The 210,653-nt window shown below is 39.1% G+C and overlaps 18 protein-coding genes and 1 long non-coding RNA gene across 50 annotated transcripts; 11 read left to right on the plus strand and 8 right to left on the minus strand.

The window, feature by feature from the left end:
- The first annotated feature begins 3,569 nt into the window (after window positions 1–3,569).
- Window positions 3,570–8,550, plus strand: gpr61 (G protein-coupled receptor 61). The gene is made up of 2 exons (XM_011477012.4): window positions 3,570–3,709; window positions 6,208–8,550. Exon 2 carries the CDS (start codon window positions 6,392–6,394, stop codon window positions 7,799–7,801), a length of 1,410 nt encoding a protein of 469 aa, XP_011475314.1. The 5' UTR covers window positions 3,570–3,709; window positions 6,208–6,391; the 3' UTR covers window positions 7,802–8,550.
- Window positions 8,551–9,655: 1,105 nt separating this feature from the next.
- gnai3 (guanine nucleotide binding protein (G protein), alpha inhibiting activity polypeptide 3) lies at window positions 9,656–33,260 on the plus strand. Its single transcript, XM_004070402.5, has 9 exons — window positions 9,656–14,187; window positions 23,713–23,755; window positions 24,154–24,295; window positions 24,365–24,522; window positions 25,632–25,760; window positions 27,627–27,756; window positions 29,821–29,974; window positions 30,521–30,730; window positions 32,254–33,260. Exons 1-8 carry the CDS (start codon window positions 14,070–14,072, stop codon window positions 30,709–30,711), a joined length of 1,065 nt encoding a protein of 354 aa, XP_004070450.1. The 5' UTR covers window positions 9,656–14,069; the 3' UTR covers window positions 30,712–30,730; window positions 32,254–33,260.
- Window positions 33,261–36,603: 3,343 nt separating this feature from the next.
- gnat2 (guanine nucleotide binding protein (G protein), alpha transducing activity polypeptide 2) lies at window positions 36,604–41,341 on the minus strand. Its single transcript, XM_004070401.4, has 9 exons — window positions 41,021–41,341; window positions 39,683–39,725; window positions 39,240–39,381; window positions 38,985–39,142; window positions 38,746–38,874; window positions 38,542–38,671; window positions 38,301–38,454; window positions 37,746–37,957; window positions 36,604–37,313 (listed from the first exon to the last, which is right to left on the minus strand). Exons 1-8 carry the CDS (start codon window positions 41,124–41,126, stop codon window positions 37,767–37,769), a joined length of 1,053 nt encoding a protein of 350 aa, XP_004070449.1. The 5' UTR covers window positions 41,127–41,341; the 3' UTR covers window positions 36,604–37,313; window positions 37,746–37,766.
- Window positions 41,342–43,670: 2,329 nt separating this feature from the next.
- Window positions 43,671–48,055, minus strand: LOC144994113 (uncharacterized). The gene is made up of 4 exons (XR_013657525.1): window positions 47,923–48,055; window positions 47,663–47,759; window positions 45,088–45,159; window positions 43,671–44,141 (listed from the first exon to the last, which is right to left on the minus strand). It is a non-coding gene; the product is annotated as an uncharacterized LOC144994113 (long non-coding RNA).
- A 485-nt stretch (window positions 48,056–48,540) lies between these two features.
- ampd2b (adenosine monophosphate deaminase 2b) lies at window positions 48,541–76,946 on the plus strand. 10 transcript variants are annotated; one of them, XM_078950715.1, is made up of 19 exons: window positions 53,960–54,083; window positions 54,182–54,346; window positions 65,821–65,948; window positions 66,043–66,173; window positions 66,286–66,354; window positions 66,433–66,535; window positions 66,607–66,796; window positions 68,322–68,463; window positions 68,572–68,661; window positions 68,781–68,910; window positions 69,004–69,198; window positions 69,282–69,413; window positions 69,495–69,658; window positions 69,836–69,962; window positions 70,053–70,216; window positions 71,372–71,492; window positions 71,632–71,805; window positions 72,851–72,961; window positions 73,062–76,946. In XM_078950715.1, the coding sequence occupies exons 3-19, from the start codon at window positions 65,919–65,921 to the stop codon at window positions 73,275–73,277; spliced, it is 2,289 nt and encodes a 762-aa protein (XP_078806841.1). In that variant the 5' UTR covers window positions 53,960–54,083; window positions 54,182–54,346; window positions 65,821–65,918; the 3' UTR covers window positions 73,278–76,946. The 10 variants fall into 10 exon arrangements, with proteins under 10 accessions (XP_011475311.1, XP_011475310.1, XP_078806840.1 ...); XM_020704592.3 differs by having other exon boundaries at window positions 73,059–74,459; XM_011477009.4 differs by lacking the exons at window positions 53,960–54,083; window positions 54,182–54,346 and adding an exon at window positions 48,541–48,978.
- A 3,161-nt stretch (window positions 76,947–80,107) lies between these two features.
- LOC101157858 (glutathione S-transferase Mu 5) lies at window positions 80,108–82,977 on the plus strand. The gene is made up of 8 exons (XM_004070400.4): window positions 80,108–80,267; window positions 81,344–81,419; window positions 81,501–81,565; window positions 81,645–81,726; window positions 81,826–81,923; window positions 82,006–82,101; window positions 82,390–82,500; window positions 82,628–82,977. Exons 1-8 carry the CDS (start codon window positions 80,232–80,234, stop codon window positions 82,721–82,723), a joined length of 660 nt encoding a protein of 219 aa, XP_004070448.1. The 5' UTR covers window positions 80,108–80,231; the 3' UTR covers window positions 82,724–82,977.
- A 7,259-nt stretch (window positions 82,978–90,236) lies between these two features.
- On the plus strand, window positions 90,237–94,872 carry LOC101157367 (glutathione S-transferase Mu 3). The gene is made up of 8 exons (XM_004070398.5): window positions 90,237–90,463; window positions 91,772–91,847; window positions 91,935–91,999; window positions 92,081–92,162; window positions 92,580–92,677; window positions 92,765–92,860; window positions 93,343–93,453; window positions 94,514–94,872. Exons 1-8 carry the CDS (start codon window positions 90,428–90,430, stop codon window positions 94,607–94,609), a joined length of 660 nt encoding a protein of 219 aa, XP_004070446.3. The 5' UTR covers window positions 90,237–90,427; the 3' UTR covers window positions 94,610–94,872.
- Window positions 94,796–103,057, minus strand: eps8l3b (EPS8 signaling adaptor L3b). Of its 2 annotated transcripts, none has more exons than XM_011477007.3 (21): window positions 102,847–103,057; window positions 102,666–102,719; window positions 101,773–101,873; window positions 101,299–101,378; window positions 101,159–101,223; window positions 100,923–101,081; window positions 100,462–100,614; window positions 100,261–100,349; window positions 100,037–100,170; window positions 99,833–99,954; window positions 99,606–99,738; window positions 99,422–99,498; window positions 99,263–99,337; window positions 99,039–99,184; window positions 96,708–96,921; window positions 96,027–96,067; window positions 95,859–95,946; window positions 95,613–95,729; window positions 95,425–95,522; window positions 95,199–95,331; window positions 94,796–95,127 (listed from the first exon to the last, which is right to left on the minus strand). In XM_011477007.3, the coding sequence occupies exons 3-21, from the start codon at window positions 101,808–101,810 to the stop codon at window positions 95,086–95,088; spliced, it is 2,004 nt and encodes a 667-aa protein (XP_011475309.1). In that variant the 5' UTR covers window positions 101,811–101,873; window positions 102,666–102,719; window positions 102,847–103,057; the 3' UTR covers window positions 94,796–95,085. The 2 variants fall into 2 exon arrangements, with proteins under 2 accessions (XP_011475309.1, XP_004070720.2); XM_004070672.4 differs by having other exon boundaries at window positions 101,773–101,838; window positions 102,847–102,988.
- A 191-nt stretch (window positions 103,058–103,248) lies between these two features.
- atp5pb (ATP synthase peripheral stalk-membrane subunit b) lies at window positions 103,249–109,709 on the minus strand. The gene is made up of 7 exons (XM_020704590.3): window positions 109,555–109,709; window positions 108,844–108,880; window positions 108,349–108,494; window positions 108,025–108,188; window positions 107,709–107,834; window positions 106,963–107,142; window positions 103,249–103,480 (listed from the first exon to the last, which is right to left on the minus strand). The coding sequence occupies exons 1-7, from the start codon at window positions 109,580–109,582 to the stop codon at window positions 103,403–103,405; spliced, it is 759 nt and encodes a 252-aa protein (XP_020560249.1). The 5' UTR covers window positions 109,583–109,709; the 3' UTR covers window positions 103,249–103,402.
- Window positions 109,710–110,770: 1,061 nt separating this feature from the next.
- On the plus strand, window positions 110,771–115,379 carry traf3ip3 (TRAF3 interacting protein 3). Of its 5 annotated transcripts, none has more exons than XR_013657526.1 (15): window positions 110,771–111,095; window positions 111,399–111,828; window positions 111,928–112,069; window positions 112,176–112,272; window positions 112,367–112,394; window positions 112,590–112,619; window positions 112,709–112,804; window positions 112,888–112,905; window positions 113,336–113,407; window positions 113,559–113,699; window positions 113,801–113,938; window positions 114,010–114,145; window positions 114,223–114,368; window positions 114,511–114,640; window positions 114,762–115,379. XR_013657526.1 is itself a non-coding variant. In XM_020704586.3 (15 exons), exons 1-15 carry the CDS (start codon window positions 111,079–111,081, stop codon window positions 114,960–114,962), a joined length of 1,809 nt encoding a protein of 602 aa, XP_020560245.2. In that variant the 5' UTR covers window positions 110,771–111,078; the 3' UTR covers window positions 114,963–115,379. The 5 variants fall into 5 exon arrangements, 4 of the variants coding, with proteins under 4 accessions (XP_020560245.2, XP_020560246.2, XP_011475307.2 ...); XM_020704586.3 differs by having other exon boundaries at window positions 114,524–114,640; XM_020704587.3 differs by having other exon boundaries at window positions 113,562–113,699; window positions 114,524–114,640.
- Window positions 115,380–117,163: 1,784 nt separating this feature from the next.
- On the plus strand, window positions 117,164–120,002 carry dnase1l1l (deoxyribonuclease I-like 1-like). Its single transcript, XM_004070396.5, has 9 exons — window positions 117,164–117,251; window positions 117,318–117,480; window positions 117,560–117,648; window positions 117,735–117,821; window positions 117,893–118,014; window positions 118,915–119,027; window positions 119,138–119,295; window positions 119,674–119,770; window positions 119,853–120,002. Exons 2-9 carry the CDS (start codon window positions 117,337–117,339, stop codon window positions 119,931–119,933), a joined length of 891 nt encoding a protein of 296 aa, XP_004070444.1. The 5' UTR covers window positions 117,164–117,251; window positions 117,318–117,336; the 3' UTR covers window positions 119,934–120,002.
- Window positions 120,003–120,118: 116 nt separating this feature from the next.
- Window positions 120,119–123,200, plus strand: si:dkey-183p4.10 (uncharacterized). 5 transcript variants are annotated; one of them, XM_023956550.2, is made up of 8 exons: window positions 120,119–120,255; window positions 120,475–120,514; window positions 120,616–121,792; window positions 122,063–122,193; window positions 122,281–122,347; window positions 122,450–122,519; window positions 122,620–122,739; window positions 122,819–123,200. In XM_023956550.2, exons 2-8 carry the CDS (start codon window positions 120,475–120,477, stop codon window positions 122,933–122,935), a joined length of 1,722 nt encoding a protein of 573 aa, XP_023812318.1. In that variant the 5' UTR covers window positions 120,119–120,255; the 3' UTR covers window positions 122,936–123,200. The 5 variants fall into 5 exon arrangements, with proteins under 5 accessions (XP_023812318.1, XP_020560244.1, XP_023812315.1 ...); XM_020704585.3 differs by having other exon boundaries at window positions 120,616–121,356; window positions 121,609–122,193; XM_023956547.2 differs by having other exon boundaries at window positions 120,616–122,193.
- A 762-nt stretch (window positions 123,201–123,962) lies between these two features.
- Window positions 123,963–127,170, plus strand: LOC101156167 (emerin). 2 transcript variants are annotated; one of them, XM_011477000.4, is made up of 7 exons: window positions 123,963–124,288; window positions 124,777–124,875; window positions 125,629–125,660; window positions 125,931–125,956; window positions 126,061–126,102; window positions 126,175–126,234; window positions 126,373–127,170. In XM_011477000.4, the coding sequence occupies exons 1-7, from the start codon at window positions 124,207–124,209 to the stop codon at window positions 126,560–126,562; spliced, it is 531 nt and encodes a 176-aa protein (XP_011475302.1). In that variant the 5' UTR covers window positions 123,963–124,206; the 3' UTR covers window positions 126,563–127,170. The 2 variants fall into 2 exon arrangements, with proteins under 2 accessions (XP_011475302.1, XP_004070443.1); XM_004070395.5 differs by having other exon boundaries at window positions 123,970–124,288; window positions 126,058–126,102.
- si:ch211-150o23.3 (uncharacterized) lies at window positions 127,158–134,191 on the minus strand. Its single transcript, XM_004070670.5, has 8 exons — window positions 133,680–134,191; window positions 132,321–132,359; window positions 131,935–132,243; window positions 131,498–131,806; window positions 130,900–131,214; window positions 129,621–129,770; window positions 129,484–129,553; window positions 127,158–127,863 (listed from the first exon to the last, which is right to left on the minus strand). The coding sequence occupies exons 1-7, from the start codon at window positions 133,708–133,710 to the stop codon at window positions 129,510–129,512; spliced, it is 1,197 nt and encodes a 398-aa protein (XP_004070718.1). The 5' UTR covers window positions 133,711–134,191; the 3' UTR covers window positions 127,158–127,863; window positions 129,484–129,509.
- Window positions 134,192–137,318: 3,127 nt separating this feature from the next.
- slc25a33 (solute carrier family 25 member 33) lies at window positions 137,319–145,620 on the minus strand. 3 transcript variants are annotated; one of them, XM_020704582.3, is made up of 7 exons: window positions 145,341–145,620; window positions 142,459–142,632; window positions 141,222–141,299; window positions 139,812–139,912; window positions 139,538–139,604; window positions 138,238–138,518; window positions 137,319–138,135 (listed from the first exon to the last, which is right to left on the minus strand). In XM_020704582.3, the coding sequence occupies exons 1-7, from the start codon at window positions 145,355–145,357 to the stop codon at window positions 137,936–137,938; spliced, it is 918 nt and encodes a 305-aa protein (XP_020560241.1). In that variant the 5' UTR covers window positions 145,358–145,620; the 3' UTR covers window positions 137,319–137,935. The 3 variants fall into 3 exon arrangements, with proteins under 3 accessions (XP_020560241.1, XP_004070442.1, XP_020560242.1); XM_004070394.5 differs by having other exon boundaries at window positions 145,204–145,482; XM_020704583.3 differs by lacking the exon at window positions 145,341–145,620 and adding an exon at window positions 144,780–144,996.
- Window positions 145,621–149,459: 3,839 nt separating this feature from the next.
- On the minus strand, window positions 149,460–156,551 carry spsb1 (splA/ryanodine receptor domain and SOCS box containing 1). 2 transcript variants are annotated; one of them, XR_908996.4, is made up of 4 exons: window positions 156,294–156,503; window positions 152,239–153,117; window positions 150,496–150,752; window positions 149,460–150,401 (listed from the first exon to the last, which is right to left on the minus strand). XR_908996.4 is itself a non-coding variant. In XM_004070393.5 (3 exons), the coding sequence occupies exons 2-3, from the start codon at window positions 152,930–152,932 to the stop codon at window positions 150,625–150,627; spliced, it is 822 nt and encodes a 273-aa protein (XP_004070441.1). In that variant the 5' UTR covers window positions 152,933–153,117; window positions 156,294–156,551; the 3' UTR covers window positions 149,460–150,624. The 2 variants fall into 2 exon arrangements, 1 of the variants encoding a protein (XP_004070441.1); XM_004070393.5 differs by having other exon boundaries at window positions 149,460–150,752; window positions 156,294–156,551.
- A 19,302-nt stretch (window positions 156,552–175,853) lies between these two features.
- Window positions 175,854–187,715, plus strand: gpr157 (G protein-coupled receptor 157). 2 transcript variants are annotated; one of them, XM_004070392.5, is made up of 4 exons: window positions 175,864–176,506; window positions 182,776–182,989; window positions 185,537–185,731; window positions 186,116–187,715. In XM_004070392.5, the coding sequence occupies exons 1-4, from the start codon at window positions 176,085–176,087 to the stop codon at window positions 186,332–186,334; spliced, it is 1,050 nt and encodes a 349-aa protein (XP_004070440.1). In that variant the 5' UTR covers window positions 175,864–176,084; the 3' UTR covers window positions 186,335–187,715. The 2 variants fall into 2 exon arrangements, with proteins under 2 accessions (XP_011475298.1, XP_004070440.1); XM_011476996.4 differs by lacking the exon at window positions 185,537–185,731 and having other exon boundaries at window positions 175,854–176,506.
- A 1,838-nt stretch (window positions 187,716–189,553) lies between these two features.
- Window positions 189,554–200,279, plus strand: slc2a5 (solute carrier family 2 member 5). Of its 9 annotated transcripts, none has more exons than XM_004070390.5 (14): window positions 189,704–189,830; window positions 191,062–191,133; window positions 193,283–193,344; window positions 193,431–193,529; window positions 194,156–194,316; window positions 194,399–194,523; window positions 194,599–194,751; window positions 195,196–195,321; window positions 195,395–195,582; window positions 198,087–198,197; window positions 198,281–198,382; window positions 198,901–198,976; window positions 199,164–199,291; window positions 199,788–200,279. In XM_004070390.5, the coding sequence occupies exons 3-14, from the start codon at window positions 193,306–193,308 to the stop codon at window positions 200,010–200,012; spliced, it is 1,533 nt and encodes a 510-aa protein (XP_004070438.1). In that variant the 5' UTR covers window positions 189,704–189,830; window positions 191,062–191,133; window positions 193,283–193,305; the 3' UTR covers window positions 200,013–200,279. The 9 variants fall into 9 exon arrangements, with proteins under 9 accessions (XP_020560239.1, XP_004070438.1, XP_011475295.1 ...); XM_011476993.4 differs by having other exon boundaries at window positions 189,733–189,830; window positions 191,047–191,133; XM_078949898.1 differs by lacking the exons at window positions 189,704–189,830; window positions 191,062–191,133 and adding exons at window positions 190,271–190,302; window positions 190,466–190,489.
- Window positions 200,204–205,033, minus strand: ca6 (carbonic anhydrase VI). The gene is made up of 10 exons (XM_004070391.4): window positions 204,873–205,033; window positions 204,214–204,393; window positions 203,823–203,971; window positions 203,437–203,532; window positions 202,110–202,176; window positions 201,878–202,035; window positions 201,668–201,794; window positions 201,226–201,309; window positions 201,108–201,140; window positions 200,204–201,034 (listed from the first exon to the last, which is right to left on the minus strand). Exons 1-10 carry the CDS (start codon window positions 204,952–204,954, stop codon window positions 200,400–200,402), a joined length of 1,611 nt encoding a protein of 536 aa, XP_004070439.1. The 5' UTR covers window positions 204,955–205,033; the 3' UTR covers window positions 200,204–200,399.
- Window positions 205,034–210,653: the final 5,620 nt, after the last annotated feature.

Genomic DNA, 210,653 nt, shown 5'->3' on the forward strand with positions numbered 1-210,653 from the left:
ACATTAGTATTTATCAATGACTCAGATTATACAGAATGTCAGTGACAACCTGGGACCAACAGAGAGAGCTATTTGTGTCTGAGGACAGACTACATCACTCCGGGAAATGATGTGGCACAGTTACTGTCATGGGATAGTATAGTCTCTTACATTTTACTTTGGAAAGACAAACCTGGACTCCCCAAATAAAAAAACCATACAATTTTGTTAAATGTTGAATGTTTACAACTCAAAATCTTAAGATAAATATGAAGGTGTAAATCAGTGAGGGATCTTTTTCCACAACACAAAATTATCTGTAAAAATTGTGGTGTGGGAGAACCTAAATACATCTTTAAAAAATGGTCTCATTCTGATCAGTTTAGTAACCCCAGCCCCCTCCTTGGTAAAGTGTAATCAGCCAGATGTGGCTTTAAGTACACCCCCTGCTTTGTGTGAGAATATCAGAGCTGACCTAACCTGCAGATGTTCTTCAATTTGCTCATACATTTCTAACCAGATTATAATGCATTATTGCTCCCTGTTCAATTACAAATCTGAAATCTATACAAAAAAACAATTGAAAGACCACCATTTATGAGTCACCTATTAAAGCATGAAGTCCTTGTTTTAAACTTTTACTTACGGGACTGAAATTATGCAAAAGGATTTCTCTAAAACGAGTTATCTCTGAGGGTGTGACGCAAGTCCAATCATGATTTCTTTCTTTTAAAACTCTGTTATATGTGCATGATGCTTGACAGCACTGTCGGCTATGTCAAATCTCTTAACTTCAGTGCAAATAAACATACAAAAAAGGCTTAAGGCTCTGTACAGCGCACACTGCAGGAATTCAATTAGGTCGTAGATTTTTATGTCTGCTTTTAGCCTTTGTACTTGATTTAAGACATTTCTATACAAAGATGAACATTTTAAGATAATTTAGACTCAGGAAAGACAACAAAACTGTAACAATTACATTACTCTTGTTCAGCGGGATGAGATTTTTAAAAAACTCCTACCATTTCGACTGTTGAAATTATTTGGTAAATATGATAGCTCCCCCTGCTGATAGAATCTGATATTGCATTGTAAGTGTCTGAAAGATCAGCAGCATCAAAGCAATAACTAAACCATGTGTTCAGTGGGGGGGGGGGGGGGGGGGGGGGAATCACAGATACAACATGGTTGTGAAACGCAGTGAAGACCACCTTGAATGCCTTGTGATTCATGCAGGAAGACAGTGTGTCCTGAGGTTAACGCCGGGGGTGAAAGGGGGCAGACAGGGATGCTTAAGTCTGGGTTGTCATGGAAACCATTGTATTTCCCTCCCTTGTGATTGGTGCTGCTGGCATGAGCAAGTATCTGCTATTTCTGTCATGATTCAACACCTAAGACATGAGCGCGGTCACAGGACCTGCACACACATTAACCAGCACAAAGACTCTTCTGTATTCCCTTTCCATCTTCAACAAATGCCTGAGTAGTTTTTCTATCATCTCATCAAGGACTAAACCTGCATTGCATGCTTTTTTCCCCGATTTGTTGCCTCAATTCTTAAAAGAAATATAAAAACATACATTCATTACAATTTCAACAGAATTTGTAAAAGCAAGTTAATGTATATCTGCCAATATTAACAGCAGTACCAAGGTCCATGACAGCTTGTAGCTCACTTCAGCCAACATTTAGGGGATAAATATAACCAATGGTAATAAATCAATAACCAAATTGGGTTTGAATTGAAAATTGATTTATCGGTAAAAAAGAAACAAAAAAGAAGAAGCAGTTTAAGGAGCCTCTGTATGAGGACAGATTAGTCCTCCAGTTACACACTGAGTAGAAAACAGAGGCCAAAGAAAATGAGATCCATGTAAATTGAGATGTCACAGATAGAAAACGACATAAAAAGATACATGTAATAGATAGACAGTAACCTCTGGGTCTGTCACAATGAACTAATCGAAGAAAAAATAATAATAACAGAGGTAAACAGTGCAATAAACTTGTCATGATGGTAATAGTGGCGCCCTATAGTTTACAGTCCAGGGATAACAGTATACATTTAAAGAAAAACATGATACATTTTTAAACGATTTTCTTGATAGCTGTTGATAATAAAATGAAAACAAAAATGCCCCAAAGAACACCTTGTATCTTTTTTTGTCTATAAAAATTTTCTATCTAGCTGTTTGTGACATTTTGTGCCAGATACCAAATGTTTTTTTAAAACAATTAGCAAAATCTCCATAAAGGTGCCATAAAAAACACAATTACTTGATCATGGGTTCATATATTCTATTTGAGGTGGGATTTTTTAAGTAATTACATGGACATTATAATAAAGTCTTAAGAAGCAAATATCTCAGCTCATCAATGCAAGAGTTCGCTCTGATCTTGCATTTAAACAAACTTCAATAAATGTAGGGATTTGTGGATTAGGTTTCCGTAGACCTAGACTTCTTTTCTTTGTCTTGCAAGAAAAATTATCTTTTCAGGAAGCTTTTAAAACCAAAATAATCTAAGAAAACATGTCTTTGTGACTAGAACTTTTTCTCAAACAGAGATTTCTTGGTAAGTCCATTGGCAGAATTTTTTGCTTATTTAGAGAAACTCTCCCAATGGGGTAAGGATTTTTGACTTATTTCTATAAGGGATTTGTTTCTGCAGTGCAGCTCTTAGAAATGAAAATCTTCACTCTTCTTTTTTTATAGCCCAAATCAAAAAACCTGTGTGTGTATTCTATAGGACATAGTTTCTGCAGAGTGACAGAAGTTCATTAGAAATTCACCTCCGAGTTGTGGACGGGATCGTTGGATCTGAGTAAGACTGCCCCTTTCCATTATCCATTTGTTTACACTCTCTCCTGCTAGCTTACAGCCCCCGAAATCCCCACCCTCACGTTACAGGTGCAAAACAAATGGCGAGCAATGTTGGAGCTATCCAGAAAGACAGTTTTGAGCCAGATGTCAGCTCAGGCGAGGAAAACGAAGATGTACCTATTTTTCTGCAAATGGATCCATCATGGAGTGTGGTACGGAGCCTGTGGCTTGATGACCATAGCTTCCTGATTAACAACAATTTGAATAAAGAAATACTCAGTAACGCAATTTTAGGATTAATATTTTTTATATATGTCCTCCATTGTCAGAAAAATGCCACAAAAATGTAACAGCACCAAAAAAACAACAACACTATTTTGATTGAAGTGAGTCTTAAACAGCAGAGGAGGCTTCCCTGTTTATGGTGGAGAGCACTAAGACCCAGTGGAGAGCAAAGGAGGCTGGGTCCTGCTTGCCCACCCGCCGCCTGCTCCCCAAGGCTCTGCAGTTGCTCTGGGTGAGGTGCAGGAGTCTGTGTGAAAGTGTCTTAGGTAAAGGAGCGTGTCACTCATTGGTGCATCCCTGGCTAAAAGACAAGGCCCCTCTCTTCTTTTAATTTTTTTTCCCCACCCACCTCTCCCATGCCTGGATTGAGGACTTGGCAAGGAGAGGGGGACAGAGGTGTGTGTTTGAAGGGGGAGAGGATAGGCGGGTGGTCTGCGTGATAAAAAGATTAAAAGGGGCCAGGTGAGGAGGAGACACAGGACTATCCTCTTCCACCCTCCCTCTCTGTGACGTGGTGTGTATGAGTGTCTGCTATGCATGTGGGTGAGAAAGCGATACAGGTCGCCTGTGCCTCAGACTGTCGAGCTGCACTGGTAGGAGGAAGGAGCACTCCTCAGCCTGAGGTATGTTGCTAACTTATGCCTTTTCCAGCCACACCTTCCTTTCTAAGAGAGCATTTCAGCATAAAATCTAGTGATAAATATTAATATTTCAGTTTTTAAAAATAATACTTTTTTGTTTTTATATAAAAGTACCAGTCATTAAAATAATATATGCTTTTATTCTTTTTTTGCAAAAGCTTTTCTGTCATTGCAGTGTTGCTGGAGAGAGAATAAAACGCTTATTAATGAAAAGCATACTTGAACAACAGGCTAGTTTTCTCCCTGCAGTAAACAACGGTCATGTGGAGATGATAGTCATATGGTTGCAAGTCAGCAGTCAGATAGAGCCCATACAAACTTTTTATTTTGGGTTTGCAAAATTTTTGTTCTCTGCTTTGGAAAGAGTCTTAACTTGCACAATTTGTACTGATTTCATTTTTATTGAGTATGTTATTTAACTATTTTTTGAGGCAGAATAAAAATCCAGCTTTTCTTATCTTTTTCAATATTGTTTTTTTGTGTGGGGGAATCTAACAATTAATTTAATTTAAAAAAGATTTTTATTAAATTTCTATAGAACAAAAGTTTTGTGGAAGCGTTATAGTAATGTTTATTTAAAAAAAAAAATCGAGTTTTTGAATTAATTCAATTAACTCCCGCTTCTTCTACAAAAGCGCAGAGGAGCGAGAGAAGGTTTTTTTAAAAAGTAATTTTAAGATTATTGTCTGGCCGTAAATTCAAATACTTTTTTTTTCTTCTAAATGTGTCAAGTAAGTCCTTTGATTGACGAGCCTGTAAGTTGACAGAAATAGAAAAAGGACTTTTGCAGGGATGAAACCTGTCGCACCTTTGAAATGGAAAATTGCACATGCAGGTATGCACCATATGGAAATCTACCAAAGCTTTGGTGCTCAATCTTAAGCTTCATCAGTGTGTGTGGTTGTGCGCAGCTAAAGTTATGACTGTAAACATTACCTCGTCAACTAGCGGACACCTGAGGGTGATCTACCACCATGTCATTCATCGTCTACCATTTTATCCCTTTTGGCCACTTGTGGGCGAAGGCAGGGGGCACCCTGGACAGGTTGCCAGTCTGTTGCACTCACACTCACACCTAGGAACAATTTAGAGTTGCCAATTAACCCATGAAGCATGTTTTTGGATGGTGGGAGGAAGCCGGAGACCCCAGAGAGAACCCACACATTGGGGAGAACATGCAAACTCCACACAGAAAGATCCCCCATTGATGCTCTGGTTCAGGTCCCCCAGCCGGGACTTGAACCAGGGGCCTTCTTGCTGTGAGAAAAGAGCGCTAACCACTGCTCCACCAATAACCTAAATTTTCCAAAAAGCTGGTTATTCTAATAAGGAATACAAAAGGAAGCCATTTCAGGACTGTCCCAATGTGAAAGCCATTGATCTGTTCCTTCCCCCACTTAAAAGAGACGGAAGCTCTGCTATGCTGACTTACACTTTATTTGTGCACCCACGTGTTCTTCCTCACTCACTTAATGGGGACATATGGTCCACTCTTTGCTTTTAGCTTCTCCCTGGGGTGCTGGCTGCCCTGAAAACACACATCTGAAGATGCAGATGTCAAATATGTAGTAAATTATAATACTGGCGGTAAGCAAGTTGAAAGTACATGGGCAATAATGTGACAGCAAAGTCTTACAACATTTGACACAACTGAAATCAACCACTTTACGATTTTAACACTATTTTAAATTTGAATGTTTTTTCTACTATTGTTTCTAAACAAAGTGCATCCATTTGGTGGGACTGCATTTAAATTATCTGTGGGAAAATGTGTTTGTTTTTTTTAATCCAACCATATTAACCAATATGTCAAACTGCAGACTACATAAGAAATGACTTACTAAACAGTAAAAACGGTTTGTAGTTTAATTAAAGACCTGTTCCAATGAAAATTGTGTTTTTGGTGTTTTTTACACCCCTCCTTGTGGAATTTTCTCATGATGGAGGACATTTAAAAAGAAAATTAAGCTTAAAATTGCCTTTTCTTCCTTTTTTCAAATTATTGTGTATCAGGAGCACACAAAAAAATTCTGTTTGAAAAAGATTATATTTGTATTCTATATAATTGAATTATATACCTGACATCTGTCTTAAAAATGCACCGCTGGATAGCTTCAATATTGGTCGCTATTTCTGTTACACCCATATTGTTTGGTCGGGCTTGTGATCGGCTGTAAGGTAGGGAGAGAGAGTCTAAACAAAGAGATGATGGGAAGAGAGCAGTTATACTGCACGGCAACAGTCCCGCCCACAACTCAAAGGTAATTTTCTAATGAAATACTGCTGCTCTACAGAAACTATGTCCAAGAAAACAAAAAAGTTTTTTTTTGTGGCTAAAAACAACATAATTATACTTAAAAAGATCACTGGAAACGCTTTTACAATAAACCAAAAGATGATCGGAGTGGGTCTTTAGGCAAAAAAGTGATCTAATGCTCACCTGAAATAGTGCACTCAATACCTTTTTTTTCTCCTCACAGAATCTTTGCAGCTGATTGGTACATTGGATTGAGAATGGCCTCTGCAGTACAACCATCCTGAGTGACAGCAACCATGACAGAAAGCACAACCTGAGGTTCCCACAGACACCCCACAAGAGCAGAGGATGGGTGATGGGCCCGTGAAGTTTAGTGAACTCTCTCCTCTTAGTCCTCTTAGTCTCTCATGGAGCGTCCTGTCACACCAAGCCCCTCCTGGAACACGTCTATGTCCACATTTACAGCCTCTCTGCAGCCAAATAGTTCTAACCTGACCTTGCCCGTCACAGGCGAACAAAGTGGGGCTGTTCTGAACCAGTCTTTAGCACTATGCGTTATGCTCATTATGGATATTCTGGCAGTGGTGGGGAACTTGGCTGTAATGGCTGTCATCTCCAAAACCCCCCAGCTGCGCAAGTTTTCTTTGGTGTTCCATCTCTGTCTGGTGGACCTGCTGGCAGCACTGTTGGTGATGCCTTTGGGGATGTTGTCAGACTGGATCCTGGTAGACGAGGCATTGTGTCGCAGCTACCTCTGCTTGAGTGTGTGCCTGATAAGCGCTGCCATTCTCACAATATGTGCCATTAACGTGGAGCGCTACTACTACATTGTCCATCCCATGCGCCACGAGGTGAAGATGACAGTAGGGGTTGTGGTGATGGTCCTGGTGGGAATCTGGATTAAAGCTGTTGTCATGTCAGTATTGCCTTTGCTAGGATGGCTGCTCCAGGGGAGCTCAACTCAGGAGACTTCTGAAGGTCTAGTTTCCACTCAAAGACATTGTTCCCTTCACTGGACAGGAAGCACAACCACACGCCTGCTTTTCATGGTCTTCTTTACGTTAATCTATTTTTTGTTTCCCATGATGATCATATTGGTAGTATACTGCAATATGTTCAAGGTGGCTCGTGTAGCAGCCATGCATCAGGGCCCCCACCCCACCTGGATGGAAACGCCACGACAACGGTCAGAGTCTGTCAGCAGCCATTCCACCATGGCAGCAAGCCTGGGAGGAACAGGATCTCGCACAACCCCTCAAAGGACCTTCAGCGGTGGAAAAGCTGCAGTAGTTCTTGTGGCAGTGGGAGGTCAATTCTTCTGCTGCTGGCTGCCATACTTCTCCTTCCATCTCTACTCAGCTATAGCTTCTACCTCTCCTGCCTCATTGGCACCGCTGGAAGATGTGGTGACATGGATCGGCTACTTCTGTTTCACATCCAATCCTATCTTCTACGGCTGTCTGAACCGTCAGATTCGTGAGGAGCTGGGCCGTCATCTGGCTTGCCTTTTCAAAAGGGCCGGGCCCAGCGAAGGGGAGCAGCTGCCCAGCCGTGAGGCCTCTATTGAAGAGAACTTTTTGCAGTTTCTTCAGGGCACTGGATGCAATCTGGAGCCCTGCAACTACAACAGCAGAGACAGCCCTGAGGAGCCAGAGACTGAGGACTGTCAAGAATCAGCTGTTGAACAGAACATCCCAGCTGACTTCCATATCCCAGGGCAAATCCTTGAGGAAACCGCAGAGTTCATGCAGCAGCAACACATGAACAATGAGATTTGTGAATCAGAGAACTGCTGCAAAACTGTACCAGCGCTGTAGATGCCTCATGTACTGTCTCTTTTACCATATCTAATAAAAATGTTTAGTTTATTCCAATTTTTTAAAAGTATTTCTTTAGGATTTTCTTTCACGAAACTTGCTTTGAAGAAAACTTTCCAGCAAACGGCAAAACATGGTATTTTCTTTGAATATTTAAGTTAAGAAGCTTTTCATAAAAAAAAGAAATAAAAAGAAACATTTGTGCATGTCGTTTTATTATGTCTCTACAGCTGTACATTGTTTTGAGCTATGTGTCGGTTACTGTGATTTGCTTCATGTCAGCAGACAGACATAAACCCCCTGATCTCTTGGTCATAGTCCAAACTAACCATAAAACTTCAAGTGAATCTAACGAGGCTCTAAACCTTCATAGTGGAAACATGAAATATTGGAAAAGATTGCCATTTTTTGATAAAACACAATGTTTTTGTTGGTCATGCTCAATTTGTGTTCAATTTAATCTCAGTGATATATGCATTTTTGAAACTAAGTGATTCAAAAAGGAAAACAGCTTATTGCTGATTTGGCGGGATTTTGTGTGGAAAAAAGAACACAAAAACACTCAAATGAGTGCAGAAGACAATCATTTCATAGTTTAAGAGTTTTCATTTCTTTGTCTGTTTTTTTGCTAAAGGAATGCTTTTTCATGATGTATTTAATTATCCATTTTGACTCCTTAAACCACCAAAGAACCAATGCAAAAACTTTCCTCCATGTAAGGTAATAAATGTAGTCTTTTAAACTCCAAACCTTTCTCACTTGTTGAACGGGATCATTTCACATCCACTGTTGCTGACATTTATACTAAACAGCCTGATGGTGTATTTTTAACCATTTTCCAGAATGTTATTATCATGTTTATCTGTTCTTAGTCTTGTGATTATCACCTCCTTACCAAAATGGGAGACTCGTGATTTAGTCCCTTCAACTCAAAGACAAACATTGTGGCTTGTTTAGTTTGTTTGACGGTGGTGTTTTTTTAAAGCCTTTAGCCCAAAAACAGTAACTGAGGGGCATCAGAGAGATTACACTAGAGGTTGGTGTGAACAAATTCGACCAACCAGTCCTCACGGTGTGTGCACTATTTACAGGTAAACACAGGAACAGTGTAAATGCTCTTGTGTTTGTGCAATAAACAACCCGGCTTTGTTGTGGCTACACAAAACACACAGGTGTAACAGTACTTTCACATAGAAAGCCTTCCTTTTGGCCTCAATTAGCAACAGAAGGAAGACGCTTTTTCCCCGATCTCAGGTGGAATGCTCCCACAAGTCACACAAGCAGGGACAGAAGCTCCAAAGAGCATTTCAAGAAGCAGATATTTTAAGTAGAAGAGAAATAGTCAAATCTTAACGCACGCTCTATTTTGCTGCCTTTATCTATTTTGGACTGCCTCATACGCAACGGTTGGTCTGATCACAAGACTCTCAACACAAGGCATACAGGAGGGGTTCAGAGCTTGCTGCAAGTAAGAATAAAAAAAAGAGTCCCTTTGTCAGGGAAATACATAACGTTCCTAATTTTCTTGCTGTTTGACCTTATTTTGGTTTGTTTTTTTATTCAGTGCTGTCCCGTCAACACTTTAAAGGTTCATGTTTTGCACTAGTATGCGCCTGAAGTGTAAAGGAACAACAATGAAAATTCAGCAAGGGGAAATCACTGCCATAATTTCCAGTATTTCTATTTTAATAGCTAAAAAAATGTATAAAGTTTGCTATTTTTTATTACACCTCCACTTAGAAACAAGTTTTGCTTCTTGTTAGATATCCATCCTGCTCATGAAATGCTGTTAATTCTGTTGTCAACTGTTGATTAAGAAGATAAAAAATCAGCAAAGGCGCAAACAGATTTTTTTTTAATTTTTGGTAACCTTTTTATTTTCTTTCTAGCCTTTTAACGACTGTTATGATGTTTCTTTACTTCTTCATCAGCATACTTCTGTGTAATTCCATTAGCTTAAAAGATTAAAAAGTTAGCAAAACATTTTGAATAGAGTGTTGCTGTTTTTATTTTTTTACAGATACGCTTCAATCAATAATGCCAGCAATCACATGAGCAATCCCAACAATTGTGTCTTTTCTCTTTTGCCCTCCAGTTGCCTCCTCCTGCTTTCTGCCTCCGTGTCCTTGTGTACGTGTTTGTGTATGAGAGTACGTGCACATGCATGTGTGTTTGTGTGCATCCCTGTATTTGTGTGTGTTTGAGCAGGGGTTGCACTGAGTGTCAGATTAAAAAAAACAAAGGAGTAAGAGGATAAAAGAGGAAATACGTTAGATTTTATGGTGTGACTCAGCAACTTGCCATTGTACTATTATGACATGATATGCCCTTTTTGTTTTTTTAATTGATAATATTTACTAAAACTTGTGCTTTTATCCAGAATCTGTTAATGAATGAAGTGACAAATAAAAGCAAACAAAATTATTTTGATGATGTCTTTAACAAGCACCTTATATATCCAATTTTTGGGAGGAGTTTGATTTTCAAATTCCACTGATGCAGCATCTTTAGTTTTTCAATCATCCACATTTGCAGAGCATCTCCTATGCTGACACAGTGACTCAGAGCTTTCATGTTGAGCAGTGCAGGGTGCCTCCTGGAGTGTGCAGCCACACTTCAAACAGTCTGACCTTTGTGACAGGATACAAGAAGCGCACAGAAAGTCCTCAAAAAAGGATGCCACCATCATGACACTCTGGAGCATCGACGGGTACACACGCACTCAATCGGCCGCCCCAAATTTGAGCATAAACAACACTTAAAAAAGAAAATATGCATTTGTATATGTATAAGATGACACAAATATGATAAGTATGAAAAAAACTTAAAAAAGAAGGAGGCTGCATGGAATAATAGATCACAGATTATCTCAATGACATGAATTTCTAACTTACTTTCAAATCCTGACTCTATGAAATCAGTTGTTGCCTTGGCAACCGGCACTGATGACAGTAGTGAGAGGTTTGCTTTCTGACTACAGAGCCCAAAAGTTCACAAGACTAGAACTAAAGGAAGAACAGAGTTTTAAATTAGTAGATTAATTAAAAATACAGAAGCCCCAAACATTTTTGTAACACGTGACTTCTCTGTCATAATGTGTGTAAAAGTTTATCCCCTGCCTACTCAAATAAAGCTTTTTCTGAATGTGCAAGTGACACAAATAAATCTTATTTGACTGATGCACTATGTGTGCGATCAATCATTCTACACTGTACAAAGATAAACTTAATGAAGTCAATTCAATTTTTTCCTTCATTGTTGATCTTTATAAAGTGCAGAAATGACTTTAGTCTAACAGAAAAGAAAAATGTTTGAAAAGAAAACCACAAAATTCTAGGAAATATCAAATAAGTCCATCTTTTTTCTTTTAATTTACGAAGTGGTCCAATAGACAACTTTTTTCTTTGGTCTTGTGTGAACAAGGAAACCAACCTTCAGATACAGAGCTAACAAATATTGTCTTGAAGTTGAGTCATAGCATCTGGACTACATTTATTTCCAGATGCTATGACTCAACTTTAATACGTCAACTGGATGAATGAGAATCTTCATTAACAGAATCAAATATTGCTGTTGCGTTGTAGTTTTCATGTTCAACAGTTTAAGCAAGGATGCATGGGCGTAGGTGCCACAGAATTACACTACTGGTGTCAGGGGTGTCCAAACGTTTTGCAAAGAGGGCCAGATTTGGTGAGGTGAAAATGTGTGAGGGCTAACTATTCGGTCTGCATTCTTTGAGCCCGTAAAATAACATAAAATGCAAATGAACTATTTAATTGATTTTAAATCAAAATTAAATATGAAATTACTGCGAATTTCATGTTTAAAAATCAGTAAATGTCAACATAAAATCTTTTTTCACAGGACATGTTTCATAGGACTTATGAAAATTTCACTATAAAAGTGTAAATGTAAATCATGTGAACAGGAAACTAACACAAATAGTGCAAAACCCTCTGTTTTTAATGAGAAAAACAAATCTGTTCATTTAATTTAAAGTCCATGGTTTAGAAATAAGCTAGAAGGTGTCAAAGAAGTGTTAAGCTATAGTGTTGCCACATGGCTTTTTAATGGAATTTAGCCAATCACAATCAAGAAATTGTACACAATTTTTAGGGCTGGGGGCTGCATATATGTTCCATTAGATCTGTTGCTCATTATTATTATACTGTGGAACAAATCAAATTTCCCCATTGTGGAATCAACCAAAGTGTTATCTATCATTCATGACAGGAACCTGCCGGACTTTCAATTCAATTCCATTGTATTTCTATAGCCCAAATTCACAACAACAGTTGTCTCGATGGGCTTCGTATTGGTAATTGAAAAAGTAAAACATAAAATCAAAAGGATCATAAATACATGGAGTTCAATAGGAAAATACTAATTTGAACTAACAAACTGACAAAGCTAAACTGGACATCCCTGCCCTTAGACCTTCCTTCGCGGTAAGGAAAAACTTCTAAAAAAACGGATTCTGGAAAAAACAAAGAAACCTTAGGGGTGCCCACATGAAGGAGGGATCCTCCCCCAGGACGGACAGGCGATGTACCAGAACTCATAGAGAAGAATTAACTTATCAAACTCTACAAGTGGATATTTAAAGTTCAGTAGACGAGCTTCATCATGCCTGACTTAAGTCATCACTACCAAAATAAGGAGACACGCTTTGGGGGGAAATATTCAAATGACGCTAAAACAGAATTTTAAAAAAAAGTTAAAAAACAATGCCATCCATCTATCTTCCTCCGCTTATCCGGGACCGGGTCGTGGTGGCAGCAGTCTAATAAGAAATAACCAAACTTCCCTCGCCCCAGCCACTTCCTCCAGCTCCTATAGGGGGAACCCGAGGCGTTCCCAGGCAAGCCGACAGACATAGCCTCTCCAACGTGTCCTGGGTGTTCCCCGGAGCCTCTGCCCAGTGGGACATGCCCGGAACACCTCTCCAGGGAGGCGTTCAGGAGACATCCGGACTAGATGCCCGAGCCAGCTCAACTGGCTCCTTTCGATGTGAAGGAGAAGCTGATCTACTCCGAGCTCTGCACAGGTGACCGAGGTTCTCACCCTATCTCTAAGGGAGCGCCCAGCCACCCTACGGAGGAAGCTCATTTCAGCTGCTTGTATTCGGGACCTCGTTCTTTCGAGATTTAAGATTTAAAGCTGTTCTCCACAATAACAGCATTCTTTACCAGCAATAGTTCTAAAGTAAAGAGAAAACATCTTATATATAACTTAGTAAAACATCTAATATATAGCTGACATATTAACTCTGGAATAGTTTACACTAAATTTGGTAAAGTAGCCTAATGCCTTAAGGACGCAACGTGTTAAATATTTTCTCTTAAAATGCTATATGTTGTCACAACTCACATTGTTAACTCAGCTAGCATTTCAATACATTGCTTAAAAAAATAAGGGTGCAGCTCCGTTAGAGAGTGTGAATGCACGTTTGACACCTTAAAATGCCTAATTTCGATTCTACATGAACAGCTAAAAATTCACTGTAACATTCAAATCCAAGGTTGTAACTTAGATGTGAACCGTTGGGGGGCGCTCATGAGCCATAAAACAATGGAAAAGGCTTCTTCTCTTGCAAATGAGAACCGATCTAGAAAAAGACGAAGTTTTAAGTTGTAGTTTTAATCGTTTTTAAAAATCTTTAAACTTAGTTTATTGCTTAGAGAATAATATAAACCGACGACGGTGGTGCTTATTTAGGTAACAGGGAGAAACTTCCTCGGATTCAACTTCATTTCCCATCATGCCTTTAGATGAGGTCAATTGTCCTTCTACAGAACTGCTGTCTTGATTTGCAGCTGGGATCAGCTGGAAGGGGGCGCAGTGGTATAAGAGGGGGGGAAATGTGGATTTTTATTATAAACGTAGGAATTGTTGTCCACATATCGGTTTAATTGCTATTTGCGTTACATCTTTATTACCATTTCCTTAATTCTCGCTAAACTGCGGAGAATTCCTTTCTTTCCTTTTCTTTTCCTTTCCCTTTTTTGTTTTGCTCTCCATTCTTTAAAAATAAATTGAAATTGCATTACCTGGACAGAGGTGAACGGGCTGAGGCTGCGGGAGCTCAGCAGCCAGACTGGCTTTAGTTGGACAGACCCTTCACTGACAACGCCTTTCCGTCTAAGCGCGCCGCCGGCTGGGAAACTTCAGTTCTGACGGACCCCAAACCCAAAACCACTGGACTATTTCAACTGATGAGCTGCTGAAACTTCACCACGACATTGAAGAAAGTTGCTTGGAAAAAGAAATGGGATGCACAATCAGCGCAGAGGACAAAGCTGCGGTTGAACGGAGTAAAATGATTGATAAAAACCTGCGAGAAGACAGAGAGAAATCCTCCAGAGAGGTGAAACTGCTTCTACTGGGTATGAACGAAATATATTGGCTCTCTATAACGCACAGAATCTGCTATAGAATATGGGGTATTGTTGATTTTTATTTACTCTTTCACAGCTGGACACTTTTTTAGTTTGGGAGAACCTTCCTCCCTCTCTTTACTCTGTTGGTCCTGCTGGGACTCATCCTCTCTCTCTGACAGAATGATCACAAATAAACCAGAATTTGATTCAAAGCCAATACCAAGTTATTAGCAGTGTGGCTGATTTCCTGTCCTTAAGAGGAGGGCACATGCAGACAAGAATATTTGATAATTAATGAAGACGATAACCCCTTGATTTTCCCTTTCCAAAGGTCTTAAAGAACCACTCCAATGAAAATCGTGTTTAGTTTTAATTTAGAACATATGTAAAGAAAAATAAGATTAAAGTTGTGTTTGAGACTTTATTTACTCAAATGGTGATGGAGGTGCCTCTATCAGTGGACCACAAGCTCTCTGCTCTGCTCCATTCTGATGCATCTGCTTGCAGACAAATGCATCCATGAACGTCTTTGTTTTCCTCGTCCAAGCTGGCATCTGGTTCAAAACTGTTCGGCTGGGTAGCTTGAATATTGCTCACCATTTTTGTTTCACCTCTAATGTTAAGTTGGGATTAGTTAGGGACTGTAAGATGGCAGGAGACGGTGTAAATGCGATGATGGGAAGTGAGGGTAGACTTATTCCCACAACTCAGCTGCAAATTTTTTATGAATTTCTGCCGCTCTGCTGAAAATATGACCTAGAAAACATCAAAGTTTTTTTTAATTTTGCCCCCAAAAAATAGCAAAAATCACAATTAAAAGACCTTACAATCAAAAGATGACTGGAGTGGGACTTTAATCTGCCTTGTCTGGATAAATAAATGTCACATAAGAAAAAGTGCCATAACTACATACTTCTGTTTAACTTCTCAACTTGATGTTAATGCAGGTCACACTGTTCTGGGTCCCCGTGTGAAGGACCAAAGGACAAATACATTAAAACGAAGCCTCACAGCTGCATTTGAGCTCATTGTATGTGTGCTCTGTCATAGCTCTGGAAAATCAAAAACACATGTTTCTTGTTTTGACTTGAAACAATGCAGTAGTAGTAGTGGCAATAGTCAATTTTTAACTTAAATAATGCAGAACCTTCTGTTTTGTGCCATTTAGTTGAAGAAACTTGCTTTTTGTTCTTGCTTTGCTATGTGATTTTTAAAAATCCTCTTTACTATTTTTATCTGGTTGTCTGCCAACAGCTGTTTGATGGTTCTAATCCTTTGTTAGTTGACAGTGACTTTGAAGACAGGCATATAAAATAACTTGTAATTTACTGAAGAAAGAATTCTTCACTAAACAAATATACATAAGTCAAATCACAATAGGAGTGTGATAAACAGTTCCTATAATTGATACTTGAACAACTTACTGATTTTAAACAAAGAAAAAAAAAATCATTGAAAATAAAAAAGAGAACCCATTCCTCAACCCATCTGCTCCGTGTAAGCCTTAAAAATCAGATTGTACGTGTGGCGTTTGGGGAATTCCGGCTGCCGCTGCTGCTGCGGCGGGGGTATGGGTGTGGGGGTGGCTGGGCGCTCCTCCTCCTTCTTTTCACATTCCACCATCCATTTTAGAAGAACATAAACACTCACCTGAGCACAGGTGTTAGCTCACCTTTGCACTAATAGTTTGCATGATTGAATAAATGAAAGATTTCACACTAGTTGGTTTAAAGGCATAGGTATGCGTTCGTGAACACTATCTGTTTTGTGTGCATGTTGACATGTGGACATTTTTGCGGCTAGCAGGTGTGTTGATAATATTTGAGTGTGTGTGAACAGGCCCCGCCCTTTTTGTACTACATTTGAACCGTACCGTAACGATAAACAACCAGTAAACCTGTCTGCTCTATGCTGCTTCATGGTCTTACCCCCCTTCCCCTCCTATTATCACCCTCCTACCCCCCCCTCTCTCTAACATCCCTCTCTCTTCTTCCCTTCTTTCCTTTTCCGTCCGGTCCAACACCAAAGATTTTCAAACATGATTGAAATTAATAAATTTTGGCCTCAATTACAAAAGGGGTTTATTCAGACATACCTTTGGTTTGTCTGAAGATGAATAACCCCTCTTGTTAAAATAAAATATGTCCAACACAAGAGGCCCTCAGCTCTCATCTGTTTGCCTAGCTGTTGGACAGGACAAGTTAAAAAAAAAAAAAAAAAAAAAAAAAAAAAAAAAAATCAGATTGTATAACAATTGTACAAATATTGATTACAAACTAACATGGAGCAGCAATAAGTCACATTACAACATATTGAAGCCCATCTAGCTCATAAAATGAATGCTAATGTTTTAAGAAGATTTGAACTTTTTGTGATTAGATGGTGGGGGGGGGGGGTTCATGGACAGCATATTTATTGATTAAAAAATAAGCTGCATATTGATGGTAAATGTATACGTAATCCACCTGCTCAGGTCAGTGTCACAATCAATATTTGGTTTACCTTGTTTTTGTGCTAACTTGTGCTTTTTCCTGTCTCATCGTTTCTCTTTGCAGAGCAAATTCACTCTGGATCAATAAAGGTTTTCAATCAATATTTTTAAACATTGACAGCAAACAAGAATATGCATGTTTGTTTGGTGGCTAGTTCTGTTTCCTCGCAGAAGTTGGATTCATTTGAGTTTATTTGCGTTAGGTCTTTTACTGGTACGCCTCACACAATGCATGTTGTGCATTATTTTTAATTGTCTGTAGGGTTTATGATCATTTTTGCTACTTTAGCCCTTAGATAAACAAGCATTCTGTTATATAGTGCACGTGCTTATATGATATCGATATAAAAAGAAAAAAGAACGGACTGGTGAAGACAGTTATTTGGAGGAAATATCCACGAACTGATAATATTCTTCCTCCACGGCATCTGTCCCACCGGGTTCAGCATAATCTCTTTGAAGCCATCATTTTTATTGTTGAATGATCTAAAGGGCTCCATTTTAAGTGATTATTCTGTCGCCTGAAAAGCACTTTATTAAATAAGATCGCTGCCCTGTCTTAGATTTAAATCACCTCAGTAGCCACACCTTTTTTTGTATTTAAGGTGTATTTATTGTTAAACATATTTTTCATGCAATAATTATGGCTCTCCCTGTCAACTTGAAATTGATAAATATTTAGAAAACTGATACTACATGATCCTAATCCACATCTATGCTATTGGTTGCCTTGATGGTGTTTATGGTGGTATTTAGTGTGGAGGATCGTTCCTTTCCTCATTCCACATATAGTAGGTGTGTGTGTAGCAAATGGCCATGTGATAAACTGTGCAGAGTGCACCTCGGCTGTTCTTATACAACAGCACAAATAGGCCTCAATAATGTTGTAATTCTGAACAGCATGAGGTGGACACTGGGGGTGTAGGGAAAAGTTGATTCGGTGATATATCGCAACATTTTATTTGGCGATACTTGTATTGATTCAAAAACGATATTGTGATCAATAAATAAAAAGAATATCACCATTTTATTACAATGAAAAGCATATTCGTGTTCAGGCAGAGATTTTTTTCTAAGTCTTACTCTTTAAAACAAATAAAAAATGTGTTCCGGTACAATATTGCAATACATATGGTGAGACGTATATCAACTTGACTGAACTTAACGAGAACATTTTGGATCAAACTAATTTTTGCAAATGTATTAATAATAATGCTCAAATAATATTCAGGCTCTTCTGAACACTGTACACACTTGCAGTTTTCTGTTCTACTTTTTGTACAGATAATGCAACAAAGTGTCACGTGTCAACCAATACATGGTTTTTACGCTTTGGATCATAAATCGTTTTAACCGTTTTGTAGGTTTCCCACACAAACATTTTAAAGAGCAGAAAAACTACTTTTTGCTGAGAGGAGCATCTGAAATGTATAAAAACGGAAAGCAAGAAAATTATTGTAGTCTTTATCTGCATTCATAAACACTGAGTGGTCTTCTGTTTGAATACAAGCAGTGTTTGCAGCATTTCAGCCGTATTTTCCATGAAAGGATTCAGTTACTCTTTCATAGAAATCTAATTATAATCACCACCAACAGGATTTACATTACGCTATGGGGTGTTTACTAATGTGGATAAAGACCTAAAAGTTAAGCCACATTTGTAGTCTTTTTTAAAATTTTACATTTCTAAAAGAAAAATGCCAAAGACATTTTTGCAGTTCATTTTTTTATCTTGTGTACATAAAAAAACGACTTGTTTTTGAGGAGCAGTCCAAAAGGGAGATGGTTTTATTTTGTCTCATATTTTTTGTTTTGGCTAATTTACTGTGTGACAGACAGAATTTCAGGTCAGGTCATTTTCCTATGAAGTCACATTTGGGTTATGACTCCTACTTCACGCTAACTAATGTCATTTAGATCACAAAGTGCAACATTAAAAATAGTTTCTATTTTTTTTTTAAATTTAAATAATCCTCCAGGACTGACCACAGAGGCTTTTCCAGGCAGTTCCTCCTCAACTGTTCTGGAGAGTTATGAAGAAAAGCAAAAAGGAGTTTGGCTGTGCTTAAAACCACAAAGCTTTAGAGCCGGTTTACCCATCCAAAATGGTCTAATGTTTGATTACAAATAGTCATTCCAGTATTTTAGATTCTTGTTAAATGAATCTTGGTTTGGAGTCTGACTCCTTTGTGGGTTTGGGGCCTGTGAATGCAAAGTTGGTTGGTGAACTGGCAGCTTTACAGAGTTGATTATCAGCCAAAAAATGGCATGAATGGGAGAACTGCTGGCTGACAGAACTGAGGAGAGGGATCGACAAAATTTTTCCTGTCCTCCCTGTCTGTCTGACGCTTAAATCTCTTTTGCTGCTGTCAGCTAAACCAAAGAATTCACACATTTAATTCTTGCTTGTCTGCCATCCAAACAGGATACTCGACTCTAATCCCACTTGATGAAATTCCACTGCAAAAGGGCGTTTGTGGAAATTAGGGAAACCTCTACCTGAATATTTATACGCCTTTCAATGTAATAACCAGAAAACATTGATTTTCTTTAATGAGCACAACATTAAGCACTGCAACTGTATCTTATGTACAAGTTGCTTTTACCCAAGCAAATTCATAGTGCTTTTATTTTAGTAACATAAAATATATTTGTTCTTAAAGGGAACATTGTCTGTTTTCACAACAAAATATTTTTCAGTATAAGAAAAAAAAATAAAAATAAAAAAGCCTTAACCAACAATGTTCTAAAACTATAATTGAGGAAGTTTATTTCCAACTTTGCTAAATATAGCTTCTCCTGTACTTTTAAACGTTTTATAAGCCTGAACGGTGTTTGAACAGGTGCATAAGAAATTTATGGAAAGAAATATGCCAATTCTTTCCAGAATCAAAATGTGATGAGGCATAGGATAGGATGAGGATAGGGTGAAGGAGGGAGCTTTAATGTGGCTAAGATGTTTTATTTACATGACAGTACTACAGCTCCACCTTCTCACACGCGGAAGTAAACACTGATTTCACCGCTCATCGCCACGACATTGGCCTTTTTTTAGAGCGTTACATATCATTTTGATTTATCATGTCGGTGAACTAGTATCTGTTGCTGTGGGGTTCTGCAGAACTTTGACCGCTTTCCCGACCGCATTTTGACTGAGGCTCCGTGCAAGAGCGGCTGCAGAGCTGCAGTGCTTCACACATTCTTATCTGAGTCCACTACAAAGCATTGCAATTTGCAATTTATGGCATGGAGTTTCGGTTCAGTACTCATCCAAAGTAAAAACTAAGTAGTGCATGTCTCATGACAACAATTTAAGCTGCTTCTCGTTGAGATCTTGTAGTTGTTTTGTAGTTGTTCAAAGAGGCTCAGTAGACGGTGCTGCCAAATAGCAGTCAGGAGTTTTAGTGGAAAACAAGAGTCAGACGCTGAAGGAAGAAATAATTGAATAAATATCGCCCTGACAGCATTTTTACCCTTGTGCTATCTTAGGCACTTTAACATTGTGAGTTGGGTCATCTAGACCCCACAAGACAGTGCGCTGAACCTTTTTTCTTCAATGATTTGTGATCTTCACTGGAGTCCATGAATTAGATGAAATCCTCTTCACCTTTATCCACCTTTGTCATAGTAGGGATAACATGTCAATGTAAGGGTTGGGTCATAGGATAGCACAAGGGTTAAATTGATACAATAAAGTATCGCCAAATGAAATATCACGATACATCACTGAATCGATTTTCCCTACACCCCTAATAGAAATGTGTTTAGCCACCTTTAGCATAGCAAGGAATATTAATCCAATGTTTCCTAATTCTGTAATGTTTCTATTAAAGCTTTTCCTGACAGGTCTGAGAAGGAGTCCATGTATTTCTGATCATATATGTTCTGATGATCTGGTTAAATAACGCTCTGCAGCTTTACAGTCGCTGTAAGCTCAACCCAGGAATGTATGAAAATACTTTCCCAGTGCTTGTCTGAGTTTGTCATGTAAAGTTTATTGTATAATCACCCAGCACACATAGGACTGATACAACAAATGCATACTTCCTGTCAAATCTGGTGAAACGTGAGCACATTGTACAGGGAGAGAAGGTAAAAGGCAATTAATACCAACGAAAGGTCAAAATTCAAACTTTGTTTTTTCATTCAAATGTTTTCAAATGTGGGAATGAAGGGTTTAAGATGAGTGGCAACAGATCTTTTCCTGAAAGCTTTTATTTTGACAAAGCTGTCAGTGCTGGTTAAATATGCTGAAACTCTGAAAAAAGGGGTCACTATAGTGCAATGATGCAATCCAGCAAGTTTCCCACTTCTCAAAGTTTCACACACAGACCATCTTAACATCCTGTTTGACAAATAGTCTTAAGGAGGGTTTTGTGCTGCATTCATAACTTAGTTTTAAAAAAGTCTTTAAAAAAACCTGGGTTTCAAAGTTTGTGGTCTTTAGTTTCAATCAATCAACCCATCAATGTATTTGTGTGATGATTTTTTTTTAGGCAGCCTTAGATGAACAAAGTGCTGCACAAGAAAATAAACGTGAAATAATAAATAATAAATGCATGAGAAAGGAGTTAAAATCAAAACAATTGAAAATAGCAATTGAAGCTGACAAGTCCAGAAATCCATCTTAGCCATTCAGCGGTATAAAGAAATAAATGTCAAATTATTAATATTCACTCTATAATATTAATGTGAGTCAATGCTTAATTAAGCATTAAATAGATAAGAAATAAATGTTAACAGACAATTGTATGCATTACTTTACAGTACTAAGCGTATTATTAATGAATTAGTTAGCAGTTAACTAACTATTATTCAGACTAACTTAATGCATTATGAATCATTAGTAAAAGTTTGCCAATGCAATTGCTTTGCATTATGTATGCATCAACAACATGCTAGATATTTATATATTAATGTCTGAAGTAACAATTTACTATGGTTGTCTGTTCTAAGTTAAGAAACAAAAGGTAAGTAAGGTTTTATTTTTTCAGCCTGACAAATGCAGTAAAACCTTATAAACATGAACTAACCATTTCATAACCATAATCATAATATGAACATATATATTAACTAACATGTTGTTGATGCATACATAATGCAACGCAATTGCATAGGGAAACTTTTACTAATGTTTTTGTAATGCATTAAGTAAGGTTGAATAATAAACATTAGTTAACTAATATATAATAAACCTAGTAATGCAAAATACTGAATAAAAGTGTCTGTTTACACTTTATTTATTAGTTATTTAATGCTTAATTATACATTGACTAACAAAAATAAAGGGACCCTTATCATAAAGTGTTAACTTTATCCTTTACCTGTTGTGAAGTTGAGATAAAACCCTTCAATATAAACAACTTAAGCTTTAGTCTAAGCACCGAGGTCAATAAGTTAAAGAAAATCCTGCAATACTTTAAGTCTGTTAAATTTACAGCACATTATGACTGTAAACATGATATACATTCAAAAGGATTAGATGCAGGTGCCATCTGAAAATCAAAAACATTTAGTCCACATAACTTTTACTTTCTTAAGGACTTTTCAAAAACAGTTTTTTTTTCATGAATCCAATTTTCTTTGGAAAATACGAAAAACAAATTTTATTATATTTGCTGCAATGAAAGATTTTTTATAAATTTCTTTTGAGAAATCATAATCCTTAAGAAAATACAGCATATCATGCTGTAATATAGCTGAGCAAAACATAATAGATTAATTGTTAATTTTTGTTTGAATCCAATTAAGGTCATCTACCGTAATCAAGAAGGTTTAAAAAAATGCCAAGTATATAAATGCTTAATTCATAATTAACCCAAAACCTTTGTATGCGCTGAGGTTAGATTTACATAGCAAATCAAAAATTCGGTTTGCATATATGACATATTCAGGTAAATGTTTCAGCTGTTTTGGTTATGCAGACACAACAGAAGTCAGCTAAAACTCCTCCTCACACTGTTTTTCTACACATACATTGAAATAACAGTTTCTTTACATTTTTATGATGGAGGCCAAACCAGCTGCTTGCATATTAAGAAATTTGCTGATATTTATGTATTTAAAAAAATGTTCTTAAAAACTTTGCAAACAGAGCAATAAAAAAATTGGAACACAAATGATATCCCTGTGCACATCATGTATTTACACTTTGTGCATTTAAGCTCAAATAAGTTAATTTTGCCTCAATTTTATGAGGACAGGTATTTAAAAAAAAAAAAGTTAAAGGCAACAGTAAACAACACTGTTTTCATTCTCAACAACATTGTTTAAGAATCCCATGCCTTTGTGGTTGTATTAGTTTTTGTTGAGCACATTTTTTTAAACTGAGTGCTATCAACGTGAAAACAGAGAAGTGATGTCCATGAGAGGACTCCATACTTCCTTTTTAAAAAGAATATCATTCTTTTTTCCCCCCCTCGATTGTTTAGGGAACATATGTAAAGGAAAGTCTCCATTTCTCTTTATTCAGCATTGAAAACTCCCCACACCTTGCAGTTAAGATTTTGGGGAACTAGTTTGAAAAATCATGAAAGAACTGCTTCCCCTTGTGTTGCACAGTTGGGTTTGCCCCAGATCAGCTTGATATTTGTTGAAACTGCTGACAGAGGCTACTTGTCCTTGAGTCATATGTATTATTTTTATGACCCCTGTGCTCTCTGACGACTGGAGCAGCAAGAAATCTCAGGTTGTCCCTACAGTAAAACATAAAGCATGGCTGCTACTTCCTCTTTAGCTGTTTGCTGTAAAAAATACTGCAATGACTCTGGACACTTTAGCTTTTTTCTATTTTTCATCTTAAGTTATTGTGTTTATTGTAATGGAGGTTTAAATAGCTTTGAGGTCACTTGAGACAGTTTATCACCTATATCACTGATGCCCATTATTATGAAATTTAAAATGAATCAGGTGTTAGTTTCCCACGCTTTTATGTTGCCACATAAATGTCAACCCACCTATATGCTCACATTAAGTAGTAAGCCAGACTTCCCGGGATTTTGACATCTTATACTGAAATACCAATGTTCCTCTTTTTCCAGGTGCTGGGGAGTCTGGGAAAAGCACAATAGTGAAACAGATGAAGTAAGTCACAGATGTTTTTTTTTTTTTAAAGTCCAGATAGCTGTACTCGTGGAACGTTCTGTTAAAAACATTAAAGCTCTCTTTTAGCTGTCACTCTGTGGAGCTTCTTTTTTTATAAAAATGATGTGGTAGCAAAGCAGGAGCTTCCTTTTGCGGTGCTTAGGGAGGACGAAGCCTCCATTTGCATAGCTTTCTGAACAAAGCCCACAGAGGGCAGTTGTAGCCTGGCATGACCTGAATAGATTCCCCTGGTTCCCACAATTAGCCATGCTCACTGAAGCTCAAATTCCAGCACTAATGACAGTGATGCATGAATTTTTCCAAACATGGAACATTTCTAGCAGTAGTCGGTCATAATGTCTTATACCTGTGTCACTTTTAAAACCATACTATGTCAGAATCATCCATGAAGATGGCTATTCAGAGGAAGAGTGCAAGCAGTACAAAGTGGTGGTATACAGCAACACCATCCAGTCCATCATGGCCATCATCAGGGCAATGGGCCAGCTGAACATAGATTTTGGAAATGCTGCACGGGAGGTAAGCAAACATGCTTGTCCACGCTGTGAAACACAGCAACAGTTTTACAGCATAAACATCTGTTGGCAGGATGATGCCCGCCAGCTGTTTGCCCTGGCGAGCACAGCAGACGAAGGTGTGATGTCTGCTGAGCTGACAGGCGTGATTCGAAGGTTGTGGAACGACAGCGGAGTCCAGGCCTGCTTCGATCGATCACGGGAATATCAGCTCAACGACTCAGCTGCATAGTAAGGACTTGACGGAAAGCAGTGGACGCTGAGAAATATAAACAACAGGATTACGTTGCCGCAGTCATAGATTACTGATGTTTTTTTTAATGCTGCTGATTTGATGGTATCTCATGATGTGTCCTTTTGCGAATATCTGGTGAGCTTTAACTGAAAGGAGTTTCTCTCACTTGTTTCTGTAACAATTTTTCTGGAATGCAGAAAAAGACATGACCATTCTAGTCCTTTGCATTCCTGTGTCAGCTTGTTTGAGAGGGTTTGCTTACAGCCACATAGACAGCATAATCCAGTCATGAAATTGATGAAATGTAGATAAAAGTGCATCTAAGCGAGCTAAGCTAAATATAGATGTGTTTAAAAATATTTATCCAAAAGTGAAACTCAAGATTTTTTCATCTGTTTTTCTCCATAACCCATTTGTTCCGCAAAAAATAGTCACTTAGCCTGAAGGACATGCTCTTTGTTGTGAAAACAGTGGAGTTGTCATGACTGTGTGCACTTTGTCCACAGTGTGCGACGAAGGAACAAGCAGTGTTAGTCTGTTTTTACTCAACTCACAAGGAGACAATGTTTATCATCTATGAAAATATGAGCCCATATTTAGTGTTTTTCCGTGTTGCCCTGAGATGTGTGCAAGCGGAGCAATTCTTCGGCTTGACGTTTTCTTCCTGCCTGTAACACTGCAGCTCTGAAAGGCCTTGGTTTGACCTGTATGTTTGAAAAAAGGGAAGAAATGCAAGAATACATGGATGCTAAAAGTAATTCAAGTTGTAATTTGAGATTTGTGCATTTGTGCTGCCTGATTTAAGTGTCGCTTCTTGCCCCTTGTCCATATTTTTTAACTTTTCATGTAGAATTTAGTTAGTTAGAGGCACCATCTCCTAGTAAAGATTCATATTTCCTATTGGCAAACTCATCCACATGTTGAGCATCTGAAAACTGTCCAGCAGTAGAGTTTTAGACATTAGAATTTTGTTTTATTTTCCACGATTATTCCAAGTAAATGGTTTTCTAAATTACTTTTTGAATATCTCCAGAAGGAAACTGTCAGTTTGTTGCCTAAGTAAACATGGCTCCCCTTTAGTTCATGTCATTTTTCTACCCCTCAGCTACCTGAACGACCTGGACAGGATTTGTGAGCTAAATTACGTCCCGACTCAACAAGACGTGCTGCGTACACGTGTGAAAACCACCGGGATTGTGGAAACTCACTTCACCTTCAAAGATCTCTACTTTAAGTGAGTCCAACTGCTGCTCACGAGAAAAACCAACACAAAAAACTGTTGAACTTCACAGACAGAGGGAACATGAGCTGATGCTGAGCCGCACTGTAATTTCTTTGTAGAGATTATTTGATTTGATGTATTGCTTTATTTCAAGCATTAATGGTATACAATGCAAAAAATTGCAGATATATTTTAAAACCCTTTTCAGAAATAAAGTCATGTCCTAATTTAAAAACACAGAAAAATTATTATGATTATTATGATAATCCGCAGAAAACATAATGTCAGTTAACAATGACATGAACAGATACATAGTACTCATTGATTAACATTAGAACACATTATCACATGAATTCAGAAATCATGGCTACGCATTGCAGATCAAATAAAGAAAAATACTAGTTTATTGATTGTCATGATAAAAATACTTTCACATCAATTGATTAGGCAATATCACACATTCACACGTTGATTAGATTTGTTCACAATGTTCACAAATCCACCTATTTGGAATTTGTTCAAACGCCCGTTGATCTTAATTTTTTCTTATCTTCATATTGTGAAACTAAAGTTATAAATTTTGTTGAAAATGATGGATGTATTTTGTTGTAGAATTCATGCGGTAGGGGATCTGCACATGCACTTGTGTTGACTGTTGACATTTTATACTCTTAATGAAATGTATACTTGTATTTATCATAGTTTCTTTGAGAGTTTTCACATTTTAACCTACGTCTTGTACTTGTTCTCACTTTTTATGTTAAAGTTTTATGTTTTTATATGTTTATGTCTTTATAGCTTGTGTTCTTATTTTTATTTGAATGTTGTTGTTTTTTTTTGCTTTCTTGCATATTTATTTTAGAAAAATTAGCAAATAAAAAAATAATTCTTGCAATGAAACACTAACAGCGGTATAGAGCAATCAGAACACGAACAAACAGATTAAAAAACAGTTTCTATCCAGCAGTCATCACCACGCCCAACAAACATAATACACTCAAGAAGTGCTGCTGAAACGGACTGGCTGTGCAATAAGTGGACTATTTGTGCAATGAGTTTGGGCCAACTTGTGCAATAAGCTGACTACTTTGTGCAACATATGGGCAAATTTGTGGAATAAGTATTATTTATTTATTTTTATTTCCCTTATGTGGTGTGTTTTAAATTTGCCTTAAATGGCACTACAACATTGTGTTTCTCAAAACGCGACTGTAAGGACACTTTCTGAAATTTCGTTGTGCATGTAAAATGTCAGAATGACAGTAAAGTCTATTCCATTCTAATTTTTTTACATACCAGATTTAACATGCTTTACTGGGGAACTACTAAGGATAAAACAGGAACACATTTAAATTTGCTTCAAACTTGATGTGGTATTTTCTGCTTTTTAATTTGGTCACATATGCAGATTGGAGATCTGTGTTTGTAGAAACACAGTTCATGGCTTTGTGGTTTGTGTTTTTAAGAAAACGTTTCCTTCATCTTTAGCACGCTGCGGGTCCTATAACTAATGGTGAAACATTAACTGTAGTAGGCTCCCTTCCCTTTTTGGCGACCTCATAGAAATGCTCCGGAACAAGTAATCACTGAATTGGTGTTGCAGCACAGCAGTCTTTTATTTTATTTCTGTGTCAGCTCCCTGCAGATTCAGTTTGCCTCCGAGAGTCTCAGGTGGAGGTAGAGGCAGTGCAGGCCAACAGGAGATTACGAAGTTAGGTCACCAGCATGCCTATGTGTGTGCATGCGCGTGTGTGCGCCCACATGTTGTGCCCCTGCCCTGGATTTAAAATCCTTATAAACCACTGATATTAAAATGACATTAAAACTACAGCCATTTGCTAATACATTCGCTGAGTCTGGGTGTTTGTGTGTCCTCAGGATGTTTGATGTTGGAGGTCAGCGTTCTGAGAGAAAGAAGTGGATCCATTGCTTTGAGGGAGTCACAGCAATCATTTTCTGTGTAGCGCTCAGTGATTATGACCTTGTCTTGGCTGAGGATGAGGAGATGGTAAGTGATGGGTACATGCGTGACCACAAAATCAATAACTTGCAACCTTGGATAAATACATTTTGTGAATGTACAAACTGAATTCTAGACTATTTCTTTACATTTTTTGTTTTCTTCATCATTGAGCGCGACCTGGACTGCTCTTTTAAAAGCATGGATTTTTGCGATTGCTAACAATTTACTTAGGATGGTGATTACCTGTGGAATCCTGTAATCCCTTGTGGATGAGCACTGTGCCTTCATTAGTAAGAGATACCAAATTAAAGGGGGTATTATGGTGACAGGTGCAGCATTCAAGCTGACATTTCATACTGAAGGAACAGCAGCATTCTGCAGCTCCCAGACTACACAATCTGCATTTGGCTTGAATTTAGTAAAGACAAGCGTGTTTTTACAAAATTCTAAGTACTTATTGTAAAGCTTTTGTAAGTCCAATTTCATTTATGCAAAATGGGGAACAAGATAAGCTAAAGGATGTCTGCCTATTTTGATTTTAATGTGTTGTGTGATTTGAAAAAGAGGGATCAAATGAAACATTCCAGGCTTGAAAGTGGCACTTCACCAAACCAGGTCGAGTGATTTACACTCAAGCTTGTAAATCACAGGAGGTGATACCTCAAGCGACTCTTCAGGATTTTCAGCCAGTCGGTTTAAAATGAAAGATTTGTACAGAGAGGCCAAATATACTTGATTTGGATACATGTAAAAATGTTTTCCATTATTATTTTGTTGTTATCATTTTATCAATTTTCTTTATCTCTTGGGGAAAAAAAGTCACCAGTTGAGGCCACTAACTGAGCACTCTGTTTACATGATCTCCCACTATTTTACAGCCCCTAACATCCCCAACATAAAATTACCAGTGCAACAAAAATGGCGAGAAATATTGCAGCTATCCATCTGTACAATTTTGATTCAGATGCCAGCTCGTACAAGGAAAACAAAGACATAACGTGCAGATGCATCAAAAAGCAGCAGAACAGGGAGCTAGTGGCCTCCCCAGCATATTTTCCACGTCACAAATAAACTCTTTTTCCAACATAATTTTTCCCTCTGCTCCTGATTCACAACAATTTAATTATAGAAATACTTAGAAATGCAATTTAAAGCCTAATTATTTTGTATGTGTCCTCCATCTTAAGAAAAATGCCACAAAAGCATGTTAAAAACACCAAAAACACATTTTTTTTATTGAAGTGGGTGTTTAAATACAGTGAGATTTAGAGAGAGATTTCCATCGTTCTTTGTTTTTTTTAAATTTCTGTTTAAAGCAAGTGGCTTAATGTTTTAATTCACACGCCATTCAAATTAAGTGTGCCTTGAAAATCGTTTTTAAAAACATAGAAAACGGACATTCGGATTCAAAGTTTTTGATGCAGTAGTCTCGATCAGACTAAGACAAGGAGAGACTTTTGACACAGAAAAGGACTGTTTCTACATAATGTTGTAGCTTTACTGCATGTGTTTTTTAGGAACGTTTGCTCATAAGGTTAAATGATCAAACTAGTCCCCAGTGCTCACAGTAACTTGGCAATAATAACCATTACAATAACCATTACATTTCCAAACCGTATTCCTACTTGCGACCACGTGATTTAGTGATATTGAATCATTGTACCATTAACAATCTCACCACACTTAATATTAAAATGTATTTAAAATATATTTGATAATAGATTTGTTTGAAAGATCAATTTCTTGATATCATGGGTGGTGCCAATCAGATTAACACCTGCTGATCCATTATGTCACTAAGACAAAATGCTGAGACTGTTATCTGGGTTGTAGAGTTTTTGTATCAATAGAGTAGAGTTTTTGTACAAGCATCTGCTTGTAAATCGAAGATTTAATTGGTCTGTCTAACAGGTGTGTTGTTGCATTTGTTGGGCATCACTAAATCGTTGGGTCTACTCAGCAGAAAGAGTATCGTACATGCAAATGAAGAAGTCAACATGCACTGTGCCAGCTTGGTTTGTGACTCTACAAGGAAAGGGCCTAAAAAAAAAAGAATGTTGCTAAATAATAACCAGGTTTACTCCAGTTTTCTGCTTTTATTCCTCTCAGAATCGAATGCATGAAAGCATGAAGCTTTTTGACTCCATATGCAACAACAAGTGGTTCACCCTCACCTCCATCATCCTCTTCCTCAACAAGAAGGACTTGTTTGAAGAGAAGATCGGCAGGAGTCCTCTCACTATCTGCTACCCCGAGTACACTGGTGAGACTTTTTTATTTCATTGAGACTAAGCATTCTGTGCTATGCAAAACTGTGGCTTCTCAAGTGATTTCCCCAAATTTGCATTTTTGTTTTTGACAGTGAAATTGCTACATTTGAGTAGTGCATTTTAATAGAAACCTCTATTCTTGTCAAAGATCAACAAGGGTCACAGTTACTGTGAAACAGTGACAAATAGTAAATGTTTTACTGCATTTAGGTTATAAAATTTGACCTTGAAAATCAAAAGTTAAAAAACCCAATGATGCTTGTTTGTATTTCAAACGTTAAAGTAAGGAAAAAAAACAGCTAAATGCTTCGCAGTAATGGAAACAAAAACCTGCAACACTAAAGACAAGCAGGAGGCCTGCACATTGTAACAAAAAACTGAAAGTAACTACAAAAGCAGTAACACAAGTTTGAAGGGTTGAAGGTAGAAAAATCCATTAAAATGATCAAGTTTTCATTCATTTTTATCCTCATTTTATTGTCTATTTTGTGTCACTTTATCCACATTAATACTTTCTTTTTCCAACTCTTTTACTGTAGGTGGAAGTACATACGATGAAACTGCAGCGTACATCCAGTGCCGGTTTGAAGACTTAAACAAACGGAAGGACATCAAGGAGATCTACACCCACTTCACCTGTGCCACAGACACCAAGAATGTGCAGTTTGTGTTTGATGCTGTCACTGATGTCATTATCAAAATCAACTTGAGGGAGATCGGGCTTTATTGAAACTCAAACTATTTTCCAGGTCAGAGCACAACATTTTATTTTTAATTTTTTATGATTCTTCACATTATTTTTAACTTTACCATTTTGCTGCAAAGACCTTTTATCATACCAAAAACACTTTTATTATTTCTTTGCTTCCTGTGATATTTAGAAGCAGGATTAAAGACTAAAATATGCACCGATCATTCATTTTAACACTTTAAAAAAATTTTAAGTAAAAAAAACCCAACACAAATGTACTTTACTAAAAAGAAAACCCCTTTGATTTTACATATAACAAAAATCACACTGAAGAGACACCATCTTCACAAGCCCTTTTTTAAGACGATACAATTTCAGACAAGAATATTTCAGGCTCAAATTATAAATATTGTTACATTTTTTTAGAATTGTCTTTTTGGCTTGGTTTAGAATAACATCCTTATCAACAAGGGCAATTATGTTAAAGTCTCCCTCCGATCATCTTTTGATCTATTGTAAAAGCTCTCCCAGTGGTCTTTTAAGTGGGATTAGGCCATTTTTAGCCTAAATCTAAAATCTTATGTCGTTTTCTTGGACATAGTTTCTGCAGAATCGCAATTGTTCTTTAGAAATTCGCCCTGGAATTTTGAGCAGGACCACTGGTACAGAGTAAGCCCGCCGCCTCTTTCCATCATTTATCAGTTTACACTCTCTCCCACTAGCTTACAGCCCCTCACATACCAAACGTAACATTACCGGTACAACAAAAATAGCGAGCAATATCGGAGCTATCCAGACTTGAGCCGGATGCCAGCTCAGACGAGGAAAACTAAGACAAATGGATGTATTTGTCTGCAGGTGGATGCATCAGAATGAAATGGAACAGTGAGCTTGCGGCGCGCCCAGCGTATTTTCTACATCACAAATATTTTGTTTACAGCATTTTTTTGTCTGCTCACGATTTCACAAAAATATGTATAAAGAAATACTCAGAAATGCTATAAGCTTATTTTCCAAATATTTGTACTCCATCATAAAAAAAAGCCATAATAACCTGGTAAAAACACCAAAAACGCAATTTTCTTAAAAGTACTCCTTAATTCTCACTTGCACAGTTGAAGTGTATCTAAGATGAACTTCTTTTTTTATGTGACAACTTGCAAAATCTATCAATGACAAATACTTTCTTGCCCCACTGTAGTCAGCATATATTCATGCAAAATAAATCAGCACAACTTTTGTTCTACATTTGTTTCAGAATGTCTCAGATGATCATCACCTATAAATAATCTTAAAGAAATAATATTGGGCCATTTTGACTTTATTTCTCATACTTAAAGAATAATTCTTGTATAAAAAAGTAAAAGTTGTTTGTTTGCTTTCATATTTTTCCAAGTCATCTTCTTGTCAGGTTGAAACTGGGTGTAAGAAAAAATAATCAATCAGAACCTAACATTATTTTAACTTGTTACTTTAATGTGGAATGTTAATTGCAAAGAGTGATTAGGCAGAAATGAATTAACTCAGTTTATCAGGCACTATACCAACAGATGATAAAGTTAATTTCTCTTTTCCTTGCAGAGTTTGGAACACCAGGCGCCTTGGATGTCTTATCTACAGAATTGGAAAATAGGACACAACCCATTACCATGCTTCAGATTACATTTCATTAAAATTTGGGACCCATTTATATTTATTTTATTTAACCTTTATTTAGTCAGGTAAGCTATCAAGAACATGTTCTTATTTACAATAACAACCTGGGAAGTGGAGAAATACAATGGCCTTTATACGATGGGCTTTGGTTGAAAAAATGTTTAGCCTCCCTATAAAGGTAATGTGGGGCTCAGTACAATTCTTATTTTAATATATCTGATTAGCTACTGCAGATGAGGACACTCAAACGTTATAAATAAAGGTTCCTCCCTAATAAATGTATAAATCTATCCAAGGACTAAAACAGATTCTGTTCTCTCCTGTGGTATGTTGTCTCGTCTTTGTTGTAATTCTGTGTAAAAATGGTTTTACTGTCAGATTTGTTGCAATGATGTTGTATTGTCGACATTTAGATGTAAAACTTTCATAATTCATGCTTTTGCAGTGTGTTGTGTGACAGTTTTTATGTAAAGTTTGTCATGTTAAGTGTGGATCTGGGATTAGTTTGCAGAAGTGCGATAATATCAAGGGCACTCTTGATGACAAGTTTGATTTTAACAAAATCACATTATAATGAACAAAAATATTTATTGAGTTAGTACAACATTGAAACTCTGTCTGTTAAGGGGTATTTTATTTAATTTTGATTGGAATTTATAGAGCTACTATTAATTGAAGCAAGATCTTAAAAAAAAAGTAGAAAAAAAAAACATATTAATATTCAATACTGTGAATCTCCCCAAGGCTTGTAAATAAATGTACCAAAAAGAAAATTGTGCTTAATTCATCATATGTGTCAAAAGGGATTTTCAAAAATCACAAGAATTTCAAACTTTTGCAAATTTTTCGAAACTTGAACATGTGTCAGAATTTCTGTTCTCTTTAAGGCCATTAAAATAGTTTTTAAAAGGATTAAATATTATTTAAAAGTTGCCGTTTACCTGTTTACTGTCTTTATTTCTTTCATGGGGGGCAGCCAAGAAAGATTGTGTTAAATTAGTTTCGTGAGGCTCCAATTTTGTCCATGAAGTTAATTATTACATTACTCAACAGAGTAAAGACCCATGCCGAGGAAAATGGGGTGGGCCACAAGCTTCCTGCTTCACTTAACCCTTGTGCTATCCTAGGCACTTTAACATTGGGAGTTGGGTCATCTAGACCCACTAGACAGTGCGCTGAACCTTTTTTCTTCAATGATTTGTGATCTTCACTGGTCTCCATGGATTAATCTTTCCACCTTTAAATCTTTCCACCTTTATCCACCTTTGTTTTGGTAGGGAGAACACGTCAATGTAAGGGTGGGGTCATCTAAGATAGCGCAAGGGTTAAACTGAGAACTCTCAGCAACGCAGAGGGGAAAGGAGGGTGGGCTTACTCTCTGCCAACAGTCCCGCCCACAACTCAGAGGTAAATTTCTAAAGAACTCCTGCCGCAGAGCAGAAACTATGTCCTAGAAAACGACACAGGTTTTTTGATCTTGGCCAAAATCGGCATAACCATAATTACAAAACCAGTGTGAACGCTTTTTAAATACCGGTAGATCAAAAGATGACCAGAGTGGAACACTTATCTGTGGAGATTTACAGTCATTCGAGTCATTTTCTCATTATGCATCATGTTCGGTACAACCAAGGGTGTTTAAAGGAGAACTATTTTTGTGATGGGGAATTCAGCAAATGCAAATATCAATGATTCAGTGATTTTCAGAATGGTCGGCTAACATCCTGTCACTTAGTGGGGGTCTCGCTGTGGCCATAAAGGGTGGGGGAACTCATTAGTGGTTGATTCTAAGCTGTTTGGTGGGTTATAATGGGCAAAGACCTCAAAACAGAATTGCACATAGGAACCCCACCTCTCTGTCCAGAGCACTGACTGTATATAAGAACTGGAGTTAGTAACCCCTCCACCCTTGCAGTCCAAAAAGGAAGTACCCAAAAAGCCAAAATTCCATAGGCTTCTATAGAGATATTAACAGCTATTCATTACATTTGCTAGAATAACAATTCTTTTTTAAACATTGTTTTGCTTACAATATTTTTCTTTTTTTTCTGTAGTCCAAGTTATCCAAGTTATAAACTGACCAATCAGATGTCTCCATAAACGTTTATGGTGTAGTGTATAACGTTCTGAATGTTTGATTGACAGATCCTCTTAAGTCTGCTTTTGAGTGATAGGGGTGTGGCCTCAAGGGTGCTCAAGGGTTAAAAGTGATGTCCATGGTATGAAGAACAAGGGGTGGCTTTGAAATAGAGTCAGAAAATTAATTTGCTTAGAGCTGGTTATGTTTATAAAGCTAGTTTGAATATTTTTGCCTTACATTCGAAGCTCAAAATACAAAATAGTCAAAATAAACAAATGCAAAATACAGTTGGTATCTGGCTGTGGCCTATAGGCCACCTTTAAAAATATGTTTAAAACTACAACAAGGAATCAGAAAATAGTAGAGACAAAAATACACACTTCTTCCACTTTTGGCTTCTCCCATCAGGGGTCGCCACAGCGAACGAGTCGCATGGTAGATTTGGCAATGTTTTACGCCGGATGCCCTTCCTGACGCAACCTTCTCAAGCCGGGCTTGGAACCGGCAGAGGTAGAGAAGGGAACAGGGAGCAGCCCGGAGTCGAACCCTGGTTTCACGAACGGAAGGCGCCGCAAACCAGCACGAGCTAAACTGGCTCCACAAAAATACACACTTATTAAAAATAAAAAACATGTTTTTGTTGTTAATTTTTCAAATTGACTTCAAAGTCAATTTGAACATTTAGCTTTCAAACCTTTTAGTCTGATATATTTTTCAACTTATTACATTAAATATTTTGGAAGTTGGTGTCTGAGAAGCGTTTCTGAATGCACAGGAAAGGCGGTGTGTCTTTCATCATCAGACCTGCTCTTGATCACCCCCCAGCTTACAGTCCAGACCAAAAGTTTGGACACACCTTTCCATTCATTTGAATGAGAGGGTGTGTCCAAACCTTTGGTCTATATACAGTATGTCCAACAGCAGCCATGAACCAGCCATCCTAATCAACAGCCATCTTGTGGTCTTCTCTGTGGCTGTGCAAACAGATCGAAAAGCCCTCATTTTAGTCAGTCTGGTTCGGCCCAGTCTGTTCAGGACTCTGCAGGAATTAACACTGGAAAACTTCTACAGCTCCCATCAGCTTGGTTATGATGTCATGTAAAATAGGTGAGTTGGTCACATGCACTGGCTATATGAGAAGTGGACCGAGTGAGTGTGACATCACCCATACAAAATGGCTCACTTACAGCTCCAACCAAATTACGTCAATTCAGTCCCCATTTTTTCACGGATATCGCCATATTGGAGCCATATGAGGTCATTAAGGAGTGATTGGTCCAAGTCAGTCTGAGTCAATGTTTCTATGGCAACCACTCTCACCAATCAGGAAAGAGCTTGTTGGAAGTCCACACCCCATCCACTGAAAGCAAGCTCGGGAGGATCTGTCAATCATACATTTCGAATGTTGGACGTGAGGCACACACATTTTATTGAGGCATCTGATTGGTCAGGTTTAAACTTAAATCATTTTTGGAAAAAATATAACAACAAAGTAGAATTAGCAAGTACATAAAAAAAAAACTGCAGAGCAAGAATGTTTTTTTCTGACAAATATGGGTGACTGAGACTGTAAAGCACTTTGTGCCTTCAAGGAAGGTAGAAAAGTGCTATATAATGTATGTATATCATTTAACATTTGGTGTAGTTAAAAGAATTAGTAACTCTCTTCATGTTCTGCTATGCCACTCCGCCTTCTGCTCAAGATATTGCAAGGTTAGCTTGGCCTTGTCTCTCCTGCTCAGATGACCTCCTACATATTTTTTTTAAACTTGTTTTATTATCTTAATTTTTTTTGTTTTTGACGATAGCTGACTCTTTTTCAAACTGCTTTAGTGCTGTCCCAAAGATACGCCAATTCTTCTAAATAAGAGAGCTGTAAAATGCATCTGAGCTCCTCCACTAAAACGATTGATTCGATTTTGTCAGCTCCAAGCAACACTGAGGGTTTTTTTCAGTTTCAGTGAAAACCATGTACAGTCTCACAGATAATCTCATCCTGCTGATTAATTACCATTCTAATTTGTTTTGCTCTCCCTGTAATGAACTTTCATATTCTGCCATTTCCCCTCTGATGAAAACTTGGAGTTCATAAAACAGTGGCTTTGTCATCGTGGAGGAACGTCTCCAGGCTTCTTCCTTACTAATGGAATAGCCACACATCAGTGGTTTATGATGCAAAAGAACAAACTCACGAGTGAAGTTAATGCATTTTTTATTTCATGCCTCTACGTGTCATAAGAAAGAACAGCAGTTTTCATTCCCTTTTTATAATAAAGTGTCGAATCTCTAGGGTTTTCCTCTCACCGATATCCTTCAAAGTAAAAGGAGTCTCCTACTCTTATGTACAAAGTTTCTCTACAATGTTTGACGTGATTTCTTTATTCATCACATTAAAATGTTATGTGAATTGAATTACATTACCACTAGTTAGTTACATGCACAATTTGGTTTGTAATCTGGATACACTGCAAGAACTGGGGATATCTCAGATATTTGCTCAGCAACTGTTCCCAGCTTCGTTATCATGACCACATAGACTACTGTTCTCGAAAAAATAATAAAGTTTCAATTTCTCTATTCAAAATATTTATATTTTTTCCAAATTGCTTGATTTATTGTACAGAGCTTGGCATTCAGAGTTGAGTAGAAGCCTACTTCATCTTGATACAGTCAGACTTTTAGGTGTGAGACCAATGCTGTATCTTGAAGAAAGATGCCACAATGTTGCCATGATGTCTTTGTAGCCAAGGATGAACTATTGGAGACTGTGAAGTGCAGGAGCATTCAAGGACCAGAACTCGGCGGGTGGACGTCACAAACACAACAGTCTGAGTTTCCTCTGTGCTCCATCAGTACACATCTTAGTTAAAGCCAGTATTGGGAGGTTAAGGTTGGAAAGGATGTTCTGCAAAGCACAGAAGGTCAGGTGAGTGAAACATGTTCAAGCAATCTTCATGAGTAAAATCTTCTTTTTTTTTCAAAAGAAACATTCATCTACTTTGATGGCTGCTTTGAATCCAAGAGAAATGGATTATCAAATGATACATTACAGTGTTCTGCATGCTGAAGATGAACTGATTTGACCCTGATCTCAATAGGGATTACTTCCTTCTTCTTGTTATCTTTGCTATTCTCTGAAGTCCCAACGGCTTTAAGCTGTTTTACCTAAATTTGTACTAGCTCATGTTATTGCCAGATGTTGTTGCTTGGCAACACGGGACGGCCAGAAATGAGTTGCAGTGGGAGAGTTAAAATTGAATTGGCAGGGGTCTGCCTCATCTGGACCCTATTACTCTGCATCACCGGTGTCCCTGGAAGTGATGTGGTCACCGCGCACCTCGCTTCACTCTGGAGCTGCTTAGAAAAGACCGCAGTCTTTAAGGTTTTCTTTGATGATGATGTCTGTCACAGCGTTGAACACGATCTCGACGTTCTTTGTGTCTGTGGCACAGGTCAAGTGGGAGTAGATTTCTTTCTGGCCCTTCTTCATGTTCAGGTCCTCAAACTGCGCCTTGATGTAGTTGCTGGCATCTTCATACGTGTTGGGGCCTGAAAGAAGGTTTTCAAAAGGTTACATTTAAAAAAAGATGTTGTGTGATAGATAATTCAGTTAGGCATGCTGTGGTAATTCCAGTTGTACAGTCTGGTTACTTATGGGAATAAATGCACCGTATTCTGCTGTTGAGTTTAAAAAAAACAAACAAAAATAAAAGTTGGAGGCTATGTTTATGTTTTTTGTTTTAGTGACATTTCCTAGTTCGTTGTATATCATTTGCCTCCTTGCTTTACAAATGTCACCTCTTGCGCTTTCTGCTGCTAAAACAAGTGTGTTGTGTCCCAGGGGGCCACGCGTTTAGCCCTTGGACATTCACATAGTGCCAGTTGGCCTCACCATCATAGTCTGGGAAGCAGATACTCAGATGCACTTTCTTGATCTTTTCTTCAAAGAGATCCTTTTTGTTGAGGAAAAGCACGATTGACGTCAGTGCAAAGAATCTGTGGTTGCAGATGCTGTTGAATAGATGGAGGGACTCGTGCATGCGGTTCTGCAAAGCCGTGAACACAGAGAGTTACTTCCTGCCAAGTTGCCCTTTTAGCGGTTGATTGAGGCCCTTGGAGGGTGTCCGACTCACCACTTCGTCGTCTTCAACCAGCACCATGTCGTAGGCACTGAGAGCCCCGCAGAAGATGATGCAGGTCACACCCTCGAAACAATGGATCCACTTCTTTCTCTCTGACCTCTGGCCACCCACATCGAACATCCTGTTCACCACAACGTGTAAGAAAAGCTCAGCGAGTGTTGGAAAACTGAACGATGGAGCTTTCGTGCAGCTCACCTGAAGTGCAACTCTTTGCAGGAGAACTGTTCTTCAATGATACCGGTGGTTTTGACTCGAGACCGCAGCACATCCTGCTCAGTGGGCATGTAGTCTGGCTTGCAGATTCTATCCATTTCACTTAGATAGCTGGTGAACCAAGAGAAAAACGGTCACAGGTTGTGCGTTTGAATTAATCCTCAATAGATAATATAAGTTCCCTCTTTAGTCCTTAAAGTCGAACTGAAGGTTTGACTCACTATCCAGCAGAATCGTTGAGTTGGTACTCAGCAGCTCTCTCAAAGGCGGCCTGCACACCAGAGTCTTTCCAAAGCTTTATAATCACATCACCCAGCTCAGGAGGCATTGTGCCTTCTTCAATGGAGTCTGACAAGTTCTGCAGCTTCTGAGCATCCTCCTAAGGTCACAAAGGAAAAAACCTCATCAGCACAACATTGCATATGGAAAGTTTATAGTTTGTAAAAAAAAAAAAGGCTTCTCTGCATCCTATTCACCTGTCCAGAGCCAGAACCGAAGTCTATGCCGAGCATCTCCATGCCTCTGATGATAGCCAGAGCAGACTGCAGGATGTTGCCGTAGATGATTGCTCTAAACTCCATCTGCTCCTCTTTTGTGTAACCTCCTTGATGAAGAATCCTGTTTGTGAGCAAAGAAATGTAGTAAGAAGGGATAAAACAAGGCCTCGGCAGAGGATATTTCATGGTGTTGACAGATTAATTGCTTGGTGTTAGTGTATGCTGACCTTCATTAAAATGCAACAATTTTTCAGTGTAACTGAGCTACTAGGATTGTGCATCTGTTTGTTTTTTAGCGCTCACAGTGCCACCTTGTGGACTGTTTCTGACCACATTCTGTCTTTAGTGCAAGGGTTAAATCAAGAAATCAGCATCAGAACTAAATAGAACAATAATAAAAAAAATGCTATTTGAATACTTACTTCATTTGTTTTACAATGGTGCTTTTTCCCGACTCACCAGCACCTGGAAAACATCACATTCACTTTTAGAACCAAGATGACCAATGAAGGCTTTCCTCCAACAACATGCTGCTAAAAAGACTGAAAGAATGTGGTCTGATGATGTTGACAGATTAAGTCAAAACCACAACTGCTAAATCATCCCAAGAGTCTTCTAAATCTTGGTTTAATGTGAACCCATTTAGGAATTTGACTACGTTCCCACGAGCGAGAAGTTTTTAGCGATACAAACATTTACTGTTTTTGTCTCATGTCCTGCTGTTAAACTGTGTGGATCAACATTCTGCCATCATATTTCTGTTGTTTAAACGTCAATGTTAATCACCATTAGCCACTGCCAATTTCAAGCCAGGTTCCTCGTTTTTTACGGAACAAATTCTGCTGGTTAAATTCCAGCAGGCTGTTTTAATCAGTATCTTTGCTGTTTTCATGCAGCAAATACAAGGCTGCAGGAAAAGCAGCCATTCTGCATAGCATTATTGGAAATTAGTCCAAAACTATAGTTACAGCATTATAGAATACAAGTTAATTTTGCTAATAAAAACATGCTACAGTTCGTGTTAACAGCTGTTTAACTATAACATTAACATCTACAAAACAGCTTATTATACATTTGGTGCAAACCGAGGGGTCAACAAAACCTTACCAAGTAGATCTGCCTTAAACCTGTTAACTAATCGGATTGACAAACCACTGCCGGGCTGTGATTCGTTTAGACTAAAGGCAATGATCTTTTAAGAACCTATATCCTTCCATTAAAATGAAAAGTCAAAAGCTTCAGCATAATTTTAGCTTTTACCTACTTGTCTGCAGTTGTTGTTTTTTTTTTTCATTCTAACTCCATCTCAGATGTTTGATTTGAACTCATAACTTTTAAATTATCTCTACTTTCTCTTTCTGTTGCCTTCTCACTAGTGGATAATCCTCAGTTGGCCTGATGTCTTCCACTAAGCTAGTAAAGGGTTTTAGAAAGAAACTGTCCATCTGCACACATTGTACTTCCAGTGTACATTTTTAAATCGTAAAGTAATTTGTTGAAGAGAAGGTTTAAGATCGAAATGCAACAATACAATAAAAGGACAGTTTACAAAAATGAAAATTAGTTTTTATAGATGCCTTTTTTCCTCCAGAAACAGTTATCACACCAGACTGGAGCTGACTCACGTCAAAACATTTGGATTTTCTCAGTTTCTTTATTTTTATAAGGTAAAATAAGTGAGAAACACAGTCTTTCTTCATTATCTGAAGACAAAAAGACTTAGTCCAAAAACAAAAAGAACTTCTAAAGAGGACACTTACCAAGAAGTAATAATTTGACAGTTTTAGATTCCTTATCAGCATCCTCTTGGAGTTGTTTTTCCAACTCCTTGGACTTTTTGTCCTCAGCACTGGCTCCTGCTCCCATGATTTCTTCCTCAGCAGCTTCAAGGTCCTCAAGGAATGAAATTTTGACGGTTGCCTGGGAGTACCTGCAGAGAATCTTAGAGCAGCACTAATTGTGCTGAAAGACGATTTCTCAACGGAAGGGGATTGGCGAAGAGAGACTTGAGCCTTCCTGGCCTATGTTGATTAGATGCAATGCCCTAAAGGATCTAATGAATTCACCAGCTTTTACCAGTAGAGATTCACCTCTTAATTCCTTGCTCTTAAAGTCAGACTTAGGAGGGGCCTCTTCCTGATTGGCCAGTCAATCCATTTAGTCTAATGAGGGCAGGAGTGAATGATGTGAAGAAAGGAGAAAATTAACACTCTCACATAGTTGGGTGCAGTGAAAGTAATAGAGGTCCACAGGTTGTTTTTTTGTGTGTGTGTCTAATGGTAGAATAAGAAATTTAAAGGAATTACACTGGACATATGCTGACTATGCACTACGTCATTTGTATTTAGAGAGCTGTATATACTCGGATTGATATTGTTCAGACAGTTTGAAAATGTTTTTAGTGAGAAACAAAATGTACACTTTGAGTAAGTGAGTCTTTTTGGAGTTTAAAGTTTAGGTTCTATGCTTCTTGGACTCTTGACTTCAGCATGTGTCACATGGACAAAGCAGGAGAGAAGCATTAAGAACGTATAAACTTCTTACAGCTAAGACATTTAAATCCCAGGTGGTGTGGAGGCTGCTAAATAAAGCAACTGTCACTGCACTGTGCTGTTTAGAGGGGTCTCAGTGATAAAGTGACCTCAAAACATCTCTGGAGTTACATAACTGCATCTGTTAAAGTGGAATCTGACAAAGCTAAAGTTGATATTTTAAAGGGGAGAACTGGTTCAGGCACAGTCAGCAAGTCGCTGCAGAATTTTTGCGCTGACCCGTGTGCAACAAAGGGAATGACGGACAGAAGCATTTTGAGGCATGCAAGGTCAGTTCACCAAGACAGTACGAGGCCATAGATGAAGGGAGTTTGACCCAGAGAGGACGACTCTGCCCCATACAGAGCCGGAGAGGATTCAGGTTTCTCCATGAAAGACATGAGCACATTTTAACCTTTTGAAGACACTGTTTTTGGCTTGATGAGACTGTTTATTGTATATATTTTTTAAATTCCTACCTGTTTTATATAGCAAATAAGTAACAACTTAAAATAAGTTGTTTTTTTATTAAAAAAAACTATTTTTAAGTTATTTATTCAAAGCAGTTTGAAAACCAGCAACTATAGGGATTGCAAAAAAAACCTTACAAGTTCAGAAATACCCTCACAAAACACAGTAAGAGAGCAAAAAGAGTACTGTATAAAACAGGAAAGTATTGCATCCTATTTTTTTATCTGTGGTACTTTTTAAAAGGTATGTTTGTTAGTACAAAAAATACAATTTTGGAAACAACAAAAGCAAAAAAGAAGGCAGGTTGATGACAAAAATAACTGCATAGATTACTTAAATGGCAGTTTTAATTTCCCGCAAAAACTTTACAACTCATTCTTCAAACTGCAGCAGCTACTAGGCGTTTTCCCAAATAAAAGATTTGCCGCTAAAGGATTTTTATCTCCATCTTTTGCTTTCTTCAGTAAATAAACTTCACTTAAGTTGTTTTTTAAACATTTACATCAAAATGTTTATACAGCAATTTGCAAACGGATTCATTATTTTCTAATTAACAGTGTATCATGTCTCGGTATTCTCCAAAACGAGTTGGTGAAGCACAAATTTTGCTTTTGAAGCGTCAGCTTAAAGAAATTATTGATCTTTTGTATTTTTTTTATATTTTTCATAATTACTCATTGAAGTGGCATATTTTTGGATAAAACAACATTGATACTATTCAGAAAGAAAAACAGAAAAGAGACAAATCATGACTTTCTTTCAGAATTTGACTCAGTTTCTGAGGTTTTAACTTCTCATCGTGCTAGTGTCCTGATGGCTTTACAGTTTAGATTGGTTTTACTGAGACTGCTGACCTCTGAAGTGAGGCTTTGTTGCTCACTGGTATAGCTCTTGGAAAGCCTAAGCTGACTACTGTGCAGTCTTTCTTTTTTATTAATTTATGTGGGATTGGCTTTAAAGTTGAGGTTTTCTATTTAAGTTGAACAGTTAGATTTAAATAAAAATCAAACTCAATTCCTTTTTTCTAGCCTGAAAGACATAAACACAAAAGAACAGTCAACCTGCATGCACTGACATTTTCACCAAACACAAATGAAAACATTTTAGAGGATGTAGCTTTCACTTTTCCTGGAGCAGCAGCACTCTTTCAGCTGAAGGTCACCTGTCAACACAAAAAAACAAGAGAACATAGTGGAGACAAAGGAGTCAGGAGAGCATGTCTATAAAAATACAGCAGGGAAATGGTACAAAAGTGGCCTTTGGAGCTCTAACGCCTCTTTGTAGCGGCTGGTGTCAGAGGCCACAAGCTGCCAAGTGAAGGGATTGTGAGTTCCTTTTTGTTCTGCCTCAATTTTTGAAGTGTTGGAGCCTGCAGTTGTTGGACTACATCAGAAACGAAATGTAGATAACTCTAAAGAGTTTTTTTTATCTTTCAAACTTTGAATACAGAATGGACTGATCAGTCATTACAGGTGGAGCGGCTGAACAGAGGCTGGACCTGCCTTTCATCCTAGCAGACAGTCAGAGATCTAGTGTAGTGACGTCAACGTCCAATAGGCTCAAAAAGGCTTCCGTAAACTAAAGGACTGACAGGCTGGGGGATTGTGAGGAAAAAAGCTACACAGGTTAAACTAGTCCAGCAACAATCATCACTTTTTACGTCCAACTCCATTGGTTTCGGAATTACAGGGGAAAGAGCACTCGTGGTACTCTTTTCTGATCATGTGGTGCTCATTGCATGCAACCTGGTGCTTTCGGCCTAATTCCTTGAACGCTTCCAGGCAGGCTAATCATTGTAGCATATCGAGTGATGGTAGCCAATCCTATTAGGCGGTGCTTGGTGTAGTCCTGCTTTGTGCTCAGTCCCTGCATCTCTGATCTGTTGATGAGATTATTCACAGAGGCTCAGATCAACACCAGTGACTAGTACATGCATTACATCATGGTGCAGAAAGGAAGAGGAAAATTGAGCTTTGCCTAATTTTGATGCATCCTGGTAGGTCATAAAGGTGGATCACGAATGTTTTGTGAACAAAATGACCCTTTCAGAATACATGAAATTAAGGCACAAGCACATAAAAATATTTTTATTTTGTCCAACAGAACACCAAAAAAATTAAAAACTTGAATTTCCCTTTTGATGCAAATAAATCTGAGGTAAATTGTGATCATTTCTGGAAGCTTTCAGTCATAAACTCCATTATTTTCCTATCAGGAACACACAAAGATTCATCAGTGTTTGATGGAGCTGATAACTGTGAAATCCTCTGTGGGCTCCATTACAGAAGAGTCTCACTGATTGATGAACTAATGTGGGTTTAGTCCATGAGCTCTCCTGTAAAGTGCTAAATAAACAGGAGTCATCAAACGGCTAACACAAACAGATGGATCCCTGATACATTCAGGCTAATTTACACAGTTAGCATACAATTATTTTGCATGCTTTTTTGTATTTGTTTTATATCAATTAAACTTGTTTGCAGTAAAAGTTTATTTTTCTCTATTCAAATTATTTAAAATAAAATAATCTGAAACAATGTTCACAAGTGGATAAAATTGTAGATTTCTTCTTTTGCTTTTTTAACTCTGAGCTTTAATTTGAATCAAAGTAGGAAACTGTTAAGTTTCCTACTTTACCGTTGCCATTTACCATTACCATTGAAAAATGGTAAACAAAATAAAAATAAATTTGCACTTTTTGTTTTACACTAAGACTCTTGTTCAAATGTGTTGGTTTTCTCTTCAGTATGAAGCCACCAACCTCCTTTCATGTCACCAGGTAATCTGTCAAACGTGAGTCGAGATTGTAGTAACATGAAACTCACCTGCATTCTGCATGTGTCTTTGAAGATAGCAGGGAGGTGGTGTGTTTGAGGATCGGTGTTATTTTTCTACAGCTGGAGATCAAGAAACACACAGCTTAACCTTAAAGCACAATTCATTTGATGTGAAAATGACTTCCATAATCTCAGAAGAGAAATAAAACCGTTGCTTTGATCTGTGTTAGTCAATGGTTAGTGTAAAAAGATTTCATATTAGAACTGCTGCAGGTAGGATGATGGTAGTTTGCGTTTCTTAGGACAGGATAGATGACAAGTTTAAGAGAATTTTGGTCAGGGAAGTAATTGTGACGCTATTCTGCAGCATTTCATGGCGATGGCAGAATTATAACACGGGGTGTTTCTTTTTAGCTTATGTAAGAAGTCGGGAGTTGGTTTGGAAACAAAAACAAATCAGTGTCAGTATAAAATGACGCAAATAGATCAGATTTCAACAAGAAAATGACCCCAAACACAAAAAGGTCAACAACCCCAAATGACAAAGTCAAAGCTTTGACCTAAAAAAATTCTGGAAATTAAGGGATTAACCCTTGCGCTATCTTAGATGACCCCACCCTTACATTGACGTGTTCTCCCAACCATGACAAAGGTGGATAAAGGTGGAAAGATTTCATGTAATCCATGGAGACCAGTGAAGATCACAAATCATTGAAGAAAAATGGTTCAGCGCACTGTCTAGTGGGTCTAGATGACCCAACTCCCAATGTTAAAGTGCCTAGGATAACACAAGGGTTAAAGGAGATCAGTGACTCTACAAAGAAAAATCAAATATTAACCAATACAATGTAGGTCGTCAACCAAATAAGAAAGTGTGAAATTATCAAAGCTGTAAAAATAAACAGTTAAATCCTTTTTTAAATGCTGTAAAATAAAAACAGTCTTTTCAAGGGTCATAATGACAGCAACACATTTGGGATTTTTCCTGCTCCGTTGCACCACAAGAGGGTGCAGACACTCCTTAGCTGCAATGCTCCTGTATGTTAATCAACAGTTCACTACAATTGATTTTTTTAAGTGTGGTGTTGAACATTTAAAGCTCAAAATGTGACTCAAGGGCTGTAGACTGCCATGCATACCCTTTGGTTGTAATAATGTTTGATAATCAGATTTGTGTTTAATTTTTAAAGACAATTTTCACCAGCAAAAAAAACCCTATATATCATAAAAGATGACATTTGATTGAAAGTGTTTCCCAACCCTGCTCCTCGGGGAACACTGTCCTGCATTTTTTCCATGTTGCCCCTGCTAAAGCCCACCTGATTCAGATCATCTTGACGTCCTGCAGGAGCCGGATCATAGCAGTCAATAGAATCAGGTGTGTTTGAGGATTAAAAAAAATTCAGGATGGTGTTCCCCGAGGACCAGGGTAGGGAAACACTGAATTTAAAGATCGTTGAAAAATATAGATTTCTGGACCCATTCACACAGTTTGCTTCTGTCTTTTCTATTTTCGGTTACGTAACACAGCGAGAATAATTTCTATAAAGCGTTTTTGTCATTTGTGCATGTTAAAAACAGTCAAAAACGAGTACATTGGAATTTTTTTTGGCAGCTCCCAAGTCAGGACCATGACTTACAAAACTTAAAAGCAATTGGACGACTTAAAGGAACAGCTAGTCCGTTAGATAACTAAATAATAGTTAGTGAATTGAGCCAAAAGGACAGGCATGATGCCAATCAGTACCTCATATTACCTTACATATAGCGTCCCAACTGAGCGACTACAATTTTGGCGCCTAATAAATTGTAAGGCAGTGTTGTCTTCCCTCTTTTTCTGTCCTGCGCCACCAAAACAGCTTTTTTGTGGATTCATGTCATGTGTGAATGCTTTCAGGCCTGCAGAGTCTGCAGAGGCCATGGCGTGAGTCCACACACTGAATAATGTGTGGTGTCTGTCCCTAAGGATCTTCACCGCATTTCTCCTGCTTCGCTGTTTGTAAACGGTCTCAGTACATGGAAGATTGTGGCTGATGATTGTTTCTGCTGTATTATCAAATCAAACTTTATTTCTGTAGCACTCTTACAACTTGTGCTACTTAAAATGCTTTACATAAAAACACAATCAAATTTTAAAAAACAAAAGGATCAAGGCTTTAACCCTGGAACACTAAAAAGTTGTGCAACAAAATGATGAAGAAAACACAAGAATTTCCTAAAAACATGCTTTGAAGTTACTGAAAAATTAGGAATTTGAGAACAAAAAACTCCTAAAAAATAATGAAATGATACTAGAAACTTGTGAAATGTCCCTGGTGAAGGCACAGACTCCTTGACGCGCGACATATTGAAACTACAGTAATCTTGCTCAGGTGAAAATCACCTGGCGATAGTGCTCTGGGTTAAACAAATATTTTGTTTAAAACCCACACAATGCCAACAACCCTCCACTCCACACCCCCACACATACACACATGAACCATGATAAGAAGAATGATAAAATGCTGCAATGTAGAAATCTGGCTTTGTACTGAAGGTCGGGAAATTATATTTTGGGGACATGTCCACATCTGTGACCCCCCACTCAAGTTGACAGAATACACTACCACGGGACCCCCCATACCTGAGTTTAAGAGTCAGTCCTGGGAGTTCCCATTGCAGCGACCCCGTTCACTGAGAAGGGCCAGTCCCTGATGTGGAGGATCCCTCTGAGGAAAACACTGGAGTTACAAATAAAATGGAAAAGGAATCAAGTACAAATACATTAATGATCAAATAAGTACATAAATAAACCTAAATAGACAGATATAAAATGGTAAATGTGAATAAATAAAATAAAAAATAAAAATAAAAATATTACATTTATATCAAATTATTAATAACCTTTGGAACCTTCTTCTTTTCCCTCAATAGTGGTGTTCCCAAACAAAGCTGCTATTCCGCTAGTGAGGATGCTTTCAACAAACCCCAGGCCTGGGTGAGGATCTGATCCATAAACCTGGTCTTCTTCAGCAACCTGAGGAAGTACAGATGAATCATTAGAGGTTCTGAATCATTTTACGTTCTGGATAAGTGTTAATAGAAATGTTACCAGCTCTCGTTTAATAATTCTATATTAGAATAAGATATTGAATACATAGGGCAGTTTCCTATTCATTGAGTACCGTTAAATGATTACATTGCATAAAATAAATATTAGCAATAATTTTGTTTAATATAGAAAACATATATACTAATGTGAAATTTTATTATAGATACGCCCATTTTAATTCTTCTATTTCAATTATTTACAAGTTTCTTCATAAATGTGGCTCAAAGATTTTTTTTTCCATTTGGGTAACTAATGCCAGTAAAGTAGTCCCACAACTTTTCTCCCTTCTGGTTTGCCCACACAGATTTGGGGTTGTCATGGCAACAGCAGAGCTGCATGTGTAAATTTGCTTTTTGCGCATGGCAGCAGGAAGGCAGGCTCCTGTATCATGCCGCCCTGCCTCCATCCACAGTGCAGCTCGAGCGCACGGCTCTTCAGAGGGGGTGGGATCTGTTTCTAATGCAGAGGGATGCTCGCTCTGGACCACTCAGACTGGAAATCCCGTTTTCATAGACGCACCGCATGCACGCGTGCACACAGGCGCACGCCAGAGCTGACCGCAGTGAGACGCCCTCGAGCTCCCAGCATCTGTGCTACATCTCCCCCCTCTCCTGTTTGTCCTCTCTCCTCTCTGTTCTCCTTCTTTCATGCTGTGTAGCTCTTCAGCTCTCCATCTTCCACAACTCACTCTGCACTCCTCGTCGCATCTAAGCCCAGCTGAACCACAGGAACCGGGAATATGTCCTCCAACTTGCCCTCTGGGACAACAGCAGGGACTACTGGGGTAAAAAACAAGCCCCTATCCCCATACAAGAAAAGAGGCAGCCTGCAGTACACGGCAAGCACAGGTAAGTGGCGGGAGGAGAAAGAGGAACAGTATGTGAAGGCAGGGGTCCTCATAAGCCTAAGTATGATTAAATATTTAAATTTAAACAAGAAATCAAAAATATAAATATTTACATTGTTTCAAACAACTATTCAGGGAAACCTTGTGAAAGATGAGGAATGTGCAGCACTTCTTCTCCTGTAGTAGTTTAGGAAATCCAAACCTGTTGATCAGGGAACTGCAGCAAAGCCGGCTTTCTGGGGATGCTTAAAAAATGAAAAATCTTCTTTCGGTTTCAGTCCCTCTTATGAATCTCTTGTCTATTTTTATGAGCAGAAATTAGACAAGGAATCTCTCTGCCAATTTGCTCCATGATCAGTTGAGGCGACCGTTACTGCTGCATCTGTTTTACACTCATTACATATATAAACTCACTTATTCAAAAAGGCAAACTTTGTTTCTTGAGAGTAAAAAAAACATCTCGTAAAGATAATTGTAATCAGACGGTTTGCCACTCTGCCTAATGTGTCTACGAGAGAATGTGTATGTTGGTACCTCAGAAACCTGATCCCCCACTGAATGAGAGGATTAGCCTCCCCTCTGATGTATGTGCATGTTGGTCAGCCTTTCATCCAAACCACAAAGGGTCAGCATCATCCCTTAGTCCCAACTGCATTTGCTCTGAAATGCAAAACCAGTTTAATGCTATCAGGTTTGTAGTAACATGCAAAAGAGATGCTTTGAAAGAGGAAGACATAAACCAAATCTCTGCTATTTTCCTTTAGAATACCTTTTTTAAAAACAAAATCAATAACAAGTGGGATCATATTTGGAAAAAAACATCTATAGTTTTGTGAGAGTCTGTTATTTTTTTTATTAAAATATGCCATGTATTTATAAATCTCATGCTCAAAGGTCACATTATCAGTGGGGACTCAAGTGACATGCTGGGAGATCACCATGACGGCCAGGAAAGTCAGAGATGGGTTTGCTTCACGGACAATAAATGTAATAGCTGACAGTCAATACACAAGCTCTGCGCTCAGGATGAAATCACTCACATTTACAGCTCTTGGGGACAATCTCCTCACGAATTCTCCCTTTACCCAAGGAGGAAAAATTGCTGAGGTGCAGCATTTGCAGAGAGACTTGTTTTTCTTCTTCCTGTAGTAATTGTAGGCGGTGCAGAGACTCAGTATTGAGGCCTCCAGCATTTGAGTTAGACTTTCTCTGCAGAAGCACATTGAGATAACATTCACGTTCCATGTTGTTAAAGCTTTCAGGGAACCATCTGAGTAAGCAGAAATGGCATTTAGGTGACTCATCTTTTTGTTCTGTTCTGCTTTGTTGTTTTATTTTTTCTTGCAAGGATGGGAGCATCATGTCTAGTGCTGCCAAAGCAAAAATACATCAAACCAAACCACAATAGTGATTTGTTGCATCACTTGTGCTACAAATTACCTTATTAAATTGGCCTACAAATGAATTGCCTTAATAATGAGTGTTTAAGCTGCATTCCTTGTGGAGGAGACGCATGTGGATCCCTGCATCAAATCTTTTTTTTTCCTCTGTGAACACTAGGCTTTGTTCTCTAATGCAGTTTTTGGGGGGATGAAGATTTTACATTTCTGTCACATTATTTCAGGGTTTGTGGAGTGAAGCTCAACAAAAAGCAGCAGTGGATGAATCCTTTCTCTAGCTGTGAACGAAATTAGGAACACCTACTCACTACCCGTTCAATGCTCAGAGCTGTTTGCTCTTGATGGATCTGTGCAGCAAATATTTGCTAAAAGTCTTACAAGAGACATTGCTGTAGTTTGAAACCATACATTGCCTGAGATTCTACAGAATTTTACAGAAACAGAAATGTCAAAAACCATCAAACATCAAATATGACACGTGCAACCGCCTGCTGTCTTAACTAAGATGCTGCTGCTGCAAGCCAGTGAGGGTCCTTTGAGTGTGCTTTTGCTCACATTTTCTTCACACCTCCTCTGGTTATGTCATTGTTTGTCCACATTTGTCAAACATGTCACATACAGACATAACAGTCTGAATGCTGCACTTGTACAACAAACAATACAGAATGAATCCAAATCTGCAGGGAGAGAGTAACCTCTCCACCTTCAGCGGAAACTAAAACTCCAGTTTTTCTTTGTATTTCTGATGCTCTCATTAAACTGGATCTGAGCCTTACTGAGAGCAGTCCGGTCTCTGTATGACCGGAGCAGGAGCTTGGTTCGCATAGCTGGCAGTAAGTCAGACCTGTTCCCGGTGCATGTTGGACTCCAGCTAGGCTGCTTTTAATCACCGGTTATGTTCATAATAATTATGGACAGAATTTCAAGGCGCAGCTAGGGGCCGGACGGGGTCTGGTTTGGGGAGGATTTGGAGAGGATTTCCTCTCTGCTCTCTGCAGATGAAGTTGTCATGTTGGCTTCATCAAGCCAGAACCTCCAGGGTGCATTGGGCCAGTTTGTGGCCAACTGTATAGCGGCTGTGATGAGGGTCAGCACCGCTCCGGTCAGACCGGAGAAAGGTAAATCTAATAATTTACTTATTTTCCATTAATAAATGTATGAATTGAGTTTCTCCTGTTGAAGACACTAATATGTTTCAATGGAGTCATGAATAATCTGATGACTATTCTGCAAAGTCTTGTCATAAAAAATGCCAAGCTTTTTTTTAATATCTTCTTTGATTATAGCTACCTCCAACTAGCTCTAGTAAAACATCAATGAAAAGATGTTTTTGTAGTTTAAAAAGTGTTTTTTTTTTTAACAGAACATATGGAAAAGTACTTTATGTTTTTGTTCAACCCAAATGTCTTTTGTTTTGTTTTATTATTATGTTTAAGCATTTGTCCTTTTTCAAAGCTGTCAATCGTTGTTGGAGTTTAAATTTATCTTAAAATTGTGTCCGGTTTGAAATTTCTGTTCACTCTGCTTGTAAATCAGAAACTAGATATTAGTGGATGTAGTGACAACCAAGTTAGTGGGTGTATTTTTATTATGAATGTTCTTTTTTTCATCTGTTATATAATTTATGAAAATAACTTTGTAAAACGTTGTCATGTTGTATTTGACCAGCAGAGGGCGCAAAGTCTAAAGTATTGCTGACTTGTGCTGATTTCAAGCTGTGGAGAAATTAGAGCAATAGCTGCTTATTTCTATGTAAACTGCGTTACAACACACACCTGTACATAACCATACACACACACAAACTGTTGTTTTTGTCTGAATTTACGTTTTTGATGTTGTGATTCATTGGCTTGATAGATTTTTTTAATTTATGTTTTATATTTTGTGAAGCAGTAAAAAAGTAAATCAACTTATACTCATCCAAGCAAACACACCATTGTTTGTTGCTAAGATGCATAATAAAAGATTAGATTATTGCAATATTCGTGTATTGCTTATTTTTGTCCATCTTTATTACAAGCTGATGCACATTATGAGATTGTGCTGTGCAGTAAAACTGGAACATTTTTGCTTGAATACAAGAATGTGAACTACATTAAAGAGACATTCTGCATTTCAAGAGGCTGGACAATGGTTCTGCTAGCTTTGACGCTTTGCAGGAAGGAAGTCATGCTTCATTTTCATGCTGGAACTTTTCTTTGTGGAACTGATGCCTGAGTGGGTTTTCTCTGGGAAACCTGGTGCCTGCCCCCCACCCCCACCCCAGATATTTTCATGATGTACTTTTGGAAATGGAATAGCACTGTACCGTTAGTGAAGGTTTAGTTTGAAAAGTTTAAAGTTTTAGATGGTAATAAAGGTGATTTAATTAAAAAAAATGGAGATGGTAGTCTGTTCCTGAGGTCAAAGGTCAGCAACATTTCAGCTGTGGGTGTAGACTTAAGCTATGCGTGAAATTTTGTGAATATCCCTCAAACAAATGTTTTCTTTTTGCCTATTGTGGGAAATGAGAATCACTAAATGAAGCCACAAAAATGGCCTGCAAGCCGTAGGTTCTTTGGCCATCCTATAATTTAACTTCCTTTGAGTATTGCCAATGTGTGTTTTTGTTGGTGATCTTGAAATATTTTTTTGAGCCCCATAAGAGGTTTTGGCCCCATTCTTTTTTTTTTTGACGGTCTGGGGCTGTGATGTCATCTTATTTTTTGGAGAAGGGGTTGTTCACTACGTAAAAAAACTATTTCTACCAGGTACTATTTGCGTGCTAATTTTGGGGAGTTTTATTAAACGTGTCAGGGTCAAAATTTCTGCTCAGTTCAGTGAGACAAAATTGCGAAAAAAAAGTCTTTGTAATTCAGGACTGCAGCAGGACATAATTAAAGCAGGTGAAAGACCCCTTAAGACAATCGCAACCTGTTTTGTAAAATTGCATTTTTTTTTTATCTTTTGCTACCCCCCAGATAAAAAAACATCTCAAGATTAAAAACCTCTATTGCCTGGAAATCAACTTACTGCCTTTAATCCTGTGTTCACCGTCACTGATCGCAGACAAAACAGCAGACGAACTGCAGGAAAAAGATGGACAATTTGATGGGCTTTTGTTATTCTGTAACTGGGTCACACAGTTACAACTGTGTTCTCCTTGCAAGTGTGTGCACATTTGTGTGCTTAAGGCATTAAATTGCAAGTTTCAGACATTACTGCAACAGCCATAATGGGGACAATGTTCTGGCCCTTTAATTTCATTCATGTGAAAGGAGATGGAGGCAAGCCAGGTCTTTTGTTTGAAACAGTCATCTCTGTCTGACTGCTGCAACTACGCAGAGGGAAAAGAAACCCTCGACCCAACTCCTGAGATGACCCAACACAACAAAAACATCTTGAACACATGGCAAAACACAGAGCAGAAAACTAACCAGAAAAGATTGGGGGATGCTGATTGAGAAATTCAATGTGGAAGTGTCGGTGGCCTCTGGTCATGCACGCCGTCTCACCCCCTGCCTCCTCTGCTTGTGTGGTACAGTCCAGATACATGTCACGGGCATTTAAATGAGGAAGAGCAGCTCCAGAGGTAGCTAGTGCAGCGACAGCTGGCCTGGACCAGGAGGCAGACGGCGGAGGGAGGATGTGAGGGGGAGTTCATGGACCTCTTGAACCAGCTCTTTGTATGTATGACAGGGACAGATTAGAGGCATCGAGTGACCCTGTGAGTGCAGTGATGCGCAAGAGTGCGAGTGGATTTTCCCAGTTTTGAGTGTATGAAGTGTTTCTTTCTTGGTTTCAATCCTGTTATCCCTTCTGTAGTGTTTGATTGATAATGAGAGGACAGCAGTTGCCAAGCTGGGCTCTTTGCGGTTTGGCATCCTCCATCTCCCTGCCAGGACAGCCTCCCTTTCCTTCCCTCTGTCTTTCTGTCTGTCCTCCATTGGTCCTGCTAGTTGCTGGTTAATGCATGCTCTGGGGAAACAGGTATGTTCCTCTATCCTCATCTCCCGCAAAAAAGCACAACCTCCCAATTTTTTTTTTTTTTTGTGTGTGTCTGCCTCCTCTGCAGTCGCTGTCCATCTCCTCGCCTGTCCCCCTTCACATCTTGAGCAACAATCCCTGAGGAGTTGATTGATTGCTCCACATTCTCATGCATTTTGAGAGCACTATCAAGTGCTAATCTGCGCACAAAGAAAATTCCCTGATTGATCGTTTGGGTTGCAGCTGGCTCAGAAAAAATGAATGAAAAGCAAAAGTCGAGAAGGGGAAAGAGGATGTGCAGTTCATGCAGCTGCAGAGATTGAAAAGCATCTCTGAGCGTAGGAAGACTTTCATCATTCATGTTTTTAAGACGTTCAACTCAAAAACAGTGAAGGAAGTTGCAGAAGGAAGAAGAAGAAGAATTAGATTTTGCTTAAATCTTAGGAATTACAAACTGTAAGAAAAATATCTGGATTATGAGTATTATTATGGCCCGCAGCAGTCATAGACTGCAAGGACCATATTGTAACTGGTACGAGGGTCGAACACTCAAAAAGTCCAAAACGTCAAAAAAACGCGTCAAAACGCCAAAAAATGGGGTCAAAAGTCACCCAAAGCACACAACGACACGACAATTGTGTAACGCAACAAAAATACACACACACACGCACAACACCAATGCACAAACGTCAAAATTGTAGTCGCAAAAATGACGACAAAAAGCCAAAAAAGCCCCAAAAAGCCCTCAAAGAACGGGTTTAAAGCCAAAAAGACATGCCCAGCCTATAGAAAAAGACAGGCCGCATTGAAATACATAGGCCACCTGACTGCAAAAACTTCTATATTGTTTCTGCTTCGTTTCATTATTATTATTATTATTCTTCTTGTCCTCTAACGGCGTCTTTGAGCTTAAATTTGACCCCCGCCACATACCCGAAAACTCACCAAAATTGGCACACACCTGGGATAAATTGAAAATGAATTTTCGGCAAAGAGAACGTCACCCCCCCCACGATGATGACATCACAGCGAGCGTTCCCGTAAAAAAAATGAATGGGCCGAAAATCGCTTATGGGGCCAAAAAAAAATATTTTGAAATACAGTTACGAAACCAAAACACGCGTGTTGGAGATATCCCAAAGAAGTTTTGAAATCATTATGGGATGGCCACACGACCTACGGCTTGGCGGCCATTTTGTGGCGAACTCAGAGAAATGGCGATTTTCGTGTTTTTTCACAATATGGGAAAACGACACTTTTGTTCAAGCGATTTTCACGAAATTGCATACACATGCCAAAAACACGATTCTACAACTACCAAAGAAGTTTCGTTGACCTTTGACCTTGGCAAGGGGCGGCCATCTTGGATTTTCAAAAAAAAGCACCTTTAGTAACAGATACAAACGAAAACTCGTCCTAGGGATTTTTATCGATCTTTTTGAAACTTCTCGGGCATCAATGGCAAGCTACTGTGGACAAAATGTTGGAATTAGAAGTTGTAGAATTTGAAACGCGTGCGCGTGGCGAATTCGCAACCGTCGCCATTTTAGCTAGCTTGCACATATTTTATCGGAATAGCCTGAAACTGAAATATGCGATACCCTAGCCCACACTGAACAAAACGATGTCACATACGACAAAATCGATAAAGGAATGTGGCCGTGGTAAACAAAAAACGATCGCAAAAAAAAGTGCTGACTCGGCAAAAAAAGTTTTTTTCGGATTTTATTTTTAAGAATCGGCTAACGAAACCCAGATAACTTTGTCGGGTATATCCAAAGAAAGTTTTGAAATCATTATGTGATGGCGACACGACATACGGTTTGGCGGCCATTTTGTGCCAAAATCTGCCATTTTGCGTTTTTCGCGTTTTTACACAATATGGATAAAATGAACTTTTTTTCGAGCGATTTTCATGAAATTTGACGCGCATGTCCCTAGCATAAGTCTACAATCACCTCTGGAGTTTCGTCGACCTTTGACCTCGGGAAAAGGCGGCCATCTTGAATTTTCTATAAAAAACACCTTTACCACTGGATTCAAACGTAAACTTGTCGTTGGAATTTTCATCGATCGTCACGAAACCTTTTGGGCATCAATGGCAAGCTACTGTGGAAAAAATGTTGGAATTAGAAGTTGTAGATTTTGAACGGCGTGTGCGTGGCAAGCTAGCAAAGTGGCGCACTGTTATAACTCCCATGCATTTCAATACAATACAGTGAAAATTGAATGCATGCATTAATGCCTGAATCAGAATACATTGAAAAACACTGGATATGGACATATAAGGAATGTGGGCGTGGTTAGCATAAAACCACTGTTGCTAAGGACAACAAAAAGTTTACTTTTACCGATTTGTCCGAAACTGACGTCAATCTGTTCGTCCTCCCATGGGGACCAAAACATAAAATGGTTGCTATGGAGATAAAATCAACAGAAAAGCCGCCATTTTGGAAAAAGTGGGTTTTTTTTTTTTTTTTTTTTTTTTTTTTTTTTTTTTTTTTTATCAACTGTGAGCCGGTTTAGCTCGTGCTGGTTTGCGGCGCCTTCCGTCCGTGAAACCTGGGTTCGACTCCGGGCTGCTCCCTGTTCCCTTCTCTACCTCTGTGCCGGTTCCAAGCCCGGTTTGAGAAGGTTGCGTCAGGAAGGGCATCCGGCGTAAAACATTGCCAAATTTACCATGCGACTTGTTCGCTGTGGCGACCCCTGATGGGAGAAGCCGAAAGTGGAAGGGTTTTTTTATCAACTTATGACATATAGCTCTCACCAATGGAGGAATGTGTTTTTCTGAGTCAGTTGATGATGCCGATCGCTATGCTAGCACTTTTAGCCACATTAACATAGCTAGCATAGTTAGCGTAATTAGCATTTTTAGTAATGTGTTTTTCTGAGTCAGTTGATGATGCTGATCGCTATGCTAGCACTTTTAGCCACATTAGCATAGCTAGCATAGTTAGCGTAATTAGCATTTTTAGTAATGTGTTTTTCTGAGTCAGTTGATGATGCTGATCGCTATGCTAGCACTTTTAGCCACATTAGCATAGCTAGCATAGTTCGCATAATTAGCATTTTAGGTAATGTGTTTTTCTGAGTCAGTTGATGATGCTGATCGCTATGCTAGCACTTTTAGCCACATTAGCATAGCTAGCATAGTTAGCATAATTAGCATTTTTAGTAATGTGTTTTTCTGAGTCAGTTGATGATGCTGATCGCTATGCTAGCACTTTTAGCTATGTTAGCATAACTAGCATAGTTCGCATAATTAGCATTTTAGGTAATGTGTTTTTCTGAGTCAGTTGATGATGCTGATCGCTATGCTAGCACTTTTAGCCACATTAGCATAGCTAGCATAGTTAGCATAATTAGCATTTTTAGTAATGTGTTTTTCTGAGTCAGTTGATGATGCTGATCGCTATGCTAGCACTTTTAGCCACATTAGCATAGCTAGCATAGTTAGCATAATTAGCATTTTAGGTAATGTGTTTTTCTGAGTCAGTTGATGATGCTGATCGCTATGCTAGCACTTTTAGCCACATTAGCATAGCTAGCATAGTTAGCATAATTAGCATATGCAGTTTTGACTAGCCTTCATCAAAAGTGGGCAGTGAGGGCGGTGAGGGCGGTGAGGGCGGTGAGGGCGGTGGTGCGTAGAGTTGGGCGTGGAAGGCGTGGAAGGCGGGTAGCGCCTGCGGGCCATACAACGCCGCTTGCGGCTTTATTATGGCCCGCAGCAGTCATAGACTGCAAGGACCATATTGTAACTGGTACGAGGGTCGAACATTCAAAAAGTCCAAAACGTCAAAAAAACGCGTCAAAACGCCAAAAAATGGGGTCAAAAGTCGCCAAAAGCACACAACGACACGACAATTGTGTAACGCAACAAAAATACACACACACACGCACAACACCAACGCACAAACGTCAAAATTGTAGTCGCAAAAATGACGACAAAAACACAAAAAAGCCCCAAAAAGCCCTCAAAAGACGGGTTTAAAGCCAAAAAGACATGCCCAGCCTATAGTAAAAGACAGGCCGCATTGAAATACATAGGCCACCTGACTGCAAAAACTTCTATATTGTTTCTGCTTCGTTTCATTATTATTATTATTCTTCTTGCACACTAACGGCGTCTTTGAGCTTAATTTTGACCCCCGCCACATACCCGAAAACTCACCAAAATTGGCACACACCTGGGATAAATTGAAAATGAATTTTCGGCAAAGAGAACGCCACCCCCCCGAAGTCGATGACATCACGGCGAGCGATCCCGTAAAAAAAATGAATGGGCCGAAAATCGCTTATGGGGCCAAAAAAAAATATTTTGAAATACAGTTACGAAACCAAAACACGCGTGTTGGAGATATCCCAAAGAAGTTATGAAATCATTATGGGATGGCCACACGACCTACGGCTTGGCGGCCATTTTGTGGCGAACTCAGAGAAATGGCGATTTTCGTGTTTTTTGAAAATATGGGAAAACTACACTTTTGTTCAAGCGATTTTCACGAAATTTCATACACATACCACAAACACGATTCTACAACTACCAAAGAAGTTTTGTTGACCTTTGACCTTGGCAAGGGGCGGCCATCTTGAATTTTCATAAAAAAGCACCTTTATTGACGGATACAAACGAAAACTCGTCCTAGGGATTTTTATCGATCTTTTTGAAACTTCTCGGGCATCAATGGCAAGCTACTGTGGACAAAATGTTGGAATTAGAAGTTGTAGAATTTGAAACGCGTGCCCGTGAAGAATTCGCAACCGTCGCCATTTTAGCTAGCTCGCACATATTTTGTCGGAATAGCCTGAAACTGAAATATGCGATACCCTGTCCCACACTGAACAAAACGATGTCACATACGACAAAATCCATAAAGGAATGTGGCCGTGGTAAGCAAAAAACCGTCGCAAAAAAAAGTGCTGACTCGGCTAAAAAAAATTTTTTTGGATTTTATTTTTAAGAATCGGCTAACGAAACTCAGATAACTTTGTCGGGTATATCCAAAGAAAGTTTTGAAATCATTACGTGATGGCGACTTGACCTACGGTTTGGCGGCCATTTTTTGCCAAAATCTGCCATTTTGCGTTTTTCGCGTTTTTACACAATATGGAAAAATGAACTTTTTTTCGAGCGATTTTCACGAAATTTGACTCGCATGTCCCTAGCGTAAGTCTACAATCACCTTTGGAGTTTCGTCGACCTTTGACCTCGGGAAAAGGCGGCCATCTTGAATTTTCTATAAAAAACACCTTTACCACCAGATTCAAACGTAAACTTGTCGTTGGAATTTTCATCGATTGTCTCGAAACTTTTTGGGCATCAATGGCAAGCTACTGTGGAAAAAATGTTGGAAGTAGAAGTTGTAGATTTTGAGCGGCGTGTGCGTGGCAAGCTAGCAAAGTGGCGCACTGTTATAACTCCCATGCATTTCAATACAATACAGTGAAAATTGAATGCATGCATTCATGCCTGAAACAGAATACATTGAAAAAGACTGGACATGGACATATAAGGAATGTGGGCGTGGTTAGCATAAAACCACTGTTGCTAAGGACGACAAAAAGTTTACTTTTACCGATTTATCCGAAATTGACGTCAATCTGTTCGTCTTCTGAAGTGGACCAAAACATAAAATGGTTGCTATGGAGATAAAATAAACAGAAAAGCCGCCATTTTGGAAAAAGTCGTTTTTTTATCAACTTATGACATATAGCTTTCACCAATGGAGGAATATGTTTTTCTGAGTCAGTAAATGATGCTTATCGCTATGCTAGCAATTTTAGCCACATTAGCATAGCTAGCATAGTTAGCATAATTAGCATTTTAGGTAATGTGTTTTTCTGAGTCAGTTGATGATGCTGATCGCTATGCTAGCACTTTTAGCCACATTAGCATAGCTAGCATAGTTAGCATAATTAGCATTTTAGGTAATGTGTTTTTCTGAGTCAGTTGATGATGCTGATCGCTATGCTAGCACTTTTAGCCACATTAGCATAGCTAGCATAGTTAGCATAATTAGCATTTTAGGTAATGTGTTTTTCTGAGTCAGTTGATGATGCTGATCGCTATGCTAGCACTTTTAGCCACATTAGCGTAGCTAGCATAGTTAGCATAATTAGCATTTTAGATAATGTGTTTTTCTGAGTCAGTTGATGATGCTGATCGCAATGCTAGCACTTTTAGCCACATTAGCATAGTTAGCATTGTTAGCATAATTAGCAAATCCAGCCTTGACTAGCTTTTAATTTGCGGGCTGTGAGGGCGGTGAGGTCAGCGGTGGTGCGTAGAGTTGGGCGTGGAGGCGGGTTGCGTCTGCGGGCCATACAACGCCGCTTGCGGCTTTAATTTTTTCTCTATTTTCTCAGCTTTCTATAACAGTGTTTGAAAATCAGGGATCCCTTTTAATATTACTCAAGCTTTTTTTCATTTATTGAGTTTGAAAGCTTTGATGCCAGAAAAGAATTTAAGTGTTGATCACACAATCTGCCCTACTTTTAACAAATAATCCTGACAAATCAAATTGTTTCCAATGATCGGTGGAAACCCGTATCTGTATTTTTGGAGTCCACTGAAAGGTGTTTGTGGAGCTCAGACTGCTTTTTCCTGCAAAAACTGTTTTAAAGAGAAACGTTTTCAAAGAAATCATAAATTACAGGCAAACAGTGAGTGGTTGCAGTCATTGGTGGTCTAATGGATTGTAGAGACTGATAGAAAATACTTTGGATGCATTGGTAAATGGTTTATTTTATGTATAATCGATGATTATTGCTTCAGTCTGAACTGTAGCTGAACTTCCACAGGAAGTCCTTTGACCTCTGGATGCCCTCTGACCCATACAATGTTCCTCATGAAGTGTGAGCAGGGACTCTTCTTCCTCTGTCCTGCCACTGAATTATGCATGAAGTCCAAGTAGCTGAAATCTGACTCTGTGACTTTATTGTGGAGTACAGCATTAAAATGGAACAGCGAGTGTGAAAAGTGACGCTAAAGTGACAGTAGAGTCTCACTCATGTTGCTTCAAGTTGGACCTCCCCCAAAACCTTCCTGTCTGAACCGTTTTCTACCAAAAACACCCGTGGCTTTAATGTCTCAATGTTTTGCTCTGCAGCACCCATGAGGGGGTGAGATGTTACGTAACCATAGATGCTCCTGATCCAAATATAGCATCCATTAGGGGATTAGCCCTGGGTCTGGAGGCTTTGGCAAGGTCCAGCCTTTCTGTGGCCCGTTGTGAGTATCTTGTGCCAGCAGTCATCGTCTGCCCCTCATTCATTAAAGCTATTTAATGCAACCCAGACCAACAGCAGAGCGGCCATCTTTACAGGCTGAGATGACCCTTTCCATAGAGAGCTGGCAGACTTTGTAGTCAAATCAAGAGAGCTGTAGTTTAGCATCACAACACTGATATGCATCTATTTGAAGGCTTAACCTTAGATTTGCACAGGTTATTTTATACAAAAAAAATGTTTTTGGAAACTTTTATCCTGCATGCACATATGGATGTACAGGCTAACAACAGGAAAAAAAAGTTTGAGCTTCTAACGATGACACGATGGATAATCTGATTGTAAGAGCTCAGCAACTTGCAAAAAGTTTTTGTACACAGGAGTTTCCTAGTATGTTACATTTTTTTAATCATCAAATTGAAAAAAATTATGACTGTAAAACAAAAGTATATACTGCATTTAATGTATGTGTCATCTGCAAAAACTACAAATCAATTCGAACACTCAAAGAAAATCTTTACAATTCAACAAAGACATTTTTTATGCAACAATAAGAAAAAAACTTTTATAAGAAAAATAAGGTACTAAATTGGAAGAACTCTTTATCTACATGTTCATCAGTACTATTTTGCAAAGAATTAAAAAAAACTGAGCATTGAACTGTACAATTTGTAACAGCCGAGAAAGCATTTTAACAGAGAAGAGTAATATTGCATTGTTATCTGCAAAACTACTAATTAATTGGAACACTTTTACAGACTTTTACATGTTTTATGCTATAATAAGCACACAAAAAAACTTTGTTTCCAACAAGAACAATAGAGAATTTTACTGGTTGTTTTTTTTTATCTATAGGCTTAACCAGTTCTACTTTGAAAAAGTTCAAAGAAACACAAGATAAAAATGTATACAGTTAAGAAAGTACTTTAAAAATTTAGTTGGCAAATTATATTGATAAAAAAATTTATTTCATGAATCTTTTTTCAGAATTGAAAAAAAGAGTAGATACTGCAAACCCCAGTTTAGTTCCACAGCTGTGTCGGTATAGAAGTTGCATGTAGATTGACCACACCTGCAAATAGATCAGCGGACACTCCCAGCAGACAGGGGCCAACCGCAGGTTAATCAAACCTGACAATGTCTTCTATGCTTGGGCGTCTCTTTTTGGCAGCAGAGATAGAATCACTTCTCCTCAGCCCTGGCCAGTGGAGGGTCTTTTGAGTAGTTTTTGACCGTTTGCTTTTATTGCCCCTGCCCTCCATCTCAAACATCATCAACTGACAGACCCCCACCCTAACTGTAGAAAGACCCCCACTCGGCTACAAATCCCTGAAATCCCACTTTCATCAGCCACAGCACTTTATCTCCCAACCTGCGTCATCTGCTTTGGTTTTTAAAAGTATTTTTTGCTCATTTGCCTCAGCCGCTGCATCCTTCAAGACCTGTCAGTTCAGTGAGGTAGGTGTGTTAACAAATGTGGTGCCACAAGAAGATCTCTTGTTATAAGGTGGTAATTGTGAATTCAGAAGGAAAATAGGGCTTCTGGTCCTGGTGGTATATGCCACACCAGGGCTGGACACAGAGAAAGCCCATGTTTGGATGCATTCTCCCCCTTCAGCAGAAAAAAAGGAAATTGCTGAAGGACTATTTAGTATCTAAGAGCTTGGACTGAAACTCTAGTGTTGACATACATCGACTGAACTTTAGTGCTCCTGCAGTATCTTTATGTCTGCTTTGGGTAAAACTGAACTGACAGGAAATGATGACAAGCTCGAGGGTTTTGCTGGAGCTGGTCAAAGGAGCAAAAATGGGTCTTGTCCAAAGCAGATGCTTATTTTAGAGGAGGGCAGGTCATCATACAGTATGTGGCTTTAAAGATAAAACTCTGCCTGTTTAATCCTGAATTCATCCAGCAGTCTTAATCATCTATGTTCCTGGTTTAGAAAAAAAAGGTTTTCTTCTCTAAATGGAAAACTAATCTGCAATTGGGTTTACTTTGAAGGCACACTTTCAAATATTGAAGATATCTAATCTAATCCAGAGCTTGGATTTTAACAAATACTTTTGTAGGACCTGGGATTCCTGCCACACTTCCTTATCCACAACAGAATACAGTCGTTAAAGGAGTTTGCTTATACTTTTTTCTGTCTGCTGTTTTTCTAACTTTTATAGTTTATGCAGATATTACCAAAAAACAGAATTATTGTCTATCAGCATGCAGAATAATTTAACCTTTGAGCAGCTTGGTCTGGTAACTGTTGTAACACTACAATCCTCCTGTGTTAATGGTGCATCAAGTGTGATGTGTCATTTGAATTATGTAAGAACCATCGTTTTGTGTGTAGGGACATTTTTTTTTACCATCTCTTTTCTTCTTGGAAACATTTAGTCTGCAGTCCCGACTGCATTAGAATGAGGAGCTTTGTCAACCGCTTACTTTGCTGCGGTTCTGAGTCCACACACTCAGACAGGCTTAGCTAAACAGTTCAGACTTTGGGCATCATCGGAGCCTCTTCTCTGACCTTCTCTGGCTGTGGTCTATAAATCCTGAAGACACAGATATTCTAGTCTGCGCAAGATAAAATATTTAGCGGGGTGATGAATATTTTAGAGGAGGTGCAACGTTTCAAGGAAAAAGACATCTATATAAAAACATATCAGGGGGGAAACTGCAGTGAAAAGGACATTGTTTGTGGTATCTCTGTCTTGACACTAAATGCATTTCTATTTTTGCATTGATTAGTGTGTGATACTCATATCTAGTCACTTTTGACAGTTATTGTTTTTAATTTTCGTTTCTTTTCTTAGGAATTGAATGACTGCTTCTAATTCTATTAACAAAACCAGTCAATAAAAGATACGCTTTTCAATTAATAACAATATGACATTATTAAACTTAATATTTACCCTTTAGTTTATATAAACTTCAATGAGGAAAAAAAACATGTAATTTAAAAAGATTTTCTATGAAAACCTCCCAGCTTCTCATTTCCTGATGTATCTTATAATTTGGTTTATATTTTTAAATATTTGCAGCACATGTATGCAGCTAAACAAACATAAACACTATATGTGGAATATTTTCAAGCAAAAATACTCCATTATGACAAAATGTTTATTCACAAATATGTTATCACAAACTCAGCTTCATTCATATTGATGAACTTTACGACACATGGTGGTGTAATGTGCCTTTACTGATGTGTTTTTTCTTTGTAGGTCATTTCGGTTTTTCTAAATGTCTTTTTCCTCAAGTGGACAGTGCTTGGACTGATACTGTGCAAAAAACTGAGCTGGTATTTCAGTGGAACAGTTCTTGCACTAAAATAAAAAGCATAGAGTTGAAGTGGCAACAAAATGTGTTGACCTCCACTTCTCCAGGAAAATCCACAGTGAGAGAAAAATGCTTCAGCACAGTCACTCAACAAAGCTGAAAGCAGAACGATACTTGAACACAGGATGAATGTCTTTCTTTTGGCTGCTAGACTACATTTGATTCTTTTCAAAGCAGAATATTTTCCATATGTCTTAAAGTTGTTTTGGCTTCATTTAAGCTTTTACTTGTTGAAATTCTCTAAATAAGTGTATCGAACGTGTTGGCCTTTCTATGGAAACTGTCCTTGATCAGTCAATGCACAACAACCAATCATTAGAATTCCCTGAAAGTTATCGTTTATTATAAGAGAGCACCGTTTTTATTACCGATCAAATTTACGGTTCATCTGCATGTCTAACCCCAAAAAACTACAGAATGATACACATTTGGTTATTTGCCTTGTTCCTCCCTGGTTGCTGCTGAATGCATCCACTGACTCTGAGCCTTAAGTGTTGCTAACTCTGGACAGCAGTTTGTCACAGTTTGTTACACATAAATCCAACATGCATGTGTGGAAATGTTGGAAAAAAATCCAGGAAAACTGAATGAGCAAATTTATACAGACTTTAGAAAGTAACTTGCAAGAGGCTTTAAAAGTCCAGCTGCTGACTAAACCACTTATGCGGGTGAACAAAAACCTGCAATGCAATCAATAGGCTTCTGAGCTGCAAACTGCTGTAGAGCTGAACATTATTGCTGCCTTAAAAAGCTGAGTTCATTGTCTGACTCACTGAAAACAAATATTTTCTAAATATTGAGGAACATCAGGGTGAAAGATGAATTATGATCCGACTGGCTCATAGATTCTTGGTTGATCTCCATGCTCTTCATGGTATTTACATGTTTCGTTCCTTTTGTTGTTTCTCCTCAGCCGTTGATCTCCGTGGTCCTCGCCGTCTCCTCACTTCCCAGCATTCCTTGCCTGGGATCCCTGTCGCCTTGAAACAATCCATTGACCTGCGCACATCCATGGACGGGAAATACAAGGAGATTGCTGAGGTCAGAGCTCAGTCACTGTATTTTTTGTTCTTGAGAAATGTGTGTTTTATTCATCTGTGGCTCCATACTCTTAGTCATGGATGTCTGTTTTTAGGAGCTGTTCTCCCGCAGCCTGACAGACAGCGAAATGAGGAGCGCTCCTTATGAGTTTCCTGAGGACAGTCCCATCGAGCAGCTGGAGGAGAAACGTCACCGTCTGGAGCGGCAGATCAGTCAGGATATCAAGTAAGTGCCAGAAAGCAGAGGCAGATGACTGATGCAGCAACACAGGTGACTGAGATCACTACCAGACTCAGGAATGAGGGTATCAAGCGGATGTGATCCTCTCTGTCTCCAGGTTTGAACCTGACATTCTCCTGCGAGCTAAACAGGAGTTCATGAAAACTGACAGTGCCACAGATCTTGAGTGAGTCTCAATTAGTCTCGTTTCACATAAACTTGATTTAATTTCTATTTCAGAGTGTGCTTGTTGACTTTTCATTAGATATATGAAAGAGCAGAGTCAGGCCTCTGACCAGCTGGAACGAGATCTGACTCAGGAGGGAGAATATCAGAGGGTCACCATTTCTGGAGAGGAAAAATGTGGGGTAAGACAAAACAGCTTTTTTTTTCACGTGTTTTTGAATCACTTTATTTAATTCTTCTGTTGGTTTCTCAGGTTCCGTTCACAGATTTGTTGGATGCGGCCAAATGTGTGGTGAAAGCTTTGTTCATCAGACAGAAGTACATGGGTCTGTCGCTCCAGGCGTTCTGCAGAACCACCGTTCGTTGCCTGCAAGAGCTGAGCGAAAGACCTCTGGACTTCGATGCCTATGAGGAAGAGATTCCCGAGACAACAGTCACTGCAAGTATGTCTGCTAATGTCTACGTTTGTTCCCTCAATGCTTCCCTAAGAAGCCTTTAGTTTTAGCAAGTGTGGTAAAACCCTGCGACAGACTGGCGACCAGTCCAGGGTATCCCTTGCCTACGCCCAAGTGGCCGGGATAGGCTCCGGCAACCCCGTGACCCCGAAAGGGAAAAACGGTCAAGAAGATGAATGAATGAATGAAAGTGTGGTAAAAGGCACAACATCCACCAATACTGAGGATGGACCAAAGTCCTGTAGATCTCAGGTTGCGAGATATTAAAAACAGGAAATTCATAGAAGATTATATTTATTCAGGGTCGCAGTATAAATCAGTTCCATGCGGTTTCCCTATATGTGACTGCAAAATTGCGTCAAAATATCGAAAACTGAAGAACTGCAGGCGAAAAAGAAAGGTTTTAAACTGGGGGTTGTGGAAATTGTGTTTTTGTGGTATTTTTCTGATGATGCAGGACATGTATTAAGAAAATTAAGCTCAAGATTGCACTTCTGAGTATGTATTTATTCAAATCATTGTGAATCAGGAACAGACTTTTTATTAAAAAGATCTTATTTGTGACATAGAAAATACTCTGGATGGGCCACTGCACCTCTCCATCCTGATGCATCTACTTGTACGCAAATACATTTATGTACGCCTTTGTTTTTCTTGCCTGAGCTGCCATCTGGCTCAAAACTGTACGACTGGATAGCTACACTATTGTTGCACCAGTAATATTAGGTCGGGTATGTGAGGGGCTGTAAGCTAGCAGGAGAGTGGGTAACAGAGAGCTCTTAGCAAGAAAAAGAAGAAAGGGAAAGCAGGACGATGTTGCTCCCACCCACAGCGCAAAGGCGAAATTCTAATGAACTACTGCCGCTCTGCAGAAACTATGTCCTCGAAAAAGACACAGGATCTTTGATTTTGGCTGAAAAGGACATCATCATAATTAGAAGATCACTTTGTATCTGTGGCTGAATTTCTTCAAGTAGCTGTTAAATCTTTGTTTCAGATTTAGCAAATCATCTTAGACATGCATTTAAGTCCCCCTTCCTTCATGAAATCTTTTCGTGGAGAAAACGTTATACTTCCAAAACATTGTGTGCACGTTGGTGAACATTTATATTTTCACAGAGAAACAGTAAGCCTGCTGTGCTTAAATTAGGCAAACAGTTTGTGGGCGGACAGAGGGAGCTTGTTTGTGAACTCTGGTAGGAAAATCAATACTTGTTTTCACCTCAAAGTGTTGCTGCAATGAAACTTTGAGGACACTGGAAGTTGAAAGGAGTCATATGAGGTAACAGGAGCTGCTGCAGTCAAAAGTTTGAAAAAGTCCAAATCTGACATCCGGCTGAAATCTGGATCCAGAGCATGATATTCTTTCAATACAACTTACGCCAGCACACCCACTCTTTTCATAACCCACAATCTGCCATACACCCCTGAGCAGGCTGTTGAAGAGATACTCTACAAGTGTGCTTGTACTTATGTGTCCATGACACAGTTCAAAATTCTGCTTCTTGAACAGATGCTACCGTGCACCCGCCTGTTTCTAAAACGCACCCCTACGACAACATGAACCCTGCCAGCATGCCCCCGGATTTGGGCTACGGCTGCAAGATGGTGAACGGCGTTATGCACGTGTACACCAAGAGGAACTTCATGGAAAAGTGAGATTGTAGTGATAGAACTGCTGGCACATGCATGTGTGATTTGAGTCAGTTCACACTTTTTGTGGGAAGAAAGGATAGAAGATAAGAGTTCATTGTTCCACACAGGAGCACAGAATTGGACCTTCCATATCCAGACCTGCAAGAGTACATTGGTGACATGAATGTCATGATGGCGCTGATTATCAACGGACCTGTGTAAGACCTCCTTTTACTGATGTTTGGTTTAGACTCATAAAAGAAATTCATTGTGTTGGCTTTAGAAAACTATTGAAAGCTGAAGTTCTCATGTACTTTTTTTGGTTTCTTTCCAACAGAAAGTCCTTCTGTTATCGTCGCCTGCAATATCTCAGCTCTAAGTTCCAGATGCATATTCTTCTGAATGAAATGAAAGAGCTGGCAGCCCAAAAGAAAGTGCCACACCGAGATTTTTACAATATTCGTAAGGTGAACTTGAGAGCCGCTTGTAAACTACCCATATTTATCGTTATTAATCGTTCAGTAACTGATGCTCATTCTCTGGTCTGCGTTCCTTCATAGGTTGACACTCATATTCATGCTTCATCATGCATGAATCAGAAGCATCTTCTACGTTTTATCAAAAGAGCCATGAAGAAGTATCCCAAAGATATTGTGCACATGGAGAAGGGCAAAGGGCAGACTCTCATGGAGGTGTTTGAGAGCATGAACCTGACGGCCTTCGACCTGAGCGTTGACACACTGGACATGCATGCAGTGAGTAACACTCTCCAACCTGATTGTAATGAGTGTCCAGATACAAACATAAAGTCAGACTTGACTGTGTCTTTGTTTTGCAGGACCGTAACACTTTTCATAGATTTGACAAGTTCAATTCCAAGTACAACCCCATCGGCGAGTCCATCCTGAGAGAGATCTTCATTAAAACTGACAACTGCATCGAAGGGAAATATTTTGGTCACATCGTAAAGGTGTCAATACGCTGCTTTTGACACATTTTTAAACAACCCGCTGGTGCCCTCTTGTGAAATTTTTCTGTTATTTCTTCTCAGGAAGTGATGGCTGACCTGGAGGAGAGTAAGTACCAGAATGTAGAGCTCAGGTTGTCCATCTACGGGCGCTCTGGAGACGAGTGGGACAAACTGGCCGAGTGGGCCGTCAAACATGGAGTTTACTCAGACAACGTGCGCTGGCTTGTGCAAGTGCCAAGACTTTTGTGAGTTCAAAATCAGGGGTGAAAGGACCCAAAAAAGCCAAATAATATAAAGATTACTTTTAAATCTCAAACTATCAGACAAAATATTCCTTCTGAGATGTCAGTGATTTCTCTTCTGATATTGACTAACTTTGAGCGTCCCCTTGATTGACTGAATCACTTTCACTTTTTTCAAAGTGATGTCTACCACACGAAGAAACAACTGTCCAACTTCCAGGAGATGCTGGAAAATATCTTCAAGCCCCTGTTTGAAGTCACAGTCAACCCCAGCAGCCACCCAGAGCTCCACCTCTTCCTTCAACACGTATTACATTATGACTGTGCAGACGATTTAGCTGTTGGGGCTGTCTGTTATCAGAGGTTTTTGTGGGTTTTGCTTCTGTCCTGCATGCAGGTTGTTGGTCTGGACAGCGTGGATGATGAATCAAAGCCAGAGCAGCATATCTTCAACCTGGACAGTCCACTACCTGCCAACTGGACAGAGGAAGACAACCCACCCTATTCCTACTACCTCTACTACATGTATGCAAACATGACTGTGCTGAATCACCTACGCAGGTACGTTTACTACACATGAGTTAAACAATAAATCTGCTAGAGTTTTGATCTTTATAATCTAGTGAACTCTTGACTTGTGAGTTATTTTATGGTCTGTGCCATCAGACTGGGGGCAGAAGGTCATACTGTAATAAACACTACATTCAAATCAAAACGTTGACTACCCACTGATCAGGCTGTAAAACTCACAGAACTGGCCCTCTCAGTGTCTTACAAATAAAAGTTTGTTATCAGTAAACACAACTTCCCTCTGCTTTGTGTTGCTACAACAAATATGTTGAGAAAAAGTGCTTTCTTTAAGGTGCAGTACCAACAATCAACCAACTATTTATCACATAAAAATACCAAGAAAAAGTCCTCTATTAAAGACACAACTTTTGACTTCTATGAAAGGCAAGATCAAACCAAAGAATTCATTTGATATACAGAAACAATTATACTTCTAGGTGACTATTGTGGTTTTTTCCCTGTAGTCAAGACTGCAAATTTAGACTGAAAATAAAAATAAAAGCCATGTCAAATGTCATTTGTTTTGCTCCATCTGTGAAGAAAGATGAAGCATGAGAAAACACAACATTCATCCCAACAAGGTCACACACAGACCTGATTATTGTGATCAGGTCTAACCAATCAAATAGTGACTTAAAGGTTGAAAATCTGTCAGCCGTCCTCAGTATCTGTACAAACACAATAGAACCAAATACCAGAAGCATCAATCAAACACTAGTGAACTGCACACATTCAGCATGGTGTAGCAATAGCAAAAAAGAAAAGGAAAACACAAAATATATGAAACACATTTCTACCATGTAGAAATAGTAAAAACTTAGCAAATATTAGCTAGAAGATGTCCATTTTTAAAAGCCAATGTGTGCTTTCGTGATATAATAAAAAAAACATTTTTCTATTAAAATTTTGTAACTTTACTTTAATCACACTACAATATAACTTTTACTTATACTTATATAACTTTTACTTTACTTTGTCTAGCTGTTTTACTTTCAGTTATTCCTGTAAATTAAAAAAATAAAATAACTATTCATATTTTAAAGACTGTAAAACTAAAAACCTCCTATTTGTTTCAGTGGAAGGTAACCTCAGCTCATGATTTAGCTTAGAGACAAACCTGCAGCCATATTCTGTTTTTCTGTCCAGGCAGCGGGGCTTTCACACGCTTGCCCTCCGTCCTCACTGTGGGGAAGCGGGGCCCATCCATCACCTGGTGTCTGGTTTCATGCTGTCAGAGAACATCTCCCATGGGCTGCTGCTCAGGAAGGTGTGTGGCCAGAGTCTCGCACACTCACGCAGTTTTAGTGTTTGTTCTCAAAGACGTTGTTTTGCTTTTATCCTGTCCTTTTGTTTAATGCTCGTGTGAAATCCCTCTGTTCCCTGGTTGTTCTTCTCTAATGCTCCAGGCTCCTGTGTTGCAGTATCTGTATTACTTGGCTCAGATTGGCATCGCCATGTCTCCTCTCAGCAATAACAGCCTGTTTCTCAGCTACCATCGCAATCCCCTCCCAGAGTACCTGTCCAGGGGGCTGATAGTCTCTCTGTCTACAGATGATCCTCTGCAGTTCCACTTTACCAAGGTCAGCCAAACACATTTCAAGCAGATTGACCCCAAGTTTTCTTTTAAATGTCAAAACAGTTTCTCACAAATTCACTTCACACTTTTCCACTTAAATTAATCAAGAATCTGGAGCGAAAGCTAACAAAAAAAATTATGCAATTTCTTTCAATAAGTCTCAAAAAAGCTCAAAATAAAAAAAAATTAAAAAAAGAACAAATAAGATGAATTAATGCAGTCAACACAAACCAAAGACATCACATAATTTTTCCTGGTTTGCTTTGTTTTGTTTTATTCTGTTAGGAAGAGGCTTGAAAACGCTTTCCTTATTTAAAGACCCCCTCCAAAGAAAATGGTTTTAACATGTTCTCGTGGCATTTTTCTCGTGATGGACACATATAAAAAAATTAATCTTTAATCTGCATTTCTGAGTATTTCTTTAGTGTTTTGAATCAGGAGCAGACGAAAAAATGCAGTTTGAAAAAGCTGGTTTGTCTGACGTAGAAGCTACTACAAGCCACAAATTCCCTGCTCTGCTCCATTCCAATGCATCCACTTCTAGACAAATAGATCCATGTACTGGTGCGTCTTTGTTTTCCTCGTCTGAGCTGACATCTGACCCATGACTGTGCGGCTGGATAGCTCCAACACTGCTCGCCATTTCTGTTGCACCTGCTAATGTTAGCTCGGGGCTGTGAGTTGGCAGGAGAGCACATGAACAGATGGATGATGGTAAAGGGGTGAGCTTACTCCATGCAAACAGTCCCACCCACAACTCAGAGGCAAATTTCTAATGAACTCCTGCTGCTCTGCAGAAACTATGTCCTAGAAAACGACACAGGTTTTTTTTTATTATTGTGGCTAAAAACGTCACAGTCATTTCTAATACTAGCTGGCAGTTCAGTTAATAAATTAAAGTTAAGTTAAGTTGTGTTTCAGCTGAACATAACTTTAATTTATTAAAGTTGTGTTTGGCTGAAACACACCCTTGTGATTGAATATGATGTAAGTGCATCATTTCTAACATATACATTAATTCAGCTTATTTCATTGTTTCTGTGTCGAAGGAGCCGTTGATGGAAGAGTACAGCATTGCTGCCCAGGTGTGGAAGCTGAGCTCCTGTGACATGTGTGAGCTGGCCAGAAACAGCGTGTTGATGAGTGGATTCTCTCACAAGGTATCAGCCATCTTTGTTGTACAAAAAAAAAGGCAAACAAGTGTGCACAATTGCTAAATACTCACCTTTTTAATTCCTATGTAACATTTCTGTGGAGCAGGCAAAAAGCTACTGGCTTGGCCCAAATTACTTCAAGGAAGGCCAGGAGAGCAATGACATCAGACGCACCAATGTTCCCGACATCCGTGTGGCGTACCGCTACGAGACTTTGTGTGAGGAGTTGAATTTAATCACGCAGGCCATTCGCACCGATGAACTGGAAACCATTGAGGAGGAGGGTACTCTGTGCATGGGGGCAGTGCATGCAGAGAAGTGAACGTGCAGCAGAAAGACAAACACATTTCCTGATGTTGACTTTTTTTTAATTTAAATGCAGGTGTTCGTTCATGAGTGAAGATTCAACTGAACCCAATTAATTCAAAATGTCAAATGATATATTTTTTAAAGTCAACTATATTGGAAATATATTTATTTCTATATTTGTATCAAATTTAAATTTGATATCATTTTAAAAATCATTCAGAATTATAGTATAGTTAATTACAAACAATTTATTTTAGACCACTTCAATGTACTTATGATGACTAGACTTATGAAACTTATGGGGGGCAGCTTTCCTCAGAATGGGAGGTTTTTTTTTTTCATTCAACCTTTATTTATCCAAGCAACGCAGATTAAGAATTATATTGTTTTCATTCTCAACTGTGGCTTTGTAGAAACGACAAGCCACTCAGTAAACTACAAACAAGCAATCGCACACAAAAAAAAGAGAGGAGAGGAAGAAAGCGTTGCCATTGCATCATGGGAGAGACCTCGTTGTCTGAGCCAACAAAATTGCAACTGAAAACCACTTAATACAACTTCTGATCGTTTTTTTTTCCGTTCACGACACATTAAATAATTGTTGTCATGTTGCCAGATATAACAGCTTGCACATAAACACAAAAATACGACACACAACCTGAGGAAGTACTTTAAAGCAGTGGCGACGCTAGAACATTTTATTTAGGGGGGCAGAAAACTTAGGAAAGGTGGGAAAGGAGAAAGGCAGAAGGCCGTTACAAATGAAAGGATAAAAAATCTTTCAAACTTTTTTTATTTATTTAATGCCTTTTCCAGCATTTGCAGTGCTCAAAGAAGCTTGTATTGATGTTTTCTTCATCTTTGTCAGTATTTATACTAAATATTGACTCAAAAATTGGGGACAAGTAGGAGGCTAAAGCTCTTTGCTAGGGAGGCAGCTGACCCTCTTGGCCCCCTCGTAGCTCCGCCTCAATTGATTTTAAGTCGACAAAGCACAGCGTGGATTGTTCCTCAAAAAAAGACTGAAGCACCACTTTGAAGCACCTTATTCTCATTCCCATTCTCCAAAAGGCTTAGATGTTGACAATTTACTCTAAACTTTAAATGCATGTTTGTTTTTTTGTTTCTTTGAAAAAGTGCATTTTAACTCTAAACCTACATTACCTACATTAAAAAGAACTGTTCTAAAGGTGAAGTGCTTGTTTGATTGAGATATGCGTCTTAGGCAAAAGTAAATCCAACATTTCTCACAGAATATTGGAAAATTGTAGGAGCCTAACAGTGTATTTCTGAGGAACTGTGGCTACAAAGCTTTAGTTTGAATTGAAATGACCCCAAAAAAATGATATGAATGCTCTTTCAAGGCTCTTTATGTCCTTAAAACATTTTTGCAGTTGGTCCGACTGCTGTTCATGAATATCTGAAAGTCACATTCATATAAATTCATGCTGAGATGCTCAAAAATAAAGCCGTTAAAGCTTTGACAAAATGAAAAACGCTGAACCCTGAGGATCAGCAAGACTTTTTTTGGATTTTGAGTAGAGACCTATGGTTTATATAAAAATACCAGAATCTACCTGACATACTGAAAAGTATGTCTTGGAAAAAAAGGCAAACGTGCCTCCCAGCAACAGGCCAGTGCCTCTTCAATGCAGTGTCTCAAATGCTGCACGGAGATATTGTAGGAAATTTAATAGAATTTCATTGTCTGAGACCAAAAGTATATTACTGTCAGATGTTCCTGTGCTTAAGTCCAAACAAAAACAATATAAGGTGCAACTGAGAAAAGCTAGAAATGTGTCTTTGGGTGTTTGCCTCCTCTAATGTGCTCATGTTTTACATGATCAGGATGATTTGTTTGTTTCACGCCTGCTGGAACATATCTTTTACAACGTTTTTTTTTTTTTTTATAAGCGTTGGATTTATTATTTTGCACCTAATTTTGAGTTAAACTGTTGTTTGTTGTATGAGGAAGGGCTGGACTCAAATGCAAACTGCGATTTTAAAAACTCATCCTAGACAATGCTTAAAAATGGCATCATCCTTCTTTATCTCGGTAAATTAGCCTAAAATGATGCCATTGACTTAGTATTTAGCTTACATAAAATACTCCCAAAAATGAATGAATCAGATATTTAAAGTAAAATTTGCTAAGATGTTTTCAAAACATAAAAGTTTTAGTTTTATAAAAATGTAGGTGTTTTCTCAGATGCTTCGACAGCCATGTGGAGACAGCCAGGACATAAAACACTTTCTCATCCATGCAGCTACAGCTGTTTTCCTTTCTCAATTCTTTGCTTAGAAAGGGTTTTGCATTGTGTTGCAGATACGTAGTTTTTCACGAAACCTTCACATAAGAATGAGCATCAACACATGCAGATATCTTGGTAACTTGGTACCTCTACACTGGGTAAATGCAGATAAAATACAGTTCAAACACCTTCACTTCTTTTCAAAGTTTCAATCATCCCAACATATACTGTAGTTTTATGTGAATGTGTTCCAGATATTTAAATTTTGGACATATTCATGACAAATTCTCCTTTCATATATCACCATTTTTAAGCTTAAAATTCAAAATTAATATGAAGTGAATGGGTGAGTAATGATGAACAGTTTCTCTCAGTATATCTCAACATTGATGTTTAAAGTCAGCGATTTCAGATGATTGTGACATTGTAAACTTATCTTTGAGAAAGAATTTGAGTGGATTTGACAGTTTGGAGCCGACACTGATGGTCTATACTGACATTGAGTAGGGCTGTTTTTCTCTGGCTACAGATGACTCGCCCATCTTTTATTCAACAAGATGTGGATGATGGGCAAGGGCAAGCGAGATCCATATTCCTTTGTGCACAAAGTAGTTGAAAACACAAGAATTTATATTTGTTTACACAATTCTAAAGCCACGAGAAGACCATTCCAAGCTTAGATCATTTAAAAGTAATTCCCAGTAACTTTACAACTTAACTGTTTAACTTTATTAGACCTGTGACGACAAAGGGAAGACCAATGACACACTTTTATTCCTTAGTTTCCAAAGATTTTTTTGAAAAGCCAACCTTTTAGAAGTACAACTTTATTTTTTAAAAGTTTAAGGTTTTTATTGTCACTCATAATGATGGAAAAAGTGGAGGAAATGCTGCTAGCATCCTGGCTGCATCTCTTGTTTTTTTTTCCTGTAAATTAAAATTTTTACAAAAAGCAGCGCTGTTTCACCACATGAATAGTTGAACATTTGATCACAAAAAAGTAAAGAGGGCTTACATTAAAACTAAAACTCATATTTTGTGAGATGTCTTGATATTCTCCTCAGTGCCTCATGTTATACTTTAGCAAAAGATCTTGATCCTCTGTACTTCTGTGTTTTTTGCAGTCATTTCACAAACTCTAAGGCTGCATGATGGCATGTCAATGTCTGTTTTTGTGCAAATAATTCCTATTTCAGGACAGTCTTCTTGCTGGAATTCTGAACTTTAACTCTTTTCCATTTGTTTTTCACAAATTGTTATTAATAATGCATTTGGTTCTGAGTAGGTGCACAAAAAAATGAATCTGTTCTTCATTTTTCATAATTGAAGCTGTTCTAAAACCTCAGAAATCCTCCCAAAAATGTGCTTGTGCTGTTTGTGAAATACAGTGTATTTGTGTCTGGCAAAAAACAATAAATCAATTTATTGTTTGAGTGCTCTCATCTTTTGTTTTTAGGTCATTAAAAAATAAAAAAAAGGGAAATAATTGATCAAATGTAAAGTGAAATTAAAAATTAGCCTTGTTGCTAGAACTTGAGGAGATTTATGGTAGGAGTGCGAATAAAGTGATACAAAGACTTCATTGTTTCTTTTTCTGTAAACTGAGATTTTAAGTCCTCATTTAGACTGAAATGGAACAAAATGAATCAAAGTAAATAGCAATTCTGCTCCGGTTGGGAAAGACATCAGTTTATCTCAACATCTCCCTTCCCACTTTGATTCATTAACATCAATTCAGTTCTTTTTATTTTTATGGCGCCAGACGTTTCTCTGTAAATTCTAAATTAAGTTTTTCAGTTTTAATCAAATTCTACCCGATTCAATATATTTATATTTACTCTGTAACAAATTCCTGAAATGTTGAGAAGTAAATATCTTGTGATCTGCTCAGGGTATAACAATGGACTTTGATCAAGCTGAGCATCCTCCAGTTCAGAGAAAAGAAGACAGCGACAGGAAGAGGATCTAACTGCTTTAATGATGTCAAATCCGTTTAAAGTAATGGAGGAAAGATGCCTGGTGTATCATGAGATTTTCATCCTGGGCCTACAGCTACATAGTGTAAGGCTCATCAACATTTCCTACTAATTCTGCAGAAGGTTCTACCAAGTGTGCGAGACACATTTTTTTCCGAATGGGGGGATATTTGTGTCTTCAGTTTTTTTGGTTAGATGGTTGCACAAATCAGCGTCTTTCACATGGATGCATCTTTTAATTAACTAACTTCTACATCTTAATCCAGAAATGTTTTTTTAATAATTTTTTTCCTTTTTAAAATAAATCTAATCATGCATTTGGAGGGAAGTGGTTGGTGTGTTCTTTATGCGCTATTTGTAAAAAATAATCTAATCAGTATTTTTTTATTTTTTCCATTCCAATATTATTTTAGAAGGAATACGTTTAATAGATTTCCAGTCTTTAGTTTCTGGAGATTTCTAACAACATGAACCCGTGTTTTAAAGCCTCTTCCCCAGACCTCATCGCAGTATACAGATGATCATTGAGTGATAAAACATTAATTCATTTTATTTCTCTCTTCAGTAAACAAATGCCACAATTAACACAATTCAATGTTACAGCAGATGCTCTTCCTGACTCAAACTTCCGCATACCGGACTAGGGACTGACACGTGGAAACTCTGGAAAGTGGTTGTAGTAACTTCTCTTATCTGGTCCCAGATGGTCTGACCCTGCCTGGCTTCCAGAATTTGGTTTGACCAGTAAGGCACCACTGTATGCCTGAATCAAACAAGTAAAAAAAAAATGTATGGGTTTCCTTTTAATACTAGTTTTATCTGCATCAAGAATAAGCTCCCAATTCTGGTGATTTTTATTAAATTTGTGTCTAACTATTTGTCTTATCAAATCATATACTGGGTTTTGTTTTTTAAAATGGAAGGATAAATAGCTTTGGTCACATTTTATTCTTAACTTTTTTCAGATTTAGTATGACGCGTGACCAACATTTTCCTTGAGAGAAGAAACTTTAACTTGTGGGTCTGTAAACTTGCAGGATTTGCCTCAATGCTTTTGTTAACGGTGAGCAAGGTGGTCATTCCAAACTGAAATGGTATAAATGCTGAGTCATCATATCTCTAAATGACTAAGGGGTTTTTCAAATCAAGGTTTTATCAAGTCGTAAAACCAACCATAAGTACAAGTGTCTAACTAAAACAGCTGAGTCACTGTGCAAAAAACTGTCTGGTGTCTTTAGTCGGTCTGGTAGTCATGAGTTATTATAAAACATCTCCATTTGGGTCAGATTATAAACATATTTTTGTTCCTTTGAACTAACATTTGTTATCTCATTTGTTCTAACATTTATGACCGACTATATCGCTGCTTTCCTTCATTGATTCCACAGGTGAACAACAGTTCAGTGTAGCATTACCTGGTTAATTGCACAACCGTCTGCTTTATCAGTAAACTTTATTGCTGCTCCTATCTACTTATATCATGCCTTCAGATGACTGTGCTCTTTCATCATGACACAGCAAAATTTTAATCATGTCAGCAATCCTGTTTCTAAAGAATCATGGTTTTATTTCATGAGGCAGGGTGAAGTCCCAAAGATCAAAATAGAATTGCGGTCTTAAAAAACATAATCATTCATGTTATAAATTGTAATGATCTAATTGTCATGAGTGGGGGAGCCTATTACTAAATATTTGAAAAACGTCTTCCTAGATTTGGGCATTTAGTTACAAGATTAATAGACATCGCAATGTAAATGGCTCTAGTCTTTTTTTTAACAAAGAAGTTATTATTAAAAATGCATTAAGCAAAATCTTATCAGAACTGTAATCAAGATTTACAAAAAGGGCACAGTACAACAATAATAACAGTCATAAAGGACTTCAACAGATTTCATGAGGAGCAACTTTTTACAGCCGTATTGTCATTGTCATATGTTTGATGTTAAACAAGTTTAAAGTAAAAAAAAGATTTAAAACAAGAAAAATTAATCCATCTTTTTTACTGTTTACTTAACAAAATAAAAGCTGTTTTTGCGTAAATCTCAAGCTCATTTTTTTTTTTTACTAAAGTCGATCCAAGTGAAAGTTTAATAAAAGACGAAGCATAGCAATTAAAAAAAACGTTGGGGAAACAAATAGTATTTATGGTTTGTTTTTTAATACTGGTAAAGCAAGTCAATGCACTATTCTGGTTAACTAGAGATAGAGTGAAATTAAAAAATAATTATTTAGAAAATAGTTATGTGATTTTACATGTACAAATAATTACCCAATGGCTAGATAACAGCCTTCATTGTTGTTTTCCTGCGTTTTGCTGACTTTTCATTGTGTTAAAAAAGTTATACCTATCCCAAGATATCAAACATAAATAAGATACTTAGCAGGTTCATAATAAGCAGTGATTCTCTTCATGACTGCAGTTTTGAAGCCTGATATGCATCCTGATCTTGATAAAGTTTTCACTACAACACTGGTTTTTATTTGCTCACATTCTTCTGTTGGTGGGATTTGTTTGGCTGGATTTGTGAATTTTTAGGAACATGTGATGTTATATCACAATTCAATGAGGCTCAGAGAAAAGCGACCAATCTCTGTGATTGACCTGGATTTCTTCCCACCCACCTCGTCCGCCTCCCCTCTCATTGGCTACAAAAGAGCTCAGATCATCCCCGCTCCTCCACTAACCACCAGCGCTGTCTGCAGAAGTTCCATCAGAAGTGATCCAGCAACTGAATCACAATGTCCATGACTCTGGGATACTGGGACATTCGCGGGGTGAGTTAACAAATCCTTAACATCTTTTGTTTATTATTTTATTTATTTTCTTTGTGATTGCAGCAGGAACTGTCATTTTACCAGAACAGCATCTGCCTGTCCCTGAATGAACTATCAACCTCACCTTAATTACAGCTTATTTTTATTGCTGTGTTGGTATTTACATTTTATTGCACAATTTGTTTTATGGTGACTTGAATACAATAAACTGGAAATGTTGCAATATGCTATCATTCCGCAAATTAAACCCGTATTAAATTGGAAAGTACACTAAACCCACTGTCCTATTTATTTCTTTTTTTTTCCCTTTTGTAAGTAGTTAATGTATTTAAATAAAATCTTTATTCATATTGTAGGCACAAACAGAGAGCTTCTTTTAGACTGGAAAGTGTTTTGTCTGTCACTGTGGTTTGTGTCAAGAGATAAATATCCTGAAAAATATGGAAGCTGTGATTTTTTTTTTTTTTTTTATTGTGAAGCAATTTAAACTATTCTGCAGTGATTCTAAAATCTATGAACACAGCCCGTACACACCGGGACGAATATTCGCCAGGCGTTATTCGCCAGCGTTTTTCGCCACGTTTTTTGTGTTCACACCCAGGCGATTTTCGCTGACGATGAGCCGAGCGAACATGCACGGACATTCTAAAATATCCCCGAACCAACCACCAGTTGGAGCTACTGGTGCTTGAAATATTCATGTTTTCTTTGTATTATTCTGACAAGCGCGTAAATACTTGCTCTCTTCTTCTGAGTGAAAAGCGACTTTAAGAAGCGTAAAGTTGCGCAGCGCCACCTTGTGTACAGGAGTATTTCTGTTTATATTAAGCGCCATCTAAAGTCAGGGAATGAAATTGCATGTTCACTCGGCTCATCGTCAGCGAAAATCGCCTGGGTGTGAACACAAAAAACGTGGCAAAAAGGGTGGTGAATAACGCCTGGCGAATATTCGTCCCGGTGTGTACGGGCCTTTAGAGTGCAGCACTCTGCACTGTACAGTGCTGCTCAATGATCAGCATGCCCTATTAACATGTTCACTTGTAACTAAACTGTTGTCTTATTCTGAACCGGTGCAGCTCGCCCACCCCACCCGCCTTTTGCTGGAGTACACTGGCGCCAAGTATGAGGAAAAGACGTACGTCTGTGGAGAAGGTAACACACAACTGACAAGATGTGCTTTAAAAACCAAATGTTTTTATCTCAGAAACTGAAGCTCTCTTTTTTCTCAAATAGCACCAAACTATGACAAAAGCGGCTGGTTTAGTGTAAAATTCAAACTTGGACTGGACTTCCCCAACGTAAGAATCTTTAAATCAATTTAATGGAAGGTAGGTTTAAAATTAATTTGTAATCATGGGATTTAATATGTCAACACAGTTGCCCTACTTGGTGGATGGCGACAAAAAGATTGTTCAGAGCAATGCCATCCAGAGGTACCTGGCCAGGAAGAACAAGCTTTGTAAGTATTGTGGTAAAAGGTTGTTCTTTAAAATGTTTTTAAAACACATTTCTTGCATCAAACAGTACCTTAATTGAGGAAACACTGATTTACAAACAGGCGGGGAAACTGAAGAGGAGAAGATTCGACTGGACATCCTGGAGAACGTGGTCATGGACTTCAGAATGAGCTTTATCAGGATGTGCTACACTGACTACGTCAGTATAAGGTCAATTAACTTTCAAAGGACTGACACCTCTAAATTTTTGCTAACGTCAATCTCACTTTGCCAAAAATCAGGAAAACCTGAAGCCAGAGTACCTCAAGACGCTGCCTGATGTTTTGAAGCAGTTCTCCGACTTTCTTGGAAACAGGAAGTGGTTTGCTGGTGACAGGGTATGCAGGAAAACAAAATGTTGATAACATAATTAACAATGTAGGTTGACATTGATAGTGAAAACTTATCAGTCTGTTTTCCCAAAGCAGAACTGTGTGAAGTACTCTGATTTTCTTTTTTTAAAATGCCTTTGGAGATGAGTTCAGATATTTCATATTTATCACACTTATAAAAGATATCCTGGATAATTAAGAGTATAAAGTATACTTTAATCACTGAATATAATGTATGGCACATCAGCCTTTTGTGTTTTTTATCATAAAGTCACATGATTTTCCTCACAACAGCTCACTTTTGGAGACTTCATAATGTACGATGTGTTGGACCAGCAGAGGATCTTTCTTCCTACATGCCTCGATGCCTTTAAGAACTTGAAGGACTTCCTGGACCGTTTTGAGGTGAGAAAAGTTCTTCTGATACCAACCTAATACCTAATAAAGTGGCTTTTGGACTATTCATGATTATTTCTGGTTGTAATAAACGAAGTGTATGCCATCATTTTTCATTTTCCAAATTTCGCTTCAGTCATTGGAGAGGATTTCTGCCTTCATGAAGTCGGGCAGATACATTCGGACCCCGATCCACAACAGGATGGCCAAATGGGGAAACAAGAAAATGTGAAGACCACCTTTCATAAAACCTACTCCAGAACAACAGTGCTACTGATTCATACAGGCAAAAAGCTATTTTTACTTGTTATTTAGTTTCTTTGTGTCTTTCAATAACACCATTTTTTTAACAAGACATCTATAAAACCCTTCATGGTTTTGCCCAAGACAGAAACACCACAACCTATTGGAGGAACCACCTTTCATTTCTACTGACATTTGCAACTTAATTTTTGACTGAAAAAATAAAGGTTTGCATGAACTCTGCCTTTTTTGTAGCTTCAATGTCTCTTTCACACACACCACTCACTGTGATAATGGTTTGGATTTATCTGCGCTTTTTCAGACGCTCAAACCATTATTCATTTACTCCTCATTCATACTCGGTGATGGTAGCTATACTGATGTAGCCACAGCTGCCCTGGGGCAGACTGACAAAGGCGTGGCTGCCAGTTTGCACCTACGGCCCCTCTGACCATCACCGGGACATTCATACACATTCTCACACCAGTGGAGCTGCACTTGAGGCAAGGATGATGAAGTGTCTTGCCCAAGGACACAACGACAGTTGGCTGGGGGGAGCAGGAGTGTCGAACAACTGACCCTTCGATCATTGGACTACCTGCTCAACCGCCTGAGCCACTGCCGCCCTTAATGATGACCATAACTAACAATTCATAAAAGAAAAAGTAAGGATACAAGACAAGAAATCAAATTCATCAAATGTGTTAGAGATGGGAAATCGCAGCAGTTTGTACAAATGTTTGTACACACCACACTTGTTCAGAAGCCAACAGTGTGACCAAAACTCTGAGGAGATGACCATAGGCCCATGGTCATGTGGTTATGTAGTAAACTGTTATGGCATCACACGTTCATGCCCTTTTGCTAAGATCTAAAGGCTGCTGTTGAGAATAATCATCCATTTATTCTACATAAATTCCTTTTTGCAAGGCCAAGAAAACCATAAAAGCAGCCCAAGGTCAGGAGTGTAAATGAAAGAGGAACTTTCACTTTAACTTTTACCTCAACAAGCCAGAAGAAACCGCAGAAAAAGAGGTTCCTTGATCAGTCTAATGCTCCCTTCAGAATTATGTAAAAAATTGTCCATGTGGGAGAAGGATTTCTTCATAACCAGGAGAATGCAGCATGTCACCTTTTTCCAACTCAGATTGGACTCAGTCTTGGAGGTTTTGGTTTTTATTTAAGCCACTTCACACAGCTGAAAACTACAAGAGCTGGAGACAATGTCCTAATGAATCTAACTAAACAATGTCATCTCCAGAAGTATAGACTTTTTTTTTTTTTACAGCACTGCAACTTTGTAATAAATTCTAAAACAGACTTCACTAATTCTACATAACATATAATCAGTGATCAAACAAAATAGCTGATTGCTAAACTAAGCTCAACTGGGCATCCTTGCTCTCAGACCCTCCTCAGTAAGGAGAAACTTCCAGAAATATAACTGACTCCTGGAAGAAGAAAAAATAAGAAATAAGATAAAGGTTATGATAACATCATAATCATATCTATAACTTGGTTCCACTGGGACAAAATCACTGATTTTGACCACACACAAAAAAAAAATCTACATGATAATTAATGTAATAATCTTTTCTAATCACAATCATGAGGCATTTCACTTTGTTACAAGCCCTCCATTTTGATAACGGAACTGTAATAAAGTTAACAATTTCTAGATTATTGTAATACTCATTTTTGATTATTAAGGAAATTATAAGGAACTCCATTTTGATACTTGACATGTGAAATTTATAAACATTTGTGGAATAATGTAATGTCTTTAATTAGAAGTTACAAATTGGAAATGGCTTATATGTAAAAAAGAATAGTTAAGTAATGCATCATTGGGGGGGGGGGGGGGGGGGGGACTATAATAGTATGCTTCCTCCCACTATTTTTCAAGCAGGTAAACAATTTTTGACAAACTTCACCTTCAATGGAGTCAGTGTGTTATAAGATTTATGTTTAAGAGTAATTATAATGGCATCATTTACATGTATGCGTGTACATGTTTCCCTTTTACTTTTAATTCTTTATTTTTCAATTAAATAAGGACTAATTATTCTGAGTATAGATGTATCTCTTTTGTACTTTGCTGGAAATAAATCAATTCAAATTCCAATTTCAAGACAGTGAACAGCTAACTGATTTAAGGATAAACCTTTAAACTCGCCCTTAAAAGAAAGGATGAAAGAGAATCTTCAATTTTGTTTGAAAGAGAAAGAATTGTACTTTCACCAACTTTAATTGTTGTGGTCAACGTTAGTGGTGAATTTTAACAGTGGAAGAATTTCTTAATATCATAGAAACTACCGACAATTTAAAATAAAAATAAGTTTAGAACCACAAATAAGAAATAGGAAAACAGGCTAAATGCAAACACTGTACCACCAGGCCTCTGAGATGCTCATAAAGCTTTAAGTGCAGCAAGGTCTAAATGTGCACTCCCCAAAAGTTCATAAATGGTGCATTTATGAACTTTTGGGAAGATACTATTCATCTCCGGGAGATGAATAGTCACGTGTTGAAATATTACCATGAAATAAACTTTCAAATCTATTCAGTGAAGTAGTTCTAGAAATGTCTGGCAGGTTGCAACCTTCCATCCATCGAGACCATCTATAAACGTAGCAGGAGGAGAGTGACTAAGATCAAAGACTGATACCACCCCACCCACGCATTGATCCAGTGTGTGAACTGAAAGCATCCATGCACACGTCACACGCTTCCACAACAGCTTCTTCCCAGCAGCAATCAGAATGCTGACACAGGACAGAGAGGGAAGACTGGACTGAACCCAACACGACATGCCATCCAGCTGGGACACCAAGAGCAATAAATTATAATCCTCTAAAAGGTTGGGACACTGCAATGTTCATATTTTTTTACTTTTGTTATCCACTTTTATTCTTTTTAAATTTGTCTTCTGAAATACCCTGACCTGAGAGATGCCAAAGAGAAATTCCGATGTACTGTATGTGCAAACGGCAATAAAACCTGCAAACCTTACCTTAGTTATGTTCATGTTTTCAAAGCAGTCATTTAGAGTGCCGTTAAATCAGAGTGATTTTAAACAAATGCTAAAAAAAAAAGTTTGTGGCAACATGAGCGGTTCAGGCACTCTAAAGAAAAATTGAGGACTCAACAGGTGGAGACGTAGTTCCAACTTAAAATGTGTTTTAATATAATTAAAAACAGGATTAAAACCAAATTAAAAATAAAAACATGTAGGCCTCAGACCCACCCGGGAATAGAGCTGGTACACAGAAACAGAACAAAAATACCCCGTTCCCATGCAGGAGTATATAGTGCATAGCAAGCAAACTCCCACTCGTGTACCAGAGTCTTTTTTTTATTTTTATTTTTATTTTTTTATTTTTTAACTTGTCCTGTCCAACAGCTAGGCAGACAGATGAGAACTGAGGGCCTCTTGTGTTGGACATATTTTACTTTAACAAGAGGGGTTATTAATCTTCAGACAAACCAAAGGTATGTCTGAATAAGACCCTTTTGTAATTGAGGCCAAACTTTATTAATTTCAATCATGTTTGAAAATCTTTGGTGTTGGACCGGACGGAAAAGGAAAGAGGGGAAGAAGAGAGAGGGACGTTAGAGAGAGGGGGGGGTAGGAGGGTGATAATAGGAGGGGAAGGGGAGTAAGACCATGAAGCAGCATAAAGCAACAAGTTTACTGGTTGTTAATCATTATGGTAAGGTTCAAATGTAGTTCAAAAAGGGCGGGGCCTATCCACACACACACACAAATATTATAAACACACCTGCTAGCTGCAAAAATGTCCACCTGTCGACATGTACACAAAACAGATAGTGTTCACACGCATACTTATGCCTTAAAACCAACTAGTGTGAAATATTTCAGTCATTCAATCATGCAAACTGTTAGTGCAAAGGTGAGCTAACACCTGTGCTCAGGTGAGTGTTCATGTTCTTCCAGAGTCCTTTTTCCTACAGATGGCCAGGAAAGGGTAGGTGTTCACAAGTCCCTCCGGGCCTCCAACTCCCAGGACCTCCGTAATCAGAGGACATGCAGGGTGAAGAGGCCAACATCACACACACCGATCAGTGCCGATTGCACCTAAAGGGAAGGGCAGGGAGCGATGCGCTCCGTTCCACTTCGCCCTTTCCTGTCACACACAAATATGCAGTGTGACGAGGGATTACGCCAATCACTGTAGTAAAATAAAAACAGGCCACCACAAATGCAGCAACCGCCAGGAAGAATGTGCACGCAGCAAGTCCCCGGCCACAATCCCTGCTCTGACAGAGGAGCAGGAACCCAGAACAGGAGGCAGTCTCAGCTTGAACTAAGGGAGAGCCAGCTCAGTCCTCTTTTATAGCTGGCCGTGCTCATCAGCAGCACCAGGATGAGTGACTACACCTGTGCCTCAATTAGCTCAACCTGCCACATTAATATTTACTCATTTAGTGGATTACACTACCTACAGTTGCCAGTAGATGGCAGTGTGGACCATGAGATGTGGCGTTTTAACCTTGTGCAATCCTATGACCCCACCCTTACATTGACGTGTTCTCCCTACCATGACAAAGGTGGATAAAGGTGAAGAGGATTTCATGTAATCCATGGACACCAGTGAGGTTCACAAATCATTGAAGAAAAAAGGTTTGGCGCACTGTCTAGTGGGTCTAGATGACCCAACTCCCAATGTTAAAGTGCCTAGGACAGCACAAGGGTTACTCAGCAGTGGTGTGAAGACCAGAAAAAAGAAAGTAGACAATTATCATTTTTATCATGTTACTCAAAACACTGAAATAATGCTTTTAACATTTATTATACATCCTTGTTTGAAGCTATTAGATCACATGTGTGAAACTCAAGGCCTGCAGGCCAAATGTGGCCCGCAATGTCATTTTACGTGGCCCGCGAGAGCAGAAAAGTTTTAAATTTCTTAAAATAAAAATTGGTGTCTATTTATTCATATTTAGGTGGAATCGGACTTGAAATATCGGATTGGGCAACTATACATCATGAATTAAACACTGTCCATATAACCTAACCTGACAGAATCAAATGTAAAAGGATTAATATTTCTATGCAACTGTAATTGTCACTTTAAAAAGTAAAAAAAATAAATAAATAATGAGTTATTTAACTTTAAGGAGTAGGTACATTTATTTTTCATTACATTTAGTTACATGTATAAGATATATTTGGCCCTTTGAGGACAGCCACTATGCCTCGGTGAAAATGAGTTTGACACCCTTGTATTAGGTCTTCTGATAGTGGTAAGTCAGCTAAGACTTTTCAGGTTTGAAAAGTGGCAGAGGATTCCTGAAGCTATCAGATTATAACGTTAAAAAATATAGTAAAGAACTTGTCATAATGTAGACTTAATTTTGCAATAGCTTTTAACCTCTGAAACATTCTTTTCATTCACTTTTGAGGATTTCGTCATACAATGTGTGAGTCATCTAAAGGATGTTTCCTTCCAGAAATTCAGAGAGATTTTAGTTTTTGAGGTGAGCAAAATCCTCTGCATGTTCAAATTTTACCAATAAAAGATGCAAACAGAAAATATCAGCACACATTTTTTTTTCGTAGGTGAGATTTCATCTGTAAATTACAGTTTTGTGCAAATCTTTCGTTTAAATAATTTTACAAAACACAACACTATTTATAGAGGAAGCTCACCTCTGGGTAAACTTGTCTGCAAACACTTGGACCCACTAATATGTGTTTAAAGAGATGTTGTGCTGCAGAGCAAATGCACTTATACCTTAATAGTCACTTGTCAGGAAACAATTAAGAGTTTGAATCCTTTTTTTATTCAATTGTTTTTCTGCAAGCAGCCATTTTAGAACCAAATAGAAAAATAGACTTTTGTTTATATTATATATCAGAAGGCTGCAGCCTACATGTCCAGAAGACACAGCAGGACCATTCTCAATAGGATGGTCAAAACTAGAAAAGAGAGAGAAGAATAAGTCAAAGAAAAAGTCAATGAGTGCATTTTAAATCATTGAGAAATGATAGAAAATGTTTGCATTGACTTTGCTTCTTTCAGTTTGTCAACCGTTGTTTAACACCACGCCAAACAGGAGCTAAAGTTTTTAACTCTGAAATAATACAGATGAATAGAAAACAACAACAATATGAAGATATGAAGCACTGACCCAACAGAATGTTAAAATGCTTCATATTTACACTAAACATCTGAACAGATATGTTATAATTTACATTGGCTGGAGGCTGACAGTATTGTTTCCGTAAAATAGAACAGCAATTCAAGAACTTTTCCCCAAATGACCAAACAGGTACTGGCACAAAAATCTTTTGTCCCAAGAGAAGTTCATTTAAAATTAAGCCTTTTTTGTACAAGACCAAGAAAAAGTACTGGACCTAAGAATTGTATGAAAATGAATTGATTCTAAGGACAAAACTATGAGAGATGATTCCAAAATTGACTTTGAGAATTACAAGAATAACCAAGTTTCACTGTGAACACACTTGCTCACCTCTTCAATGGTTCTTTGAATATTCTGCCCCATTTAGTACGGCTACTCTGTCATGAACTTAAAAGCAATAATATCAGTAAAAAGGGTTTTTGTTTTTTTGTTGTTTTTTTTGTCAAAGCGGCTCATTTAAAAGCCAAACTCATGCAAAAAGATCTGAATAGAAAATGTTGCAGCTGCCGAGAGATGTGGGAAAAGGATGGGGTGACTTTGTTTACTTAAACATTATGGTTAATCACAATATTAATGTACAAGAACACAATTTTTACTATAAAATATCTATGCAGGCAAAGAAAGGTGAGCGATGAAGGCAAAAACTAAAGAAAACAAACATTACTATCCAGAAAATGTTGTAAAAGACCTAACTCGTATCTATTTACTAAACCTCTGATATAATAGCAACAACCATAAAATGAAAATTGAACAAAATTCTGGGTTTGTTGTCAGAAATCTCCAACTTTAACTCTCCACAAGGTTTATAGAATAAAATAAAGGCTTTCTCTTGTTTTATTTCAAATAAATGTTTTTCGGTTTTTTTCTTCTTTTACACATATCTGTGTTCTAACAAGTTTGTTAAAAAGCAGAACTTTAAAAAAGTGCACTGTGATCAACTGCAAAAAATATGGGCTGTTGGAGAGTGAGAGCCTGATGGTCACAAGGGAGTCTTTTGGTGAATAAACAAAGCCTGCATTGTTGTTGAGTTTACCTCACTATTTGCTGTGGAGGAGCACATTTAACAAACTTTTTGTTAGTAGAACAGCCAAATAATGCTGTGAACCACTTGAAAACAAAAGAAAATGTAAATATGCTGCTGTTTTTTGTTTGACCTTTGTCACCCAAACACTTTTAAAAGAAAATCTTTATTCATCTTAGTTCGGCAGGTTGGTCCACTTTAATTAACCTTTAATTATTATTTGCAGTCATTGGTTAGGAAGCAGTTTGATATAGTCTTTGGGCGGGGATTATCTGCCATTAATACGCACCTGAATGTTCCTTCTTCTTGATGTGCATTCATGAAGCCAGTCTGTCTCGGGGTTCGTTGGGTTGTGAGAGACCCGCCCCTTCATCCCGCCCACCTCCTCCGCCTGACCCGCCGTCTACAAAAGACCCCATCTTTGCACTTCTCTGCAGCTCAGACAAGCCTTTTTACCTTATAAAAGCTACATCTGCAGCGTTCGGCGCAAATAAATACATCAAAATGGCAATGACTCTGGCTTACTGGGATATCCGCGGGGTAAGCTTATCTAACTCCTGTTTTTTCGAAACAAACTAACTGCTGAGTGTTAGCTTGTTTTTTCTCTTTCCCTATGAATTGCTGTTAGCGTACCCGGAAATAAAGACGCCTTTTTAAAATCTTTCATCATTTTGTACAGCAAAATCGATTTTTTAAAATGAATTTAAAAAATAGATTTAAAAAAAACTCTGTTTGCTACATACTCAACTATCTTCGAGCGTCCTTTGTGCGCATGTTCCAACGTCGTCAGAGGTTGCGTCATCAACAGCCCAGAGATTCATTGGATGATTGAACCAGGGCAGATTGTGACGTACTTTTAAAAAATAAATATCGGTATACATTTTATATCTTTAAATTTCGTTCAAATTGTATAAATCATGTATAATATAGAATGAATATAATTTCTTTTGGATATTTTTTAACTTTATTTTCTTCAGTTATTGTCACAAACCCCCAGACATATGTCCGAATTCAATTCCCTTACCCCTCAACGACTTAATACAGTGGAAAATTATGATTATCATAGCGCCCAAAATTTAAAAACCCATTGAGACACCAAACTTACTACTTGTTTTAGAAAGTGTCTAATCCAATGTATTCTTTGTATTACATTGCATTCGGCCAGCCCTGAACCTTTTTTCTTTGTTTTACGGCAAATTTAACGTCACCGATTACCCGAAGTAAAACTTAATAATATGAACATTTTATGAAGACTATGTGAATCCATGAAAACGTAGGTAGTTTATACAAAGAAGAACATTTAAAAATTAGTTTCCCTCGAAATTTGTTCAGATGCAAAATGTCAAGCATCGACACTTCACACTACAACTAACAGAATTTTAACATTTGCCAGGAAAATGTCTATTATTAAATTTAGTGAGGGAGTAACTGGGTTTTTTTTCACAGAGACATCTGGGAAACTCTTTGCACTTTATTTTGGAAATGTAGATCCAGACAGCTGTGAAAATGGTGGTCGGTGAAGGAATTTTGACACCATGATGGTGTTTTACTGAGCAATAATAATCTTTATATTTGGGCTGAGCCAGGTAGTTGAAGTTTAGGTCAGAGGGTAAAAACATTCCTTAGTTTTATCCCTCAGTTTTAGTTATAACTAGTTGAACTGTTGGACCTAGTAGTGATAATAGTTTAAACCTGCCTCAAAGAGAAAGTTGAAACATTTGACAGGTGCAGGCTGGATTATGGGAGTCACAGTCATCTTTAAATCTTTGACTTTGGTTCAATGAAACTGCAGAGGAGTTTAAACATGTTCAAACCTGCAAGCAAACTAACATATTTTACTTTTTGCAGCTTGCTCAGCCGATCCGCCTCCTGCTGGAGTACACTGGAACCAGCTACGAGGACAAGTTTTATGTCTGTGGTGAAGGTAACTTGTTTCATTTTACTGAGTAGGAGGTTTTATTGCTTAGTTTATCTGAAGGAGTGACTCCTCACATGACCATGTCTCAAACAGCTCCCAACTATGACAAGAGCTGCTGGTTTGATATCAAAGAAAAGCTTGGAATGGACTTCCCTAATGTAAGAAAACGGAGCCTCTGGATATCACTTCCATTTCAGTGAAGGTTCTTTTTTTTAATGGTTCCGTTTTTGTTTCCGCAGCTTCCCTACTTGTTGGATGGAGACAGGAAGATTGTTCAGAGCAATGCAATCATGAGATACATTGCTCGTAAACACAACCTGTGTACGTATTTTATTAGTCCCTCAGATTCCATCAGTCTATCCATCTTCTCAACCCGCTGAATCCCTTTTGGGCTCACAAGGTCGCTTGGGGTAAACCAGCAACTGTTTTGCGAAGGCGGGGCACACCTAAACCAGTCTGTTGCAGGATCACTCACATGCATACCCAGAGGCATTTTAGACTCATCAATTAAAATATGTCTTAAGACTGTGTGGAAGCCAGAGTTCCTGGAGAAAACCCACATGTTTTTTCCAGGAACGCATAAGGAGAGCATGCAAACAGAAAGGCCCCAGCTGGGATGTCGCTGTCAGGCGAGAGCACTTCATTCAGACTCTTTGAGGAAACAAAACATAGGAATAGATTTGTTTCAAATTTACAAAAGTATCTGTAACATTTTGGGAAATTCTGCACTGAAAACAGGTGGAGAAACAGAAGATGAGAAGGTTCGTGTGGACATAATTGAAAACCAGGCCATGGACTTTAGGAACGGCTTCGTCAGGATGTGTTACACAGACTTGGTCGGTATTAACCTAATAATTTTAGCTTTTTAATCGTTTCTCTTACATAAATCTTTGCCAATGCAATCTGTACTTTTCAAAACTCAGGATAAAATGAAGCCAGGGTACCTGAAGTCACTGCCTGAGGTTTTGAAGCAATTCTCCGATTTCTTGGGAGACAGGGATTGGTTTGCAGGTGAAAAGGTACGCTTAGATGGTTGTCATTGCTGACCATATATTTGTCTTTTAATTTAATTTAAAGCTCTAGTAAAAAAAAATACTGAAAGCATGAAACTAATAATTACTAATCTCTAAGATGAAAAAGTTGAAAAGAAAAATCACCAAATCCTCTTGTGTTTATTTCTCTAGTTTTACTGCAGGAAGTATATTTGTATATCAAGTCATTAAAGGTTATTCATTCCAAGTGGATGGAAATGAATTGATGGCAACTTTGATAAAGATTTTGTCTTAAGGACAAAAGGGCATTAAAATTCCCTTAATAATAAAGTAAGTTTTGTTAACTTTAAAACAATGACATTAAGTTCCTTAGTGATTAGTTCATGTACTTTTACTGTTGCTTTTTGAAACATGCAACAAGTTGCAGTGAACATACTAAATTTGTGATTAGTTTTCTTGCTGCTGTAGCTGCTCCCCTCATTTCCTAATGTAACTGTTGATCACAACAGATCACCTTTGTGGATTTCTTAATGTACGAACTGCTGGACCAGCACAGAATGTTCCATCCTTCCTGCCTCGATGACTTCAAGAACCTGAAAGACTTTCTGGACCGTTTTGAGGTGAGAACTTTAACAATTACTCCAATGACAATTGTTTTTTAACATGTTCTTGTGGCTTTTTGCTGATGACAGGAAATGTACAAAGAAAATTACCTGAAATGTGTTAAAACAATCTAATGGCAGCTTGAAGTATTTAACAAATCAAATGATGCCATTATGCAGTTGACCAATCGGTGGACCCCGTCACGTTGTTGACCAATCAGATGGAGCCCTTTGATGTTAGATGCCGGCATCCTAAGTAGACGAGGCTCATTTAAGATAAGATAAGACTTTATTGATTTCCCGGAGGGAAATTTAGTTGTTACAGCAGCCAATCAAGAAATATAACAGCTTGGAAAACAAATAGCAAGAGAAAACAACAAAAGTCGTAGTGAAAAATGGTGGTAAAAGTACACGCCATAAATAAGCAAATGCAGCAGCAATTTCACCAGTCCTACACCGTGTTATTGTACAGTCTAACTGCTGTTGGGACAAAGGACCTCCGGTAGCGTTCCTGTTTGCACTGGGGTGCAGGAGTATAATTTAAGTTATGTTGACTCTTATTTATATTAAACTGTTGCAGTGAAATGAAAATGATGTATTTAGATGTTTTGCTATTTGTTCATGTATCACAAGTTATATCGTCATCGCAACATTGACCACTAATATCGTGAGATTTCCTCATCATCCAGCCCTACACCTATTATATTTTTTTGTTTTGTTTTTCAAGAAGAGTTTTAAAGTATTGCCTTTCACCAGGGGTGCACAACCTGTGGTTCTTGAGATTTCTTGCACAGTTTGCTGTTAATTACCTGCCTCAGGTGTGTTCAGTCTATCACAATGTATAGAAACACTTGAGTCAGGCAACCAGCAGCAGAAAAGAGCTGGAAAACGAGCAATGTGGATGATTGTTGGGGGGTGGGCCCCTGCTGTACGAAGATATAACAAGTATTAGTACTTGTACTGACTTCTCTGTTAAATGAAATACTGTCAGCCTACAGTAAAGGCAACACAGTCTTAATGCAATTCTAAATTCTATTTAAAATTTTTTTTTTTTTTTTTTTTTTTTTTAACCCGAAAGGCTCTGGAGAAGATTTCTGCCTACATGAAGTCTGACAGATTCATGAAGACTCCCGTCAATAACAAGATGGCCAAATGGGGGAACAAGAAGGAGTAAAGAATAAATAACCTTCTAATGCCTTCAAGAAGCAGTCCTTTCTAGATCACAGGTGTGTTAGGCAAATTTGAGAAAACTAAGGTGAAGTGAGTCTTTATGAACAGCTACCAGATTCCTTATGTTGACAGTAAAGAAATGAAAGGAAAGCTAACATTTTGTCTCAGGATTTAAAAACAGATAATAGACTTTGTACTTAAAAGCAGCACCTTTAATTGTAGTTAAAGGCATTGTTACATTTTCTGAATAAAGACAAATTTTCATAATTCTCTTTTGGATTCATTTTTACATCAAAATGTCATTAAGGTAAAATAATGCAGTAGACGGCTTTAAATATATTTTCCGGTGTAAAATGCTACAAAGGGCAGCAATAATGGTAGAGATGATCACATTTAAAAGGCATAAACATATTCTTCAGATTAATTATTGCTATACATGGTGCATCCAGCTGTTGCTCCGTGGTACCGCTGTACTGGTTGCTAGTAGCGACCGTTGTACATGCCTGACTGTTCACTGGCCAACTGCAGAGAACAAATTATTTTACTGGTGCTTGAAGCTAGAATAAAAGCTTATGAAGTGAAACTGAACTTACAGCAATGGATGATTTGACTCCCTGAAGCTGGAAGAAGACCTTCCCTCCTTCCTCTGGACACACTGCCCTCAACTCCTCTTTGGACATGCCCAAAAGTTGCCTTCCACTCAGCACCCCGAGGCTGGAAGTAGTGCTGTTTGAGTAGAAACCACAGGGTGTCCTTTTTCGTCAGTAATGCTGTTTTATTCTTCGTATGGTCTAAAACTTTTAAGAGTGTGAAACCCACATTCTGGAGAAACATTTGTACTCAAGCCAGGCCTTCACCTCCGCAGATGAGGAGTTCAAACCCAGAGTCACAGGACCAAAACTGTTGCGCTGTGCATACTGAACAGAAGAAACTATTATGCATCAAATCTTTGTGGGGTGGTCTCAATGTGAAGGGGGGGGGGGGGGGGGGGAAGCTGTAAAGCTCACTGGTGGCTCTTCTGCAGATCTGCTGCTTGAAGCTGGCTCCAAAATATTCAGAGGAACGTTGCCTTCTTCGCCATGCGAGTTGCGAACAAGCCACCATTGCTTAGCTTTATTAACCACCTGACAGAAAAAAGGAAACACATCCACATTTTTTAAAATTAAAATGTCAAAAATATTGTCTTCAAAGATGTTGTTTTCATTTTGTAATGCATTTGTATTTTTCAATTTAAACTTTATCTTTTTTTTTACCTGAACCATCTCTCCCTTCATAAGACTCAACTCTCTGTTGTTCCTGGCATTGAAGTTGTATATGGCTTGCATGAGGGCTGGTGGCTCCCTGCAACAAAACAACAAATATAAATCAAAACACTGAACTAAAAACTGCAAAATAATTGTGTTGCTGTTGATGAAGCTTACGATGGCGGTGGCATTGAATTCCACGGGCCGTTTCCCATGGGCTGTGGAAAACATGCAGTTTTCAATAAGGATTGTAACCATAAGTGTCCAAGAGGAAGTGGAGGAAAGAAGTTTACACAGAGCTTTTAAAATACACTTCTATTCTTTTTTCTGTTATGATAGTAAAGATGAAACCTTTTTGTTTAGGTCAGCAAAGATCTTTGAACTACTTATAAAAAGGGAAATTAGTGAGATAAGGAACAGTTCTGCTATTTTCACTATCAATTTTCCCCCATTTTCCCCTGATATGGATGAACAAAGTATTTGTCAATCTGAGCAGGTAAACCTAAGGTAAGCTTCTAGAACAAAGTTTAAATAGCACTGACATTATGGCTTTTTGTTTGTCAGTATCTTCAGTTTATTTTCCCTTTATTGTATCCTCAGAACTTTTAAGAGCATAAAGCGTCACTGTTTTTGAAAAGTTGTTAGTTAACCTGTTGTCAACACCCCCTTGTCAGTACAAGTGCTGGGTTTGTTGACTTCAGTGGCGTCTACTCTCTTTGATAAGCCAAAGTATAAAGGAGTTTTATGAGGCTTACGGTCACATGTCATACTTCAGGTTCAGATTTGAGTCACACCAAATACATCCGTTCACATGAACGATCACTGATTTGAGGAGTTAGCAGGTCAGTGTGAAAATACTTCTTCAGGCTGCCGCAGGCTCGCTCTGGGCGAATAGGGTGCTTCTTCATAAATTCGACCCGGTCCGTCAGGCTGGAAGCGCTGGCTGTTGCTCCTGCTCATTGGACCGTTTTGATGTCTGAGTTGGGGAGAGAGGGGGGGTGGAGGTGCAGGTGGCTGCCAGCCGTCATAGAATTCTGGGATGTAAGGTGGGACCTTTTCTGGCCAGTTGGATCTGTAAAGAAGAGGAAACAAACATGTTCTTACTTTGATGGAAAAAACTAGTTAGTTAAAACTAGTAGTTAAAAAAAACAAAATTCATGTAAGAGTCCCACACTAAAACTGATTATTCTTCTTTTCACAGTATTTGGCACTAAAACAGGCAGTGGAAGTACTGGGTTTGGGTCAGGAAGATATTACACATCCTAGTTAGGGATGCAAAGGATACAGATATGTAATGAAAATTGATGAAGTGATGAAAATCACAGCAGTTTTGGTTGAAAACCACAGATATGAACTAGATTATGTTGGTAAAAATGTATAAAATTGATCAGGAAGTAAATAATCGGTTTCTTAGCCAGTTTTTCCTTCTGGTGTGTCTCTTTCTGCCTTTTTATGTACATGTGATGCAAACAAAAAGACGTCCAATCACAAGCTTCCATCTACCAGGTTGGGCCATTTCAAATTGGTTGAAGGTGAACCACAGAGAAGGATGCATGTTGTGTTCACTAAACATGTGACGGCACTGCAAACAATGCCTTAGTAAAGTAATATGACAGACCTTTTTTAACCACAACGAACAAAATAGTCTAAAAGACCCAAAATGCCAGTTTTAATGTTTGAAGCTGTTGAGTCCTTTAGACATTTGTTTGGTGGGACAAACACAGGACCAGTCTATCACAGCGCCAATGGAGACAATCACACAACCTCGCTAAACTAGTTAGAGGCACAAGTTAACCTACAGTCCAAAAACTGTACGAGGGACTACCTCTTTTCGGACTACCTCTGTGACTTCAGCTTGAGTGATGGACTGGCCCAGCTGTGGGTCTTTGGAAGGCGAGTCGGTGAGAGCCTCAAAAGACCCTCCTAAAGTTTCCAACCTCCTCCCCTAAGGCACTTATACACAAGGGGTGCAACGATTTACTGTCCTCACGATTCGGTTCAAACTCTGCTAAACAGCAAAAACAATCAAGAAGGCTTTTAGTTCGCTTATACTAACGCCATTAAAGGTCATGTAATAAAAAAACAATAAATATATTACATTTACCACAAGACACGTGTTTGACACTTTCAACGTAAACATGCATAAACGTATGCAGTATGGGGGCAACAATTCACTTTCCACACGATTCGGTTCAAAGGTGTAGCATAAGGTTCTGTTTTAAACTAACAATCTTGGCATCCCTAGTTTATATTTCTAATTTAGAAATGGTTAGTTTTGCAAGACACGCATTCTCTTTTGAGCAAACTTTAGGATTTGCATCCTTATGGACGATAAATATTTAAAAATCTCATTAAAACCCAAAGAACGGCCTTAAAATGAAAGTTTCAAAGGATTGCACCAGCAAAAAATTATTTATTAAAAAAATCAATTATCACAAATTAACTTAAGTCTTTTATACCAAATATTTTCATCACCTTTATCAACCAAAAAGTAAACACACCTGAACAATTTTTTAAAAATTTTCATGTTTACTCACTGAATATAAAAAAACACACATAAGTGTAAACAATAAGGAGAAATTAGTTCAATAAAACATTGATTAACATGTATTCAAAAATGAAATAAGTGTTTACGTTTGACCTTCATTGTTTGCATCAGATTGTCTCCTAAAAAAATCCAACACTTGAGAGTTTCAATAAGGAAATAATCATTTAAAAAGCATTTTAAACAGCTCAATGTTTCATTTATATGTTTAAATCTACTTGAAAGCCTAAATAAAAATAATTTCCTTAGTCTTAATGGCTTTATGTACAGAAATAAAAGTTGGATGAACTCCAGACAAAACCTTGGGAAAGAATATAAAAAATATAACAAATGTTAATCATATTTATTATAATATAAACTATAAATATAACTGTCAAGATAAAATATAAAAACAATTCTCCTTTTTAAGTTATTTAAAGCTGCTGTCCCTTTATTTACCATCCGAGATATTTTTCTTACATCTTTGTTTAGTCACACCCTTTAACTTCTTGAATTAGCGTCACCAAAGGCCCTTAAAACACTGAGTCTAAAGCTGTGTTTGCACATCAACAGTGAGGAAAAGCCACGCTAGAGCGAGGAGTGTCAGGCCAAGTTCCAGTGTGTGACCAGCTTTTATTGGGTGAGTCAGAGGGCCGCGCCCTTACCTGGGGACGAACCAGCATTCTCCCAGAGACCTCCACATGCGGTACTCCTCCCGGCCCAACACCTGACCCAGCATCTCTATGGCTGCCTCTGTCAACATGGGGGACACCACAGTGGGGGGCAGGTCGGAAGGGTACTGGGGAACTATCTGTGGACAAAAGGCAGAAATGATAAGCAGAGCGAAAAGCCTCAGACTGAAGACATGTTAGAGAGAAAAAGACTTTACCATATCCAAAAACTGGAAGAAGATGTGAACGTAGTCGGGAGCGCTGACGGGGGTCAGAACCCCTTCAAGCTTGCTCTGTAAAAAGGTGATTTTTTTCACAATTCAACCCAAAACAATGATATTCCAAAGTATTTCTACACCAAACGAATATCCATTTACCAGCAGGTTAAATCCGTATTTGATCTTCTGCAGGAAGGAGACATATTCTTCCCAAGATGGGAGATTATCAGGCAGTGCTGAAGGAGACATTGCATGTTTATCATTTACAGAGATCTCTTTAAAAAAAAACAGGCTTTGGTGTGCACTGATCTGGTTTTGAATGCAGACAAGTGCACGATTTTACCATTCTTCTGTGACTTTTTCTTCTTGCTCTTTTTCTTCTTCTTCTTCTTTTCCTCTTCTTGTGGCATGTTCACCGCAGCAGTCACTTGGCCCATGAAGATCTCCAAATCATTGATTACGTGGTTAAAAATCTCCTAAAGAGAACAGACAAGAAAGACGGGAAAGTCAGAGCATCTTAAGGAGACAGGGTCAATTGTGAGGATTTTCATGTTTGTCAAGACATCTGACCATGCTCCTTTCAATCTCTAGCTTCTCATCTGGGATCTGTGGGCCGTTCTGCTGTTCATATAGACCTGGCTGAGCCATCATGTCTTCTTGAAGATTGTGCGATCGTGGAGGAGGCATATTTTCTAATTGGACATAAAAAAAGAATGAAGCAACACCATCAAGGATTTTGAGAGTTTTAGGTTTTTCTGAGACAAACAGCTGTACCCGGCTCTCTGTTGTTCCACTGTGGGCTCATAAAGTCGGGTGGGGGCAGCCTCCTGTTATACTCCGGGGATTGAGGCACAGGCGGCCGAAAACCTCCTGCAGCTTGCAGACCGATGATATTCTCAAGATTACTCCTGAAAAAAGTAATCATGAACAGAAGTTTTTGAATAATCTATGACTTTTTTTTTGCTTTCTGACACACATTCTGTACTGAAGGACTATACCTGATGTCACTGTGCTCTCTGAAAGGCTCCAGGTCACCACCTCCCCCTCTTTGCACTGCCTTATCCAGATCAGCCTTTACAATATCCCCCTGTTCAGACACATGTTTGACGGCAGTCAAACTCAGGCTGAAATGTCTTTTCGTGGATCTGAAACGGTCAGTGTTGGAATTGCAGAAAGTTTTATTGGAAAATTAGACTCACCGAGGTCTCCTCACACTGAAACATGAAGACCTGTGGGACTCGTTTGTTGCGGTCCTGTACAGTTATTATCAGCAGAGAGTTGTCGTCAGATCCGTTGTCCTCCAAAGATTTGGTTTGTGTGATGTAACTCAGAGGAATGGACTCCAGCTCAGCCTGAGAGAAGTAAGAATGCTGAGCAATAAATCCCCTAAAGTGAACATTCAGGTTCTTATAAAAAGCCATCTGTCTCTCAGATTCTAAATCTATGCTTCTCATGCAATGATGGAAATATATTCTCCACCAGGATTATGAGAAAAAAAGATCAAAAATAATTGCAGGAATAAAATGAAAAGTGGAAAAACAGACGGACGTTTTTGCGTGAGTTCCAGATGTTGATGACAGTGAACCCCCTGCAGTTCAATGCCAGCACTCAATGATATCAATGATAATAAATAAAATCGATCAGTACTCCAGAAACCAACCTTAGTCTCAATGTCACTGAGCACAAGAAAAGGTCCTTGAACGTCCATGATCATGTTTTGAGGCCACAGGCGGCCTTTGGCCTCCAGCCTCCTGAGCTTGGCCACGCAATCTTCAACAGTCTTCAGCAGATGGCCATCAAGCTCACAGGTGAGCAGATGCTGAGCAAAGGAGGAGAAAAAAGGAGGTTTCACGGAGGAATTGTCTTCAAGGTTGCATGAAGTTGTAGATTTCATACCTCCACTCTAGCGTTTAAGGTGTCCTGTTGTCTGTTGAGTGTCTCTGCGTACTCCTTTCTCTGCACTGATGGAGGAAAGCAAAACATTCAGTCTGTGCAACATCTGCATGTAGGAAAAGGGGTGTTGCTGTTAAACACACTGTATATGGATTTCCCAGTGGGTCTGGACATGGTTCTTTGCAGGGATGTACCCCTTGGTTCTTCATCCTGTGAGAATCCCCTGAAAAAAAAACAAATCTATTAACTATTTGCATACATAAAATACTGATGTGCTTGATTCCATTATGTACTTTTTCTGTCTTTTAGTGCAGATAAGCTATCAGCAGTTCTCAGACTCAATCAGCTGCACAGTTTCCACAGTTTGATAGTGTTTTATCAAGCAAGGGTGTAGACAGGTACGCAATATGTTGTAAATATCTCAAAATAGAGCTCAGCAGGTTCTCCAAAGTCCATCACATTGCTTTATATACTTTTTCAGACAAATCTAACGAATCTTAGAGAGGAGTCACATTTTTTTTCAGTGGGTTAATTATCATCTAAATCTATCAAAGGTCAGGAATGGCCCACCATAATCATGTTTGGTTTTTAGATTTAATAATTAAAGATTTTCTTACCTTGGGGTGTAAGAAAATGGCCCCGCATTTCCAAACATCTTCAATTGTCAATTTTTCCCCCCACTCCTGATCAACAAAAATCCGTCAGAAGTTATTCCAGGCTGCAATAAAAGTTATTTTTCATGAGATCAACTGAACGGATAATAAAAGTTACCTCACCTGGAAACTAATCTGTTGCTATGCAACTAGGCACAATAAATAGTAATTTTATACTGATAGACCTGCATCTGTCTACCCTGTTGGCTTTGAATGTATTTGCAACTTTTTACATTTTCTTTGCACCCCGTTTTTATGGGGTTTTGTAACTTTGGGGATCATTTAGACTCCCTTGAAAATGTGTTTTTATGTTGGCCTAAATTACACGTCTTTGACTTGTGGCCATAAAGCGTCAATGTATTCAAACTGAGACTGTGTGAACGACTGGTAAAACTCAGTGTATGAGCCTGTTCTGTAAATAATAGTTATTTTATAATAAACTCAACTTAAAATCTAGTCACTGTGAGCCGGAATGTGATGTTAATCACAGACATAAAGGAAAATGCATATGTTAACTGAGATTCTGAACTGGTTTTCTCTGCGATAAACAGCTTAGACGCACCGTCTTAGCTACAGAAGTAAGTCGGATTTAAGCTTACGTATGACTGTCATTTCTATGTTTTCAGCATGTTAAAAATTAATTTAAGGTCAGACACAAAGAAGATCATCAAAAAAGATATAGCAATAAAAAGAATTTGCAACAGCGCAGACCAGCATGAATGCTGGAAGAGAATCAACATTTGTTCTTTCTTCCCATCTTTGGCTTTACAACATTTGAACTGTTAGGAAAATTCATCAAGAAGCACTAAATATTTTGTTTTTAATTCAGTTTAGCATAGCGTAGATCTTTTTCTTACCTTCTGGACTGGTCACAGAATGGGATGTTTTCCCGGCACAAACAAGCCACTTCTCTGCAAAGCAAACACATTTTCCACCTGAAACCGGGCTGGCTGTTTCATTATAGCACTACTTTATTGCTTTTTATAACCTGTAGCCGCATTAACTTTGCTTAAGTTGACCCTCCACCCATTGTCCCACCTGTCAACAACAGCTCCTCTCCACCGTCATTGTCTCGTTATTTCAGACGTTTTTCCACCGAGGCCGGTCATGACAGAAAAACACCTGATCCTCAATTGCTTGACGAGAAGCTTCCTTGGTTTCTGCTTGAGAAGCCTAAGGATCAAAGTACAACACCGATGGGAGGATCAAGGTGGAGGTGCTGCCCTGATTTGTCATCTCAGGTATGGTCAAAGGCAGCAAATCTGTCCTGTTATGAGTCCAAAGGTTAAATGTGTCAGAGCGCTCAAAGGTCCTCCGTGCTTTTCGAGTCATCAGCTTCTGTGGCTTAAACGTCATTGACAGACTTTTAAAAAAGTATAAAATAGATCACTGAATACGTTAAAATGACTAAAACAGAAAAAAAAAACACAAATATCCAGATGAGGTTGGATAATAGAATCATTTATTTTTTTTATGTGAAGATGGGCAAACACTGTACACACCCATGACATTGACAAAGAACAGCTGAAGAGGCCTTTTTTCTATAAAGAAAAGGGGCGTTTCTTCTGTGTCGTCTTCTCCACATACACCAAGGTTACGCTGCAGCTCTAGCCTGAGTGGCCTTGGCCAACACCTTCAGGTCCGTGATGCATTTAGCGATGCTCTCCTTCTCCTAAAACACAAAATACACAACTTACCATTAGAAACTGAGCACTAGATCACTTTAATAACTCTGCCATACATATTAAAAACCTGCTCTATATACAGTAGTAGTGTTTTAAAATATTCAATGTTTACTCTTTACTGTCAAAAAGGTTTTCATGAAATAAAATTAAACCTGCAGGTCAAAATAATATAGTGCTGGGTAATAAAAAACATTTTTAATCACCAGTAATCACATAATATTCTGTGAATATTCTATCGACCACGGTATTTTACTCCATAGATTAGAGCAGGACATAGGGATCAGAGGATCTGCTCTCCAGTGGTTTAAATCCTATCTGTCCGATAGGTATCAGTTCGTTAATGTAAATGGCCATTCCTCTCAGTGCACTCGAGTCAACTATGGAGTCCCACAGGGCTCAGTCTTGGGACCGATCCTGTTTACGCTTTATATGCTACCCCTAGGAAACATAATCAGGAAACACAGCATTAATTTTCATTGTTATGCCGACGATACGCAGTTTTATTTATCCATGAAGCCTGACCAGAATGACCAGATAGAGAAACTGAACGCCTGCATCAGTGACATCAAGACCTGGATGACAATTAATTACCTCCTCTTGAACCCAGAAAAAACTGAGGTCATTATACTTGGTCCTAAAAACCTCAGAGATACTCTGTCTGCTCAGATAGTCTCCCTGGGTGGCATAAGTATAGCCCCCAATTCCACAGTTAGAAACCTTGGGGTTTTACTTGACCAGGATTTATCATTTAAGGCTCACATATCTCAGGCGTGCAGAACTGCCTTTTTTCACCTGCGGAATATTGCTAAGATCAGAAATATACTTTCTAAGAGTGATGCTGAAAAACTCATCCATGCATTTGTTACGTCGAGGCTGGATTACTGTAACTCCTTGTTAGCAGCGTGTCCTAAGAGTTCCTTAAGAAGTCTCCAGCTTGTTCAGAACGCAGCAGCTAGATTGTTAGCTGGAACTAGCAGAAGAGATCACATCACTCCTCTGTTAGTTACGCTCCATTGGCTCCCAGTTGATTCCAGAATCAAGTTCAAGATCCTCCTGTTAACCTATAAGGCCTTACATGGAATGGCCCCGTCCTATACTAAGGACCTCATAGTCCCTTACCATCCAATGAGAACACTTCGCTCGCAAAATGCAGGACTGCTTGTGGTTCCTAGAATTAGTAAAAGTACGGTTGGAGGTAGAGCGTTTAGTCACCAAGCCCCTGTCTTATGGAATAAACTCCCAGCTCATGTAAGAGAGGCCGACTCAGTTTCTACATTCAAAGCTAGACTGAAAACATTCCTCTTTGGACAGGCTTATTGTCAGACTAGTTAGTATTCAGAGATTATTTAACTTAATGTTAATTTGTTTAAATTAAACTTAATAATAACTATTTCTTTTAAAAGGCAGCTAGAAGTTGAAGCTGGGGTAACTATGGTGCACTGGGGTTCTGTCCTCTTTCCTGTTTTTACTTCTACCCTTCCTCTCCTCTATTCTTGATCACAATTTATCATTTAGTTCTCCATGCCCCTGTTTGGTGCAGTGCGATTCATGTATTGTCCCTCTTTTCCTCTCCCCTCCTGGGGAGTGGGAGTGCTTCCAGACTCCAGTTGGCTCATCCGTGCTCCAGTTCCTGACCGTTTACCTCGCCTTTGCTCCTGCTCCTACACCTGGCTGTGGATCCTGCCTCTGGCTCATCTCTGGCTCGTCTCTGCTCTGTACCTGACCGAGTACCTCGCCTCTGCTCCTGCTCCTACACCTGGCTGTGGTTCCTGTCTCCGGCTCGACTCGCGCCTTTGACTGTCCCCACAACCACGGCTGGATGAAGCTCGTCTGCTGGACTTTTATATATGTAGTTGTATATTTAGATAAGTTAACTCTTCTCTAAGATTTCTGGTAAATCGCCTGTCCGTCCTGGGGGAGGATCCCTCCTTCATGTGGGCACCCCTGAGGTTTCTTCGTTTTTTCCGGAATCCGGTTTTTTTGGGAGTTTTTCCTTACCGCGAAGGGGGGTCTAAGGGCAGGGATGCCAGTATAGCATAGTCAGTTTGTTAGTTCATTTTAGTATTTTTCTATTGAACTCTTTGTATTCGTGATCCTTTTGATTTCATGTTTTACTTCGAAGCCCATCGAGACGACTGTTGTTGTGATTTTGGGCTATACAAATAAAATTGAATTGAATTGAATTGATCGATCGCATTGCCGACTGTAAAGTTAATTCCTGTTCTCAAACATATTTAATTGTAGATTTTTAATTTGAAAAGTAGTCATCATTAAAAAAAGATGTTTGCCCCATTATATAAAATCACAATCAGAATATGAAAGTAATCGTCTGAGCAACAAGATATAAACATTTATTAAATTACTATTTAATAACTAGAATAAACAAATGTTTGTTATTCATCGGGGAAGGGCATAAACAGCCTCTGTTCACTGATAAATGGTCCTGTTAGAGATAATGGGAAATCAGATTCACAAAAAACAAGTTCATAAAATAAAATCCCAGCTCTGATTTTCTTTACACACAATTTTTTAGTCTGTCTGTGTTTTATTAAAATTAAGAATTTAAATTATTTAAATTTTGATGCATTTTTGAATAAGAACCCTCTTTAGTGCATTAGAAATAAAAGTATAGGATTTTTCATGAGACTAATCTACACTTTCAATTCTAAAGCATCTTTAACAGCAACAGTGAGAATGACAGGTTCTTCTTTATGTAAACAGTGGCTGTACAGCTGTATTCTGCTGCATAAACAAAGAGCCAATAATAATTTTGGACTGGACCCATAGTTTATAACTATGCATATCAGTTGTCTTTTGGCAGATTCGTCAATGCTGATTTAAATTTGTGACTATTCACACGTAATTTCTAAAATATGTACGTCCAGTACTGAACCGTTTTCTTATTCTGAACGCTGAAAATACGTGGCTTTGTATAACTGCACCTTAAATATTCACTGTGCTGCTTGGTAAACATTCCTTTTATTACAATTATTCCTTAAAATATGTGCGACCAACAACAAAATGTAATCGTGGACGCATTTCAAATATGTGCAATGCAGCAATGTCCATCTATTACATGAAACCAACACGAATTTTCATCAAATTTTGTGTTTGGTCGCACTTAAAATACAAGAGATGAACATCAGCCATTTAAATGTCATACACCAGAAAAAACCTTAAGAGGTTTAAAGGCAGGATGTAACACTCAAAACAACCCCCTTTTTCAATGAGCAAATTTAGGGTTCATACCCACAAACATTTGCTAAAGAAAAAATGTGTGTATAAATTTAGAAAAAACATGATCACAAATTAATTTAAGTGTTGAGTACTCATAAAACAGTTTTGCAGAACCTGGAATGTTTACATAGTGATTATATTTCGCTATGTCTTTGTTTGGAGCCCTTTAAGTACAAATAAGGCAAAACAGCTATTATCTGTCAGGTAAATAAAAGCTAAAACAAGGACGGACCTGCTGAGGAGTGATGCTGCTGATGACGTTCTTCTCCACCCAGTTGATCATGTGCTCCTGCTCTAACCGGTGGTGGAGGTTCTGCAGAGCAATCTGGTAGTCAAGGCGCCTCTTCACCTCATTGGTCACCATGTGTAGTCTTTCCCTGTAGTTGGTCTCCAACAGCATAGCCACATTGTTCTGAGAGAGAGAGCAAGTATGTGACCAAAATCTTCTGTTAGAATTCAGACACCCAGAACTGAACACGTTTAACCCATATTTTAGATCGGACAGTCATAAATGTCCTTCCTGGCAGAGGCTTTGTATAATCTTACAACCATAAAAACTTTTGAGAAATTGAAACAATAAAAGTGAATGTATTAACAGAAGAACTGTTCCAACCTAAAGTTCTGCTACATCAACACAAAACCCTTTTGTTTGTTTAAACTGTTAAGAGTACAAATTCATATTTTTCATAAAAATTATGTTTACTTTTACTGACTTTGGAAATAAAACGTTTCTGCTGTTGAATCTCTGTTTCTCAACTCAAAAATATGTTAGATAGCATCTGTACTCATTGCACCCCAGTAGAGGTGAGTGCACTGAAACTTATTGGAGTTTTCACCTGTCGCCAGCAGATGCTGACAAACTGCTCCTTTAAGCATTTTGCCTTAAAGTAATAACTTGCGATTGAACAGTGTTCAAAAAGCTGTTTTGTGTAGATTCATTTTTTTTATTTTTTATTTATCGAGGATAAAATTGCTTACTCTCTTAGCATCAAAGAGCATTGATCTTCCCTCTACTCTCCACTGCTCCTTCTTCTCATCGTCAATGGCCTGAGTGAGGCTGGATATGGCCACGTCCTTCACCTCCTGGGCCTTGGCCACTTTTTCCTAAAGGGGGACCAGCAAAATTAAAAGGACTGCAGTCATGTTTGCCCTGAAAACCAATGACATTTAAACTTTTTACTTCCAATAAACAACTTATCCCTTATGCTTGTGTATCCGATATACTTGTGGAAAAAGTATATCTATTACTTTCGTACCAGCCACACACAAAGACACAACATGGTTATAAACCAACCTCATTTATTTTGTCAGCTAAATTGGCGACGGTGGGCCCAAATTTCTTGACCCCATAAATGATGGCAGTGCCTATGGAGGCAGCTGCAAAGGTTTCATGGTTGATGACATAGATTTCCTTGGAAAGCATGTAGAGGATGAGGCCAGTGCCAAGCATGTATGGCCCTAGGGGACACCAAGATAAATATGTTTCCATCAGTAGAGTCTATAAAATGTACAGTCTCGTTGCATCTTCGTACCAAACAAATAGTTATTTCAACATCACCTTAAAAACAGTTTTTAATGGGGAATAAACTGATTTTGAGTTTGGTAGGAAAAGACTGACCAGTGACTCCAGTTTTAGGATACAAAAGCTGGAATAACTCCTCTGGAAAGATGCCATGGCGAACTTTGCCTCCCTTTTCTGGCAGGGGGGGCAAAGGAGCCAAACTCTGAGGGGATGTGTGGAGGGAGCGAGAGGCATGGACCAAACTGAGGAAACAAAAAACAATGAGCCAAGAAAATTAAAAAAAACAACAACAATGTTTTCAAACAAAGAAAGTGAGTTGTTGACAGGCTACTGAAAGACTTCTCTTTGCTTTGGATAACTTTCAAAGCAACAGAAACACTAACCATAAAAACCAACCCTATGATATACATGAGCTAAAGCTTGACTTTTAACAAGTAACAATTTAATAAAAAATATCATAATGGAGGCTTTTTGTCTTCAGTGATGCAGCATATGGTCAAATTTGACGACAACAAAACAGTTTTACTGACAATCTTACACCTATGTAATGGGAGGGTGGGGTGAAAAAATAAGGCATTGAATTCTACATACCCAGCTCCAATGGGTCCACAACCTTTAAGGGAGTTGACTGCAATAAAAATAAAGTGTTTTTAAAAAAAAAAAAAACGTAATATTATAATGCATACGCTTGTGAATTTAATGTTTTGAACATTTTAGATCAAACTACAAAAAGCGAGTTTAATCTCTTTATGAAATATTAGATTCAGACTATTGATGCATAAAATGATGCAAATCTTTCTAATAATGTACGAAACAAGTGTTCAGAAATGGGTTAGCTTAAGTTAAGAAGTATATGAGCCGCTCCAAACATGATCATAACCTACAGCAGATGGACATAAATACGCAATTTTAAAAAGATTCTATAGACTATTGGTAGTGAGTTACAAACATCAGTAAACATGATCTAAATGTCAATAAGGTGACATTCTTAGCATTCAATGCTAGTAGCAGTGTTAGCCCAAGTAGCATCACGTAGTTAAAACCAAACAAAGCATTGTACATTATTCGCAAACACAAGCTAAAATAAACTTGTCGCTTATTTTCATATAAAGATAATATTAATCATACCATGTCAGCGAAAAAGCCGTTATTAATTCATCCAGCTAGCATTAGCAAGTGTCATTCAGAATGCGGCCTTCATTTTACCCTTCAACCTTAATTAGTCACTTTAATTTAGTGCATCATTATACACGTTTGTTTTACCCAGTATTACAGTTACATTAAATTTGGCTTCACGCATACCTGAAACGACAATTAGTCTGGAGAGCATGACTGAAGGTTGAGAAGCCGAATTATTGCTTCGCCGGGCGCCTTGTTTCTTGTTTCGGCCTCTCCGTGCCCTTCTGCAGAGCCGCAAGGATGTCTCTCTCGAGAATCCCGCGAAACAACGCGAGATCACAAATTCTACAGAAAAGCTGTGGTGTGTTTTTAATTGTCCGACAGAAAGCATGACATTCACGAGGCTAACTCCTTTTTCAGCAATTAATTATGCATAAGTACATGTGTATACCCTTGTTTAAGAGTAACCATTTAAATTTAAAAAGTATTAATGTATGCATATGTTTCAATCCATGTCACAAATAATTATCCTTAGATTTAAGTATAGATGCATATGCCGTTTTTGTGTTTAGTTTAGTTTTATGTTTGTTTTGATTGCTTGAAATAAACCATTTTCAATTGCTTGAAATAAACCATTTTCAAATCCAAATTGATGTCACTTGGAACCCCAGGATCATGCAAAAGTAAAGCCAAAGCATAAATAAAGTGACTTATCAAGGGTATAAAGTCAGACAAAACACAGACATGGGAGACAAGTGCCTGATTTGCTTAAAATCCTTTTATTGATTTCTTTAAAAATGCAACACCCATTTATTTATTTATTTTACTCTCAGGCAATTTATTTGGTAATTTAATAGAAAAGAATTCCTGTCATTGTTACATTTTTTATTTATACTTTTATTTAACTTAAATAACAATTTATGTGATCATTATTTTTCAGAGTTAAAAAAAAAATCAGATTTAGGACAGAATTGTAAAAGATCAATACAGTCTAATGGTAACAAAACTTGTGAATCCAGATTTTTTGGTTAAGTATTTTGGCAGTAATATCCAGCCCTACTACTTTGTTGCAAAAAAAAAAAAGTACACAAAAGCAATAATTTGGTGACATAAAAATTATTTTAATTGTGCAAACACTGTGAAAAAGTAAATGCCATATTGTACTTTACAAGAAAAAAATTGTTTGCAAGTGTTTGAATGCAGGTTAACGAGGTTAACTAAATACTTTGTCCTCTGGATAATATTTTTTTCAGCAAACATTTTATTCAATAAGACTGCGAGGAAACACAACTGAAACCATTGAAATTTTAAAGGTAAGCATGATCCTAGATTAAGATAATGTCTTCATTTTTCACTAAATTGAGGTAAAAGTCAATGTGTGAACCTATCAATCCCACAGATGAACCAGCGGGTGTCACCATCAGGTAGCTTCCAAACAAATTTTTGATAAGACAATTTCCACTCTGAGGGGTGTGTTTTATCCGAGACGGCATCCAGGGGTGAACTGGCTGAGTTTGAGTGTAATCTCGAGGCCCACCCGTGTGTGGCATCATGTGGTGTGAGTGGCTGTTGAGATAGAGGAACAGATGACGCTGTGGCTCCCTTCACTTCCTGTACAATTATGACAACAGAAGCAGCTACATGTGAAACAAAACCTGGGACGCCGTTTGAGAAAATGGACGACTTCAGCTTATGTGAAGTTTCCGAATGAGATGGCTCACGAGGTAAGCCACGACATGGTTTTCTACTTTTTTTTGGACAGCATTTGTCTCCCATTTCCCTAATGCAATCACACTTATTTAAGTACTCCATTGCTGACAATTAAGAACTTTTATCTGTTTTAAACACTTAATCTGTTGGGAGGGTTTGCTTTACAGCATTTCACTAAATAACTGTTTAGCTGATTGTTTCTGGGCCCTCAAACTGCACTTCTAACTCATGAAAGTCTCACTTTTGTCCAGACAGTCAATAAAAAATGCACAAACGTCAACATGCTTCAACATTTTTACACTCTACTGTCACTGCAGCACTGAGGCAACAGGAGCTGCTATGGATGCTCTGACCATCAGTGGGACGCATCTCTCCCCAGAGAGAGAATTTGACCGAAAAGTTGAGATCAGAGCAGAGAACCACGAGCGCTTGCGAGGACGCAACAATGTGACTTTGTGTCGCAGCCCCACCAGAGATTTTGACTCCGGACAAATCAAGAATGAGCTGAAGGAGAAGAGGCATCAGGAATTTCTGAGGAGGAGATCTGTGAGTCCAGAGCCAAATCGCTCAAAGTGTGCAATCTGTTCCTCAAAGGCAAAAACTCGTCTAGGGACGTTTACTACTAGACGCCGAACTCCCAGCAGCAAGTCTGAGATGCTGCATAGAAAAGTAGAAATGTCCTCCTTTAGCCCAATCGTTCAAACTCAGAGGAGCAGGGAAGCTGATGATCCCAGCAACAACACATGGGTAAATGATCCTTTCTGTATTTTAAATGATTTTATGGATCTTCTCTTTTTTTGCATCAGTTGCAAGTAATGTTTTCACTCACATTTCTTAATTCCTCAGGCTTTATTATGGTTAGAACCAATAACACAGGTAAAGCACAAGAACAATCAAGCAAGGCAGCAGTCATCTACCTCCACTGTCATAATGGAGCCAAGTCAACACTGGATAAAACATACCAATAGAAGAGACAACAGTATTAAGGGTGGGATTATGACTCTTATTGATTGTTAACATGTGATGCCTAAAAAGGTTCATTTAACCCACCAACAATCATTTTTGTGATTTAATTTTTTTATATTCCCTTACAGTCCAAACAGCAAGCCTGAAAATGGCCAAAGAAGCATCAGCACAGACAGAAACAGTTCATCCAAAGAAGAACCTTAGAGAAATCAGTGTGCAAACAGAGTAAATTTATTCTAATCCAACCAACAATTCCTTAAAAAAATATTTATTTAAAAGTGTACTTTTTTATAAACTATATTTAATTTATTTCCTTCAGGTATGGGCTTGTGACAGTCAAGGAATCAGTAAGTTTTGATTTGAATAAAAGCTTTTCACTGATTACAAGATGTAGCTGCAAGCAGAAGTTAAAGGCGAAGCTGATATCGTTGCCTTAAAAATTGTGTTAAACTGAGTGAAAACTTCATGAAGAATCCAACATCTTGTACTGAGCAGACATATTAAGTTATATCTGCAACAACTTTTTGTTTTTTGTTTTACAGGATGTTCAGAGATTATCAGATTATTTACAGGTAAAGTGATTTATAGTTAGTCAGCATGAGTTGGGAATAATAATAACAAAAACTGTAAATTCATATTTACTTTCTGTGTGTTATGTCAGGAGGCTCTGTGGAGAGAAGAGGCAGTAAAGAAAAAGCTGGCCGCTCTGCAGGAGAGCGGATCAAACCTTCTGAACTCTACAGACATGATATGGATTGTAAGACATTTAGCAGAACTGTTATTTTGTGAGGAATCTTTTGAGATTTGACTTTAATTTCTGTATGTTTACTGATCATTCAGCTAAAACCAGGCAGGAAGGTATGTGCAGTCTGTGGTTCAGAGCTTCCTGCTTCCGCTCATCTGTAAGACAAGTGCAAGCTGCTTTTCTTACACAGGAAGGGTGTATCAGTCTGCAGCTGTTAAAAAGGCAATGCATCCTCATAATCTCTCATTTGGCTAAAATGAATAGGAGGTGAACAGCTAATTATTTTTTCTTGTTTTGATTTGACTTTGGAAGCTAAAGCACTTTAATATATGTTATTGTATGAGTAAGATTTTAATTGCAAACTCTCTGTTACAATGAGGTGGCCTTAGAATTACTTTGAATGTGGTGCCTCAGCTCTCTAGTTCCTGTGGCACCTGCGATGGCTGAGTGAGAAGCGATAAGCTGTCGTGATACATGAGCCATACTTTTTCCATTTACAGCATTCAGCGTGACAGTTATTCATTTCCTCTCTAACCCACACAGACTCGCTGCAGTGAGGACCTGCTGAGAAGCAAGATCAAGACTCTGGAAGCCCAGCTGCAAGTCTGTCTGCAGGTAAGCAGCCAGAATCCTGCAGCCAGTGGTGTGGGGGGGTTTTGTTCAGCATGAATCCAACAAACACTTCTTCTCCTAAAATCTCCACTCCATAGAAGTGCTCGTGTGTGGGTTTTTATTTGTCAGTCTCAGTGAGGTTGTGTTTCCACAGAAGATTCCCAAAGATGGAGTGAAGAAGTTAGTGCTGCAGATGGAGAAACAGAGAGTGACGTACGAGGAGAAGGCCTTGGTTGCTCTGCAGAAGGCAACACAGGAAAAGGCAGAGGCACTCAGCAGGGCTGAGACCCTGCAGGTGAAATATCTCAGATGCAGCACCTGTCCGACCTCACTGAGGGTCATTTCACCAGTGCACAGGGACTATTATGAAGAGGTGTTGTATTTTTCTGCCAACAGGAGGCTTTAATTACAGTACAGGCAGAAGCTCTGAGATGGCAGAGCCTTTTCGAAGAGCTGAAGCTGAACTCGGGGCAACTCAAGGAGAAGCAGCACATCAGTATGGATCAGCTGCAGCAGCTGCACAGCCAGCTGGAGGTATGCCGCACTAAATTTGAATTCAAGTAGTTGTGAAATGGTTGCAAGAGACGCAACTGTGTCGTCTACAGTTCTCCAGAGCCACAGAGGATGAGCTGAAAGAGGAGATTGCAGCAATGAGACAAGAGAAGCAGGAGCTGCAGTACAACATCTGCCTGCTAGAAGATGACAACCAAACTTTGAGAGAAGAAATACAGAACTTTCAAGGCATGTGTTGTTCATGAGCGGGGTATCAAATCAACCAAATCTGACCTCCTTTATTTAAAACCATTTGTATGTCCCAGATGGTGACAATACAAACCACAACTTTTTCATGAGGAGTTTTCCGGAATCACCAGAAGCGGAGCCTCGACTGACTGCTAACCGAGACTCTCATCTGGAGGAGCAGCTCCAACACGCTCAACAGAAACTCCAGCTTAAAGAGAAAGAGGTAAACTTGTGGGCACTCAACACAAAAAGGCTGACACATTTCTAAAATAGTAAGCACAGAAGAGTAAAAGCAAATCTATTTCGGGAAGATTTTTCAAAGATCACTTTTCAAATGCGTTGTGAGCTGACAGAGCTAAATATAGTGTGTTCGTGCAGTGTGAGGAGCTGCAGACTGAGCTGCATGCGATGGAGCAGGAGTGTCAGTCCAGCCAGGCCCGGCTGTCGCAGTGCAGGGAAGAACTTCGACAGCTCAGCCACCGCCGCAGCACACCAGTGAGTGTTTGTGGACGAGTGTCCTTGTGATTTTGTAAAAATCTCTTACATTTATACGACAAAATCACCCAGCAATCACTTCATTTGGACCTGTCCTTGTTTTTTTTTTTGTTTTTTTCAGACATCATGCAGCTCCTGGTGGAGGGTCTGGCTCTTCCTCCTCCTTCTTCTCACTGTAGCAGGGCTTGCCATGTTGTGGATGTGGCATCCCCCTTTCAGGGAGCAAGCAGAAGTTCTGTACTCAGACATCGAGACAAGAATTGAAGACTATCTCATTGAAATGGTTTCTCCTCGATACTCGGGCTGCTTTAGACCAGTGTGACAGTGTCAGTGCTTAGGAATATTGGTTTCTGTTTGTCCACGGGTTTAGTTTTTTTTAAGTAGAACTTTTGTGTGTGTGGCTTTGTTTGCATTTTAAAAATGTTTGAAGACTCAGAACTTAAAGTTTTGTGAGATGTGTTGTGTCGAGGTTGTACTGTAAGGGTGTGCTAAAACATATTTCAAATGTTTGAAGCTTAATGCTATTGTTTACCAAAAAACTGTTGAAATATGAGTTAATTAGAGCCACAGGGAAGATATTTTCTACTGTAAACAGAGCCTCTAGCTAAACCACAAACCTCAGATTATTATAAAAGAAAAGTCTATTTTATTGTGTGACATCAAAAACTGTCAGCAGCACATTTACTCTGAAATAACAAGAAGGAATGGGTGGAGAAATAAATCTTTGAATTCAAAACAACTGATCTGGGGTTTCTTGCATTTGTCAATTGCCAAAAACGTTTTTACATTGGTGTGGAAGAGGACCTGATAGTTACTTAAATTGAAAAAACTGAACAAACTATAACATTGACCTGACAGGGGACTGCAGATGAAAATGAACCTATAGCTAAAATCTGTTGGTTTTTAGTGATCAATAATATGCAATGTCGGCCGTGGTACAGTGGTAGGGCGGTCGACCCATGATCGTAAGATTGTAGGTTCGATTGCACACCCATGAGTCGAAGTGTCCTTGGGCAAGACACTGAACCCCACCTTGCCTCTGGTGGGAGGTTGGCACCAGTGTTCGGCTGCCGCCAGTGTGTGTGTGAATGTGTGTGTGACTGGGTGAATGGGACTGTGACTGTAAAGTGCTTTGGGCCTTGAAGAAGGTAGACAAGCGCTATATAAGTATACGCCATTTGACATGTCCCTTTCTTAAAAAACAAATGTTCAAAACTGAGGAATATGATATTTTTGAAAATGTGTTCAGGAATAACAAACAGTTCTGTTCATCAAATTTGTAATTTCACAAGAAATGCAAACAATGAGAGCCTTTTTAATTTTTTGCATTTGAAATTTGTCATCAGTCTATATCCACACCACTCCCAAAGAAAACTCAACATCTTAATCTCTGCTACCTCCAGCTCTGCGTTCTTTCTCTTTATCAGTCTCTAAATCAACTATATGGATGCTCTCCCCACAGTCTTCTACGCTTTTCCTTTCATTCTTGCTGACACTCTTTTGTTCCACATCACACCTGTTGACCCTACTTAAAGTCCTAACTACCTTCTTCACCTCTGCTCTCTTTTCCACACTCCAATACTCTGCCATGCTCCGGCTAACCTTCTGTCCTCTCCTTTCCAGATCAAACCTCCACCTATTTAGAAACTCCTCCACCAGCTCCTTCCTCTCACTACAGATACCAGTGTCATCTGCAAACATCATGGACGACAGATGTTCCTGTCCAACATCATCTCTGAAACTGTCCATCACCACAGAAACAAGAAGGAGTTCAAAGCTCCACCTTGAACTCCTCTGTCAGACCGACAGCACTTCTCATCATTGTTTTACAGCATGATGAGAAGTACATACATAAACAATTCCAAAGTCCTAAAGACTTCCTGTTACAAACCACAACTCCACTTTGAGTACTCTGTCAAAGGTGTCAAAGCCAAGATAATCCTAGATATTATTGTTATAACACCTTTTCAAGATTCAGACTCTATTGTCATATATTTCTGTTCTCTCAGTTTAATGTTTCTAGAATGATGCTTTGTTTAATGACACCGTTTAATTTCTGTGTCATCTCTCTGTCTATTTTATCTAAAAATAACATAATTCTCAGTGCCGACACAAGATAGTTTGATACAGTTTGACATAAAATGCAATTTCACACAATTAAAAATGCAATAAATTTAATCTTAAATCTGCAGTTATGATTTTATTATTAGATTATTTTTTTTGCAAAAGCCACAAAACATTAAAAACATCTCCAAAGTATCCATCATAAAATAGATTTAGTTGGATTTGTCCAAAAGTCACTAAAACTGGTTTTCAGGGCAGTAAGTGAAAGCGTCCTGAATAAGGAAACCTGTGTGTCACATCTGTCAAGTTCAAAAACATCTGTGAACGTTTGTGAACATGTATTGTCTGATTTCCCTCAAATGTGGAGACAAAAGCTCTTCTGGTGGTTGTTCATTGTCCCGGGCACTTTCAACAGTTCCAGATAAAGCTCCATTCTCCCAGGCACTGACGCAGCACATCCCTGCCTTTCACCTCCCTTCACCTGCATGTTCCTCAAATCTGTTGCAGCTCAGTAAAGAGGAGGGCCCCTCGGACCATCTTACTGAAGGTAAGAGGCTGCGGTGCTGGTGGACAGAGAAGACATTTTTAACTGGCCAAACTCTTCTGCTCACAGAGGAACACTCATCTGCAACATGAGGGCTGGAGAGTTGCTGATCCTTGTTGGGCTGTGCGTTTTGTTCTGCGTTGCATCTTCATTGAAAATCTGTGCCTTCAATGTCCAGAGTTTTGGAGAATCTAAAGCAAACAACCAGAAAGTTATGAGTATTCTACTCAAGGTATACTTGTGTGTTCACAGAAATTCTAAAGTGACAACCGTAAAAACTGATTAGGCTTTTTTTTTTTTGTTCTTCCAAGATTCTCTCTCGGTGTGATTTGTGTCTTATTCAGGAGGTCAGAGACTCTAAAGGAGCAGTAATCCAAGCTTTAGTGAAGGAACTTAACAGGTAAAAACCTTAAAAATGGAAAATATTTGTCACATTTTACAAAGTTCTGTTCAAAGCAAAACCGTCAGTCACTCCTTTGTCTGCAGATTTGACAAATCCAACACCTATTCCTATCTAGAAAGTGAAAGGCTGGGGAAAAAAAGCTACAAAGAGCAGTATGTCTACATTTACAGGTAACACTTGCAGCATTCTGACCTGGTCCTGTGATTGGACTTGTCGTCCTCACTTGTCTGACCTTCTTCAGGAGCAATGTCTTGAAAGTGAAGGACCATTATCAGTATCCTGGACTGGAAGGAAAAGACCCAAATAAGACAGATGTTTTCTCCAGAGGGCCTTTCATCATCCGCTTTCACTCTCCCACCACACGTAAGAACAAGTGATAAATGTCTCTAAGAGAAAACACTTCAAGAGCCTTGAATTGTGTGCAATTAAAGCAATTTATTTTCATCTCAAGACTGTGAGGAAAAACATTGTCAACACTCCAACCATCTTTTCATCTGTTGTAAAAGCATTCCCAGTGGTCTTATTATTATGATTCTGCACTTTTAGACAAAAGAAAAGGACAAATATTTAAAGCTGAGTGGCAGCAGCTCATTAGAAATTCCCCTCTGAGTTTTGGGCAGAACTGTAAGTCTGTCACCTCTTCCTAGCTTACATCTAGCATGCATCCCCTCACAACCACAGCCTAACATTATCAGTGCAAGAGCAGCATTACAGTTTTGAACCAGATTCTAGCTCTGACGAGGAAAACAAAGACATATATGGATTTAGTAGTCTGCTTGTGGCTTGCCTAAGTAACTCATGTTACAAATTTGATCTTTTAAAAATGCAATTTTTCTTCTGCTCTGACAATACTCAGAAATAGAATTTTATATGTTTCCCCCATAATCCAAAAATGCCACAAAAGCACGTAAAAAACATCATTTTCAATAGAGTGGGTCTTTCAGCTAAATCTTTCATGAAATGATTGGATGTCAAAAGTGGAGAAAAAGATGAGAGAAAGTATCAGATTAACCATCAATCAATGATTTCAGTAACACAACATTGCTCCTTCTGCTCAAAAAGCATTTTTATTTTGGTTTCTTCTACCAAAAGAAGAAATGTATATTGATCAGTTTTACTGCAAAATAAGGAAATAAGGGTTCAGTATCATGTAGTGAGGGAGGGATGAGAAACTTGTGGTTTTTTGGTCTACAGTTTTTGTGTAGACAGCATAATATCCCTCGTGAATGATGTAATGACTGGAAATCTCTGCTTCCAACTCAGTGGTTAAGGATTTTGTCCTGATTGGACACCACACAAGTCCTAAAACTGCCATGAAGGAGATTGATGAACTACACACTGTTGTCAAGGGGGTTCACCAAAAGTGGAAGACGGATGTATGTTCATTCCCACCTTTATTATCCAGAGCTTTAAAATTCATCACTTTTCTCTCCATACCTAATGGTTTCACGGTTCTGTACTTCCTGCTTCATTTCATTCCCACCAGAATGTGATCATCTTGGGGGACCTGAATGCTGGCTGCACCTACGTCACCATGAAGGGATGGAGGTCCGTCCGCTTGAAGAGTGACCCCAAATATCACTGGTTAATCGGAGACGATCAGGACACCACAGTGAGGGAGAAGCAGCACTGCGCTTATGACAGGTCAGAGACTCATTTTAGAGAAATTCCCTTCCTCCCATCCCTTTTCAAGCCATTACTGAAACTCTTCTGAAAAACTTCACATTTAAGATTGAGAGTCATTATAATGGCATCATTTATTGTTTGTGAGTATGTGGATCTATACATATTGAAGTGTATCTTCTTTAAATGTAAAATGTGAAATTTTAACTGATTCTGCGATCTTCTGATCAGGGGTTGACTGCTCTGCCTCTGCACCACGGCCACCCCGTCTATATATAGATATATATATATGTTTTGTTTTGATTGCTTAATATAACCCAATCCAATATTTTCAGTAACATGCACACATGAAAGGTTTTTTAACCTCAACCATGGTGGTTTTTTTACATGTTCACACAGGATCATCGTGTACGGTCGTGAGATTCTGACCAGCATTGTACCAGATTCAGCTCAACCATTCAACTTTAAAAAGAAATTTCATCTCTCAGAGGCAGAGGTGAACCTCACTAAAGTGTTGTGTGACTTCCGTCAGTTTAAGTGAAACATAAAACTATGTTTTTGCCCTAATTTTGCTGCAGGCTCTTCAGGTGAGTGACCATTTTCCTGTGGAAGTTGACCTGAAGCCCAATCATCGCTACCTGCTCCGCCATGAACTCTAGACCCATCCACAAGACAAGCCAACTGTTTTTTAATTGATTTTAATGAAATAAAGGAATTTACAGCAGTTATCCTGACACTTTTGATTCTTTTATAACATCTGTAACTTCCTCAAACTCTGTCACACTAACACTAGCTATGTGTTTCACCGGAGGATTTTGTGTCGAGATCGTGAAACTGAAACCACATCAAAGCTGACATCGTTTCGTGAGCTCATGAAGAGGTGCCTCAGTGCAGCAACAAAAAAAAAAAAAAAAAACACAAAACTTCAGTTCGCGATCTCACTTGGTGGAGGAATCATCTTGCATCTTCCTCTGTTTGGTGGTAAGTTTGCAGTTTGCTTTTTAACCCAAAACTCCAGCCCTCTTCTGCAATTTGTGTCCAACCTGCTCAACAGGAAACTGCTTTACAGCAAAACCAAGTGCAAGATACTGTGACCTCTCTTCCTTTTTGAGCTGTAGGACTGTCTGCTTCAGCTGAGATGAATTTTTGGTTATAGAATATTACAGCTCAATAAACCTGTTATTTTTTCTGTTTGTTAAGATGGAAAATTTAGCAGATTTCTTCACAGATGCATTTTCAGGTGAGAAATAATCTGTCTTATTGTTTTTTTGATTAGGTGTTTCATCTGGTTTCATGGAAAATTATTTTCAAAAACATGAATTTTGGTCAATGTTATTGCAGAGACTTCTGTCCCATCGTTCCGCGATGAAGATCTGGACTTTGAGAGCCTAAGTTTTGATGATCAAAGATGGAGAGAAGAGACAGAAGACACGACGACAGGCAAAGCTTTGCTCCAGGAAGCAGCTGCTGAGAGCGGAGCTTTGTTAGACGAAGCGATAGAAGATGTTTCTTTTATGGCAGGAAGAGTTGACGAAGAGAAGGATGGCGATGAACCTCCTGAGGTGAATTTGAAAGGTGACACACCAGAGAGAGATTGCACAAGCTCGGATGGAGATTCGGACCAGGAAGGTTCCGTCTCTGGAGAAGCTGAAGAGGTTGGATCGGGGACAGCAGAGGAACCAGGGGAGTTGCTGATGGAAGCTTGCTGCAGTGAAAAGCACCTCAGCGCCGATAAAGAGGACAAGATCTTTACTGAGGGACGACCTTTAGACCTTCAACACAATGAGGTTGAAGGGGATGAGGATGTGGGCTATTTTGGTGGCATCCCTGAACGAGGCAGTGAGATGACGATGATGATAACGATGAAGGAGGATGAGCAAGAAAGAGAAGCGGACTCATCTGAGTCTGAGAAGGTGAAAGAAAAACATGAGGAAAGCGCTCCGTCAGAGGATGAGAGAACAAGTTTGACGTTTCCAGACATATCGCTGCAATACCTGCAAGATCTCATTGCTGAAGTTGATAGTGAAGAAGAGTGCGTGGAGAAAATAGCTGAATTTTCTGGGGAGGAGCACCAGGAGGCAGGTGAGAGCTTTGCAGATTATCCCTCTGACTTTTCTTCCTGTGAATACGCAGAAGGAGGAAGAAATGACCCAGAGCAGAAGATGAACAATGAACCTTTTGTAGGGCAGAATACGAATGTTGAGGAAGTTAAGACCAGAGCTGAAGACTTTGATGATGAGAAGGAAGATGAAATTCTGTACAGCATAGATTTAAAGATATATGAAAATATGATGTTGAGCCCAGATGAGGGACAACCTCAGCTTTTTTTGGCAGCAAGTGGAGGTGATGATGGAGATGAGACTGAGGAAAGTGGTTCTTCCACACCCAGCGATGATGATCAGAAACTGACCAGAACCACAGAGGAGCCAGCAGAGACCATGAGCTTGCATGATCCCATAAACACCGAGCTCACAGGGAACATTCAGCTTTATGGGGAAGGAATTGCCGTGTTGTCCAGGTGGGGAGCCTCTGATGACCATCATTTCACAAATAACAGAGATGAAATCACAAATTTAGGCCTTTTGAAAACTGACAGCATGCCCTTTGAAACACTGTCGAGCACAGAAGAACTAGATAAGAAAGTAATACCACCGTCATATGCAAACCACACTCCAGATGACGACCTAAACACAATGTCCACGTCACAAAACGAGGAAAGAAAAGAGGCAAATCCTTCCAATCAGGGATCAATTGATGATGACTTTTTGTTTGAAAATGAACAAAGTAGCACCTGGAGCGATGAGCAGGGGGAACTAGGAGACGATGAGGATGAAAAAGACAGGTGGGAACAGGAACATGAGAGAATTGAGGCTTTCTACAGGTTTTATAATGACAGCGAAGAGGACGACGCGGTAGAAGGTGAGTGCTCATGACAGAAGAATATGAAAAGATCAGCACCATCCTTAGTTTAATTTAAAAACGTATTTTCTAATGTCACATTTTCAGAGAGACAAACAAAAGTTCAGTTTTGTTCAAACCCCTTATCCCAAGTCATCCACTATGACAATGAAAGGTAAGTAAGCAGCAGTGTCTAACAGTGAAACCAACACGCATTAGAAAAATGTAAATATGATCAAATCAAAACACCAAGCCTTCTTCCTGTTTATTTGCTTAGTAGTGACAGAGATTCAGACACCAGCTCTTCAAACAGAGATGAGGATTTTGACTCTGCAGGAGGATCAGAGGTAAAAATAATTTGCATGTGGAAACAGATGAGTGCTCACAGCAGACACCCACATTAAGCCCAGAGAGCACACACAGATGCTTCTTTTTTTTATTTATCAGGAACTGATAGAAACAGAAGACACGCTTCAAATAGAACCTGCATCTGATCCCCCGACCAATCAGCAGCAAGAAAGAGCAGCAGATGTTAGCAACACGCCCACCTGCACAGAACACCATGAGGTGCGCTCTCCATGTCTGGACTGAAGGTCCCATCTAAATGGTTGCTCAAGCTTAGATTAACCTGTCCTTTTTCATGCAGAGTCCCCAGTTCCTGAAGCTGCTTTTGAAGATGATTGTGGTAATGGTGATGGGCCTGCTGATGTTCTATCTGACCACAGACCGGGCGGACTGGTTCAGTCAGTTTTTCTTCCTTTAGGACACCGGCTAATTTTGTTTTTTAAACTTTTTATATGTAATAAAAATTATGTTGACATTGATGACTTGTATAGAAGTAAGTAACTTTTTTAAGCTATTTTGACTTGAAGTTGAGTGAATGTTTGATCCTTCCTTTGAAATAACACTGACTGATTTATGTATATAAATGATTAAATTCAATTACCTTTGTCTGTAATTTTTTTGGTAAATTTGAATGTTTTTAAATCTCAAAATAAAATACAGTGTTTTTTTAGTTATTAACATTACTGTATTGTTGTCTCCTGTTAATTTATTGTAGTGTTTGCTTTAGTATACAATAAAGAATCAGAGGATAATGTGCAAAACTACATAAATAAAGCAATAAAAATAGCTAAAGAACATTATTCAACAATAATTTTGTCTGGTTTAAAGACCAAAGTCAAAATTACTGTTTACAATTTAATTTTTGTCTTCCAACATTTATGTTTGGTCATCTTCAATCCAACCGATCTTTAGTAATTGAATTTGTTTCAACTAAAATACCTAAATTCAAACACCACATGAACAGGTTTTTTTCTTCTTCTAAAGATGGAATTGGGGGGAAAAAACACAACTATTTTAAATTAAAAGAACGTAAACAGAAATAGATTCTCATAGACATCTGCAAAAACTGACCTTAGATTTCTCCTAAAGGAAGGATGAGCATAATAAGGTGCGGTCCAGCCCATGAAAGAACTTGATGAACAAACAACTTATTTTTATGCAAATTCTATAATAGACAGGTAGACAGTGAAGTGAAGCTAAAACTAAAATTGCATAAATTATGACTGTTCCAAAATAAATGCAGACACACAAAAACATAATATAATACTGCCTTGACAAAAATGGACCAGTTTAGATAGGCACTTTTGTTTTACAAAGTTTTTATTTATTCTCTTTTCTGTTAAAATACTTGTTTCCTATGAGAACCAAAAATGTAGGCATTAGAATCTGCCTGCAGGTGGCGCCAAATCCTCACCCGACTGTGGAAACTGTAGAAGAAGAAATAAACGGAAATAAGTCACAAACAGAGATATGTTTGTTTTTATTACTTGGAGCAATAAGTAGGGCGGGGTTTAGATCATCTTTATCATTTGGCTCGCTGATTGACTCCACTAAAACACATAGTTGCTTTTGAGAAAAACAAACACCCGTTCTGCTGGTGGGAGGAGTCAACTCTTTCTTTTCTTTTTAGCGACAGTAACTACAACCTGAACCGAAAAGTTAAAAAAAAATCTTCTTGTTGAAGTCAACATGTCTTTGTTTAGTAATATGTCTGCAGAGGAAATTAGCTATCTGTTGGATGAACACGGCATAAAGCACGGCCCCGTGGTCGGTAAGCGGCTCCGACTTTCACTTTGGCCACTACATCTGATTACTTCTCTCAGTCGGGCCTCCTTCTGTTTGTATTGGAATTTTGAAGACACAACGGGTATTTTCTGTCTAGAAGACGGTAGTAAAATTATTTTAATCACTATCTGAAGATTAGTTTACACCTTACGGAAATAGGATCTTATGGGATTTGATTCGGCACGTGATCATCAACAAATAGTTCATTTTCCATTTTAGAATTTTCCATTGAAATTTGGATGCTTATACTATAGATGAATGGAATTATTATTGAGGTACCACAGGGGTCAGTTTCAGCCCCCTGATCTTTTCCGAGATATCTTTGACAACATAAATGTTAAAAGAGTGAAATTGAACAAGCATAGGATTATATTTTCTCATGTTTAAGTTTCCTTTAGGGCGTATTTTGCTTCCTTATTGTATTATTCTGATTGTGCAATATTATAGCATGCCTGTGATATTTTCCATTCTTAGACTCCACCAGGAATCTGTACGAGAGAAAGCTCAAAGAAGCCATGGCCAAAAGAAAGCAGGCCAAACCATCTCCTGATAAAACTTTCTACAGGGAGGAAGGTAAGTCACACTTTATTGCAGTTTGTTTCAAAGTTCCTCTTCTTCCTCAGAACTACCGGACCGGGACCAGTGGCCCTAAAACACAGTTAAGAACACTCAGGGGAAAAAACAAAACTTTAAAAAAAAAGTCTCCTTCAGTTAGTTTAGAAAAGCTTTGACATTATAAACATTATTTAAAAAAAGTTAAATAAACGTATATGATTTAATGTCAGGTTTAGTTTGAGTGCGAAGGTTTTTTTTACGAGTGTTTTGCTCAAAAGTGACATGACAATTATCAAATTGAGTAATAAATATAAAGGATAAGCAAATACTAACATTTGTGACTTTGACACATTTTTAATATTTGATAGCAGAAAACGTGTGGTGATGTAATAAATGATAATAAAGGCATCTACACATATATTGTATGAACTTTGTATGTATATATTAAGAGGACAATTGTTTTATGCAAACAGTTGAAATATGTTTGTGTAGCTCTAATCTTACAGACAGTAAGCTAAACAGAGCTGAATTAAAAAAGGTACATGCTAATCAACACACATATGGAATTATTTTGTCATGATAATAAATAGACTTTCTTATTCTCATTAGAGGAAACCAATACCACCAGCAGCTTTTTCAAACTCTTAGAATAGATAAAAATAGGACTAAAGATGCAAAGACTTATTTAGTCTTTTTTTAATCATGGGTAACCGTATAATTGACCTTCAAACTGAAATGCTTTGTTCCTTCATTTGTTGTTTTTTTTTCCAGAGGAGGAAGTCACCTATGTGTACCGGACACCGGTGAGTCTTTTTTTCCTGTTTGCAAGACTTGACACAGATATCACTGTTAAATGTAAAAACATGCCAAGTTTTAGTTGCACCTCAGAAAATGAGGAAGAGGATAAAGTGAAGAAGCAGTTCATGATGCATCCTCCATCTCATAATTGTCAAACGTTGATATTTATATCATATAAAGGAGTTGACATTCTGCATCAGAAGCTGTTGAGCCTTTAATTAAATGTTATAAATGTTTTTCTACTCTTTAATGCCTAAATTTGTTTTGTATTTCAGACCAAAAGTGAAAACTTTATGGAGAGGTCAGTTCACTTTCTTCTGGGTTTTGTGTTTTTTTTCACTTTACCTTCAGAGCTAAATGCAGACAAAGTTACTTTATTTGTTGTTTGTCTGGTGGTTTTAGCAGACCGTATATGAGGTCAAAGACTGCAGAGGAGTTGGAACACAGGTTAGTTACCATAATTCCACCTGTTTTCTGTTTGTTCACTAGTCCACAAATGTAAACTGTTATTTTTTTCAGTGCTTCCTACTCTGGTTACTCGAGGTCCAGTGAATACAGAGGAAGGGATTATGATGAGCTGTAAGTGTTGTCCTGAATTGAATCACATTTTTGGATCAAGTGCATTTCAACTTACAAAAAATGATAATAAAACAGGATGCACCTCAGAATCAATCGCAATTCATCTTTTAACGGTCCACTTTGTGCTGTTTTCCCCAGATCGCACAAATTGCCCGTGGGCCCGAAAACAGCTCCCATCAGATCAGGTCAAGATGCTCCAAAGGCGCCAAAGTCCCCTCGTCTCATCCCGCTGTGGGTTCAGTTTTTGTGCTTTCTGGCTGTGGCCGTCTTCCTCTACTTTGTTTTCTCCAGTATGGAGAGCAGTGAACCTCTTAAAGTGATAGAATGATTTCAGGATGGTTAACTGCATGCTGATGAAAGGGTTTTTATGGTTTCTTTACGCTTATTGAAGCATCAGCTTCACACAGCAACAAAGAGAATTCCACTGTTGTGGCTTGTTTGCAGAGCAGCTATTTTGCTATTTAATCTTGTATTTTTTGAGCTTTAAAAGCCACCAGCTTGCTGCTGTCACTTTGTCCCACGGTTCTTTAAACATCTAAATTTGGGTACAAAAGAACTTACCGGAATTTTTACTTTGTCATTTGTGAAGCTGTTTGCTGCACCGCTTGTGTAAGAAGAAGATAAAACTGTCGTTTTTTAATCATCTTGTGTCTTCCTTCAAATTTGTTCTAAAGTTGATAAGCTGGTGTTCTAGATCTTTTAGATAATTGCATTGATGTATTTTGAAACCCTAGTGCCCATATGTCTACATTGGGGGGGTGTTTTAAATGTGTCATCTGTAAATTAAGTTGATTTCTGACTGTTTTTTCCCCACAAAAATACTAAAACAAGCAAATATTTCTCAGTATTTTTGAAACCACTTTTGTACTTTATAATTCACACATGGGGCTTGGTTTCATTGTAAAAATAAATAAATAAAGAGCTTCTATAAGAAAACAGACTTTTATTCATGGTTAAAACACCCGTTTAAGTCAATAACTTAAAAGTAGAAAATAAATAAACCCCAACCTGTTTAGTCCCCCCCCCCAGTTTTACCTCATAAAAAGTAGTACCACCAGTAATATTTGTATTTTGTGTAAGATCTTACTCACAAACCCGTCAAACAACATCAGTATTTTAATCATCTACTATTTACAAACGTAAGTGCATATCGTTAAATGACAAAAGATGCATAGTGTCTGAAAGTACAAAAACCTCCTTTGAGGATTGTTGTTCTGTAGTATTTAACTATCTAGTGGACCTTTGTTAGTAGTGTTTCGTGTTCAAAAAGAACCCAACACACAAACCTGATGAACCTCGTCACAGTTTCCTCCGTCTAACTTGTACAAGTTTTAGGTCCCTACGCCTGTGACTGTGCCTGAGAAAATCTACAAACTACTCTAGCTTTCAGTGTCAGTAGAAATGTCAGTCATCTGTGGCTGCTAGCTTAGCTGGAGGCCCAATCCCAGTCTTTGTTTTCCAGCAGTGACACCATCCTGGCTGCAGGTCAGTCTCCACTAAGAACCGGGTGTTAAACTAGTTCCAGCGGTGGCCAGCAGGTGGCAGATGACCAGGTCTGGATATGTTGTTGATCTGCTGCATCTGGGTGGAATAAGGTGACCGTTCCTAACCGTCCACACACCTGTGATTCTGTTTCAGAGAAAAACAACACGGTTCTTTCACATAACAGAGTTATAAACACCGATCAACGATCAACATCAACAGAGCAAAACCTACATTTTCTGTATAGAATTACCTAAAAAGCTTCACTTACAAAAAAAATCAAATGAAAAATACTTAGAAAAACTAATATTAAAATATATCTAAAAATAGCTCCACATTATGTCAAATGCAGATGTTTTTTCTGGTATGAACAGGAATTGTGTTGGATTTACAGCGCAGAAACATGTTTGTCCCTTCAAAGCTGTTAGAGAGAATATGAAAATATTAAAAATTTCAGAGTAAAACTGTGACGTGTGTGCTTAATCACAGGTTACGTCAGGGCTCTGTAACCTGAGGCTCTGGAGCCACATGAGGCTCCATCTGTCCATTTGTGGCTCCCACGCTTTATAGAAAAAATGCTCACTGAATAAATCCGTATAAATCTTTTCCTGCAGAGTGTTTAGTACACAGTGTTTAGTATCTGTTAAAAAGCAAAGTTTCTACAGTAAATAATAGCATTCATATGTATTTATTTTTTTGGATTCTACACCAATTGTGTCATGTAGGCTTTCTTCAGTTTTTTATTTTATTTGAATGTGTTTTATTTTGAAAGGAACTTGCTGTCAAAATTAAAAAACATATACTGTATATAGAAAAATATATATACACTGCTATGTTTCATTATTTTGATATTTAAAAGCTACATTTGAAAAAGGAATGGCTTAAGGGCCACAAATAACCTACATAAAATGTATTTTTCTAAACAGTGAAGTGAGTTTTAGAGGCTTTGTAGGTGGCAGACCCCAGGTAAAGTCATGCACACACTCAACAGAATTAGAGCGCTCCAATGCTTCTTTTTTTTTTTTAACTCTGCAGTTTAATGTCTGATAGAAGAACTAGAGTTGCAAAAAGATTTCCTGGAATCAGATTAGAAACCAAAATGCATTTTAAACATTGAATCGATTAAAGTAGTCACTTTTGAACGACGTAACAGCTGGACTTTTGCTACTGTAAAATGTAATATTCCTCAGAAAGTTCTGCAGAAGGTCCCATAAATGTTTGGCCATGGAACGTCGCTCTGTCCAGTTGGTCCCGAACCAGATCAATGTGACTAAAGACTGACTGCAGACTGTGCTGCTGATTCCATGTTTTCATGGTTAAGATGTAAAGATCGCTTCACCTTCCCGTTTCACAATTTGGTTTAACTAGAGCTCATGTGGGAGTAGTACCAGAACCAGGCTTTTATGAAGCGTGATCAACCTCAGAGATTTTAAATTGTCGATCCGGTTCACGTTTCCTGGAAAGAACCTTTTTGTTTAATTCTGACATATACACTTTTTTTTTTGTTTAGGATATTTTTGTTTTTGTTATTTTTCTACCATTTCCAGCTGTTTGTTAGACTATCACTGGAATCATTTTTTAACTGGTATTTATGTATTAAATTGTCCAATGGGACATTTTCATCTGCGAGATACAAGAACAAAATTTTTTTATCAGGAGGATTGTTTATTATTATCATTGTATAGAGAAATATAACTTAATTCCTACAACTTGCAAGAACAGTCTAAGATAAAAACATTTTTTACGGTTCTGGACGGTAAAACATACCTGCCATCTGTTGGAAATACATCTCATCATAGCTTGTTAATTGATAAGGCAACATAAGTGTTGTCCACACCTGAAAACAGAAGACACTTTAGAGGAAATGAACTGAAAATAAGAATGTTCTTTGGAAGTGGACTCACAAGTTCTGGTCTCCCGCTCCAGCTCAGAGGGTTTCCTCTCTTTATGGCACAAGACTTTAGCCACAGTGATTAGAATGATGACCGCTATGACGAAGGTCAGGCAAGACACCAGCCAGCTGATCACCATGGGGCTCAGCATTGGATCAGGATCTAACAAAGACCAATGATGTCCATGTTCAAAAAAAATAAATAAATAAAGGAAGGAAGAAACCCCCAAAGAAAGTTTAAGAGGAAAGTTTAGACAAACTTTTTAAAGATCCACTCCAATGAAAACTGCCTCAAGTGGTTTTAACATATATCAACAATATTAAGCTTCAAATTACATTTCTTTCTTCCAATTGTGGTGAATCAGGGGCAGATAAATTGCTCTGTTGGAAAAGGAACTTTTTTGTCACGTAGAAAATACGCTGAGTGGGCCACAAGCTCCCTGCTCCGCTCCATTCTGATGCATCCACTTGTAGTCGACTAGCTCCATGTACGTCTTTGTTTTCCTCGTTCCAACTCAAAACTGTTCTGCTGGATAGATATTAGTCGCCATTTTTTACCAGCTGTAATGTTAGGTTGGGTGGTGTGAGGGGCTGTAAGGTAGCGAGAGAGAGCAGAACAGGGAACTCTTAGCAACCGGGAAAGGAAGGGGGGCGGTATTGCTCTGTACCACAACTCAGAGGTGAATTTCTAATGAACTACTGACGCTCTGCATAAACCATGTCCTAGAAAACGACACAGCTTTATTGATTCCAGATTAAAGCGGCATTATTGTAATGAAAAGACCTCTGGGAACGCTTTGAAAATAGAACAAAAGATGATTGGAGTGGGACTTTAAAGAACTGAACTCATCAGGGACACAATCATAACCAGAAATAAACAAAAACAAAACAGAAAATAATAGCAAAGACTTTGAGGCTCCTTAGAACAGAATTTAGACTTACATGTACTACGCTGAAAGAATTGTTCTGATGTCAAAAGATATTCTAATGCAAAATTTAAGTAATTCTCTAAAAAGAAACTACACGAAATACTGAGTTGCTAGCAATTTTTCTATTATATATATATATATATATATATTTTTTTTTTTTTTAATTTATATATATACACAATATTTCAATCCTAAAAGTTAAAAGCTTGTAAAACTAACATTTTTCATTTATAACCTCCATTGTACGATATCTGCTCTCTTCAGATATATTTGTAGCAAAAACGTAACATTTTGTTCTTCTACCCAGTTGTTTTACTTCAAAGCACAAATCTGAAAGTCGGGCCTTCTACGGTTCCTCCTTACCTCTCACAGCTATAGGCAGAGGCTGGCTTTCTCTGGACACAAATGTGCGTCCTCCCAGCTGGACCCGATACAGGCAGTAATAGTGTCCCTCGTTGGACGTCTGGGCGTTGGAGAAGGTGAAGGTGACAGACTGGGAGAGGGCAGGCAGTGATTGGCGCACAGTGCCGTTGGAGCGGATCAGTCGGAGCTGGAAAGAACCGCCGGGATACTGCTGCAGGGTGGAGCAGGTGATGTTAAAACTTTGCCCTTTGATGACAGAGCCGGCTGGGGCTTCAGAGGAAGTGTTGTACCAGTGCTGGGGGGTCAGAAGTTCCACTGTCACCCAGTCGGGAAGAAATAAAAATGATATTTTAAGTGTTTTTTAATAAAATGCACATGTATACAAAGCTTTTTTTCTGTCAAATGACTTTGGACTGTAAAAACTGTTGACCATGCTAACTGAACCAAATATTTGTGCTTATATTGTTTTGTTTTTTTTGCCACCTGGGGGCTGCTGTGACTAAAGCTGTCACACTAACAGGAACACAGATTGCAAAACAATAAGCCTTAAGGGAAAAATGAGCTCCAACAGAAACTAGGCACAGCAGTTACGACTCACCCACAGTGATGTTGATGGAATTACTGGGTGGAGAGCTGAGCAGCTGAGACGGGAAGCCTCTCTTGATGCTGTACCGGCAGCTGTAGCTGCCCTGGTGGAAAGTCTCTACGTCAGACAGGGTGAGCTCCACTCCGATCTGGGACTGGTCGGCCCTCTGCGTGACCAGCGGAGTGGAAACACCATGTTTGTACAGGTGGAAGTCACTGAGGTGGTGACGCAGCAGAACGCTGCAGCGAAAGCGGACAGCCTCCCCCGGCGAGAACACAGTGTGAGGTGATAGTAAGGACAGACTGGGCATTAACAGGGTACCTGGGAAAAAAGGCACAAGCTAGATCTGTTTTGTCAAATTATTTGGTATAAACACATACAAACCACAGCCAGTTAGGTAACATCTGAAAAAATTCTTACTAAAGACATGTCTAAAAGGGGAGTCTCACCTGAGCATCTCACACCTGCATCATTCTCATGGGTGCAATAGGAGTTACTGTGGAGAACAACAGCACAACGAGTCAAACTCGACTCGTGTCCTGAACACTGGACGTGGTGCAGGACAATCTCTCCGCTGCCTGGACCAAACTCGGCCCCACGACTGGCAGATTCAGCTAAACCGCAACCCAGCTCAAAGCACACCACACTTGCTTCTTGGACATCCCAGCCATGGTCACACACAGTCCCCCACTGCTCGTGGCGGAGGACTTCAACTCTACCGGAACACTTGTTATCGCCATTGACAAGTCTGACCCCACCTGAGGATCAGAGGAAATCTACTTAAGAGACAGGAACGGATATAGATGAAACAGGTTTACATCAATCCCAGACGTACCAAAAGCTGCAACTCCATCCCACAGACAACCTACTAGGGCTGCAGGAAAAAATGAAAAGAGAAAAGAAACTGTTGTTAACAGATGTGATTCCATATGCAATATTCTCAACAAACATTTCAGGGCTAATGTATTAACTAAAAAGTCATTTTTCTTTAAATGAGCATCCAGATCACTGGAAAATGAAGCAATGGAGTGTGGATTTAGGCTAATTAGGAGACAATTAGGACACAATAGCATATGAGGCTATAAGTAAACCATTGGCAAATCATTGTATCAGATATTTTACACACTTATGTGGTTTTTTTTGTTTGTTTGTTTATGGCAGCATTAGGATATAAAGATTCTGATTATGGGGCAAAAGTAACTTTGATGCAAGCAACCTTTTATGAGGAGAAAAAAAACATGCAAAGTTGCATCACTGCTCAAACTCCAACTTCAGAAAAGCTTCTCAGATGACTCCAAACTAAGAGATTTGAGCAAATTTGAGCAGATAAATATGTTAGCAAAATTAAACAAAACAAGATAGTAATAAAAAAATAAGAATATAACTTTTTCATTGATTGTGTTTAACTTTTGGGCTGCATGGTAATGCATTGCATTGAGATGTCCAATTTTGAAAGACGTCTTTTGAGTTGAGCTAGACTCAATAAAAAAAATTACAGTGACAGGCTTTTGGTTGTGTTTTAGTTGCTGTTGTCGTTGTTAGTTTCTTTTTAGTTTTGATCGTTTTTTTTTTAATCCATGTTTTTAATCCAAATTTTAAGTTACATTTTCCTTACAGTTTCTTAAACTATTAGGTATGTCACAATAACAAAGTTAATCTAACACCTACGTTTTACAAACTAAATAAAAACAAACATTTTTTTTGTTTTAAAAAAAAGTTTTTAACTTAAAACCCAACAACTTTCTGATTTTTTTTAAAGTATAATCCTTATGATCTATAGACTTATAAATAAACTTTTTAATCAGGCATTCTGTGAACAGCTACATTTGTTAGCTATAGTATAAATATATATAAATATATATCCATTTTAAAACAAACGTTTGCATTTATTATTTAAATTTAATTATCGGATTTTATGTCTTTTCTTTGACATCAGATGTTTAATTTTAATAATGTCTTAAAACGACACAATGTTTTTGATTGACTGGGGTTTAGTAAAGTTGTGGTCCTCTTTGAAGTTGAAATGATTCTTTATGAATTATTTAAAATATTGAAAAGTATTTTCAAAACATGTTTCTTATTCAATTAACAAACAAAAAAAATGTTTAAAAGGATGGACTGCTTCGATTAATATGAGGCTCCGTGCTAACACTACCACGAGCTAGCTGACTGCTAGCTAGCATTGTTAGCTTACCTGTCAGAAGGATACGGAGGAATGTCAGCATCGTCCCCGTAGCATTCCGTCAGACTGCCGGCTGTGGAAAGGAGCCCGCGGTCTCAGCGATGGCGCAAACAATCGCTAGCAAACATAGGTTACCTTGTGTGCAGCGCAGATTTGGCAACAACCGAAAACAAAGAGCTGACTAACGGCTGACGAACTAGAGTGAAACTCAGGGCGCGGCTGTAAATTACAAGCATCGTTGAAGCAGTGCTGCATAACTGTAACAAACGATTCAAACCCTGGGTTTACCTAAAGCCCAGAGTCTGCAGCCCCCCAAAAAAATTTTTTTGGTTTTTTTTTTGTTTTTGCTTTGCAGGCCGTCAGGCCCCGCGCACACACGTCCAGAGATTCATCCCTCCATGCCGGGGGAAGAGTCCTTCTCCCTGCGGCAGACAGAGGTCACCACAAGCCGCAGTCTCGGCGCTGTGGCCGGTCAGGGGCATCGCTACAAACACCTGTTGTCTCCGCTCCTGACTGTCCATTTGAGGACGACAGCACAAAGCAAATAAAGATTATCATAAGACATTGCCATTGAAGCTTTTAATTAAATACTCTGGAGTTTTCTGCTAAATCAAGGACTATTTAACAGCTGCATGGATAAATTGGGGGGGTAATAAATGTCCTAATAGTAGTTTTACTGGAATTTACTGTTGTTGGTTGTTCTTTTTTGTTTTGTTTGTTTGTTTTCAACTAAAGTAGGGGAAACGCCTACAAAAGCACCTTCCAACCACTATGAACATGACAGAACAAGACATAAGAAGTTTACTATTATGAACACACACTAGCATTTTATTCTATAAATCAAAACTATTAAAAAACAAGGATATAGTAAAATATAATATGAAACAAATTCAACTCAACTTTATTTAGATAGCCTGATATTACAACAAAAGTTGTCTCAATGGGCTTCACACCGTTAGTAAGTCATTTATGAAAGCTAGAAAGAAAAAAAAACTACTTCCACAGAACATAGAAAAACTAGTTCTGGAAGGAGAATATTAACTAAGAACAAATTATGATATCAAACAATCTAATGTAAGAACAACACAAATAAGTGGAACAGTGAGAAGGAAAGTTTAAAAATTTGTAAAAGTGTTACAGAATTAAAAAAAATGCTGGAAACGTATAGATTAGAAAACTGAAAAGCCTAATAGGACATGGAATGTATAATAATGAACTGGAATGTTTTGTCATGGTTATATTTCTCTGTTCTTTAATGCTCTTGTGTTTATGTGAATAATGTAAACATGTAGGTATTAGACGTGGCAAGATTGGTGTGGGAATTAATACGTTTTCTCCTTTGTTTAAGCATTATTTTTGTTATGTCTTTAGCTATTTTATATTGCGTTTGAAAATAAAATTATACCATATCGAGTTTAACGTTTACTTACATACCTGTTTCATTTGGCTTCAATTATGCTTTTATTTTTACTCCACATATCGGAGATCCATTTATTATTTCTAAAAAATTACATGTTTATCAAGTGTGATTTTCTACATTAAATTAGGTGTTAAACTCGTCTGCACTTGAACACATTTTGAAGAGTTGCAGCTAAGTAAAAACCATCATTGTTTGAGTTTAGGGGAAATCCCTAAAGATTGTAAAATGGAGCTTGATTTGTTTTCATAAGATCATTCGGGGTGGGCAAAAAATAATTAACAATGATATCAGCATACAGTTTTCCAGACGCAGGCGGAGGTAAAATCCGGGTCACTTTGTTCACACAGCAACCACTAATCTCTTCGTTTAAACATCCTACCCAGATCAGCATGCTGTTTCCAGGAACATAATCCTTTAATTTAATATGAATGCTGTCCTTTTTTTGGAGACAGAGCAGCAGTAATCTTGTGGAAAATGATTCTTTCCTGCTATGTTCTGTACAAGCTCTGCTCCATGACGGACATTTTCTGTCCATATTTCTTCCAAAATATCTCGTTGTTAAAAAAAAAACTGGTCGACATTTATAACAATTGTTAATTCATTTGATTTATTTATCACTAGATAATTTTTTAAACTTTTTATTCCTAACACATTTCATAGGTAAAAATTAAAAAGAGAAATTTGAAATAATGCATTTCTTTAAGGTTAATGAAGATATATTGTGTAAGTAGTCTTACAAATAATATATTTTTTACAAATATTTGTGTCACTTTTTTCACCAATACATTTGGAATTTTAACAAATTTCTGTAAATGTCGGTATCCTTAAACTGTTTTTAATTAATATTACCAGAATGTTTAAAGCAGAATTACTGAATAAAATGAACTTTAAACTATCAGTGATAAAATATCCAATAACTAATATCCTCCAGATTACCAGCAATGCAAATTTGTCCTCTGTAGAGGATATTTCTAACCCTAAGTACCTCATAAACAATGCACGCAACAGAAGTAACTCCTTTTGGTATCTGCAGCAAACATAGTTGGGGCTTTTCTATGATCCCAAATGTGAAGGGGTGAGATCTGGGAGTTGTAGTTTTCGGTGGATTTAAAACATTTTAAGCAGACGTTATTTTAGGTAGTCGGGATGCTATACAATCTATATATTTTCAATACTTCAAAACATATTCCTTCAGTAATTTCTAAAAATAAGAGGAAGACATGTCTGATGCATTTAAGGAACCAGTGTAATGTATGAAACCACACTGATAAGTCAGCACACACAAGATTAGGGTCAACTCACCCTTGAAGGTAAACTGCTGTGTGTCAATAAAAAATATATTACCATTTAGCTATTAGTTATTGATTTAAACTGTGAGCGAGAAGCAGGAACCTTAAAAAAAGAGCATTTTCTATTTTCTTTTACAAATTCATAACTTATGGCAAATAGGAGCGTCTGACTGTTTTCAAAGGGTGACAATAAGAGTCCTTTGTTCTGTTCATTTCTACAAACCTGCAGTTTAACCTTTGCCCCCTCCCCTCTATGACATTCTGCTCAGGAGTTAGTTTGAACTGGTTGGGAAGGACGGTGCAACCAGAACCACCAGGAAGAGATCCGGTTTGCCGTCTCACGTCTGAGTCACCTAAGAGTTTCACTCAGCAAGTAGCCGCTCCTTTGACAGGAAGAGGCATTACTGAGGAGCAAGAAAACAAGGAACTTTCCTGAAAACGTTTCCAGTTGGTCTATAAATAGAATAGAAGAAAACTTTTATGGGTTTACACAGCTCACTTTCTTGTAAGCAGAATAATATTTTACAGGATATTGTGAAATAATGGAGTTTCTGGAAGAATTTTCAACGACCTGTAGAAAATATTAACTTGAAAAATGCCAGACCAGAGAACAAAGAAAAATACATTACTTTTGGCACTTTAACTAATTTCTGTTGTGAAATAATGTCGCTCTTAAAATTTGCTGCAATCTAGAACCAACGTGGTTGAGAAGTTTTTCATTCCTGCTGCCATCGGTCTTCTGCGATTCTATTTTATGTCCATATGCCAGGTGATATTTGTTGGTGCTGTTTATATTCACCAGTGTTGACTGTGAATCCTGCTGAACGAACACTTTGAAAACATTTACTTTACACCCTTTTCATTAAAGATGACTAAAATACGTCCACACCTCATTTTCCCCTCCTTTGCTTCATCCTCCAGCTTTTCATGCAACAGAAGCAGTTTGAAGCACTTTTACAGATTTTATTGAGCAGCATCCGGTTTCCAAAACTGCAAAAAAGTAATCTCTCTCTCTCATGAAAATACAGATGAGCCTGTAGATATGTATGTTTATGGAAAAATATGATAAATATCTGTACCTCAAACCCAAAAGGTTGCATAACCTAAACGTACAAGTAGTCTACGTAGATATGAAAATGCCGAAAACAGCACAGTTGCTACAACTTCATCTGAACAACAACTCTTCTTCAGCTTAAAAAGCCTTCTCAGTTTTGGAACAACAATATAAAGGAAACAAATGTAAAATAACAAAACAAAAATAATTTACTTAACTTAAAATTAGTATTCCACAAAGATGACCTTTTTTCCTTTTCCACAGGTTTGGAGTTTCATTATTTTTTTCATAACTTTGTGCATTGTTTTGATGAACTCCTCACAAGCTTTGAATTAAATAAGTTGAACCGCTCTTTGGGCAACACTACAAGCTGCTTTTTTATCACTTTAGAGCACTGCACCAAGGATATGCGTCAGATGCGCTTTTACAGTTCTTCCACCCGTTGTGCCTCAAGCTTCAAGTGACATCTTCTGCTTTCAAGTCCAAACTTTCCATTGCTTTGCTTTCACTTGGAATCTCCCAGCAGATGGATGATGAGTTCGTAGCTGGACAGGACAATGGCCGTATTTGGGATTTGTCTGATAAGCTGGGGAATGAGTCCTCTGTAAAAAGCTGCATATCCTTCCTCCACAGCTATCAACCGGCCCGTCTGGAAGAAGTACTTGTACTTGCTGCCTTCCTCCCGCAGCCGTGTCCGGATGACCTCTGGAAACCATGATACACAACAAGTAATCCATTAGATTTTTTTTTTCTTTTTAACAGTAGAGCATTGTGTTGCAAGTATATACAGTAGTTGCACTAAATTACCGTGAGGATAAGCTACACAGGAGGCACAGCCCTTGGAAAAAGCGGCTGCCATCATCAGCCTGAGGAAGTCGGATGCTCCCTTCTCATTTTGGCTGTTTGGAGAGCTGAACTGATTTCTGGCGAGGTGTTTCTTCAGTGTTTCGTAGATGAGGAAGCAGATCATGGTCTCGGAGATGCCGGCGTAGGACGCAGTCAGGCCTCGGTAAAAACCCCGGACTCCCTCGGTTTTGTAAACGTAACGAGCACACTGCAGCGCGTTCATCTTTTTCTCTCCTTTGGCTCTGAAAGTCAAACAAGTCGATCTCTTTAGTGACAAAGTCACATGGATTTGTGGAGTAAAAACAAACACTTGTGTGCTGACAATCATCGGTTTTGTTCGTCTAAAAACAAGCATGAAAGGAAAACTGGGTTCATCAAGTCCAGCAAATGGGTAGAAAGGTTTAAGCTAAGGCCAAACACAAAAACTTCAACCAACAGTTGTGTTTTGTTGGACCGACTTTAACTCCTATCACATTGTTTTGACAGATATGTGCAATAATTCAAAGGGTTTAGAAAATCTGATTGATTTTCTCATCCTGAGGAATCATTAAGCTGCATTTACAGCAGAGCTACATTAGACCACGGAGGGACACAAACAGGCAGCGAGCCCCTTTTAAAGCTTCCAAGATGACCTAACTGCAGGCGGACATGGGTTAAGTCATGGAGATGGCCTGATATTATGACTTAAACCCAATATTACAATCATGATAAGTCCAAAACAGATGGAGCACACATCAGTGTCTTCCTGAATCCAAACTTTGAATAACGGATTTGCCCCAAAAACCTTCAGGTTCAATGCAACCGTTCACCTTTTCCAACTACACCATTCAAAAACCACCTTTTTAACAAACACATAAAGTTTAATCCAAATGAAACGCTTCTATATTCTATAAACCACCAGCTTGGAGGCTCTGTATGGATGGACCTGTTCTTCAAGGACATGGCTGTTTTTGTTACCTCACATGATACGACTGGCGTGCAATGTAAATATAGACTCCTGCGTGAAGAACAGTGCGTCAGCAGCCAGTATTTATGGAGGAGGGTCAAATGCTCGGCGCAAAACAACTGTACGGGACTGGGAGGCTCGGCTCTTTTTGAAATGTGCCTGCTTACGGTCACACTACACTTTGCCACCTGCCAAGACCTCAAAATAATTTAATGTTGTACACGGATCTGAAACGCCACACTTCAGCCTGGATAAAGATGTAACATACATACACTGTATAATTTAGAAAAATACTGCTGTTAAGAGTGTACATACTTTTTCTCCAGCTGCATCCTGGTCTTGACCATCCAGATAGGGTTCATCAGAGAGTTGGTAACAAAGGCTGAGGACATGTTTTATAAGCAGCACATTAGACAACTGTCCCTAAATGTCCCCCTTAATCAGGTTTTAAGGTCTAGGACTGTTTTAATAACATGCTCAAACATATAGAAGCACAAAGAGGATAGCTTTTTTCTTAACTGGACTGTTAACGATTGATATTTCTGTCTTGAAGTGCAACACGTTGCTTTTGTAATAATGCTTCACTCACCTGCAACACCTGCAGAGGACATGTGGACCAATCCACTGTTAGGGACAAGGAGCCCATTGAAGACCTCTTTAGACTTTGAGTATGCAGCAAAGTAAATGGCTCTGAAAGACAGAAAAATGTAAATTAGCACATTGTTCTGTACCATGACTGAGTTCATAAGCTCATCTTGTGGGTCAGACTGTTCCCGGATGCCCACTCTTCCCTCTGCGGTTCTGGAACAGACCGACATGGCTCCAGAATGGGCCGAGTAAGCACCGGGAACAACAGCCGCCCACAGAGCCACTGTGCATGTGAGCCGGTTCGAGGAACTCTGAACCCCTCAGCACATGGCAAAGCAGCTACTGTTTAATCACAGGGTCATTTATTTGTGACAGTTTACAGGAAACTCCAGAAGTGAGCAACGCTGGAGGTCAAATCCAATCAGGTGGAACACAGAGAACAAACTCTGAATGTTAGGGTTCTACCGTCCTCACGGGTTTTAGTGTCAGGTGCCTGACAATTTACTGAACTGTTGTGTAGTCGATCACAAGAGTTCAGAGGCTCATCAGAATCAACTCTTCACCTTTAAACTGAAGTTCACCTTTTCTCTCCCAGATGACAGATGTAACTGTTTTCTTCTGTGGCCAAGGATAAAAAAATGATTTTTTTTCCCTCAAATGTGATGAAACTTTATCAGTTTGACTCTTAACCCAGTACTCCGTTAGCCTACCCATCAGCTTGTTTACTCAACACAAAGGTTAACCAGTTATTAATCTTACTGAGGAGCTCAGTACAAGGAAAACCAAAGAAAGAAATGTTTAACTTGACAGGGACTTTTAGAAAAATGCATAACCAAATGAATCCTTAAAGGACCGACTGCTCTCTGTACAATGTCTTGTACAGCAGAGCTAACAAGCAGGAGTATAAGTGCTGGGGTCATGGCCAGAATAGTCAATTTATGACCAAAGTGAAAAACAAAAGTGAAAAATTGTAGTGTGTAAGGAGTAAAGCTGGTCTCCTTCGGGTTGATTCAAAGACCGTTTTTGCTTTTCTCATTAATAGATAGTTTGTCGACAGTTGGATGACAAATTTAAAAAAGTACCCGTCTGTTGACAGCTGCTGCTCTAAAACAACAGCTCACAGAGAACTAAGCACCACAATATGAGAGTCGGAAGTCATTGTCATGGCAACGGCTTCCTGTTTATGAAAATGAAAACTGTAAAACGAGGCAGACTCTACTTAACGTCTGTTTCCTACTATTAAAAACACATTAAAAGACTCTTTATTTCTTAGCTTTAACTGAGAGTTAGAGACATTAATGTTGTATAAATATTGATGAAAACTTTAAAAAACACTAAGATGTGTTGGCACTTAAAAACTAAATATTAGTGTCTGTAAAGATATGAGAAATAAGCACAAGTATTACATTACCTTGAAGGGGCAACACCAACAAGATTTGGCCCCAACCCACGGAAAAGAGATCTGGGTCCCTCTTTTTCAAGAATAGACCTGAGGGGAAAAATAGAAAAAATATGCATAAACAAAAAACAAACAGAGAAATGGGTAATGGCTACTTTGAATGTGGATAATGCTTTGTCAAACATAGATTAAGTTCATTAACTCAGCAGGAAAAAAATAGACAAGCTGAGTCCTGCAATCCGTCTCATTAGTACACCAGATGACTTCTGGAGTCTGTAGTGTTTAATACGTTACATAAGACCTGTCACACAAGTGTTTTTACACTCTCTCTGACCCACCTCAGCTATATGAATGTCTGCCAGGAACTATTTCAATATGCAGGGGAGGTTCTGGAGGTACAGCTTGGATTGGTTCAACTCAAATTTCTAATCACAGAGTCTCACAGACACCTGACCCTGGTTCTGAAACAATGATCTTAAAGTAAAAAGGTTCGCTTTGGTATCCAGTCACAGCTTTCAATGACTGGAAAAAATATCATTTTAAATGCACTTTGAATGTAAACGGTTGAAACAATACATTTCAATTTAAAAGATCTCTGTGTTGTTGATCAAATGCTACCTCAGACGTTTACATTCTGCTTCAAACAAAGCCAGTTCAGACCAGTTAGTACACTTAATGACACGCATGAAATCTAACACGGAGGTATCTGCTTTATTTACATGTGGCTATGTCCCAGCTCACTGAGAAAGGTTCCAAGTTTTGCAAACCAGCTTCAGCTGGAGCAAGAAGGAGACACTCGCACAGATGCTTCCCATCTCCATCTTGAGACATAGCTGGGAAAATACAGCTTTTGTCTGTCAAAACAGTTGGTTAAAGGTACTAAATGTGAGCAGAATACTCCTAATCCTATGTTTATGTAAAAAAAAAGGATTAAAGGCTTGAGTTTTCAGCAGAGCAAATGGAAGATTGTTCTATGTTTCAGAAATAAAACATAACTGCTGGACTTTATGGAACTATTACGAACAAGAATAATTATTTTTGACTGTCAGTGCAGCAAATCAGAGATGCATTAATGCACATGTATAACCCAACCTCCATCCTATTGAAAAAAAAAAAACTGAACATGTACTTGCTGGTAGAAAGTAAACACCATTGGACAGGCTTTGGACCATGAAGTAATGATGATCTATGTAAACACCGCATCACTGTTTACATGACAACATGGGGGGGGGGGGGGGGGGGATCTTACCGCAGAACTTGCAGCAACCCTGGTGTCACGGCGCCAGGTCGAATAACCCCAGTACCACTAAGGGTGCCGAGCTGGACTTGGAAGACGGGGCGGAGGGTCAGGCCAGAAGACTGCAACCGCGTCTTCAATACCTCAAGTGGGCAAGTCATGATGGCCCCCACTGTGCCACTACACCTACAAACCAACAAAGATGTCACAGGTCAATACTTGTGAGAAATAAAACTGTGACGCATGAAGAGCCACCTCTTCTGGAAAGGGACTCTTTGCAGCAAAACACATAAACACATGGAAGAGGTTTTTGTCTAAGGATATAGCTACATATTTTAAAATAATTTCCATAAAATTAATACAATTGGTTATTTAAAGCTTGATTGACAATCCAACCTCGTCAGTGCCAAGCTTAAAGGTCTGAAACAGATTAGACTATAAGCCTCTGTGCCCAGTCGTGTCTGCAGGACAAAGTCAAACATCTTAGCAAAAGTAACAACTGACCCAATTTCCCCATCACTCATCAATTTCCCTCTGTCATATTGCAGACATGATCAAAAGAGAGTCTATTTTTGACATTTTAAGATGTGTTCCGGTTCATCGATAACCTTCCCAACAAACACACACTGACAGAGTCTGGGCCTGAAACAATGAACAGCAGCCATAAAGATAAGAAAGGAAAAAAACAGACGGAGCAGAAGGATAGTATGTGCAGTTTGTGATAAGAATGCACACCAACATCAAAATCAAATTTAATCTGTTTAGAAACAAAAACAAAGATCTTTTTATACAGCCAACTTGTTTTAGCTGCAGAATTTTAAAAGCAAAAGCACAGGGCATCATAGTACTTTGAATACTACTCTACTGCACTTTCTATAAATAATGATTATTTTGCATATCATTGTTATCCAATTGAAAAGATACAATTCCTAAAGTAAGTGTGTGTGTGTGTGTATGTCTATATATACATATCTATATATATGATTTGAAAAAGATTTTGTAAATTTAACACTGTTGGTGTCACTTTTTTTGCCCTAATAACGGAGATATCCATTTAATACTAATAATTGTCAAAACCTTCAGTTGGTTAGTTTAGTTTTTTGTCACAGTAACAAAGTCAATCAAAACTCAAGTAAAGCTTTGTGAGCTCAGTTGGTTAGGTGTAGGACTGAAAGGTGGGAAATCAGGGTTTGTGTCCCAGGGGGCGCAATCAGCTTTATCCAGTGTGGGGTACTAGGGCAAGACCCTTTACGCTACTGCCCAACTATGTAGCTACAACTGAAACAAATAGGCCCCCCTGTGTCTGTCCCCAGCCCGAATAAAATACAGGGTCGTATCCGGCGTAAAAATCTCTGCCAAACCACCTGTGCAAATCAGTGAATCAGGTGTTTCGCTGTGGCCACCATTGAAGGGATATCCCGAAAGGTAAACAACAACAAAGTAGAGCTTTAGGATGGGAATGAGAAAAAAAAAGCTTTAACAGCAAAAGATGAGATGCTACAAAAGTCAGAGCAATTTGATGGTGAGCAATTTGAGCAGGTAGAGCACAGTTAAATTGAATAGGAGTGGCCTTGCTCACCTAATTAAATTTATAATATATACATTGTGTGTGTGTGTGTGTATATGTGTGTGTGTGTGTGTGTGTATATATATATATATATATATATATATATATATATATATATATATATATATATATATATATATATATATATATATATATATATATATATTCAGTTCACATTTGTCAACAGGAGCAGAAGTGGTGCCATGCGACTTATCACACAGAATCAGTTTGTCTGATCTATGTGTTCATTAAGACAGCTTACTTTTAAAGAAAAAATACATTTGTTAACGAAAAAACGTTTTTTCATAAACGTCTATTACACAGATAGTGATGTGGATCTCCGTGGGCATAAGGTGGGAACGTGCCCCCCGGTTTAAGATCCCTGATTCATGACATAACAATAGGACAGTTTCAGCTTAATGGGACTTCTAACAAAATAAGGATCTTGCTGTGGTTCACACCCTTCTTTATACATCTGAAAAGTTTAACAATTCAGCACGAGGAGACTTACACTGAAAATAGGCTAACATCACGTGTTTAGACCGGTTGGGACGAGTGTGGCTATTACATAATAAAAAGGACATCACGCAGCTATGGGCTAGCTACAACATACCGGTAGCATGTAGCCACAAAGAAAGATAGGGTGGACCGAGCGGCTGCGAAATTACTACTTCATTTGAAATGTCGGAGTCATCTTTAAAACCGGGGATTCGAATCCCCACCGCTCTTCCAAACACCATTAAGACCTTGAACCGGTCGGCCTTACCGGAACAAGCTAGCTAGCGTGAGAACGCGGAGCCAACTTCCGCACTCAGATGAAAGGATATTTGCCGGGTGGATCAACGTCTCAACTTTACTCGTGGACCAAATCTACAGTCTTTAGTTTAGTAACGTCGATGTTCTTATCCAACGGTTTACTTAACGTCCCACAGAAAACATAAATGAGCCTAGAGACGGATATTTTTGAGAACTGAACGGAGCTACCTTGCTAGCTTACTATTTTTTTTCTTTAGCATTTTAGCTTGATGCTAAACACACTTTCGAAATCTAATAGTTGTTTACATTTAAACTCTGTTACATAAAATAACAAACATAACATTAATACAAAAATATCAAAAAATATCTAAAGTAGCTTTTTTTTTGTAATAATTGCTATATTTAGCTTAAAGAATGAATTAATCTCGTCTTACCCCCCGGCGAATAGATGTAGCAGCGTGTCTTTCTGTGCCATCTTAGTTTTTCTCTTTTTAGTTAACCACCATGGTCTAAAAACCGTTTCTGAAAGTTGCGTTGCGTAGCGTCTGCCGCTCGTCCGCTTCGTCCTCACCGGGAGCCGGTTTGCATCAGCTGTCAGCGGGCTGCCGGGCGCTGATGAGGAGCTTGGCGCTCCTACGTCAGAGGGCCGGGCGGAGGAGTTGGTCGTGACGCGCACGCATGTGCTCCTCTCTGCGCTTTTGACCTTTTTCAAGTTGTTACACAACAAGTGGCACCAACAGGCGGCAGAAAATAAACAACTTTGACCATCTGACGGATCTACATTAGATTTTTTTTAAAAGAGCAACAATAAGAATGGTTGCTTTATAGTTGTAAAACATAGGCAGTGCTCAAATGTGATTGGCAGGTGACATGTTAAACATAAACAGCTATTTTCATACACTTTTATGAGGATTTCACCCTAAAATGGGAACATTTTCTTTTTTCCTACTTTTTTCCCTTAGTAAACAGTATTCCATTTAATGCAATAAATGTTCTTCTGACAAAATCTAAAATTCTAAATTCATTTACAGCTAACTGTATTTTCTTATTTTAATGACAGAGAACAAATCGTATGTTTCAACTATTTTCCAGAAACTCTCGTCCCAAAGCTGATCTCATCCGACCTGCTTCAGATCCACCTCCATTGTGCCAATACCAAAGAACTCCAGCCCCACAGGTCTGAATGATGACCCCCCAACAGCCCCCATCACCACTAAGTGCTTTTGAGCGGCTGGTATTGGCACAACTCAAATCATGCCCCCACCACCACCCCCACCCGGGACCCCCAACAATTCGCATACCGGCAGAACAGGAGCACGGAGGAAGCAGTATCCACTGGACAACAATGGATACTGTTGTGGGTTTACAACAGAGGAACTAACTTTTTTCTGAGGTATTAATACACTCTTTATTGACATCCAGAATCGATTATTGTGATGCACTTCTTTCTGGTATTAAGAAAAAATACTATTAATCGAATGCAGTTTGTTCAAAATACTTGTCTCTTAATTAGGAGCAGAAAGAAGGAGCACATTCTGAGATTTTACAGAATCCACACCAATATTTTTTTACTATTATTTATTCTATTGTGTATATCTCTTTGAGGTGCTCCTTAGCAGGAAAAGTGCTATCTAAATAAAGGTGAGTTTGAATTTAACTCAGGAAAAAAAAAACATAAATTTGGTTAAAATAAAACCGCTATAACTCAAAAATGCTCCAAAAAGTAACGCAATACCAACACGAATAAGCCGATAATTGGGTTGAAGAAATAACCCGAGTGTTTTAAGAGTGTAGAACCAGAGCCTGCAACATGTTTTTGTGCATTCTGTTTGGTTCTGTTTTTGTGCTGTGCAATTGAAACACGTTTGATGTTCTCCCCCCTTTCTTTAGTCCACATGATGGTCTCATCGTTGTTTACCACACAAGATGAGACTTTGATTTAGCAGAACATGGGTTATCTGTTTTTCACTCCGACCTTACTGTGGAGTGCAACATCTGTTTCTCACCCATTTTATCTCGTTGCTGAGAGATTAGGGGTTCCTTCACTTTCTAGGAAATTGTAGTTTCTAGTGAAAATGACTCGGCAAACTTCGTCTGAAGATCTTTATGGTTTTGTTTAATTCTTTTACATTTCACACTCTCGTGTATTAAAAAGAAATCCATATTTTAATGGGCTGTAATTTGAGAGAATGGACTACAACGACATATCTATTTTTGAGGAATAAAACGTACTGGTCTCTATGAAAGTTATAAGTAGTTTGATCCAGTTATCTAACATTTATTACCCTCTGATTATAGTCCATATATCAGTAAAAAATTATGTGAAAAAATGTCATTTTATGAATGAAAGTTGTAATAATTTATGACAAAAAACTGTAACTGAAAAAGCTCCATTGTTTAGATTGCATAAGATGGAATAAAACTTAGCATTTAACTCCCGCTGATATCCTGATAATGTGTACGAAGACCAGCCCTGTTTGTAAGATAAGGCCGTGTCTTTGTACCACAATCATCTTTGTCAACACTTTGTTTCATATTATAACACAGTCAGGACATATTGACATGAAAACAGATACAAAGGGCATTTTTTTTCTTGTTTTGTAAGGGGAGATAATGTAACGTCTGTGCACTGTTTTTCCAATAGCATGACATTCATTTTGGCACAGTTGCATTAAAATGCACATTGATGGTTGACATTGAATGTTAGTCATCACAGGGGACAATGCTGCCCTCAAGTGGAAAAGATGGGAAACTACAGCCGGGAGTTGCAGGATAATTCTGCTAACATTTTTCCAAGGGTTGCACTTGACATATGCCTTTCAAATGTATAGATTTGAAATACATATATTTACTGTTTTCCTTTGGAACTACTGATCGTATAAACCAGGGGTCTGGAACCTTTAGCACTAAAAGAGCCACTTGGTTCAGTTTCTTATTTACCAAAACTTTTAGAGATATAAACCTTATTTTTGTTGCAATTTAGCCTTTTTTATAAAACCTAGCTGTTAAATATGTACAATATTTCAATTATTGCAATGATTTATTCTGTATAAAACACATTCAATATCTTATATTTTGCCGGCAGTACATAAAAGTTCCAAAATACATCCTATCAAAGAGGATGCTTCTGCTGCAACAGAGTTACTTGAATTAAAAATTTGGGTCAAGCTTGATATTTTCCATCATTATGACTAGTGAGCTGTTGGTTTTTCGCTCAGAATGAACACTCTCTGGGCTTGCATGTGCTCACTCATGTTCAGGTTTCTCTGCAGGGTAAATGCTTCATCTTGAGTGTAAGTAACATTAGATCTAGTGCCATCCGCTTCAAGTCAAATTTATTGAAATAGTGGAGGGATTGTCATTTTAATTTGTCCTTGTAACTAAACCAGACTTTTTCTTTGACCTGCAGTTCTTACATTTTTGTTCAGGGTTATAACGGGGGAACTGGGTGGGCAGAGGGAGGGGTCCCATCTGTGTGTGATTGCCCTGGGTTTTCTGTTTTAATTTTCATATGACCATTTATTTGCTTTTATGTTAAGCACGTTGTGTTTTCAACCAAAATGAAAGGCGCCATACAAATTAAGTTTGAGTTTAAGATTTATGGTGAGGTATGTATAAGTAATGGTTTTGTTATTTTATTATCCTTTCAATTAATTACTTAACTATTGTAATTTTTCGTATACTGCTTCTTGTGTATTCTTGACATTGTGCTTTTTTTATTGGAGTGGGTGTGTGTACTCCTTTTTATTGATTGGACTATAGTCTTGAATAAATTCTAAGATCACCCAACTTAAAAAAAAAAACATAAATTACAAAACCTTTAGAATTTTATCTTTTCAAAGACTTTGTATTTTTCTTAAAAGCCAAAGAGCCACATGAGGGGGCCTCAGGTTGCAGACCCCCGGTATTGTATAAACTTTAATTATCTGAGTCTACAGTTTACATTCATGCACATTATTTTGCGTTCTATATTTAATTTTACAATACACATTTTTTCTTATTTCATCTTTACATAGCTTTACTTGTGTATATTATGTATATTTTCATCTGTGCCGTTTTCCTTAATTATTTGCACTGTCCACGGAGCGGACCTGGCGTACATTTCACTACTGGTTGCATTTGCTAAATATAACTTTGTATGTGACAAATAAAATTCTTGATTCTTGAACTTACTGGAACTAGGAGCAGATCTCTTTGGGGCATTTGGCTTTAGAGCACTTGAACGTAATCCTGTACTTTTATGTAAAATGCTGAATAACAGCAGGGATTAAAGTGCGTCTTTGACAGATGTCAAAAACTGATGCAACAGTAAAAGCTCCAAACATATTTAGATAAACCCAGTCATAAGCATGTAGACTGCAGGAGTCAGGACCCAAACTTGTCTGAAACTTTATTGCTTCTCTGCCATTACTTTAGTAATATTAAAGCTTTGCTAAAATGCAGGACTCTTTGAGGACACAAACTGATGGCTTTAAAGAAAAAAACAGTTTAATTCTTCCTTTGCTATGGTCACCTCCCCCCCCAACACATTTATTTTTTGGTAGGTGATTATGAAATTCAATTGAGGGTTCCAAAATTAAATCAGTAAAAACATCCAGCAGTGGATTCTGCAGCTCTGAACTAAACCGCCTCTGTAACGGATTAAAAATCAAACCTTGTATCAACAGAACATTCATTTGTAAACAGCACATATTTTGAAACAATCTTTAATATATAATTAACATTTCTACAGGGAATTACAAAAAAATATATATAAATCAAGGGGAGGCTGCAAGCATGGTAAAAATAAAAAGAAGCAGAGAGTTGACATTTAACAGAGCGTTGAAAAAAAGGATTTAAAAACTCTTGACGAGTCAGTGGTCTGGCATTTCACTGTTTGTTGGCATTATTTCTTCTTTGTAGATTGTCACCCACTGGTTCTTTTCTATACTGTGATTTATAGTCTGCAGACAGTGATTCACATGTGGAGTTTAAAACAAAACAAAAGAAAGAAAATAACCATACACTTGGGCATAAAAAGCCTGTGGTAGGAGGCTACGACACTAGAAGACGGAGTGAAAAAAGATGTTTAGAACATCCAGTAGCTGCCTGCTACAAACGATCACAGTGATGTTATCTTTCTGTTAAAAATATGCTGATAATATTCCAGTCAGCTGCCTGATCCCTGTTGATGGGACAATTCCACAAAACAGAAAGAGGGTCAGAACTGTCTCAAACTGCACTGGAAGCTCTTTATGGAGTGCATCTTTCTTTTAAATATACCGTGTGGTGTGAAGTATAAATATTATCAATTTAAAACCCACAATGATAAAAACTGGATTTTTGATAGACTTCTCAATTGCAAAGGATGCGTTGTAAAAAGTGTGCTGCCACCTTGTGGTCAAAGACTTGAATTGCACTAGTTTACTAGCATGTAAAGTTCATGTTTGTGACTTTAGTGTTGTCTCAGAGCAAGGACAATTAAAATTCAAAAGCTACATAACAGGAATGCATAAAAGACAAAGTCCGGAGGTCACAGCAGAGGCACCAATCAGTAATGCCAGAACAATCCACAACCTACAGGCGAGTCGTCACGGCCGTCTTTGCTTCAACCGGATCAGCGTGTGCATAGTGCTCAGCGATTCCTGATTTCCTAAAGTCAAAAAGGACACAGCTGCAAAGAGCTATAAAACAAAATAAACTCAAAAGGAGTTCAACGGCCATAAGAAGTGTACTTGCTGAATCACCGGTGAGGATGAGTCACTTCTGGAGGTTTTCGTAATGCAGTCAAACGGGTTAAACACCCCACCCTCCAAGGACGATCCCAGTGCAACAAACGAGGCGTCTGCACATACGGAGACCGTCAGCGTGCGTCGTCATTGGTAGAGCAGGTAGTTCTTGAGGGAGGCTGGCAGGGGTAGTCTATGGATTTCACCCAGACGCTCTCTTCCCAGCGCTACTCGGACCGAGCGTCTACACAGGTCCATCAGCGACAGCGGCTCAGCTGAGGGGGAGACGGGAGAGAAAGCGTGAGGGATCCAAGCTGCATTTGATTCCCTTAGAACTCATACAGAGACACCACATAGAACTTCAGTCATCCCATAATCATCCTCAAATGCTCTGACGTTTGACCCCACGTCTGCTTTAGCAAACTGAAATCTTAAAAATCTTAACAGTTTTTTAATTTAAAAAACAAAATGTATTGGAGTAAAACTCTTGATCTGAGAAGTATCTGGTATTTTATCTCTTTTTTTTTAAGCAGAGCAAAAAAAACAGATCTTTGATAAATATGCTAAATAATTCAAAGTATATTGCAAGCATCTTTTAGAGCCCCAGTCCAATCAGCTTTTGATCAATTTTAAGTGTTCAAGTGTCATATTTATGATTAAGCTGTTTTTAGAAAAATGAGGGGGGGGTGTTTACTAGGACATAGTAAACAGGGCTCAATGAGCAACCCCGCCCCCTTTCCCTCTCCTCATTGCTGCTTATGGCTCACCCAGCATATTTTCTACGTCACAAATAAGCTCTTGTTTTTAAACAGCATTTTTGTGTCTGCTCCAAATTCACAACAATTTGAATAACGAAATACTCAAATACAATTTTGATCTTATTTTCTAAATACAGTACAGACCAACAGTTTAGACACACCTTCTCATTCAAATGAATGGGAAGGTGTGTCTAAACTGCTGGTCTGTACTGTATGTCCTCCTAAATCAGAAAAATTGCACAAGAACAGGTAAAAAACAACAAAAACAGTTTTCCTAAATAAATGCAAGTGTAAATAAATACAAAAATACATGTTTTACAGAACATTTCTATGTGATCTCTGCAGCAGACAAGGCAACAAAAAGAATCTGTACGATGGGGAGTGGGTTCTGTGCAGCATCTGCTGCACTTCTTTCGCACAGCTCTAACTAGGTTACAAGATCAGAGCTGAACATAAAAATCTAATGAGCACGGAGCGCTTGGGACGTTTGACTTTTGATATGCTTTCCAGCTGAAAGCTAATGAATGATGAATGACTGGAATCCATCTAACTGGAACTGGGGATTTTTGGCAGCAGACGGGCACCGCTGGTTTTCTAACACGACTTCGGACAATAGTGACATCTGTTGTGGAAGCGACTCCGGTGCGGTTGAAAAACAAGAAAACAAGTACAGTTAGTTCATTCTCTCATCCCATCATTACAGGGCTGAGACCTTCCTGTGAGGTCACAAACAGTCGTATCTGAAAACGTCACTCAGAGACCCTTATTTGCAAGACAACACATCACTTGGAGTTACAGCATGTCTGGTTCTCCATGTTTATTTACCACATAGTCATAAAGGCTTAAGTCTGATATAACGCTTCTCTGCAGTAATTGAGTCCTTTCAGACATCAGAAGAACATTTAACTGCTGCAGCTTCGTTATGTAAATAAACCCTTCTATTGGTCAAGTATGCGCTATAATTCATGCATTATTACACGCTCATCAATATCAATATACTTACGATCAAGTCCATTTATGTACCGGATTCGAATTTCACAGTGTCCCCATACGGCGCTCACCACTGGATACAGCTTCCTGCCTTTAAGTCCTCTGAATGCTACACCCAGATAATGTCCATCCACTATGTAACCCAGAGTCCCCTCATCCATGTCCAAGACCACCAACAGGGAGTCCGGAATTATGAAGGTGTCTCCGGGCTCCAGGAAGCCCGGGTATGTTTTTCCGGGGAGATTCTTGCCGTCGTGGTAGAGTTTACTCCTGCACAGGTCCCACCCCCAGGATTCGGCGTTGCTTCCAACCAAAGCCGTGTAGCCCACCGAGTGCAAGGGAGCGTCACTTGTGGCCACACCCACCACTGCGTGCGTGCCCCTCTGGCGCATGGCCCAGCTTATTTCCCACACGTGCAGTCCCCTGGTGTAGCCGACGCGGCCACGGATGGCGTCCGTGCTCTGCGCCACGGGGTGCCGGTGAAACACCAGCTTGTTGTCATCTTTGACGAAGACGTTGAGGGAGCGGTCGTCGTTGTTCCAAGAGTGTTGGACCTGGACGTCCGGGCCCGCGGGGGGCATGTCCAGAATCAAATCCAGTCGGGACGGCTTGGTGTGACTCAAAGCCTGGAGCTCCAATTTCAGAGGGCTGAACGCTGGATCACGCATATCAATGGTTTTAATGCCACCAGGGACTTTTTGCCCCATGCTCCAGTTGGGTTGAGCCGCTTCTCCTTCTCCCCTCCTCTCGTACCTCCCCCCCTCCTCAAAGACCAGTGGGGGGAGTAGTCAACCTCAGGCCTTGTTCTCCACAGTGTTCCTGTGGCAAAAAAGGCAAATAGCACTCTTTGGCTTTAGGGTGGACGCACAGGTGCCAGATGTTTGCAGCAGTCCTGGGGGTCAGAAGCCACGAAAGCACAATTGGTTAGTCATTGTGGAAAAATAAGCTGAAAAATCCCCAACTTTAGCTTTAATCATATCAACAGTTTTTGCTGGAAATTACTGTATTTTTTAAACTATAAGTTGCTCTATGAAGTAAAAGTCGCAGCAGCCGAAAAAAAAAGCATAATAAAGAAGAAAATAAATTAATATATAAGCAGCACTTTGGGAGAAAATATATTAAAATATGGGAACAGGAATAAACATTTCATCTTGAAATGCAAATCATAACAGAATAGATCATAATAGATTGAATGTATGCACGCTGGAATCTAGTGTATTAGCACAACATATGAGCAATTACTCAGGTAACGATAGCATAAGAAAACATGCTAAAAGGTCAATTAAAGTCTTTATATCACTTTAAGTCACTAAATCTGTTGAATTCTTCATCCTGTGTCACTTTGGAACTATTCCGTCAAGCCAACACATAAAGCTGCAGACACACCGGGCACGTCAGGCTCATTAGAGAACACGCTAAATGCACTTTTAGCTTATGGTGTTCACACTGGACAAGCAGGGAGGGGCTTCTTTTGTTTTTCTACTGTTCACTAGCGCTTGCATACCTCCAGTTAAAAGAGACTTGCTGCGAAATGTCAAAGTGGTGCAAATCTTACAAACTTTGTTCCAAACTTCTTTTTTCCCTCCACAGCTCTATTCCGATAAAAGACTGTGTGTCACAGAATTCCGACCAAGCACAAACTATAGTTATTCATTTCTCCTCCATGATCAATTTAAAAAACGGTTGGCCCATAACAGTCATAGAAACTTGCGTAGCTACAGGAGGACATGGAAGCCCGAAACATTCATTTATATAGTTTTCATTGAAGGTGGCCACTTGAACGCGCGTTGCAGAGGGCGGTGTGAACATGGCTTTGACGCAACTGAATATAAGTTGTATCTTCAGCCAAATTTTGCAAGAACTAAAATCAACTTGTGTTCTGAAAAATTGAGTAATCAGATTTTACACCTAACAGGAAATATGCTCCATTTAAGAAAATTATATTCACAAGTATGTAAAGTTGCTCTTTAGCTGGTGAGGGCCACAAAAGGGCTTCTGTTTTTATCCATCATTAAAAACCAGCCTTCGTTACAGATTTAAACCTAAAAAAAAAAAAAAAAAAAAAAGAAAAGAGCAAAACAAGCCTTAATGACACTTTTCTTTTCTCCCATCTTCAAAGCTGGTGTTCCATCAATACCCACAACTATCTCTGATCTGAAGTCTTGAGTTGTGCGTCAGAAAAACCAGACTGTGTGGCCTCGTTTTACCCAGTTCAGCACGGCCAACCCAGACAGACGAGCTCAACCAGATTTTGGAGCGCCAGTGGTTGGATTGAAAAGACTCTTCACAATAGGTTGGATTATTAAAATGAATAGAGCGACACAGCTGCAGTTAAAACACCAACCGTCCTTACGACTAAGTCTGTAGCTACAAATCTGTAACAATAAAAACTATCCAACCATTTGGCTGTTTAAACCTTTAAACACATGCACACACACAAAAAAAAGAGAGCGAAAATGGTGGAAAAAATACAAAGCTCCTTCTGCTAAGAATCCCTGAAGAACTTGTGTTCCAAGTCTTCTGTGATGGAAAAAATGTCATTTAATAAAGTGGTACTAAATCAGAAAGTCAATTGTATTTGTCCTGCCACAAAGACTGAAGAACTATTCAAATAAATGACAAAGAGACTAATCAGGGCAGGTGTCACTGCTCCCTTTAGGTCTCCCTGTTTCTGCCTGAACAACAACACTGCAAGAAGCTTGTGTAACGTGGAAACTGGTGCTGCTGGGACAGCCACTCTAATTGAATTGTAGACAAGAGCTCATTGAATCCTTTAACTCTCCTTCTAATACAAGTAAACAACCATTAAAATGGGTCATGTCTTCTCAGTTATTGGAAAACAGGAGGGAAGGAAAAGCCAGCAGTGGGTGGCCGGCCGCCATCTGAATGTAAAAAAACCCAGATCTTTTCAATGGCTGTCCAGCATTCGGGGAGGGGGACATGTTAATTTACACATTTGAGGAGCCAAGTCTTTCACGGGTCCACCTCCCCATGAAACACAGACGGCTACACCAGCGCAGACCAGCAGGTCTTCCCGCTTTTAGCTCACGCCACAAAACAAACATCACCATTAAGTGGCACAAAGGGGTGGAAGCTTGCAGAAGGGGTGTGTTTGGTAGAGCCAGACCTGGGCTGCTGGGGGGCTCCTGGGGGCCCTGCGCTGGTTTGGAGCTCATTGACATGCAAAGAGAAGAGCTTGGTGGACTTTCAGAACCAAGGAAGCACTTGTTTCTCATTTAAGGCTCAATTTAGCACCTGGATTTCTGTTAAACTACAAAGCAGGTGAGAATTTCAAAACACTGTTTCTAGATTAAGCATGAAGAACAGAAACTGAAACTAAACTTGCTTTCTTGTACTTTTATAGACTTTTTTTAATGAAACCAAACACCAAAATCCACAAGTGATGCAAGTAATCCCACTTTTTGTTCATTGGGGGTATTGTTGAGTCAGCTTCAGCATTTTGGAGGTAATAGTCTGTGGCATCCATCAGCTGATGGTCACAACATCTGCAGTTTGGGGATAACATTAACCCCCCACCCCCCAAGTATTCCCCCCAGGTCCGGACAGGCCCAAACTGAGTAGGAAACCGAATCGACACCACCCTCCAACGGCAAATTTGACCTAAAAGTGATTTGTCAGTTTAAGTTGCTTAACAAATAGTTGTTAATGAACACTAAATGTGACCAAGTCCTCGCGGGCCCGTTCACGCGTAAACTTGGCGTGTTCGCCTCGCGGAGTGGATGTTGTTAGCCGTCCCGCATCAACTGTCGTGGGCCTGGATCCTGGAGTGACGACACAGCGACGAAATTATGTTACTTTTTTCCTTTTTTGCCTTTCCACTATTCCTGCGGCGTGAGCCCGCCCGACGACAGGCGTTACACAACCGCACGCGGGCACGACGGCTGTTGCTAGCAAAAACAAAAAAACACGATGGACGACAGCCGCGCGAGGCTAACGCTACCGTCAACGTCCCCCGTTCTGTGAGGAAACGCCGAAAATGATGCGGAGACAGGCCCCGCTGTAAAGCCGACACGAACACCCCGACAGCCGGGCGGAGGGAGAACACACCTTGGTACGGCGAGGAGGGATCCAGCTAAGGCTTCTTCCCGGGTGGCGCCCCTTTTTCCTCGCCGCCTCACCTTTTCCCAGCTTGAGCCTGGACATGAATTGGGTGAAACGGCGATGGCTGCTCTAACATCTCTCCTATCACGTGGTAAACTGCTCCCAGCTGCTCCTGCAGATTAGGACCTCCCCACGCAGCTCTGCGGACAACATGCAGCTGACGGTCCAAGTCTGCTCAGATTCGGAGAAAATGGCAAAAGAGAAGCCTTATTATGCCTTAAAGTGAGTCAATAATATTCATTTTTACATTTTATTTTGTTGAAATCTTTTTTTTTAATCTAGGTCCTTAGCAGCATAATTAATACATATAAAATACATAAACAATGAGAGTAAAATAAGGTAAAGACGAGCCTATTGCTTTACAGTAAATCACTATTTATTTCTGACATTTACAATTTATTTTGTTTACATGTGTGTTTTTCTAAATAATCTACTTTTTTCAAATCCAGGAACTAATCAGCTCAAAAAGTTTTTTACATTGCATTTTTTAAGATTAGATTCAGTAAAACAACAACATTGACATAAGTAAAATAAGAGTGCATCATGCTTTGGGTTAAAGGAAAAAAAAAAAGCTTTTTCTGTTGTTTAATTTTATTTATTTTCTGAATTGTTTGTGAGAGTCTCTTAAATGTTTTGGAAATGATGGAAAGAAAACTATAAAGAACTATCAATGCTTAATCAATACGGGGGATTTATGTTTGTCAATTGATGACAATTTTTAATGAATGAGTTTATTTATGGGAATTAATGTTTTTACTATTTTTATTTCCAATATACCAATTTTAAAAAGATAGAATTTCAGATTGGAGTTCTATCAAGTACATCAGGTGCTAAATCATGTAAGCTGAGATACAGAACCCTGCACACAACTGTTTCCTTTTTTAATGTGTGTGTGTATTATTTTCTAATTTTATTATTTCATCTTTTTAATCATTTGAACGTTTTCTTTGTGACACAGGATTTTGCTTTGCCAGACATTTGGATAACCTTTTCATCTAATGTCGTTTTCATTATATGTCCAATAAACACAATATGACTTGAATGCAACGAAAGAAAAAGAAATACAGAATAAATTAACCAGTAGTTAAAAATTTGAGGATTAAACGTTTTTTGAAACCATTTGTAAAAAAAATAAAAATTAAATAAGATTTCACACTGTATTATATTGACTCATAACTGCTCTGAAAAGAACCAATAACTGATCATCAACACACTTCAGTGTGCAAAAACCACACAAGCACCAGCAAAAGCATGACATCAGTAGCAATCACCCAAAAGGACACAGATGCATTCTGTTGCTCAGCTTGACCTTCAGGTCACCCGTTGCCTCAACCAACACTGTTAGTGAGAGGTGATCTTCACCATGGGTCAGTGCTGCTCATTTAGTCACAGTGACGCTTCAGAGCATCAAGGATGTTCACTGATGGGAAGATAGCCTTTCTGTGTGGAACGCTCAAAGATATCCTTTCAGACCTTTAAAACGGATACTTAAATGAAATATTTTAGCAATCTTCAGTCATAAGGCGAACAGATGTAAGTGAAGTGTTCTATCTACAACAGTGAACAATACCAGCTTTAAAACCTGCCACCCTTTTGGAGCCAGAGCTACAGTCATACAGTAGGTGATGTCAGAGAAAAAATGCATCAAATTTTAGTGACTGGAGGGAAAATCTGAGACACTGATGCCACCTAGTGGATCTACAGGAACATCTCTTGTTTCAGGGTTGCAATCTTTTCGTTTCTTTGCAGAACATCTCTCCATTCATAAAAGGAATATAAATAACAGGAAAAACTTCAGCTGACTCACACACATCCTGTCAAAAGCTGAATTGGTAAGTGGTTAAATGTGTCATGAACCTCCTGCTCGGACATATTTTCACATTTGTCATGTGCCCTTCTGGCAGGATTTGAAATTAAAGTAGTTTTGCCAGACGACCTTATTTTTCTTGAAGGTAGCACGGCTCGTTTTACATCGTCGGCAGGGAACATAGCTTGGCGATTTGAATTACCTTCCACTCAGCTCCTCTCCAGTGAAAATCCCATTTTTCCCATGTGGCTTGGGCGCAATGTGCTGAGCTCAATGATAACTCAGGGCCGCTCCGCCGTGGAGGAGGGGCCCGCAGACATGCTTACTGCCTCCCTTTTCGAAAGCATCATTTCAGCAGGATCGATAGTTTGTCCCACTCTACGACTGGCAGGGTGCGTTTACAGGAGGGTGGAGGGTTGTGTGGACAGCTGCAACCGAGGCAAGTCTGAGCAACGCACGCAGTCAAGGTGAATGATTGCATGCTGCGTCAGACTCTCTGCTGCTTACTTGCACCAAGATGCAGTTTCTCGAAAAGACCAGTGGGTGGATGCTCTCCCTCAACTGGAAAATGCAGTTGCAGGCAACACAGAAAGCATGTGGATCAGTCCATCTGTCAGGTTCTTCATATTCAGTCCTCAAGCTGCCTCCTAAAGGTTTGCAGAGTTGAAGAAGATTTCTTTTTTTTTTAAACACCCATTTGACCGAATTTGAGGCAGAGCCCTTAAATAGAATTATGCTGTAGGTGAGAAGACATCTCATGTTTCAGTGAATCGCTTGCAATATAAGACCTGCACCGTTCAGCTCTGTGAAGGAGAAATCCTTACGAATGATAACGAGAATGATCTTTACTGGTTCTGAGTGGGGAGAGCGCGGCCGAGAAAACCATTCACACTTTTTAAAAGTTAATACTCCCATGCCACAGAAACTCTTTAAATCTGAATTCCACATTTTCTTCTGAATGTATACAGTAATTTAAGTGTGGTAGAGCATTTGTAAAACTCTTGTTTTAATGTTAATGCTCCCGAAAGTATTTGATGCCTGAATTTATTTCTAGCAATGAAAAAAAGTCTCATATGTTTTTGCTGATGCTAAAGGAAGGTAATTTTGCAGCTGAAGTGGTTTGATGCATATTTGCATCAATAGGTGTCAAATGGGGTTAAGTTACTTCAAACAAAGCAAATAAATGAAGCAGGAAGCAAGAAAAAAAGTAAATCAGGAAGTGTTTGATTTACTGGATTCAAACAAAGAAATGAACCAGATTTAGAACTACAAATTTATTCATTTTTTATTTTAAGAAGTTCAACATCTCAATAAAAGTATAGTTTATATATTATATTTGTAGTTGTGTAATCTTTAAAAGTAATTAAGTTCATCATAGTTGCATTAATACAGCCTTTTAGTCACAGTGAAATATGTTTTTCAGCTTTTAATAGAGGAAAAATGCTATCTTTTTTGTGTGATTGAATGAACTAAACCAGAAAATATGTTTATTCAAAGATATGGGGGGAGTATTATTTTCTGTGACATTTAATGAAACTTCGTAAAAATCCGTGGAGCACGGCTGACAAATGGAGGCACAGAAAGACCGAAGTTCGCTCACCGCTTCATTCCAGTAAATACACGATTCAGCACGCGTGTATTTGCTGCATATTCTGCTCGTGTGACTTTGAACGCAGCTCTCTCCAGTTTAAAGGAGACGGCTTCAGTTAGGGGAGGTGAACCACTGCAGGGCAAAGGGATGTGGATGGGACAGGATGTGGTGCAGTGCAAGCATCCCCCTCTGCTCAGATCACTGCTCATTTGTCAACTTGGCTGCAGACTTGAATGGTGCATTGCTGTTGAAACACGGAGTGGAAATCAGCAGTGGAACAGTACGCTCCATCCACATGGGAGGAGGTCCAGGTGGAGGAGAGTCTCCTTGACTGGTGTGCAGATAAAAAGAGTCTTGAGGTTTGGAAAATATGGCCAGCAGAGGTTATGTTGATCAGAAATGGGATGTTTGTTTGTTTTTTGTAGTCCATGGAAATTTTGGCTTACCAATAAATGATCAGAATATGAGCGACCCGGTTAATTTCTGCTGGCTGAAGCAGGGGATGGTAGCCCTTAGTAAGAAAATGCCATGGTTCAGAGGCAGCATCTTAGCGATCCATCTGCAAACTCAGGAGTGCAGGCTGTCCTCAGCTCTCACAGCAGCTTCACATAAAGTGTCTGGATTTGGGAAAACTGGTTTAAAAAAGGAAAAAAGTTGATCTATGATGCGTTTAGGAGAAAATATAGATCAAATCAAACCAAACATTATTTATACAGCACGTTCATGCCTGGTACAATTGTAAGAAAATAAAAGTATGACTAAGAAATGCTTCTACCCTGTTAAGGATGAAAAGGTTAGAGGGTGAGAGGTAATCTAAATTTGGTCAATTTATTTCAGAAATTCAATCCTGCTTTAACAACAACCAAACAAAACCTTTTTTTTTAACATGTGGATGAAACGAGGTGCATCTCATTTTTAGATCCCTTTATTAATATGAGTGAACACAGCTGGGAAGCTATAAACACAATGATGACAAGAAAAAACATCAACAATTTCTTTTTAAAAGAATTCTAGGACTTAATAATAAACAAACCTTCAAAGTTGCACACCACGAAGCAAAGCTTTAGTTTTCTGAGTTTCCTGGTACCTCTGCATAATGGGACATGCTCTTCTAGTCTCTCCTCACTCATTAGCAGCAGACTTGTGGAGGTTTCTGCTGAAAAGTGTGCATGTGTCAGGAATCACCCCGGAGCAGCTGCTGAACAGCTTCACAGTCAGAGACAGCCATCATTAGGCCACTCCGGAGGAATCCGTGCATTATCTGATTTAGCCTTGGTGTGCTGTACCTGTTTTCCACGGAAACAAACAGCAGCGGCGAATATAGGCCAGGAATCAACGCACATCTCTGGATGATATGAGTGCTGTGGAGGACACGCAGCACCCATTAACAAGCAGAAGCGCACAACATATTGCAGCAGGGAAGAGGACTGAAATAATAAGAGGCTTTCTTTCCCCACCAGCACACAAGAAACTGGAAGTGGTACTGACAATTTCTTCTAAGCTCAAGTTTGTTCAGTATCCTGCCAGAGCACAGTGATGGACTACTGCATTTTCCATTAAAGTTGTGTCCTGCAGCCCTTTAAACTGATCATTTTGTTTTCTCTGTCTAAACTGGCTTTGAGTTCCCACTTGAAAAAAGGATGATGTCAATTTTTTTTGTTTTTCAGCTACACTTACTTTTACAAGTGTAGGTGCAATTCAAACCCATTTAAAATCTTGAGAAAATTAGGATTTACCTGAGGTCATTCCAAAAATTAAAAATAAATTAGAAGAACCCAGGAGAGAAACAACAACATGCAGACTAACTTACTGCTTAAAACTGTGATCAAAACTCTGCATGGATTTGAAGAAAAACTCCTGCGCTGCAGTATTGCAGCGCTCAGGCGGATCTCTGTGCTAGCCTTTGTTCCAACACTGCTGCAGACAGACTGGCTGCTGCTGACACTGCCAGCTCACAGAGCTGCTCCTCTCATCCACTATACCAGAGCAGCCGGCTGTCAGAAGTTCAGCTTTCCTCCATCACAGAACCTCTTCCACTAGCTGTCCCATTCAGAGCGAGGAAATGATGATGCCCTGCACTTTACATGTCCCACAGACTTATCTCTGTTCAGGACAGGGTGAGTCAACATTAAGGACACAGGTTTGGCAATAGAACAAATGGATATTTGATCTCTCAGCACACTAAAGGGTTAATCATAAAGCTCAAGGGATAAAAACTAATTGTAAATTTCAATCTGTTTGTACAACATTTTCTTTACCTAAAGCATATTTGATCTTTATTGTTATTAAGAGATGATTATATATAAGCTGACTGCAGCAGGAGTCTGTTAGGATTCACAAACTGAGACTTTCCTGCGACCATAAACCTGCACAATTCAGTCAGGTTCCTTTAAAACTCACTTAATACTTAAAATATGAACAGCTGAAAGATTCACCCCAAAGATAATCATGCTTTTGTTGTTTTTAACATGCTCTTGTTGCATTTTTCTGATGATGGTGGACAAATATTAGGAAAATTAAGCTCTGAATTGCATTTCTGAGGATTTCTTCGTTCAAACAGTTGTGAATCAGGAATAGGCACCAAAAAAATGTCGTTTGGAAAAGAGCTTATTTGTGACATAGAACACTTTCTGCTCTGAGCAATGGGAAAGGGAAGGGGGGCGGGGCTGCTCCATGCAAACGGTCCTGCCCGCAACTCAGAAGTGAATTCTTGATGAAACTACTGGTGGTCTGCAGAAACTATGTCCTCGAAAACAGCAGTGTTTGATTTTTGGCCTAAATTGGCATAATCACAGTAAAGAGCCAACTGGAATCACTTTTAAAAATAGCTCTGAAGAAGATCGAAGTGGGTCTTGAGGAAGTACTAAGACAGAAATTTAGATGGAGAAACTGGTCAGTGACAGCAATAGAAAAAAATAGGATCTCCAAAGTAGAATAGTTAAGAGAAGTGAACCACTTTGTATGTGATTAACAGTTTCTAAATGTTGTTTATAGCACAACATGGATAATAAGAGATTCAGGAAATTGTAAAAGATGTATTTTTGTGTAAAAACTAAACAAAAGACTATAATAAATAACTTTTTTCTTCTGGTTCTCATGTAAAACATAACTAAATTTGTTTGAAAACAATGTTCAGCAAATTTTCCAAGTTTTTTTTTTTAATTTAGAAATTGTTTCTGTGAATCCACCCCAAAAAACTTAAGACACCTGAACAGTTTTAATATGAACAGTAGTAAAAAGCAGACAACTGTCCTTCAAAGCAATTCTCTTCGTGACTGAAAAAATACTGAGAATGAGTCTGAAGTGATGTGTAAAGCAAGCGAGCTGCTGAGCGTGTGAATCAATGTTTCTATTATCTTTTCCGGACAGATCGATGGAGCCGAGGAATGGGCTGTGAATGGTAAGGAAGAGGGAGCTACGGAGAAAAAGACGCATTCACTTTGAAGCCAATGGTTCGTCTTAACTCCATTATCTGTGTGTGTCAGGGAAGCCCGTCTTTGACAGCAGACCTTTAACCCCTCTCATTGACAACATTTGTGTTTGAGTTCATGTCACAAGCCTGGTTAGTTAAAGATGTCTCTCAATGTATAGTGCAGTTCTCTCAGCTGCAGATCTAACAGAGAAAAGCCTTCAGACACATTTACACTCTGCGGCCTTTTCTGGACTGTTAAGGGAAGTGATAAAGCAACAGTAGCCAGGTGAAGCGTGGCGAGGTAATCTTATAGGACATGCAAAAGAGCCGATCCTCATGGCTTATTCATTTCAGGAGATGTCATTACCGAGAGTGGCGTGGGCTGTGAGGGACGTGCTGGTGGGGGCATTTTCTTTGGTGTCAAAGAGTGCAGAAAAGATGGTGGTTCGGCTGACGGGCGCAGCAGCAAATCATGCATGCAGGCAAGAAAGCTCCCTTTCCCAGCTGACGGGTGGCAGTTTTTACATGACATGGACTTCTGATTCAAGCTGTCGCCAACTGATGTAGACAGTCCCATGCAGCTGATCCCCGCTCATACATTACAGAAGTTTTGCCTGTTCAGCAATCAGTAGCTCGCAACGGACCTTATGAGATGAAAAAAGTCAAGTACGGACCTTGGACAGATGGTGATACGGCTAAAATCAGATGCATGACGCTGCTTATTCTCCCAAAAAGATACACCATCCCTGCAGTGTCCAGAAACTACCTAATATTGCAGTGAACCGCCAATATGCAAATGCTTTAATCAGGATTCTAACACCTTTAGAGCCCAAACTTAGAGGTACAACACCAAGAGTAAATGTACAAAGAGAAGTGGAAAGTCACTGTCTGTGTGATAGATGATCTCGCTCTAACAGAGCTATGTAACACATAAAAAAAGTCAGTTGGTCAAGATATTTCCACATTTTAGCGCACTGCAGAATACCACCAGTAGAGCAGTGCATCTTGGGTAATGAAAGACTGGGGATTGCACATTAAGGACATTTTGCCTCTGGTAGTTTTTTTCTGTAACTCAAAGATGTTTGAAACCTTAAACAAACTTTGAGTCTTTTATAGGATGGCAGAACAATCATGTGGATTTTAGGATATTTTTTATTTTCTTGCCAATTACTTCAAATGTGAATTTTATTTTCTTAAAAAGTTGTTAAAGAAATTAAGCTTCTTTTGCCCTAATATGTAGCATTGCCTATCTCCTCTCAGCGGATGTCCGCTTTTGCTGCATCTCTGATTTTACTGCGATGAGATAACAACTATGAGGGAACGGCGAGTTTAGAGTGCATCGATGGGGGGTCTCTCTTACGAGGAATCCTTTGCACCGATGATTCCCAAGAGAGGCGGATGAGGAGTTGCTGATGAGGATGGGGAGGAGAGGAAGGTGGACTGAGGATGTGCACACACACACACTGACCCTGGACGCTGCGTTCCCCTTTAAAAGTCCCATCCCACTCGGATACGCAGAGCTCATGCAGGATCTGCTGCGGCAGTGGGGGAACACTGCTGAGCTGTGCAGTTTGTGCTGCCAGCAAGCGTGCAATGAAGAGGAGGGGGAGCGAGCCCGTACTGGAGGAGGAGGAGGAGTGAGGGATGGAGGTAGAGAGAGAGTGCAAACAATGTCATTCTGTTCAGGAGGCAATGCTGCAGTCAACTTTCCCATGCCATGAAAGCACATCACCAGCGATCAAGAGGCTCAGAGTGAGTGCAGAGAAGTTTTCCTCATCTCTGTCCTGTGTGTGATGCGCCGCAAGATTCGTCCAGGAGGTAAACATCGCTTTCCTTTGTAGAATAATCCTACCCTGCATGCTTTCTTAGATGCCTTCCTTTTTGCTACGGTTACCTTTCTCAGTGTCTGCATGCCTGCAGTTCTGAAGCTTCTGAAGCAGCCTCCGTCTCATCAGTTTCATCCTTCTCTGCACCAGTAATAACCAGCCAGCCAGACAGCCAGTCTGCTAGCAATCAGGCTCCACTGTTCCCTCATCCATGTTTAACGCATGGTTCAGGTTGGATGTAGCAGACAGTGTGCCACATAGTGGCTGGTTGAGAGGACCTGCTGTTTGACATAAGAATGATAGAAAAATCCAAAAGAGAAAAAACTTCCATGGTGCAAAGACTTCCCTCCTCTGACGACGACTTTTATCTTTGTTGCCTTTGTGCTGAGGACCACAGACAGCTCCAGCTCTCTCCTTGACCCTGTCAGCCATCTGCTCTTTTTAAAACACAAGTTCAATGTCGATGAGAACTTAGGAAATAGTTAAAAGGGTGTATTTAGCAAAGGTCCTGAACTGAAATTCGAATGAGGCTACTGCGGCCTGTTTGGGACATGGGAGTTGTGGTGCAGTGATACAGTAGTGCAGGAGCGATTGGGGACTTTCATGGTTAGTGCAGTTCTATTGGGTTCGTTGGAAAGATTTTTGCCCATCCTGAGTGGGGAAAAAATATACTAAACTCCTTTTGTGTTCATTTTATACATGTTTTGGCTAGTTAATAAAAAAAGAGAAGTAAAAATGTTGCTCAGAGCAGAGGCACACTGGACTCCGCAACATTTTCTGAAACTTTAAATACCAGGATTTATACTTTTCTTCACTTGTCTTCTCCTTTTGAACATTTTTCATAAGTTACGTGAAAATGTTTGATGAGGAGATACTTATTGTTGAGGAAGTGTTTAAAGTATTCTCTAAGCCTGAGCGCTAAGTGCAGCCAGGAGAGTTAGCTTGTATGCAGGTTCAGCTTCTGGGTTCGTGCCAGATAATTGGGCCGAGACCTTGAAAAGGCAAACTGGCTCTCGGAGAAGCCAAGTTCCGGGGCATCTCTGTGGCCTTTGGCTCTGCCCCCCCCCCAATGAAGCATGCGGATCAGTGCAGTGATGACAGCTAACAGGACTACGTTCAGAACCTGACATCATCAAGGAACATCTGCAGTTAGTCCTGCGCACACATTCGCCTGGGGTGGGTGCTGCACTGGCAGCAGAGAAACTGCCGCACTCACCTGATGTTCTTTGCACCTCATTCCTGCCCTCCCCCCACCTCCCATCCGCTCCCCTCCTCCTCTCATCTTCAGTTTCTCTACTGTCGTCTCTCTCTGAGGTACAACTGGCCAGCGCAGCGCTGGAACAGCAGGCTTTGCACCTCTGTGATTCAACACTCCCCTCCCCCCCTCCCTTTCCACCTCCCCCCACCCTCCTTCTTGAAAAAAAGTATGCAGAACATGCTCTCACCATCCTCCTTGAGCAATCTGCTTGAGTGAAAAAATAAAAATCAGCCAGTGAGCCGGCAGCAGAACACCAATCCTGCAGTGTCCTGCAGCAGTTGTGCTCCTGCAGTGCTGGCCTCCAACCACACACACTCACACACTCATACATAGACACACACACAGATGCAAACACTGTGGAGATGCACACCAAGAGTGTCCGTCGGTCACATGACAGCAGCGGTCAGTGAGGCCCTCTCTCCCTGCATTGGACTAAACAGAGTTTAGAGACACGGGAGAACAGATGATTGTACAACCCCCCCACCCCCAGTGGTGCATTGTCCCATTCTAGCACTCCAGTTCTGATGATGTAATCAATGCAGCAAGCTTTGAACCTGCTGGGCTCTGGGCCCTGTCCACTCCAACTCACCAAAGCTTATTGACAAAGATGTAAATTTGAGGCTGAACGGCCGTCTGTCCTCAAGCAGGAAAGAGTTGCACATTACGATTTTCCCTCTACATTAGACATTTTTAACAAAAGTGATTTATAGATCACGTTTTACTTTTGGTAGGAAAGGTGGGATTAGGCTGGAATTTAAACCCTGGATCAAAGTTTTTCATACGTTTTTCCTACTTTTCTGTAAATCTTTGAAGTTTGCCACACTTAACAGTGCTGCAGATTTTTGTATTAAAGGCTACTTGGTGAAGCATGTCATGCTAGTAATAGGCAAATAAAGCCTCTTTTTGCTCCTCTACCTTATTTCCCTGAAAGACAGAACTCAAGTCAGAGCCTCCATCGCTCTGAGTTTTCTGTAATATCGTGGATGCCTTGCTCTTTCATTGATAAGGTCATCAGTCGGTTCACAGGCTGCAGTGGAGGGCAGCACCAGCCCTTTACAGATGCTCAGGGAGCCAAACTCCGTCTACGTTGTAGCAGGCGAGTTTTGCTGAGCTGGCTCCTGCCGCTGAAGCCGGAATCTGCCTAGTGATCAACTTCCACTTACAGCAGTGATGAACTGGCATTACCTCGGCTCTAGTAAGAAAAAGCCAAGTGCACATCAGTGCAGTTTGGGGTAATTAGCACTCATGGAAAGTGATGATTCTGCATCTTTATGCAGTGTAATGTGTCAGTTACTACACACATAAAAACATCTCTAAAGTTGCGCATGACATTAAACACCTCTTTGATCCAACCGATAGTTCTCTCCCCACTGCAGCCATGAACTGCTGATCAATTAGGATTTAAAATTATATGTCAGAGTTTGAGGAAAATATGAATATTTTACGTCGACTTTGCTGATGCCCTCTCTTTAATTTCTGCTTTATAATTCATACTGATGGACTTAATCTGTCGCTCCTCTATGATTTGATGAATCAGACGTTTTTCTTGCTGCATCTGTGCCTGGTCACTGATTTTAACTCTAAACTTCATTTCATCTTGTAAAAACAGACATTTAGCTAAGAAAACTTAGGCAGCATGAGTTTCTCCTCCGGGTAAAGGATGTGGTTAACACAGCCGGGCCTCTTAATCCTGTGTGACATGACAAATGTCAGAAAAGTGGGTGTACTTTTATTTTTTGTCACATTTTCACCAATTTTATATCATTTCTTACCACATTCTCTTTCCAGGAACAGTAACTCCATCATGCGCTGGCACACTTGGAGTGAAAGCTATGCTAACTCACTGAAGCTGGCTGAGTCATGCTGGGTTTTTTTGTGGGTTTCCCCGTCCTCTGATCCTCTGCTCCTCCCCTCACGGTCTAGGCACTGGGTCCAGCTGCTGGTGGCGTGTGGGAACATGCCTTGACTTGTTGTGGTGCAACACAGAAGGCAGAGAAAGACTGAGAAGGAGAACAAGCTGGTGGTCAAGCCCGGTGTGAAGTGACCCGTGCCCGGGGAAAGCCCTGCAGCCCCTGGCACAGACAGCAGTTACACGTGGTGGAGGTGAGGGGCAATAGAGGAGCGCCGCTGCAGCCTGGTGAGCAACACTATATCATGGGGACATGTCATGACATTAGTATACCAGCTGAGCAGCTACCATCATGGTTAGGTGCTGTTGTTAATGCATCTTTACTGTCTGTTAGTTTTTTTTAATACAGTTAAACAAAGACGATGATTTAAATGAAAAACAGGCTAAAAAAACATTTTTAAAACCGCTGTGTTGTGGAAGAGATTCTTTCATGCCATGGTACCAAGAAGAAAAGCTGCTGGACTAGTTTACACCCAAACATTGCAGTAACCTGCACACACAGCCCTTCCAGGATCGTCAAATAATCTTTACAGAGTTTTTTTTAATCTTTAATCCTTTATTTAGAATAAAAGCCAGTTTCCTTTAAGAGAACTAACAGGCATCCTGCAGGCCAAGACTTTAGTTTCTGCTGATGGCCTGACTCGAGTTTCTCTGCAAGGAGAAATGTCATCTGTGCTTCAGTTTAAGGTTGTTTGTACGGAGTGGGCAGAGCTTGTGCATGCTGTCATGTTTAATCACATGTTCATGCAAAAGCATAAGGGCAAAAACGAACACGATCAAGCATTTAGATGGCTACTGAGGAAAATCTTTCCAAAAGTTGTGTTCAGTGTCTCTAAAACACTTCATAATTTACAGTTTAACGGTGACGGAAGAAAGTTGCTGCATAATTGGGAATGTACAATGCTTCTAAGGTCCAACAAAGAAAGTTAATGGTTTTTACTTCTATTGTCTCATATGGATTTTTTAAAATGAAAATGTCCTAAAATCCAGAAGCTCCAGCGTACTATTAGTGTGTACAACGAGCAAAACCCTGCGGCATTGTTAACCAATATAGGATGATTAGATCAGTGGAATGGGACAGGTATAGAGAAGCATTACTGTTCAAGCTCTCTTTGTTGATGTTGAACAGTCTATAAAATGTGAAGCAGGAACGAGTGGGGGTGTGGGGTTCAGAGCACGGGACCGCTGAAGGGTGGTCAGTGAAGGTGCTGCAAGCTTATGAAAGCCTGACAGCACTGCGTACCCAAGGAGTGCAGAGGAGCCCAACACTGATGTGTTTTGGTGTAGTGATTCAAAAAACCTGCAGCTATGAGAAGAACTACTGCATTTGGGCTGCCAGTAGTTCTCCTACAGTTGAAGACGGCTGCTGCAAACCAAAGGTGTTCTGAGCAAAATGCAAAAATACTACAGCAGGGTTGCATGCGGATCCAACAGTTTACTGTAAAGCATCCAAAACTCTGATGTCTTTATATTTATAAAAGGTTTCATCTGTGGAGTTTAATAGGAATAAGACAATCCATAGGAATAACACTAAGAAAGTCCATTTAAAAAAGCTCTTTTCATACTTATTTTTGGTTCAATTATCATCTAATAAATAAATCAAATTTTTTTGAATTTTTCAACCTTGTCTTTTTAATTCAATATCCTAATAACCTATTAAATTACTGGTAACATAAGACTTGAGAAACCCCTAAATATGTCACCAAAGGGATGCTGTGATAAGAACAAATCATTTGATATTTCCAATATTTAAGGGATCAAGAATAAAAATGCATATATATATATTGCCTTTGTTGTTTTCTAACATGATTTAGACATATATTTTAGTGACTGACTCTACAGCAGTAAGTTAAGTAGGACCTTTTCTTCAGCTTAACGGTACCCCTTACTTCCGGTGTCCGGGTTCGGGGTTTACTGCCGTGACAGGCACCAGAGACCTTGCGACCACAGCTCTGAACAGCAGCAGAGACAATGGAAGTGGAAAACATGGTCCACTCGGACTCAATGTCCCCAGCCTCCCTCGGCACCGGTTTGAAGCTCTCCCGGATGTGGGAGTTAAAGACTTCCCTGACGGAGGGCTCAGCCAGATGTTGGGATAGCCTAACAGTGCATTTGGGTATCCCAAGTCTTTCTGGCCTCCTTCCCTGGTTCAGAAGCCTGGATTGGCGTCACCGGGGTCCCACTCTGGAGCCAGGCCTGGGGTTGGAGCTCACAGGCGAGCGCCTGGTGACCTGTGCTGTCCCCATGTGGGACCACTCTCCCATGGGCCACCACCTACCATAGGAGACCTCAAAAGGGGCCAGTGCAATGTGGTCACGGAACTTGGCTTTTGGAAAAATAAAAGATTTGACTTGCTTCAAATGTTTGATTTTCCCATGTGTTTGAGCAAAACTCAATATGTAAGGACTCAAAAACAGGTTTTATACCTTAAATAAATTAAAGAACTGTAGTACATTACCAAGCAATACAAAAAATCATTCTTTTCTGCTTTGATTAACTTCATAAAAATATTCCCCATTTGCTTTTGTATAACTTTAAATGTAATCAAAAAGGCTTAGGAATCAAACTTTGTCCCTGTAGTTCTGTGGCAATTGTCTGAATGAAACATAATTCCTTCAGGAAACAGGGTTGTGGTTTTACGGCATTCCTCAATCCTTAATTAAGGATTACATCAAAGCCTGACCAGGAAAGAATTCCTCTCGTCATGTGCTTGTGAAGGTGGTGTATGGCTCAGCACAAAGGGACAGCGATGGAGTTGTTTGGGCAAATGAAAGATGTATAAGAAGAGTGTTTTTTGCATCTTGTATTCTAAATCTTTCACCTGAGCTTTAAATGCTGTGATTTTTCAAAACACATCAAGTCTTTGACATCAGATAAACCTGAGGTAAAATTTTCCATCAAGCCCAGGAATTTCCAGTTGAAAGATGGAAAAATGCGTTATATGGGCCTAAAAATGTACAATTCAAATGTATGGACTAAGGTGTGGTTGGTTCACACAATCCTTCCTCAGAAAAAGGCAATCTTCTTTTCCTTCATTTGCCAGCAGCTGCACACAGGTCTCTAGTTTCCTGTCAGCAAACACACAGACGACAGCACCGAGGGGTCAGCCGGCTTAAAATAGCACTGCAGTGATGCAACTGATAACAAGGAGGTTTTAGCTCTTTACCCTGACGTGCAGAAAAACACACCTGGTTACGTGGCGCTCAGGTGAATAAAACTGTACAAGAGCTAAATCAAACTGAGTTTCTTGTTGCAAAACCATGAGTCATGCAAAGTCTATTCTTAGGTTGAGGGAGTTTTTGCATGCCCGAGTTATGTGAACCTAAAGGGATGCTGTGCAAAAGGCTTTAGTGGTGAATCTTTTTTGTGGGTCACAAGGCACTAAAGTGTATTGGTGGGGGAAAATAAATGTTTTAAAACACATGCTTGCTCTACTTCACATGGAAATGCATCCAGATAAAATTTTGTTCTCTTATTTTATAGATCATCTATATTAGAAAAACACCACTCCTCCACAAAGCTGGGCAGGAGAAGCACGGCTGCATTCTGAGATGGAAAGATGGGAACGTGCAGCAAAGTCAAGCAAGGATCCTGGAGGAGATAGGAGGACAGACGGCTGGTTTGTTGGACGCGGCTGCTGTGGGTGTTTCTCTGGCAGTGTCTTAGCTGGTTGTTGTGAGGAGTGAGAACGAAGCAATCAGCAAGTATACTGCCGCAGAAATTCTTCGCAATATGAAGCCTTGGGATCACGGCCAACGTGGGGAGAAAAGGAAACATAGGGAGAATGCACTTATGCTGGAAATCCCAAAACAGACCCTTCAGATTTCACTCAGACCTGGGATCTGCTGTAGACTGACCAGCTGGGAGCAATGACTTTTTGCCTTCAATGACAATTACAGGTGGATCAGGGCATCTGAACTTCTGCATCATGAATCTCTGCTGCCATCTTGTGACTGTAAGAAACCACCAAAGCATTCATTTGAAGTTCTGCGCAATTTTGTAAAAGCAAGATGCTTTGTAAATGATATGACTGTTAGGTCTTCCCAGTTATAAAAAATAAAATGATTCAATTTAAATCAACATGTCTGCTACATTATTTTTTTTTAGGCTCAAGGTTTAATTTGTGCCACATTGAGTAAAACAATCATCCAGCGTAGTTATTGTGATATTAATGGGAAAAGTATTAACATCACCTATTTTCCTGAGAGTCAAAAATCCCTGTAAAAATCATTTTGATACAAAAAAAAAAACTAACAGCTACTAAAATGTGGGAGAATGGGTAATCTCTTCAAATTACATGATTTCTTTTTGTTGTGAAAATCTTGTGCATGCAGACAAATCTCTGTATTGATTTCCATTTACAGCACAGCAGCTGAATATGTCAGGAGAATTCTGTTACTCGTGTAGAATCTCACAATTGTGGTGGACTGTTTTTCTTTTTTTTGCATTTTGAAGCCTGCTGCTGCTCACATGCGACTCCGACGGCGATGCAGATGCTGCTTTTGCTGTAGTCTGCAGAACAGCATTTATTTTCCACTGCACTGCTGCAAACGCTGACAGGGGTTGCAGTTTTCTGCACTGCAGTGATGCAGAGGCAGTAAAATCCCGCTCTCACCAAAGGTCACTTCTTTTCTTTTTTTACGCTTCATTCTCAGGAGAAAATATTAATTACAGGAGCAACACATAATGAGTTACTACTGGGGACAAAGGATGGCTGACATTTCTTGTTACTCAAAGAAATTCAAATTGAGTTTTTGTGGTCGGAGCTCCCATTAATGTCTGGAACACAAACGTCATCAAAGGTGACCATCAGTCAACCCCATTAACTTTTAGAAGTGAAATCATGAAATAAAATAATCATTTGCTTTAAAAAAAATAACAGATCAGGTTGACTGGTCAATGCCTGGCCCTCACAGTAAAGTGAACTTGAACAAGACACTGAAGTTTTCCCTACTGTGAAAGAGTCAATAATCAAGAAAAAGATTATTGCATATTATATTTGCTGCCAAATTATACTTCTGTTTTGAAATTTTGTGTAAAATTAAATGAAAAATATCTTATTTCACACCAAAAGCCAATTTCAGAGAGACAATTCAATTAACCAAGATGACATTTGTGGACTATCAGCTGACAGGTGCTGTGGGTCCACACCACGTCCTTGCTCAAAACTGATGAGACAAAGCGACCTGTGAGTCACTCAGGAGTCCACTGAAGCACAGCTTGTTTCAAACCAAGTAAGCCCGGAAAGCTGAAAGGAGCATCAAAAGATGGATGCGCCTAAAGAGGCTGAATGTTTTTTTGATTCAGCCCTTGTTTTCTTTTCTACAATGACCTGAGGCAGACTTGCTAATCACCTTATTGATCCTCTCTTTATCATCAACAGACATCTTAAGAGGCAGAGAGGAGTAGGGAATAAATAGGTAATAAAAAAGGAGCACTAAGAAAAGATATTTTAAAACTCTTTAAGTAAAAGTAAAGATCTTCAAGGTTGAGCTGAGTCTATGTAATTATCACTGGAAGAACAACTTTTTTCTGCCCTTTCCAAATACTTAGGATATCAAATTAGCTGTTGGAAAATAGTGTCAACAGTGAGAATCCATATATTTATCTACCTCATGCAGATTCATAAAATATTTTTATTACATTTAAACGTGAATTTAGTCTTGATTTTATGATCCTGCAGCCGTCCTACATGGGTTCGTATTCACAGATTTCTCAATTTTTGTTCAACTAAACTCAAAAATAAAAATAAGTTTGCTGGTGCTTGCACAATCTGTGAAGAACCAAAAAGCTACTAAACAAAACAACACTTGCCCTTGCATACCTCTGCCAGAACTTCAAAGAATCTTGAAAAACCTGGTTCCTGGGATTGCAGTTAACTTGGTAAACAGCTAGAAATCCAAGAGAAAATACATGATGTTGCATTTGTCTTTCTTTTTTATTAATCAAAAGTTATTTTACTATAAGTTTATAGTCTTTGATTTGATTAATTATTGTTTTTTTTCCCAGCATAAATAGTCATGGATAGAACCAAGTGGTGGCAAATCATTCTTGATGAAATATATGTGCAGTTTAATCCATCTAACTGTTTATCGTGAGCGTATAAGTGCTTTTCTCATCATCATTTTTGTCCAGCCCTATTTCATTCGTTTTTTTTTTTTTTTAATAATTCTGTTAATCAACAACTCAAAAGTAATGGCTGATTTTGATTATTTAATTTTCAATAAATTTTAATTTATTGATACTTTTGAACGTTTCAAGTCATTTCAGTGAGCATTGTGGACTTTCTTTCTTTAACTGAGGGGTACCGACAATTTTGTCCAACACTGTATATGCCATTATGCCATCGCCCTCCTGTCAGTCCATCAATCCATCTTCAAGCTGCTTAATTCCTTCCAGGCCCACAGACTGTTGGGCGAAGGCGTCCTGTCAGTCTGTATCTGGAAGTCCCACAGGATCTTTGCTCTCTCATTCTCTGCCACTTTTGGATATGTTTTCTACTTTGACCTTGGGGTTTGTACTCTATATTTCAGGTCTAGTTGAGAGGTCTGCAACCTGAGACTGAAGAGCTGCTTTTATATACACCGTAAGTTGTGGATCTCTGGCTTTGAAAAAAAATGGCTTTGTGGTTTTGATTAATTTAATTTAGGTAATTAAATTTTGTCATTTATGCTTAGATTTTTTGGGATAACACCAAATTGATGGTGGAAGACTGACTGGACTGTCAGAGAGGTGTATTATTAGAATAAGCTATTCTGATCTTCTGCTGAACAATGCTGTTCTTTGGTAAAGTTTTTGAAGTACAGAATCGCATTCTCGCCGAAATTATAAAGAAAGATTCTACATCTATGTTGTCATGTTTATATTCAATAGTAAAAGGAGTAAAAGTCTGAAGGCCCAACAATAACTCAAAGACCCAGTCCAATCATTTTTTTCATCCATTGTAAAATTGTTCCCAGTGGTCTTATAATTATGATTATGCTGTTTTTTAGGCAAAATAAAAATAACTTGTGTCGCATTAGGAGTTCTTTTTTTTTTTGTTGAAATGTACCTCTATGTTGTGGGCCGGACTGTTGGCAGGGAGTAAGCCTGCCCTAATTTGCCATCATCTTCTTGTTTACACTCTCCCACCATCTTACATCCTCTCACAACCCCAAACTAACATTAGAGGTCCAACAAAAGTGGCAAGCAATATTGGAGCTATCCAGCCGTACAGTTTTGAACCAGATGCCAACTTGGATGAGAAGACAAAGACATTCATGAATCTAATTGTCTACAAGTGGATGCATAGGAATGGAGCAGAGCAGCCTGTGATTTTTCTTTATTTATGTCCTCCAGCATGACAAAAGTGGGACCAGAACAGAGTAAAATAACCAGAAACACGGCTTTTCTTTGGAGTGGGTCTGAATAAAAAAATACATATTTGTCTGAGGTCAGAATAGTTTCATAATTCAGACATGCACACAGTCTGTGTCACAAACGCACAAACGCTGATTCATAATAGTAATTTTATGCAAACGTGCAATATATAAATTTGGAAATGCACACTAAATGTTTCTCAAAATTTGACTTAGATTTCGTCCTAAATTTGTTACTCAAGTAAATCTACAGCATTAGGAGGATCTGACGTCACAAAAAGTGTGTTTTATCTTTACAGGACCTTGTATTTGCAGCTATATATATAGCACAAAGAGAACCCGTCAAAAATAAAGCTGCCTCGTCCGACCAGCTGACTAACTTCTGCTTTTGGTTCCTGTGTTGGTGCAATAACGGAGCGCGCGCGCGAAGGAGGCGGGGAGGAGGGATTAGCAGAAAGTTGAGTTTGGCTCCTTGAAAACAAGCTGGACTCAGGGAGCGCTCCTGCTGTCGTTCGCTTCCATGGAGGAATGATGCGTTTCTCCGCCTCCTAACTTAGGGCCGCTGAACGCGCTCTCATGAGTCCCTGGCTCTTAATTTATCGAACAGTGAGTGAGTCAGCGATGGCGAACGGGACCGAGACGGAGTTGTTTGTGTACGAGCAAGTGGTTGTGTTGTGTACTTGCGTTCTGTCGCTCGCGGGCTCTACTTTGATCTTCCTCACCTTCGTCCTGTGGTCGGATTTGAGGACGACTCCGAGGAGGCTGCTGGTGTACCTGTCGGTGTCGGACTGGCTCTCAGCCGCCTCCTACGCTTACGGAGTCGGGAAAGTTTTTCACTCCAACTCGCTGGACTGCGTGGCTCAAGGAGCGATATCCACTTTCGCCAACACCAGCAGCTTCTTCTGGACTGTGACCATCGCTGTGTACTTGTACGTCTTCATCGTCAAGTCCAGTCAAAGACTCGCGGACAGCCTGGTCTTGTCTTTCCACCTGGTCAGGTACGTGGTGAACCCGCCTTCGCTAGCTTAGTTCAGGTCAGGTAGTTTTCCTGGAGCATCTTGGGTCATTTTCTAATATTTTAGTCACATTTGTCCATCAATAATGTTTATATTATTTAAAAATAAATAAATAACGTTTTACTCCTATTATCCGTTTTTATTTATCTGATGTTCTACTTTTTATTAGTATGACTAAACTTAAACTATTCCAAGACATTGTTTCCATGGTAACGCTGAGGAAGCAGTTTACTGTAGCTTATATTGAAAGAAATGACTTTTTCCCCCCACTAAATCAGGGAAACCCCTTATTATTGTTATTATTATTTCATTTATTTATTTATTTTCTGGGTGTAATGTTCCCTTGTCTTGTCTTCCCTCCCATAAAAATACACCAATAACAATATTAATACAAAATTGCTGTTTTATTTACTATATATATATATATATATATATATATATATATATATATATATATATATATATATATATATATATATATATATATATATATATATATATATATAAAATTATTATACCATATTCACTTTTGATGTACACCAAAGTACCAGACTTTAATAAAAATGCAAACTATCAACAAAAAACCATCGTGTTCTGACAACCAGAAGACCGAAAAACTGTCCGAGTTGGTATTTGGCTCCAAAGTGTACGACTGGATAGCTCCAATATTGCTTTTTGTTGCACTGCTAATGTTAGGTTGGGGTTGTATGTGGCTGTAAGCTAGCAGGAAAGCGTGTAAACGGATAGCTCAGTTATGGTGACCTGAGGGTGAGTGGGGTTGCTCCGTGGCAATGATCCTGCCCTCAACTCAGAGGCCAATTGCTAATGAACTACTAGAAATGACATCCTAGAAAAAGACAGTTTTTTTTATTTTTGATAAAACTGCGTAATCATCATTAAAAGACCACTGGAAATGCTTGTAGAATAGTTTAAAAGATAATCGGAGTGGGACTTGAAGCTGATTGGGGTTTAAATGCAGCACCTAATAGATACACATGTCCCCATCCGAAGCATTAGTTGCTTTCCTGGTTTGGTGGAAAGCGTGTGGCGGAACAAACGGCATCACCAGGCACAGATGAAAACGTATAAAAAGATTGTCACCAGTGTGATCAATGTGTGCGTGTAGCATTATTCCGCACAGGAGGTGTAGGCTTTACAGAACTACCCAGCCCAGAGAGGGGTTGAGTGACACAAATTGCTAAGATGAAGAAAATAAAACAAAAAAACTCTGCTTGATTTAAATTGTTTAGTACAGCCTGAAGCAGAAATGACTTCAAAAACATCAGTCACATCACTTCAAGTAAGATAGGTGTTAAAAAGAGTTAAGTGGGTGTAGATCTCAAAGGGGAGTATGAAGAAATGGGGTTATTAAGTTTAATTCAAACATGTTAATAGTAAGTTACATGCACTATGGCACTTATAGTGGATAATAACAACAATAATAGAAAATCTAAATTTTAGCACAACAATAACAATAAAATACAGTATTAATCTAAGCAGGGGGAATGGGCTGCCGGTTTATAAAACAATCTTCTCTCTGAGGAGAAATATGCATAATGGATGTAATGGAAATTATAATTATTCCCCCAAACTTCCTTACAGTAGTTGATGTAGGGGGAGCAATAAATTAAATATTCTCTGATTACTAGCTAGTCTGGCAATAAGCCTGTCCAAAGAGGAATGTTTTAAGCCTGACTTTGAATGCAGAAACTGTGTCTGCCTCTCTTACATGAGCTGGGAGCTTATTCCATAGAACAGGGGCTTGGTGGCTAAACGCTCTACATTCTAATAACCACAAGCAGTCCTGCATTCTGAGAGTGAAGTGTTCAGTTTGGTGGGTAAGGTGCTATGAGATCTTTAATTTAGGATGGGGTCATACCATATAATGCTGTATAGCAGGAGGATTTTTAACTTGATTCTAGATTCAACTGGGAGCCTGTGAGGAGAAGCTAATACAGAAGTAATGCGTTTTCTTTTGTTAGTTCCTGCTAACAATCTCGCTGCTGCATTTTGAACCAGCTGAAGGCTTTTCAGGAACTTTTAGGACACGCTGCTTACAAAGAGTTACAGTAATACAGCCTAGATATAACAAATGCATGGATGAATGTTTCACCATCACTTAAATAAACACGGTTTACTCATTCTCAGGTAGGCTTTTACCTGCTGTCTATTCCCCACCTCGTGTTAGTGGTTTATGCAGGAATAATGTTAGGAAGAGTGCAAAAATGTAAGTTTTAGAATAAAATGACTCCCAAGCTCCGAGTCATGGATTTGCTGAGTTGATGCTGAGGATAAGATGTCTATATTTGGATGATCATAAATCATTTTAGATGGTGTTCACTGTTAGTTTCTGACCTTAGGCTCACTAAAGCAAAAAGGAAAGCTTTTCTCTTCTACTTCTATTTTTGTCAATACTTGACTTTGGGAAGTATTTCAGAAAGTATTTTCATGTTGGACCCTTAGGGTCAAAAGTTCTTTTTGTAGCTTTTGCCTTGAACTCAAAGATTCGGTCTTCCAGATCTGCTAGGACATTTCCGAGTTAGCCGGGTTGTTTTCTACACTTTAGCTCTAGAAAAGACTCATCTCTGTGCAGTTCAGCAATGAAAGTCAGTCAGTGTCAGTTTGATCAAACTAACAGAGCTCAAACTTTGTCTTCTTGAGGTTTCCTGTGTGAACTTGTAGATTTTTTTTGCTTGAACTTCATCTGCTCTATCCTCTGAACTTTCAGAATCAACACCTTTAGTGCGCCTTTAACTTTAATAATAATAATAATCAATTTTATTTAAAGCGCCTTTCATGAAACCCAAGGACACATCAGTGGAGGTGTGGGGGTAACCGGATTTCCCTGAAATTGGCAGAAGAGAGGGTTATCATTTACCCTCTTGATCTGGCAACCACCTTAAAACGGGAAAATAAGAAGAGGATCCTCCTGACGGCTCCCACAGACCCAACAGGGAGAGGAGAGACTGCTGGGAGGCTGCCTTTTTCTCCATAAGTACTTCTTTTAGCTCTTTCAGGAGGTGAATGAGTTCATCGCCCCATTTCTAAGGCAGTGCCCAACCACCCTGCAGAAAAATCATTTAGATTTAGAGCTCATTTGGAAGAGCAGGAACATGGATCGACCAGTAAGTTACAAGCCTTGCCTTTCAGCTCAGCTCCACTTGTAGTGCAACAACCGCTAAACCTCCCCACCTCCTGCACCATACGTCACTTATGAACTTAAGATGTTCTTCACCTGAAGGACAAATGCAAGGACACGACATTAAAAACAACAGTAAATAATTAATTACATTATGTCAATATTTAGTATTTTGTCAACAATAATTTTTCTTTTGTGTGCAAAATTAAGCATTTTACCGCAACAATTTAGTATTTTTTCGCCAATATTTAGCCATTTGTTTGCACAAATTAGCATTAGCATTGACTAATTATTATTTTGTGCACACACAGCTCTCGTGAGCACAAATTAACATTTTGTGTCACAAATTAGCATTTTGTGGTCTCAGTATTTCGTCGCCAATATTTAACAATTTGTTAGCTTTTTTGTGCCCCATAATTAGCATTTTGATAGCACAAATTAGAATTTTTGGGCACAAACGAGCCTTTTACAGTGACAAATTAGCAATGTGAAGGCACAAATTAGTAGTCACACTTTAGTATTTTATGGCCACAATTCAGTAATTTGTTCGCCAATATTTAACAATTTGTTAGCATTTTTGTGGCCCACAATTAGCATTTTGATAGCACAAATTAGAATTTTTGGGCACAAATGAGCATTTTTCAGTGACAAAATAGCAATTTGAAGGCACAAATTAGCATTTTGTCCACACATAAGTATTTTGTGGGCACATATTGTTAATTATTTTGCACTCACATTATCTTTTAATGGGAACAAATTGGAATTTTATGCAGGCGAATCAGTAATTTGTTGCCAAAAATAAGCTTTTTTTTGCGGCTACAATTGAGTATTTCGTCACCAATAATTATCATTTTTTTAAAGAATTTATTTATTTACTTTTAATGTCATGTCCAGTCCTCCATACAAATGACCCCTGTTTACAGCCAAATTATTTATTTAGGGCATCATTTCCAAACTTCCCTTTGGGTGGATCATTTGGAGTAGAACGATGGTGCAGTCTTAGATGTTAATTGCAGCGAGGATGAAGAGGAGGCAGCTGCAGAATGTTGAGGGTTGTGCAGCTGGTCATCAATAACAACGCCAGCCTCCTTGCAGCCTTTTCAGTTGAAACGGCTATTTTTATCCCAACATTGATTAGCTGAAAATGATCAATAGAGCGTTCCTAATGCATTTAGCAGAAACTGCTTTCCTTTCTTTTAACTGTCAAAGAGACAATCTGATATTTGCTATGAGACCCAAGGGTCACCCAACAAGTACAGCCTGACACGTGATATGAGAAGCCATCTGACGATTGAGTTTATATTGAGAAGAGAAGAGGGTTAGAGTACAGGATTCCTGGAAACCCCTCCAGTTAGACAACAGCTGTCTTTGCTTTGAAACATAAAAAAAATGAGGTTTAAATTAAACCAAGTATTTCATAGATTTTAATTTCAGGAAATACCAAAAGCTTTCTTGAGAATTTTCTAAAATAGAGTAACTGCAGTACATCAAATATAACGAATTGTCATTCTGAGAATTTGAACTAAAGTAAGTGGATAAAAGTTTTCAACCACCTGAAACTGGAATGAGGATCAACCTGAAGTTTGCTCTGAAATCCTTGGATTAGTTCGGTGGCCCTGAGGTTCAATCACATCCACAAATCGCTCAATGCAAAAAATTCTGAAAGATCACAATGACAACCAAAAATGCTACACAAATTATATAAAGAAAATTAAAATTTAGAAAACAAAAACAAAAGTCCGGAAACCAAAATGTAAAAAACCTAAAACATTTCTGAAACAAAAGTAATTTCTAGAAATCAAAATGAAGTGTTTCAAAATTAAACAGAATAAGAAGCTGGCAAAGGCTCTTTGGGACATCATTGATTGGATGATGACGTTTGAGTTCCAAAGGCAAGCAGAAGGATGTTTTGCCTAAACTGAGATAAATAGTTGATTATGCAATTACCAAACCTTTGCAGTGACTGTGGCCAAAAGCTTCTTGAAATGTCATCTGTTCGAAGATGTTCCCGTACCAAATAAGTTCTGGATGAAGAGGTGGACAAACGTCTTCATCCATTGAGTGATGTCCCATAATACCTCCCCTTTCTTACTGTTTCTTATTTTGTTTCCTGTTTTACCTTTCATTTGGATTTCTGGAAACTACTTTTGTTTTCCTAAATGATTCCTTTATACCTTGATTCCTTTTTTCATTTTTTTTAAATTACGTTTTGGCTTCTGGAATTTTGTTTTTCTAAAATGTAATGTAGCTTTTTTAAACTATTCATTTTCCCTTTTCAATTGTCATTGTGATCTTTAAAATGTTTTTGCGTTGGGTGATTTGTTGATGTGATTTGTGCTTCAGGGCCACCGTAGATTTGATCACGTCAGTGTTTTATCTGTTTAACCCTGAAGGAGGTGAGTCGTTCTCACTGATAGTGTCAGGACAGTTTTTCCGTTTCTGCACTGTGTGTGCTTTCAAACATGCTGAGAAAACAAGTCAGTCCACAGTGTGGCAACTCTCCATTAATGTTTTTTTTTTAAGGTAAACTTTGTTCTATCAGTTTGACATAAAGGCCTAGATCTGTTCTTTTGTATGCAGCTTCTTTTTCCTTTTTTGCTTGAGTTTGAGCTGTAGCGTGACTCTTGCATGTCAGTGGTTTCTCTGTAAATTACTGAACTGTCTGTAATAATTTGGGGCAAGTGAGGAGGAATTTAGTTTTTAGTGCTGTAGGTTTAATCTTTTAGAAGCACACTGATATTTTCCACTGCATCTTACTGCTTCAAATGAGGAAGTCATTCCATATTGCATATTCTAAGGCGTTTGTGGGGTCTTGTAACAAAAAAGATACATCTTTACAATCATCTGGAAGAAGAAAGAGGAAAAGTTCAAGCATGAATTCTCTTTTCAAAGCATCAGTTCTGTCATTTTTGTGGTTTATGAACTACAAGCTAAGTCAACAAAAAGTGTATGACTGTGCATTTTGCTCCATGTAACAAACAAGCCTCAGCAACTTTCACATGGTGTCACATGTCTGCATGTTCTACCCGGCAACCATTCAAATAAAGACCCACTGTTTGTCCATGATATAAAGTTGAACCTTAGTTTCCAAGCCCTGTGTTGTGCTTTGCAGTTGGGGCATTCCTCTGGCGATCACCGTCACCGCCGTGAGTCTCAACAAAATCGGGTACGACGCCTCTGAGGTGTCTGTGGGCTGGTGCTGGGTCAGGATTGATGCTCGAGACCGGATCTTATGGATGCTGCTCACCGGAAAGATCTGGGAGTTCCTGGCTTACCTTACTCTCCCCGTGCTCTACATCCTAATCAAAAGGCATATCCACAAAGCGGTGAGGACACATCAAACTCCGCCCTGCTGAGGGGGGTGACATTTCATCAGGGGAAAGCTGAGATTCAGGTCTTATTAGTGTGTTTTTGTTTCTTTTGAAATTGTATTATAATGGTTATTTATTTATTTATTTATTTATTTTATTTACTGATTTTAGATGACCAATCATCAACTTTAAATGTCAGTCTCTTCTAGACAAAAGAGGCGTCCTTTGTTACCATGCAGTCTACGAGTGTTTGTTCATAAGTTCATTTATTGATTTTGTTTTATTTTCAAACACCAAAAAAAAAAAACGGTTAGAGCAAACATGATGAATCGTATTAATTCTAACCCCGCCCTTAAATGTTTGTTTTTTTGTTTAGATTTAGTGATGATTAGTTTCTATCAAACCACAGTTTCAGTTTTAATATTCCTGTCGCGACCACAGCTAACAAGTTCTTTACGTTCTCTCCTGCACAGAAACATTAGTTAAATCTACAAAAATAAATTATTTAAAATGCCTGACACCTTACAAATATCATTAATATATAAAATTTCTTATTTTGGTCCCAATATTGATCCTTGCGGGACTCCACTATTTTTCCGTTCTTTAACATATAATTACAAATTGTTTACGTTTTCTCACGCAGCTTTTTAACCAGCACAGTGAAACACGGAACTTTCAATCTGCAGGGCATGAATCTGATTTTCCGGGCTTTCTTGTAGTTTCCTGCTTTTCAGCATTTCTCTTGAAGCCCCCGGCCTGAGTTGAAGGATGGATCCTCCCAGAAAGACGCCTTTTTATGATGACAGCAGATAATGCTGCAGCTTGGTTTACGCCACAGGCTTCATAGAGATAAATGAGGCAAGCCACCATGCATACGCACTCTGTCAGACAATTCTGAGTCACCAAATGGACAGACCAGGATGATCGTTGCTGTGACGGGAAGTGCAAGTGCTGAGAGGAAGCTGGCCACGCAGAACACAAAGAAAACCTGATGTTAAAAGCAGGAACCTTCATGCTTTGATATCTAATTACTAGAGCAACGTTTTACCACCAATGCCGTCATTATCAGCCGCCCAGTGTGTGACAGAGGAGTAGAAACCTAAACTGAATTTAGTTTTTTAATAAGCATCTTTTAATTAATCATTTTAAAATAATCATATTGAATTGTTTCCTCCTCGGGACTATGGAAGTGTTTTAAGTCATAATTCAAAGTAATATGCAATTTTCAATTGACAATTAAATTGTCAATTGATTTTGTTTTGATTTAATATTTTATTTGTATAATGGTCATATTGAGTTGTAAATTTTAACATTAAATTCTATATTGCAAAATGTATTTTTATATTCCAAGCCTGAATTGCATTAAAATTGTCAATTGAAAATGCATTTTTAAATTACACGATCAAATGGCAAATTGAATGGTTGAATTAAGACTCAAAAAACTTCCATACTGGACACAGGAATAAATGGAATGTCAATATCATGACAGAGATCTGTATAGGTAAGTCCCAGTGCACTCGTCGTTATATTTATATAGCATTATATAACTAGACCTTTTTGTCATAAATAAATTAGTTTAAATAGATTAGCTGAAAAAATAATAAAATTTATCACAAAATAATATTTTTTGTTGTCCATAATAAAAACATGAGATTTAAATGGTGAAAATTTTCTGCATAAATCAAAACATTTAAAAATAAAAAGCAGTAAAAAAAAGGAATAAATACATATTATGTCTTATCCTAAATTTAAATTGCATCTCTGAGTATTTATTTATTTATTCAAATTGTTAAGAATCAGAAGCAGACTGTTGGAAAAAGAGCTTATTTGTGATGTAGAAAATACACTGGGGGGGGGGGCACAAGCTTCCTGCTCTGAGCTCTCAGCAACAAGGAGGCAACTTGCCAGCGAGGCAAAAACTTGGAGGCAAATTTCTAATCAACTCCTCCTACTTTCCAGAAACAATGACCTAGAAAATGACAGTTTTTTTAAAATTTGGCTAAAAATCATGATTAAAATACCACTGGGAACGGTTTTGAAATGGATCCAAAGGTGATCGGAGTGTGACTTAAGATGTTTGTATTAAAACTGCATTAATAATAGAACCCATCATTTTTTAGCGATCTTGATTTAAAAAGGAAAAGTGAGTCTATGTGTAGGTTTTGACTGTGATGCTTCCTTTGGGGAATTGTTGCTGCATCACTGCTATTAAACTATTCCTAGGACCTAACACTGACTGATTGCCACAAACACGACTTCCTTATCAACTAAACGGTTATTTTCTAAAGAAGACTTCTGATCATATGACAGCAACAGAATCCTTTACTCTCAGGCTGCAGGCTTTGGTAGACTCCCTAGAGCCTCATTAAAGGATGCAGAGCTGCTCTCCCGTGGGAAGAACTTGCTGCTTTGGTTTGGAGGAACTTGCACCCTGTCCACATTTGTTTTGCCTGCTTCTCTTTGCTAAATATGTTTGTCTTTGCTGTTCTTGTTGAGTCATTTCCTTTTGTAGTTCTTCAGCAGAATAAACCCTGCTCTCATCTCATGCCCTGTCTAATGCAGCATGCGGCCCTGTCTGAATACCGGCCCATCTTGGCCAACCGGCCCGAATCTCAGTCCTTCTCATCCATGGCTGACGTGAAACTAACCCTCATTCCCATTATCTTCATCTTCCTGCGCATTTGGAGCACGGTGCGCTTCATTCTGCTGCTCGCTGACTCACCTGTCCGCCAGAACCCGGCGCTGGTCATGCTGCATGTAAGTTGGAGGTTTCTAAATATGGCCTAGATTTGTATACACAAGCATGGAAGTCATAAGGGGGCAATCATCAGTTAAGCTTGTGACTGAATGCTGTCAAACCTGTGAGTCACTGTGCAATCTTCCTGTGTGAACAAGGGTTGCAGAAGTAACAAAAATAGACCAAAAATGTAAAAATAATATTTTTCTACAATTTTTTTATACAACTTTCAATTGAAAACTCTTGGATGAAAAGTTTTTAATATTATTTTCTTATCTATATTATAATTATAGTGATCATCAGTAAAGTAAATGTGTTAGCAGTTTGGAAATTATGAAATTGTACTTTTTTCTATTTAAAAATACTAAAATGCATGCATTTTTATTTTTGCTTTGACCCAACAGGGAATTGGCAACACCTCCCAGGGAGCAGCCAACTGCATCATGTTTGTTTTGTTCACTCAGCCCATCCGCACGCGGCTCTGCGCCGCGTTCTGCTGCAGCTCCAAGTGTGGAGGGGAGCCGTCGCCCTCTAACCGTGACCCACAGAGACTCCTACCAGGCCAGGACCCCCCCTCCAGGACACAGGAGGACGGCACCTCCACAGCCATCTCCAACACGTAATGCTCTGCTGTGTGCACGTGTGAAGACGGACTGTGCACAGATGCAGCAGCAGAGGTCTCCACTTCACACTGGAAACTGCATTCAAGCAGGTGCCTGAAGTGCCCATGGGAGGGCAGTAGACTGTGGTGCCTTTTCTGATGACTTCATGCAATATTTCATTAGTTTACGTTGAGGTTTAAACTGTTTTTGTTTTACTTTTTTTCGAAGAAAAAGGTTGTTACTGTGAGCTGATGTTTTGTTTTCTTCATGATTTTGTCACTGTTTCCTAATCACGATGAAAAAAAAAACAGATACAATGCACTAAACCTGCTATAAAAGTGTGTTTTATTCTGTTAACAGTTTTGGTTTACTGAGGGATTTCTTTGAAATAAAACAGTAAAAATGATCAATATGCCTCCCGGAAAAGTAGCTAAAACACAGGAAAAATCATTTTTGTAATGTAGCTAAAAAAGTCAAAACTTTAAAATTTTAAGAATATTTATTGGATATGAAGGAGTTCTAAGTAAAATAAGTTTTTGATATTCTGTAGGGGGTGTGAGTAAGGAAGGGACTCAGAAACAGATGCTTGGTCTGTAAACTTAAGCAGATATATTCAAAAAGTTTATTTTAATGTTCTCAAAGAGCATCAACCTTGACCTTAAAAGGTTCTAACCAGCAGTTTCTTTCTAAAGTGTGTTTAATGTGTTTCTGAGAAAACAACTTTGTCTCAATGAAGAGGTAGAAATTAACCTTTTTTATTTGATTTTAAAACCAAAACTGTCTCTGCTTTATAAATCCTTGTTTGAAAATGTATATTTATTGAGGAACTGCATATCCCCACTTTATTTTGAAAGCACATATTTTATCAACTTTTGATTGGCCAAAGTGCTTCACAGAAAACGAAAAACAATTTTAAATTAAAAAAAAAAACCTTAATACAAGCAATAGAATAAAATCAAAATTAATTTGGAAATACTTGAAATACTTTGACTAGAGAGCTAATCTGCTTAATGATTGCTTCAAGTTTTTTGGTAAGGGGGGGCAACTTGGATAAATCGGTGCACAGATAACACTGATAGCTCCATTCAACAGCTCAGGCTTCCTAAAAAATAAGGACTTCAAAGCCATCCTTGTTGTTAGATCCTTCAGGCAGTTTTATCAGTTTGAGAGTGAATCATGTACATTTAGATATAATCATCAAAACAGTGCATTTTGATTAGATATGTGAACTTTTCTATAATGTGTTGTCGCTGGAGCCTTTCCCAGCAATCTCATTATGTCTTTGAATACCAAAAACACTTTTTAGTCAGCTAAATGATGATCCAGTTGTCCTATTTGTGTAATTATATCATTCTTATTTGTTTTCCTGTTGCACGGTAATAAAGAAAAGAGAAAGAATAAACTGTACAGACTACAATCCTTACATTTAAGTGTACTTTTGAACACGGTTAAGGGAAATTGCAATATTTTAAAGATAAATATTAGTAAAAAGCTCAACCTGTTGATTACAAATTCCCAGTTTCAACATCTCATGTAAATATTTCTTTTTATTTTCAAGTATTTCAGTTGCTGTAGCAGCATTGATGATTAATGGGTTCGCTCGCAAACACAGTCCCTTCATGATCAATAATACTTAATAGGGTTTAGCATTTGGAGAATCATTACTTATTGGCTCCCTTTTGACCTCAAGTTAAGAACTCTTATCTTCGAAAGGTGTCCTTCCATCTAAACTTTTAACAATTTTTATCTCAGCAGCCTTTCCAGAGCTAATGTGTCAAGAATACCTGTTATCTTTAGGATTTACTCTGGAAAAATTCAAAGGAAATGCAGATATTCCAAGAATCTTTTGTGAATTTCGTGACAACTTGCGGCATTGGGAGCTTAGTAAATACAGCCCTGATTTACTCCAGCGTGACATTGGGTCACTTTGAGCAAACTGAACTCCCGGTGTCACTGCTGAGGCAAATGAGTGGAATAAAGACGACTGAAATCTATGAATAACTGGAACTTTCAAAGGTTTCGCTCTGCTTTATTTTTTGGGTCCTTTCAGTTCTGACTAACGTCATATTCTGTCAACTTTTTTTTGAATAGTGTACAAATTTAACAGTGTTTAACAATTCGAATTATATCATAATTTGTGATTGCTGATATGATTCGTATTTTGAACGATCCGATTCACTGACCTAATATTGATCCAAGACATCTGTAGCCAAAAATTCTACCACAGATAATACCTGAGTACTGAACAGTTCAGGTGAATTTTCCAGATTTCTTGTATTTCTTACAAGATAGTCTGTGTAAATCAAGTGTGCACAAACAAGAATTAATAGCAAATCCATTCACATTTTAGTTTTCTAAAATTCAGCCTACTGTTGTTTTTTCACATCAAAATAAAACTTTATTTGAACATTCCACCACACTGTACGGTCACATGTCTTTCCACACATTGGACTGGAATGATGCTTGATCATTTTTCTACTGCCATCACGTGTGTAGTCTGCGTGCAGGACTGATATGCTGAGGCACACAGGGTAATCAGGGTTCAATTCCCAAGGGGTGCAATGAGCTTCATCCTGTGTGGGTCATTGGGGCTCCTTGGCATAAGGGGTCCCAGGTCTGACTGAGTCTCCCTGTGCCAGCGCCCAGTCTGGATAAAATACAGGATTGTGTCAAGAAGGGCATCCGGCATAAAAAAAAACAACAAAACTTTAACTCCTGTAGGGATGTGCTGAAAGGTGACCAACATACCGTGTGTCGTCTGCTGTGACGCACTTGGTCGTTCTTTCATTATATCTAAATAAACCCACCGTGGCTTAATGCAGATGGTTTTCCAAAATCAATCATAATGGATTTATTCCATATTCAACATGGTACAGGTCGATTGATTAACAACTTGCCTCAGACACATCCATATGGATTGTAGGAATATTAGGAATATAAATCAATTATTCGATTCAGTCAACATTAATTAATTCATCCATATTAATTATTACTTAGAAGTACATGTGTTTTTCACTTAAGTCTAATCATTTTTATGTTTTCTGTATCATTTTTCCTTAAGAAATGAACACATTTTGAAAATGGAAAATTGTATCCTTCCAGCTGAGTGGTTTTCCTGCGTGAACACTGCGTGGGTTCTGGTAATGCTTTTGCCCTGCAAGCATTTCAGACTATTTATTATTCATTTTTGCAACGTCTGACGGGAAACTCCAGCAGATGTCATGACCCCGCTGCACCTGTACTGGGTCCTGCCCCAGCTCCCAGCCCAGCATCACTGCCGCGCACTGATGATCACACACTCTTTTCAGTGGGATCAGTGGGGCAGGAACGTGACGCGGCGTGGCAGAGGGGAGGGGGGAGTCACACCTCTTGTTGTTCTGGTGTATAAATGTCGCAGGCAGAACTTAATGTTTCTCCATCGGACTCCTTTTGGGGTGACACGACACAAGGCGAGTTGCGCTTCCATGGTGACGGGAGAGGCAGAGATTTAAAGAGCAAGCATCCTTCAGTGGAAAGAGTGAGTCTTCTTTTATTTATTTATTTGTTGTTTTTTTTTTTTTTTTTTAGGAATGTATCCCGACCTGTTCCTCTCCCGTAAAATTGACTTGTTTACACAAATAAATCACAGATCTGAGGGGAACATCGGCAGTTACGTGACCACAGCAATTCAGAGGTGTCCAGAACTCCACAGTCACGTACGCTCACGGGCAGGTCACGTGACGAGAAGACATCACCCCCCATGTCAGCTGTAAATTCACTTTTGTAGCTGAAAGGAGGCTTTTAAAAACCCAACAGTGTTGACTTTTGGTACTTTGGGCTTTAGTGTTTATTTTTAAATATATCTTTATTTTTAAATGTGTAAATGTACATTTTTTGTTTTGGTAAAAACCAATAACGACATTTCGGGTCATTTTTTTCTTGGGTTTTGTTAAACATTTTTGTTTAGATCATTTTTGAACAGATCGTTTTAGAATTTCTTTTTGTAAAAAGTGAGTATTATTCCAATTTTCTAAAGAAAATTCATTGTGTCTCCACACTTTGGAGCTCAGAAAATAGTTTTTTTTAACCTGTTTTTGTAAACCAATAAAGTGTTGTTTTTTTAAAACACATTTTTCTTGGGTTTTATGAAATTTCCACAGCCTTTTTGTTTAGATCACTTTTGGAAGGCTGTAAAAAGTGAGTATTTTTCCAAATTTTTACAGAAATACCATCATGAATATGACAGGGAAAAATGTTTTCCCCTTGAACCCTCAAGGAAGAACATAACAAACAACATTGTTGTTTATCCAAGCTCTGCATGTCCAAAGAATTCTGCTTTCTAATAAACACAACTTTTCTGTGTTTGGCCAAAACATAACTTACCCCACCGCACTCTTCTTTAAAACCCCTCGGCTCTTGTCTAACTGGTTGTGTGAGGCATTGGGGGCGGCAGTTGCAAAAGAGCATCAGCATGTTGTGTGTCACCTGAATAACCTACATCCTCACTATCATTGAGGCAGGAGAAGCAGGGACCATCCTCATGTGCTGCACTTCCTCCTTGAAACCTGATCTCCAATCATGTACTTACTCTCACTCCCTGTTTGTTCCTGTTTGCTTGGCCCAACCACACGCTGAATGCATAGAGGAATGTGTGAACTCCATGAACCAAAGTCATGTCCCGGGACTGTGTGAACCGGGATGTCACAATTCTGTAACGTACTGTTCTTATGGCTGTGGATTGATTGCCATGATAGTTGCTGTTTTTAAAGGTCAGGGGTCTTGGCAGAAGAGAAACTGGGCAGTCTTATGTCTGTTCCCAGGACCCCATCTTTGACAGAGAGGTGAGTTCCCATCCATTTGTCTATTTTTAATTTAAAAATTCATCAAGTTTACATTTAAGTAATGAGAGTCATGCTGGAGTTCATTCTTCCAGGCCTTCCATAACTTCAGAGCATCTGATGCCTTTTCTGAGGGAAAAAGAGGAAGTCAATTTTGCTTATCCAGTTGATATTAAAAACAGCCAGTGGGCAGATTTTGTTTCTTCTTTTTGTCCTTGTGCACAGCAGAACAGATCCTCCTGAATTGTGTTTCCTGCAGGAATTAATCCATCATATTAGCGCTCAGGTTTGGCTGACATTGAAGCAACTTGAGATGATGGAAACGTTGAAAGGAAGAGGTTTCTGCTGTTTCCTCTGCTGGCTCTCTGCCCATTTAATTCATTTACTTTCAGAGTGCCTCTGACATGCTGGGAGACTGAGGGGAGCACTTTTTGCACAAAACACAGTTTTTTAGCTCCTTTTTCCCCTGTCCATCCTGGTTTTATATCTTAAATATTTAAATAAACTCACCACGATGTGTTAGTCATGGAACGTACCCTACAGAGTCAGAAGTTGTGCTGGTTTGTCTTTGCGCTCTGCTGGTTTGTCTTTGCGCTCTGTCCATTGTGCCTTTGTGAGAAAGCAGTTAAAGCTCCAGTGAAATTCCGCTTGGAACTGTGCGCCTGACATCCTGCATGTTTGCTCTCCCTTCCTAATGTGTGAGCTGCATGTCTGCACAGCGTCAGCTCCGCCATCAGTCCAGTGCAGGCACTGCAGCACAGCTGCAGCACATAGACGGGTCGTGGCCCAGCTTAAAATAATTTAAACCTTGTCAAATTAGAAGAAAACACAAAATAAATTACATTTTGAAGAAAAAAAGAAGTTTTTCACAAAAATCTGTTTCTGTTGAAATTAACTGCGGCATAGGTGACAAATATGTCTTTTAAAGCATCTGTTGGTTGCAAGATTTTTTGAAAATCCCTTGAATTGTGATGTTTTTACGTCGGAATATATTTAAACCGATCTATAGTCTGTGTATGTCGGTGTGTGGTCTGTGTGTGGCCTGTGGGGACCGGCTGAGTTGACCCCAGATTAAAAGGACCTTTAGCTCACTTGCAAGTATGAGCACAATGAAGCAGGACTACAAAGGGTAAATGAATGTCTTCCAAGGCTGTTTAAATCTGCACCAACTGCCAAAAAAAGCTGAGTAAGACTCAACCCTCAAAGTTCAACTAAACAGATTTAACTTTTATGACTCAATTAACATTGTTCTGTTTTCTTGATAACAGCAATAACACAGATAAAGTGGAGGCATTTGGATACGTTTGTCCTCTTTCACGTTCTCTTATGTCATCCTTTGAGAACGCCTGGATATCCTTTACGAGACAGACTGGAGAGGCGTTTAAGTATCCGTTTTACGTCTTCGAGCAACGTCAATGCTGCTTGATGTGAAGATAATGATGGCTTTATGTCCGTCTGTGATTAAACCGCAAGTCTCACCTCAGAAATTGTTTTTAGACCCAAGATAAAACAGATAAAGTTACAGGATTTGGCGATTTGGTTTACCGGAATGTTTGTAAAAAGGAGAAAAAAAAAGGAAAACAGGAAAGTTTCTGCGTTAAATGACATGTGGCTTTAAGAGAGTAGTGAGTCAGGAAAACTGTATTGATGAGCAGGCTCAGCTGTGGAGATAAGACCAAACGCAGCACATGACAAACCTGCAGACAAAACAAGCATCCCGCTGATTTTCTCTGCGGAAATGTGTCTCTTTTGTCTTAATGCAGGTAAAGATCTTCCATTTGTACAAAGATCAACGCTGTGTTTTTCATGAGCTGTGATTTCAAATCCACACATTCCCTCTGTGGTAAAATGCAACCCTGCATATGTAATAAAGATGGTTTATCTTATTCATTTCTGCTCTGATGAAAGCGGTAGTTTACATTTATGGAGGCTCAGTGGTTGAAGGCGTGTATTTGTTGTGCGAACAGCTACTCTGACTTTAGCAGGTATCTTTTATCCACTTCATAAAGCAGCTATTTAATCCTGAGAGCACAGTCAGCAGTGATAATCAGACGCCGTAAACAGGTGCCACCCTCTCTGAGCTCACGTCCAAAGGGCAAACTCGTCCAAGGGGTGCAAATATAATCAAACACACTCTTTTGGTTGCTTACAGTGACACGCGGTCCAAACAAGGCCATGGCAGAGAAATGTAAGGATCCTGCAGAAAAGAAAGGGGTGAGTTCCCATCAAGTGGCAGATGTGGGGTTTAGGAGTGACTGTTCTGTTCCAGATCATTTATTTTGTTTGTCCCCCTCAAACAGAGACTGACCACAGTCCTGGCGCTGTCCACGCTGATATCTGCATTTGGATCATCGTTCCAGTATGGGTACAACGTGGCGGTCATCAACTCCCCGGCCCCGGTAAGCTCCTTACTGCAAACCATGCTACGTACACACCGGGCAAGAATGCACTGAACACGTTTTTAGCAAATGGCATTCACACAGCACTGTCACTGCCCGGTACTAGCGCATGTACTCACAGTTGGAAGAGGTTTGGTGTGAAATGTGGAAGCGGTGTAAATCTGGTGATTTTGCTACAGGCTTTTTCTCTCACAGCTTCATTCAGATATATGAAAGACCTGGTGTTATATAATTCCAGCCAGACACAATTTATTAATTTCTCCTTCATGATCAATTTTCAAACGGTTGGCACTTCCATGAACTGAATAGGATACGTCACTGCCAAATCCAAGTCCCTTATTTGTTAAAGTTCAACTGGTTTAACTTTCAACGTGCCTCCATTGACCGGACGTTTTGTACATGGAGCCCAAAAACGGACTTAAAAACTTGGGTAGCGATGGGAGGAACATGAGAGTTTTGAACACGGAAGCCCAAAACCTGCATTTGCGAGTGTTTACATAGACTTTTCATTAAAAGTGGGCGTTTGAACGTGCGTTTCTGAGCCCGGCGTGACCGTAGCTTCAGAATCATTGTGGAGATGATGTCACAGAAACTGGCTTCAAGCAGCTTTTTCCTGCCCCCTTCAGGTCATGCAGCAGTTTTACAACACCACCTACATGGAGCGCTACAAAACTGAGATGGGGCAGAACTTACTAACTCTGCTGTGGTCTCTGTCCGTCTCCATGTACCCTCTTGGAGGCTTTTTCGGTTCTCTGATGGTGGCTCCTCTGGTCAACCACCTAGGAAGGTAAACTTCTTCATATTCTTTAGCCTCATTGGACACCGTAGACGTTTCGTAACTAGGTGGATCTGCTTCAACCCTGCAATAGGAAAGGCACCCTCCTCTTCAATAACATCTTCTCCATCGTACCTGCTGTGATGATGGGAGCCAGTGAAGTCGCAAAGTCCTACGAGATCATTATTGTGGCTCGGTTCATTGTAGGCATCTGTGCAGGTTGGAAAGCGCTTTCACGTGGATGTAACATGATTGTTTTTTTTTGTATGAAAGCTGCCACTCTTCTGCCTGCAGGTCTTTCGTCCAACGTGGTGCCGATGTACCTGGGTGAACTCTCTCCAAAAAATCTGAGGGGAGCTCTTGGCATTGTGCCACAGCTTTTCATCACCGTTGGGATTTTAAGTGCCCAAGTCCTGGGCATCAGAAACATACTGGGCAACAGTGCAGGTGATCCTCATTCTTTAAAATGACTGATGAGTTACATATTTCGATACATTTTGATTATTTCTAATGTATTAGTTGCTTAACATCGCCTAGGATGTATTTATTGTATTGGAGTTTTGAAATTTATGCCTATTTTGATGACACGTTGAACCTGAGGCCAACAAGGTCTTTTGATTTCGATTTGATGTAGGAGCAAATTGCACCGTTTCTTCCTCACCCAACACCTCTTCAGCATCTTTGCACACATCTTGCATGTTTTGTTATCCTCCAACCCTCTACATTACAATCTACATCATGGTGCAAACATTAGAAATGAATGATTAAAAAGAACAAAAGAAGCCGACTGTTTTCTTAGTGATGCGTGCAAAGATGCTGGAGAGGTGATGGGCGGGGAGACAAGGTTCTGGCCATGATAGCCTTTTTTTATTTATTCATCTTCCTGTTCAGGCTGGCCCCTCATGCTGGGCTTAACCGGCATTCCTGCTTTGATTGAGCTGCTGCTGCTGCCCTTCTTCCCAGAAAGCCCAAGGTACATGCTCATCCAGAAGGGAGACGAGAAGAAGGCAAAGAAGGGTACAAACACATAAATCGGCCTCATACATCATCAGGGTTTTGAGTGTTTTTCTGAGGGTTTTGCTGCTCGTAGCTTTGCAGCGGCTGCGCGGCTGGGACGATGTGGATGCTGAGATGACAGAGATGCGTCTGGAGGACCAGTCGGAGCGGGCCGAAGGCCGCTTGACGGTCTTTTCCCTGCTCGCCCAGCGCTCTCTCCGCTGGCAGCTGATCTCAGTCGTATTCATGAACATGGGTCAGCAGCTGTCCGGTGTCAACGCGGTAAGACACACCAGCTCACCTGTCCTCATCACAGGTCGATGAAAGCAAGATTTTCTGTTGGAAATGTCTTCCTCTACTTTGTCTTTGTCTTTTGGCTGCTTCTCACCTCACAAATCACCTGTTTCTCTCTAATCCTTTGGATCCTCCTCCCTTACACCAACCAACCCTCATGTCCTTCGTCCCTACATCCATGAACCCCCTCTTTGGTCTTTCTCTTGTCTGCTTTCCTGGTAGCTCTAACCTCAGCATTCTTTTATCAACATGACCATTGTCCCTCCTCTAAACCTCTCTAAACCATGTCAATCTGCATCCAAAACATCTAACATGATCTGTTCCCCTGATTCTATCCATCCTTGTCACTTCCAAAGACCAACACCATGGCTGCTCTCACCATAGTCTTCTACACCTTTCTTTTCATTCTTGCTGACACTCTTTTGTCACACATAACACCTGAAACTTTTTCCACCCGTTCCAACCTGCTTGCACACACCTCGTCTTGTCTTTCCCAAACTCTACGTTGTTTTGGACTGTTGACCCTAAGGGCTTAAAAAATTCTCCACCTTCTTCACCTCTGCTCCCTGTAATCTCAGTGTTCCACTTGAATCCCTCTCATTTACACACAGACGTTCTACAGCACATCTCATTACCGTCTAACAGCTCTCATGCATGTCCTGAACAACTCCAACATACATGTACTTCATGCAAACCAGAGCTCCCCGTCAGTATTCTGTCTTAAGCTTTCTCAAGATCTACAAAGATACAATGCTCCTTCTGGTCTTCTCTCTACTTCTCTAGAAGCTTCTGCAGAGTAAAGATTGCATCTTTGTACTCTTTTTTTTGGCATTAAACCATTCTGTGCATGGAAATCCTCACTTCTGACTTCTTTCATTGACTCCTCCACACATTTCAAAAACTTTGCACGTCTCCCTTTTTCTGAAACGCCCATATATTGCTTTCCTTAAGCCTTACAGAGTAAACTATATCCATATATATGATAAAATATTATCTGTGGAATACTAGAGAACCATTTTTAAATGAAATATTAGTTGATTTCACAGTTCATTTTCCATCCCAGAGGTAGGATGACTCGATCTCTGAGGCACCGGCTTTTGCTCCATGTGGGTGCCGCCCATTTCATGACGTCAATGTAGAGTCGGCCTCAGCTGCGTGTCTGCATCTCGCCCACGAAAACAAACTGCATCCAAACATTTGCAAAGATGGATGTTCATATTGTGCATATACTGTCAAATGAAAGCCTTTTTGCCAAACACTGTTAGCTCCGCGGAGAAAGTGGGTGTTTGTTTAATCCTGGGGGCGGTGCTGGCTGGTCAGACTCTTCCTGGAAGGGGCTGTTCTCACAGGTTTACATTACAGTACAATATGAGAACCCGCTCATTTTTTTGTGGATTGGGGCTGGTGCTCAGAGAGTAGGTTTTTAGAGAAATGCCTAAATGGACCAAAATACTGCTTTGGGGTTTTTTTCTGTGAAGAATGAACAATGGTAATACACTTAAAAGCTTAGAAAATAGATATGCATGATCTAGTCCCAGTAAAAATGGGCACCAGAGCAATTTTTCTCCATTCCTTCATTCTCCTTCATCCTTTTAAATGCAAATGCAAATAAAGTTTTTTCACCCATTAATCAATATAAAATGTTATTCTCAATGGTAACCTTTCAATATGCATTTTCATATTGCAAGCCTGAATTGCATATTAAAATGTCAATTGCTTTGATTTATGGGTGCAAAAAATCTTCCATGCAAGAGAACCAGAAAAACAATGATGGAAGTTTATTAAATAAACTAAAATGGCTGATAAAGGACAGCATAAAAGTGGACCTAAAAACGACAAACTGAAAAATGACTACAGGCGTCCCCAAATACATGAAGGTCAAGGATCAACTTCAGTCATAAATTGTAAATAAAATAAATAATAAATAAATTGTAACTCTAAGTGAACTCAAAACTCAAAATAAATTTTTTTGGGTAATTGATCAATTACTAATTTACTAGTAAAGTATATATGTCACACAACTTATCGGTTAAATGAAAAGTGGTCTTGTTAATTAACTAAGCATTTGCTATTACTGATTTACCTCTATGGAATTTGGGTCAAGCTAGTCGACCAACGAGGTAAAAAAATGCCTTAAGTAATGTTATCAGTAAACTAGTTAACAGTTTTGCTGATTTACACATTTGTTTGGGCTCATCATGGGGCCTCGTGGGTTAGGGGAAAGTGGTTAGCACCCTTGCCTCACAATGAAAAGACCATGATTTGAATCCCGGAACCTTTCTTTGGATTTAGCAGGTTATGAAAATGGATGGATCATCAGCATAGAAGAGTCTATTAATATCAAGCTCATCTATTTTTTTTATAGTGTCCACCTAACTCTCATCATTTTCCTCTTTTTATATGATCTCACAAGAAAAGCTTCTATTTTCCTCCAAAGATGTTTGCTTCATTTTGTTGACGTATTTCTTTGTTTTTGTCCATTTCTCCTTCAGATCTACTACTACGCAGACAGCATTTACTCCTCTGCAGGAGTTAATGAGAACGATGTTCAGTTTGTCACAGTGGGAACAGGAGCAGTAAATGTGGTCATGACTGTAGCAGCTGTAAGTATTTCAAACAGATGATAAAACCTCATTGATGCAGAGCTGGTCTCTGAAAGACTGAGCTCTTTTTTTCCTTTGCCCAGGTCTTCATCGTGGAGAAGTCAGGCCGACGGCTGCTCCTCCTTGTAGGTTTTGGGATCTGCTGTGCAGCGTGTGTGCTTCTTACCATCGCCCTCAGCCTCCAGGTACCCACAGTGAAAGCTGCTTTACCCTCAGCATTTTTCATTGCTGCCCTCTAGTGGTCCATTGTTGAAAAAGTTGAACTTCACAGTCTGCTGCAGCGACAAACATCACAGCGAAATTCTGAATGAAAACAAACTCGGCCATATTTTTCCTGCAGGAGTTTTCTAGGTTTTAATTCACTTCCACACAAAATTGAGTCACAGCAATCACATTTTTCTAGAAAAATGTATTATAATATTGGATTTTTTTCTATTGTAACACGACAGATTAGTCAATATATCGACAAATAAGATGTACCTATATTTATGCTGCTGTTCTTCCTTTGAGGCTTTTTGTCAATGCCATAGTCCAACTGCATCCTGTCTACATAATGCACAGATTAGAGCAAAAAGTCAGCAAGGGATACACACCTTCACTGTTAAAAAAGCACTTTCACAATCACAATCTCGATAGAAAAACATAGCTCAAAAAGGCCCCGAGCTATTAAGGATTAATATCATGTTGTTTACTGTGTCCACAGGAAAGCGTGTCATGGATGCCATACGTCAGCATCATGTGTGTCATCATCTACGTCATTGGCCACGCCATCGGACCCAGTGAGTCTGACCCACCTGTGGTTGTTTACACTCTGTGATTACGGCACGGCGGTCTATTAGCTCAAGTTGTTTGGACGGGAGCAGACATGCAATCATGTCTTTTTTTTTTTTTCTTTTCAAATCAGCACTCACATGTTTGAGACACAAGTATGCTCTTCAGTAATTGACCACGTCTGTCCGCTTGCAGGTCCAATCCCCAACGTGGTGACCACCGAGATGTTCAGGCAGTCCGCCAGGTCTGCAGCATTCATGGTGTCCGGCTCTGTCCACTGGCTGTCCAACTTCACCGTCGGCCTCGTCTTTCCCTTCATGGAGGTTAGGCACGCAACTCCCACAGAGGAGCAACAGTGATACAATTTGCATAGAAAAGTCCAGAACCACTTCTTCCGGCATGAGTGCAAACACATTTTGAAATAACCTTTTAAAGCAATTGTTCTGCTTTGTTAAGAGAGCAGAACTTCAGCTTAAACCTCAGAGTTCCTGCGTGTTTTTGATGGCTGTCACACCAACCACACACCAAGTATTTCAAACATTTAGCACGATGTGCAGAGTTTGAAGCTACAGTTACAGTGTAAGGCTACTGGGGTTGACTGTCGAAAACAAACTGATGAATAAAGATTGTTTTTTGAAGGATGAACAGTAAACAGGAGACGAGTTGGTTTTGGTTACAGAGGCTAAAAAAAAAGCAAGCCTTGCCATAAAAAGGTTACCTTGTCGGCTGTGTATATCCAGCTGTTTTGGCCTAAAATATTTACAACCTTTCATCCTGAGGATACACAGATCACACTTCCTTTCCTCCTTTCCCCTCCAGAGAGGCCTGGGACCTTACAGCTTCATCGTTTTTGCTGTCATCTGTCTGCTTACCCTGGTTTACGTCTGGGTGGTGGTGCCAGAGACCAAGAAAAAAACCTTCCTGGAGGTTTCCCAGATGTTCGGAAAGAGGAACAAAGTAGAGATCAAGCTGGGTGACAGCGATCTGCCCCTGAAAGACAGCAAAGAAATACCCGAGGATCCGGAAAAGGTCACAGCCTTCTGAAAGGAGAGGAAGTCTTTGATGTGGGGGGGTAAAGGGTCCAGTTATTTTCTATTCCATGTCTTATGAGAAGTTGGAACAGAGTCTTTATATACGCATTAGTGTCTTTGAACCTTGTTGTGCATGTAAATTAAAATTTGCAGAGTAGTAGAAATGAATGAACGTGTATGTGAGTAATGAAACATAACAAAGAGTCTCTTTTAAGCCTTTATTGTTGGTGCATATATGTGAATACATGGATGAAGCTGTGAAATACATTTCAATATAAAACCTGGCGTCTGAGAAGCATTTTATCCTACATTACCAGCATCTACAGCACCTTAATGCCCCACTATCAGCAGTACAAATCCCATGCAGCGGTTTAAGCTCATCAAAAGACAGGCAGGCCTTTCAGATGCATCTGTACTGGCTATCCAGCTGCACCCCGCCATATATGCTAAGTTTAGTGCTTCCCCAGCTGAACACATTTCCCACAGTGCTGGTGTTTCTCCCGCATGACATCTGGGTACGGATTTCTGCCGTGCTCAGCACATAGTTCCACACGTTGACGTCAGTCATCTTGCCCACAAAAGCGTCTGCGTCGGACAATCCCAGCACTCCATCCTGGTCTTTACCCAGAATGAACTCACCGCCGGGGTGGATGGTGTAACCGCTCCTTAGGTGGCGCTGCTCACCTAACATGCCGTTGACCCAGATATCTGCTCCACCGGTGTGGGATGACCAGGTGATGCAGTAGTTCGTCCAGTCCTGTGACCTAAAAGTGTGCGGCATGTTGACAAATTCGTTGCCGATCCAAAGACCTATCTCTCCCGATTCTGCATCTTTACTGATGGAGACTGTCAACTCGTTGTCATTGCCGTCACTGGAATAGGAGATGACAGTGTGAACCCCCGGGCCCTGAGGTAAAACATGCATGCAGACGGTGAAGGAGTCCAGATCCATGGGGTGGTTGAGGCGCGCTAAAGCATAACTGCCATAATTCCTCTCCGGGAAACCCAACACCAGAGGAAACAGATCACTGTGGTCTGCAGGGGACAAGAAACAGGATTAGACTCCAGAGCAGGATGAGCCTTTTCATCTTCTCCCTAAAGGACTCACCGTATCTGGGAGGATTTGGGCTACGATTTCCTCCTTAAGTGGGAGACAAAGAACAAGAAAACCTAAGAAAAAAAGGTTTATTTCCATTCTGCCTTTTACATCTTCAGCAGTTCCTCACCAGAGTACAGGTTCTTTCCCAGAGATGTTATCAAACCCTCAATCTTCTCAAGCCTGGACTCTATCACATCTTGTAGACAAAATGCTGCAGAGGCAAAAAGTGTCAAACAAATTAGGATCAGGCCTGTAAAACTTGTCATGATCTTTTTGACAAAATGGTAAATGGCAAATACTTTTATAGCGCTTTCGCTAGACCCAAGGCGCTTTCAGTCACAGTCTCATTCACACATTCACACACTGATGGCGGTTCTGCTGCCAAACACTGGCGCCAACCTTCCACCAGAGGCAAGGTGGGGTTCAGTGTCTTGCCCAAGGACACTTCAACACATGATCAGGCAAGGCGGGAACCCAACTGATCAAGGGTCGACCGCCCTTCCACTGCACCACGGCCGTCCCGACAAACCACTTATTTTGCAATCACATCGCCACGGCGAGACACGCACATCCTTTCCTGACACGTGGGAGAAAAGATGACTCCACCACTCTGTCGTTAAGAGGCTGGGCGATGCGGTAGTCATTCCACAGCGTTTTGTTGTCTATGTCCATCAAAGTGCTCTCCAGCCTCCTGATCTGGTGCAGCAGGAAAACAGAAAAACGTAAAAAACATGTATGCTTCCATCAGTTTTCCACTTCTGAAGAAAAGCCTTGTCTACCTGGTTCTGGGAAAGAGTGATGGGGGTGTCAAACACAGTCCAGATGATGCTCTCAAAGCAGGGGGGCGTGGTGAGGGACCCCTCGTATCTGAAGAAATGGTTGAGGTTCTCCGGAAGCATGGAGCGCACGTCGATGCTCGTAATATTCATGGACTGACCTGTCGGGGGGGGGGGGGGGAACACTAACTTTTCAAAGTCATCTGAGGAAAAAATGGGTGCACATGAAACTCACCTGCATACTTGATTTTCTCCAGGTTTGCAATGAAATCACTGTAGTACGTGTTCTCAAAATGTCCATCCTAGAAACAAAGAAAACTCAATGAAACATGGAAATGAGAATTTTAAACCTCCTGAATGCGACAGAAAGAAAAATGTGTCCAGTTGAAATTGTTTTAGATCCATCAAAAACTACAATTCTCAGAGCCCTAAGCCCCAAGTATCCTCTATAGATACCAAAAGAAGTTTATGTAGTAGTTTTCAGGGGTTGGGAGATATTCAGATTTAGAAATGTTCTCTACAGAAGACATCTTTGCATTGGTGGTAGCCAGGAGCTATTCTAAGCATTTCAGAGTGCCGAATTATACTTTGTTAAGGGCCTTAAAGTGTTTGTTTTACTGCCACGGGAGCTGTTCTTATTATTTTTTGCTGGATGAACAACCTGACGTATTTATATATTTTTGTAGAAAACAATGAAAATGACTTTATTAGGAGCCAAAAAGCTATAAAAACAGAATTTAAACGCTTCACAAAGACAGAGAAAGGAAAGAAAAGTAACTGCCGCAGAATGGTCAGTAAAATTTCAACATTTTCCATCAACATTTAAAAAAAATTCTCAAGAAAGATCGAAATAGAATCAAAATTATTGAAGACTGTGAAAAAATATTATAATAATCTGATAATACACAAAAAAATACATAAACAAGAAAGGTCTAAAAACCAAATCAATCATGCATTACTGCGATAATGTATTCTGAATCTATGCATAATTTTAAAATGAAAACATTGATTACTTCAAACCTAACAAATAAAAACATGATGCAGAAATGAATCATCCCAAAAGGTTTTTCAAGTCCATAACTGAGTATCTTTGTGCTTTTTTAGTTAAAAGTCTATTATTAAATCAAATTACTAGCTCAGCTGAGTTATTTTTGCTCCAAAGAAGACATTTGTCTACATAGATAAACAACTTTTTCTATAAACCTTTACTTGAGTAAATTTAAAATATTTGAGGAAACTGAGTCTGTCTAAACCATACAGGCTGTGTGATTATTGTCACTGTTGTCTTTACTGCAGCGTAGGCCTCTGAAAGTACAGGAAGTGCGTTCTTATTCACTAAACTGATCTGCAGCTGAAAATTCAATAGGGTCTTTAATCACAAGGTTGACCAAATTTTTAAACTTCAAAGGATGTTGAATCATGAATTAATCTTTATTTCCCTCAGAAGCTTTTCTTTTTGTAAACTTCCTGACTCTTTTTCTCTGAAGTGGTGTCCAGATGCTGCATTGGTGCTGCGGTGACCTGGTGCTGAGACAGAGGCAGAGGTTTTTGTGCTTACGTACATCGTAGACAAAGGCAAGAACCGCCAATCCATCCTTCTTATCTTTGGCTTCAGAAAAGCTTCTGTACTTTTCAGAATTGTAATGAACAATGTGAAGCTGGAAGGAAAGAAAATAAACCAGAAGCAGTTTTTTTAAAATGACAATTTGCACTTTTTACTGAACTTGTATAAGCAAAAGACTGAGAATTGAAATAAGGCAAAAAAGCAATGAAAGCAGGTCCTTTTTTTTTTGGATTTTGCATACAGAAGTCTGTAGTTTTGTTATTTAAATGCTGTATTTAAAAAAATACTCTTGAGCGTGTTTTTCTTCATTGTAACTGTCAGAATGTTTACTGATTTTCAGTTTCTTTCATGGAGAGCCTGATGAAGAGAGTGTTTTCTGGAAACCTCTGCCATGTAGCGGACTCCATCTATGGTGTGCTCCGCTCCACTGGCCTCCTGGTGTGAGCCTCCCCAGTGCAGGTGCATCTGGACAGCTGTGTATATCCCCGGGAGGCCTTGGCTGATCGTCATGGTGGGGGGTAGGTTGATTTGAACTAAAGCAACACAAGGATTTGATCACTGACCATGAATTCTTTACTTGTGATGCTGTTATCTTCCACATGATTGGGTTTGGAATTGGCCTAAATTTAACACAATTCAAACCATGTTAGAGTTGTTTCTTTTATCAGCTGTTTTGTTACAAATCAGGGATTTTAGTTGCTTGGTGAAATATTTTATTCTAGGAGTAAACTATGCAAGACATGTGACAGTTTTTCATCTTCTGTCACGTTCTTACCCGTGTGGCCGTTGTTGGTCATGAGAAATTTCCCCTGCTGAGCATCGTAATTGCTGAGCTCCAGTTGTAACATGTTTGGGTTGTGCTTGACATTGCGCCGCTGGATGTCAATTGGAGACTGCTTCTTCCCCGCGCACGCAGGATACTCGGTTGCCCAGTGCTGCTGATCCAACGCTCCCTCTGTACAAAATAAGAAAAACTTTGTTTATTTTAGGTGACACTTTGTGAAAGGTTTGCTTATATATGCCTTTATTTGATGATGATTAAAATGATCGTGGGTTCTTTTGTTGTTCAGACCCTTACAAGACTTGTCAAACTGGATATTCCCCCGGTTCCCAGTAACTTTCACCTCTTCAGTAAAATGCGACACAGCAATGAACTTGCAAGACTTTGTTTCCCTCCTTACGCAATAAAAATGCCTGAAATTAATCGAAAATCAAGGGAGCGCATTGCATTGTCACTTTGATTAATGTCAAATTGTTGCAGCAGGGCAACTTCATGTTTACAGTTTATTTTTTTAAAATGCAGTGTTTTGCCGCACTTGGATTAATCGCACACTTTTACGCACCAAATCCATCCTTCACCCCCTATATATTTATCAACAAATCTTTTTACTGTAAAAAAAAAAACCATGTGTTGTGAATATTCAGAAAGCCCACCTGTATATGTCCAGTGTATTCTGTTATCAGCAGCGACAAAGCGGAGCAAAAGCGCTGAGAGAATAGCGGAAAGAACCTCCATCGCTGCGCCTCGTCTCTGTGGGGCACCGCACTGACAGCTCCCAGTGGTTTTCACTCAATATTTGACCCACGACTGAAGGGGGAGGCGTTGAAACCTCTGCTGAGAACGCCCAGGACGCCTCCCAATTGCTCCAAAGTGGATGGAATGACAATATCTCTCTTATCAGAGCTGGTTCTTAAAATAAGCTGGCATTTATTTGCATGGGGGAAAGGGGGATGGGGGGGGGGTGAAGTGTTTGATCCACTTCTGGTCATTTCTATCTATGTTTGATTAAGAACCAATATAATGGATTTTGCACGTTTTCAAAACTCTCTTTCAAAATGACTTATTATGGGAAATTTCATCCTTTTCATCAAGGGTTTGATAACATACTTTTCTGTGAAGAATCATCTTAGTTATAGACTTGAAACTTCTAGAAGCTAAATGAAACTCCAGAAACCCACTCATCTGCTTTTTGTGATATTCTATTTCAACAAACACATTTTCCAAGTATCACGATGTGGCTCCAACTTATCTGTTGGTTCAAACTCGTCAAAACATGTCCTGCACTACAAATGCCAACGGTGTCAAACTAGTGTGTGAGTGGGAGAGTGAAACTTGCCTCAGAAACCGTTCAACAGAAACAAATCCTATAAAAGCAGACTTTTGCTTTTCTTCAGAAGGTCACTCATGAGAATAAACATATGAAACTTGAGCAGAAACGCTCAACTTCTTGAGTAAAAGGTTTTAATCACGCAAACCTCACTGATAAGACGGTCAAAAAGGACAGGCTTTCATCAGACATTAGACCTTTGACTTGTTAGAGTTGTTTTAGCTTTTTCCAGTTTTTGTTTAAAACCAGGTTACAGCTAAAAGATGTCAAAAAAAGGTCTAAAAAACGGTTTACAGTGGAAGAGAAAGAAGCCTGATGCTTGTCCGAGTCCTGTTCCTTCATTCCTTTAAATTGGATCTTTGAGGACTCTCTTGGGTGACAATCATTGAAACAAGCTTTGTGGAATTTCTTATAATGTGTTAGGAGTTATCAACAGAGTTGCCTCTGGGGAGAAAACTTGACTTAATCTTTATCAGTTTCTGTCAAATAGAAGTCACGAAAGAGTGAAGTCTCCCCCACATGACTGAAAACAGGCCACCATTGTTATTTTCCTAAAAAGAAAATTTTTTTTGACTCCAAGCTACATCTAACTTGTTTTGCAAAAACTTTTTTTTGGTTTTTGAGAAGTAAAAAAATTAAGAATTCAACAAGTGATTCTTCTCATACTATGCTAATTTTTGCATTAAAGGATTCCTCTGATGGGAACCTGGAGCTGATCTCAGTCTTTGACACACAAAGACTGAGATCATTATGAACCAACAGACATGATGCCCCTTGGGACCTCACTAGACATGAATCTTAGATGTCTTCTTCTTTAGAAAATCACTGGGTCCATCATCACCACGAGGACAATGATAGTTTTTAAGTCTCAAGGACTCTACCGGTGTAATTGCATCTGCTGAGAACAAGCTGTTAGTTTAAAGCCCTATGATGTGAATCTGACATGCACTGTGTAGAGAAGCTGCAGACTCACACCTGTTAAGATCAAGGAAATAGCAGTTTTAAAATTATTTGAACAAGGAAGTGCTGTTGACTGTGCACATCTTTGCAGACATCATTGCACATATTCAATGACTGCTTTTGCTGCATTTTTTTCACGCCTTATACACCAAGGGTAAAACAAACAGAAAGAAGCTTTTTTTTTCATTAGATTGAAATTTAAAACCTTCCTAACAAGTTAATAAACAAGTTAAGGTCATAAAAAAACAAAAACTCCCCATCTAGAGTGGGGTTTTACTATCAGAAGATGGGGAAAATATACGTTTGTTTTAGTTACCCAAACCTACTATCCCACTACAGCTTTGTACTAAGACCTCTGGAAAAAATGTCTTTTCTGCCACTCTGTTTGTCATCCAAACTGAAAAAAATCGTTTTTTCTCTCTCTGGTAGTTTCTACACCTCATTTTTTAAAATATCATGTCTGAGTATGGGATTAAAATCACATATTAACCCAAATTATTTTTCTTCACAATCAAAATGACATGATTTTAAGAAAAATAAATACTCTGATGCAACGTTTATTCAATTCTCTCAGTTTTAAAATAAAGACTTGTCAGCTCCAGTATTATAGAGTGAGTTGTGAATCTCCAAACCTTAAAGATTTTTGTGAGAGTGAAGGTTAAAGTCTAGTGAGCCTAACTGTCGTTAGTACCACCTAACTTGTCTGGCGATTGTTAAAACGTTTCTCTGTAAGCATTAGTAAGCATTACTCAGTCAGGTTTACACAAAGACGGTTATGTTTTTTTCTTCTTAGAGTCACACTGATGTTTATGTGCCACCATATGACTGCACATGATGATCTGTGTGTGTTTTTTTTTACTTGACACGTTGTTGATGCAGCCAAAAACACATCAGACAAAAACTCGTGTGGCTCTTCATTTACTTTTCGCTGCCATGGTTCTCTGAGCATGAAAACCTTTTCAGAGCAACACCTCATTCTCACCTTTGCACATGTTCACGCCTGAACGCTGTGCAGAAACGGCCTGTCTGTGAGTCACCGAGCCCTTCTGGGACAAATTTATTTCATGGTTTTTGGGTAAGAAAGCAGCAGCCGGCAATTACCATGGACCCGAACTGCCTGTGCACATAGATGTGATGACTTGAAAACGTTCTAGACTGAACAAATGTGAGCTCTGGTTTGATGAGTGGAAAGCAGCTTTAATGCCTGTGAGTCAAGCCATCACAAAGTACCTGGTTGACAGTAATATATTCCTGCACAAAAACAGAAACACATTCATTTTAGATGTGCTTGTTGGCTTAGTTTGGGCTGATTTTGCTCTGCTCTTTTGCATATTGCATGCTAAAAGGTAAAAAAAAAAATAAGACAGTTTTGTTAGTCAGCATACCACAGTCAGACCACAAGCATTTTTGATATTCTAAGCCTTCGATTGTGCGGCGACATTTCACACGAACTTGACCATTTCCTTCTTGGTCCGATTGTGTAATACCAGTAAATGTTGCAGTCTGTGAAATGTGAAATCCGTCACAATTCTTTAACACAAGATTGTGAAAAAATTATTTTTGACTTGTTAGTTTGCCATGAGTGTACACCAAAAATTTTCAACGGTCAACAAGGATTAGAAAGGGAAATGAAAATGTGGGCTACTCTTTAAAATCATCAAGTCGTGTTCTCCCTTTTTTCAGTGTTAACAGTAATCATTTGGAGTGTGTGTTTGTAAACGCTTGACAGTTACTGATTCTAGAAGACACACCCTGATAAAATTATGTTTAATGCATTTTAAACAAGTTATTTTGGCATTTTTCTGATGATAGAGGACATAAATGTAACAATTATGCTTTAAATTGCATTTTTAAGTATTTCCTCTCGCATTTCTTCTTTCTTATGTTAAGTTTCAAGTAAGTTTCACAGAATTGGAATTCTCCATTAGATCTTAGAACCAAACAGAAGAACATGTAAGCTCCACAGAAAACCACCAGATGGAGCTCTGGTGTAAATTTCAAAAAGAGGTTAAAAGAAGTTGTAACCCTTGCAATATCCTGGGCACTTTGCCATTGGGAGTTGGGTCATCTAGACCCACTAGACGGTGCTCTGAACCTTTTTTCTTCAATGATTTGTGATCTTCACTGGTGTCCATGGATTACATGAAATCTTTCCACCTTTGTCCACCTTTGTCATGGTAGGAATAACACGTCAATGCAAGGGTGGGGTCATCTAAGGTAGCACAAGGGTTAAACTGGACCATAACTAATTTCCATCAGGAAGGTGGTAGCCTGATGGTTAAGAGATATGGACCTTCAACTGAACGGTTGCTGGTTTAAGTAACATAATTGGCAGGATAGAATGAACAAAACCTACCTTTGTTACGTCAGTGTTGACTGTGATCAAAGCTTTGAGCAGGAAGTTGAGGGAACAAATGTTCTGTGCATCTCCCACACATTAATGTGAGTGTGGAGCCTTAAAATAAAAATGTCTGTTTGTGTAGGGCTGTGCAGTGCAGTAGCGGCTAGCATTCTTGCCTCACAGGGCCCTGGTTCAAATACTGGCAGGGACCCCTCTGTATGATCCCTGTCCCCATGCGTGTGTGGGTTTTCTCCAGGCGCTCCGGCTTCCTCCCACAGTTCTAAGACCTGCTTCATAGGTTAAATGGTGTCTCCAAATGATCCCTAGGTGTGTGTGGTTCTGTGGCCCTGCAACAGACTAATGACCTTCACCCAACAATTGCTGGTTTGGCTCCAGCAACCCAGTGATTTTGAAAGGGACTCAGAAGATGGTTGGATGGTCTGTTTGTGTTTGTCCTACACCACAGGGTTTAAAATCCAGGCCTTGAGGGCTGGTGTCCTACATGTTTTCCAACTAACCTGCCACTGAAACTCCTTATTGGCTAAACACAACTGATCCAGGTAATCAGCAGCAGATGAGGCAGGATTTCTTAAAAATCTGCAGGATGCCAGCCCTCCAGGCCTGGAGTCTGAGACCCCTGTTCAATACCCTTATGTAGCCACTAGAGGTCCCCATTGGCCTCCTTTTTCTTCTTTTTTCCCTATGCAGTCACTCACCTCAAGAGTTTTTTTTATCAGCAACCAATTACCTCATCAACGTTAAAGCTCCAATTCCACTACTTTTATTTTCTGATACGCTGCTCTTTTATTCGATTGTCTTTAAAATGCTGCCCTCATTTTTACCCAAATAGACTGCTGATTATGTTTTGACCTCGTTTAAAAAGTCCAAAATGTCTTTTGTTTGCCTTTCTGGGCTCAGGAGTTGTTTGTAGCTCAAGTCAGGTCATACCTGCACGATTGAATGCTTGAAGTACTTGTTGCTACATGTTCAGCATTTGAGCAGCAGATGGCGCAGCCCAATATGAAACAATGGCTTCCTCAAGGTCACTGCAGCAGAAAGTCATCATCCTGTTGCTGCTTCCATTGACGCTGCGTACTGCGCAGCTGCAGAAAATAGTCATGCAGTGACTTGAAAAGACAAATTTGTTGGGGTATCCCGTAAATACTCGTCGAGGAAATGTGTGCATTTAGTGATTGATGAGAACAGCTTTGCAGTACTTTGACCACATGGATGTGCAATCTAAACGGCTCCACAGCGTGTCTTTGTGTTTGCGCTCCCCCTGACTTCAATAATAGATCCTACTGCTGAAAGCATCAAGTTACAGACAGAAGGAAAGCTCAAAACAGGAAATGCTCCTTTCTAATGCTCAAAAGTTAGATGAATCCAGAGTTTTTCCACATGTCTGCTTCTCAAAAACAGCCACACGTGACCAAATTCATCCAGTTTTATCGCTCGATCATCTCTAAAAATGATGCCGCTTCCGTAAGGTTGGCCAACCACACGCGCCATTCATTTAACAAATGACATTCATATTGTTGAAACATTGGAAAGTCTTTGCCGGAAAACAACACCACCCCGGGACATGTGACCAACAACGCAACACTGCATAGGAGATCCCGCATGCCTGCTTCCCTGCACGTACTCATATGTGCGTCACAGCCTTTTTGAATTGACTCATTTAATCACATTTCACGATTTCAATAATTTTCAAAGGAAACGTACATCTAAGATCCTATATAGTAATGAATGTTTACACGGTGACTTTAGCACAACAACATGACAAAATATTCCGCATCCTCTGCCCCC

Source organism: Oryzias latipes, chromosome 7 (assembly GCF_053564925.1).
Source record: "Oryzias latipes strain Hd-rR chromosome 7, Olatipes_Hd-rR_3.1".
NCBI classification, from domain to species: Eukaryota; Metazoa; Chordata; class Actinopteri; order Beloniformes; family Adrianichthyidae; genus Oryzias; species Oryzias latipes.

Excerpts from the sequence above, each read along its gene's own strand:
- eps8l3b (XM_011477007.3), bottom strand. The coding sequence starts at position 101,810 with ATGTTTGGAAATGCGGGGCCATTTTCTTACACCCCAAG. Across the intron at positions 101,224-101,298 it reads CACTGGGAAATCCATATACA|TGCAGAGAAAGGAGTACGCA; the intron begins GTGTGTTTAACA and ends TTCCTCCATCAG. Across the intron at positions 95,523-95,612 it reads GATCTGCAGAAGAGCCACCA|TATGCACAGCGCAACAGTTT; the intron begins GTGAGCTTTACA and ends TCTTCTGTTCAG.
- slc2a5 (XM_023956546.2), top strand. The coding sequence starts at position 190,438 with ATGAAATTTCCACAGCCTTTTTGTTTAGATCACTTTTGGAAGGCTGTA. Across the intron at positions 194,317-194,398 it reads CTGGTCAACCACCTAGGAAG|GAAAGGCACCCTCCTCTTCA; the intron begins GTAAACTTCTTC and ends ACCCTGCAATAG. Across the intron at positions 195,322-195,394 it reads CGAGAAGAAGGCAAAGAAGG|CTTTGCAGCGGCTGCGCGGC; the intron begins GTACAAACACAT and ends TGCTGCTCGTAG.
- spsb1 (XM_004070393.5), bottom strand. The coding sequence starts at position 152,932 with ATGGGGCAAAAAGTCCCTGGTGGCATTAAAACCATTGATATGCGTGAT. Across the intron at positions 150,753-152,238 it reads GTACATAAATGGACTTGATC|CTGAGCCGCTGTCGCTGATG; the intron begins GTAAGTATATTG and ends TCTCCCCCTCAG.
- dnase1l1l (XM_004070396.5), top strand. The coding sequence starts at position 117,337 with ATGAGGGCTGGAGAGTTGCTGATCCTTGTTGGGCTGTGCGTTTTGTTC. Across the intron at positions 118,015-118,914 it reads CTTTCACTCTCCCACCACAC|TGGTTAAGGATTTTGTCCTG; the intron begins GTAAGAACAAGT and ends CTTCCAACTCAG. Across the intron at positions 119,771-119,852 it reads TTCATCTCTCAGAGGCAGAG|GCTCTTCAGGTGAGTGACCA; the intron begins GTGAACCTCACT and ends ATTTTGCTGCAG.
- gpr61 (XM_011477012.4), top strand. The coding sequence starts at position 6,392 with ATGGAGCGTCCTGTCACACCAAGCCCCTCCTGGAACACGTCTATGTCC.
- gpr157 (XM_004070392.5), top strand. The coding sequence starts at position 176,085 with ATGAGTCCCTGGCTCTTAATTTATCGAACAGTGAGTGAGTCAGCGATG. Across the intron at positions 176,507-182,775 it reads TTGTCTTTCCACCTGGTCAG|TTGGGGCATTCCTCTGGCGA; the intron begins GTACGTGGTGAA and ends TGTGCTTTGCAG. Across the intron at positions 185,732-186,115 it reads CGGCGCTGGTCATGCTGCAT|GGAATTGGCAACACCTCCCA; the intron begins GTAAGTTGGAGG and ends TTGACCCAACAG.
- LOC101156167 (XM_004070395.5), top strand. The coding sequence starts at position 124,207 with ATGTCTTTGTTTAGTAATATGTCTGCAGAGGAAATTAGCTATCTGTTG. Across the intron at positions 124,289-124,776 it reads AAAGCACGGCCCCGTGGTCG|ACTCCACCAGGAATCTGTAC; the intron begins GTAAGCGGCTCC and ends TTCCATTCTTAG. Across the intron at positions 126,103-126,174 it reads GCAGAGGAGTTGGAACACAG|TGCTTCCTACTCTGGTTACT; the intron begins GTTAGTTACCAT and ends TATTTTTTTCAG.
- si:ch211-150o23.3 (XM_004070670.5), bottom strand. The coding sequence starts at position 133,710 with ATGCTGACATTCCTCCGTATCCTTCTGACAG. Across the intron at positions 132,360-133,679 it reads CCTCCGTATCCTTCTGACAG|CCCTAGTAGGTTGTCTGTGG; the intron begins GTAAGCTAACAA and ends TTTTTCCTGCAG. Across the intron at positions 131,215-131,497 it reads TTCCATCAACATCACTGTGG|TGGAACTTCTGACCCCCCAG; the intron begins GTGAGTCGTAAC and ends ACTGGGTGACAG.
- traf3ip3 (XM_020704586.3), top strand. Across the intron at positions 111,829-111,927 it reads ATCCCAGCAACAACACATGG|GCTTTATTATGGTTAGAACC; the intron begins GTAAATGATCCT and ends TTAATTCCTCAG. Across the intron at positions 113,700-113,800 it reads GCAGGGCTGAGACCCTGCAG|GAGGCTTTAATTACAGTACA; the intron begins GTGAAATATCTC and ends TTCTGCCAACAG.
- si:dkey-183p4.10 (XM_023956547.2), top strand. The coding sequence starts at position 120,475 with ATGGAAAATTTAGCAGATTTCTTCACAGATGCATTTTCAG. Across the intron at positions 122,194-122,280 it reads AGAGGACGACGCGGTAGAAG|AGAGACAAACAAAAGTTCAG; the intron begins GTGAGTGCTCAT and ends TCACATTTTCAG. Across the intron at positions 122,348-122,449 it reads ATCCACTATGACAATGAAAG|TAGTGACAGAGATTCAGACA; the intron begins GTAAGTAAGCAG and ends TTATTTGCTTAG.
- slc25a33 (XM_004070394.5), bottom strand. The coding sequence starts at position 145,244 with ATGGCACAGAAAGACACGCTGCTACATCTATTCGCCGGGGG. Across the intron at positions 139,605-139,811 it reads GTCCTCTGCAGGTGTTGCAG|CCTTTGTTACCAACTCTCTG; the intron begins GTGAGTGAAGCA and ends ACATGTCCTCAG. Across the intron at positions 138,519-139,537 it reads AGGATGCAGCTGGAGAAAAA|AGCCAAAGGAGAGAAAAAGA; the intron begins GTATGTACACTC and ends TTTGACTTTCAG.
- gnai3 (XM_004070402.5), top strand. The coding sequence starts at position 14,070 with ATGGGATGCACAATCAGCGCAGAGGACAAAGCTGCGGTTGAACGGAGT. Across the intron at positions 14,188-23,712 it reads GGTGAAACTGCTTCTACTGG|GTGCTGGGGAGTCTGGGAAA; the intron begins GTATGAACGAAA and ends CTCTTTTTCCAG. Across the intron at positions 25,761-27,626 it reads TTCAAAGATCTCTACTTTAA|GATGTTTGATGTTGGAGGTC; the intron begins GTGAGTCCAACT and ends GTGTGTCCTCAG.
- LOC101157858 (XM_004070400.4), top strand. The coding sequence starts at position 80,232 with ATGTCCATGACTCTGGGATACTGGGACATTCGCGGG. Across the intron at positions 81,727-81,825 it reads GGCCAGGAAGAACAAGCTTT|GCGGGGAAACTGAAGAGGAG; the intron begins GTAAGTATTGTG and ends ATTTACAAACAG. Across the intron at positions 81,924-82,005 it reads GGATGTGCTACACTGACTAC|GAAAACCTGAAGCCAGAGTA; the intron begins GTCAGTATAAGG and ends GCCAAAAATCAG.
- ca6 (XM_004070391.4), bottom strand. The coding sequence starts at position 204,954 with ATGGAGGTTCTTTCCGCTATTCTCTCAGCGCTTTTGCTCCGCTTTGTC. Across the intron at positions 202,177-203,436 it reads TTCTTGCCTTTGTCTACGAT|GATGGACATTTTGAGAACAC; the intron begins GTACGTAAGCAC and ends CTTTGTTTCTAG. Across the intron at positions 201,795-201,877 it reads TCACTCTTTCCCAGAACCAG|ATCAGGAGGCTGGAGAGCAC; the intron begins GTAGACAAGGCT and ends CTGCTGCACCAG.
- ampd2b (XM_011477008.4), top strand. The coding sequence starts at position 48,870 with ATGTCCTCCAACTTGCCCTCTGGGACAACAGCAGGGACTACTGGGGTA. Across the intron at positions 66,174-66,285 it reads CAGATCAGTCAGGATATCAA|GTTTGAACCTGACATTCTCC; the intron begins GTAAGTGCCAGA and ends CTCTGTCTCCAG. Across the intron at positions 69,414-69,494 it reads ATTTTGGTCACATCGTAAAG|GAAGTGATGGCTGACCTGGA; the intron begins GTGTCAATACGC and ends ATTTCTTCTCAG.
- gnat2 (XM_004070401.4), bottom strand. The coding sequence starts at position 41,126 with ATGGGAGCAGGAGCCAGTGCTGAGGACAAAAAGTCCAAGGAGTTGGAA. Across the intron at positions 38,875-38,984 it reads CTCAACGATTCTGCTGGATA|CTATCTAAGTGAAATGGATA; the intron begins GTGAGTCAAACC and ends TTGGTTCACCAG. Across the intron at positions 37,958-38,300 it reads CTGCTTCCCAGACTATGATG|GCCCCAACACGTATGAAGAT; the intron begins GTGAGGCCAACT and ends ACCTTCTTTCAG.
- atp5pb (XM_020704590.3), bottom strand. The coding sequence starts at position 109,582 with ATGCTCTCCAGACTAATTGTCGTTTCAG. Across the intron at positions 108,189-108,348 it reads TCCTAAAACTGGAGTCACTG|GGCCATACATGCTTGGCACT; the intron begins GTCAGTCTTTTC and ends GGTGTCCCCTAG. Across the intron at positions 107,835-108,024 it reads TAGCTGACAAAATAAATGAG|GAAAAAGTGGCCAAGGCCCA; the intron begins GTTGGTTTATAA and ends GTCCCCCTTTAG.
- LOC101157367 (XM_004070398.5), top strand. The coding sequence starts at position 90,428 with ATGGCAATGACTCTGGCTTACTGGGATATCCGCGGG. Across the intron at positions 90,464-91,771 it reads CTTACTGGGATATCCGCGGG|CTTGCTCAGCCGATCCGCCT; the intron begins GTAAGCTTATCT and ends TACTTTTTGCAG. Across the intron at positions 92,861-93,342 it reads ATTGGTTTGCAGGTGAAAAG|ATCACCTTTGTGGATTTCTT; the intron begins GTACGCTTAGAT and ends TGATCACAACAG.